This window comes from Chiloscyllium punctatum, chromosome 8 (genome assembly GCF_047496795.1).
Source record: "Chiloscyllium punctatum isolate Juve2018m chromosome 8, sChiPun1.3, whole genome shotgun sequence".
Lineage (NCBI taxonomy): Eukaryota > Metazoa > Chordata > Chondrichthyes > Orectolobiformes > Hemiscylliidae > Chiloscyllium > Chiloscyllium punctatum.
The window spans coordinates 1,521,238-1,752,910 of NC_092746.1; the positions used below are offsets into that span (position 1 = coordinate 1,521,238).

Below are 231,673 nucleotides of genomic sequence, written 5' to 3' on the forward strand. Positions count from 1 at the left end.
TGGTCAAGATCCTGTTGTAATCTGAGGTAACCCTCTTCACTGTCCACTACATCTCCAATTTTGGTGTCATCTGCAAACTTACTAACTGTACCTCTTATGCACGCATCCAAATCATTTATGTAAATGACAAAAATTAGAGGTCCGAACACCGATCCTTGTGGCACTCCACTGGTCACAGGCCTCCAGTCTGAAAAACAACCCTCCACCACCACCCTCTGTCTTCTACTTTTGAGCCAGTTCTGTTCTCCCTGTATTCCATGAAATCTAACCTTGCTAGTCAGTCTCCCATGGGGAACCTTGTTGAACGCCTTACTGAAGTCCATATAGATCACATCTACTGCTCTGCCCTCATCAATCCTCTTTGTTAATTCTTCAAAAAACTCAATCAAGTTTGTGAGAAATGATTTCCCATGCACAAAGACATGTTGACTATCCCTAATCAGTCCTTGCCTTTCCAAATACATGTACATCCTGTCCTTCAGAATTCCCTCCAACAACTTGCCCACCACTGAGGTCAGGTTCACTGGTCTATAGTTCCCTGGCTTGTTTTTACTGCCCTTCTTAAACAGTGGCACCACGTTTGCCAACCTCCAGTCTTCCAGCACCTCACCTGTAACTATTGATGATACAAATATCTCAGCAAGAGGCCCAGCAATCACTTCTCTAGCTTCCCACAGAGTTCTCGGGTACACCTGATCAGGTCCTGGGGATTTATCCACCTTTACCCGTTTCAAGCCATCAGCACTTCCTCCATTGTAATCTGGATATTTTGCAAGATGTCATCATCTATTTCCCTACAGTCTATATTTTCCATATCCTTTTTCACAGTAAATACTGATGCAAAATGCTCATTTAGTATCTCCCCCATTTTCTGTGGCTCCACATAAAGGCTGCCTTGCTGATCCTTGAGGGGCCCTATTCTCTCCCTCGTTATCCTTTTGTCCTTCATGTATTTGTAAAAACCCTTTGGATTCTCCTTAATTATTCTTTTACAAATTGACTTCATCCTACTGCACATTCTCAAAAATGTTACTTCTCAATGGTCTCTATTTATGGTCTGACCATCTAACACAAATGCCCTCTGCCACTTTACACACCAGATCTAAGCCTAATATAAATCCCTTTTTTTCTCATCTTGATCCTTCCTCTCCTGTCTTCTCGCATTCCTCTTCCTATTATCCTCTTTGCCAACTTTCACTGTTCCCTCTCAGGTACTTTGCTTCTGTGAATTTTGACCTCAACCCATCAATACTATGTTGTGCTTAGTTTCCTGATCATCCCAGGTTTTAATCTTTCTCTCTGTGCCAACTATGACATTCCTATTCACTTATTGCTCTTAGTCTGGTGGATGTCATTGGTATGAATGATGCATATAAAAGTGGTGGAGCATTGTGACAGCAGGTCTTGTAGATGATAGTCAACTTATAGCAGTGACAGTGATGAGAGTAGATGATTAAGGTGATGAATAGGCTTCCAATCAGTGGCATCCACCTTGACCTGGATGATGTTATCTTCTTGTATATTGATGGGAGCTTCAGAAAATGACAGTATTCCAATTCACTGTTGAGCTGTGCCTTCAGATGCTGGAGAGACTTTGAGAAGTGAGATACAAAACCACTTGTTGCAGAATACCCAGCCTCCAACCTCTGCTCATCGTAAAAGATTTATATTGCTACACGAGTTAAACTTCTGGTCTATATCGATCCTCAGGATGTTGGTGGCAGTTCTGACAATGGTAAAGCCCTTAAAAGGCAAGGGTAGTTGCTTTGACATTTTTTTCCTGGAGCTTCCATCATTTGACACTTGTTGAAATACAAATATTACTTGTCACTTATCAGCCCAAGCCACAGTGCTATTCAGGGCTTGCTGTATATGAGCATGCAATGCTGAGTTATCTGAGGAATTATGAATTGAGGTGAATGTCACTGAACTCAGCTTCTAAAATGATTAAACCACCATTACTGTTTAATCCATTCTCATGAGTTTTCCACCTGATAAAGTGGTTTAAGCTTATTCCCAGTGTTTCTCAGGAGTGGTTGGTCATCTTGCACCGTGAGGGAACTTGTGGAAATTTTAGTCGTCTGGTATGTAAAGTTGATTATAGGGGGGGAAGGACTAGGACAAGTGTTGAACATAATATTGTTAATATGGAGAGCACAGATTGTTTAGCTAAAGTTTCTTTCAGTTACCTCCTACCAACCAGTAAGTATTGAATCCCTTCGATATCCTAATAATTCGTTATGCTATCTGCATTCTCTTTTTAAGGATAAGACACAAATAGGCTCCTCCCACAGAAACTTCCAAACCTGTAACCTATAGCACTTACAAGGACAAGGGCAGCAAATGTTTGGGAATACAGTACCACAACCATTAAGTTTCCCTCAAGCAACACATTCTTCTGACTTGAAAATATTTCACTGTCGCTTCACTGTCAGAATCAAAATTCTGGAAGGTCCTCCCTATTAGTATTGTGGCTGTCCATAGCTCCGAGGACTGCAGTGGTTGCAGGAGGCAGGTCATCACCGTCATCTCCAGAGCATTTTGGATTTGAAGTAAATATTGGTCTGGACTGTGATGCACATGTCCCAAAAATGAATTTAAAAATCACACCTCCTTCAGTAATATTCCACAAACAGAGCGGCCAAGATCTTATTTAATAGCAGGATACTTCAAAGAGCTGTTTGGCCTTCTCCCTCTAATGTATGCGTTCATATATGACAGAAAGTTTCTGAAATGAGCAATGAGATAAGTGGCAGTGAGTCTGTTTTGAGTAATTCTGATCAAGGGATTAACATTTACCATTGGTGTTTGTTCCTTGACTCAAGAATGACATGCATTCTGGGTTGCAAGTTTCAGCTATGAGTTTTCATGTGCCTGAGCAGGCTAATTGTCAATCCACAGATCTTTGGGCACATGACATAGGACATCCCAAGACATTTGCAGTTTTTTCCTCAAACTGTCAGTTCACCTGAGTTTTTCCGGTAATTTCTGTTTTGTTTCTGATTTGCAGCATCTGCAATTCTTTGGGGTTTTTTTGTTTTGGGGAAACAACTGTTCTTTTCAAACATGATTTATCTCCCTTTTTGAAGCCAGCTGCAACTGTTGCATTCATGAAATTAGGGAGTTTACCTTCCTTCCAAATCAGCTGTATGAGTAAATGGTGTTTTGTGTGAGCGAAAGCCCACCAGTTTTGAAGTCCTCAGCTGGAACACCATGAAAGCCACAGGTTTTGTTGTTTTTCATCCATGTGATTGCTTGTGCAGATTGCCTATTGATGGATGTCTACCAATATATTCTACCACATGCTATTGCAGAATAGCTTGAGAGTATCAGCTACCATTATGGATTGTTGAGGGAACATTGGCCATCTCTTTTTTTGAATAGAGTCATAGAATCTCTTATATCCTCAGGGGACATACAAAGCTTAGCATTCTGTCTTTGCATCAGACTTTAGCCTGGATCAGCCTTGATGTAAGTTGCATGAATTGGGAAAATTCTTGGTTTCACCTACAAGCCACAGGTGAAAGTGATTGCAAAGACAGAATTTTCATCATGGGGCAGTGCTGGATGCAGTTGGCCAGCTAATCCAGGAAAGAAATCGGGGAAGTAGTCACATGGACCTCCGTCAGTCCTGTGAGATTTCGTCCTGGTTATAACAGAAAAGGGAAGGCGTCTATTCACACCCTCTCACCTCTCACACACTTCCCATGCCACCTCATTGTCTTCTACCACAGTGCCACCATCTTCATCTCAAGTTATGGTACTTCCTTGCCCATGCATCCAATTAACACTATCAAGACAAAATGAGCCCTGTAATGATAAAAGAATATGTAAAACAACTTTCTAAAAGTAATTAATTCATAAATTTCTGTTCACTTTGGTAAACAAAATCCTTTAATTAGAAAACAATAACTGTCTCATTCATCCAGACATTTCACTGTATGATTACCATTTTGAAACACCAGAGCCCAGGAAAAACCTGACTTGGTAAGTAGATCTGGTTCTTTCATATATCCATTGTACAATGTTTATTTAAATAAGGTAAAGAATGCTTGCAAACTCTTTTACTCTGACACAAGGGGCATGAGTGGCCATGGGATGGGGGTAGTAGCTAAGAAGGACTTTTCATCTGGACGGTAGTTCACAAAATGCTGTGAATCATGACACATTGAAAGGTTGGCCTGAATCCATGAAAATAGTGGTGGAGTGGGCTGTAACTATCACCAATATGAGGCTGGTCAGGTCAGGAGTGACTTGAACCAGTCCACATTCTCAAAGAGTACTCCTGAAAGTCAAAACACTGGGAATGGAGTTGATAAACACAGAATTAAATACAGGTCATTTCTACACTTCCTTGGAATGTCCCCGTACCCTCCCTTTTCTCATCCTCAATGCTTTTCAAGGACAGCTTGTTCCCTGCTGTTTTTAGACTTCTGAATGGACCTCTCAAATTTCAAATCTAATGTTGACGTTGCTTTTTGTGCACTTTCTTTGCAGTCATAACTTTGTATTTCTTGCTCTGTTCAATCGCCCTATGATCTTTGTGTCTTTGACTGTTATGATCTGCTGTCTGTATGCAAAACAGACCTTTACATTGTACTTAGGTGCATGTGACAATAATAAATCAGTTCAAATCAAATCACTTCAGTAACCACCCCATGACACCTTCAAATACCGCAAATGAAAACAAATCTGGCATATCTGTGGAGAAACAGACCTAATATTTTGAAATTCAATATACACAATCTCTTCACACATGTGGGCAGAGCCGCTAAATTTCTCCAGACTTTCTGTCTTTAAGACGTTCTCCAGGATGTTCAGTGTTTTATTTCTGTCTTCAAATACCCAATCCTGACCACATAGCAAATGTAACTTGACTATGGCCGGTTTCTCAATCACCTTCAAATTAACCATCAGGACTCCTATACTCCTATGTTGACAGTACTGACCCTCCCCTTTAGGTCCATCATCCAGCTTACAAATGCTTCCTGGAAACACTAACTGACTCCCATTGATAATAGTATATTGGCATGGATTGAAAATTGGTTCGTAGATAGGAAACAGACCTTGCTTTTAGGTGAAAAAAATAAAGCAAGAATTGTGGAATTGCTGAAAACCTCAGCAGGTCTGGCAGCATCTGTGGAGACAATTCAGAGTTAATGTTTTGGGTCCAGTGACTCGTCTTCAGAGTTCTGAATTCTGAAGAAGAGTCACTGGACCTGGAACAACCTTGTTACAGTCACTACATTCCTCCCCTCTGAGTCCAAGGACATAGGATGGTCCTTTTCCTTTAAGAGTCTCCTGGGGAATTTTAGCACTGGGTCAGGTTCCCCTGACTCAGTGTCCAATGTGGGTGGTGTGTAATGTACAGGAGCTTACCTCTTGCAGCTGGAGGTTGCAATGATTGTAATTAGCTCATTGCCAGTGTGGTGATTGTAATGAGGTCAGCCAGTTTTGGACCTCATACAATATGAGTTCCCTGATTGAGGCTGTCAATGTGGTCCAATCAGGGATCCCTGGCTGACATAAAAAGTTGAGAGTCAGAGATACTGACATTTTAGTGTCTGAGTTGGTATGAGGCAGGACTATAGTCACAGACTGTTCATGTGAAAATAAATGGTGATTAGGATGATGGGATGTTGGCATCTGTAAAGTTATTTCAGCCAGGATGACTAACTAACTGCTTCATCGATCCTCAATCAAAGCAATTGCGCTTCAATTTCTTTTTTAAAAAAGGAAGTGCAGAGCACTGCAACACCAAAGGCACCTGCAGCCTTCTGATTTCTGCCAAGGCTACAAGTATACATTTCCTGTGTGCTGATTGCAACATTCTGAGGAGACTGTAAAATCAATCTCAGTTGGCTTATCACTGATCTTAATTAACCTTTAATAGCTCATTTAGACTTTGGGAATAACATACTGACTCAATATGCTGTCCACATTTGTGAAATTGTATTCTGACTCTATCTCCCATGGAATGGGGGCTTTTAGCCCCCAGTCCATTCCCAGGAGACCAAGAACATAGAGTCATAGAGTCATAGAGATGTACAGCATGGAAACAGACCCTTCCATCCAACCTGTCAATGCTGACCAGATAACTCAACCGAATCTAGTCCCACCTGCCAGCACCCGGCCCATATCCCTCCAAACCCTTCCTATTCATATACCCATTCAAATGCCTCTTAAATGTTGCAATTGTACCAGCCTCCACCACTTCCTCTGGCAGCTCATTCCATACACGTACCACCCTCTGCGTGAAAAAGCTGCCCCTCAGGTCTCTTTTATATCTTTCCCCTCTCACCCTAAACCTATGCCCTCTAGTTCTGGACTCTCCATTGTTCAAAGGTGAAGCTCCAACCTAACAGTTTACTTCCCATTAATCTTTGGAGCTGTATTAACTGTGAGGCAGAAAAAAAATAGCAATGGCTTGTATTTATTTCTCATGTAAAATAAATTCATACAGGCAACCTCTGTGTCATGATAATACAAACCTATGAATAACTCCCCAACAAAATGCCAATATTCATATCTTTGAAACTGCTCTCCAGAGAATGGAAATGACGTATCATTCAATTAAAAGTCTTGGTCAATGCACAAAATTATTGAGGCTGAAGGCACTGGTATCTAATTCGTTAATTGATGCAGTAATTTTTCACTCTAAAACCAAAAGCAAAGGTAAAATTAGATTTTCATAGGGCTTAAATATGGTAATTGAGCCAAGTATTATTTTAGATTTTCATTTTTCTTGACATAATAAAAATCGTCTGTATAGCATGGTCAATTTTAGGAGCTTAATCACATTTAATAATAAGGAGCCAATCACAAACAGAAAGGCTGATTCATGGGCTTCATGCTCACGAATAAACAAAAACAAACTGCAATGACAAAGCCACAAGATGGGACAGTGCCATTGGTAAAAATCAACGATTTATGATGTGTATATTAACATAGGTTGTCAAAATGAAATCAAAATGGTGTATGAAAATACGGTAAATAAATCTAAATATCGAATGTGCAGATGAGAGAAAAGGGAATAGAAGGATATGATGAGAGGCTTACGCTTTGTAGCTGGCTAAGAGTTTTCTGAGTACAGTGCAATCTCAATTATCCGAACGCTAATTATCGGAATTTCGGATTATCTGAACAAGATCTCAAGGTCCCGATGCTTGGGTAAACTGTGTTATCAGAATATTCGATTATCCGAACATTTGATTATCCAAACATTTGATTATCTAAAATAAACCTCCCCAACCGTGTCGTTTGGATAAACGAGGTTGCCCTCTATAACCACCTGCAGAGACTATTTGAGCTGAGTGGATGTTTCCTGTGTTTAACATTTTATGTAACTCCATGCCATCTGGAATGAATTTACTTGACTGCACCCCCATCTTGGAGAGAATATAATAGAACCAAAATCCTTAACATGAAATTAATTATAGATTCAGATGAAGGCTAAAAATCCATTTGATTTCATTCTTCCAGAGTTTTGATCCTGTTACCTTCCCAACATAGTTTTAGTATCCATCTAAGAAAGGAAAACAAATTGAATTTCACTTTAATGACTCATTCAAAGGAATACAGCATTGACAAGATGTTGCAACCTCCACCAGAAACCCATTTCCTGAGTCAGTGGTTGTTTTATTTTAAGACCTGGAGGGATTGCTGTACTTTCGAAATCTAACCAGTCAAAAACAATTAGAATCAGTTTCAACACCACAGGTTTTTCACCACAGAAAGACTTACAGTTAATGTTTCAATGGCAATTTTTTTTGGTGGGACTCAGTGTGTTCAGCAAAATTACTTTAGATTACTAATGGGATCTATCAGTCCAATGCATGGATAGTTAGCGAAGAAGCAAGAATAATTGTACTTTACCAGAGCCAAACAAAATGTAGAAGGAGATGAAGATGTCAGAAGCTAAATTAATCTGGACAATTCTCCTTTAGATCAATGATTATTGTTAGAGACCAGTAAACAACTGGATATCCTGCAGTGACTGCGGGAAATTCTTCAGACTTAATGTATTTTCGTTCAAAATATCTTAAACAATTCTATGACATCAAGAATTATACTGGGCACTGAAAAAAAATGACTAGAAATGCAGGCTATGTGACCTAACTGTAATATCTGGTGGTTTGTGAACTGAGAACTTCACTGAATTGACATGTAGAGTCAAAGAGTCATAGAGATGTATAGCACGGAAACAGACCCTTTGGTCCAACTCATGAAAATCTGCTGCAAACACTTCAGTTCAGAGCCTTTGAATTGTTTTTTGAGAAGGAAGAGGCAGACACATAAGGGAGGGAAATTTCTGGATAACTATCTCAAGAGTACAGCCATAGCTCAGAAGAAAATACAAGAGGAGACATTGACTGTCAGAAACAAGTAGGTGGCACTGAGGGGACACAGAAGAGAAAACAGACAGTCGACCTGTGCAGTAGGTATAATGGTTAGCACTGCTGCCTCACAGTGCCAGAGACCGGGTTCAATTCCTGCCTCAGGCTGCTGTCTGTATGGAGTTTGTACATTCTCCCCATGTCTGCGCGGGTTTCCTTCAGGTGCTCCGGTTTCCTCCCACAGTCCAAAAATGTGCAGGTTAGGTGAATTGGCTAAGTTGCCCGTAGTGTTAGGTGAAGGGGTAAATGTAGGGGAATGGGTCTGGGTGGGTTGCTCTTCGGAGGGTCGGTGTGGACTTGTTGGGCCGGAGGGCCTGTTTCCACACTGTAAGTAATCTAATCTACCTGCAAGATTAAGGTAAAAGACAGTCAGGAGGATGGCAAAAAAGATTGAGCCTAAAGCAATGATGGGGACAGTGAGAAGAGGTGCAGAATCAAAATGTATAGGTATGGGGGATTCAATATTCAGGAGGATAAATAGCATTTTGTGCAGCCACAAACCCAGGGTCTTGAAGCATATATCACTTTTCTATGAAGAAAATAACATTAGGTTAGAAGGACAGAAAGTTTTTTCATATTGTAATATAAATATAACATAATTTTGTAAGTTTGGTTTTCAGTTTTTCAGTTTTCTGTATGTCTGCAGTTAATAATTAAGTCATAAGTATTTCTATAGACATCATGTTTTCTAACAGTAATAGCTGACAGGTCTGACACACCTTTGTACATACACCCCATGCTCTCACCATTGCAGTCTAACCACCAGGACACAGACTTTACCTGTCCATAGCTACATCCCATCTGAACAGCTCTAAATCAGTACTTCCCTGTCTCCAATACCCACTGTAGACCCACAATTTGTCATTGTTCAGTAGAGGACCATCACATACAAGCAAGAAATCTGACAAATACAAATGTTAGCTTTTATTTACAAGAAATAAAAGGGAACATGAAGAAAACCAATCGAATCTGACATTTGCCCCCAAAGAGCAAACCAGATTTTATCATCATGATCAAAGAACATTTTGCAGTCCATGATTTTCTATTACATCCAACTCTCATCTATTCGAAACATGTGTCAATGAGTTTTTGTCTGACTTGTAGAGCCCGTGCAGCTGAACTTTGTCTTGGAGAATGACAGTTTCCTTCCTCCTTCCAGTGTCCTTATTCTTCTCCTTGGGAAATAGTTCCCACTCCCCCAGTTCCTCAGCATCCAGGGCATCACCTTATTGCCTCCTCCAGTTGTGCAAAGCACAACATATCAGAATGATGTGGGACACTCTGTCCAGGCTATCCTGGAGGGACCTCCAGACCAGTCAAAGCAGTGGAACCGCATCTTCAGTCGCCCCATTGTCAGCTCCAAACTAATAGAGCTACATTTTTGGCCCCTAATGTAAGGAAAAATAAAATCATATTGGAGGCAGTCCAGAGAATGGAATCAAGGGTTATGCTGAAATGGCAGGAAAGTGGAAGTTGAGGATTATCAGGTCAGATGTGGGCTCATTGAATGGTGAAGCAGACCCAATGATGAATGACCTAATTCTGTTCCTGCATCATATGGCCTCATGGATGTCATTTAATCTTTTCTCTGCGTTGATAAGGGGGTTGCATAAAGGTATAATGAGCCATGGTACAGTGAGTAGCCCATCTTCCCCAGGATTCAGACTTGCAAGGCACCGGCCCTTCTAAAGCACAGATGCATAAGAGTGTTCCTGAATGTATGAATTGTGACAGCTGCCAGGGTAGTAGGCACATACCTTGATAAAGTGGTAATGGTGATCACTGTGAGATATTATACTATGATTCTCTTTACTAATGCACTCACAATCACTCTATGTTTACTATACTGCATTTCCATTCATTCATTTTTTCATTCAAAAAACCATGTTTTTGTAGTACATTTTACACTTACAAGATAAACTAAATTAAGCATCTCTTCCTAGGCTGCCAACCCATCACTTTTTCTTTACAGCTTTCAATTTTTGTCGGCCCATGCTGCGGGTAGTGTTTAGACCTGTTGCTGTATCAAATGCTACCTCTGAACTAATATTAATACTGTAACATACTCAGAACAATGTCAACCCCATCATCATGTCTCCATAACTCACTCAAAACTATGGAAAGATTATAGTATTAATCTGCCTTGAGTAACCTTCTCTCAGGACCTGAATAAGCTGCGGGACATCAAACAGTTTGCTCCACCAGAATGTCTCTACAGTCTGTTGCTTTTTATCTCTTTGAAATTTCCTTATGCACTACCTATTTCTATAACATTGTATTACCTATTTCTAACTTTTATTTAGGACTACTTTCTTATACTAAACTACAGATTTATACCTTTTAAATACATATTAGATAGGGCCACTTTAAGAAACTTAGTATCATGACAGCATGTCCATGAAGCTGCATAATGTGTAAGAACTGTCAAAACCTGGCAATAGTGGATGAAATCTCATGACCCAGCTGTGAGACAACAGCTCAATATCCTCGATACGTTTGCTTAGTACACATATAATTTCTTAATTATTTAGATCATATAGGTCTACTAGCATTATTAATTTTAAATACGACAGGACTAACAGCTCTTAATTTTGCAAACTCAGACCAGACAGCTATTTTGACCCCATCAGGATTAACAGCCAGCATTTAGCAAGTGCTTAAACTATCTCCTGCTTCCCCAGGACAGATGTCATGCAAACTGTGTACAATAGATACAACTATGTGATACCATAGTGCTAAAATTTTGATGTATGTAAAAACTGTGTATAAAAGAGGCTACTTAAAACTGTACTGAGTATTCCATCTCCATTTTGAACTGTGTTACTGCGGATGCTAAATAAAGAGGCTATTTTTGTCACTCACCAATCTCGGTCACTATTGAACATAAACCGACATCACAGCTGACTTGAACATTAAGGTTGTTGAATTCCATTGGGTTATGGCCATCTCAGAGATGTGTGTACAGTTGATGGTATCCTGCACTTTGTGGGGAGCCAGCAATATTTCTGAATCCCACTGCCTGGGCTGCAGCACTGACCTCGTAGCCAGGGATCAAAATGAACCAGTCTGAGTCAAAGATGTAATCAATCTTTGTCCTCATGAATTTGTGGGTGCACTGAGAGATCCTACACAGGACGGAGCCAGTAGCAGTGAGGTTGAGAGTAACTGTCACTTTTACAGCCTCTTGAGGACAGGCCCCATTCCTGCATCTAGCACAGTATCCTGGAACATACAGAGCCTGCATCAACACTGCACCTTTCTCATGCCTAGGAAATGGAGTCAGGCCAGAAGAATTCAGGAGCTCCTGCTATACATCATAACGTGTCTTGCAGCTGCAAACTCTCCCCAAATTCATTGCTCTTCATTCTCAACACTGGTTGTTTGTAGCTTCTGGGCTTTCTGTCAACCCTGCTTCTCTTTATCCATCTTCACCTTTTTCAGGAAGGCAGCCACAACAACCAACAAAGCACCAAAGACAAGTCTGCGAATTAGGAAGAGAAATGGAGCGAAAGACTTTCTTAGATTTCAGAACAGACAACACACTTCACCACACAGTGGGATGTGCTTGCTGCACTTTAATAACAAGGGACATGTCGCTATCATCTATCCACATTCAGCTTCAGAATGTGCAGTAACTTGGTGAAGGTGCCTTTCCACTAAGTGACCACCCAATGTCATTGAGAAGGGAGTGCCCACAGTGCCCTAACAACAATTGAAATCCAGACCCACATCAAACACTCAATCTCTCACTGGATTTAATACAGACCAGCACTATACTTACATTGTAGAGGAGATACAATGTATGGCTCATGCAGGACCATTGGAAGTTGCACAAGTATTAGTTCCTCTTCGGCCAGCACTGATCTTTTGCAACATCGTATGGTGGCTCAGTGATTAGCACAGCTGCCTCACAGCGCTAAGGACCTGGGTTTGATTCCTGCCTCGGGTGACTGTCTATGTGGAATTTGAACATTCTCCCTGTGTCTGTGTGTGTTTCCTCTGAGTGCTCTGGTTTCCTCCCACAGTCCAATGGTGTGCAGGCCAGGTGGATTGACCACGCTAAATTGCCCATAGTGTTCAGGGATTTGTAGGTTAGGTGCGTTAGTCAGGGTAAATGTAGGGGAATGGGTTTGGGTGGGTTACCCTTTGTTGGGTTGGTGTGGACTTGTTGGGCCAAATGGCCTGTTTTCACACTGTGGGGATTCTATGAAAGAAAAATCATTGCAGCCAACCTCTGCAATGTTGTGATGTCCAAGTTCAATTTGCAACTTTGGACATTGTAAATTGTTTTTGACCCGCATCTGACTAATAATTATTGAATTCAAATCCATCATCTGCCTGGGCTTCCTAAATATTACCTGAGTCTCTGGATTATTAGTCTAGCAATGATACCACTACATCATTATCTCCCCTAGGGGTCCAGGTGTTAAAATGTGAGAATGGGATCCAGAAATTAGACTTGTGTTCCTTATTTTATGAAAGGTTAAGGGGTGACTTGATTAATTGTTTTGGGGGGAGAGGCTTGAAATAAATTGAAAGTGAAGATGAAAATAAATTTTTTCTACATGTGGAGTGGTCTAAATCAAGAATGCAAAGCATTAAGTTAAGGACATCTATTCAAGATGGATGGTATCCTGCACTTTGTGGGGAGCCAGCTATGTTTCTGAATCCCTCTGCCTGGGCTGCATCACTGACCAAGTAACCAGGGATCAAAATGAACCAGTCTGCATCAAAGATGTCATCAATCTTTGGTGGTGTTGCAATGTTTGGTGGCTCAGTGGTTAGCACTGCTATCTCTTAGTGCCAGGGATGCAGGATTGATACCACCTTTGGTTGACTGTCTGTGTGGAGTTTGTACATTCTCCCCATGTCTTTATGGGTTTCCTTCCACAGTCCAAAGATGTGCAGGTCAATGGATTAGCCACGGGAAAATGTGTAGGGTCGGGGTGGGAGGGTTTGGTGGGCTAAATGGCCTACTTCAAGATTTCCTGAAGAAGGGCTTATGTCCGAAACATCGATTCTCCTGCTCCTTGGATGCTGCCTGACCTGCTGCGCTTTTCCAGCAACACATTTTCAGCTCTGATCTCCAGCATCTGCAGTCCTCACTTTCTCCTACTTCTAGGCTGTCAGGATTCTGTGAATAGAAAAGAGCTTTTCCCTAATTAAGTAGAAATGTGACAATTCTCCAACGAAAAAGCTGAATTTATCATTTTAAATCAGAAAGACAGATTATTGTTGTCTGAACATTATAAGGGGGAGGGAGGGCATAGACAGAAATGGGTTAATTGTGGATGTAGGTTTGCTCACTGAGCTGGAAGGTTCATTTTCAGACATTTCATCACTATACTAGGTAACATCTTCAATAAGCCTCTGGAGGAAGCACTGCTGGTGTTTCCTGCTTTCTATTTATATGTTTGGGTTTCCTTGGGTTGGTGATGTCATTTCCTGTGGTGATGTAATTTCTTGTTCTTTTTCACAGGAGATGGTAAATGGGATCCAAGCCAATGTGTTTGTTGATAGAGTTCAGGTTGGAATGCCTTGCTTCTAGGAATTCTTGTGTGTGTCTCTGTTTGGCTTGTCCTGGAAGGATGTATTGTCCCAGTCGAAGTGGTGTCCTTCCTTATCTGTATGTAAGGATATTAGTGAGAGAGGGTCATGTCGTTTTGTAGCCAGTGGATGTTCATGTATTCTGGTGGTTAGTTTTCTGCCTGTTTGTCCAATATAGTGTTTGTTACAGTTCTTTTGTAAATGACATTAATTTTGCTTTTTTCTGTATGGGTGTTTCAAGTTCATTAGCTGCTGTTTTAGTGTGTTGGTGAGTTTGTGAGTAGTCTGGCAGTCATTTCTGAGATGTCTTTGATGTAGGAGAGAGTGGCTAGGGTTTGTGGACACACTTTGTCTGCTTGTTTGGGTTTGCTGCTGATAAATCGGTGGACTGCATTCATTGGGTACCCATTCTTTTTGAATACACTGGATAGGTATTTTCCTCTGCTCTGCGTAGTTCCTCTGTGCTGCAGTGTGTGGTGACTCATTGAAATAATGCTTTAATGCAGCTTCATTTGTGGATGTTAGGATGATTGTTTCTGTAACTCAATATGTGGTCCGTACGTGTAGCTTTCCTGTAGATCCCAACATCCACAATCAAAGCTGCATCACAACAGGCAGAAGGGATAAGATAATTTGGCATCATGTTCAGCACAACATGGTGGGCGGAAGGGTCTGTTTCTGTGCTGTACTGTTCTACGTTCTACATTTAATATATCTGCAATGGCTTCAGTTAATTTTTGCTGGAAATAAATTTTTTTGAATGATTTTATTAGGATCACTCATAAAAATATCACACTCATGAATTTTTTTTGATCAATTTACTAATGTATTTGTAGTGCAAGATAAATGCTAGCAGTAGATAGCATCACTGATATTAATGGTAGAAACATTTTCACATCCTCTATTATGCTAGCATTGATTTAGACCAGAGGTTTTTTTGTCACTTATTTTTTCACAGGATCTGAGCATCACTGTGTAGGCCAGCACTTGTGGCTCATCTCTAATAGCCCTTAAGTCGGTGGTGGTGAGCTGTCTTCTTGAACTGCCATAGTCCATGTGGTGTTAAGAAGCCACAATGCTGTTAAAATGCGAGTTCCAGGATTTTGACTCAGTGACATTGGAAGGAACAGTGATATAGTTCCATGTCAGATGGTGTGTGGCTTGAAGGTGAACTTGTAAGTGGTGGTGTCGCCTTGCATCTACCTCTTTTGGTTTTCTAGGTTGTAGACATTTTGGAATGTGCTTTTAAAGGAACCTTCCTGCAGTATATCTTGTATATGGCACACATTTCTGTCACTATGCACTTGGGGTGCAGGAATTGACTGATGAAGATGGTAGATGGGATGCCAGTACAGTAGTTACTTTATCTTGAATGGTATCAAACGTTTTGAGTGTCATTGGAGCTGCATTCATCCAATTAAGTGGTCAGTATGCCATCATACTCTTGACTTGTGCCTTGTAAGTGGTGGACAGACTTTGGGAAGTCAGGAGTGAGTCACTTGTTCTCCTATCTCTGATCTTCTGTTGTAGTTACAATAATTATGTTGTTAGTCCACTTCAGTTTCTGGTCATTGACAATCCCAGGGATGTTAATAATGCAGGACTCAGTGATGGTAATATCAGTGAATCTCAAGAGATGGCCAGTAGAGTATTTCATGCTGGGGATAATCATTACCTGGTACGAATGTTACTTATCAACTCAAGACTAAATCTTATTTAAAGCCAAAATCACACGACACCATTTATTTGAAGCTGTAAGCTTTCAGAGCCGTGTTCCTTCCTCTGGTAGCTAGCTTGCGATTTCATGTAAATCTGTTGGACTATAACCTGGTGTCATGTGAATTTTTACTTTGTCCACACCAGTCCAACACCAACACCTCCACATCATCTCAAATATTATTCAGGCCTTTCTGAGGACGGAGATAAAATTCTTTAGTATCTCAAGAGCTGCAAATTCTACTTAACATTTTAGCAAACCTCCCCATTTCTGACCTCATGACACAGGGACAATTATTGACAAGGAAACTGAAATGGTTAGGCTCAGGCACTACCCTGAGGAACTCTTGCAGAAATGTCCTGTGTCCCAGGTGACTTACCTCCAATGACCACAACTATTTTCTTTTCTACCATGTATCATGCCAATGAGTGGAAAGGTTTCTCTCTGATTCCCATCGACATGAATTTTGCTGAGGCTCCTTGATATTACACTCAATCAAATGCTGTGTTAATATCAGGGTCGGTTGTTTTGGCCTCATTTCTGGAGATCTACTCTTCTGTCCATTTTTGCACCAAGGTTATAATAGATCAGGAACTAAATGGTCCTTGTGAAACCCAAACTGAATGTTAGTGTACAGGTTATTTCTGTGTGAGTGTTGTGTGATAGCAGAAAACATCTGTTACTTTGCTAATGATCTAAAATAGACCGCTAGATGAGTAATTGATTCAGTTGAATTGATCCTGCTTATAGTGGACAGGACATAGAGTCATTGAGTCTTACAGGACGGATACAAACCCTTGAGTCCAACTCATCCATGCCAACAGAGTTTCCTAAACTAAAGTAGTCCTATTTGCCCGTATTTGGCCCATATTCCTCTAAATCTTTTCTATTCATGTACCTATCTAAATGTCTTTTAAATGTTGTAACTGTACCTGCATCTACCACTTCCTCTGGCAGTTCACTCCACATGTGAACCACCCTCTCTGTGAAAACATTGCTCCTCAGGTCCCTTTTGAATCTTTCTCCTCTCATCTTAAACCTATGCCCTCTAGTTTTGAACTCCCCTACCCTAGGGAAAAGACCTTGGCTATTCACCTGATCTATGCCCCTTATGATTTTATAAACAAGGTCACCCCTCAACCTCCTATGGTCCAGTGATGTAAGGTCCCAGCCTATCCAACCTCTCATTATAACTCAGACCCGCCAACCTTTTCTGCATCCTCTCCCATTTAATTAGAATTAGAATTAAATTATTGTCATATGTATTTCTACAATAAAAATACACTGAAAAATGTTCTAAGTCACCCTACCATGGCGCCTATAATGACAAAAGTCATGATAAAATCACAAGCCACAAAGTCAAGCAAATACAAGATAGAGTTCTACAAAGTCCATTTGAAAGCTCTTGATCTCGAAGAAAGCAGAGCCATGATGAGCATAACATGACAGGACAAAAACCGAAATGTTAAGATGCCATTTAACCAGGTCAAAAGCCTCTGAAGAAACACCCCCACCAAGAACACCAGTCAAAAAAATGCCGGGCCATCGGATCGCTAGGCCACTACCCATGGACAAAACAAAATGGTGAAAAATCAGAAAACCAAGCCAGAAGCACTCAGCAAAGATTTAGGTTGAAGCTGGACGGCCATCAAGATCACAAGCTGGGACAACCGTTCCAACAGAGACCGCAGTCCAGGCCGAGACCAACGCACCGAGAAGGACCGTCAGAAGCAGCAGCCACTCAGGAGAAGCTCATGGCAGAAGCCCTTAAGATGAAGGTAAGATGAATTTGAACTTATCTATTGTATATATATTAACTGAAAACCTTAAAACAAAAAAAAGGAAAAGAAAATAGTAAAGGCAAACCGAGTAGATAAGCAACAGGCTCCTGAGCTCTTATACTCAATGGTCTGAGCAATGAAGGCAAGCGTGCATTCTTTACCACCCTGTCTACCTGTGACGCAACTTTCAAAGAACTATTACCTGAATCCCGGTCTCTCTGCTTGACACATTCCCAGGGCCTTACAATTAACTGTACAAGTCTTGCCTTTGTTTGTCTTACCAAAATATAATATCTCACATTTATCCAAAATAAATTCAACCTGCCACTCCTCAGCACATTGGCCCAACTGATCACGATTCCTTTGAAATCTTAGATAACATTCTTCACTGTCTATTATTCCAACAATTTTGGTGTCATCTGTAAAATTACTAACCATGTTTCCTAAATTCTCATACAATAAATGAAAAACAATAGTGGATCCAGCACCGATCGGTACAGAGCACTGCTGGTAAAGGGTTTCCATTCGAAAAACCACCCTCAGTTACTACCTCCTGTCTTCGACAGTCAAGCCAATTTTGTATCCAGTTGGAAGCTCACCCTGAATCCCGTATGATTTAACTTTACTAATCAGTCTACCATGTGGAACATTGTTCAAGGCTTTACTAAAATCTGTGTAGACTATGTCCACCCCTCTGCTCTCATCTATCTTTTTGGTCATGTCCTCAAAAACTCAATCAAGTTTGTGAGACACGAGTTCCCAGGCACAAGGCCATGCTGACTATACTTAATTAGTCCTTGCCTCTTCAAATGCATGTAAAACTTATCTCTCAGAATCCACTCCAACAACCTACCCACCACTGATGTCAGATTCACCGGTCTATAGTTTCCAGACTTCTCCTTACAGCCTTTCTTAAATAAAGGCACAAGATTTGCTACTGTCCAGTCCTCTGGTACCTTACCCCTGGCTGTAGATGCCACAAATGTATCTGTCGGCGGCCCTGCCATTTCTCTCCTAGCTTCCAAGATCCTAGCACTGATCAAAAATTTGAGGGAATGCGCTGGAGGACATTCGACATTTAAAATGCCATATTCCTCCCCATGTATCAAGGCTTTAAGTATCACAAACCGTCCCTGCTCATCTTTCATCTGCTTTAATAGTATGAATGGACGATTTTTCTGGATAAGTACCGCCACTCCCCTACTTTTAGCAGTAAAGGATGAAAAGAATACCCGGTCATAACCCAGCTGTTGTAATTTCAGGTGTTTCCCATCATCAACATGGGTTTCCTGCAACAAAGTGATATCAACCCTTTTTCTCTTAAGGCTAGAAAGCACTTTTTTCCTTTTAACAGGCGAATTACTTCCCTTAATGTTCCAGGTGCACCATTTAATAAGACACTTAGCCATAATCCCCTTTCAGAGACCCTTGAACCCCTCGGAGGGAGAACCCTGTTTACAAAGCGCCAAGCATAAGTAAATAAAGACTCAGAATCGAAAAACTATATTTACAAAAACTACTCTATCATAACCATAAACAACTATTACTACCAAAAAACCACAAAGGAAATACTCAATTTTATCTGATCTTATAAATAGAACGAGCTGCTTTAGAACCAGCTGTGCCTCTTTCCAAGTTGTTCCAGTATAACTTGGACTTGTATCTATCCGGCAATGTGGAAAATTGACCAGGTATGTCGGATAAATCTCTGACAACCGAGCTGCAAATACGGGTTCCCCAGCAGAGATATTTTCTGTTTTTTTCAAGTCCGGGATTTCATCCAGAAGAAGACTACACTTCTCAGTAAGCCCTATAAGCCCGATACAGAGAGATTGTTGTTACATTCATCAAGCACCCTTTCTGTTAGTGCCCTATATCGCCTGCTGGGTGGCAGGGCCTGGCAGGATATTAACCGGTTATGTGAGGTCTGGCAGCAAGAGCTAGGAGAGGAGATCTCTTCTGAAACATGGGAGAACATATGGGGGAATTCTCAAAAGAACACAATCTGTAACAGGACATGCGCTACACAGTTAAAAGTTCTGTTCATCTGGCACCAGACCATCTGGCGAAGTTTAAAAAAGGGGCATCTTCAGTGTGCCCCAAGTGTAAAATAAGTGTAGGTACTCTTACCCATTGCTTCTGGACATGCCACAGGCTCCATGTTTATTGGAGCGCTGTGGCAGGAGAGATAGGGAGGGTATTGAGGACTGAAGTCAAAGTAGACCCGATATCTCTCCTCTTAGGTCTACTGAATTTACCATCTTTACCATCTTTTAGCAGAAGAAGAAACTATTTAATATTCTTGCACACTGGGCACGGAAGAATATTCTGATGAACTGGGTGTCTGAGAACCTGCCAGGCTTGCTGAGATGGCAGAAATTAATTATGAAGCACATTCCCGTGGACTTTTTGACAAACATGGTGCACCACACAACAGACCATTTTTATAAGACATGGCAGCCCTACTTGAGTTATTTGGATATGGATTTGTCAGTTATCTTAACGAGGATGTTTGTTTAACCAGGATGGTTAGATTTGTCAAGCCCTAGGCCCTGGAGGAGGTCTCCTGAGTTAATACAATGCTCCCATTCCTTTGTTTGGGAGCTTTGCGCCGAGCATAGCTGGTCTGTATTTTGTGGGTTTTTTTTGGTTTTTTTGCTTTTCTTTCTTTTTTTTGGTGCTGCTTTGCGCAGTGTTTGGATTTGTTTTGTAATATAGGGTAGGTTAATAGTTAGTAGCCAGTAGTTGTATTGTAATTTTTTTTTTCTTTTTATTATACTGATATTTGTTATTGTTTGTAAAGTTAAAAAAAACTTGCTAATAAATATATTTACAAAGAAAATTGAGTATTTCACACAAAACTACTACCTATCGCTAAAACATTATAAAAGATGTAACTGGGGTACTTAAAAATAATGTTCTGATTGGACAGAAGAAGGAATCATGTTTGACAAAGTTGTTAGAGTTTTTAAAAGGTGTCACTAGCAGAGTAGTTAAGGCAGACCAATGGATGATGTTTTGAAGTTTCAGAATGCTTTTGATAAGGTTTCAAACAGGAGGTTAGTAAATAGAATTAGAGATTACTGGATAAGTGCCAATATACTGGCAAAGATTACAGATTGTTTGACAGAAAGAATGGGAATAAATGGTTCACTCTCACATTTGTAGTCTGTAACTAGTGGGGAACTGTACAGATAACTGCTAAAGCCTCAGGTTTTCACAATCATACCAATGATTTAAATGTGAGGACCAAAGGTAATGTTTGAAAACAACTATACTGATAATTAAATACCCATTTTTGTGTATTACTAAAAGCTAGGTGGGAATGTAAATTCTGTGGATGGTACAAAGAATGCCAGACAATAACCATCTCCAATAAAACAGAATCTAACCATTCTCTCTTAATATTCAGTGGCATTACCATTAGTGAATCCCTTACTCTCAACACCCTGGTGGTAACTATTGATTAGAAGCTGTACTGGACTAGCAATGAACAAAACTGTAGCTACAAGAGCAGGTCAGAGTTTCAGAATCCTGCAGCTAGTAACTCACCTCCTGACTCGCCAAAGTGTGTCCATCAGAAGACACAAGTCAGGAGTGTGATGGATTACTTCCCACTTACCTGGATGAGTACAGCTTCAACAACATTCAAAAAGCATGACACTACTCAGAACAAAGCAACCCACTAGTCCCTTCACCACAAACACTCTGTAGCAGTAATGTGTACCATCTACAACATACACAGCTTCTTAGAGGCTCCTTAGGGAGCATCCTTCAAATGCATGACCACAGCCATCTGGAAGGACAATGAAAAATACATATATGCAAATATCATCATCTGCCAATTGCACACCAATTCACTCACCATTCTGACTTGGAAATATCTCACCGTTCCTGGAACTCTCCCCCACTAATGGCATTGTAAGTCTGCCCAGACCAAATGGACTTGAGTGGTTCAAGAGGACAGTACACTGCCATCTTCTCAAGGGTAATTAGGAATGGACAATAAATGCTAGCCCAGCCAGGGATGCCCAAATCCCCTGAATGAATAAAACAAACATTACATAGGCTGCATGAAAGAGCAAGAACGTGGCAGATATAATACAATGTGGAGACGTGTGAAGTTATTCACTTTGATGGGTAGAGGTGCAGAGATATTCTTAAATGGTGAGAGAATGAGAACTTTTGATGTCCTAAAGCACCTATCTGTTCTTAGTTGTTTAAGTAGATGGATAAAAATGGGCCTTCTTCAATAGTAGGGAATATTGGTGAAACTGAAAAATTATGTGAAATTTTGGTTCTGACACCTAACAAAGCATATACTTGCAATTGAAGGGGTGCAGTGGAGGTTCAGTGGACTAATTCTTGCGTTTGTGGTCAGTCATTTGTAGAGAGATTGAGGAGTAGACCTCAGTTCCCTTAAATTTCGAAGAACTAGAGGTGATTTAATTGATACTTTAAAAATTCTTAAAGGGCCATTTATGAAGATATAGAAAGTACATTTCACTTGGGTTGGAATTCTAGAACAATGAGTTACATTCTCAGAGAAAAAGGAACTAGCTATTTTGCACCAAGGTGAGAAGGGACGTCTCTGAGAAGATATTGGAATATTCTACCCAAAATTATGGAAAAATCAGTGCTTGAGGGTATGTTCAATTCAGAAATCAATATATTTTCTAGATACTAATGACATCAAAGGCTATGGAGATAGTGTGGTAAAATGTTGTTAAGCAACATAATCAGCTATGATCTAGGATGGCAGAGCCCATAGTGGAGCTGAATAGCCTCCTCCTGCTCCTGAGTTCCGACCAATGACGCATTAAGCACTTCCAAAGGAAGAGAATTGCTCTTTGCATAATTATTAACATATTTCCAAAGATAGTATTGAGAATTTCAGTTAAAAGAGTGAACAAAAGAAGTATTCTGTTCACAGTATGTAAGATATTATAACCCTGAGGATTGCCTGAATAATTGTTTAGTTTTGGGTAAATAGTCTTAATATTTTCATAGACAGCAACTTCACTCATGAGAATCTTATTGAAATGATTCAAAGAACATCCTATGAATTACAAAACCACGACTAATCATTCATGGCAGATTGTGGTTTAATATATACATGAAAGAAATTGCATCTATATTAATTTCACCAAGCGATTACAATATAGTTTGAATTATTTGTCCCTGGATGACTTTTATATATCTGAGTCTGAAAATTATCTGATTTCTTCATATCCCTTTAGCCTATCTGAAATGTTCTGTGGAATTTATTAATCTTGTCAGGTCTGAGCAAAAATCTGACAAAATATGTCCTTCGACAGAAACTCCATTGAAATTAAGTTGGCAATCGAAACAGACCCTGCTTCAGTTGCAAAGTACAGAGGGAATTCCAGAGATTAAGGCCTAGGAAACTGATTGGTGAGTGAAATGGTTAAAATTGGGGTGCTCAATGACTGGTAATCAGAAAGCATAAATATCTTGGGAGGTTGTAAAGCTGAAGGGTATTACAGAGGTAATGAGGCCATTGAGGGAATATAAAACAATGATGAACGGTTTTAAATTGAAGCTTGGTTTAACTGGGTACCAGTGTAGGTCATCATGCCTATACACAAGGGTAACTGGTATTTGATGTGAGTTCAAAACATGCACAACATGTCCTTTTCAGCCTGCCGTAGAGTTATAGAGGCATACAGCACGGAAACAGATCCTTCAGTCCAACTCGTCTGCACCAACTAGATATTTTAAACTAATCTAGTCCCATTTTCTAGCCTTTGGTCCATATCCCTCTAAACCCTTCCCATTCCTTTACCCTTCCAGATGCCTTTTAAATGTTGTAAATGTACCAGCCTCCATCACCTCTCCTGGCAGCTCATTCCATATGCGCACCACCCTCTAAGTGAAAACATTGCCCCTCAGGTCCCTTTTAAATCTTTCCCCTCTCATCTTTAACCCACGCCTTCTAGTTTTGAACTCCACTACCTTGAGAAAAAGACCTGGTCCCTCATGATTTTATAAACCTCGGTAAGGTCACCTCTCAGCCTCCAGGGAAAAAAGCCCTAGCCTATTCAGCTTCTCCCTAAAGCTCAAAACCTCCAATCCTGGCAACATCCTTATAAACCTTTTCTGAACCCTTTTGCATTTAACATCTTTCCTGTAGCAGAGAGACCAGAAGTGGCTTCATGTCCTCAAGAACATATAATATTTATAGAATCAAAGAATCCCTACAATGTGGAAGCAGGCCATTCAGCCCATTGAGACCATACTGACCCTTTGAAGAGTATCCCACCCAGACCTACACTCCCCCCCAACTCTATCGCAGTACTTCTGCACTTCCCATTGCCAATCCACCTAACCTGCAAATCTTAGGACTATGGAGAAAACTGGAGCACCTGGAGAAAACCAATGTAGACATGGGGTGAACATGGAAATGCCACACAGTCACCCAAGAGTGGAATCAAGTCAAGGCCGTTGGTGCTGTGAGGAATCAATGCTAACCATTGTTAACCAAGGATGTATATTCAACATTGAAGAGTGGCCAGGCATATCAGAGTTGCAAGTGTAAAATTAAAAAGGCATGGGTGAGGCTTTCAGTAATAGAAGAGCTGAGGCAAGAATGGAGATGGGCAATGTCATTATAAAAAAAGTAAATGGTCTTCGTGATGATATAAGTATATGTTTGGCAGTTCATCTTGAGGTCACATATAATACTAAGGTTATGAAAAGTCTAGTTTAGCTTCAAACAGTTGTAGCAGAGGCATGGAAACAGTGAATAAGGTGCAGAGTTCATGTCAGGATTAAAAACAGGGGCGTCAGCATTCCTATTATTTAATTGAAGAAAATTTCATCTTGTCAAGTGACTTTTTGTAGTTCTTTTATAGATGTTGTCTAATGTTAACTTCCTATGGAAAATGCTTCTTGAATTTCAGGTTTTTGATCTACCAGCAATGCAGCAATAGCAATATAGTACAAAGTCAGAATGTGATCTGGAATGGTGTGGAAATGTTGTTCCTAGTTTTTTTTCAAATTCAAACACGGAATATGGGAATCACTTGCTAGGTCAGCATTTATTGACCATCCCCAATTATTCAGAATTAAGAGTCAATCACATTGTTGTGGAGCTGGAGAGATATGTTGGCCAGACCAGGTAAGTATGTCAGCTCTCATTCCCTAAAGGACCATCCTTAGAGCAATCAACAGTCGCCACATGGGCACTATTGGGGTATCTTTTCATTCAGTTCAAAAATCCCCATCTGCCCTGCTGGGTTTTGAACCCACATCTCCCAGAACATTAAGCTGATGTTTTGCATTACTAGTCGAACGATACCACTGCCTCCCCTTCCATTCTTGTCCTTCTAAATGGTAGAAGTTGTTGGTCTGGAAGGCACTACAGAAGGGAAGAAATGGTAACAATTGGTAGAAAAAGGTTTTAAAAAAAAGAAAGAAAACTCAAAATGTTATTCTTAATCATACACACTAAAAACTTCAATCCTTCTGGTACCCAAAAGTTATAGATGTGACCTCAAACAAACTCCTTCTCCAGGGCCTCCCGGCCAAAAAAAAACAAGGCTGAAGAGAAACAGGCAAACAGAGTAGACAACCACACAGCTATGTTCAAACGAGACCTGTGGGTCCTTCTTTTTCTCCCACCCTCCACTGCATCAAGTAACCAGGAGAGCTGGCCTGAAGTAGAATCAGAAGATGAATAGCACCCATTCAAAAAAGTTGCAACAAGTCCAGTAGCATTTCACATCAGTACAAATATCAAACACAGATTCATCCCTGCCTGAGAGTCTGCGAATTGGAGTAAAGACCTATTGATGATACTGTTCCTTGCAAAACTCTTAAACATAGATTCAATGGAGTCTTTCTTAAACAGTCATCTGTTGCAATCTCCTGCCTCTACTAGATGGCAAGATGGAATACCTTTTGAAGATATGCCAGAAAGTGAGTGCAATGAAGATTCACTAGGCTTGTTCCAGATATGGCGGGACTGTGTAATGAAGAGTGATTGGGAAAACTGGGCTTGTGTTCTCAGGAGTTTCAAATAATGAGAAGTGATCTCAGTGAAACCTACAAAATACTTAAATGGGTAGACAGGGTAGATGCAGGTAAGGCGCTGTCCTTGACTGGACAGTCAAGGACCAGGGGACATACTTTAAAAATAAACAGTATGACTCTTAGGACTAAGATAAGGAGCATCTGTTTTTAACTCAGAGGTTATGAAGATCAGGTGAATTCCTGATGAAAGGCTTATGCCCGAAACATCGATTCTCCTGCTCCTCTGATGCTGCCTGACCTGCTGTGCTTTTCCAGCACCACACTCTCGACTCTGATCTCCAGCATCTGCAGCCCTCACTTTCTCTTGTTCTGGACTCCCCAGTCATCAGCAACATCTTTCCTGTATTTACCCTATCCAGTCCTGTTAAAGCTTTCTTGGTTTCAATGAGATTCTGCCTCACTCTTCTAAACTCCGGTAAATACAGTCCTAACCCATCCAGTCTCTCTTCCCATCTGAGGCATCAGTCTGATAAATCTTTGTTGCACTCCCTCCATAGCAAGAACATCCTTCCTCAGATAAGGAGACCAGAACTGCACACAATGTTACAAGTGTGGTCTCACCAAGGCTCTGAACAGTTGCAGCAAGGTATCCCTGCTCCTGTGCTCTCACTAAGGAAGTCAACATACCATTTACCTTCTTTACTGCCTGCTACACCTTCATGTTTACTTTCAGTAGAGTGTGGTGCTAGAAAAGCACAGTCGGTCAGGCAGTATCTAAGGATCAGCAAAATTGACATTTTTGAGCATAAGGTCTTCATCAGGAATGAGGTTTGTGGCCCAAGGGGGCTGACAGCTAAATGGGAAGGGGTGGGGCTGGGGGTAAGGTAACTGGGAATGTGATAGGCAGGTGAAGGTGGGGGTGAAGGTAATTGGTCAGAAAGGAGGGTGGAGCAGATAGGTGGGAAGGAATATGGACAGGTACCTTCACCCCCAACTCTGTCTACCTATCACATTCTCAGCGACCTCACCCCCCCCCCCCAAACCCGCCAGCCCCACACTCCTCCTGTTTGATTCTCCTGCTGTTTGGATGCTGCCTGACTGGCTGTGCTTTTCCAGCACCACACTCTGATTTTGTTTACTTTCAGTGATTGGTGTACAAGGACACCCAGGTCTCACTGCCAATCATTCCTTTCTCCCAATCAATTGCTTTTCAGTTAATAATCCATCTTCCTGTTTTTACTACCAATGTGGATAAGCTCATCTGCCTCTCAACTTATCCAAGTAACACAAATTCTACATCCTCCTCACAGCTCAGCCTCGCACCCAACTTTGCAAACTTAGAGATATTATATTTAGTCCCATCATTTAAATCATGAATACACGTCATGAATAGCTGGGGTACAAACGCTGATCCCTATGGTATCCTGCTGGTCACTGTCTAACATTCAGAAAGCGACCCGTTTATTCCTACTCTGTTTCCTATCTGCCAGCCAGTTCTCTATCCATGTCAGTGCATTACCCCTGTCCCACGAATTTCAATTTTACATGCTAATCTCTTATGTGGGACCTTAGCGAACGATTTCTGAAAGTCCAAGTCAACCACATCGACAGGATCCCCCTTGTCAAATTATACCTTTGGAAAAGTCCAGTAGGTTTCAAGTATGATTTCCTTTTTGTAAATCCACGCTGACTATCCAATCCTGTCACTTTTTTCCCCTCAAGCGCTCTCCCATTACATTTTATAACGAACTCTCGCATTTTTCCCCAACTACAGATTAGTTGGTCTATCATTCCCCCTGCCACCTCCTTTATTAAACGGTGGGGATTTTATTCAATCGTGGAATGACATTTAGCAGGCAGTCCTTTATTTCCAAACGGGGAGGTTCAGCAGACGGCGCTGCAGAGCGAGGAGCGAGTTGTTGCCTGTTTGATGGGATCAGCAACGTTCCGGCGTGGGGAGCACCTCCCCTTGAACGGCGACTGGATACTTTTTGAATGAAGGGGGACAACTTGTGAATAGACAGAGCATCGTTTCTGTGGCTCTGCCCGTGTTGCATTGTCTGGTCCGCGCTCAGATGCTGCGGTTATATGACCAGGAGCTGTAGAGACCGCTAGGAGCTCAGGTAAGGGGCAGGCAGATAGATAGAGAGAGAGAGAGAGAGGGCTCATTCCGTCCCCTTTCCCGGAGCACAGCGAATGCAGCTTGCGTTGGTTAAGTGCAGGGTGGAGCTGGACAGTCTCTTCGACACCAGCCTCGGATGGTGAGGGATGGGGAATGGGGATGGAGATGGGAGACTGTCACCATGCAGGAGTCAGGTTTGTCTTTGGCCAGATAGCAAGCGGGCAGGGTTTACACCAGCAGTTTTCGCTGTCTCTTCCTGCATCCCCGAGTTTGGGTGTGTCCTGTCACAGGCTGCTGGAGAAGGGGGGGGGGGGAGAGGTGTTGTGTACCGACCGCCAGCAGCTTGTTGTGAGAGCGGTAGGTGGTGTCAGTCTGACCTTGCTCACAGCCCCGTTCCGATCACCCCACAGGTGCCCACTCGGACAACCCCGGGGCGCATCTCCTCCCCTTCTTCTCCCTACCTCCCCTTCTTCTCCCTACCTCCCCTTCTTCTCCCTACCTCCCCTTCTTCTCCCTACCTCCCCTTCTTCTCCCTACCTCCCCTTCTTCTCCCTACCTCCCCTTCTTCTCCACCACTCATCCTTGTTTCTTCCTTAAGACTTATTACTGCCAACCTCCCTCTTTTCTCTCCTAAAAGTGTTTTTTTTTCCCCTCTTCCTATCTCCACTCTTTATTTGCATTTCCATGTTTAAGTATTTCATTTTTTGCAACACTTCCCTTTTAGTGAAAACAATTCGATTATTTGTATTTAAATTTCTGTCCTCTTTGTCCTCTTCCCTTCCCCCATTAATTTTCATTTTCTTCTGTAAACTACTCTCAATCCGATAACTTGATTAGGTACAAAATTCAAAGTTTGGGAGAAGATTTGTAGCTCGGGTGCTCGTTGTTGTGGTTCGGTTCGCCGAGCTGGGGATTTGTGTTGCAGATGTTTCGTTTTGCAGACAGGGAACGAAACGTCTGCAACACAAATTCCCAGCTCGGCGAATAGGTACAAAATTGATAGCAATGAAGAGACGGTTGATCATGGAAATTTGGTGTATTATTTGAGGCAACGCTGTTACATCATACAACCACCTGACTATCATGTATGATTAACTTATCTCATAGCAACTGAATAAATGGAATTATATCAGTCCTTAATTCTCTAAAGTGTAGAGCAGAGTGAGCTCTGCGTTTCACAGCTGAAATGTTGCAATGCAAGCAGGAGGTCACTGCAGGCAGCTGTGTTCTTTTAATTAATTGGACGTAAATTGATGATTCTCAAACTTGCTGTGGCTATTAATGTATTCCTGTGGGTTTCCCTTCCTAACTTCAGAAAAAACTGAGAATTTATCAGGGAAGAAATTTTATTTTGGCAATAGAAATATTTTAAAATTTGCAGAAAAGTGTGTGAATCTGATTGTGGAGACCTACTTGAATGCTGTGAAGATGATAATTTAGAAACCAATGTTGTAAAGCATTCAAGTTAGCATTATTGTTGTTTATAGTATTTGTGGGATAACACTTTTTTTTTAAATGGTGAGTATCTTTGCAAGATATATTTTCTTCTGTAGATTCTCTTCCAAGGAATAACTTCATGTGCCAATAGTGCTGCGCTCCATCATATTCAATAAACTTTTGGGGGCCATCTTGGGAGGTTGGACTTTACAATATTCAAGTGCTTTCTTTTAAGTGTTTGCTCTTAAAGTCAGTAATGTGCTGGGCTTTGAAAGTACAGTAGAGGTTTTGGTACGAAGTTTCATTATGCTGTGCAAATGTCTTAATATAAGATTTATGAGCAGACAATTGATATACGTAGCATTTTACAAAGTCCATACAAGCTTCAGTTGCATACCTTGTATATAAGGTATAAGCCACTAGTTTGACATTATCTGACACCTCGTCCAGTCTGGGCACAATATTTCATGAAGAATGCAAAGAAATTTTGTGAAGTAGTATCATAAGAATCTCGCAGGAATGAGAGACTTTAGTTGCATGAATAGGTTGGAGAAATGAGGCTGTTGTCCTTGGAGAAGAGGTGATCAAAAATCATGAGGGTAAATGAGGAGAAACTCTTCTCATTGGAAGAAAGAAACAGAGCCAGATACTTAATAAGGTGAGTGGGATAAGAAGCAACATGTCGTAAAGACAGTTTTGTACAGTAAGTGGTTAGTTTCTTAAATGCATTGTTGGGAGTGTGATAAACACTCATTTAACTGTGGCTGTCAAAAGGGAATTGGATGGGTATGAAAAGAGACTTTCAGGACTACCAGGAGATTAGAGTCATAGAGATGTACAGCATGGAAACAGACCCTTGGGTCCAACCCGTCCATGCCGACCAGATAGCCCAACCCAATCTAGTCTCACCTGCCAGTGCCCGGCCCATATCCTTCCAAACCCTTCCTATTCATATACCCATCCAAATGCCTCTTGAATGTTGCAATTGTACCAGCCTCCACCACATCCTCTGACAGCTCATTCCATACACATACCACCCTCTGCATGAAAACGTTGCAACATGGGACAGAGTGAGTAGCTGTATCCATTTTGAACGGTTAAGATTCTTTTTCTCACAAAATTATAACTTTGGTGACAGTCTGGGGTAATTTATGGTTGTATAACTTGCAGAGCAATATAGGAGCCCTGGATATCGTGGTCATTATCGTTGCTTGGGTCATATGCAGCCCCTGCAATATAGCAGCAATTTTAATATAGTACACTCAAAAACTAGATAATATCTACATAATGTAGAAGAGACCACTTTAATGATATGAGGCCTAGGGGAATGAAACACATGAGTCAGTGAGTTTGCTAGCACATTATGTCAGTGCTGTAAAACACTTTCAAATATCTGTTGCATTTTAATTGTTTCTAGTCAGTTCTTAGAACTATTTTGTCAATTTACTCAGTTGAATTTGACAAAATAAGCTATTTTCTAAACATTTACTATAATTTATTTCAGAATATCTTATATCAAGATATAATCAAGATAGAATATCAAGGTGTCTCATGTACAAGCCAATGTGAAACTGACTTATACCAGTCCAAGTTTAATCTTGAATCATAGAATCCCGAAGTGTGGAAACAGCCCCTTCAGCCCAACATGTCCACACTGACCCTCTGAAGAGCATCCCACCCAGACCCACTTCCCTAACCTATTATAATATATTTCCCCTGACTAATGCACCTAACCTACACAACCCTGAACACTATGGGCAATTTAGCATGTCCAATTCACTTAACCTACACATTTTTGGATTGTGGCAGGAAACAGGAGAACATGGAGGCAACCCACGCAGACAAGGGGAGAATGTGCAAACTCCACACAGTCACCCAAGGTTGGAATCGCACCCAAGTCCCTGGCTCTGTGAGGCAGCAGTGCTAACCTTGAGCCACCATGCTGCCCCTCTTGGCCTGTGCTGAGGCAGGTTATTGTGGCAGAAAGGCAGTAAGACACTGTAACTAGCTTCAATATACAGTATATGGTCAAAGGGAAAATGAGTATCGGTGGACTCTATTCCTTGCTTCTCCTTTAGTGATTGTATTTATACACATGCTGTGATGTACTTCTAAAAACTGCGGACATGATAACTTGCTCCAAGTACTGAAGTGAAAACATTTCAATGGGGATTGGGGAAGAGCTAGACTGCTCCACGGTGCAATAATTGAGTTAATGAGCTGTGAAATAAGTCTCTCACTTCATAGGAAATACTTCATGTAGATGCTTTCTGTGAGTATGAGTCAGCTAAAGGCTCTGCCAGTAATGGAAGGAGAAAAATGCACAGAAGGTGAAGTGTAAGGATGGATTTTTTTTGGAAGGATTCAGAACATCATGGAGGTGTGGGAGTTGAAACCATTGAGGGGTTTGTGGATAATTACTCAAGATTCTTGAAAGTCAAAAACGCTAACATTATTTTGAGCATGACTTAAGTGTGGGATGTAATTGCGTGCACAAACTGAGTCAAGTCAATTCATCAGCTTGAAGTTGACTTCTGGGTTTGTGTCCCCAAGTTGTGCAATGGCTGAGATGAACTCCTGCATGACATCTCTTTTTTTTATTTGAAGTAAAGAATCAGGATAAAAATGAACTTTGAAGAGCTGGTAGGTGTTTGGAACAGATGCATTGAGAACAGGCAATGGCAGCATCCAGATTCAATGATAAATCTGTGAAGTTGCTGTTGGCAATAGGCAGGACCTGATTTATAATGGGAAGAAAGTTACAGCTTTTGCCAAGAAAATGTCATTTGAAGAAAGCTGAGGAAGTGAGCAGCAGGAGAATTGTACCCATTCTTAGATGTAGAATGGGAAATAACTTTACTAACATGAAATAACCAGGCTAGGAAGGTGGGTATATACTTGCTGATTCATTTCCAGTGGGGTATCGCCACTTAATTTCCTTATGCCAAATGTATTCCATTACAACACTCCTCTCAGCCACTCTAATTTCAGCCATACCCAGCCTTCACTTGCTCAGTGCTTGAGGTCATTCAGGTGACTGGGAAGTATCCTACCATAGTCCGAAGTTGTGCTTCACAGACGGTGGACAGGATTTGAGGACTCAAGAGGTTTGCTGCTAATAAGGATGTCTAATCTCTGACCTGCTCTTGTAGCCACAATATTGGAATGGTCAGTACAGTTCAGTTTCTAATCAATCACAACTTTCAGGATATTGATAGTGGGGATTTGCTTATGACACTCAATGGAAGGCCAATGGAATGATGGTTGGAATGTCTATCTCTTATCAGAGATGGTCATTGCTTAAATGGCAAGTGATACTTGCATCACATCTGCCCAAATATGAATATTGTCCAAGTCTTGCTGCATTTTGCCATGGACAGCTTCACTATCTGAGGAGTTGCAAACTGTGCTGGATATTGCACAATCATTTTGTGAATATCCTCTCTCTTAACCATTTTATGAGGGACAGAAAGTCATTGAAGCAGCTGAAGATGTTTGGGTCTAGCACACTACTGTGAGGAGCTTTTGCAAAGGTGTCTTTAAGTTGAGATGACTGACCTCCAGCCACATCCATCTTCTTTTGTGCTGAGCGTGACTCCAGCCAGCAAAATTTCCCCTGACTCTCATCAATTCTAATTTAGCCAGGGCTCCTTGATGCCAATCCTGATCAAATGTGACTTTGGTATCAAGGGCAATCACTCTCTCCTTCTCAAATTTAACAGATTTTGTCCATGCTTCAGACAGAGCAGTCATGAGTTCAGAAACTGAGTGACCCTGTTGGAACCCAGATGAAGTGTCAGTGAGCAGGTTATTGCTAAGCACATGCTGCTGGGTAACACTGACGCATCCTATCACTTTAATGGTTAAAAGAATAATAAGGTGCTAATTGGCTAGCTGGATTTGTCCTGCTTTTTTTTTGTGTGTGTAAATGACATACTTGGGCAGGTTTTCCATTGTGCCACTGCTGAAGGTTACTGGAAGAGCTCGGCAGATTCTGCAGCACAAGTATTCAGTACTATTGCTGGAATGTTTTCAGAGCTCCCAACCTTTGCAATATCTAGCTCAGGACTGCAGAGTACCAATCTGATCTATGGTATGTGGAATCGCTTAGCATTGGCATTCACTTGCTGCTTCTGCTGTTTAACCTACAAGTTGTCCTGTTGGTTCCTGTTGACATTTCATTTTTAAGGATGCTGGTGATGCTCTTTGCTTGTCAAAGAGGAGTGCAGGATGACCCAGTGTTGTTTCCCTGGCTTGGTTGGTTGTGATAGAGTGGGGGATATGCTGGGTGTTGAGTTTGCAGGTTATGGTTGAATACAGCTCTGCTGCTGTAAGTGTAGCTGTTCAGACCTGAGTTGTAAGATCTGATTGAGGTCTGTCCCATTTAGCGAGGTGGATAGTGTATCACACAACATGGAGGCTATTCTGAAGGTGAAGACTGGACTTGATTTTCACAAGGACTGTGAAGTGGTCACTCATACTTTTATGGAGATATCTGCAGCAGGCAGATTGGTGAGGTTGAGATCAAATATGTTTTCCTTTTGTTGGTGTTCTCAGCACCTGCTGCATCAGAATCATGGAATCCCTTTACTGGAGAAGCAGGCAATTAGCGCATTGCATCCACACCAACTCTCCAAAAGGCAGCCCACCCAGCACTCCCCTCCTTACTCTATTTCCCATGGACAGACCCTTGTCCTGCACATTCCTTTACACTATGGGCAATTTGGCATGGTCAGTCCACCTAACTTGCAACTTTTGGACTGTGGGAGGAAACCCCCAGAGAACATGCAAACTCCACACAGTTGCCCGAGGCTGGAATTGAACTTGGGACTCGGTGCTATGAGGTAGCAGTGCTAGTCACTGAGACACCATGCCACTCCACAATCTAGCACCTATGGCCTTTCAGTCTTGACCTGCTCAGGGCTGGACAATGAAGGTCCCCACCCAGAGAACAATCTACACCTTTTCCACCCTCGCTGTTTCCACCAAATGGTGTTCAATAGGGAATAATTATTCACCAGCCAAAAGGGGACAATATGTAGTAATTAGGTTTCCTTTAAGGATGTGAGGAGACCTCATGGGGACTGGAATCCATATTGAAGGCTGCCAGTACTGTACCACTGGTGGTACAGTGCACACCCACTGGTGTTGTGCAGAATGTTTGTGTTTCTAAAGAATGATTGCGTGAAAGTAACTTTTCAGTGTCAAAGTGTGGTGCTGGAAAAGCTCAGCCAGTCAGGCAGCATCCGAGGAACAGGAGAGTTGACGTTTCGAGCGTGAGCTCTTCATCAGGAAAAACTAATCTTCGGCGATTTCTCCTGTTCCTCTGCTTCATGACTTGATGTGCTTTTCCAGCACCACAGTTTTTTTTGACTCTGATCTCCAGTTCTCACTTTCTCCCTGAGAATGACTGATTGTCAGGCTTTGATTCGTTTGAGTTGTCTCAAGTTTGGTACGAGCCCTCAGATGTTAATAAAGAAGACTAGATCAATGTCAGGTGGTCCTTTCTGGTTTCATTTTTCTTCAGACTATTTCTGGTGGTTTCTAGGGCATTTCGAAGGGTAGTCAAGAGTCCACCTCATTTGTGGGCCTGGCACCACAGGTAGGAACCAGGTAAGCATAGTTTTGCTTCACAAAAGGACATCAGTGAATCAAATTTTAACGAGCATTGACAATGCTTTCATGGTTCTCATGATCTTCAAACTTCAGACTGCTATTGAATTCAAATTCCACCATCTGCCATTAGTGGCATTCGAAACCTACGTTCACAGAATGCTACCTGGGTTTCTGAATTACAGCTCCTGTGGGAAACCAGTTAGTGAGGTGACTTAAATATTAACGCACTCCAGCGATTCTCTCTCAACCCACAGCCCTGCAAACAACTAGTTATATGCCTGTTGCAGTGAACAGCAAGAACCCCCTCTGTCTCCAATAACATCCTTGAATGATGCAGATTCTAAACATTTTAAGGGTGCAATGAATTTCAGTCACCAGAAGTACTTGGCAGTTATGGCCAGCATGTGTTAGGTCTTCTTAGATGCTCCAAATGTCTGAGACCACCTGGTGAAATGAGCTAAGACTTCAGTGGTGTATTCTTTCAAATGGTATAGGAGTGTGGATTTCTTGCTGCATACTCTGTGTGAACTGTCCACCTGTTGATACCACCATATCAACTTTTTTTTATTATTGTTGCTGTTGATGGTATTGACCTTCTTTTGACATGCTGTCAAATGCATCAAATGGACCTTCTGTTTTGAATTTGGCTGCTTGGCAGATTCCACTTTTCTCCAGCACCTGTCTAGTGACAAGAACACTTGGCTATATCTTTGCCCAAGAATGTTAAGATTGGCTGTAATTATGAAACTTTTATTCAGATAGAAGGAATCATTAAATATTCTGGAGAGCTGTGGCCCATTCTCTCCACTTCACTGCCCAGCACAGCAGGTTGGAAATGTTGAATTTTAAAGCTTTATTGTAACATTTTAATTTCAATCAATTAATATCTTTGGTGTTAATTGCTGCCAGATCTGAATGTAGGAGGTTTTCCAAGTCAGAGTTTTGGACAAGTTGGAGAAATGGAGGTTAGAAATCTGATTAGTTTAGAAATGGTTGATGTGGAAGTAGTACATCTTGGGAATGAAAAAGATAATAGCTTAAAAATGTGTTGCTGGAAAAGCGCAGCAGGTCAGGCAGCATCAAAGGAACAGGAGAATTGACATTTTGGGCATAAGCCCTTCTTCAGGAATGAGGAGGGTGTGCCAAGCAGGCTAAGATAAAAGGTAGGGAGGAGGGACTTGGGGGAGGAGCACTGGGAATACGATAGGTGGAAGGAGGTTAAGGTGAGGGTGATAGGCCGGAGAGGGGGTGGGGGCGGAGAGGTCGGGAAGAAGATTGCAGGTCAAGAAGGCGGTGCTGAGTCTGAGGGTTGGGACTGAGAAACGTGTCTTGAACGTGAGCCCTTCGGGAGCTTTCTGAAAGTTTAATTTCAGCCTGGGCAATTAGTTCTGATGGCATGCTGTTTACAAAAATGGCAAAGGAAAAGAGTTTCTTGTGGATCCTGCAAACAATAGTTGGTGTTAGCTTCTGTAATTGATTTTTTTGGAGGAAGCTCTGACTTAACTTTTTTTCTCTGTCACAGGAAATGGTGATTGATGGGAATGCATTGACTCCAGTGGAACAAATAGGAACAGGAGCATGCAGCAGTGTTTCAGTTTTAACCAAAGCAAATGTCCAGAGTGATTTTACCTCTGTCTAAAACATCAATAAAACAAAATTACTCTGTACCTTTTCTTTTAGATAAAGAACTAGTTCTTTCCAAATGACATGTCTTTAAAACAATAAAAGACTACTTAGACTTTTCATGAGCGTGGTCAACACGATGCAGATTTTGGGCAGTGGATAGTGCAAATTCTTCTAGCTTAAAAAAATTAAGATTGATTTAAGTTTCTGTCCTCATCTGTAAGTATTTTATCATCTCTGAAAGGGTTGCGTTGTATAATTGCTAATGAAGGTGTTACAGTAGGAAATGTTTTCAGTAGACTAGTTTCTTAAAATCTGTCCTGTTTATTTCGAAGGGCATTTTTGGTATAATTCTTCCCAAGATTTTCAAACCATGTTTCAGCACACAAGAGGTGTTCAAAAGGGATCTGAATGACTCAATTTGAAGAGATCTTGTGAGTGGTAGTGAGTCAGTGTCACTGGCGTGTAGTTCTGTGAATATGTAGCTATTGATAGAAAAGAGTGCCATTTTAGTTTTGGAGTGCAATATCATTTTGCAAACTGTTAATTCACACTCTGCAGGCTCAAGGTATTAAAGTTGTGACAAATGAGATATTGTAAGCCCATACCTGCAAAGTCAAAAAACTGGCAAATGTTTCAAGTGTACTGACAATTCAACTGGCCGTGATAGTTGGCCTATAATGTGAAAACGATTGGCCATGTGGGTTTTGATCCTTTTGAAATGTTATCTGAATCTGCCATTCTCTATTAAATTGAGAGGACACAAAAACCTGAAATGGGTTGAAGGTACAAATTTGAATGTATTTTGTGAGGAGTCCTGAAGCTTATTTTCCAGAATATCAGAAGTTAGACATAAGACTGAGGAACAGGAGTGGTTCAACTTTTCCATTTCAGTTAAATCCTTGCTGATGCGGTAATCCTCAACTCCAATTTACTGTCTTAATCCCTCGATTCTCTTCTCTTATGGATTCAAAATCTGTCTATCTCAACCTTGTACCTATTTAACAATCCGCCTATACCCCACTTGCAGTAAAATATTCACAGATTCATTGCATTCTCAGAAGAAATATCTTTTCATTTGTCTGAATTGGGAGATCCGTCTGAAATGATGTAAGAAAGTCCAAGATCAGAACGCAAGGGAAAATATCTCTCAGCATCTATCAAGTCTCGTTTGGAATTTTTTTTTATGCTTCAGTAAGGTTCGCACTCATTCTTCTAAACTTGCAGCGAGTGCAAACCTCACTCGGCCTCTCCTCATAAAATCTTTCTACTGCCTCCAATGGCAGGATATTTTTCCTTGGATGAGAGGACCAAACCTATTCACGGTTTTCTAGGTATGGCCTAAATAGTGTCTTGTATAGTTTTAGCAAGCCTTCCCTATGTTTAGACTCTATTCTTGTTGAAGTACACCTCCAGTGTTCCATCTGCCTTCCCAATACCAATCTTGAATGCTAGCTATTTTTGTGATTTGTGCACCAGAACCCCCCTCTTTTTTCCCCCCCCCCCCCAATCCCTCCGCTTTCTGCAGTCTTTTTTTCCCCCCCATTTTAAATCAGCTTCTCTATTCTTCCTGCCAAAGTGCACAATCTCACATTTTTCAACATTGTTAATTGTTAGGTTTTTGTCCACTCATTTAACTTGTCGGTATCTGTCACCAGTTTAGTTAAGGAAGCTCTTGTTGTCCATCTTCTTACTACTTGTGGGTTTACCCTCAGTTTATATTCTCCCTTTTTCTTATTCCTTTAATTTAAAAACTTTCCCAACCTTCTGGCTTTTCATTAATCTGTGCCATATTGTATAGTTTTTCTTTCAATCTGATGCTACCTTTAATTTCAGTTGCTCATTGTAAGCTTCTCCCCTTTCAAGAATTCTTCCTCACTCGAGTATATCTTTACTGTGAGCCATGAACACTTCGTTTAAATGTTTGCCATTGTTCCTCAACCATCTTTGCTGCTAAATTGCTTACAATCCATACCAGCCAGCTCTGCCCTCTTTCCTTTTATAGTTCCATTTGGCACAGTCACTTCCAACCCAAGTTCCTCACTCTTAAGTTGACAGCTAAATTCTACCATGTTATGGGCATTGTTTCCCAGGAGATTTTTTTTATCCTGAGAGTTTATTAGAGCTGCCGCATTACACATGACTAGATGGGAATTTGGGGTGCCTTGTTGGCTCAGTGGTTGACACTGCTGACTCACAGTGCCACGGACACTGGTTTGATTCTGCCCTTGTGCGACTGTGTGGAGTTTGCCCATTCTTCCTGTGTCCCTGGGTTTCCTCCCAGGTGCTCTGGTTTCTCCCACATTCCAAAGATGTTGCAGTTTAGGTGGATTGGCCTTGGGAAATGCAGGCTTACAGTGATGGGGGGTGGGACATGTCTGGGTGGGATGCTCTTCAGAGAGCCATTGTGGCCTTGATGGGTCGAATGGCCTATTCCTCACTGTAGGGATTCTGTGAAGCCAGTTTGATCTGGAGTTGAACGTTGTTCTAGACAACTGCCCCTGTATACAGCCCATGAATTCCATGTCATGGCTTAATCTGCAAATTTTATTCTCCCAATCTACATGAAGATTAAAGAAACCCATGTCTAATGTGTTTTGTTTTAACTTGTTGTCAACTTCTGATTTATTCTGGATTCCACAGAGTTTAAAGTTTCACATGTAAATGAAATTGTATCATTTTAACTTCTGCACTAGATTTAGTTTTACCTCTCTTCCAGATTTGAAATCGAAGTCACTGCTCTAATTTGCAGACATTGCACCCACCCTATTCTCTGCCCTTGAGTGAGCATAAGTTTTTATCAAAGCAGGACCAGAAACAGAGGCCATAGACTCTGTTGCTTCTGTTTTCAGGCCCCAAACCTTCCTTCTCTTCTTCCTTAGCAGCTTGTATAAAGTGCTTTCAGGATGCATTTCCAGCCTTACGGAATATAAAACTGTGGCACAGAAGAGGCATTTTTTTAATCAATAAAATCTGTCAATTCTATTCAGTGCAAATAACGTTATCACCAGTCCACACTTGTTCTCCTCCTCCCCTTTCCACCACCCCCACCTCTCCCAACTAGTTCCATTCCTTTCCTTTTCTTTTTTTTGTTTCTTCCCCAACAGTTATCCAATTACCTTTTGAGCACCTAATTTAAATTTGTTTCCACAACAAAGAAGTTGGAACAGGGAGGTCATACAGCAACTGTATAAGGTGTTGGTGAAGCCGCATCTGGAGTACTGTTAGCAGTTTTGGTATGCTTAAGAAAACATATAATTTCATTGGGAGTAGTTCAGAAAATGTGCACTCGGATGATCCCCCAGTATGGAGGGACTGTGCGCGCAAAGACTAAACAGGTTGAGACTCTACTGATTGAAATTTAGAAGATTGAGATGTGATCATGTTGAAACACATAGGATTCTTAAAGGACTTGATAGGGTCATTGCTGAGACGATGCTTCCTGCACCTCATGGGAGAGTCCAGGAACGAGGGCATAATCTCAAAACAAAGGGCTCAATTTGAGACTGAAATGAGGAATTTCTTCTATCTGAGACTTGTCTGTTTGCAACCCCTTGCCACAGAGAGCTGTGAAAATAGACTCCTTGGGTATATTTAAAGCTGAAAGATTCTTGTTTTACTATGGGAATCAAGAGTTATGGTCTACAGTCCCCTGGCTTGTCCTTTCCACTTTTCATAAACAGTGGCACCACGTTTGCCAACCTCAAGTCTTCTAGCACCTCACCTATGATTATCAATGGTACAAATATCTGAGCAAGAGGCCCAGCAATCACTTCCCTAGCTTCCCACAGAGTTCTAGTTTTATGGAAATGTTTCTTTTCATGGCACTTGTTTTTGCCGTTGTTAAATCTGTGCCATCTGATTTTACGTTTCTTCAGCCATCAGAAACAGTTTCTATTTATTCAATCTAACCTTCCATAATTTTATACATCTCCATCAAATGCCCTTGAGCATCCTGGCTTGACGGAGAACAAACCCTGCTTCTCTGTCATCCTTCACTTCTGGAGGTGTTCTAGTAAGCCTCTTCTGAAATCTGTAGAAATGTTTGCATCATCCCCTTGTATGCACAGTAAGAAGCCATAGTTACAGGTAAGCTATTCTGTGGGTTCTGCAAAAACTCCTTGGCTTTTGTACTGTATGCTTCTCTCTCTTTTATAAAGACCGTTAAATGTGTATCTTTTCAGTGTGATACACTTCACATGATTTGGAGATGCTGGTGTTGGACTGGGGTGTACAAAGTTTAAAAATCACACAACACCAGGTTATAGTCCAACTATAACCTATTGGACTACAACCTGGTGTTTATAGTTGGACTATAACCTGGTGTTGTGTGATTTTTAACTTTGTACACTTCACATGAGTGGCTTTGTTAAGAATTAGACACAACGTTGTTCTTTATTCAACCAGATCCACTTCTTTTAACTTGTCCCTAAGCCAAAGGTCAGTTTTGTTTGAGTTCTTGAATGTAGGGAGCTCATTTTTTTTCCTTCTTGCTCACATCTGTTTGATTTGCCATATGGGGTATTTGGACTTCATTAATATCATCAATTAATAACCCTACAATTTTAAGGTCACAACGCAAGGCGTGATTTAAAATTGGCACAAAACAGTAGGCATAAGTGAACAAACCATTTATTTTCCAAAATAATGCAGGCAGTTTGGTGTAAACAGCTGTTACCTTCAACAGCCAATTGAGGTTATAGCCAATATATTGTCGTCACAAGCATGAAGCTGGTAATGTTTTTTAACCAGGCAGTTACTACCCTATCTATTGTAACTTGGATCTTGACATCAGATGTGAATTTGACGAATGACACTGTTCACTGCAATAGCATCCACTGTAGTTTTTTTCCTTTTTTTTAAAATTAGCTTCTGAAATTTTGCACCTTTTTTTTAAAGACAGACTTCACATTTGTTTCTTGTTTTCCTGATTCCCTGTTCGTTATTTTTTCTCTCTCTCTCTCTCGACTGCTGCCAGACTTGCTGAGTTTCTCCAGCATTTTATGTTTTTATTTCAGGTCTCCCAGTGTATGTAATACTTTGCATTTATTTATAGTAGGAACTGTTTTAAGATTATGATGGATGATTTATGACATTGAGGGTATTGGACAATCATGGCTTGAAGTGAGAATATGATAGGCAGTGAGTTTTATTTTTAAATGTACACACTGGTTTGACCAGTAGAGATTCCTGTACACAGCAGGAGTTATAATACCTCAAATAGTGTTTTTGCAATGCCTCATTTGAAATTTTTCACTTTGTTTTTGTTCTTCCTCCACTTGAAGGCCATGCTGGAATTTAGCTTTGCTGTGTCTAGCCAATGATTCCAGTCACTTTTGAGGGGGAATATTCTTCCTACTCCAAACAATGTTTTTGTGGGGAAGAGCAGGTTTTTCCAAAGTTGAGAATGATTGATTTGAGGTAACTATTCAAAGGGGCATAGTGAATGGTTGGTGGAGCCATGTTTGCTGCCACCAGGTCCATCCTGATTTTATTAGAAATAACTAACTACTAATACTGAAAATAATCTGCCAGCATTGAAGGTTTTGTGGATAGGGGAAAAACAGAGCTAGCATTTTCGGGTTGATGAACTGGCAGAAGTTGGAGATGTAATAGATTTTAAGGGAAAGGGTTGGGAAATGAACAAAAGGGACAATTTGCGATCAGTGGAAGGTGGATTGAACTCCTCTGAGGGAGCACCCCCCACCCTCCCCCTCCCCCAGTTGATGATAGAGGGCTGACAGAAAATGAACTCTTAGCACTGAACGCCCTCCTCTCTCTGTTGGATTTTTAGGGATCAGTCAAAAGTGTAGTTTTTATTTTAAAAATAAAATCTCTAACTTGAAAAAAAAATGAAAGAGGTCCCCGCTGGATAGTGTGGTTATATGAGCTAACTGATCAAAAGGCATCATTGTGTCTCCCTCAAATAAGTCGCCCATGTGTGACACACCCCTAGCTGTCCAATGTTTGAATCCTGAATCCATCATCCCCGGTTGAAAACCCAGCGTGCCCATTAAAGGTGTTAGAGAAGATGTTTTGCTAATATTGCCCTCCATGCTTTAACAGTATTGGGTTATGGCAATATTCCTTAACTGTCCTAATTTTGTCCAAAAACAGCAGGCTAGTAAGGGGGCACCTTGCTTAAGAGGTTTTGATATCTAACTGCATTGAAAGAGGGTCCCTCACAAGCCCAATCACTCATGTAAGATAAAAGCGAGCTTAGTTTGTAATGTCCAGGAGATCCACTCCCTCCAATCTGTGTGATGCAGTTGCAGTTTAGCTAATTAATAAGGGGCTGCTTATGATGCCAACCAAAAGAGCTAAACAGGGATCCAAGGTTTGTCTTCATTTCCCTGTGAACTGATTTGTACGGTGGGGTTTGGGGTCTGTGTTTGCTGCCCCTTTCCCCTGTAAATTGCTGTTTCTTCAATACAGCTGTTAATGTGGTACTAGAAAAGCACAGCAGGTTAGGCAGTATCCAGGGAGCAGGAGAGTCAAAGTTTCAGGCTGTTAAATAAAATTATAAAAGAGCTAAATCAGCCGTTCAGTCTCCTGAACGTTTGTTTATTGAAAATCATGGGGAGCATCCGTATAGGGTACAACAAACTGGGGAGAATATTCATCTTAAGAGCTATCCAACCTAACCGTGAGATGGGAAGCACCTCCCATCTTTGAAGGTCTTGTTGGATTTTGTCAAATAATTGAACAAAATTAGCTTTAACAACTGATCAAGATCTGGAATGATGAATTTGCCCAAATCCATAAAACCTCCCTGTGACCACTTAAATGGGAATGGAGATTCACCCTCAAGACCTAACACCTTCGTAAGACCATCCACAGGCATAGACTCTAATTTTGCAAAATTTATCTTGTACCCCAAAAAGGTGCCAAACAAGCTGCTACATTGTATCAGGTGAGGCACCAAAACTGCTGGATTTGACAATAAAAATGAGGACATCGTCTGCGTACAACAAAATCTTATGTAATTTTGACCTGCTTCCATCAAAGGTTCAATCACCAAAGCAATGGGGAGAGGGACAGCCCTGATGGCTGCCCCTAAAATACTAAAATTGCTGGATCGAACTCCATTGGTGATGACCACAGCAAGAGGGTCACTGTAGCGAACCTTTACCCATCTTATAAAGGCTTCACCCAAGCCAAACTGCTCCAGAGTATCAAAACATTATGGTCATCCAACTCTATCAAATCTCTTCTCTGCATTTAGAGAAATCACCAATCCCTGTACTGACTGCTGTTGACACACTTGAATTACATTAAGCAGCTTCCTGTTATTACTGGAGGATCTGCGACCCTTTATGAAGCCCATCTGGTCCTCTTTAACATTAGAAGGGAACACAGTTTCCTGCCTTAACGCAAGTGTCTTAGAGGATTTTAAAGTCAAAGATATTAGATATTGGCTTCTCTTAGGGATGGCGGGAGACTATCATTCCTGTACGAGTCACTGAACATGTTGAGCATCAGGTCTGCCAATATTTTTAAATTCCTTAAAATTTGCTGGGAAGTCCATCAGGACTGGACACCTTTCCACTCTGAAGCTGCCTCACAGCCTTCTGTACCTCTTGCTCTGATAAGGGGGCATTGAGAAAAGACTCTTATTCGGGGGGTCATACCTGGAAGCTCCAGATCCTTGAAAAAGGACTCCATCTTGACCCATCCCTCTTCACAAACCTCAGATTGGTATAATTCAGAATAAACACTCTGATATGCCGCCTTTAATCTTTTTGGAATTACATTTTTGGTTCCCAGCCCCTTCTCTAACCAACATAATGCAAGAGTGAGCTTTAGGTCATGACATACTGAAGAATTTGAGGAACTTTCATTATCACCCCAGGCAACAACATATGTACAGTTCGATTGCAGACACTTTACCTGTCTGGGCTCAGGCTATGCCATTCTGATGTATTGCAGCATACTTTCCTCAATGTGATTTACTGCAAGAGGACAGCTCAATAGGATGGGGACTGTGAGCGTCTATCATTGATGACAACCTGATTACGTCCCTTCACAATATGCCACACCTACTGCGAGCCATATCACAACAACCTCTGCATCCAATTCTTGTTTCCCTTTGGTTTTACCTTTAATTGTCTCTCCCCTCACTTTTGGGTGGCCAATAGTGACATGAACACCTCTTCATGACATTTCTCTCCTTTTTCTTTCGCTGTCCCTTCACCTTGCACCTTCACCTTGATTTTTGACACTTAATCTCTCTTTCATTCTACCACGACTTTCCATTTCTCTCTCTTTATTTAGTTCCTGATTGCGTTCTTAAAACATTATATCTCATCAAGCTGCGACATTAGCGCTCTCTCTCTCGCTCTCTCTCTCTCTCTCTCTCTCGCTCTCTCTCTCTCGCGCTCTCTCTCTCTCTCTCGCTCTCTCTCTCTCTCTCTCTCTCACTCTCACACTAGCCTGATCAGCTGACATTTATTTCAGACATCTTCTCCCCCACCCACCCCCCCCCCCCCCCACCTTTTGTTTTGCTTTTGTAAAGATGTAGCACCTGATGGATAGAGATAAAACTGCCTCCAAATTTTTATCCTTTAATGCAGATCGTTATTCTCTCATTACCATTGAAGATATTTTCTTCGACCTGCATATTAGTTTGGTAACATACTGAAATCCAGTCTTTTCAGATTTAGTCTTGGGGATATAGATATGGAATCGATTCAAAAAATGCTGTGAATCATACATTACAGAACACTCTGTACTACCAGAGAAATGAACTTCAGGGACCAAACTTGCGGTGCACTGTGAAACTTTACAAAGATTGTTCTGCCTTTCTATTACACATTAATAGAACATAAAGCCTTATATATGGAACAGTAATTTTAAAAAAAAATCTGTAATAGATATTTGGAAATTTGTCATATTTTTGTTTGGATCATGATTGTCAAATAGATGTGTTTCCACATTCCTTTTGTTTTTTTAAAATGTGACAAGATAATAAAAGTATGAAAAGCACTGTTAAAGTTAGAATTTCTTGCTTGTATCCAATTGTCTTTTAGCTTGGTTAGTGAGTAATCATCTTGGTGAACTGTTGTAGTACATCTGGTATTATACCTGCAGTGCTGAAAGGGAGTCAGTTAGACAATTTTGACCAAAGTAGAACAGATCAAGAAGTTTCCTGAGACGAGGAGGGGAACACGCAGTGGCAGTATTATATATTTGCTGTCCTTGATCCTCTGGGTGCTGGTGTTTATCAAAGACACCTCTACAAATCGTTTCTGTTCATTGTTTGTTTACGCTGCTGCAAGTCTGGCAGCATCTGTAAAGAGAAATTAGAAGAAAGTTCTGAGGAAGGGTCACCAGACCTGAAACATTAACTCTGATTTCTCTGCACGGATGCTGCTCGACATGCTGATCTTTTTCAACAACGTCAAATAAAAACGGATTTACAGCATCTGCAGTCCTTAATTTTTTTTTAGTGGTATTGCTCTGTGTCTTGTTGAGTTTTTTGAGTGTCGTTGGAGCTGCATTCAACAAATTATGTGCCGAGGATACCATCGCACTCCTGATTTGTACCTTTGTAGATAAAGGACAGACTTTGTTTTATGCACATTTGGCTTTCATAAGATCTGTCTATCAAACTATGCATCAGTAAGCAAGTTACAGTTAGGTAAGGTAAAAACAATAACTGCAGATGCTGGAAACCACATACTGAATTAGTGGTGCTGGAGGAGCACAGCAGTTCAGGCAGCATCCAAGTAGCTTCAAAATCGACGTTTCGGGCAAAAGATGAAGGGCTTTTGTCCGAAACGTCGATTTCGAAGCTACTTGGATGCTGCCTGAACTGCTGTGCTCCTCCAGCACCACTAATTCAATATACAGTTAGGTAAGTGCCACTTGATAACTTTGTTGCTAACACCCTCCGTCACTTTGATTACAGCCTGGGGCAGTCATTAGCTGGTTTGAATAGCTGGGCAATTTTAACATTGTGTTTGGAGTTGCACTGGAACAGTTTGGCAAAGTGCACACTGCATTCTGGATCACACAACTTCAGTCCCACAGCTCGGGTGCTGTCAAATTGTCTGAAAACATAAAGCTGTTGTTCTGGCTGCCTTAGGAGGAGATCATGATGGATTATCCAGTTGGCATTGAATGGCTGAAGGTAATTGCAAAAAAAATGAGCTTTGTCTTTTGCACTGAATAGTTCGTTTCTCCTGACATTGAAGATGGGAATGTTTATGAAGTTTGCTTCCCCTATAGGTTGTTTAATTTTCAGCTAACATTTATGTCTGTCTGACTGCATGGCACAGGGCTGTATAATATTTTCTTAATTCATTGACCGTGTGATCAATGGGTTCTGTTTCGGAAGCCACTTCCATCATTTGTTTGTTTTGTATTTTTTTTTGTTGTTGTTCTATCATTTTCTTTAAGTGTGCTGAATGTTGCACTTGGCATGTTCTGCACTCCTCATTGTACCAAGTATACTGTTAGCTGATTCTGTCTTTATCTTTCACAGGTCCAGTCAGGGAGATGTGTTCTTTAGGAGGTGCTGAGCTTGATTAGTGTTGGTATTACTGGGATCGCTCTAAATAGGCATTATATTGAGTAAACACTCTGTTCAAGCTACCTTGGTGCTTCCTCCAAACAATGTGCAACATAAAGTGCTGGTCTTTTCATTTTTATCCATTTGTGGGCTGAGAAAGGTGCACCTCTGTCATTTCCAATCTATGGGTCAACGACCAGCGATAGAGCCCATTTTATTCTGGGCCATTTTCATATGAATGGCAATCATATGATTGTAGAATAGACTGAGAAGAGATGGAATTCCCTGTGGGACATGAGTGAAGCAGATAGGCCTTTTAAGGTGCAGGAGCTTTATGATCATAGTTAATCTAACTTTTTCATTATTTTAATTAATTGAAATAAAATTTCCTGATCTTGATACGAGCTGAACTTCTATCACCAGAGCATTAGTCTGGTCTGCTTCTCTAGTAATAGGAGACAGTCAGGTCTGCAGATGCTGGAGATAAGAGTAGAGAGTGTGTTGCTGGAAAAACACAGCAGGCCAGGCAGCATCCAAGGAGCAGGAAAATCGACGTTTTGGATTCCTGATGAAGGGCTCCGGCCTGAAACGTTGATTTTCCTGCTCCTTGGATGCTGCCTGAACTGCAGTGCTTCTCTAGCAATAATATGAAATGTGGTGCCTGTGATGGTAACTAATAATTGACCACTGGAGTCTGAGTACAAGTTTACAATCACTTATTCAAGTAAAACCTAAGGCAATCATCACTCCAATCTAACTGGAGCAGACTCTGAGAAATAGAGAAATTCAGGGTTTTTATTCCATTCTAATCATATGTGCATTTTCATTATCCAAATTCTAATCAACCATCATGCAAATATAAGAAGCAGTTGTTCATTCTAGATTGTAGGTTAATATTGTTTAATATCGTCTTCACTTAGTCAAGCACCAATTAATCCTATCCTGGCCTGTTACTGTTTGATCCTTTTTTTTGATACCATGCCTGTCAAATTGCTTTCACTATATACCTTTTTGGCAGAAAGGCTTCACTGGAAGGTTAAGTTAAAACTAACTTCTGATTTTAAGAGGATCATGCTGATACTAACCTCTAGGGAGCACCAATTTCATCTGGTAGGAGGGTGATCTGGAGAAAATATCACTAGTTACCCTTTACACTTTAATCCACTCTAACAATACCATTCCCTTTGACATGGTTTGATTTGTGACTTTAATTTTTTTTTGGTGTGGCAATGATGTTGACATTTCTCACTGGATCCTATAACTTATTCAGCTGAAGTCCCCTCATTATCTGTACTTCCTTTTGTGGCCTGATCATCAACTTGTAACCTACTGAATAGTTGAACTTCCTTCTCGTATTGTCACAGATGCCATATTAGCAGTCTTATTATTTGTAAGGATGTCCTGCCCTCCTCTGGATTTATTTTTGTATCTTTGCATTTTTCTTTTTGTTGCCTTTGCCTGACGTTTCTGTTGAATGCCTGAGTAAAGAGAGCTGGTTCATGAATCGCCTTTCAGATCTAATCACACTTTTATCAAGCCCTTGAGGGTTATCAGGAATATTTTATTCACTTTTGGTTAGATGATTGCAGTTTCTAACCTTTCGAGATTAATTTTAGAAGTGATTTTGTATACTTGCACTTGTGATAATTTCATACTGCACATGTACTTAAGTTAAAGACTCATAAAAGACAGTTTTTCATTGTTCTGTGAGACTATAAATGGAAATGACAGTTGGACAGTTGCAACAGAAGTACCAAGAATGTTTTGCAGTATAAAGTATGTACTGCTTAGTTTTTTTTTTGAGTTGTGCAATACAATACTGCTTTTTGAATCAGTGAGGGAGAATTTGAGACTGGAACCATGAGTGTTTGGTTTAGAAAATTCCGCTTGACGATTTGCAGTTTCAAGAATAACCGCAGGTGCCAGGACAGCAGGGAGTGCCTATTAAAACCTGCACTTCGAAACCTTTGCTGTTTCCAATCATGACAGTTTTTACAAGGAAGAACTGTAGAACAAGGAAAGACCTAGGTCCATCTGATCAAACATTAACATTGAAGAACAACCATCACCCATTGGAACTTGCATCAATGCAAAATCCAACAAACTGAGAAAATAACTGTTCGCCTCCTGATCTGGGCATTTTCCCTTCGGATGTGTTTGTCTATGATCTTTTTCTGCTCACAGTACAAGCATTAAACTGTGTGTGGGGGGTTGGTTTAGCTCAATTGGTTGGATAGTTGGTTTGCAAAGCAGTGCCATTCCAACAGCATGGATTCAATTCCCATCGCTGGCTGAGATTATCATGATGGACTCTCCTTCTCAACCTCTTCCCCTCACCTGACATATGGTAGTCCTCTGGTTAAATCACCACCAGTTCTCTCTTTAGAGAGAGAAGCCCTACTGGTCTGCTAAGACGATGGTGACATGCTTTGGGGGTTTTAAAGGGTGCAATTCAAGTTTTGTAGTACATTCAAAATCTTTTCTCTGCATGTCAGTTTACAATAAGTACTTCATTTCTATTAATGACAACCTGATGTGAATTGCTTTCTCATGAACAACGGTTAAGAGAATTTGATCATTTTGATTGTCTAATTGGGATTTTATACTTTTTTGGTATGGTATTTGGAAAGGGGAGGCCTGATTATTAGCATGCTCTTCTCAGTTAAGTTGTGGCAGACCCTTCTGGGCGGCACGGTGGCACAGTGGTTAGCACTGCTGCCTCACAGCACCAGAGACCCGGGTTCAATTCCCACCTCAGGCGACACTCTGTGTGGAGTTTGCACATTCTCCCCGTGTCTGCATGGGTTTCCTCCAGGTGCTCCGGGTTTCCTCCCACAGTCCAAAGATGTGCAGGTTAGGTGAATTGGCCATGCTAAGTTGCCCGTAGTGTTAGGTAAGGGGTAGATGTAGGGGTATGGGTGGGTTGCGCTTCGGTGGGTGCGGTGTGGACTTGTTGGGCCGAAGGGCCTGTTTCCACACTGTAAGTAATCTAATCTAATCTAATGCGTGCACAAATATGACATTTTATATTGTATACTTCCAAAGCTTCAAGCTTTTTTTATCTCTAGAAAGCAGATTTCCATGCTTAATCCAGAGAGAAGATTAAGCAAAATGGAACTATATTTTGCATGTATGACGGCTTCAGGGACTGCCATGCAAGGTAGATTAATTTAAACTGCATTTTTTAACAATGTTCAGTATTTCCAATTGGCTGCTGTGTTGTTGAATCTTAATTGAGATCTAAATAAACAAGGGTTAAATGATATGATTAAAGGAGTTGCTCCATAGAGAGTCCGTAATGAACCATAGGTTGTAATGTGATCCCTTGCACTAATTCTGTGACACTATTGAATTTTGATTTGTGATCCAGTCAATGCGCTGGTTGGAATTATTCCAACCAATCAGAAGACTTAATGATCTGATTTGAAATAGTGACAACTGTTCAGATATTTATATTTTCATCAGGACCCAGAGGAGTCTTGCAGCAAACTTGTCCATGGGAACTTCATGTTTCTAAGGGCAAAAGTACATATCCCAGATCTCTCCAACAAAGTCTCTGATGTTGCAAATATGCTGAAACTGCCTAAAATTTAGGCTAGAATGCCTTGAATTTTAGTCAGAGGCATCACACTAATATGGGAAGTAATTTATGGCAGAAGCTGTATTGTGAAGGCTTCTCTCTTTTACAAAATGTGCTCAAAAGCAAATTTACTAAATAGAATCCTTTCCCTCCCAAACTCCACACACATCTATTACAACCTCTATAGATATCTTGAACTTGTGAGCTTTGATCATAAAAGTTGTAATGAATGCAATATCCCATGGTTCTGTCTCATTGTGTTGGCACAGTGTGTATCCCACAGTGTATATCCCCCAATATTCCATGGTGGCACTGCTCTCTGTGCCAGTGACCTGGGTTCAAATCTACACTTTGGAGACTGTATGTGAAAACTCCACTCCTTGTTTCTGCAAGTTAGGTGGATTTGCCCTACTAACACGCCCCGTAGTGTCCAGGGAAGTGCAGGTTAGGTTGGTTAGCAGTGATGCAGAGAGAGGCTGGGGGTGGGTGGGTATAGGTCAGATGCTCTTTGGTGGGTTAGTATGGACTTGATGGGCCAAATAGCCTGCTTCCACACTAAGGATTCTGTATAAATATTTTGAATTTGCAACTCCTATTTTCATCAGGTGCCTAAACTTGAAGCAACAGTATAAACCAATTTTAAAAGCTGGAATGAATTCAATAATCCAGTATCCTCTGTTAAATATTTAAATGTCTTATAAGCTCAAAGTATGTAAAAGTACTGAAAAGTAAGAATATTTAGACTTTTTAAGCCATTTTAAGATACATTTGACGATATTGTCAGTTTATTTTACCATTCATTTTAAGTAAGTTTTAAATTCATTTCAAGATTATTGCATGTTTGCTTGCATATACATGCTCATAAACAATTAAAAGTAATTGAAAGATGAAAAATGTAAAAATTCTTAAACTTCATGAAACACCCTGCCATATAAGGATTGGGCAATGGCCATCTCCAACAAGAGCAAATCTACCAATCTGTCCTTTTGACATTGAATTGCCTTACCATGACGCAATTCCCCAACATTGATGTGCTGATTGGCCAGAAACTGAACTTGACAAGCCATCTGAATCCTATAGTAACACGAGCAAAGAAGAAGGAAAAAAAAATTGGAGGCTAGAAATCCTGCAGTGAGTAATTCAGCCCTGACTCAGCAAAGCCTTTTACTATCTAAAGGTACTAAATCAGGTATGTAATTGAATACTCTCCATTTGTCAGAATGAGTGCATTTGCAAGAACACTCAAAGCTCAACATTATTCAGGACAAAGATGACCCATTAATTGTTTTTCCCATCACCTTGACCATTGTCACAGTGACAGCAGTATGTAAGATGTAGAAGGCTCATTGCAGTTCCTCACTGAGAGCATCATCTATTTTCCTGGCCACCGCCACCTAGAAGGATAAGGATGACATTTGCAAGAGAGCATCACCTACAAGTTTCTTTTCAAGCTCCACATCTTCCAGGCTTAACAATCACTGTCCTGTGATTATACTATGGCTTTAAGAGATGTATTTTATCCTTTTGTTTGAAGAGCGGTTTCAAACCGCTCTATCAGGTTATCTCATCTAAGAGAGAAAGAGATTATAATAGCTTCGACAGCTAACTTCAAAACCTCAAACAGCACAATGCTAAAACCTAAAACCCTGGTGCTTCAGAAGCCCAACTCCATCAAATCATGCGGCTTCTATTCTAACTTTTTTTAAAAAAAACCTGTGCCCCTCAAGCTGTTTTCTTTATTTGTCTTTAAATAAGATAAATGTTTGAGTCTAGGCTATCTCTTTGCTATATTTGAAGGGACTAGTTCTGGTCCATTACAGTTCCTTCATTCCCTTTGGATCAAAATCCTGGGACACTCACTCTGACAGTACTGTGGGTCAAGAAGTTGGTTCAACAGCAGATTAAATGATGTCCATATCCCTGTGAGCAAAATCTTTTTGAAAATCAGCAAATATGGTCTGAGTAGCCTTTTTAACCTTTTGAAAATGTGATTTGCAGCTTGGTTAATTTGTTTATTAGACAGACAGCATTCAAAACTGTTTTGTAGAACAATATGTTCTGGACCTGTTGGGGAGCACAATGTGTAACAAGACAGGGTTAATTAGTGTCCTTTTGTCGTAATGGTTTCTCTAAGCAAGATCATTTCATATAGTAATATTTCATGTGCAGTTTGAGAGTGAGAGATATAGGTTCATAATTAGAATTTTTAAATAAAGGCAATTACAAGGGTACAAAGAGAGCAGCGTATAAAGTGGTCAGGAAATAAGTTAAGAGGGAAAAATCATTAGAGAAAGTGGCAGACGGTTTTAAGAATATATTTCATAACATTCAACAAAGATGTATTCCATTGAGAAGGAAAGGTTCTACCAGAAAGATGCACTGTCCAAAACTTACCTTTGAGTGGTTCCAGACTATCGTGACCTTGTTAAATGTCATGTGACTTCAGGCTTACAGTAGAGTGTGAGAATGTACAGAATAATCTTTCTTTAGATTTCACACTACTTCCCAATTTACCCTAATACTCTTCCTAATATGCCTGCCTCATTTAGGAGGTTTCTGTTAGTCACCTTTTTTGACTAGTTCATAGAACATAGAAAAGTACAGCACAGAACAGGCCCTTTGGTCCACGATGTTGTGCCGAGGGTTAATCCTAATGTAAAACATAGTAACTTAACCTACGCACCCCTCAACTCACTGCTATCCATGTGCATGACCAGCAGTTGCTTAAATGTCCCCAATGACTCTGCTTCCGCCACCACAGCTGGCAATGCATTCCATGCATTCACAATAAGTAAGACAGGCAAATTGGATAACTTAAGTTTGATCAAAGGGCGGTGATAGCAGAGTTACACTTTTTGCTGGACGAGCGAAACAAATAGCAGATGGTGGAATTTGAATTCAATGAGCGTCTGGAATAAAAAGTTTAATGACCACAAAACCATTGTTGATTGTCAGTGAAAACCAATCTGGTTCACCAATGTGTCTTGGGAAGGCAATCTGTGTGGTCTGGAAAACATCTGGCCTAGAAATAACTCCAAACCCACAGCAACATGCTTGACTCTTAACTACCCTCTGAAATGGCCTAGCAAACCTCCATTGTTCAGCCCTGTTGACTCTGAACTCCTTAGTAACGCACAGTGGCTTGTGCTAAGATTGGGAAAGCTGTCTCTCAGACGTGTCCAGCATCAGCCTGATATTTTTGTAAGGCACGATTTTAATGTGTGACTGTGTCCCAGATGTTACAATCACCACCAGCAGAGGCAGCAGAACCATGGTATGCAGTCAGGAGGAAATTACCCTGCAAGTTCTTAACAGTGCCATGCTACGCCCTGGTATTTAGAGACATCAGAACAAATGCAGGCAAGGAAACCTCCTGCTAATTACTATCCATCACTCCACTCCTTGATTGAGCTCTTCAAGCCCTGAGGACATGGTTTCCTCACCACAGTTTAATAACTAACAAGAGGAGCAAACTTACTTGACTTCTTCCTCCCCAGTCTGCCGGCTGCAGATGCATCTGTTCTTGCTAGAAGTGAACGCTACTATGCTCATGGAGATGGAGTCTTGACTTTACATTGTGGATGCTCTCTAGTGTGTTGTGTGATACTACTACTCTGCTAAATGGAATAGATTTAGAATAGATTTAGCAACTTGAATGAGTGTCTGTGGGCTATTAGCAGCAGAATTATACTTGAATACTGTGCAACCACATGGCCCAGCATACTCCCCTTGACAACGGAGGATACACCAGTAGCAGCAGCTAAAAGGTAGATGTCAGCTGAGTGAAGCTACAACATGTGGTTTATTTGCATGCCAAACTGCATAAGCAGCAAGAGATTAGACCTCAGTGATTCCGCCACCAATGGAGCAGATCTGAGCTCTGCAGTCTTAACACATCCAGCTGTGAACGGTGTTGGGCAGTTAAATAATTCAGTGGAGGAGGAGGGTCCATGAACATCCCTATCCTCAATGATGGGGGTGCCCAGGACATTGGTGCAAAAGACAAACTGAAACGTCTGCAACAACCTTCAGCCAGAAGGGCTGAGCGGATCATCTATTTCGACCCCCTCGCTCTTCCAAATTTTTCTAATCTCCTTTGTCCCTAGCAGTCATTGAGATATTTGCAATACTTTACTTCTATCCTTTTCAGTACATTCTTAATATTAATCATTGGACCAATGTGGCTGTGCCTTAAACTGATAAGGGCTTAAGGTCTGAAGTTCCTTCTGTAAACTGCTGTTTCCTTACCTCTTCCTTCTTTCGGGTTCACCTTAAAACCTACCAAGCAGTTGATAATTTGCCCTCCTGTATCTTTGTGTTGCTTGATATCATTGCACAGGAGCAAAACTTTTACAATGTCCAGAATATTTTACTACCTTTTGAAGGCACAGTACACATGCAAGTTTGTTTATGCAGTTGACTTCACAATCCTATGATTTCATTTTGTTAATGTGTTAATCTTTCAGTTTTTGAATGTCCTGTTTTCTTGCTGAGACGTTATCGATTGGTACTTTCAATAACTTGCCATGTGCAAAAAATTTGAAAACAGATGTACACGTATATATCATCTAATCCTTTATGACTTGTTACAGTTGAATTATGGCATAATTATATTTGATAGTGATCCCATTACCATTTCTCAATGTTTTAGAATGGCTGTACCTCCATCCAGCTCCTGTTTTGCAGTTCTGCCACCCGCTACCGAAGATGCGAATACGATATTTGGAAAAAATTCAGCAAGGCCTTGCAATGAGGTTCAAGAAGTTATTTACTTTCCCAGTGCTTCTCATGAGTCAGGTTCAAAGCTTCAGGTAAGAGTTCTGTTTTGTTTTCTTCATCTCCCAAATGGTATTTCTTTTGTTCAAATTACTTTGTGATTTAAAGTTCCCTCCTCATGGCCAAATTTTTATTTTTGTTTTCCAAACTTTGTCAAACATCTCAGGAATATTTTGGTTTTATTAGATTAGATTCCCTACAGCGTGGAAACAAGCCCTTCGGCCCAACAAGTCCACACCAACCCTCCGAAGAGCAACCCACCCCGACCCATTCCCCTACATTTACCCCTTCACCTAACACTACGGGCAATTTAGCATGGCCAATTCACCTGACCTGCACATCTTTGGACTGTGGGAGGAAACCGGAGCATCTGGAGGAAACCCACGCAGACACGGGGAGAATGTACAAACTCCACATAAACAGTTGCCTGAACCCAGGTCTCTGGCGCTGTGAGGTAGCAGTACTAACCACTGTGCCACCCAGTGGAATAATCCTAGGAATCTATTCCTAAATTTATAAAAAATATGCTAAGGAATAATCTGCCATGCCTCAATAGATAAGGTATTTTAGCTGACCCAATGTTGGTTTTTTTTAAATTATTTTAAAATTCTCAAGAGCTGGCCCATTATAAAAATGATTTCAGACATTATACTCATCCTGCTGCAAATTGTATTCATCTGATATCATTGGTATCATCTGATGCCAGCTTAGCTTTCTTGCATCAAGTTCTGTTTCTCTAGAATTATTTTGATGTCAACAATGGTATTTTACAGCTTTAAGCATTGTAATGTAAAATACAAGTAAGTTTAGGGTTAATTGATTACCTCATGAACTAGGAAGTGTTAGGTAGATGCCATATGTGAGCATTTTCCTGCATATTCTTTTAAAATTAAAAGGTTTTAATTAGGAAACTTCACCATTCCACGGAGGTGAAAGGTACTTCCAGAGAAAAGTATCAGGAACGTTAGAAAACATTAGTGATATTAATGTCAGATCTCATATTTTCAATGAGAGTCTGAATTGCAGAGTGGTTTCAGGTGACTTTTTTTTTAGTGATTTTTACCTTCATTTTCTCAGTACAATAAGGCAAACCACCAGCTTCAGAATGTCGTGACTTTTACAGTTTAAAGTTACAGTGCACAGACCTTCCCCCACCTTGACTACTATTGGTCAGCGGCACAGTTATTCCTCTGTAATTGGCTCTCTGGTACAGCATCTTACACCATTCTTGCCTCCACGTATTTCCAATTAAGCTGGTCGTTTCACTGACAAAAGGAGGAACAGGCTTTGGTCCACTCTCTGTTCTTCATGTTTTACCAGACTTTCTTTTCTTATAATCTTTTCACAATGGATACTGTATTCGAATAAAATTTGTCAGCTGCGCTGTGTTAACTGCTAATTAATTGGATACTTGCCTATTACTTCAGGACCTTTTATCAGAAGGATATTGATATTTGATCAATTCCAATAAAGTTTACGTGGTTACACCTCATGTTAGAATTCTTTTGCTAACAAGTTGTCTTAATGTGTTCATTCAATCCACATTCCAATGGCTGCTACTCTGTACCTATGATTTCATTCCACCCGAAATGATAAGGGGATTGGTTTTACTGTCTGAAACTGGTTGGAATCTTTTTCTCAAATGCTTCATTTTTTTTGTGTGTGGGGATCTATAAATACTTCAGCATCTATATCTAATGATTATCTAAAGAATCTTAAATAAAACCTACTCTTAGTACTGTAACTGATTTGATTTACGTAGTTCAAGAGACAAACTAATTAGTATGAAATGTTCTTACTAATGTAAGCAACTGCACATTCTGTCTGAGCCAGTAACCGTGATTGTACAGAGCTACTATTCTTCTACTTATGAGGACTACATTAAGCAAATATTTTTCCAAGCACTCTAACTACTGTCAGCCATGTTGTGCTGCATTGGCATGGGCAGCTGTTGGCCATTTTGTGTTGCTCAGTCATGGGCACCCCCAACAAGTAACACAGCATCAGTCATAGTTCATTGACCCTTCCAGTCTGCTCCACCATTCAATCAAATCACAGCCAATCTTCAACCAAGCATACCTGTCTATTATACCTCTTTAAGATAGAGTTATCCAAAATTTATTATCAATCTCTAATTTAAACAACAGATTTAGCATTAATTACTATTATGAATGCGAATCCAACTTCTATCCCCAGTGGGCAGATTTCCTAATTTCAGTCCTGAAAAGTCTCATGTCCTTTTTTTAAGACTGCCTTTTATCCAAGGCAGATGAAATGTCAGAAATTCTTTCTTTGTATTGTTATAAGGAATTTTTAATCACGTTTGTGGCCTTATGTGAAGGGTTTCTGGATACCTGCAATGTTTTTGGTTAGAGGTCAATTAAAGGGCAGGGTATTGATTTTTAACAAGATGTTTTCTGAAAGCCGCTTGTCTAGTGATGACTGCTTGTTCATTGCAGAACCCCTTGCTTCTGTTCATTGCAGAACCCCTTGCTTCTGTTCATTTAATGTCAGGTTGCTCCTTCTGCTTTGGAGATTTGGGGTTTGTTTGAATTTTTCAGTTGTTGCCTGGTTCACCTCTCCTGTTTCTGAAAGGCTTCTTGTTGAGGGTCCATTGTGATACCTGGAGCCCTCATCTGGTCCTAATCCTGAATGTCCTGAAGAGCAACTGGCAGAATTCCCATTGCTGACGAAACACAGTAAACTGTGTGGCAAAAACCTGAGACATCCAGTTGTATTTGCTGGCATCTGTCACAGTGTAGTAGAATGTTAGATTGACTGACAGCCACTAGAGCATCTTAAACCTTATCTATCTTTTTAATTACCTTTTCTAAGAACTAAAACTCATTAATCAAATGCTTTATTTCCCCAAAGTGAATTTCTGCTAATAGTAATCTGCGTTTCTTTTCTCCTTTTTATCGGTTTTTTTTTAATTTGGTGCAAGTTGTGGATATTTAGAAGAATAAACAATTGTTTCTATTATGTACTGGTAACAGTATTGCATCACCATTCGAATACATTTCTTTTAATAAAGAAACATGGTTTTCAGCCATTTTGAGAATTGGTTTAAATTAAACTTATTTAATATTGTGACCCATGTAATAGTGGGACTACAGAGATACAGTGCACTCCTCCTATCTCGGTCCTGATAGTACCTACCCTGTCTCAACAGAGAACATTACAGCACAGCAACAGGCCCTTTGACCCTCCAAGCCTGCGTCAATCCAGATTGTTTATCTAAATGTATTTTCTAAGAATCTGTCTCCCTTTGCTTCCTGCATTAATATATCTGTCTAGATACATCTTAAATGACATTATCATTCCTGATCCTACCATCTCCGCTGGCAACACATTCCAGGCACCCATCTTCTACGTAAAAACTTTCCAGGTATATCACCCCTAAACTTTCCCCCCTCACTTTGAATTCATGACCCCCAGTAATTGAGTCATCCACTCTGGGGAAAAAGTTTCTTGCTTTCCACTGTGTCTACACCTCTCAGACTTTTGTAGGCCTCAATCAGCTACGCTCCACACCCCCCCCCCCCCCCCCCACCTCTTTCTTTCCAATAAAAATAATCCTAATCTACTCAATCTCTCCTCATAGCTGGCAGCCTCCATACCAGGCAACATCTTGGTGAACCTCCTCTGCACCTTCTCCAAAGCATCCACGTTCTTTTGGCAATGTGGCAACCAAAGTGTACGCAGTATTCCAAATGTGGCCGAACCAAAGTCTTATACAATTATAACATGACCTGCCAGCTCTTGTATTCAATACCCTATCTGATGAAGGGAAGCATGCCGTATGCCGCCTTGACCAATCTACTGACCTGCATTGCCACCTTCAGGGAACAATGAACCAAGCACTCCAATCTCTAGACATCAATTTTCCCCAGGACTTTCCCATTTACTGTATAGTTCTGTCTGGGATAACACCTTCCAAAATGCATCACCTCACATTTGTCTGGATTGAACGCCATCTGCCATTTCTCTGCGCAACTCTCCAATCTATTTATATTCTGCTGTATTCTCTGACGGTCCCCTTCACTCTCTGCTACTCCACCAATTTTGGTGTCAGCTGCAAACTTGCTAATGAGGCGACCAAATCATTTATGTATATCACAAACAAAGGTGATCCCAGCATGGATCCCTGTGGGACACCACTGGTTACAGGTCTCCATTTTGAGGCAACTCCCTTCCACTGCTACTCTGTCTCCTGTTGCCCAACCAGTTCTCTATCCATCTAGCTAGTACACCCTGGAACCCACGTAACTTCACCTTCTTCATCAGCCTACCATGGGGAACCTTATCAAATGCCTTACTGAAGTCCATGTAAATGACATCTACATCCCTTTCCTCATCATTCAACTTTGTCACCTCTTCAAGGAATTAGTCTTGTAAGACATGACCTTCCCTGCACAAAACCAATCTGCCTATCACTGATCTGCCCATTTTCTTCCAAATGGGTATATATCCTACCCCTTAGTATCTTCTCCAGTAGCTTCCCTACCACTGACATCAGGCTCACAGGTCTGTAGTTACCTGGATTATCCCTGCTACCCTTCTTAAACAAGGGGGCAGCATTAGCAATTTTCCAGTCCTCTGGGACTTGCTCAATGTTCAAGGATGCTGCAAAGATATATTTTAAAGCCTCAGCTATTTCCTCTCTCGCTTCCCTCAGTAACCTGGGATAAATCCCATCCTGTTCTGGGGACTTGCCCACTTTAACGCCTTTTAGACTACTCCACACTTCCTCTCTCCTTATGCTGACTTGATCTGAGTAATTAAAGATCTATCCCTAACCTCAACATCCACCATGTCCCTCTTCTCGGTGAACACTGATGCAAAGTACTCATTAAGAATCTCATTATTTTCTCTGACTCCATGCATAACTTTTCTCCTTTGTCCTTGAGTGGGCCAACCCTTTCCTTCGTTACCCTCTTGCTCCTTTATATATGAATAAAACGCTTTGCTCACTAAGGATATCTCATGACCCCTTTTAGCCCTCTTAATTTCTCATTTCAGATTGGTCCTACATTCCCGATTCTTCTTCCAAAGCTTCGTCTGACTTCAGTCGCTTAGACCTAGTGTACGCATCTTTTTTCCTCTTAACTAGTCTCTCAATTTTGCCTGTTGTCCATGGTTCCCTAATCTTGCCATTTCTATCCCTCACTTTCTCAGTAACATATCTCTCCTGAACTCTAATTAACCTCTCTTTGAAAGCCTCCCACATATCAAATGTGGATTTTCCTTTAAACAGCTGCTTCCAGTCTACATTCCTCAGCTTCTGCCAAATTTTGGTATAGTTGCCCCCCCAAGTTTAGCACTCTTCCTTTAGGACCTGCGCTCTGCTTTGTCCATGAGTATCCTAAAACTTATGGAATTGTCATCACTATTCCAAAAGCAATCCCCCACTGAAACTTCAATCACCTGAAGGTCTGTTGCCGTTCATATCTTGAACTTCAGTCAAACCACCCCTTCACCTATCAGATTCCATCAAATCATACCCCATAACTTAACCTTCAAAGTCCTGAATACAATACTCTTTTGAAGGATATTATGCCCTTCCTTGGGTGGGGGGGCTCAGAACTGCTAACCAATATTCCAGTTGTGGTCTAACCAAGGCTTTGTTATTTCAGCTTTAGCAACAACTTTGATTCTAACTCTCTAGGTATGGAAGTATAAATTCCATTAGCTTTTATTGATTTTTTTTTTCCCCCTGCAGCTCTTCATGACATTTAAACAATATCCTGGACACACAATCTCTTTGCACTTCCTCTGGTTCTGGCTTTATCTTAGTTACAAAGTATCCTATTCTATCATAAGTCCAGAGTGGGTGACTTTGTACTTGCCTACAGAAAATTATTTTTGCCAAAGTTGTTTATTCTCTTAATCAACTTTTGTAATTTTATGTTTCCATCTATGTTGCATAAAATGGCTGTACCTTTTTTAAAATTGTAAATGTAGAGTGTATTCCAACACCAAAGTCATTAATGAACACAGTGAATGATTGAGGCCTGGCACAGATCCTTCTGAGACACTATTAGTTGCAATTTGCAAAGTAGAATATCTGCCCATTTTTCATTCTGTCTGCTCTGTCTCCACAGGTTCTTGCTAACCAGGTTCATAATTTTCCCCCTAAATTCAATCGGCTTCAACATTAGCAGATAGCCTAATTATAAAATGTTGTCAGTCAATAAGATCCACTGCATAAGCCAATGTTTTGAAGAGGTTAAATCATTGTCCAGGCATGAACTAAGTTTTGTTTTTAAATGCATCTGAAATCTGATCATCAAATTTCTAGTCAATGGAATTTGTCTTTTTATGGCTTTTAGCATCTGCTTTGTCCTTTTGCTGTTCATTGCTCATTGCATCTTTTCTGCTTACCACCATTACCATTGTAATTTTTCATTATGTTTTATTTTTATTCCCTGTCTCTTTTGTCTTTTTCTTTCTTTTGCAAGTTGTGCTTTTGTCCCAAATGAATGCAAACTGATTTCATATATTTGTTTCTTTTTTATTGAAGACCATTCACCTATCTCCATTTTTAGTAGACCTATCTAGTTTACTACACAAAGACTGGAGGATACCTCATCTCTTTGCATTCAGTCTTCTATAAGCCTATAATCTTAGCATTTAAAATGGAGAAATGCAAAACAGCTGAATTGAAGTCCATCACATTATGATGAATGTTCCTGCACTATTAGACTGTTAATTAAATGTGGCTTATTCTTCATTATGGCTCAGATGACCCATCCCTTTGGTTTTGAATCAGAGGCCAGTCTTCATCCAGTTGGGTTCACACTATGCGATATCAAGAGTCAGCTAAAGGCACTAGATTATAGGCCCTAACAGCAACAAGGCCATAGTACTGAAGACTTATGATCCAGAACTGTGTGCACTCTGAAATAAGCAGTTCCAGTACAGCTACAATTTGAAGATCTACTTGACTATATGAAAGTTGCCCAAGTATGTCCTGTGCACAAAAGCAGTATTATTTCCAAACTAGCTAATTACTTTTCCATTAGTCAACTCTTCCCTCATCAGCACGAAAAGTGAGGTGTCATTGACAGGGTCGTTAAACAAAGCTTAGCAATAAAATATAACCAAGAACTGTGGGTGCTGGAGATCTGAAACAAAAACAGAAATTGTGTGAGTTCTGATGAGTCAACAGACACCACTCTGCTTTCTTCCCATAGAGTGTGTCTCAGCAATTTCTGTTTTTGTTTCAAAGCTTAGCAATAACCTTGCCACCAAGGCTCAATTTGGTTTACATCTAGACACTTGACTTCAAAAGTCAATACAGCCTTGGTCCAAAAGGAGGAAAAGACAGGTGAATTAAGTGTGACCAGCCCTGACATTAAGGTATCATTTTGACCCAGTGTGATATCAAGAAACCTAATTGAACTGAAGTCAATATGCATTGATTGAGAAATTCTCCACTGGTTGCATTCATACCTTGCACAAAGATGGTTGTGGCTATTGAATGGCAATCCCCTCCACTACAAACCAAATATCAATTGCTTCATCATTTGTTATTTCCTATATCGTAAGGAAAGCAGTGAGGATGTTTGATGATTGCACGATATTGAAGAGCATCTGATAGGGAAGCAGCTCATACCTGCATTCATCAAAACCTGAACAACATTCAGGTTTAGACGGAGGTGTGGCTTGAACATTACCTGGCACTTTAATAGCGAGTAATGACCATTCCAGCAAGAAGGAATTTTAACTGTCTCCGTTTGCAGTTGCCGCTGCTAAATCTCCCAGCTTCAACATTCTGGGAGATTCCCGTTACTAGGCGTTTAACTGGAGCAGTCAGATAAGTGCCATGACCACAAGAGGTTGGCAATTTTCCACTGAGAAATTCATTGGCTGACTCCCAACATCTCTCTCCAACTCACCCCCACCATATCACATCTACAATGCATAAGTCCAGAGTGCAATGGAATACTATCCATTTGTCTGAATGAGTACAGCTCCAAACCACTCTATACTATCTAGGTCAAAGCAGCCCGCTGATAGCACCCCATCTGTCACCTTAAACGTTCTCTCCTTTCACTGCACACTGGCATCAGTATGTACCATATACAGAATACACTTGTGTAGCAAGTCTCATTGAGGATCCTTCAGCTGCACTTTTGACACTGACATCTACAACCTAGAAAATACATGGAAGCGCCATGCCCATCTGCAAGTTCAAGTTGCACACCATTCAGACTTGGAATGATATCGCAATTCCCTTTCATTGGCACTATTTCAAAATCTTTGGGACTCCACTATCTAACTGCACTGTGGGATTGTTTACAACAGATGGACTGCAACAATTCAAGAAGGTGGTTCATTGTCCCTTAAGGACAACTAGTCATGCATAATATACTTGCCACTAATTCACAGTGTGAACTATATTTTTTTTTAAAAAGTTACTGAAAGCTATTCCAGATGTGTACTTTAAATATAATTAGGAATAAATGAGTTGAGTATAGGTGTAGACCATTTGGCCCTTTTTTGAGTCTGATCTCCCATTCAATAAGTTCATGGCTGATTTTATTGTGGTGTCAATTTCTCTCTACAGCCTGTGGCTGTACTTTGGCATCTGTCTAAATCTCTTGTCTCCCTTGTCTATCAGATATCTATCTAACTCTGCCTTGAATAAATTCAGTGGTCTAGCAGGGAAGAGAATTCGAGTGAATAGCCACCCTCTGGGAAAAACCATTTTTCTTTATATTTGTATTACGTAAGACCTGTTATTTTTGTACTGTGTTCCCTAGTCCCTGTTTGAGCTACAAGAGAAACTCATCAGAATCCACTTTGCCAAGTTTCATTTAAGGTCACCTGTCATTCTTCTGAACCACAATGAGTAAAGTCTGAACCTGTACAGCCTTCCTTTACAAGATGAGCCCTCCTTCCCAAGAATGAGTTGTGAATCTACTTTGAACTGCTTCTAATGAACTTGTCTTTTCTCAAAATAGGAAACCAAAATTGTATGTAGACCACATCTGGAGTACCATATATCTGCAGCAAAGTTTTCTTACTTTGATACTCTAATCCAATCCCATTATAATTTTCTTAGTCTGATTTGGTCCAATCTATGCAAAAATCAAAGTTGTCTATTTGAACCACCCTGCCTTTTACTACATGCTCATCTAATCTCTGCATTTATGTGATCAGCTATGTCCCAGTTGAAGCTAAGTGGCTTGAACATAAATCCCATATTGGATTTGAATCTTCAAATCCAAGATGACAGAGATCTTCCTTGTCTGCTCAATATGTTGATAAATCTTAATGGTAACTGTATATGATCAGGAAGAACACTAATGCCTGGTGGACTCAGTGCTTAGGAATTGCCTATGTATTTGTTTGTCAGGGTAATTCTATCTTTCCCCTGAATGAAAGCATAATGAGACTGCATGCAGTCCAGCTGGATTTGTTTCAACATTGTATTCTATTATCCTCTCTACCTTTTTTTGATTTTAGTTAATTCCAAGGGAATACTCCTTTTCTGGTTGAATCTGCAAAAGATGACTGTGTGAAACTTATTTGTGAAAAAGGAGCTCATTCACTTAGCTGACAGGCTTCCTGGTAAATGCATGAAAGGTGAAATATTTGACAGCTCGTCCCACTTTCTGATGGAAATGCAGGGAGAAGAGAGAAAGACTTGGCCGATTAGGCACCCTTTAATCAGGATGTTGCAAACTTGAAGCAGAAATGCAGGTAGCCAATTGCTGCATTTCGTAATAACCAAGCAATTGAATCAGCAATGAATGGGAGTGATGTATTTTATTCTATGAGCAGAGAATGTGTAATTTACTTGACTGTTCCACTAGCGACAGTACTGACATAATGGTGTCATTGGACTAGTCAACTGAAGACCCAGGCTAACGCCTGGGGCAAGAGTTCAAGACCTGCCATAGTAACTGGTGGAATGTAACTTCTGTTCATAGAACAGCATAGCACCGTACAGCCTCTTTGGCCCTCTGTTGTGATGACCTTTTTATCCCACTCTAAGATCAAACTAACCCAAATACCCTTAATTTTACGATCATCCATATGCCTACTCGAAGCATAATTCTGGAATTCCAAACAAGTCTCTGTAGTGATGACCGTGAAGCTATCCAATTGGCATAGGTCCATTTGGAAATCTGCCATGTTTGCCTGGCCTGACTAATGTGTGCCTTCCAAATCGCACTGTGATTAGTCTCGAACAGTTAAGGATCATTTGAGGGTTGACTGTAAATGCTGACCTAGCCACATTCCATGAATGAATGTAAAAGTAAGTATTCGTTTGCCACAATGTAATGATTTGTATTAGCCTATTTTTGTACTTATCAGTGCGAGAAGTGCACATGTGGGGCTGACCATATTCATTTCAGGTGAAGAGATGGTTCTTTTGTTTCACTGGTGAGTTAGACATATATAAAACCCGATATTGAACATTAAAGGCACACCATTTAAATTAGGGTGCCTGATGGATAGTGAAAGGAAATCCAAACTTCTTGTCTCCACTGGTAACGTTTGTCTGAATGCAGGTTCACAATTTCATTAAACACAAGTAAATCTTTGAATTTTAAATTTAAAAATTACTGGAGAAAATCAGCAGGTACAGCTGTGGAGATAGAAAGAGTTAAAACATTTGGAGTCAAATTGCCAGAACAGCTGAGTTTTTGTATTTCGCTGAGGTTGGAAATAACAGTATTTTGGTTTTGTAAATCTCTGATACTTTTCACAATAAACAGCAGGAACTGCTGTTATACCAGGCTGGAAAGACTGATTAAGTTGAGCTGAGAACCATTAAGGGTGCGTTTATAAAATAAAGTGACATTGAACCACATGGAGATGATAAGCCAGATAATCAAAAAATGTTGTTCAGCAGTAAATTTTGAGGAACATCATAAAGAGACAGAAGAAATTCCAGAGCTTCGTGCCCTTTGTTAGAAGATTTGGTTACTAATGGTGGAGTGATTAAGATTGAGGCAACACAAAGTGCCAGAATTCAAAGATCACTGATATTGCAAAAGTTTGAGAGACTGAAGGAGATTAGTGATGGGGAAGAGATGAGGCTGTGGGGGGATTTGAAATATGGGGTGAAGATATTTTGAAAACTAGGCAATCTGTTATTGGGACTAGTCTGTGGAGAGCAGAATGTGAGAGGTCATGCAAGAATGCATTGGAATGGTTGGAATAGAGATCACAAAGGCAGATCTTCAGAATAGCATAGCTTCCAACCAGAAAATCAAAAGGACAGCTTGTTCATTCATCCCATTGTTCTTTGTGTAGGCTGCTGACATTGTGGACTGATTTTGCCTACGAAACTATCACACAACATTGTTGTTGAGACACTGTATGTGTGGAGCACTCCTGAATCCACTTAATAGCTATATCTCTATAAGAATGCATGGATGTACTTTAAATGTGTTTAAGTGCTTACAATAGTTGTTGAGCAATAAATTCTAATTAACTTATTTGCTGTCCCTTGCAAAGATTCTGGATTAGTGGTGCTGGAAGAGCACAGCAGTTCAGGCAGCATCCAAGGAGCTTCGAATTCGACGTTTCGGGCAAAAGCCCTTCATCAGGAATAAAGGCAGTGAGTCTGAAGCGTGGAGAGGTAAGCTAGAGGAGGGTGGGGGTGGGGAGAGAGTAGCATAGAGTACAATGGGTGAGTGGGGGAGAGGATGAAGGTGATAGGTCAGGGAGGAGAGGATAGCTGGTAAAGGAGATAGGCAGGTAGGACAAGTCCGGACAAGTCATGGGGGACAGTACTGAGCGGGAAGTTTAGAACTAGGGTGAGGTGGGGGAAGGGGAAAATGAAGAAACTGTTGAAGTCCACATTGATGCCCTGGGGTTGAAGTGTTCCGAGGCGGAAGATGAGGCGTTCTTCCTCCAGGCGTCTGGTGGTGAGGGAGCGGCGGTGAAGGAGGCCCAGGACCTCCATGTCCTCGGCAGAGTGGGAGGGGGAGTTGAAATGTTGGGCCATGGGGCAGTGTGGTTGATTGGTGCGGGTGTCCCGGAGATGTTCCCTGAAGCGCTCTGCTAGGAGGCGCCCAGTCTCCCCAATGTGGAGGAGACCTCAGCAAAGGACTCACCTTCATCCCCCTCCGTCCACACATCAATGAATTTAATACACGCCGTGACGTCGAATAATTCTTCTGTTGCCTCCGCCTCCAAGCTTCCTTTCACAATCAGGACTCACGCCCACCTTCCGAGGACCCCTTCGCACACCTCCAACACACTGCATCCACCTGGACACCCCGCGCTGGCCTATTACCTGCCCTCGACCTCTTCATTTCCAACTGCCGCCGGGACATTAACCGCCTCAACCTGTCTACCTCCCTCCCCCCACTCCAACCTCTCACCCTCACAACGCGCAGCCCTCCAATCCCTCTGCTCCAATCCCAACCTCACCATCAAGCCAGTGGATAAAGGAGGTGCAGTGGTAGTCTGGCGCACTGACCTCTACACCGCTGAAGCCAAACATCAACTCGAAAACACCTCTTCCTACTGCCCCCTCGACCATGACCCCACCCCCCATCATCAAACAATCATCTCCCAGACCATACAGAACCTCATCACCTCAGGAGATCTCCCACCCACAGCTTCCAACCTCATAGTCCGGGACCACGCACTGCCCGGTTCTACCTCCTTCCCAAGATCCACAAGCCTTACCACCCTGGCCGACCCATTGTCTCAGCATGCTCCTGCCCCACTGACCTCATCTCTACCTACCTCGACACTGTCCTATCCCCCCTAGTCTAGAAACTCCCCACATACGTCGAGACACCACCCACGCCCTCCACCTCCTCCAAGACTTCCGTTGCCCGGCCCCCAAGGCCTCATCTTCACCATAGATATCCAATCCCTCTACACCTCCATCCGCCATGACCAGGGCCTCCAAGCCCTCCATTTTTTCCTCTTCAGACGTCCCCAACAGTACCCTTCCACCGACACACTCATTCGATTGGCCGAACTGGTCATCACCCTTAACAATTTCTCCTTTGAATCCTCCCCCTTCCTCCAGACCAAAGGGGTAGCCATGGGCACACGTATGGGACCCAGCTATGCCTGTCTCTTTGTTGGCTACGTAAAGCAGTTGATCTTCCGTAATTATACCGGCACCACTCCCCACCTCTTCCTCCGTTACATTGATGACTGCATTGGCGCCACCTCGTGCTCCCACGAGGAGGTTGAGCAATTCATCAACTTCACCAACACATTCCACCCTGACCTTTAAATTTACCTGGACCATCTCTGACACCTCCCTCCCCTTCCTGGACCTCTCCATCTCCATTGACACTTGACACTGACATTTTTTACAAACCCACCGACTCCCACAGCTACCTAGATTACACCTCTTCCCACCCTACCTCTTGCAAAAATGCCATCCCGTATTCCCAATTCCTCTGCCTCTGCCAGATCTGCTCCCAGGAGGAATGGTTCCACCACAGAACACACCAGATGACCTCCTTCTTTAGAGACCGCAATTTCCCTTCCCACGTGGTTAAAGATGCCCTCCAATGCATCTCGTCTACATCCCGCACCTCCGCCCTCAGACCCCACCCCTCCAACCGTAACAAGGACAGAACGCCCCTGGTGCTCACCTTCCACCTTACCAACCTTCGAATAAACCAAATCATCCGCCGACATTTCCGCCACCTCCAAACAGACCCCACCACCAGGGATATATTTCCTGCCCCACGCCTTTCCCCTTTCCACAAAGACCATTCCCTCTGTGACTACCTGGTCAGGTCCATGCCCCCCTACAACCCACCCTCTCATCCTGGCACTTTCCCCTGCCACCGCAGGAACTGTAAAACCTGCGTCCACACCTCCTCCCTCACCTCTATCCAAGGCCCTAAAGGAGCCTTCCACATCCATCAAAGTTTTACTTGCACATCCACTAATATAATTTATTGTATCCGTTGCTCCCGATGCAGTCTCCTCTACATTGGGGAGACTGGACGCCTCCAGGCAGAGCACTTTAGGGAACATCTCCAGGACACCCGCACCAATCAACCACACCGCCCCGTGGCCCAACATTTCAACTCCTCCTCCCACTCTGCCGAGGACATGGAGGTCCTGGGCCTCCTTCACCGCCATTCCCTCACCACCAGACGCCTGGAGGAAGAACGCCTCATCTTCCGCCTCGGAACACTTCAACCCCAGGGCATCAATGTGGACTTCAACAGTTTCTTCATTTTCCCCTTCTCCCACCTCACCCTAGTTCTAAACTTCCCGCTCAGCACTGTCCCCATGACTTGTCCGGACTTGTCCTACCTGCCTATCTCCTTTTCCAGCTATCCACTCCACCCTCTCCTCCCTGACCTATCACCTTCATCCCCTCCCCCACTCACCCATTGTACTCTATGCTACTTTCTCCCCACCCCCACCCTCCTCTAGCTTATCTGTCCACCCTTCAGGCTCTCTGCCTTTATTCCTGATGAAGGGCTTTTGCCCGAAACGTTGATTTTACTGCTCCTCGGATGCTGCCTGAACTGCTGTGCTCTTCCAGCACCATTATTCGAGAATCTGATTTCCAGCATGTGCAGTCATTGCTTTTACCTCCTTGTAAAGATTGTACAGTTAAGAATTTATTCAGGAATATTTAATTTAGAGCAAAGCTTGCTTCTAAAGTAGAAAGCCTCTCTCTAAAATATGTACGATCCTGTTAATAAGTTTCTGTCTAGTCTCTATGGTGCTTGTCCAGATAGAAAATAGAAAATTTATGGCTTTGTTGAGTGATGTGTCATTGAAAAGTGGAGACTGGAAGTTCCCTTTGTATAATAGCAGATGAGAAGCAGGAGGTGGTTTTTGTTTTGTTAAGAAACCCGAGTCCACCAGAAATCTGACTACAGTTGCTGTTTTCAATAGGCAAATCTTTTATTTGTAATCGAGGTGGAGTTTCCCATCCAATTAAATTTAGGCAAGAATTGAGTTAAAATTCAGAACCCCCAGCAGCATTACTAGTTCTGCTGTTCACACCAAGGGAGAGAGTATGTGCCAAAAGTTTACCTCCTGATAACCAGGAAGCTGGGGTCTGGCAGTCATGAATGGCAGGAGCTAAGTCCTCATCCCAGCAATGCCATCCTATCCCAACATGTGGCATTTGTATACTCATTCATTTAGCATGCACTGTATAGAAGCAGTAACTTATATAGTCTGTGGAAGAAATGAAATGATTGTTTCATAACTCAGTTTTCATTTTTTAAAAAAAAGCTCCTTTTCTTCTGCTGAGTAATTAAAGAACTAATCATCCAGGCATTTAAAGCTTTTCATCCCTGAAACTGCAAGACAGTTGAAACCGTTTGACCTTTTATGAACAAACCAAGATAACAGGGAGTAGAGATAAGGATAGGATTTTTTAACTCTTCCCTTCTGTGCATCGCACTTCTTTGGACTCCTCTGGAACTGTGAACCAAATCCTTTTTAAACACCTGACCTGAATCCGTGTAAGTTTAAGGTGTATGTTATATAAAACATGGTTCTGAAAGGGTTAATATTGGTGGTGTATTAGGCACCATCCAATCTGCTATCACACAAGCTTTGGACAGAGAATCGAGCAGCTTAGCTGAGGTCCCACTGGAGGAAGATATATAACCTCTGGCTCCTGATGGGCATAATTACCGAAGACTGACTAATCAATGTAACATTTACCAATTGCTCTCATTTCCATAAACTACCTCTTGTTATGTAAAGCAGGTAGCTCCTCTTGTTAAGACTCACCAGTGTCCTGTCCTCTAACACTGGGTAATCAGACAAATCCTAGGCTGAAGAACCTCAGTTGTCCTGGGCCATGTATGATAGATCAAGTTAGGAATGCTGAGTGTGGACTTAAACCAACACTACTGAAAATCCAAAAGCCCTGGAATGGATTTAGTAATCCCAGAAAACAACAAATGCTGGAGATTGCAGCAGTTCAGGCAGCATCCATGGAGAGAGCAAGCTAACAGTTCAGGTCACCTCTTAAATGGCTCCTGACGCAACCTGACCTGGTGAAAATCTGTCCCATTGACTCTGTTTCTCTCCACAGCTGCAGATTTTATTTTTAAAAATTGTTCTTTAATGCATGTTTGCAGTTCAGTGTTAATTTGGATTTTTTTTTAATGTTGCCAACTTCTTGGTCGTTGTGAACTTATCGGCTATTGGAAACCAGTGTCATGGACTTTTAACATGGAAACCGAAATTAGAATTTCCTGTGTTAAATAAAAATTATTTAATTACATTGGTCTTGTGTATGCAAATGAAATGATAATCCAATCTCTTTCAGTTTCCATTGAATAAAACTCCATTGCATTTGTAAACACATTAATGCTGATTATTTTCTTTGGCAGTATAGTGTGACCAATTTTGCAGTATTTTCACAGTAAATAATCTGTAGGTAACACTGTATTACAGCTATGAAATTAAAGTCTCCTTATAAAATTGTAAAATGAAACCTGACACCTTTTGTCATCATTATGTTTTTAATCTGATTACATTTTCAATGACTCAGTGGAAGTTTCAAAGGCAGTAATTGAAGGAGAAAACATTTTTTCCCACTTTGGTCTTAGAAAGTGCAAGATAATCCAGTTTCCCACTTTCATTGATTCCATAATTACATTTTGACAGCAGTGTGATGCAATTTAACTGGCTGTAAACCTCAACGAGAGTAGGTTAATAGAATTTAAATATCATACAGTTTCAATAGTGCAGAAGATTGAAGTTCTATTACCAGCAGTTTTTTTTTCCATAATCAATTTTAAATGTGGCCTAGGAAATTTGACAGCCATCTGTAGATAATAAAAAGTAGGCTGTTACACAGCAGAAGATTCTGAATCCAATTTATATTTGGTCCTCAATTTGGCTGGATGTCTATCTCCAAACCCTGTGTTGGCTTTAACGTTCTATGCCTTTCTATAGAAAGGCAACTATTTCAGAGATCCTATTATGATAGTGTACAAATGCAATTCTCCAAACATTACCACTTTCAAGAAAAAGTCAATTGCACGCATGTCATTTCTAACTACTGGTTTACATAGTGTATCAAGAATTCTATCATTCATGAACAAAATCTGTTTTTTTTTCTAGTAAATCCCACTTCCTCCTGGCCCTGCATATGCATTACATCTTCAAAGTATTTAGGTCCTCTAATGTTTCGAATGTGAGTTGTTATTGTCTTTTTGTCTGGTATCCACTCATTCTTCTCTGGTACTGCCATGGTGAATTATATACTATGGTTTCTTGTTGATTCATTGACGGTGTGGTGGAGAATATTTGACTTCTGGGATCAATGGTTATTCCATTTCTTGACCTGTTAGTGGCATCACATCTTTCTGGTCAGCTTATGGCTAAGAAGGAGCAGGGGTGGCACAGTGGCTCAGCAGTTAGCACTGCTGCCTCACAGCACTACGGTCCCAGGTTCGATTCCAGCCTTGGGCGACCATCTGTGTGGAGTTTTCACATTCTCCCCATGTCTGTGTGGGTTTCCTCCGTGTGCTCTGGTTTCCTCCCATAGTCCAATGATGTTCAGGTCAAGTGGATTGGCCTGCTAAATTGCCCAAAGTTAGGTGCATTAGTCGGAGGGAAATGGGTCTGGGTGGGTTACTCTTCGGAGGGTCGGTGTGGACTGGTTGGGCTGAAGGGCTTGTTTCCACACTGTAGGGGAATCTAATCTAAATTTCCCAGTTGCATGTGTATGTTGACTCAACATTAATTTATGATGCCCACTATCAGATTTTCAAAGAAAAAGTAAAAAAAATTGATTTTTTTTTTCTAAATTATATGCTCATGTGAGAGTATAAGATTTAATTTAAATTTTGCCATTTTTATTCAAAACTGACCCAGTTTCTTTTTAGACTTCCACTTTCCCTTCTGATCTAAAGAGATGGTGACAGTGCTGAATGATGAAACCCTGCCTGAAGAAATTTTTGGGTGTCTTTGAGGATAGATGAAGTTTGATCTATTTGATTCTGAAGGTGTGACAAAGTTGAGCTTTTGTCAAGTACCCCAGTGAGTAGTTGATGCCTGACTAAAGTAAGGCTTTACAGAAGATAATAAAAACTTTGGGCATTTTTAAATTTTCTACATTGCTAATTTACATCCTCATATGAAATATGAGCTATTGAAATAAGTGAAAGCAGTGAGTAAGTATATTAGTAGAGAGAGTTGATGCTTGCATGTGAAAAGGAAGTGGGAGCAATATAGTGAATGTAATATAGCACTACGTAAATTGTGTACTACTGACGACCGGTGTAAGATTTTACTAAGCCAAAAGTTAGTATCAGTGGTATCACCCTTGTATAAACTGTATATCTTTATTGTAACCATGTTGTTCTGGAAAGGAGTGATCTGTGCATGGTTCTCAAGCCTTTTGACCGTATGATTCCTTTTTCTTTTTGAAAGATTTTAGTGATCCCATAAATTTTAAACTATGCATGCAGTACTTGAGTATTACATAACATTTTTTGAGTTTTGTTATCATGACCACATATCAGATGTGGACTCTGAAATAAGAATTTTTAAAGGCCCATTTTAATTATCAAGAGTTTCCAGAGAAAAGTAAAATGCAGCACTGCTTTAAACAGATGCGGTTAGTTTATTATGCAATCATTGGTGAAAGTTTCGTATTTTAAAAGGTGATAAGTTTGTGTCTGTGTGTTAGCTAATAAAGTTGTAAAGTGAATTATGCAAGTTTTACATATGAAGATAAAATCAGTCTCTAATATTATTACAGGTTTGGCTTTACTTAAGTTCTCTTTCTGAGGTGAAACATACGAAAATGTCAGTTTCAGCAACTGCAATGGCTTCTGTAGTTAAATTGTTGGAAGTTGTTCCTCAGGTGGACTGTGCAGAACACATCCTGGGAATGAGTTGAAGGCTCCTTTCTTTTACCTTACTACATCATCGCAGGTTGTGACTTGCTTCAGTACAGTAATGCTGAATATGTCCCTTTTCCCTTGTTGGGATGCTATTGCTATCAAGAAGCCCCTCTCATGGTATTAACAATATTTTCCTCAAAATAGCTGTTTGCATTTCAGTTAAGTTTGAAAAATCACTGGTCCACAAAGCAAAGTGTCAAATGATAGTGCACATTATTGTGATGTCTGTCTTCCTGTTTCCTGTTCAATGCTGCAGAATCTTTGAGATATCAGTGAGTGTCCTGGAATCCTTGAATTGTTTTAATGACCCTTTTGTGTTTGATTTCTCAAGACATCACGGTCTGAGTGTCTGTGGGCTTTTGGATGTGGTTGAATCTACAAGAGAAGTCTTGTGGCTTCTGGAAGCCGTTTGTTAATCTCTTTATGTTCATTTTAAAGACTGGCTGGATTTCTTATGCATTTGTATTTTTCACAAACTTAGTTGCAATATAGAGATGCTTTAATCCTGCTTTTAAAAAAATAGGTATTTAGAGATATCATTGAGATGGTTTGCCTGGTTCTGATTGGCTTCTGCTGTTGGCAGGAGTGCAAATAGGGCAGGAGTCTAAAGAGAACAGAATCACAGAGTAGCTCGAGCTGGGAGAGAGCAGAGAATGGTTCTGGTTGTTGCTCATTTTATTACTCTTCCCAGTGGTGCCATGTGTGGTACCTGTAAGGCATCGTCTGAAAGGTACCAGCTAATTATTATGTTTGTGACCCAAATTTGTGAACCACTGAATTGATTTAACAGCATATTATTTCTGGGATGATGTAAAAATACTCATTTTGGCTATTTTATTTAAGCAATAAAACATCAAAACCTCTCTCTTGCTTAGCTCCATTCAGCCTCCTAGCAACATATAAAGTGAACATCATTGGGTAGAAGCAGGATGCTCCTATCAGTAGAAATGGGAGTAAAGCAGTCCCATGTCCAAAAGCAACTAAATCTGGACAATATCCAAGCTCGGGCTGAAAAATGGCACGCCTCATTCATGCCACAGAAATAATCAACTCCAATAAGACTCGATCAAAAACCACTATTCCTTGACATTCAATGGTGTCACCATCATTGAATCTCCCACTAACCCCACCTTTTAGGGATTACCTTTGACCTAAAACAGAATTGGACTAGCCATCTAAAGACAGTGACTACAAGAGCAGGTTAGAGGCTAGGAATCCTGCAAAAGTACTTGCTTCATGATACTCCCATAGCGTGTTCACCATTTTCAAGACACAAGTCATGAGAGTGATGGCATACTTGCCATTTGCCTGGATGACTAAAGCTCTAACAACACTAAAAGCTTGACATTCAGTTTAAAGCAACCCACTTGATTGACATGACATTTGCAAATATTCAGTCACTCTACCAGCAAAGCAGAGTGCAGAAGATTTTACAAAGAAGTTGCTGAAACTAGAGTGTCTGCATTATAGGGAGAGGCTGAACAGGCTGGGGCTTCTTTCCCTGCAGCGTCAAAGGCTGAAGGGCTAACCTTTAGAGAAGTTTATAAAATCATGAGGGCATGGATAGGGTGAATAGCCAAGGTCTTTTTTTTTTCCCTAGGGTGAGGGTGAGGGGGAGTCAAGAGTGAGAGGGGAAAAATTTTAAAAGGATCCAAGGGGTAACTTTTTCACGCAGAGGGTGGTGGGTGAATGGAACAAGCTGCCAGAGGAAGCGGTGGAGGTGGGTGCGATTACACATTTTAAAAGGCATGTGGATGGCTGCATGAATGGGAAGGGTTAGATGGATATGGGCCAAATGCTGGCAAATGGCATTACGTCAGATTGGGATGTCTGGTCAGCATGGACAAGTTGGATTGAAGGGTCTCTTTCCATGCAGTGTGACCCTATGATTACATTGTTGGTGATTTTGATCACCATCCCTCCTCCCAAATATTAATGACCCTGTACCTGGATTTGGAATAGCAACAGAGCCTGGCCCTGGTAATGTCACGGTCCTAACATCTCGGTTATAGGGTTCACAGAACAGCCAGGGAAATTGGTGGTCTTTTGGCCATGCATTTTTAAAAAGAAAACTGCATGTTTGAACACTCTTTGTAGATTGGTCATATTTGAAATAACTAACATGTAAATGCTTTGGGAGTGAGAAATGTCATTTCTAAATGTTAATGTTGAGTGCCCAAATTGTTCATTTAAGACCGCCTGACTTCTAAACTGACATGATCACTGGGGGGGACAAAAAAAAGAAGGAAATCTGATTTATGAGGAGGTTGGATGCCTAGTTATAAGAACTTGTTCATAGTGAAAATGTTGCATGAGATATAGTATTTCTAGTAAAGTTCATAACACGACATTAAAGTTTTAGAAAACTACTATGTATTTTCAACTTATTTTGGTAGAAATTCAGAAAGTTATCATGACCTGATAGTTTAATGTATTCTGACTATAATTATATAAACACTTTTAAGACTATGTTTGAGAAGAATATCTAGGATATTAGATCATCGATTGTAAGGAGGTATAATATTTTAAAAATAGATTGAGAGAAAACACCAGTTCAGAAATCCTCTGGTGTTTGTGTAACTGATGAAGCCAATAATCAGAACTGAAATGATGAATAAGTACTTCAGATAATTTTAGTTTGGCTGCTGATCTTATTTAGTCTTGCAACACAATTTATAAGAATTGGCACATAAAAGATTTAAAAACTCTTATTGCCCTAATTGCCCCTTGAGAAGGTTGTGGTGAGTTGCCGACCTGAGCCTCTGCTGTCCATTTAGTATCTGTGCGCTCTCAATATTCTGAGGGAGTTAACCCAGCTATGATGAAGGAAGGGCAATATACTCTTGTGTCAGGATGGTGTGTCACTTGGAGGCAAACTTGCAGGTGATGAGGTTCCATGCATCTGTATAGGCAGATAAGTTAAAGGGTAAGGTAACGGGTGCCCTAACAAAGCTCTGTTCAGAAGGGAAGGGGAGACAGCAGGATTGTCGAGGCCCTGTTGCCCACAAAATTTGAAGTGGGGTGTGAGGTGGAGGTGTCTTCAGTTGAGAAAAACATACATCTCAGAAATGGTAGCATCACTGGGCCAGTTAGAGGGGAGGAACTGAGCGTCTCCATTTGGAAACCAGTTTAGACATTTTGCTGAAGAATGTCTACTTTGTGCATGAAGTGAAAGGAATAGAAGGCACTGTGATATTTTAGTATACAAAGGTGGCCTATTATTTTTGAAATAACGTTCCTCCCTCTCATAAGATTAATCTTAATGATTATCAGAAAATCTTCTTGAGTCTGAGTTTCTACCGTGGGTTCTGCTACAATGCATATTTCTTCAACGCAAATTGGCATTATGCAATTGAAGAATTTGTTTAGATTACTTAGTGTGGAAACAGGCCCTTCGGCCCAACAAGTCCACACCGCCCCGCCGAAGCGCAACCCACCCAAACCCATTCCCCTACGTTTACCCCTTCACCTACTACTACGGGCAATTTAGCATGGCCAATTCACCTAACCTGCACATTTTTGGATTGTGGGAGGAAACCCACGCAGACACTGGGAGGATGTTCCAGCTCCACACAGTCACCTGAGGCAGGAATTGAACCAGGGTCTCTAGCGCTGTGAGGCAGCAGTGCTGTTAATTTAGACTGTTATTTGTAGAACGTGAACTGTTCTTGCCTGTATTGGCTTAAATTGTGCCACTATTACACTATTTTCATATAGCACAGGAATGGAACTATCACGTTATATTAGAATTGACTGTATATTTAATCCACAAATAATAACATGCAGGCCCTGTACAAAGTACAGAAGTTCTCTAATGTGCAGCTGTCAAGAATCTGTGTGCACTGTCTGGTGCTTGAGTTGAATAGTGCTGTTCTTGGCATCAGTAATGTGAATCTGATCTGACTGGTATCAGTTGTTGATGTGCCATGTTGCAACATTACTAAACAAGTGGGTTATCTTGAGAGCTGCAGCAAATAAAGGATAGTCAGGTGTCAGCTGTGATCCTAATGTATCAGCCAATGTAGCTATGCTCTTCTACTGCCAACAAATGCTGTTATGGAGCTGAAAAGCATTTGAAATTGCTTACTCAATGGTTGTTGTGGTTCTGTTCACCGAGCTGGGAATTTGTCTTGCAAACGTTTCGTCCCCTGTCTAGGTGACATCCTCAGTGCTTGGGAGCCTCCTGTGAAGCGCTTCTGTGATGTTTCCTCCGGCATTTATAGTGGCCTGTCTCTGCCGCTTGTTTGTTGACATCAACAAACACATCGACCTGGACCCAATATACCGGCCACTACAGTGGACAGCTCGAACTGACAACCGGAAGCGGCAGAGACAGGCCACTATAAATGCCGGAGGAAACATCACAGAAGCGCTTCACAGGAGGCTCCCAAGCACTGAGGATGTCACCTAGACAGGGGACGAAATGTTTGCAAGACAAATTCCCAGCTCGGCGAACAGAACCACAAAAACGAGCACCCGAACTACAAATCTTCTACCAAACTTAATGGTAGCGTAACCTAGATGTATGAGCCTAGACATTTAAACAAATTACAGGTCATTCCACTATAACGTGCGTTTCACTAATATGAATTTACTGTAATGTGATTGACGAATTAGGATACTGTGTTTCTACAGCACGATCTTTTGAAACGTGTTGGCTGTAACACCATTGCGTTGCCAACACGAAGTGCTGTTTCTAAAGCACGATTCTTCAATGTGGGTTTGCACAATGCAACCATTACATTACAGGCAGTTCTTCTTTGAGGTGAACTCCTGCACATCACTCTACCAATATTGTTGAGGTATGTTTCAATTACATGTGACAGCAAAGTTCTAATTTTCCCATGAATACTGGGTTAGAATTAGAATAACTTTGTGCCCTGCTTGTCTCTGGAGTAAGGGAGCAAGTATCGAAAGCGATACCAACAAAATAATCAGTCAATGAACAGATTGGGGAGGAAATATGCAACTCTTTCTATGACGCCAATGTCATTTTTTTAAAAATCCAAATAACTGCCTTTTGAGTCTTAGTGTAGTCCTTAATTGTATGACAGAGCATCAGTCATTTAAATCGATAACCAATATGATTTTAATCTTGTGTTGACAAATGAGAGATGGTGAGAACTTCAATAAGCATTACGCCAAGGCAGTCTTCTGTTACACAATATTTTACAAGAGATTTCAAGACCAGAATGGCGAGTAATGAAACTTGCAAGAATCAAGCTGTTTCAACTAATTTCCAAGGCTTCAGTTCAATGAAAATGAGCAGATGTCTGAGTCTATACACTTCTGTGTGACACACCAAGATCTAATTCAGCATAGAGTGAACTTGTGGACTGAATCTTACGGTATCAAAGCTCAGTATGAGAGGATTAGGGGTATTGATTAATATTGGACAAAGGCAAGCCTGTAGTGGTTGTAGTCTAAGGGAATAGTGAGGTCTGCATTGAAAGTAGAGTGGTTCATTGCTATGTGGTCTCTGCACTCTGTCCAAGTGCATGCAGTCTGCTCCCTCCCTCCTTACATCTGTCATCCTTCAAGTCTACCTTCCACCTCTCTTCCTCCTACAGGTTTCAGTATCACATGTGATAGTGGCTGGACCCTCAATATTGAGGGGATGCACCACATCACCTCAAATGTGGAGGCTCTTACAACTGTAGAGATTTGCTCCCTGGAGTACAAGAAAACATTTGCTTCAGGCGACTGAAGGCTCTATCCATAGTTGTGATGTGACTCTACCATTCTTATTGAAAGTCCTCTGACTGTGTCATGATTTCTGGAGATCATGACCCATGCGTGAAAGGGATACCTCCAGTCATCGTTCTTGGTGATCTTGGAGGTGCAAAGGTGTTAGAAATTGTTGAATTTCAAGATAACAACATAGGTGCTGCAAAGTTGAAGGTGGTCAGCAAGCTAAATTTCTTGGCACAGTCACTCACCAAATGCACATTAATTGAATGATTCCCTTAATGGTCATGGTATTGCTCACTTTTGATGCATGAGGCCCACAAAGCAACATCTATTTAGTAAATGTAACACTGCATAATAAGATGGAGGACGAGTGGTTTCCCTGCATGTTTGATCAGTTTGTAAGTTGTGTTGCATTGGTTTGTTGAATACTTAAGGCAGCATAATCTCATTGTTTCAAACTCTGAATGGGGGATGCACTTGTAATGGCTGCTGCAGCAGCTACCTAATGAAGGAGCAACGTTCCAAAAGATTGTACTTTCAAATAAACCTGTTGGACCATAACCTGGTGGTGTGATTTTTGACTTTAGAGTCGAGAGTGTGGTGCTGGAAAAGCACAGCAGGTTAGGCTGCATCCGAGGAGCAGGAGAAGCGAAGTTTTCGGCAAGAGCCCTTCATCAGGAACAGCTTATCCTTACCTGGGGAAGTTTTAGGTCACTGCTGAATAGAGCATTGATGAGGCTGAAGAACTGACCAGATTTTCAGATCATTCTACTATTTTCTTTTATCTTCAAAAAAATAATAAACTGTCTCATAATAACCTGGTGTGTACTAAACAGCACAGAATAATTAAATAAGTCCTTCATGGCTGAAAGTATTCCATTTCTGTCACAAAGATGTTATCCAGTTTCAGTGAACTTTTGAACATTTCTGTGAAATCTGCAGTTTCTTCAGCTAGTTCCATCAGCACCTGGTTGGAAATTGCTAGAGTCATGCACCTTGTTTACCTTAAACTTCATACATCTTTGTTATTATGATGGAAAGCATATTAAAGGCATTCTATTTGCTCTTTCCCTGCATTTTGCCCTTAACATGAGCATCTTTCCTTCTCATTCCCTGGTAAAAGAGCTCAAAATGGCAATGTTTGTTTTGAGATGCTATCACGACAAAGTCTGATCCTTAATGCAACAAAGTCATGTACAGTTAAGCGTAGGAAAAAGTTAGAGTTCCAATGATAGTGAAAATTCTAGTAGCTTTGGAAACTTTGTGTCAGCATATAAGTGAGCAGTCCCAGTTTGTAAATTTGTGCTGTAGGTAATGTACAACATGTAACTTTGTTTCTTGATAAAATATTTTTTAAAAAGCTTCCCTTAACAATTTTACAGTCACTATCATTTGAGTCTAAGTGGATCTGAGCTTGCTTCAAGCTCACTTAACTGGAACAGAATCAGATATTCTATGTTGACTGCCAGTTTCTCTCACATTTTAAATCATTCAATCTGAAAGATGGTTTCTGAATTGCTGAAAAGGAGATTTGTTCCCTATGGTATAGTGTCTAGTTTTGTATGAAATCATTTAAATTCCTTTATTGAGGACATCGGATAACAGCCAAATGCAATATATCTTTATATTGCACTGTCTATAATAATGTAAATTATCAAATCAAATGGCACAAAGTATTAAATAAGTTTGAGGTGCGATTCTTTTCTTTCTTTGTTACACCTTTCTAGAAACTGGCTTCATTTTGTGAAGAGTATATTAGAGTGCAATAGATTATAAATCATTTTATGTTTATGCATTATTGATTACCGATTCTATTTTGGATTTATAAACTGATATTACAATATTAGTTTTGAAAGTACAACAGAATTGTATGGTTAGAGTTTTATAAACTTGATTCACAAGCAGGGTCTATGATACTGAGCCGCCTCAGTTTAGGTGTAGTTTGTCTATTCTTAAAAGAAAAACCGAATACTATGGATGTACTGAAAGTATTTCGCAGTTAAGGCAATTCCCAGTGGAGACAGAAACATTAATTGCATTTCTCTCCCTAATAGATGCTACCTGAGACTATCTGAGTATTTCCAGCATTTTTGTTTTTATTATAAATCAGTTTAGTAAAAATTGATTTGAAATTGCCTTCTCTAGTAAAGTGTTAAATGTACTGACCACCTATTGGAAATGACGGAGGCTTTGTATTGATTAAGCTATTTCAAAGTTATTGTAAAAATAAAAGGATTTTTCCATTTCAAATCTTGATGCATTACTGAAATACCTCTTTGTTAGTATATTATAAATCCTTTAAACACACTCCAATTTATGGTGGTATTGCTTACCCATTTTCTTTTGATAGATCAACATTGTAAGTGCCAAACTCTGTTTATCTCAATTGTTTTGGTACATGCATTTAATTGAAAATAAAATGCTGATACTACCTGTTATGATACCATAAGGTGCAAAATTCTGGTGCCTAGCACCTATCTTTTAGGCATTGCAAGTGGCTTCAGATGTCCAAAATGGCATCCAAGTACACACAAACTTTGATACTAGATTTTGTTTTCTAATTCATTTAAGGAATGTGAGAATCATTGGCTTGGCCAGCATTTATTGCCCATCCCTAATTGCCCAGACGGCAGTTAAGAGTCAACCACATTGCTGTGTGTCTGCAGTCATATGTAGACTAGAGCAAGCAAATATGGCAGCTTCCTTCCCTAAAGGAGCCAAATGGGTGTTATTTTTTCTAATTGAAAATTGGTATGGTCACTATTAGGCAAGCATTTTTAAAATCTGAATCTATTAAATTTGGATTTCTTTATTTGCCACAGTGGGATTTGAACCCATTTGACCGTTAGCCAGCAGAACCATCATTACCACCATGACACCATCTTTCCTGGCTTGCTTAGATGTGTTTTACATAGAACTTTGTCCAATGTCTTTTGAAAATCTGCATACAGATGAAAGCTCTCCATTACAACCTCAAACACCATTTTCCTTTACCAAATCTGTGGTTGGCATTCATTTGCTAGCTGACACTTCTCTCAATGTGAATTGACTTTTTATTTTCCCCCTGGATTATAATGTCAAACTTTCCCTCCAACCATCTATATAGTTTTAGCATGCTTTCTTTTAACATATAGATTTAACATGCTGCTTTTTTTGGTGGTACAACTTCTGTATGTGAGGAGGCCAGAGCCACTGTAATTTAAATCTCAGCCTCTCCCGAATTGCATCTCACTAATAACTTTGATTCTTCGTGTTAGACTGATGTGCTCTCTTGACTGATTTTTTTTCCATGTCTTTTGATTTGGTAGTGCACGTACATTGCTATTGACCAGGTAGAGAGGACACTTGCTGTAATATTAAGCAAACCAGCCTGGATGTGGGGAGCAGAAATGGGAGCCAATGACCATGGAGTTTGCATTGGTAATGGCGCTGTGGTCACCAGAGAGACAGCGACAGAGACCGAAGGGTTACTTGGAATGGACCTTGTCAGGTAAGTAGTTTTTTTTAGAAAAATAGCGGACGTGAAATCCTCATGTTTCCTTCTCTGAAGTATGGATAAAATGGCTTTTTTCTTGGAACATTGTGGTGTTGCAATTTAAGAGCATGAAAGTGGAATACCAGAAAAAAAAAACCCAGCTCAACTTTATCACCACTCTTCTCAACTCTTCCCCTGTTGCCAAACTATCATGCTGGGAGCAAAAATTTTCTTCAACTAAATATTGGGGAGACCTAGTTGGTACACAAGTCCTGTGTAATAGCTAACAATACCTCCAGAGAACAGCAAAACTAATATTGGAAATACTCGGGTGGTCAGGCAGGAACTGTGGAGAGAAGCTGTCAATACTTTGGGTCAGTGGTAACTTTTTCATTAAAACTGATTCAGTGCCTCTCCCTATCAAATATTTTGGGCATATTTGATCCCAAGATAATTGTCCAACACCACATGACTGCACTTTCAAGTAGTGATGTAGTGAGTATTGAAGGGCTTGGTCCAGACTTAAAGATTTTTGTGAAGCCACCTGTTCTCTGATGTGGGTGTGTTGAATAGGGGCCCCTTTGGAATGCTACATCTCCTGATTCCACACTTGCTGCAGCTCATCTGAAACCTTCATCCAGTGTTTTGGTAATTTAAGATTAAATAATCTATGTAACTCCAGCTGGTCTTCCTCATTCTTCTCTCCATCTAAGCTTGAAGTCATCCAAAACTCTTCTGCCTAAGTATTTACTTGCACCAAGTCCAGTTCCCTTATTAGTTCTGTACTCACTGATTTTATATTGACTCTCCATCAAGGAATACCTTGATTTTAAAATTTGTGTCCTTATTTTCATATCCCTCTGTCATCACCCCTGCCCTTTCTATAGTCTCCTTCAGCTCCATGACCCTCTGAGCTTTGACAGAAGGAGATAACTACCCAGGGTGTTGGAACAACTCCCCTTGTCTGAATCTCCTTAAGCTTCACGAAGAACATCCTCATTGAAGTCTGTCACTTGTTGCAGTCACAACTGGTGATTTGTGAAGGTGAAATAGGCAATTATCTTTTATATGTCTGGCCTCTTATGGCCTGGAGCTGGTGATATTTTAAAGTCTGTCAATTCACTACTTGTGTAATAGAGTGAGAGAGGTCATCCAGGCATTTTAATCAAATAAACATTACTGACTGATACAAGAAGACAACTATAATGTATAGCACAAATGGTGGAGCATTTGCATGTTGTCAGAGGACTCTCAGCTCTCATCCTGCAGGCAATCATTCACCTAGCTTTATTGCCACAGCCTGCCAATGCTAAGTTCAACCAAAGGAGAAAGGTTGAGCTGGTGTCTAACTACATACAGGTGAATGCCTGGTATACTGGCAGCAGTCGCAATACACTTATCTCATTCTGCTGAGCAAACCTGATGAAAAATTAAGAGGAGTTTTAATGGGAAATACCAATTGCAATGATGACATACTTCACAAATCATATTTGTAAATTTTTCCCAATGGCATATGAACTTTAATGAGTTATTCCTGAGAATTCTCTTTTGAGTCTATCTTTCCTGTGTCTTTGACCGTCTTAGTGCTTTTATATGTTGCTATCTCAATGGCTTCAGCATGGATGTTGGCTGCTAAATTTAGTTAAATTGGGCAGTCAGCAGATGGTCTTGAAGGATGATTTCCACCAAATAGAAAAGGACAGCAGATGCTCAGAAACATCACTACCTGCAGCTCCCCTCTAAGCTACACGCCATCCTGACTTGGAACCGTATTGTTGTTCCATCACTGTCATTGGGTCAAAACCCAAGGATCCCCTGCCTTGACAGCACTATGGATGCACCTACACCACATGGACTGTAGCAGTTCAAGGTAACTCACCAATCAGCTTCTCAAAAGCAATTATAGAGGAACCTCAATTATCTGAATGCCTTGGGCGTAGAGTATTTTGTTCGGATAATTGAATGGTGGATAACATGGTTTACCCAAATATTGGGACCTTGTGATCGTGTACAGATTATCAGAAATTCAGATAACCAAATGCCAGATAATCGAGGTTCCTCTGTACACATGCAGAATGAATACCTTCTGTGTGTAGAAGACACAGAATCACGCTGTATCTCTGAGTATGTTCAGATGTATTTAGGGTGGCTGGCTGACAGGCAGTGGGTAAGAAGACAATGGGTGAATTCTGTGGCATCACAGTCAAACCTTTAGCATGATGCCTCTGTAATCCAGCAATCTGTTGAAGAACAGTTTGATTGCTGATAACCATTTGCATGGTGACTGCAGTCAAAACTTGTAAATACAGCAAACTGACCACACCTGATATTTGTTTGAGCATTCATTGCAGCATCCATACTTCTGATATAAACTGTGCTGCAAAAGAAATAGAGGTATTGACCGAGATGTTTCTTTGTGGTTGGATCACAAGTGTGATGATGGAGTTGGTCCCTTATTCCAAGGTTAATTCCAAACCGTCAAAATTGGTGTTGGATTGCTCCAATGCCCATTTGCATTGAATGCAGGCTATTTGGAAGGCATCCAAACACACCAAGCATTTTGTGATATTCCCATCAGTGCCCTGGGGAAAGTTGATATACAGAGAGATCTGGATGTTCAGGTCCAATTGTACCCTGAAGGTGACAACACAGGTCAATAGAGTGGTCAAGAAGGCATATGGCATGCTTTCCTTCATCGGACAGGGTATTGAGTACAAGAGTTGGCAAGTCATGTTACAGTTGTATAGGACTTTGGTTTGGCCACACTTGGCATACTACGTACAGTTCTGCTGGCCACATTACCAAAAGAGTGAAGAGAAGGTTTACTAGGATGTTGTCTGCTATGGAGGGCACTAGCTATGAAGAGAAGTTGACTAGATTAGGATTATTTTCATTAGAAAGTGGAGGTTGATGGGGGACCTGATTTTGAGGTCTATAAAATCATGAGAGGTAGAGACGGGGTGGATAGCAAGAAACATCCTCCAGAATGGAGGGTGCAATTACTAGGGGTCACTAGTTCAAAGTAGAGGGGAAAAGCTCAGGGAGAAATACATGGAAAGTTCTTTATGCAGAGGGTGCCTGGAATGCGTTGCCAGCGGAGGTGGTAGAGGAAGAAATAGTAGCACCATGTAAGATGTCCCAAACAGATCCGTGAATAGGCAGGGAGGGGAGGAATACAGATCCTTAGAAAATAAGTGGCAGGTTTGGATAGAGGATTTGGATCAGTGCAGGTTTGGAGGGCCAAAGGGCCTTTTCTAGTGCTGTAATTTTCTTTGTTCTTTGTCCCTCCTCCTGACCTATCCAAGTATTGTCCAGAATCCTGTCAAGTAGAATGTGTCCCATCTTGTCCTCCACCAAATTGGCACGTGCACTCTCCTTTTCCTCACCTTGTCTGCAATGCACTCATGAACATATTCCCACCATCTGCAGATCCTGCCTGTATGGCGTCATGAATATTAGAGATTGTCTTGATTTGATAAAAAGGTGTATAAATAGTGATGGAAGCATGGTACGTTAAACAGTGACTGTGGATCATGTTAAGAATTGATAGGAAATTAAATTTCAAGATGTATTCACTGATCTTGTCCACTTTGGGAGTGCATTGAATTTCTTCCTGCATCTCATCCAAGTTCTGGGGCTTGACCACTGGCTTTTATTTCTGATTCCAACTGTCTTGTTTTCTGTCTGTAGATCTTCTTTCCCTTGACAGTACAAGGCATCTCTTTTCTTCTTTCTTTGCACTTTCCACACCAAGACTTCGAATGCAGCATCCGATAAGCTTAGTGCGCACACTCTTTAATGGTCAGCTATTGCTGTTTGTTTCACAAAGTGATGTCAGCATGTAAGTAGCCATTGGGCACCTCCCCAATCAGACACTCTGGGTAGCTTTAGGCAGTGCAGACTAGCTTAATGGAATACTTGAAAGGAACAATTTTTGGCACCCTACATGAAACTAATGGGATGAGAGTACTGTCTGCATGCAGTATTCACCATAATGAGTAGGGTAAGTAAGTGTGGTAAGCTGCTTCATAACACTGGTCATAGGCAAATGTCCTTTTGTGGTTTCTTTTCACCAATTTAACCCCTTACATTTCTCTGACCACTCTTGCACTCTGACCTTTTCTGATCATTCAGTGCTCTATTGCAATTGATCTGTTTATTGACTCTTCTCCACAATGCGCCTCGGACTGGAATTTCTCCATTGTACATCATTTAATGTAATCTTTTTATAATACAGGGACTTTCCAGTGATAATGATTGACAATGGCTCACAAATTTGCTGTCTTCCCCTTTCAACATTTTAGGGAAAATACCAGTCATGCTAATATTTTTAAGCACTACTATCCTGGATAGCCTGCCTTGTTTTATTTACATTAAATTTAATTAGTGCTACTTCAATAATCACTATTTCAGGTGGCATATCACTTATGTATTCCTTGGTGGGTACTTACAGGAAGTAATCATTTAGTGTATATTGACAAGGAGATGAATAATTAAACAAGCAACAGAGGATTGCAAAATGAGGGTTGAGTAATTGCACAGAACTCTATCTTTTAAAACTACTGTGGAAAAAAGAGAGCTTGTTCAATTTTGAATCTTCCTAAGCTCAAACTCTCACTCTCTCATCTATTTATCAAATCACAAATGAAGCAAAACTGTCCAGAACTGACCATTCCAACAGGCCTGCAGGCTGACAATGAAACATCTCTTACCTTAATGAATGCCTGTGAGAGATTGATAAGATCGTCATTGCTTAGGCCATGTTGTTGAATTCACTTATTTTTCCAATCTATGTGCAGAATCTGTAAAATTAATCCATCGTTTGTGTCTGAGTGCACGCTACAATAAAAAGTAACACGTTGAAAGAATAATGACCAGAAACACGTCATTTCCTGGTGAATATTTTAATAATTTGTCAATAAAAGTATTTGACATTGATCCACAAATTTATATTTTTTTGTACTATTGAATTTCAAGAGTCATTACTTATCATTTTAATTTATTAAATAACTGAGAGTGGTTTAACTTGTGCAAAATGGTTTGGCAAGCAAATTGAGTCATAGAGATGTGCAGCACAGAAACAGATCTTTTGGTCCAACTTGTCCATGCATGAGCAGCTATCCTAAATTAATCTAGTCCCATTTGCCAGCATTTGGCCCATATCCCTCTAAATCTTTCCTATCCATATACTCATCCAGATGCCTTTTAAATGCTGCAATTACACTAGCATCCACCACTTCCTCTGGCAGTTCATTCATACACGCACCATCCTCTGTGTGGAAAACGTTTCCCCTCAGGTCCATTGTTAAATCTTACCCCTCACCCTAAACCTTTGCCCTCTAGATCTGGACTCCCCCATCCTCGGAAAAGACCTTTTCAATTTACCCAATCTTGCCTCTCATGATTTTGTAAACCTCTAATAAGGTCACCCCTCAGCCTCCGATGCTCTGGAGACAACAGTCCCAGCCTATTGAGCTTCTCCCTGTAGTTCAAATCCTCCAACCCTGGCGACATCCTTGTAAATCTTTTCTGAACCCTTTCAAATTTCACAACATCCTTTCTATAAAGAGGGAGACCAGAATTGCGCACACTATTCCAAAAATGGCTTAACCATTGTCCTGTACAGCTGCAACATGACCTCCCAACTCCTATACTCAATACTCTGACCAATAAAGGAAGGCATACCAAACACTATCCTATCTACCTGCGACTTTACTTTCAAGGAGCTATGAACCTGCACTCCAAGGTCTTTGTTCAGCAACACTTCCAAGACCTCATCATTAAGTCTATAAGTCCTGCTCTGATTTGTCTTTCCAAAATACAGCACCTCACATTTATCGAAATTAAATGCCATCTGCCACTCCTTGGCCTATTGGCCCAAATGATCAAGATCCCATTGTTGTTTGAGGTAACCTTCTTCATTGTCCACTATGCTGCCAATTTTGGCATTACCTGCAAACTTACTATCTATACCTCCTATGTTCAATTCCAAATCATTTACATTAATGACAAAAAAAACAGTGGACCCAGCAACGATCCTTGTGGTACACCACTGGTGACGGGCCTCCAGATAACTAATTTGTTTTCTAAACTCAGTCATATTTTACTGAAAGTATTTGTACTTTAATTAACTTTGCAAAATGCTTTGTCGAATCTGAATAAAGATAGGTCTAGAAATTATAGATGTTCCTTATCGAGTACTTAATTTATGTAAATTACATGAAATAGAAATGCTATTCAAACTACAATGACCCATTACATTTGTTCACTTTGTCAGACAAAGCAAGTCCCAGCACTCCTTTTGGTACTTTTATCCTGGAGACAACATATCACATGCAGTATCTGTCACTTATGGTGTAGCCCAATATGAAACTTTTCAATTTTATTTCAGGATTAACTATTTTCTGCAAAATTGCACGCAACAGGTATCCTGATACTTCTTACAAAGCCAAGTAAGTAAGAGTCCTGGATACTAATGGCCCTGGGGGACCCGGGTTCAAATCCCATCATGACAGATTGGGGAATTTGAACTCAATAAAGAATTTGGAATTAAGTGTCTAATGATGACTATGAAACCATTGTTGATTGCCAAAAAAACCCGTTTGATTCACTAATGTCCTTTTAGGGAAGAAAATCTACATTCCTTACCTAGTCTGGCTAATGTGTTACTCCAGACTCGCATCAATGCAGTTGACACTCAATTGCCCTCCGGGCAATAAATGCTAACCGAGCCAAAGATCCCCACATCCTGTGAGTGAATAAAAAATTGAATGAATTGACAGCTACCCACCCAAAATGGCAGGGAATGATCTCTCAAGTTTCTAGAGCTTTGGCAAATGCTCGCTCTTCTCTCATCAAGAAGCCAGCAGCCTCTTTTTTTGACAAATTTGCACCAATCATGGAGCTGTGATCTCTGTCTTTTACTCTGAATCAAAAAATGTATAGACTTTGACATACTAAACATGGTATATTGACAGATTTCTCTTTTTGCATTTTAAAGTAGTTTTAACATCTTTAATCTTGTTTTTGAAGTCTGCCTTGGCCACTGCCCCATGGAGAACAAGTTTTATTTTAAAAATGAGGTTAAAAGCACTTCTGTACTTTACGTCTTATCAGAATAAAATCCATTTTTTGTAAGAATGTGTTATGCTAATTCTTATCAATTGTCAAGCCTGTGTGTCTCTGTCTTTGTCCTTTCCCACAGGCTTGGGTTGGAGCGAGGTACTACAGCGAAAGAGGCCTTCGATATTATAGTGTCTCTTTTAAAAGAACATGGACAAGGTGGCAATAATTTTGAAGATGGAGCCATGCTCCATGCTTTCCACAGTACATTTCTCATTGTGGACAGAACAGAAGCCTGGGTCTTGGAAACTGCCGGCAAATATTGGGCTGCTGAGAAAATCACAGGTTCGTAGTTTTCATCTGGGATAGTGGTTGACACAAAAACTAACAACCGAAGTGCGATTGATGTGGTGTGGTGCCCATTCACCATTGCACATGAAAGCAAAGCTGTATTTCAGTTGAATAGATTGTACAAAGAAATTGCACAATGCTCACAATGTCAAGCAAGTGCAACATTTGTTCTGTGATTAATTCCATTCTTTCATCAAATTATCACATTTTTAGCTCCAGCATCGTAAGCTCCTGTGTTTTTATAACCTGCTGTCTTGGATCATATGGAAGTTATTCTAGCATTTATGTAGTTAATTTAGGATTGCAGTGTATGTCCTGGATAATGTTACAGGGCTGCAGTAACACAGAATGGTTGTGCTTTGTGATAGGTCATCCCTGGGAGATGAGCTAATGCTGAAGATGACGGTGTTGTAATGTGATTGGTTAAAAGTGTGATGGAGGGAACCAGTGTGGCAGACTATGATTAGTTTAGAAAGACAAAGCAAGCCAGTATGATTGGCTATGCTAATATTATCCAATAAGCGCGGGACCAACAAATTGTATAAACTGGAGGAGAACAAAGAGCTTGGGGGAAGCCAGGGAAGACATTTGTTGGCTCTCACAGCTTTGATTTTGCAAGATTAAAGTTTAATTTCATGTAGGATTTCCTGCGTCTCCTGGTATTTGTTTATAGAACATTGAATAATTCTTCCACAACAATCAGTGTATAAGATGCACCAAAGATGGCTGTGATTTTTTTTTTAAAAAAGCAGTATTCCTGCATAGACAGCAGGCGCACATCATCCATAAGTCCATGGAAATTTTTTGTTAGGTTTCCATCTGCTAGCACTAATTTTGTGTGTGTGTTTCAAATGACATTTTTGCTCTGTGAGCACTTCAAGGTGCCAGTACGTAGTTATTTTAAAAAATTGATTTAAAATGTATCTGGTTTCCTTTGGTATTAATGGCAGCAGCATATTAAAAATGCAATAACTGGCTTAGTGATGTGACCTTTTCAGGATTGATAGTTCTGTAGTAAAATGAGCGTCTTAAAGCACACGTACACCACACTTTTATAGCATCCGGATGAAGTGATTTTCACATTGTGCAAGTGTGAAAGTAATGTATATCTTGAGTCTGTTTCCTAGAAGAGGAAACCTGATGTTATATGGGGTGCAATTACAATGCAGTATTGAAATTGGCATTAAAGTGCTCAGAAGCTCTGCCTGGCTGAAACCTGAACTCCATTTACCTGTCTCCCTCCATTATATGCAGTCAAAAAGCAGCTTGTTTTTCCAGTTTAAATTAAAATTCAGTGTTAATAACATGATCTTTGAATTGGATGTTTTTATTTCTACATTTAGCTTTTTTTTTGTCAGTTGCAACAGATTTTTGCTGTTGAATTTGAGGTGTGAACTATGTTGTTTATTTCCAGCAAGGATTGGTTAATAGCAGCCAGCAGTAAGAGTTTGGCTTCTCCTACTTTCCACATTAACTGTGTATTAGCAAAATGATTGATTGTACACCTATTTAAGATCATTGTACTGCCTCTTTTATGCCAATGAGCTAGAATAAGTATTATCGACAAAAGGGGTCAAATGGCCTCCTTCGGTGCTTCAGCGGTACATTAGAGCAAAAGACACAGCAGCAGGTATGGGCCAGACGTCTGCTTCACTATTTAATAAGATTGTGGCTGATCCTTGAACTTGACTCCATTTCCTGCTCAATCCCAGTGTGTCTTGACACCCTGAGGAATCTAAAAGCCTTCCAATATTGACCTTTAATTTACTTCAATAACTGAACATTCACAGCCCTTTGTGATGTGAAACCATAATGCCATTCCTTCAGTGTCACTAGGTCAAAACGTTGAAGCTCCCTCCCTAACACCCCTGTTTGTGGTAACTTAACCACATGTACTGCTGTAGTTCAGGAAAGCTGCTTGATATTACATTCTCAAAGGTAATTTCAGATCGTCAACAAATGCTGACTTAGTAATGACACTCTCATCCTGTGGAATAAAACTTTTTTAAAAGAAAACTCCACTGTCATATGCTATCTGCCAGCCTGGTCATTTTTTGAAACTTCTCTGTGTCCCCTTAGAGATGGCTCGCACCAAGTGTTCAGGCCCAATTGGAGCTGGGACCAGAGTCGGGCAGACATTAAAAATAGTGCCCCCAGTCTGCGTGCGAGTTCCCAGGCTCCAACTTGTCCATGGCGAATGCCCAGAAACTGGGCAGAGAAGGCAGAGCTCCCTACTTGTATGCTGCTGGCACTTAATTCTAGTTGGTCTCCTACAATGAACATTTTCTTCAGGAACGTTTGGAGAGAAGAAGGTGGAGAGCTGACTTAATTGAGACTTTTAAGAAGCAAATTAATAGAGAAAGGGTGAGATTAAGCAAGGTCTAGAAATAGAACATAATCAGAGGGTTAGATTGGGTGGACAGGGAGAATCTTTTGCCTCTGATGGTGATGGCTAGCAAGAGGGGCATAGCTTTAAATTGAGGGATGACAAATATAAGACAGATGTCTGAGGTAGTTTCTTTACTCAGACTAGTAGGAGTGTGGAACGCACTGCCTGCAACAGTAGTAGACTCGCCAACTTTAAGGGCATTTAAATGGTCATTGATGGTTATATGGATGAAAATGGAATAGTGTAGGTTATGTGGTCTTCAGATTGGTTTCACAGATCAGTGCAACATCGAGGGCTGAAGGGCCTGTACTGTACTGTAATGTTCTATGTTCTAACATTCCTGATGAGCTTATGCTTGAAACGTTGACTCTCCTGCTCCTCGGATGCTGCCTGACTGGGCTTCTCCAGCACCACATTTTCTTTGACTCTGATCTCCAGCATTGGCAGTCCTCCCTTTCTCCTACCAACTAAGATTTGTCAGCTGTCCTGCAGTTTGAGGTAGCATGGGCCAGTTTAATCTCTTGAAGGAGTGGCCTTCTAGCAGCAGAGCTCCCTCAGAGACAGCAATGGAGACTGACCCAGACGGCTGCCTTGCCTGTCCGAGTGCAGCAGGAGCTACAGGCTGCCCCGGGAAATATAAGAAACTGGAGAGGGGCTTCTTCCATTTTGAATTGCTCTCTGACTCTCTAAATCACGTGCCATGATATCCTGCTTTTGATGTGAGGCCCTGCTCAACTTTCTAGACCTTGCCTAATCTCACCCTTTCTCTATTAATTTGCTTCTTAAAAGTCACTGGTTCTCACAGAATTATGTCTTGATGACTCCTATTGAGTCTGGTGGCATTCAGGGTGCCCACAAGGAAGATCCTGCTCCCCCTATATCCTCCTCTGCTTATCCTAGTTTCCTATCTAACTTTATATCCAAATTGTTGTTAATTGCACTGAACTCAGCCTCTTCATCCAAGTCAATTAAAGTCGCTTACCAAAAGTTGAAGACCCAGCACTGAACCTTGTGACAGCCAAACTTAAAGGACCCATTTGTTCACACTCTGTTTTCTAACCAACCCTATATCCATACTGATATGTTACCACACCGCGCATTCTAATCCTCCTGGATGTGACTGACTGACATTGAACCTGAAAAGTTCCTTTTTCTCTCTGCTCAATGTATTGCACCTGTTTAATAACCTGCTCATATAAACAGTAAAAAGCAAATACGTGACCGTTTAAATCTGTGCTTTAAAGTCCACAGTATCCGCAATCCATTCTTTTTTTGCTAATAAGAGCCAGCCATTAATATAAAGCTTTTGTGTTTAATTTATCTATTTCCTGTGTAGAGGGCCTGAGAAGCATTTGTAATCGATTGTCTATCACCACCAACATTGATGCAGAGCACCCTGAGCTTAGAAGTTATGCCCAGAGTCAGGGCTGGTGGAATGGAGAGGAAGAATTCAACTTTAGTACAGTTTTCTCGGTACCAGGTGGAGATGAGGATTTGGATCACCTTTGTGCAGGCAAAGAACTTCTGCAAAAATATGCAGGTGGGTGAAAGCAATGTAATGAAGTTTATAGGATTAGGAACTGCTTAGTTAGCTAGCACAGTTACCAAACAGTGAAATTCACAACTAATCTTGGAGGAGCTGTTGGGCGAAGTTCACAGCACAGAATCAGATAAGTTAATCGTTGTTTTAAGTCTATCCAAGAGAAAGGCTGCAGTAGTGAGTACAGTGGTTTCTTTCTTGATTATATGTTTTTGGAGATAAGTTTCTTGATTAAACTTAAAATATAAGCCATAGCTATTAATTTAACCTGGGGCAGTGTTTGTTGTAGAATAATTTTCTGGGTCTGTAGATTGTGAAGGAGCAACAATGGCCTTTGCAGTGATATGTACTTCTTGTCAGATGTGGGAGTTTAAAGAGAGTTTAAGGGTTACTGTGGATTATATCTGCCACAAATGCTGTTGGATGCGAATCTTATCTGATTGAGTGGATCGGTTGGAGAGACAGATAGAAGCGATGAGGAATTTGCAACAGTATGTGATCGATGGCAGTTATAGGAAGGGGGGAAAGTCTCAAATACAGTCACATAGATGGGTTAACCCCAGGAAGGGTGAGAGAGATTGTCACCTAGGGCAGGAGTCTTTTATGGATATACCCATTTCAAACAGGTATGCTGTTTTGGAAAATGTAGGGGGGTGATGGATTCTCAGGGGAACGTAGCACGAACAGCCAAGTTTCTGGTATTGAGACTGGCTGTAATGCAACTTCCTCCAGACCAAAGGGGTAGCCATGGGCACACGTATGGGCCCCAGCTATGCCTGTCTCTTTGTTGGCTACGTAGAGCAGTTGATCTTCCGTAATTACACCAACACCACTCCCCACCTCTTCCTCCGCTACATTGATGACTGCATTGGCGCCACCTCGTGCTCCCGCGAGGAGGTTGAGCAATTCATCAACTTCACCAACACATTCCAACCCGACCTTTAAATTTACCTGGACCATCTATGACATCTCCCTCCCCTTCCTGGACCTCTCCATCTCCATTAATGACAGCCGACTTGACACTGACATTTTTTTACAAACCCACCGACTCTCTCAGCTACCTGGATTACACCTCTTCCCACCCTACCTCTTGCAAAACTGCCATCCCGTATTCCCAATTCCTCTGCCTCCGCCGGATCTGCTCCCAGGAGGACCAGTTCCACCACAGAACACACCAGATGGCCGCCTCCTTTAGAGACCGCAATTTCCCTTCCCACGTGGTTAAAGATGCCCTCTAACGCATCTCGTCTACATCCCGCACCTCTGCCCTCAGACCCCACCCCTCCAACCGTAACAAGGACAGAACGCCCCTGGTGCTCACCTTCCACCCTACCAACCTTCGCATAAACCAAATCATCCGCCGACATTTCCGCCACCTCCAAATAGAACCCACCACCAGGGATACATTTCCTGCCCCACCCCTTTCCACCTTCCGCAAAGACCATTCCCTCCGTGACTACCTGGTCAGGTCCACGCGCCCCCCATACAACCCACCCTCTCATCCCGGCACTTTCCCCTGCCACCACAGGAACTGTAAAACCTGCGCCCACACCTCCTCCCTCACCTCTATCCAAGGCACTAAAGGAGCCTTCCACATCCATCAAAGTTTTACTTGCACATCCACTAGTATAATTTATTGTATCCGTTGCTCCCGATGCAGTCTCCTCTACATTGGGGAGACTGGGCACCTCCTAGCAGAGCACTTTAGGGAACATCTCTGGGACACCCGCACCAATCAACCACACCGCCCCGTGGCCCAACATTTCAACTCCTCCTCCCACTCTGCCGAGGACATGGAGGTCCTGGGCCTCCTTCACCGCCGCTCCCTCACCACCAGACACCTGGAGGAAGAACGCCTCATCTTCCGCCTCGGAACACTTCAACCTCAGGGCATCAATGTGGACTTCAACAGTTTCCTCATTTCCCCTTCCCCCACCTCATCCTAGTTCTAAACTTCCAGCTCAGCACTGTCCCCATGACTTGTCCTACCTGCCTATCCCCTTTTCCAGCTATCCACTCCACCCTCTCCTCCCTGACCTATCACCTTCATCTCCTCCCCCACTCACCCATTGTACTCTATGCTACTTTCTCCCCACCCCCACCCTCCTCTAGCTTATCTCTCCACGCTTCAGGCTCACTGCCTTTATTCCTGATGAGGGCCTTTTGCCCAAAACATCGATTTCCAAGCTCCTTGGACGCTGCCTGAACTGCTGTGCTCTTCCAGCACCACTAATCCAGAATCTGGTTTCCAGCATCTGCAGTCATTGTTTTTACCTCAAGACGCAAAACTTGACCTACTCTTGGGAAATAAGGCAGGGCAGGTGACTGAGGTTTCAGTGGGGGAGCACTTTGGGGCCAGCGACCATAATTCTGTTCATTTTAGACCAGATCTAAAAGTTGAAATTCTAAATTAGAGAAAGGCCAATTTTGACGGTTTTTGGCAAGAACTTTCAAAAGCTGATTGGGGGCAGATGTTCGCAGGTAAAGGGACGGCTGGAAAATGGGAAGCCTTCAGAAATGAGATAACAAGAATCAGAGAAAGTACATTCCTGTTGGGGTGAAAGGGAAGGCTGGGCGGTATAGGGAATGCTGGATGACTAAAGAAAGAGAGGAGAAAGTGAGGACTGCAGATGCTGGAGATCAGAGCTGAAAATGTGTTGCTGGAAAAGTGCAGCAGGTCAGGCAGCATCCAAGGAGCAGGAGAATCGATGTTTCGGGCATGACCTGCCTGACCTGCGCTTTTCCAGCAACACATTTTCAGTAAAGAAAGAGAGGGCTTCTTTAAGAAAAAGAAGGTAGCATTTGTCAGGATAGATCGAGTGAATCCTTAGAGTATAAAAAAAGTAGGAGTATACTTATGAGGGAAATCAGGAGGGCAAAACAGGGACATGAGATAGCTTTGGCAAATAGAATTAAGGAGAATCCAAAGGGTTTTTACAAATATATTAAGGACTAAAGGGTAACTAGGGAGAGAATAGGGCCCCTCAAAGATCAGCAAGGTGGCCTTTGTGTGGAGCCACAGAAAATGGGGGAGATATTAAATGAATATTTTGCATCAATATTTACTGTGGAAAAGGATATGGGAGATATAAACTGTAGGGAAATAGATGGTGGCATCTTGCAAAATGTCCAGATTACAGAGGAGGAAGTGCTGGATGTCTTGAAACGGTTAAGTGGATAAATCCCCAGGACCTGATCAGGTGTATCCGAGAGCTCTGTAGGAAGCTAGAGAAGTGATTGCTGGGCCTCTTGCTGAGATATTTGTATCATCGATAGTCACAGGTGAGGATGCCTGAAGACTGGAGGTTGATTAACGTGGTGCCACTGTTTAAGAAGGGTGGTAAGGATAAGCCAGGGAACTATAGACCAGTGAGCCTGACCTTGGTGGTGGGCAAGTTGTTGGATGGAAGCCTGAGGGACAGGATGTACATATATGTGGAAAGGCAAGGACTGATTAGGGATAGTTAACATAGCTTTAGGCGTGGGAAATCATGTCTCACAAACTTGATTGAGTTTTTTGAACAAAGACGATTGAGGGCAGAGCAGTAGATGTGATCTATATGGACTTCAGTAAGGCGTTCGACAAGGTTCCCCATGGGACACTGATTAGCAAGGTTAGATCTCATGGAATACAGGGAGAACTAGCCATTCGGATACAGAACTGGCTCAAAGGTAGAAGACAGCGGGTGGTGGTGGAGGGTTGTTTTTCAGACTGGAGGCCTGTGACCAGTGGAGTGCCACAAGGCCCGGTGCCGGGCCTTCTACTTTTTGTCATTTACATAGATGATTTGGATGCGAGCATAAGAGGTACAGTTAGTAAGTTTGCAGATGACATCAAAAATGGAGGTGTAGCGAGCATTGGATTTTAATTAAATTACTGCTGTATATTTCGTTTGCTAACAGCTTTTTATTCTGGATAATCAGCCATTGCAGTATTTAATTCAATGACGTGACACCAAAATTGGAGATGTAGTGGACAGCGAACAAGGTTACCTCTGATTACAACAGGATCTTGACCAGATGGGCCAATGGGCTGAGAAGTGGCAGATGGAGTTTAATTCCGATAAAAGGGAGGTGCTGCATTTTGGGAAAGCAAATGTTAGCAGGACTCATACACTTAATGGTAAGGTCCTAGGGAATGTTGCTGAACAAAGAAACCTTGGAGTGCAGGTTCATAGCTCCTTGAAAGTGGAATTGCAGGTAGATAGGATAGTGAAGAAGGCGTTTAGTATGCTTTCCTTTATTGGTCAGAGTATTGAGTACAGGAGTTGGGAGGTCATGTTGCAGCTGTACAGGACATTGGTTCGGGTAGGTAAAAACAATGACTGTAGATGCTGGAAAGCAAATACTGGGTTAGTGGTGCTGGAAGAGCACAGCAGTTCAGGCAGCATCCAACGAGCATCAAAATCGTTGGTTCAGCCACTGTTGGAATATTGCGTGCAATTCTGGTCTCCTTCCTATTGGAAAAATGTTGTGAAACTTGAAAGGGTTCAGAAACAATTTACGAGGATGTTGCCAGGGTTGGAGGATCTGAGCTACAGGGAGAGGCTGAACAGGTTGAGGCTAGTTTCCCTGGAGCATTGGAGGCTGAGGGGTGACCTTATAGAGGTTTACAAAATTGAGGGGCATGGATAGGATAAATAGACAAAGTCTTTTCCCTGGGGTCGGGGAGTCCAGAACTAGAGGGCATGGGTTTAGGGTGAGAGGGGAAAGATATAAGAGAACTAAGGGGCAACCTTTTCACGCAGAGGGTGGTACATGTATGGAATGAGCTGCCAGAGGAAGTGGTGGAGGCTGGTACAATTGCAACATTTAAGAGGCATTTGGATGGGTATATGAATAGGAAGGGTTTGGAGGGATATGGGCCAGGTGCTGGCAGGTGGGACTAGATTGGGTTGGGATATCTGGTCGGCATGGACGGGTTGGACCGAAGGGTTTGTTTCCGTGCTGTACATCTCTATGACTCTAGGAGGAGGGAACCATGCAAATGAGTATCAAAAAGCATTTCTGCAAATGCTATTGCAGTGTCGATTTGGTACCTGACTTGCATCTCTGAACTTTGTCTCCTGCAGCAGAAGTCAAATAAGTTGCTGCAGACCCATTAATTCCCACTGTAGTACTTGTCCTGTTTGTATTTGGAGACATTTTCACCCGAGATACAGTGAAGCTGACTTTCAATCTTAGTATGGGGTCAGCATCACTTTTCTCCACGCAAGGTGACATTGTTGAATAGGAATATCAGAAAACTGTTACTAACAACCAATTCACTACATCTTCATTTTGCATACTGTTTCAACTTTGTCAAAAGCCTGGAATGCTTGAACAATAACACCACACGGACTGTAACCATTCAAGGAGGTGGCTCACCACGATCTTCCAGTGTACAATTAATGATGAGCAATTCCTGCTGGCTTTCCTAACAAAACCCACATGTTATTCTTTTTTTTAAATGCAGTGATACCTGTTTCTTATGCATTCCTGTCCTGAAATCGGAACAATAGAATGTGTACTTAGTGAATCAAAGGCAACTTTTATGTCAAGTATATTATAATCATACACATGGGTTAATATTCCACTAGTGGAATGTTAGAAATTCTGCCTTATAAAGCTGATGTTTTGTTTAGTAATGTTTTAATAATGAGCTTAATATTAGCAGAGACTGACTGTTTCTAACAACAAAGTATATTCAGAGATGGCATGTTTGATTTATGTGGTAATTTTTGTCTCCGCTAACTGTTGGTTCCTGAATATCCTATCACTAGGAAATATCACCATGCAAACAATGATGAATGTGCTACGTGACAGAAACAGCATGGATCTGAATTCTTACCTTGTCACAGGGAGCATGGTGTCCATCCTTCCCCAGAGCAGTAGCTTACCATGCATCCACTCCTTCACAGCCACTCCCAATCCTGCAAGGTTTGTTATTCTTCAAATTATTGGCTGGCCTTCAGTGAAGGGTAGTAGATCTAACCAAATGTAACCATTTGTTTCACGTGTCTACTTCCATGATTTCTGGCCTTTTTCTTTAAGGTGACTAAGTGTTAGGCTCCTCTGGCTTGACCTTGTTAGTATGGTTCAGTCTCCCAGCAATGGTTCCAGGTCCAGTATTTTTATTAGGATGACAGGAACTCTGGTTTCAAAATCCTTGGATTAGGAAGGTAAAAACGACCTGAAACTAAAGTGTATGGATGCCAAGTGAAGTTGGAATCAGAATTAGGGGTGTGTCTGTACACTGTCTGTGTTCACAAAGCCAACTGATGCCATAAGACTGATGTGAATTGTGGCTAATTGATAAGATAATGGTAGTTTATATAAAAGTACATGATTGATCAAAGACTGAAGAAAAAGAAAGACAAAAGTCGTTGTGAAAATGCCACAAAATGCCTACCAGGGAAGTGGAAAAGTAAAATATGTGCAAGAAGTAAATTGCTTTTTTAAAATGTCTGGCTTTCTATCCATCTCTGGATTTGCATTCATAATTTGAAATTACATATTCAGTCTGCAACTGAGGACATGATTTGCTGAATGAAGTATGTCAAAATTCAGTTTCTCAACACAATTGGATATTTAATTGTAACACATGCATAATTGGTTGGGACAGGAACTGTTGAGTCATAAATGGGAAAGATAATTTTTTTTGTGTAGGGGTAATTTAAGTGAAGGATAGAGGTTGTATCACCAGAGTTAATTCTTGTTAATTACAATGCATTCTCCCTTTTAAGTTGCCCCATTAAAAGCACATTAAATTGAAATTACATAAAATGAGGCTGGTATTTGTGTATAGCATTGTGTATTCCCATTAAAGTTGTTTCATATTCACTGACACTGACCCAATCAATACTATTTTGGAGCAAATCTGTCAGTTTTCCCACTAAAAACAACACACCTTCCCACATGTTGCCTTTGCAGCTGGCCGTTGTGTCTGTTATTTCATACTGTTACTCTATAGGCCACTTCTTTCTTGCTACTCACAGCGAGGGCTTGGGGAAGAGAACTGATGAAGATCAGGGGAGCACAACCAGCAATGATCATTGGCATTGGTCCGAATGCAAGACCTCCTGTAAATTATCATACTGTGCTAAATAGTAATCAAGTTGACTGGAACATGTTCATTGTTCCACCCTATCTCTGAATTTGAACTAATGTAAATTGAAAGTGCATTTGAGTGCTACATTCAAAGAAAGAGGCTTCAGTGGTTTAAATGAATACTGGTTACAGATGTTGAGCACCAAACACCGATTTAAATGGCTAAATTTGAGTTCTCTCAAACCAAAATCAGATATTTGCAGCATTAATAAGAGAAACAGAACTGAGGCATTGCAGCTGTGGGGCATTAACCGATTAATGTGACCCTGTGTGCCTAATGTTTTGGAACACAATGAGGTTCATAAACCACTCCTTACCCCTTCCCCTCCCACCCCCTCCTCCTCTATTACTGCAACTTGCCTTTATGTCCCCCCTTAAGGATAGTGAAACACCCTCTCCATCATGGAATGTTCCCAGATTTCCAGGTGGAGACTGCTTGGGGTGAGTGCAATTTTGAATCAATATTGCAGAACAGAAACTCCAGTGTAAAGTTGATATGGATGAAACATTTGCTTAAAGTTTCACAATCCTGGGCACTATTTCATTACGTTCCACCCAGAATCAGCTGTTGTTCAGGTAGAAATTGTGTGAAAATGCCACACGCAGTGCTGGTACACCATTGAAAATGTTATTTGGCAGATTAACAGTAATCTGTTTCAAAGTCCAATGCCCTGATTAAGGTTAAATTGGAAATAAGGAGTCTGAGATTTCCTCCAAAAAAGCCAAGTCTGTCCATTCACAACCAAGACCCCACCTCCTTGTTCTATGATATATAGTAGGGAGAAGTTCAAACTGCCCACCAACCTAACTTAACTTTTATTTATTTCATGGTTCAGAGCCTCAGACACCAAAAGGTTTTGGCAGCATTTTATTATTGAAGAGCTACACTTATGCTCTTAGCACATTCAGTGATCCTAGTAAAACTCTAATGTTATATCCTAGCACAAGTACGCATTCCAGTCTTTGTGAGAATGAGTCTAGCAGTGAGGAATTGTGGTCACAAAAATATGTTGGAGAAGACTGTTCTTGGACAAAATGCTGAGAAGATTTGGAGGCATCTGGACAGTGTAGATTTGAGAAATCATCCCCACTTGGGAAAAGATTGAAAGCTAGAGGGCACAGTTTTAAAGTAATTGACAACAGAAGAATAAGCGTGAATGAAGAAACACTTTTTTTTAATGCAAACAGTGGTTGTGGTCTGGAATGCACTGTCCTGCCAGAGTGTGGGGGAAGCCGATTCAGTTGAAACATTCAACAGGGAATTAGGTTGATATCTGAAAAGGAAGAATTTTGCTGGGTTCCAGGGAGAAGGGAGCTGAAGGCACCAAGTGCTTATTTGGGGATTTGGAACAGACCACAATAGACCAAATGGCTTTCTTCCAAGCTGTAACAATTCTATAATTCTGTGATTCAGCAATCAATAGATAAAACAGCCTCTGTAGAAAATCTAAGAACATAAAACTGCAGAACTTTCCCACTGCCATCAGGCCCCTGAAGTGAGATTGATTTATTTTAATTGTCCTTAACATTTCTACAAATCTTGAGACCTGTCAGTAATGTATTTAAGCAAGGACGCAATTATTATTTGGTGTCTACATGATGTCTTGGCTTTGTCCTGCTATTCTAGATTGTTTGATGTACTTTTTCTATCTGCTGTATAGCAAATTGTGGTTTTTCTCAGTCTATTGTGTAAGTCCAAATATTTGTTTTCTGCCTTTGCCATCACTTTCCAAAGCTAAATTGTGCCACGATGTTGGACTATAGTCTGTTGTAAAGGAGCTGCAATAAATATTACAAGAAAATATTATTAAGAGGTGGAAGATCAGTTTTTCTTCTGACCATCCATAAAACTAGACTCTTTTGTAAACTCAATTAACTTGTGTGATGATAAATCAAGCCCAGCTGAAGTGCTCAGTTCTGCAGGAAGGCAAGTATATAAAAACAACCAAATGTTAATTCTAAATTCTAATACCTTCAGAGATTCTCTAATATAAAAGCAGTAGTGAAGTTGTCCTCAGTTTTGAAATTTCTCTTCAGGCTGGTTGTCTGATGATATTCTGGAATTAAACCAATTCTGAAGAAAATATTTAACGGTTAGATGTCTGATGGCACCAATGATTCATGTGGTCAACAAAGTACATGAAAATTGGGCTCTAACTCTGTAGATATTCTAGTAATGAGACTCCCCCTGTTTTAGCTGAATCTTCTAGGTTTATAACTGCAGCCGTGACCAAATCCAAGGGGCAAGTTTTGGCACTGTGCTCAGAAATACATTTCTCCAGTGTTAATTTTAGAGTGCCATAAAACCTGTGCAAATTGCTGACCAATTTTCACTTGTATTATGTGTGCACGGTATTTCCTAGAGTTAAGTAGCAGACTGAAAGGAGACTGTGTTCCACTACTAATATAAAAGAAAACTCTGATTTGTTTGCTTTAGGTCCATCTTCAAACCTTTCATCTTTGTAGATAATGTCAAGCCAGTCCCTAAAACACAATCCCCGAGCTTTGGTAATGAGGACCCAGTAAAGCAGCAACCTCGTTTCCGGAGCACGGTCGACCGTAGACATGAGCTGTATCAGGCTCATGAATGTGCCAGAGCAGTTATGGGAACTGAGGAGGTAAGATATGTCGCCAAAAATTTCATTAGATTCAATTTGTTGACACTTTTTAATTACACTTTTCAGTGATTTTCCTGGATCGCTCAGTAACTTTCATAATAAACCTTTATACTGAATGATGTATTCATGGGAGGTCCAGACAAATCAATTATTTCTTCTAAGGTGAAATTATATTTTTGGATATAAGCTTATTTAATTTGGCATTATCTTTCAGCTACAGAAATGCTTTAAAAATAGTTTTAAGCAAAGCCTTTTAATTAAACAGCTGTATACGCAAGGAACTATATCTAACAGTCCAAAGTTTTACTCATTCCCCATATTTTACTTTGTTTTATTTTTTTAAGTTAGGCCGGATGGACAGGCTGGGCTGAAATCAACTAAGGATCATGGAGGGTTTCTCTCCATGTGCTCTAGTGAATTTTCTGTGACTACTGCCCGAAGAACACTTCATTTCCTGTGCATTGCAGCTCTTTGTCTCACCCATCCTAACTCTCTCCTTGCCAGAGGCAGAAGTACTTGCCAATGCCAGGACCTCCCAGCATTCCCAGGGATGGTGTCATTTTAAAAATCCAGTAGGTGTTGCCTTTCACTCTGTACATAGTGGGAACAGAACTAGAACTAAAACTAAATGCTTCTAAGCGTACGTAGATGGCATAGCTAACCTGTCATTACGAACTTGGGCACATTTAGGTAAGGGGTTGATGTAGATGTAGATGTAGGGGTATGGGTGGGTACGCTTCGGCGGGGCGGTGTGGACTTGTTGGGCCGAAGGGCCTGTTTCCACACTGTAAGTAATCTAATCTAATCTAATTTATGTATGTATGGCTACCTAAGCTGTACAGGTTGCATGTCCTTCATCTCGTCCCCTCAGTGAACAACCCTGTCTAAAAGAGTGCTACTCATTCCCCAGTACCCAGTTAGTATAACACATACCCATTGTTCAATGTGGGAGCATCACAAACTGGAAAGCCTTTAAACAGCTGAATACCGTTGCATTTATTCAGAAACAGCAAAAATGAAGGGAAAGAAACAAACCAACAGAAGTTGCGTTTGCTTCTGGGGACAGACAGGGTCGACTTGTTTTCTGAGCTGTAACAAATTTATATTTACTGAGTGATCGGTGCACCCACTTATCTATTGGAGCCGAGTGTCAATTAAATCCTCTCTGATGTGTTGCACCCACATTCTGACATGCTGTCGTGTTGAAGGTGATGTTCCTCCTGCTCAATGATTTCATCATCCTTCTCTGGAGATTCCCCTCCTTGTCTGTTCCAGTTGTGCAGACCATGTTCTCAGATTATGTAGCACTCTCTCTGGACCATAGTGCAACCCCAGCTCCCGACCTTGCCAAGCATCCGAATTGCCATTGTAACTGGGCTCTCATCTGCTCCATGATGGCCCTGTTTGAAAAATGGGTGGCAGTGTGTCAACATTAAGGGTGGCATGATGGTTCAGTAGTTAGCACTGCTGTCCCACAGCGCCAGGGACCCAGGTTCGATGCCAGCCTCTGGATACTGTGTCAACAGTCCATGCAGAGACATTCCATGGCCCTCCTTACTAAATCCCTTATTTAAAGGAAAGGTACCATTTCATTGGAGGCAGTTCAGAGAAGGTTCATGAGGATGATCCCTGGTGTGGAGGGATTGTTTTGTGAGCAAAGGCTACACAGGTTAGAACTCTACTCACTGGAGTTTGGAAGAATGAGAGATGATCTCAGTGTAACATATAGGATTGTTAAGGAGCTTGACAGGATAAATGCTGAGTGAATGTTTCCCCTCCTGGGAGAGTTTAGGGCCAGAGGGCATAATCTCAGAATAAAGGGGTACCAGGTTGAGACTGAGATGAAGATTAATTTCCTCTGCGTGGAGAGCTCTTTGGAACTCCTTGCCATAGAGAGCTTTTGGGCCAGAGGCCTGGTGTATCTTTCAGGCTGAAAGATCCAACCCCGCCGCCAGCCTGATGTCGAACAAGCACAGAAAGGAAGAGCTCTGTTTTAATTATACGTTAGTCATCTCTTAATATCTGCTGTAACTCAATGGCACTGGAGTGTGGCAACATATTACACTTTTCACTTAGTATTCCAATTCCATCTTCTCCTCTATCTCTGTTATTAAGGAATTCCAGCTGATGGGGTGTGTGTTGGTGATGGTGGGGAGGTTTAATATGAAGCTTTCCATCTGGATGTGATATTGCTTTAGATGAAATGGTCCTCTCTGACACTCCCACGCATAACGGTCATCTCACTGAGGTCCTGTTATGTACCGAATTGCATCCCGGCAAACCATGTGCACTTGCTGAACAAGAGAACATAAAGGATAACTTTGAGTTTTTAAAAAAAAAGTTATTCCTGTGTCTCCGCCAAAGATGATGGCCCAGATCGTCCAAAGGTAGCAGCCACCACCAGATTGCGGTTTCTGTAACTGTTTACCCTGCATCCTTCCCCGCATTTCAGGACCTAGCCTCCAGTGTCAGAGGCCTCGAATATGTGTAACTAAATCCTTACGCAGTGGTAAGATCGGGCAATCCAAGCCATGCCCCTTTTTATTTACAGCACAAATTGCCCTAATCCGGTAAATTAATTCATTTGCTAACACACTGAACAGAGATGGGATTTTTAAACAGTATGTTAGTGAGTAGGAGTTGAAAAAGTGGATGGTGTGACAGATGGATGAGTGGATAGGTGGATTGAGGCTTCATCAGATTTGGCTGATTCAGGGCTGTGGGATTAGCTAGGAGAGAATCCGGTCCAGGTCCGATGAGAAGTGGTGAGCTAGCGAATTCCATCAACTCAGCACGACCTGATTGGTGCCACAATCTGCTGAGTTTGCAACCCTCTGGAGCACAATCTAAAAGGTCAAGCAACGCATGCATGGACAGACCCATGGAACCAACCCACCCCAACTCCCCACCCCAACTCCCAAGGCCACATTCAGTTTGTGCAGCAGGGAGATGACTTTAGCATCAAAGCAGCATTCAGTACCAAAACGACAGGCGGAATACAGTTTTCAGTTACATTTGCTGGCTTTCCAGGTGTCTGGTGAGCTCCATTTGTCTTGATGGTGAACATGCTGTTCCTAATGATGTCAACCTCCACGATGCATGGGGTTGAAGCTCTGCACTGGTTGAGGTACATTTGGGACATTTTACATTAGCAAGGTATTACCTGTAGTTCAAGCCTCAAATAATTTAGGATACTTACTTCCTTAGAGAGGGAGATGAAATGGGAGCCGCCACCACCAAGCTGTAAAACAATAATTTCTATTGATATTATATTTTGATCTGCAGATAAACAATGGAAAAAACTCATCTTAATGATTAGCTATTTAGCCTTCTAACAATAGCAAAACACAAGACGATCTCTCACTGTCTTTTAGTGAATAGCATTGTCTGTGAAAAGCAGTAAAAAGTCATTCACAGTTGTATATTACTGTGTGGTCACTACACACAAATCATGCTCAAAAATACTGCTTTGAATGTCTCCAAGGGTTTGCGGTAAAATCATTTCCACAGCAAGGGGATGGAATTAGGTGTTTCTGAGCCTGCTGCACATCAGTGTTGCTGAGGAAAGCACTTTTACTCTTCTAGCACAGTAACCTAGATTATAATCTGTGCAGATAGTTAGGAATATGGTTGTATCGCCAAGGGAACAAGTGCAAACAAATGTCAGATAATGTGACTGAAATCTTAGAGACCTGGCAATCTCCTCATTATATGCATAGCATTGCACACCAGAGTGTTTGATAAATCTGCTTTGACAGGCTTTATTGTAGCTCAGTCACTGTGACCAGGCTGTAGTCTTTTCACTTTAGTGTGTGGAGAATTGTCATTGAGAGATGTTTGGCATGTTGGATACAAATTCTTAATGCAAAACAAAACTTGAAAGAGTGGATTGAGACACCAAAACCTGGCTAAAGAAGCATTTTAGGAGGCTTTGAAGCAAAGCAAGTTGTGAATAGAGTTTCAAGTGAGAGGGGTCTGGTGTGGAGGGAGGGGTGGAGCACAGACTAATCTGGTATTAAAGGACAGTAGTATGCAGTTAAGTACATAATAGGGAAGAGAATCTTGACTTGATAAGGACAGTTTGAATATAATTTTAAAGACACCGCAAAATCTGTTAGTTTGTCATTTTAAAAATTACCTGAAAATTTCCTTTAAAATATCAAATCTACCTTGTTCATTTGTGTAATCAGTTGGTGCAGTCCAAGAGAGTGGCATGGCAGCAACAGCAATGCAGCAAACTAGTGATGGCCACAAATTCTGTCCTGCCATTAACATCCTTAATCAGAGAACCAATTTAAAAGCTTTCTGAAATGGTCATTTTTCTCTGTAGGATACAGGGCAGAAGCTTTGGAAAACCATGCTGGATTTGGAAAAACAAGGTCTGGAAGCCATGCAGGACATCTTAAAGTGTGAAGGACCTGTTGACCCTTCAGAATTTGCTGACCTCTTCTATGATTGTGTGGACACTGAAATTAAATTCTACAAGTGACGTTTGTGTAAGTTTCTAGTTTTAAGCTAACCAGCAATACGTAATTTAATAGAGTAAGACAGCATGTGTTTCAAAATTGATGTAAAGAGATGAGTATAGTTAATGTTTTCAAGTACAATGCTAAAGTATTCTTTAAGCACCCAATTAGAATGGGAAGTAAGAACTGTAGAAGTGGTGAGGTTAGGTGTACCTATTTAAAATATTTCGTTTCATCCAAAGTGTTTCAAGCAAGACAATCCAGTAACACGTTCTTCAAATTCCGCAACATATCATGTATCCTTGGGGATTTTGATGTCTCGACTTCCTCCATTCAGGACACTGTAAACAAACAAATTCCTAGTCTACAAAACAATGCAGAAACAAAATGCTATGGATGCTGGAAATCAAAGTAAAAATTACTGAAAATACTCAACAGGTCAGGTAGCATATGTGGAAAGGAACATTCTTTTCAGCATTTTGCTGTTCTAATTTCAACCTTCTGGGAATTTTGTTTTATTTGTTCCTATGTTAACCAAATCACCTGTGAGCAAGTAGATTTTTATTTACAAGTTTGTTTTTTTTAAAAAAACCTTAATTAGAAAAATTTTAATTTAATTGGGTTTACTGATCATAGAGCAGCTATACGTTTTTCTTTCCAATGGTAATCAAATGATGATTGCAAATTTTGTTTTTAAAATAGAACGTCAAAAGGAGTTGGTAGCGTATCAGTAGCTGCATTGCCAGACACCATTTTGTTTCTTTGTGAAGGTACATATGGTGTCTGTATTTGATATATGAGGCAAAGAAATGAGTATCTACCTTCACTGTCAGGAACAATGATCAGGCATCATACCAGGACTCAAATATTTTGATTTTGAAGCTTCAAAGTTCTATCACTGTTAACTCTTATTCAATGTACTAAACTTTGGACATAATTTACAGATTTATTCATGTTTCGTCCTAAAAGAATTTAAGACATATATACAGAAGGTAAAAATACTGACTTCAAGTGGAGTTAAGTATGACCAGGTACTTTAAATGGCAATTAGTGGAAAGTAAATTTTCATCAATTGTGGAGAAAATCTTTGTTTACAAAAGAACCACAAGTGTTGAGATAAACATAACAAAATACTCAACCACAAATATTGTGATTGTTCAAAACAGTTGGTAGAATTATTGTATTAGAAGGAGAAGCTTTAATGAATTTTCCAATGCTAAACTTTAATTATGTTCTGAATTTTTTTTCTCTTTTTCAGCTCTTAGTAGTGCCCCATTGGTCTTTTTTAGGCCTTTCTGAAAACCAGGGTGAGGAGCTGTTCAAGACAAATTATTGTCTCTTACGTAAAGTAAAAAGAGGAGACTCACTGTCGCTTGGTTTGTCTTTTATTCCAGATAACTCAGCTACTCCCTGAAGTAAAATCCTCAAACATCCAATTGTGTGTTGTCTAATCTTTGTGTCTAGTGATAGGAAGCAGCCAGTTGGTTGTTGGTAGTGTGCATGCAGAAATAATATAAAGCAGGACCTTCTAAATGCTTTATGATTGTCACGATAGCATTTACATCCTTCAAACTGATTCATTGAGTAAAGAATGGTCAGGTGACAAGCTAACGAGCATGGCATAATCAGCAGTGAGTCATCATTGATGCCCTTCGTATGGTATTTTCCTTTTTTTTCTTTTTGGTAAATCTTGTCAAATTTGATTTGACCTGAGGTTTTCTCTCTTTCTGGTTAGCTGGTTGTGGTTTGATATGCTGCAGCATGTATTTTATGAAATTCCTTATACTTGAGAATAATTAATTGCAATTGAGTCTGATCCCTCAGCAGATGCCAGTTACCACAGTACTGGGATACAAACTTTCATTTTTAACATGAATTAGAACTCCAGAACCTTGAATTCAGTTTTTAAAAAAAATCATTTAAATAAAATTCAAAATATTGTACATTAGTGTATGCAAGAATGAACTATGCACTGCATGGAGCTCTGTTACAGCTGCATTTGTTGTAGTTCAAGCTTTGCTCTCTGATTATATTATTTAACTTTTCACGTGTTTTGCACAATTAGGCATCATTTATTTTCAGGATGTTTTCTGGTTTATTAATCCCGATTTATAAATTGCAGCATATTGGTCATTGTATCAAAAATACAGGTTCTGTTATGCAGAAAATAAGCATGACTGTTTTGTTTATTAGGAGAAAATGAGGACTGCCGTTGCTGGAAATCAGAGTTTAAAAATGTGTTGCTGGAAAAGCACAGCAGGTCAGGCAGCATCCAAGGAACAGGAGAATCGACGTTTCAGGCTTATGCCCGAAATGTCAATTCTCCTGTTGTTTTGTTTATTGTCATGACTTATTAACTAGCAAGGGTTGGTGTTTGTGTGTCTCACTGCCTGGTTGGTCTTTATCCTAGGCCTTTTGGTATTGTCCAGTTGATACTAATGAATGAACATAGTATATTTAGTTTGTTACTTTGCTTAAGTACAGAAAGACAGATCACCTTTCTCTGTTAAATATTTGGACAGAATTATCTCCTTCATCTTGCGTGATATGATGCTGTATTATCAGTTGATTAGATTAGATTAGATTACTTACAGTGTGGAAACAGGCCCTTCGGCCCAACAAGTCCACACCGCCCCGCCGAAGCGCAACCCACCCATACCTAACACTACGGGCAATTTAGCATGGCCAATTCACCTGACATGCACATCTTTGGATTGTGGGAGGAAACTGGAGCACCCGGAGGAAACCCACACAAACTCCACACAGTTAGTCGCCTGAGGCGGGAATTGAACCCGGATCTCTGGCGCTGTGAGGCAACAGTGCTAACCACTGTGCCACCGTGCCGCCCACTATGTTACGTTATGGTGCCACATAACTAAGGATCTAGCATAATTAGTTGTTTAACCAGTCATTACAAAAGTCATCTATTACTTTTGCGACTTAATTATCCCAGCTTACTTTGTTTCAGTAATGTCTGCATTCTATAACTTGACTCCTGCAATAGCTCATGGTAACTTTGTGACAATTAAGTCCATTTATGGATTTATAAATTTGTTCTGGCTTAATCAGTAACTAACGTGTATCTATTGAACAAATGGATGTGTTAACATTTAATGTTTTTACATGGTTACACCCAATAGGACAATGAAATGAAATTACTGGCCCTTGAACTTGAATTGTAATCAACTATAGTTATTTCTTGTGAAATCATATTATCATTATTGTTTGATTTATTGCATAAATCGGGAGGCTGAACTACATGTGATCTGTTGTGTACTATTTGTCAAGATGTGAATCCTGTGCTTACAATCAGCAGCTGCATCAGTGTTCATCATCACTAAAGAATTGTGTGACAAGATTAAGTGCTTTGTTTGGACATTTCAATGATAATGGTTCTATGTCTGTTTTCTTTGTCATGTTAACTCTCATTTGACAATTAATGTATTAACGATTGGAGTTTCATCATGATGATGGCAGTTTAAGGTCCTCATTAGAACTGATGTCAGAATCACTTTCTTTCTTTACAGCCATGATATAGATTGATCTGTTTTTCCTCTTGCCGAACAATGATGTGCAGAGAATAACAATGCTATAATAAACAAATGAAAATTTCAATGTCTTGCAATGTACCCATGCATGCATATATCTTCTAGTCAAGAGAGTGTAGAAGATTCCAAATGGAGGCCTATTTTGTTGTTGTTTACACAAGATTCTGTATAACTGTTCCAAACTTTCTACAAAATCCATGTACAACAATTTCAGACACCCTTGTTATTTGGAAAACATACACCAGAATTGATGAGAAAACTTTGCCAATGTTTTATTGTACAAACTGACCCCAATAATCCAAATAGGGATGAAAGTTCTCTAAATCTGCTTGCTACTCTTCATACTCATTTTGTAAGTTTTTGTTAAGAAGTGTTTGGTCTTTTCAATTAGTTCAAATCAAAATTGCTATTCTGCATTACAACATTGCTAACTTTGCTCATTAGGGACTCAACATCTTTGGAGGATTTAATCTTGGGAATATAAAACATAGTGCTATAGTCTGTGATTCAAAGAGTCGATGTACTGTGCACCATGAGGTAGTAGGCAAGTCTATATTTGAGATTTCCAATGTAATTGCACAATCCCCAACATTGCTGTTTGTAAGGAGATCTTGTACTAAACTAAATATTGCTTTTGTTTAGCTAGAGTGATAGTGTACCAAATCTAGCACTGCTGTGTAGCGATATGTGGAAATAAACAACTTCACAAGAGCAGGAAACACTTGAAAAGTAAGTCCAGACTGCTCTTGGGCAGCCTCTGGTGGTAAGTTGTAAACTAAAATATAGGCATAAGGAGGGGGAGAAAAAGTACAAAACTTTTTAATGTCCATACTAATCTTTTCAAAAAAGAACCATGGTGGTAAGAATACTTACTTGCTCCATCACTTGAGATGATTAAATTTTGAACTTGCACGTTTTATGAGATTCATTTACTTGGCATTATTTTCTAGCCTTATTTAACATGTCCCTTTTTCATTGCTTGGAAATCAGAATTAAAAGTCTAGTTGGAGTGTTGAGTGGTATAGTTATTGAATCATGATAGGAATTTCTTGTATATTCACAAGGCTTATAAATTATGTAGTTGAATCACTGATTTAGTTGGTTAGTGGATACATTTTTTGATAATGCGGGACTCACTACTTCCATAATTTAAAAAAAATGAATCTGTACTTTTCTGCTTTGTGTGACACAAATATAGTTGAGGTAAAGGTAAATTTGTAAACATAATCTTGTTCAAGTATTGCTTTGCTACCACAATTTCAGATCTATTTCCTTTTAAAGTTTTCCAGAAACATTATGATTAAATGGCAAAATACATTGTTATTCCACCCATGTCTATTTGTGAACAAAGAATGCCTAATTGCCTTTTCATTTGTATCTTGGCTAAGAAAACTTTGGCTTGTGAATGAATAATCCACTTTGCACATAACTACTCCCAGTAGCTGTACTTGTCGTGAATTGAATGATTTTCTCAGTCCAATTGAAATCTAACTCTCAATTAGGTTTGTATAATAGTCCCTTCATCTGAGTGGGGTGGTATGTAGAAGAATGAAAGAGAGGTGCCCCCAGAGTTTCCTGACCATATGTGTAAATGCTACCAAGCAACTCCTTGATGAATTGTTCTGCCAACTTCATCTGTCAATTAGTTGGATTCATCTCTTGAATTAGTCACTTGTTCCAGATGATAATTGAACCATATTTCTACAGAATGAAGCTAAGCACATATATCTTACGTGAGTGAATAATTTAAAAATGTTGATTCAGTATTAACAATAACTTTGTTCTTCAAAGGGAGATGCTAGAAATCCACAGCAAGTTAAATGTTAACTTGTCTCTTTGAAGATGATGACAGACCAGTTGGGTGCTTCAAGCATTTTCTGTCGTCATTTCTTTATTTGCAACATTTGTATTTTTATCCTTCTCCTGTTTTTACATTCATTTTCAGATATCAGGCACTCCACACATTTTGCATATAAATATTCTCAGTCTGTTTCATTTGTAACCTCCAGTACTTTCTGTCCTGTATGTGGTGTAGCTTGGAGCTAATCCTGGTATAACTCTGCAGCCCTAGCTACTGCCACCTGGTTCTCGAGGTACCCTTCAAAATATTCTTTGTCCTTGTTAAAGCGTTCGTTCAAACTTTGCTCCTTTTTAATAACTGTTCAATCTCCCAAATTATGCAGCTATTCCTTAATTTACCTCATCTAATCACACTCTTAAGACGCTAGTCTATTTATCTGGAGCATATTATGCAATGGAAAGACCAACCTGCTTATAATCTTTGGATTTAATATAAGATAAACCATATTATTGCTACTTCTAAGTAATTTTAATTAGGTTCTGGGAACTCAATGTATTGACCAAGCCATTAATTTTACATTAATAATCTGGTCTAAGAATATTTGAGTGCTAACAATTTACAGCAGTAATGTCTTCTATTCATATTGTACATTTTAATGTGACAAACGTCGCAAGATGCTGCTTAAGAACATTATTAAACAAAATATAACTGATACTTTTAATGAGAAAGTTAGTTGACCAACGCTGTTAAAGATTGTAGATTAAAAGTTAGAAGGAAATGATGTAGGATTATTGATGTAGAAAGGATTATCTCCCAGGCATTGGCTGTTTGATTGTGAATGGTGAAATTATCAAATGTGGAACCAAAATTAAAAAACAAAAATCAGATGAGTCATAGAATGCTAACAACATGGAAGGATGCCATTCATCCTATCATCTCCCTGCTACCTCTCTGAGAACCATTCCCTACTTGTTCCCCTGTGAGTTGGCAATTTTTTTCTCTACAGCATTCTAATTGAATAATTATCTGAAATTAAATCTGCCATACAAGCAGTGCAATCCAATCACTTGCTGCATTAAAACATTCTTATCTCTTATTGCCTCTGATGTATTTGCTGTAAATCAATAGCACCTGGTTCTTGACCCTGCCACCGTTACTACCTACTCTGGACCCCTCTTGAATGTGAATATCTCTATCCAAACCTGTCGACCTTCTGCAAAGAAAACAGCCTTAGCATTGCTCATTTTTCCTCGACTTGTTCCGCAGAGGAAAACTTCATTTCTGTAAATATTCCCATTCTAAATCTTTTGCATCCTTCCCAAGTATGATGCTTAGAATTGGGCTCCATATTCCTGTTGTGTCTGAACTAGTATTTCATAATTACCATGACTATGTTGTATGGTATATATTATTCATAAGGCTCAAGTTCCCATATACCTGAACAACTGCTTTCTCAAACTAGCCTGCTCCCTTTAACCAGTTTGTGCATATATTGTCCCTAGGTCATTCTTCTCCTACACCCCCTTTAGAATGTAACCTTTTACACTGCCTATACTCATTCTTGCTTATTATGGGTTGCTTTGCTTCACTGCATTAAGTTTTTTTTTATCTGACAATTTCCCCATGTCAGTCTGACTCTGGCTTTCTTGAAGTCTATCATCCACATGTTGGTAATACTTAATTTTGAATCTGCAAATTTTGACACTGTCCTGTACACTCTATTAAACAATATAGATCAAGAAAAGCATTTGTCCAAATAACAAACCTCCGGCTTACCAACTATATACCTCCTTATAATCCAAAGACCAACTGTTTGTTTTCTTTCACTCAACCAACTTGATCCATGATGCCAATGTTTTTATTCCACAGGGTTCAACACTGTTGACAAGCTTGTACTGTAGCATTTCATCAGACACCTTTTTCTGAAAGTCCTTATGCATTGCACTAACCATAATATCCGCCTTGACATTCTGTGGTTGAGTTTTATTTATGCAGTAACAAACACTTTTTTTTTCTTTTAAGTAAAGTCAGTGTCATTTTTTTTAAGGTTTTTTTCCTGACACCCCTGAAAGGTTCACGTTGTGGATACAGGAAGTTCTGCATGTGACACTTTGAAACACCCCCCCTATTTGTTTACAAAAAACGCCAAAATAACCACAAATACGAGTGCATGTGGCGGAATGACGGTATTGGCAGAGTTTCTGTGCATGTGTGCTTTGGGGTGTCAGGCATTTTCTTTCTTTAATCAATCCATATTTATCCAAGTATGTGACTTATTAACATTGTTCCAGCATAATATTTCTAAAGATTTTCTCTCTCATTTTCTTCATCATTGGTTGTCCCTCAATGCGAGGATGAAGCCCATTCAGGGCCAGACATTTTTGCTGTGGGGCTGAACAGGCCATTCGTTGACACAGATGGCTGAGCACATGGTGTCAGCTGTCTCATAAGAAAGTGGGATCTGCACTGCAGGATGTGCTGCTACTTCCCTGCCAGTGCTCTGCTTCATCATTAAGACGCTGTGACTCATCGTATTGCAGCTTGGTTGACAAATGAGTCACCATTCTGGATGAAGCTTCCCTCAATTATTAAAACTAATGCTTGCTCCACTTTTCAGACCATCTGCCTTTTGAAGCATTTTCTTTGTACCCCTGGTTCTTGGCCATTTGCGTTGTGAAGACTGCAGATGCTGGAGACCAGAGTTGAAAAGTGTGGTGCTGGAAAAACACAGCAGGCCAGGCAGCATCCGAGGAAGAAGGGCTTATGCCCATTTGCATTGTGAAAGCAATTTCAGATGGGGGATCATTTCTGGTCATCAAGGCAATGTTCAGTCCATTTGAGGTTGAATTTGTAGGGTTTTTGCCTGAATACTTTAGACCTAACTTCAGAAAGACGCTAGCATTTGTTCAACAGTCATCCTGACAAGACTGGAGAATGTAGTGGAGGTATTATTGATAGAATTTCTCTAATGCTTCTTTGTGACACTGATACACTGTCTAGATCAATGAGTGGTGTTTCACAATAAACATGATTTATATGTTTGTTGGATCTCCACATCAGTGGTGACTTCTTAAGAGAGTTGCCTACTAAAGTATGTAAAGTGCTGTATCTAATCCAGAGTCCTTCAACATTTATGGGAGATGGAATCTTCGGTTGCTGATGTGTGGATTGATGAGTTTTTTGTTTTGATAGTTACTGAGGATAGGCCAAGCTTCACATCTGCAGTGTTGGAGAGTTTTTTTTTAATATGCCCATTGGGAAAGAGTAAACCACAATAACCAAACCAACCCAAAGTGAAATAATTACTGATGAGTTTTCACTTTTTGTAAATTTAACACATAACACAATTGATTAAGTTAAATGTGAACAAACAGGTAAATATATAGGTTTTTGTTGATATTTGTTTTAAATAATCTACATCTCTCCCAGCAGATCTGTGCAGTTTTAAAGATTTCTAATTTGATTTCTGAAACATAGGATCTGTTATGTTCCCACTCCATATATTTGAGCTGAGTCACGTCCACCAGAAGCTGCATTCCATGCAAAGTTCCTGGAGTGTTATTAACAAATGAAACACTTTTTGCAGAATCTCCCGTTGCTAGGTCCATGACCACCTTGGGAGCACCGACTCCTCAGAAGCTAGAATAAAACAAAGAACTGCAGCTACTGGAAATCTGAAACAAAAACACAAATTGCTGGAGAAAAATCAGTAGGTCTGACAGTATCTGTGGAGAGCAAGCAGAGTCAATGTTTGGTGTCCAACCCCACTCCCTCAGAACTGATTGAAGCAAGATAACATGGCATATATACTTATAATTGTATTGGTGAAGGGAGTAGTGTGTTGGTGTAAAGGAGTAAGTGATTAATGGATACAGAGCTCAGAGGAAGAGACAGACACTTATTTAAAGAGATGGATAACTGTAAGCCAAAGAAGAAGAAAAAGCTGATGGGGACCATATACAGGGGAAAATGGTGGGCTGTGGTGAAATAAAAACAGCCCATATGATTGGGGGGGGGGGGTAAAAGACATGAAGGTGTTCAGACCCTAAAATTATTGACTTGATATCAATTCCTGAAGGCTGCAAGGTTCCAAGTGGAATATTAGATGCTGTTCTAAGGGAGGGGAGGAGAATGTTACTTAATGAAGTTTGATATTTTCAGGGTCTAACCACCTACTTGATGTCCTTTACCAACCCCCACACCACAGGGGTCTGGGTGTGCAGGTCCACAGGTAACTGAAGGTAGCAGTGAAGGTAGATAAGTGAAAAAGGCCTCTGGCATGCTTGCCTTCATTGGAAAGGGATAAGGATAAGCAAGTCATGCTGCAACTTTATAAAACTTTAGTTAGGCCACACTTGGAATATTGCATACAGTTCTGGTCACCATACAACCAGCAGGATGTGGATGCTTTGGAGAGGTTTACCAGGATCTTACCTGGCATGGGGGATTTTAGCTATGAAGAATGACTGGGTTCATTTTCACTGGAACGCAAGTTGAAGGGCAACTTAATAGAAGTTTAAGATTGTGAAGTATAGGGACAGAGTGGAAAAGAGGCATTTTCCCAGGGTGGAGGGGTCAATTACTAAGAGAGACAAGTTAGATGTAGGGTTGTTTAAAAGAATTGTATGAGACAAGTTTTTCATAAAGTGTGGTGAATGCCTGAAACGTGCTGCAAACAGATGGAATCACAGCATTTGAGAAGCACCTGACAAATACCTGAATAGGAAATGAATAGAGCTTGTAAGTGAAGACAGTTTTTTTTAAGTGAAGGGCAAAATGTACTAGCGCAGGTTAGCCGGGCCAAAGGGCCTGCTCATGTGCTGCATTGTTTTTGTTCTAGGCCTGTCATCAAATGGGCAGTTTGCAGCACAGCCAACCTATTATCAGTTTTGTTTCTCACTGGCTTATTAACTTCCACCGCACCTGCCTAATTGTGTCTGTCTCTCCCTCTCTCTCTGACTTCTCCACCTATCACTTATTTACACTACTCTCACCTCCCAACCCTGTCTTCAGTCCACATTCAAGCAACTTGCTTCTATCAATTATGAAGGAGGGTCATTAGGCTCTAAGTCTGCTGCAAGACCTACGGAATGTTTGGTTTCTCCAGGGGCAATCGTTAAGCATTCTCTTTTCCATTACCTATCTTAAGTGGTGTGAATGTAATTGCTACTTACCATCCTGAACCTGGATGTTTGTCCTGACCTTGCTGCATTTTAAGCATGGACTGTTTTGACAGTCAATCTTTCTTTTTCCCAGCATTGAAATGCCTAATACTAGGGAACATGCATTTTGGGATGGGGTAAGTACAAAGGAGATACAAGGGTTTTTTTAAACTAGTGTGTGGTTGGAGTCAAGAATGCACTGCCAGGGTGATGGGGGTGGGGGGCAGATATGATAGGGGTGTTTAAGGGACTTCTGGATAATCACATGGATATGCAAGGAATGAAGGGATCTGGACCAAGGGCTGGTAGAAGGGATTATCTTAATTTAGCATCCTGTTTGGTACAGCATTGTGGGCTGAAAGGCCTGTTCCTGTGATGTACAGTTCTATGCTCATGATCATTTGTGACTCACTGATACTTTTTGAAGTAGCCACTACATAATGTCCTTGACATGAATTAATATTCAAGAACTGCAATCCTCTTTTTTTTGTGCCAGTTATAATTAACTCTTGAAGCATTTTCCCATGATTCCTGTTGACACTGATAAGATTCATTATGATGTCATACTTAGTCTTATCCACACAAAGCAGAACAAATCCAATTTGAGCAATTACTGACCCATCCCCCTACTCTCAATCAGCATAGCAGATAGTGACAATAATACTATTACAAACAACATTACCTCACACATATCTAGCTTGGGTTCTGCCATAACCTCTTAACTTTGTCATGTAACTTTGGTCCAGATGTGTACAAAAATATTGAATTTTCTCAATGAAGAAAGAGGGGGATAGCCTTTGATATTGAAATACTATTTAAAAAGAGAGCCTTTCACCAACAGCACATGGTAAAATTTAATGGGAATCAGGCATGAAGGCTTTCTATTCACTTAGGTTATAGCGAATGGAAGGGAAGATGGTTAGGCTTTTACAATCACAACCAACTCAACCATTTTGCTGCATAGATTCCTTTGGCTCAGCCACCTTCATTGCTTCAATGGCCTTCGCAGGAAAGGGAGAAGGTTGCATTATAGGACTATCACTAAACAAATGATCTGAAGGCCTGGGTGACTGTTCTGGGAATGTGAGTTTGGATCCCACTATGGCAGATGTTGAAATCTATATTCCTTATGAACAAAATCAAGTTAAAGTCCAAATAATGATCATGAAACCATTGTCAGCAATTGTTTTTAAAAAAAATCTGGATCATGAAAGTGTTTTTGAGAAGGAAACCTGCCCTTCTTACCTGAACTGCCCTATAAGTAACTACACAATAACCGATAAAATGAAATGCCCCTTGATTGGCAAGGGGAGCAGATAGTCCTTCGTGGTAGCATTTGCTGGTGAGGGAATTGAACCTATGCTGTTGGTTTCACTCTAATGCAAACCAGCTGTCTAGTCAACAGAGCTGACTGACCCCTATCGAGCTAAATTTCACTCTGGGCTCTGACTTGTCCAGTTAGCTGACATTATATTTGTATTTTTATTTTTTAACAAAACAATTGATGTTGCAAAGTTATAACCAAAGCTGGAAAAGTTTTTTTTAAACAGATAGTAGCAAATTGAAATTAGAATAATTGGATAAATTAAGTAACTGAATTAAATTTTGATTACCCTTTAACAGATCAAATCCAAACACGTGGGCATCACAAAACTCTTATATTTAACCACATGTAATAATGTTACCTGCAGGGAACAATACTGAATATACCAACAACCAAACTATATTTTGGTATTCAGTTGTGTAAAAGCACCTTAAAAAAGGAGAGTAGAAATTTAGGTTAAATCTTAATTGCTTAAAAAAAACACAGAAAGCAAAACTAATGCCAAAGCTAGGAGCGAGTGCATGAAATTTATATTTAAAAAAAAACAAGCTCCCATTTAAGTGTTACTAACAATGGAACAATAAGTTGTAACTGAAGTATTTCCAATCCATAGTAACATTTAATATTTTTCACAAATAATTCTCTTCAATTGGAAGTATTCAGATTTCCTGACATCTATTTATCTAAAATAGGTTAATATACACTGATACAACAAATCTAAAATAATCCTTACTCGGTCCAGACAGCACTTATAAATTTTTTTAAGTCAAAATGTACATTTCGATCATTATGTTAATTTATAATGATTTTAACTATTTTGCTAGGATACAGATAAATGTGATCAACAATGGAACGATTTCTGTCACTATTAATTACTTGAAGAAACTTGCGTTCCTTAGTAATATGAAAACAACTTTCTTCACATACAAACTTAGGAAAAGCTATTTTAATACATTCAAGACAGAAACATTTTTCTTCTGTGATGTCACATGCTGTCTCCCAATGGATGGTCTCAACCACAAGCAATGAAATTAACAGCTCATCTTAATGGTGTTGTAGCCAGATGAGTTTTGTTGCTAACTGGAAGAAAGAACATGTAGAAAAAAGTCAGGAAGTAAAATCACAACTTTGCTATATTTTCCAAGTCCCTTTCTTTTAAATCAAGACTAATAAATGGTAAAGTTGAATTAAATATACACTACATGGATGTCAAAATTTCAACCAAACTCAGAATATCAAATTAAATTTACTTCTTACTACTAAAATCCAATAACTAAAATTACTATTTCAGTGGACCTGTGCACAAAACCAGCAATCCATGATAGTTACCAGGGAACTATGGATAAAATGGAGGAGAGAGGCCGTCTCCTACATTCTCTCTCTAGTGGTAGAGGCGATACAGACAAAGCATTTACAAGGTAATGTCCAAATGTTACACTGCTTTAGGAGGAACTTGACAATTGAAAACTCTCAATGGAAACTACAGTCATAATGAAAATGATTTACCAATCATTTGAATCAATTGTCTGCTGTACAGCAGAAACTTAAATCATGCAAAAGGTTTGCTTCTGGTCTTTCATGTCTGGAATTTGCAGTAAGGTATAGCCCTGAAGTGATGATATTCTCAATTGTTTCACCTAGTACCACTGACTCCATCAGTGGATTTCCCAATATTAGTCATTCCACTTTCTTTCCATACCCAGCAAATCTATGGAGAACTGACACACAATTTACAGTACACAAGAGATAGTTTGGGCCAAAGATACCTGCATATCCACATCCATACATTACCGATGTTTGTATTTCTCATTTTAGAATATAGAACATTACAGCATAGGAACAGGCCCACCAGCATATTATTCTAAACTAATCCTATCTGCCTGCACATTGTCCATATCCCTCATGCATCTGTCTCAATGCCTCTTAAACTTAACTATCGTATCTGCTTCTACCCCACCTTCTTGGTAGTGTGTTCCAAGTACCTGCCAACCTCTTAAAAACCTTCCCCCACCCCCACCCCCTCCCCCGTGCCTCCCTTACCTTAAATGTTTTCCCCTGGTATTTGACATTTGGGAAAGGACTGTATCTGTACCTCTCAATTTTGCATCCTTCCATCAGGCCGTCCCTCAGCCTCCAAGACTCTACCAAAAACAAGTTTTTCCAACCTCTCCTTCTAGCTAATACACTCCAATTCAGGCAACATTCTCGTAAACCAGTTTTGCGCTCTCTCCAATGCCTCCACATCCTTCCTATAATGTGGCAACCAAAAACTGCATACAATACTGCAGATGTGGCCGAACTGAAGTTTTATTCAGCTGCAAAATGACTTGCCAACTTTTATACACAATGCCTGACTGATGAAAGTACACAAGCTGTATGCCTTCTGTACCATTTTATCCACTTGTGTTGCCACTTGCACCCAAGATCCTTCTGTATATCTACACTCAAGGGTCCTGCCATTAGCTGTATACTTTCCTCTTGAGTTTGACCTCCCAAAATGCATCACCTTACACTTGTCTGGATTAATATCGGCCATCTTTCCTCCCAACTTTCCAATTGATCTGTATCCTGCTGTATCCTTTGACAACCCTCTCACTGTCTATAATTCTACCAATTGCCATATTGTCTACAAATTTAATCAGATCACCTACATTTTCATCCACATCATTGTTACATATGTGTAGGTAAAAAAGGAGGGGGGGTGGCATTGTTAATTAGAAATGGTATAACGGCTGCAGAAAGGAAGTTTGAGGGGGATCTGCCTCTGGAGGTAGTATGGGCTGAAGTCAGAAATAGGAAAGGTGCAGTCACCTTATTGGGTGTTTATTATAGGCCCCCCAATAGCAGCAGAGATGTGGAGAAACAGATTGGGAAACAGATTTTGGAAAGGTGCAGAAGCCACAGGGTCGTAGTCATGGGCGACTTCAACTTCCCAAATATTGATTGGAAGCTCTTTAGATCAAGTAGATTGGATGGGGCGGTGTTTGTGCAGTGTGTCCAGGAAGCTTTTCTAACGCAGTATGTAGATTGTCCAACCAGAGGGGAGGCCATATTGGATTTGGTACTCGGTAACGAACCGGGACAAGTGGTGGGCTTGTTGGTGGGTGAACATTTTGGTGATGGCGACCACAATTCTGTGACTTTCACCTTGGTTATGGAGAGAGATAGGTGCGCACAACAAGGTAGATTTTACAATTGGGGGAAGGGAAATTACGATGCTGTAAGACAGGATTTGAGGAGCATACGTTGGGAGCATAGGCTGTTAGGGAAGGATGTGGTGGAAATGTGGGACTTTTTCAAGGAGCAGATGCGACGTGTCCTTGATATGTATGTACCGATCAGGCAGGGAAGAAATGGTCGTGTGAGGGAGCCTTGGTTGACGAGGGAGGTTGAATGTCTAGTAAAGAGGAAGAAGGAGGCTTACATAAGGTTGAGGAAACAAGGTTCAGACAGAGCAGTGGAGGGATACAGGATAGCCAGAAGGGACCTGAAGAAAGGGATTAGGAGAGCTAAGAGAGGGCATGAAAAATCCCTGGCGGATAGGATCAAGGATAACCCCAAGGCATTCTATGCATATGTGAGAAACCTGAGAATGACGAGAACGAGGGTAGGTCCGATCAAGGACAGTGGTGGGAGACTGTGTATTGAGTCGGAAGAGATAGGAGAGGTCTTGAACAAGTACTTCTCTTCAGTATTTACGAACGAGAGGGACCGTATTGTTGAAGAGGAGAGTGTGAAACGGACTGGTAAGCTAGAAGAGATACCTGTTAGGAAGGAAGATGTGTTGGACATTTTGAACAACTTGAGGATAGACAAGTCCCCCGGGCCTGACGGGATATATCCTAGGATTATGTGGGAAGCAAGAGAGGAAATTGCAGTACCGTTGGCAATGATCTTCTCGTCTTCACTGGCAACTGGGGTGGTACCAGGGGACTGGAGAGTAGCGAATGTTGTGCCCCTGTTCAAAAAAGGGAATAGGGATAACCCCGGGAATTACAGGCCAGTTAGTCTTACTTCTGTGGCAGGCAAAGTAATGGAAAGGGTACTGAGGGATAGGATTTACGAGTATCTGGAAAGACACTGCTTGATTAGGGACAGCCAGCACGGATTTGTGAAGGGTAGGTCTTGCCTTACAAGTCTTATTGAATTCTTCGAGGAGGTGACCAAGCATGTGGATGAGGGTAGAGCAGTGGATGTAGTGTACATGGATTTTAGTAAGGCATTTGATAAGGTTCCCCATGGTAGGGTTATGCGGAAAGTCAGGAGGCATGGGATAGAGGGAAATTTGGCCAATTGGATAGAAAACTGGCTAACCGGTAGAAGTCAGAGAGTGGTGGTAGATGGTAAATATTCAGCATGGAGTCCAGTTACAAGTGGAGTTCCGCAGGGATCAGTTCTGGGTCCTCTGCTGTTTGTAATTTTTATTAATGACTTGGATGAGGGAGTCGAAGGGTGGGTCAGTAAATTTGCAGATGATACAAAGATAGGTGGAGTTGTGGACAGTGAGGAGGGCTGTTGTCGGCTGCAGAGGGACTTAGATAGGATGCAGAGCTGGGCTGAGGAGTGGCAGATGGAGTTCAACCCTGCCAAGTGTGAGGTTGTCCATTTTGGAAGAACAAATAAGAATGCGGAATACAGGGTTAATGGTAGGGTTCTTGGTCAGGTGGAGGAACAGAGGGATCTTGGGGTCTATGTACATAGATCTTTGAAGGTTGCCACTCAGGTGGATAGAGTTTGTAAGAAGGCCTATGGAGTATTATCGTTCATTAGCAGAGGGATTGAATTCAAGAGTCGTGAGGTGATGTTGCAGCTGTACAGGACTTTGGTTAGGCCACATTTGGAGTACTGTGTGCAGTTCTGGTCGCCTCACTTTAGGAAAGATGTGGAAGCTTTGGAGAGGGTGCAGAGAAGATTTACCAGGATGTTGCCTGGAATGGAGAGTAGGTCGTACGAGGATAGGTTGAGAGTTCTCGGCCTTTTCTCATTGGAACGGCGAAGGATGAGGGGTGACTTGATCGAGGTTTATAAGATGATCAGAGGAATAGATAGAGTAGACAGTCAGAAACTTTTTCCCCGGGTACAACAGAGTGTTACAAGGGGACATAAATTTAAGGTGAAGGGTGGAAGGTATAGGGGAGATGTCAGGGGTGGGTTCTTTACCCAGAGAGTGGTGGGGGCATGGAATGCGCTGCCCGAGGGAGTGGTAGAGTCAGATTCATTGGCGACCTTTAAGCGGCATTTGGATAGGTACATGGATGGGTGCTTAATCTAGGATAGAAGTTCGGCACAACATCGTGGGCCGAAGGGCCTGTTCTGTGCTGTATTGTTCTATGTTCTATGTTCTATGTTCTATATTAAAGAGGTCCCACCACTGATCCTTGTCGTGACCTTCAGTCAAAGAAAAAGAAATACCCCTACTCGGTCTTCTATAACCAAACCAATTTTTTTTATTCAACTTACCAACTCACCATGGATCCCACATGACAATCTTCTGGACCAGCCTACCATGAAGGATCTTGCCAAATAGTTTAGTAAAGTTCATGTAGATAACATCCACTGCCCTACCCTATTACGATGAGTGAACTTTCTGGGTGAACTAATACTAGAAAATGGTTTGGATATTCAGGAATGCAGCGGTATAGTATAAATCAATACAGTAATGACCTACAGTGAAACCAATCAATTGTGTTGGTCTAGCGTATCTCTCACTCAGGAACAGTTCTCCCAGAGTTTGGGCCAGCAGATAACCCTGAAAGTTGGCCTCATCCCCTCACAGTCATGCTGACTTGATAATGGAAACTTTAATGTTTCCCCCCTATTCTGAGGCACCTATCCTTTAGCTTTGACTAAGATTGATAATGGATTGATAGGTCGGTCTAGATCTTCTAAAGGCTTTCGAAAATACTGCCCACAAATTGTGTCAGTATTTGAAATCATCCATTCAGATTTTTCTTGTATACAATTTGAAATTTTCAACTCTGCTTCTCAGATTGTATGTACACAGCCTGGCTTCCATTAGACAGTCTATAACCCACCAATAGTGATGCTGGTATTAACTATACCAAAAGAATGCCAAAGCATCAATATTTATGGAAATGTAAAGTTGTCATGAGCATAAAGAACTTTTTTTTTAAAATACTTGTTAATATTCTATTAAGTCTAAATTTGAAAGACTTAACTGGAATTCCCTGAATAATACTGCCAAAGGCTGCGCAAATCTTCCTAGACACATGGAGGCAGTTTAGGGATTGGGGGGCTAGCAGGGCAGTGCAGCGTGTAACACTGATGCAAGGTGTGTTGGACGAACTCCACACAGTGTATTTCCACTTCCACAAATCATCCTGGAAGTGTGTTCCACTGGCACTAGTCAGCCAATCAACACGTTTGAAAGGGAAATTAGATGTTAACTGTGCATATCAGCAAAATCTTATGGGGTTCTGCATTAGGAGAGAAGTCCAGAACAGTATCGGAGTCAAGCTTACAATAGAAGATCAAAGGGATCTCAGAAACTACTGTCAGTTGTGCTATTGCGGAGTGACAAAACTGGAACAAACAGTTGGATGTGGTCATAAGCATTCTGAGTGTGTTCTGGGCCTTCATTCTTAATAAGATCTCAATTTTCTTTTACAGTACTTTCATTTGAGACTCTCTCATTTTCCACCTGACCTACTGAGGCTCTTGCAGTGTCCTACCCATTGTCCTTATTTGAACAGCAGATTCCTAGCCTGCTTGGTAATTGGCCACCTCTCATGAGATTGTGTGAACTTTGCACCCTGTCACAGAGTCCTAGCTCCTGAGAACCTTTTCAAGTGGACAAGATTCTGCGAGTGCAAATTCATTGGATGAGAAAATGCAGTTTGTGCATCCAAAGTATGACAGGTTTCTTCTAAAAAGACTAAGCAGATTTGTGCGCTATTTTGGCACAGTGGGGGCAGCACAGTGGCTCAGTAGTTAGCACTGCTGCATCACAGCAGCAGGGACCTGGGTTCGATTCCCACCTCAGGCAATGGTGTCGAGTTTGCATGTTCTTCCCATGTTTGTATAGGTTTCCTCCCACAATCCAAAAATGTGCAGGTCAGATGAACTGGCTATGCTAAATTGCCCATAGCATGAGGTGCATTAGTCAGGGGTAAATGTGGGGAAGTGGGTCTGGGTGGGTTACTCTTCAGATGGTCAGTGTAGACTTGTTGGGCCAAAGGGCCTGTTTCCATACTTTAGGGAATCTAATGTCCTGATGTGTGGCATTAGAGTTCCAAAATGATGTCAGTGACATGCAAGGGCTCTTCTGATGTGAATCACAGATTCCTATACAGTCAGTCAGAGATATACAGCACAGAAACACACCCTTTGGTCCAACTCATCCAAGCCGACCGGATATTCTAAATAAATCTAGTTCCATTTGCCAGCATTTGGCCCATATCCCTCTAAACCCCTCATCCTATTCATATACCGATCCAGATGCCTTTTAAATGTTGGAATTGTACCAGCTTCCCCCACTCCCTTTAGCAACTTATTCCTTACACGCACCACCCTCTGCATGAAAATGTTGCCTCTTAGGTCCCTTTTATATCTTTCTCCTCTCACCTTAAACCAATGCCCTCTAGTCTAGACTCCCCCACCTTGGTAACAAGACCCTGTCTATTTAACCCATCATGATTTTATAAACCTCTTTAAAAAAAAAGGTTACCTCTCAGTCTCCGATGCTCCAGGGAAAACAGCGGCAGCCTGTTCAGCCTCTCTCCCTATAACTCAATTCAGCCTGGCAACATCCTTGTAAATCTTTTCTGAATCCTTTCAAGTTTCACAAAATCCCTCCCGTAGGAGGGAGACCAGAATTGCATGCAGTATTCCAAAAGTGGCCTAACAAACGTCCCGTACAGCCACAACATGACCTCCCAATTCCGATACTCAATGCTCTGACCAATAAAGGCCTTCTTCACTATCCTATCTACCTGCGACTTCACTTTCAAGGAGCTATGAATGTACACTCCAAGGTCCCTTTGTTCAGCAACACTCCCCAGCACCTAGTGTATAAGTCCTGCCCTGATTTGCTTTTCCAAAATGCAGCACCTCGCATTTATCTAAATTAAACTCCATCCACCACTCCTCAATCCATTGGCCCATTTGATCAAGATCCCGTTGTAATCTGAGGTAACCTTCTTTGCTGTCCACTACACCTCCAATTTTGGTGTCATCTGCAAACTTACTAAGCATAACTCCTATGTTCACATCCAAATAATTTAGCTAAGTGACAAAATGCAGTGGACCCAGCACCAAACATTGTGGCACTCCACTGGTCACAGGCCTCCAGTCTGAATAGCAACCCACCACCACCACTACTGTCTTCTACCTTCAAGCCAGATCTGTATCCAAATGACCAGTTCTCCCTCGAATCCATGTGATCCAACCTTACTAACCAGTCTACCATGAAGAACCTTGTTGAACACCTTACAGAAAGCCATATGTCCACTGCTCTACCCTCATCAATCCTATTTGTTACTTCTTCAAAATACAATCAAGTCTGAGAGCTATGATTTTCCATGCACAAAGCCATGTTGACTATCCCTAATCACTTCTTGCCTTTCCAAATACTTGCAAGTCCTGTCCCTCAGGATTTCCTCCAACAACTTACCCACCACTCATTTCAGGCTCACCAATCTATAGTTCCTGGCTTTTCCCTATAACTTTTCTTAAATAGAGGCACCATGTTTGCCAACTTCCAGTTTTCTGGCACCTTACCTGTGATTGTAGAATTGGAGCTATAGCCAAAAAAAAAAGCAAATATTTGAGATTTTCTAAAATTCTTTGAAGTTGCTGAAGTCTAACAAGATGCTGTAACAGGTGCTAGAGGAGTTAGTTCAAGGATCGTCTACATGTTAGTGCTTCTAGACAAGGGCCCAGGCTCATACGCACATCACTTGAGATTTTCTCAATGAAATCTGTCACTTGCTGCAGGCATTACTGCAGCCAGTTAGTAGGATGAAAACATTGTTGCCCGTGGCAATGAAGCAGATGATCTTTAACGTTTCTCCTTCCCTCAACAGTGGAATGAAGATATTTACAACTTTGCACAATTTGCTGCTGCAGGAACAGATGCTTGAGGAGAAGAAAGGAAGTGGATGAGGGAGGCAGGAGGCAACAACAACAACAAAAAAATCCCTCTCTGCCAAACTCGACCTGAACAAGTCATGCATCTCTGCTATCATAACGGAAACCTTAATTCCACATCTGTTAACCTTCCCTCAGTCACTGGCCATCATCGCATTCACTTGACATTTATTTTTGTCTTATTCCAACTATCTGGTTCATAGGTCATATGTTTAAGGATATGATTTTTAGTTTCATTAATTGAAGATAGCAACTGTATATAGTTAGGGCAATTGGCTAAGACATGCGCAGGCAACTCAATTAAATGCACTTTTAACATATTTAGAGTTAAATACAGGCAAAAGGATAACATACAGTACATTTAGCTTATAAAGTCAGAGGTAGAAGTATAAAACTCGAATAGTGAATGAGCATCTTTGGGCTTGTGCTGGATCCAGAAGGTGTATACTGACTTCATTGTAAGGTTTAAATTATATAGTCCCCAGCTCAGGGAAGTATCAACTGAGCTCCTTGCTATCATACTTGGCTGATTGGGTCTTTTGTGAACCACAATCAATTTGGTTGGACATCGAGGCTTCCCAGACAAAATGCACTCTCATCAACCTGTTGTTTAGGAACAAGATGAGAACTGTCACTGATCACTGTAAAAGCCCAATTGTCCTAAATACAGTCAAAGCTTGGAGGATGATGCGACAAAGGGAGGGTAATTTTTTTAAAAAACCTTCCCCTTCACTCCTATAGTGGGAATGTTGGGACTTCAGCTAGGCTTGATAGATGCTGGTTTTAAACTTTGGGAGTCCAGAAGAATCACCTGCTTGGGAGATCTGTTTGATGGGGAGGTCATGATGTCCTTCAAATAGTTGTGTCAGAGGTTCAGGCTACCTAGCAAGAACCTCTTCCAGTATTTTCAAGTATACAAAAAAAATTCCACACTGATGGTTAATATTTATAAATCGGATATGGAGAGGAGTGCGCTCCGGTCAGTGGGCGCCTCGGTCAGTACTTTCTATCACTTGCTAGGTAATAATGTGTTGAAGGACATGGAACGACCATACAAAACCTGGACTCAAGAATTGGGGGTGGCAGGACATCTGGGAAAATGCTAGGAACATCTCTATCTGTAAAAGGACTCGAGCTATTCAATTGAAGATACTTCATAGGGCCCACATGGTGCCAGAACGGCTTGCAAAGTTTAAGATAGCAGCATCCCCAATGTGCCCTAAGTGCAAATTAGAAGTCGGTACTCTCACTCATTGTTTGTGGACATGCCACAAGATCCGCAGGTACTGGGACAACGTAGCGAATGCCTTGGCAAAGATTTTGGGAACGGAGACTTGAGTGATCCAGTGTCTCTCCTTTTGGGCTTTCCAAATCTTCCCTCTCTAGATGTACATGGGAAGAAACATTTACTATCCTCTCTTTTTGTGCGAAGAAAAACATTTTAGTGAGCTAACTGGAATAGGATAGTTATGGAAAATATTCCCCTGGACCTCCTTACGAATATGGTGCACCAGAAAACAGAATTGTTTTACAGAACATGGTGGCCCTATATTGATGTAGATGTATCGGCCATATTACCTAGGGCCTTTGTCTGACCGTGAAGATGATGTCTGTCGGTTTGGGGACCCCTGGAAGGAAGAATCTCACATAAATGAGTCTACTCACTTTTGCTCCCACTGATGGGAAGCTGCGATGAGAGTGTGTTAAGTGTTTTAATTTACATTCAATAAAGTTACACTATCTTGTTATGACTTGGTATTATTCTATTTTGAATTTTTTTTTAGTTATTTACCATACTGTAGCTTTTATTTTAATATATATCCTCTTTTGTGTGTTAGTAGTTTGTAGAGTAGATTAGTAGCCTTTTTTTAATTTATATTGCTGTTGCTATTATTTTGTAAAGTGGTTACACTATTTTATACTAGTTTTGTAAACAAACCTAAAAATTTTTCAATAAAAATATTTACCAAAAAAATGGTGAAACTTAGTTGTAAACAAAGGACTTGCTTAACAGATTCAGCAATAGTTGTAAATCTCCATTGCCAATATATTATTCATATTTAGTTACAGAATCAAAGGATTGTGTTGAAAGTAAAACAATTTGTTTGCATTTTTATTTGAACCATCCCAAAACATGTCACAGAAAAAAATGGTTTTGGATCAAGCCTTACTTAGATGGTTGTTCTGAAATTTAACTTAATTTTTATGTATGCTCGTTGGCAGAAGCAAGCAATTCGATGTGAGAAATGACAGAGGCAGTTGTAGCTTTGTTTTGGTGCAGACTACACTTTGCTAAGTTGAGAATACCAGCAGGAGATGATAGTCAATTTGTCTTTCAAACAGAAAATAAAAATTCTCCATTAGTCCCTTGGAATGAATGTCGGGCGCTGTTTCAGATTAGGATTTCATGAGGGAAAGTAGTGGAACAGTTGCTTAAGCTCGCAACCAGTTCAAGAAATTTATAGCAATCTTGAACCAGTATCGAAACATAACCCAGATGATGGCTGAAAGCGGAGACAAATTAAAATGAATTCAAGAGGTCTGTGGTATATCTTTGGGTTGGTCTCAAAAAATGAAAGCATTCAAGATTGTTGTAATGTAGAAGTAAATCCTTTGGTGGAAGTAAAAAGTAAACAGTTCATATTATGTGCACTTGTAAATTACATGATGTTAACAGTGTTAATAGTGCTTTGTTTAATTCTTTTTGATTGACAATAAAGTTAGTCTTTGCTCTGGAGACAATTACTGGGTATGTGGATTTGTTACACACTGAAGACTTAAAATCCTGGCAGGATTTGTAACAATGTGCTCCTACACAGTACTGCCCCAGTGATTATAGCATGGCTAGTGGAAGGCTCCTGAGGGGCTGACTGCAAGTGGTCTTGAAGCACCACCTCAAGCTGCACTGAGATGGGAAAAGATCTTGGCAAGGGTCTATATCATCTTGGCATAAATGGCAGCAGCTTGGGCTTGGACTGGTTGGTGGCTGGCTGGCAAGTAACAACAGCACTGGTAGTGAGAGTTCAGGAGACAAATAATTAATTACTTTCCTTGAGAAAACAGGCTTTTGCTCCATGGAACCAATGCAATCCCCCAGACAGCCAACCATCAATCACGGTAGTCTATTAGACTCTCGGTTGCTGGACTTCTGAGAGATCATGCAAACTCATTAGAGCACCAGTAGTCATTGCCATGTTGACAGCCCAGTCTTCCACTACAGCACCCCAGGGGCCTCTGCTTCCGTAGCAATGCAAGTTAAGACAACACAGTCAGAGTCATAGAGATGTACAGCATGGAAACAAACCCTTCGGTCCAACCCGTCCATGCCGACCAGATATCCCAACCCAATCTAGCCCCACCTGGCAGCACCCAGCCCATATCCCTCCAAACCCTTCCTATGTATATAACCATACAAATGCCTAAATGTTGCAATTGTACAGCCTCAACCACATCCTCTGGTAGCCCAGAAACTGGATCATGGTTAAGTGCAAAAGTGTGTTAATGGAATTGGTCACAGCTCCATACTAGAAAGCAAAGTCTCCAAGCTCTGAGAAAAGCCCCTGTGTAAATTTGGTGCTGCACTGACCCATGCTCCTTGACAATGAGCACAGTCTACCAATGCACCAAACATCTAAGTGTGAATATCCATCACCCCTTTTCTCCAGCCTGTCACATTAAAGTGCTAACCTGAATCTTCCATAGCAGAACTATGAAGACCTCATTCTCCAGAAAGCTGACATTGCTGGAGTGGTCTGCTGTCAGGGCAAGGAGAAGGACAATGCAATCAGAGTGATTTGTTACACATATCCTTTCTCTAGACATAGTGTCAGTATTTGAGCTGATGTTTGTGATGCTTATTGTTTCCTCATCATAGTTGTCGTCTTGTTCCTCCACTTGTTGCTCTTATTGCCAGGCAGCAGCACTGTTACCTTAAAAGGAAGAAGCCCTAACAACATGGTGACAAGGTGGAAGGGGAGAGAAGTAAAATTGCATGCTTAAATAATCTTCATCTTCTAAATCTGAAGTTGAGGGGATAAGCTGTAGGAGGGATATTTGGAGGAGGATTATGAGGATGACATCATCCTTTACAGCTCTCCCACTTGCATTGACTTTAGCAGTAGCTACTCCAATGATAACGATAACGTCGCATCTATGGGGCTGTGAGGACATGCAGTCACATCTTTCCCTTACCAGTGAGCACCTGCTACCTTCAGTTGCATGCCACCTTTTACTGCAAGATAGGGAATTGTGCCCGTGACCAATGCCACAGGTTATTTGTGGGGTTGGTTGGATATGTTTGAAGATTTATTCACTGAGGTTGACCACTTATGAAAAATTGAACTTCTTGCAAAGTTTGCATCCATGTCTTCAGGACCCGACTCCTGGCATTTATAGTCATGCTTATCTAGAATCATTGTTTTTCCATTTACCAGAGAGATTCCTGCCCTCTGGGTAGAGCATGCCTCCTCCTCCATACCTTCTGAAAATGAGGTGACCAATGCAGGATCAGACAGACTTTGACCCTGTGCTTTCCCATAGTGCACCATTCCTGTGCATCTTTCCCAGGTCAGAATCAGACTTCAACTGATTTCCAGAAAATGATCCAGCTGCAACATCTCTCCAATTAAAGATACAATATAGCTTTAAACAATGCAGACCAACTTTAACAGGTGATTGCCTTGGACACATTCAGAACTCAGCGGAGGTATGCAGCCGTTCATTAGCACAAGAGGTGTTGGCTGTACATTGTGTTTATGAGAATAATCAGGCAGCATGCTTAGAACCAGCCCAGTTCATCACAATACCCACACCTATCAACTTTTACAACTTGCACTTTAAAATTTCTACAGGTGAATTTGAGAAGCAGTAATCAATCCTAGAAACTTGATATTAGTGGATATTATATACATATCAATTTTAAAAATACTCAAACCCCTACAGTCACTGCACCCCTAAACTTGCAATTCGAAGATAGGGCATTTTCTCTGCTCAGCAAGTACAGCGATGATTGTTTCGTACAGACTAACTTTGTGTCTATTTTATAGGCTTGTAACTTTCTGCATTTGTGGTTAGAAATGTGTACAAAAGCACATTTTATCAACACCCAAAATGGTTCTTTACTGCTGGAGCATCTTGCATACAAGGAAATAGTATGTATGTAGGAAAACAGCAATGGCAAGGAATAAAGCAACTGAAACAACAGTGATTATGTAATTATTTTAAACCTATCTGGCTAGCCAGCCAATCATGCCAGTGGAAAGGCAGATCTGTTCAGAGATCTAGGTCTAATTACCATGCTAGTATTTGACTAAGGACATCAAATAGATACCGGACTGCAGTTCACTGGTTCAGGTAGCCTGGAGACTGATCCAACCAGCAGAAAGTATATAGTTTCAGAGTCATTCTTCAATCAGCCCATATGTAGCTGTCTCAGACTAACAGAGGATACTAACATTAATTAGCTGTCAAGTTGCCACTTGGCATTGGAAAAGTTAATCTATAGCATACTTAAAATTTTAAGAAAATATTCATCCAGCACCTGACACAAAATTGCTGCATTTCCCCATACTAATGCATCTCACTTGATGAGTCTAGACAAAACCAGCTATGTTCTCCAGAGGTAACTATAGTACTAGGTGATAAAGGATTACCTGCTTGAAGTTTACATGATGAGGGGACCTCGGTCTAAAATGGTGGTAAAAAGTTCTACAGCTCCCCTCTGTGGCCTTGTACTGGGGAAGGAAACAAGATAAGCTGATGTTCCATTCCCAATTGCTATCGACTGACACTTACAGTAAGCTTCATGTGATTGGACATCAGATGTGAGAGATGCAGGCTCAGCTATGGTGTCACCGGGGTCAAAAACCTGCTCAAACAGGCAGTAAAGCACATTTTCTTAATCAGAGAAATTGCTTAAATTAAACGTTCAATGTTGATATTTGATTTAAAAGTATTGATGTTGAGTTATAACAAAGACACTATGTTCTGCTCAGTTATTACCTAAAATGAGTTAATTCACAACTTCATATTCATTATCAATCAATAATTCCATAAGTCTAAAAAAAAACACCTCTTGCAATGATTTGACACAAACGTATCTAACCAACCTCATTGGAACAATCTGGAATATTTGCTCTCAGTAGGAACACAATCTGCTCAGTGATTAAAGCCTATTTGATGCATTAAATTTAATGCAGTATAACCATCTTGTTAAGCCTTTAAAAAAGTGTTCAGTTTTACCTTCATTAAATTCAGAAAAGAATTAACTGTGGAAATGTTCAAGGATCAGCATGTGCTTGTGTCTGGGAAAACAAAGCTTCAAGAGCAGAACAAAATCAGACAGCACAACCATAGAGGTTCACAAACATGACTCTCGGAAATGGATCTGATATTAAACTATTTGATGTAGCATAATAGGAGTGCTAAACTTTTCCTTTTACACCATCTCTCTTCACTATATATTCCTAGTTTTTTCCTTTCTCCAGCTTTCTGTTTTAACCCATCTTTGGGACTAAATTCAATTACTGTATTGAAAACAAGAAAAAACATTGCTGGACATTACTGCATAGAAAGAGAAACATGCTACAATTTTAAAAACACACTCATGGATCGGAAAACAGTAATTTTAAATTAAATCAGATTTAAATTAAATTATATTTCAGACAAATGGTCTGAAATATAAAAGAGAAAATTGGAGAAACTTAGCAGGTCTGGCACAACTATAGAACATTGAAACAGATATTCTTCAGTTTTTTTTAAAAATATTCATCTTGAACTTGAAGCATTATCGCTGTTTCTTTGCTTTTAATTTACCAAATTCATTAAATTTGGGGAAAATACTTTTAGGTTGGAAAATAACTAATGTAACTCCTTTATTCAAAAAAAGGAGACAGAAAGCAGAAAATGACAGGCCAGTTGGCTTAACATCTGTCAGTGCAAAAACGTTAGAAGCTAGAATTAAAGAAGTTATAACAGGGCACTTCGATATGTCCAAGGTAAATCTGGCAGAGCCAAAATGGTTTGGAATGGTATATGAATAGAAAGGATTTAGAGGGACATGGGCCAAATGCAGGCAAATAGGACCAAATCAGATGGTATGTCCAGTCAGCACAGACAAGTTGGACTGAAGGGTTTGTGCTGTATATCAGAAGGAAATGCCATTTAACCAAATTTTTGAAATTTTTTGAAGCAGTAACTTGCGCGATGGATGGGGAGCCAGGCGATGCATTGCACTGCAAGCTCAAAAAAGGTATTTAATAATGTGCTACACCAAAGGGTACACAGAGAAAAGAGTCATAGCATTCAATAATATGGGCCTAGTGCAGGAAAGTGGGACTAATGTAGGCAGTAGTATAGCATTAGCCCATCAAGTCTACACTGCCAAAGAGCTGCAGTGTTGGGATGAAATATTGCATGATAGAAGATTGGCTGGCTAACAGGAAGCAGATAGTAGGAATAAACAAGTTTTTGTTTTGAGGCTGACAGGATGTTGCAGGTATAGTGCCCAGAGGGTTTGATGCTGGGGATTCAACTCTTTATAATTTATCTAAATGACTTGGATGAAGGGCTCAGAAGCACGGGAACTAAATTTGCTGAGGAGAAAGATAAACAGGAAATGAGTTGTAATGTGCACATAGAGATAGATTCAGTGATTGGACAAAAACCTGGCAAATGGAATATATTGTAGAAAAGCATGAAATTGTTCATTTTGGCAGAAAGACTAAAAAAAGCATAGCACCTCCATGGTGAGACCTTTGAAACACAAAGCAATCTGGGTGTCCAGAGGTATGCATTTCAGAAGGTTAGAATGGAGGTACAGCAAATAATCAGGAAAGCTAATAGAACGTCATGTTTTATTACAAGGGGAAATTAATGCAAGAGGAGGGAGGTTTACTTCAGTTATACAGGGTATTGGTAAGACCATATTTGGAGTATGGTGTATAGTAGTGATCACCATACTTACAGAAAGATGTTAATGTAGTGGAAGCAGTTCAGAAAAGATGTATCAGATTAACACCTGGATTGAGGAAAGACTAGGCGGATAGGCTTGTATCTTCTGGAGTTTTTAGAAGAGTCGGAGGTTATTTCACTGAAACCTATAAGATCCTCATGGGACTGGAGGTGGATTGAGAAAGGATGGTTCCTCTTGTGGAAGAATCTAACCTTGGGCGTCATAGTTTGAAAATAAGGGGGCACCAATTTAAGGTACAGATGAGGATAAAACATTTTCTCAGAGTTGAGTGTCTCTGGAATTCCATTCCTCAATGGATGGGTATATAAATAGGAAGGGTTTGGAGGGATATGGGCTGGGTGCTGGCAGGTGGGACTAGATGGAGTTGGGATATCTGGTCGGCATGGACGAGTTGGACCGAAGGGTCTGTTTCCGTGCTGTACATCTCTATGACTCTATGACCTTTGGATCTTTAAATATTTTTTAAACCAGTGGTAAATAAATTTCGGGTCACCACTATGGAGATGAAAGATTTTTGGGAAATTGGGGCTGCAACATCCTGGTCAGTGTTTGTATAACAAATCTGAAGCAATCAAGTTGATCACATTTTACATCCTGCCCAATTTCCCTACCCTTTGAATTCAACAAGTGGCATCAATTCCCCACCATGTATATTTGATGAATCATTTATTAGACCTAAGGATTATACTTAGATTAATACTGAATCAACAATGGGCTCACCTCTTGGTTGCTTGCTGGGATATATCCTGGGAAATGATTTATACTCATCTGGAGGTGGAAGGTCTTCAACTGAATGGAAATTATACTTGGACTCAAAGTCATCTGTGAAAAACAAATAATTAAACAAATCAAAACCAAATAAGAAACAAGCCAATTTTTAATTCACTGGTGATTTTTTCAGACAACACTTGAATTAGAATACAGTTTCCATTAGTATGAAGTTCATATTCTACTAAAAGGTTTCAGGGTTGAATTTCCACTTAGGTTTTCCAAATCACTTACTGCTTCATCAAACAGAGGTGTGGAAAATCAAATCAATATCTGTTTACTGTTGACTAGGAAGTAGTGTTTAAGTGGGTAGCACTGTTGTCTCCAGGCCAGAGGCCCCCATTCAAGTCTTATTCAAGAACTCGCGGAGCAAAAGTGTTGCATTCCTCACACACCCAAAAAGGTTCACTAATAATGCAACAGATCGCCAAGGGCAAAATGTTAAGAACAGAAGAGATCCTTTAGCAACTGAAGCTCCTTTTGGGAGTTGGGGAAAGAGAATTCCAATATCTGCAATATTATGCTTTTGTGCACTTTACTTCCAATTTTCTGCAGTCAGCTGAATAGCATATCATAAAAGATGTAGAAAGCTGAATGAAGAATAAATTGATTTTTTTTTCCTTTAAATAGTAGAATTTAGGAGTTCTGTCATCCATACTTTAACAGATTACTAGGAGAAGTGAGCTTTTCGGGATGTTTGATTTAATTAGCAGGAGGGTTCACCGCTGTATCGTAACATATGCATGGTGCTGTTTGGAAGGGATTTCCTGGTTTTTGACCCAATGACAATGAAGGATCAGCAACATTGTTCCAAGTCAGGATGAGGTGTATCTTCAGCCATTCCTCAATATATTATAAAGCAAACTGAAATCAGTTGAAGACTGACATCTGTGATGCTTAGGACCTCAAGGAGGAGGCCATGATGGAACATCCACTTAGATAGATGTATATACTTCAGCTTGTCTTCTGTATTGATGTGCTCAACTCCTCCAATGTTGAGAATGGGGATATTTGTGGAGACTTCACTTCCTGCTAGTTGTTTAACTGTCCATGACGATTCATAACTGGATGCAGTAGACGCAAAACACATGTAACAATGGAAAGGAAATGGCCAGTTTTCTCCAAGATCAGGTTTTCCAGTTTTATTTTCAGCTGCAGCAGTGGAAGCTGTTTGGGTGCCAGAAGAGTTGGAACTTCAGTAAATGATTTCTTACGGACTTTCTCTGAATGTCTCTTGACGTTGAGTGGGATGTAAGAATCTGTGTCTAAATTTACCTTTTTGCCCAGGGGTGTGTTTATAGGGTGTTGCTGTATTGGAACAGTAAATTTATAATCGTTACTGCATCAATTATTCCGTTGTTATTCTAAATTCCTTCCTTTTGTTTGTATTTTAACTATAGTATCTAACTAAATTGTTTTGCTTAACGTCAAATGGTTTGACCAGTCACATCACGTCTGGAACACCCACTTCACATCTACCTTTGAATTAAGGGTTAGAGTGTAGGCTACTTTCTGAAAATAATTTGAAGGGTGTCTAGTCTGGTCCATAACATCTTTCACTGAACTAAAGTTAATCTCCCAGCTTGATATGAAATGGTAGAATGGTTGCTATTCCAGGTCATAATGTTACAGATTAACGGTTCCACTGTTGGTGGCCCACAACACCTCATGCCATGTCCATTTTTCAGTTGCTAGATCTGTTCAAAATTCATCCTATTTAGCACAGTCATAAAGACCGATATCCAGTGTGAAGACAGGACTTTGACTATGCAATGATAATGTAGTTATCACTTCTAATTTTTTTTTTAAATTTAACATTTTTCAAATCAACATAAATTACATAACTCTGGAGCAGGTGGGACTTGAACCCAGGCCTCCTGGTCCAGGGATTGACACTTCCATTTTGCCATAAGAGCCCTTAGTAGTCACTTCTCCCAATATTCTCATGGACAGATGCACCTGCTGCAAGTAGATGAGGGAGTAGAAGATCAATTACGTATTTCCTCCTGGTTGGTTATCTCGCCACTTGTTGCTGATCCAGTCCAGCAGCTATATCCTTTTGGACTAGACCAGCTCGATCAGTGATAGGTGTACCCAAGCCACTCTTAGTATGAATATTATAGATCACTCCCAGAGTACATTTTGTGCCATTTCCACCACCAGTTCTTCTTTTCATTGGTGTTCAACATAGAGAATAGTGATTCATCAACGGACAGGGTGATGGGTGTTTAGATGATAATCAGCAAGAGACTTCCATCCCCATTTTCAATCTGATAACAAGAGACCTAATGGGTCTAGAGTCAATGTTCAGGACTTCCAGGGCATCTCATTTTTGACTGCATACCATAGTGCCACCCATAGGCTTCCCATTTATCCTGACGGATGTACTCACTGATGGTAATTGTGGAGTCTCAGATGTTTTATAAATTCCATGAGTACAAGTGGATCAGGCTGTTCTACTAGTCCGTGGGAGGAGTCTCCTAAATTTGGCACAAGATCTTAAATATTGGTAAGGAGTACTTTGAGGGTTGCATTTGTGTATCTTTATTCATCCACAGGATGTGGGTATCACTGACGAGTTCAGCATTTATTGCCCATCCCTAATTGCAGAGAGGACAGTTAAGAGTCAGCCACATTGCTGAGAGTCTGAGGTCTAGGCCAGACTAGGTAAAGATGGCAGCTTCCTTTCCTCAGAAGGAAATTAATGAGCCAGAAGGGCTTTCCAACAATTTACAATGGATGAATGGTTATCATTAGACTCTTAATTCTAAATTTTGATCACTCAAATTCAAATTCCACCATCTGCTGTTGGAATTCGACCCAGGTCCCCAGAACATTATCTCAGTCTCAACAGTCCAGCAATAAAACCATTCAGCTATTGCCTCCCCTTGCCATTTCCAGTAGCCAAGCCGATGCCAGTGTTTTCTGTCCAGTTTCTTTCTGGTCATTAAACTTTGAAAAAGGCCAAGCAAGCCACTCTGTTGCATCAAACGATTACAGAGAACAGTTAAGAGTCAATCCCATTGCTGTAGGTATTGGGAGGGGAGGGGTCAATGCTTCAAATCTTCCACAGAGTTTTGATATCTTGTATCATGTGTGCGCAGACAATCCAGAGATCACTGGCCTTGGGTCATTGTTAACTTGGTTTGAAGGTAGGCCCATCCCTTCAGAGTCAAAAGGTGTTGGGTTAAATTTCACACCAGGGCTTGCTTAAATAATTGAACCTGATATTCAATGCAGTACCGAGGGACAGCTGCACTGCGAAAGGTCTTGTCTTTTAGATAGGTCATTAAAGCAAGACTCTTACCATGTGATTAGCTGGACATAAAATGGTCTGTAACTCTATTTGAAGAACAGCCAGCTTTTCCCAGTATTCTGGTCAACATTTTCCCCTCAACCAATACCATAAAACAGATTATGTAGTCAACCTTCTTGTAAAGATTTGTAATTATGATTTACTGAAAAACTTAGGCCAGCCACAACTTAGGTTGGAAAGAGATTGTGATTGGAGGGGTAAGCTTATACAGCAGTAAGTATGCTTCTTAAATAATCTTCCAGTTTTGAAGTGCTTTGTAATATTTTGAAGGAGACAAATGCAAGTTCTTTAGAATATATTACATCTGTACTGTGACCTGCATATATTTAATATCCATTTCAAACCAGCCTAACTTTTCTGAAGAAAAAAGCCTCCATTTAATATCTGGCACACCAGTATGGCTGGCAGGAAATGATGTGCAGAACTTCCATATTAATAATTAGATGAAACAATTGCCCTTTGGAGGTAGACATTTGAACTACTGCTGATCTCATCCACCAGCAAGCGCTCACCTTGACGTCAACCTTAGCACAGGACTATAGTGTGTATGGTTTCAAGTTCCACTCCAAGTTAAAATTTTTAGATTAAGCAAAAAAAAAATTTAGTTTGAGGTTCAATTGAATTATGGACATCTTACACTTGCTTAAAGTCAAAACATTGTCTATAATTACCATAGATTGGTGACTGTGTAATCAAAGCTCCTTGTCGAACTTTAAGTGGTAAAGGTGGTGGTGGTATTAGTGGTGCCGGTGGGGGTGGGGGAGGAACAGAGTGCAGCGATGTCCGGGTCAGGCCGGGTGTATGCTGGCTTCTGCTTGTAAGTTCCGTACTGGATGACCTAACGGGTGGCAGTGGGGGTGGTGCTGGTTTCCCACCATTACTGTGTACTGAGAAACAAACACAAACGGTCAACAAATATACACAATAAACACTTACTGCAGAATTGAAAATAACTGTTACAGTTGCACAATCATTGTGCATCAGTACAAGCACTAAAAAAAAGCCATCATCTGAATAATTTTATTCAGAGATTTCATTTTCATTCCACAGATAAGTAATGGAAAAGCTGAAAGTGACTTAAAAATGAACACAGGAAGACAAGTTGGGGTTTCATCTTGAAGAGCTCATTTTGCCATTCAATTAGACCAGTCCTGATAATGACAAACTATCAATTCAACTTGATTTTATAATGCTAAGTACACTTGCCTAACAAGGATTTAATAATCTTCGGTTTGAAATTTTGATTAAACGAAGCTCAGCACCCATATAAAACCCATTTACTAGCCTCTCAATAGCTGTACGTGAACTCTGAAATTTCTCTGCTCATTATAATTATATGCTATCATAACAGTTACTATCTTCTTGCTACTTAGAAAGTATTCATATCTATCTTTCTTAGAAAGAAAGTCAATGACCTCACACTTTCTCCACATTGATCTGGAGTTTTGCAGTTGTCACAACTCACAAAGTTTTAAAGGAACTTTTAAAGGTTATGTTTTAGTCTAAGTTCTTAGAATACCATCCAGCATCTGGAGGTTTTTTTTGTATCTAACCTAGCATTGCCAGCAAATAGATATATGGCTCTCTCTTCCTTTTCAACACATTCAGTGGCAAGCACTGCTGTCTCACAGCGTCAGGGACCCAGGTTCAATTCCAGCCTCAGGTGACTGTCTGTTTAGAGTTTGCACATTCTCCCTGTGTCTGTGTGAGTTTCCTCCAGTTTCCTCCCATAATCCAAAGATGTGCACAGGTTAGGTGAATTGGCCATGCTAAATTGCCCGTAGTATTCAGTGACGTGTAGGTTAGATGCATTAGGTTTAGGGGTAATGTATGATAGGGAAAACTGTCATGGGTGGGTTTCTTTTCAGAGGGTCAGTGTGGACTTATTGGGCTGAAGGGCCAATTTCCACATTGTAGGGATCTGATGATTCTAAATTTACTATTTGTTACAAATAGGGGTAATCCTGTTCAATGCTTAAATCTCAATCACCATCAGTTAAAAAAAAGTTTAGTCATTGCCACATTGCTATTTGAGGAAGACCCCTCTACAAAAAAGGTGTCTCAGCTCCTACATTACAAAGTGATGATGTTTCAAGAATACTTCATTTGCTGAAAAGCACTTGAAAACATCCTGTGATCAAGAAAAGCACAACATAAGATGTAATCTTTCTTTAACACATTTAGCAACCATTAGATTTTGAAAACTTGTCATTTAATAACATTTGTTTCTCTTATAAACATGACTAATTATATTGAATCCACTTAGATGTCGCCTTGAGTTATTGTTGGTGTTCCTTGCATCTCTGACATTTCATAAATTTCCAAATTATTAGCAACACCACATGCTCTTCCCCAACCAGCTGCTGGTTGTTCAATGGTCAATTATAAATAAGCATTCTGGCTGGTGAAAGAGTTTCCAAACTGCTGGAAGTATCCCAAAAATAACATTTCATAGGCTGCGCTGACATCAGATCCAGCCGTACAGCAATGCACAAATCTTATGGGATCAACAGTGACCATCTGCTGTGCGGCTTTTTCATTTTCAGTTAGATTTAACTGCAATGTATTGACTTCAGAGCAAAATACTGCTTCCCCTTACACTTTATAAACTATGGTTTTAGATGCTTAAAACAAAATTAATATTTCCCATTGTTATGACATGGGGTAAACCTTCCTGCTTAATTTAAACTAGCAACACAGAAAAGATTTATCCCATGCAGTAATCTGAAAATTCGAGGCCAAGAACTATTTAAAGTAAAAATTAAAAACTTCAATTCTTAAAGTATAACAGAGAATAATTAACTAACAACTATTTATTAACTCCTTCCTCTAACCTATCTTTTACTTTCCCTTCTATAATACTAGTCTGATAACCACCTCCTCCTCCCACCCAGAGTAAGATTTACCAAAAAAATTCAAATTTCAAAACCAGCCAGCCATTGTTCTACTTCTGTAGAGATGCTCTCCAGGTTTGTGTTAATGTTGGTCTCGGTGCAAACTCCTTCTCTAGACAGGTACCTCTCAGGGGTTCTTACTAGCTGCCTACATCTGATGGTCTTTTGGCAGTTCTCCTCCAACTGTTCAATTTTCCCAGTCTTATACCTCTAAAGCATCAGATGGTGTTATTTGCTTGTAATATTGTCAATATACTAAATTCAAAATGGGATTGAAGTTTAGTTTTTTTTGGACGGTATCATTTAAACTGATTGGCCTACCAAGTTTGGTTTTGTGTCTAGGTAACCAAATACCCTAGATGCTGGACAATACGTTACATTGTATCTTATTCAGAAGATGTGGTGCTGTCAGGTAGTTCTGCTAGCTTTTAAACTCTTAAGGTATAGTACACCCACATCTTTGTAACATTGCCCCCCTCCAAGAAAGAAAAATTGATCATAATGAAAAGATGGCTTCATTCTTTCTATTCTGTAAATACATTACCCTAACATACTGATAATTTTCATCTAAGTTCACCTTAACTTCTTCCCATATAACTGTATGAAAACAACATTAAAGACAAATCTCATCCAAATTTTATCAGTTAAATCTGCAATAACACATCTGCGATTACATTCCTACAACCTGAAACATGTAAAACTTTTAATTTAAAAGTCCCTAACATAAGACTTCAATGAAGTAGTCTCATATTCTTGTCTTTAAAACAATCTAAGAATGTAAGAGGAATGTAATCCATGTACACCACCATCTTTGACACATTTTTAATGTGTATGTTACAAACAACGTTGTAAGACCAGTACCAAACTCAATAGTTCTTTTTTGATCGTGGAGCATCCTCTGGTGGATGTTAATCTTCTTCAAAAAGTAACCAACTGGCAGTTCAATCCCATCCTCATCTTCCTGTAGCAGTGCAGCTCCAACTCCTATGTCACTAGCATCAATGGCGACTTTAAAAGGTTTTGAAAAGTTTGGTGTAGCTAAAACTGGTTTAGTGGTTAATACTGATATCAATGGTCGAATGCTTCCCGGCATGGTTCTGTCCACCGAAACTTTTTGTGTTCTTCTTCAGCAAATCCATTAACGGTGCCACTACACTGCTGACATTTGGAACAAACTTCTGATAGAATCCACTGAGTCCTAAGAATTGAAGCACCTCTTTCTTAGAGGTTGGTCATGGAAATGCCTTGATGGCTTTTGTCTTTGCATTCTGTGGGGTCAACCTTTCATGACTGATGTTATGTCCCAAGAACGTCACCTCTGCTTTAGCAAATTCAGTTTTATTTAAGTTTATCACCAGTTTTGCTTTTCAGACGTTCAAAGAGTTCTGCCAACTGTACCATGTAATCATTCCAGGACTTAAAGATCTCTATGTCGTCCAAATAGACTGCACAGTTTACTAACCCAGCCACAACCCTGTTCATGAGTCTTTGGAATGTGATGGGTGTGTTCTTCATTCCAAAGGACATCACTTTAAACTGATTATAGCCTATTTTGGGTAACAAACAGAAATTTCTTTCGAAGCCTTTGATAAAAAGTTACCTGCCAGTAACCACACATTAAGACCAACTTGGTGATGTAACTGGCTTGTCTGACTTTCTCAATACAGTCCTCCAATCTAGGAATTGGATAGGAGTCTGATTTTGTAACGGCATTGACCTTCCGATAATTCACGTAGAATCATCGAATCCCATCCAGTTTGGGAACTAAGAAGATCAGCGAACCCCACTTGCTCTGGCTTGGTTCAATGATGTCCTCATCAATCATGGCCTCCACTCCTGGACCTGTCTGGCTTTGAGATGATTAAGCCAATAGGGGTGTTGTTTTATTGGAGCAGTATTGCCTATGTCTACTTCACGTACAATAACATTAGTCCTCCCCCATCTGATTCTTACATATGTCCTTATACTGCAGTAACAAATCTTTCAACTCCATTCTGTGCTCCTGAAACAGATAGCTTACTAATCTATCCCACTCCTCAAGGACTTATTTTTTAATCACATCAAAATTTGAAGTACATCAAAATCCATATCATCTGGATTTGTTTCCTCACTCTGCAGGGCAGTAACTAACACCTGTTTCACCAGTTCTTTCCCTCTCATCTAATTAGGGTTCCAACATGGTCACATGACATACCCGATACATTTTTTTTTCCTGTCTGGCATCTTTATTAGATAGTTCACCTGACTCAACTTTTTCTCAATTTGGTAGGGACCACTAAACCTGGCTTTGAAGGGATCTCCAAGACTGGTTACAGTACCAACACGTTATCCCCTTGGGAAAACGTCAGAATCTCACAGCTTTTAGCTGCCACCTGCTTCATTCTCCGCTGTGCCCTCTTTAGGTGCTGTTTAGCTACCTCACCTACTCAATTTAATCTCTCCCTCACTTCCGATACATAATCCAAGTGTGAGATCTCAGACTTTGGTCCTGTCAATTTTTCTTTAATTTCAAAGGGTCTTTCACTTCATGCCTGAATATTAACTTGAAGGGAGTGAATTGAATAGATTTACTTGTGGCAACTCTAATAGCAAACAATAAAAGAATAGGATACCTTTATCCCAACCATTTGAGTAATGCTGACAGTAATGTTCTCAAAAAAAGGTTTTCAAGGTCTGATGCCACCTTTCTAAAGCTCCCTGGAATTCAGGATGCTACACACTGGATTTAAAGTGCTGTATATCTAAGCTATCCATATCCTCAAACAGTTAGCAGTAAAAAAACTTGACCCTTGGTCTCGATTGAATCTCTGGGTAGCACATACCATGTGAAGAAAGCTACCGACTCCTCTACTACCCTTTTTGCTTTGGTACTCCATAATGGAATTGCCTTCAGAAACCTGGTAGACACATCCATTATGGTTAACAAGTACTGGTTCCCACTTTTAGTTCTCAGGAGGGGACCGATGCAGTCAATTATAACCAGCGTGAAAGGTTCTTCAAATGCGGGAATTGGCAACAATGGTGCTGGTTTTATTACCATCTGTGGCCTACCTACCTTTTGGCATGCATGGCATGTTAACATTCTTGCGCATTCCAGGCCAATAAACATGCTTTTGTACCTTAGCCGGAGTCTTTCGTACTCCTAGGTGACCTCCTACAGATAGTTCCTGTGCTACCAGTAATGCTTCCTGTCTGTATGCTACCAGCAACACAACCTCGTGCACTTCAGCCCATTTCTCCTCTGCACTAACCTGCCGTGGTCTCCATTTTCCCCTTAGGATTTTATCTTTCAAATAGTGACCCTCCGGAATATTCTCTGCCTCTTTTGGAGTGTGCATCCACATATCACTTATCGTTTTGTCTCATTGTTGCAAGTCTCTCAGCCTCTCGGGACTAAAAACACTTCTGTCTGACCCTCTGCCTGTTCAGGTTTTTCCTGCAGCATTACATCAAACAGGGTATCTGCTAACTGAACCTTGCTCTTTACTTTTCACTTTGTGCTGTGACTTATGATCGTGGGATCTCATTACCCCACAGTCTGGGAAAATACCAGGATATTTCTGTTTTAACTCCTCAGCTTCTTGGTTTTCCTTATGCTTCTCCACAACAAGGGGTGTCACTCCCACCTTCCATCCTGCCAAATCATTCCCAAGAATGAACCGAATTCCTGGAACTGACACTCTCAATCACTCCCACTGGCACTCCAACCTGATCTTACATAGGGAAGCATTACATTTCTGTCCACCTATCTCACAAATTACCACACTCTTCAGTAACACATCAGTCAGAGTGCATATTTGCTCATCCCTTATTATCAGCGATTGGTTAGATCTTGGATCTCTCAAAATTATAACTTTTGTCCTTCTCCCCCTATTCTTTGAGTAAACTTTACCCACAGAGGTGAATTCTTTGCAGAGATCAGGTACTAACTCCATACCCAGCCCCTGCCTAGGCTGTGCACTCTGGTGCAACTCCTTGGCTCTTCTTGTGATCTCCTTTACTACCTTCACTAATGCCACTGGTTTAGGTTCTTTCACCACATCTTTTCCCATAGTGCTTTTCTTTAATGACCAACACTGCTAACTTCTTTGCTATGCGTCCCACCTTCTGGTAGTGAAAACATCTTTTCCCAGTGCCCTTCTGAAACCACCGGCACTGTAATTTTCTGTGCCCCACACCATTATAGTGAAACATCTGGGGCCTTTCACCTCCTGCCCACCCTCTTGAGCTTCTGTAATCTGTGATAAATTCTTACCAGTGCACTTGATTCTTGGTTTCATAGTGTAGGATCCCCCCTTCTCCCAACTTCTATCCCTCGCAGGATAGAAATTCTGGCCAGAAGCTAGTCTTAAGCACCACCATGTATTCATCTGCCAGTACTGCTGCCCTTCTGACTTCCTCCACGTAAATTCTTACAATCTCTGAAAGTTTTTAAATTCATCCAGCAGAATAATCTCTTAAAGTCTCATAGTCTTATCTATTTTCAAAGCACGTATCCATCTACCAAAATGACATTTAATTCTTTTGAACTCAACTCAAGTCTGACCTGGTTCCTTTTTGGTGTTTCTAAATGACTGTCTATATGCTTCTGGTACCAATTCATGAACACTTAAAATAGCATGTTTAACTTCTTCATAATCCCTTGAGCCCTCATCTGACAGTGAGACAAATACCTCACTCACTCTGCCTACCAGTTTAGCCTGAACTAGCATTACCTATAAAATCCTGAGACCACTCCATCTGCCTAGCTAATTTTTCAAATGAAATAAAGGCGGCTTCAGCATCTTTCTCATCAAAATATGGCAGACCTTTTAACATATTGGTATATATCACTACCTTCACTTTTAATCTCCACCCTGTTAACTTGACTTTGCTAAGTTGCAGCTTCTCAAGGTCAAATTCTCTTTTCACTCAGTTAAGAACCTTCTTTCTTTTCCCTTCGCTCTTTCTCTCTCCCTCTCTGTTTCTCCTCCAATTCCATTTTCCTCAATTGTAACATAAAGGTTTTCTACCTCTACTGCACTTGTCAAATACTAAACTGTTTGAGAGAAACAGACTAACTCCCTTACAATTTCAGATTTACTTGTCCTTGGTTAAATCCAAATCTAACTTCTTTGCTAATGCTAAAAGTATGGCCTTTTTCTTTCCTTCTAAACTTTCTTGGCAAATTTGAGAATCACCTTAAATCTCATAAAACTGCTTTTAAAAAAAAGGTTAAGAGTCATTTCTCTCACTTTCAATCAACCACAAGTCACCGAAATTAAACAAAATTGTCTCACCTATGCCTTTTTTAAAGATCGAGAACACTAAGCTAACCTGCAGGAGTTTAAATGAGCGGAGATGTTGCATATTCCCAAATCTACTCAATTCTGTCTAAACCAGTTCAAATCACAAATCCAAGACCCAAACTGTTCAAACTGCAGACAAAAGCTCCCGAAACAGTTCAAATCCTGGATGAGCCCCCAAACTGTTATGACACAGGGTAAACCCTCCTGCTTAATTTAAACCAGCAACACAGAAGAGATTGATCCTGTGTAATAATCTGCAAAAATTCAAGAGGCCAAGAACTATTTAAAGTAAAAATTAACAACTTCAATTCTTAAAAGTATAACAGAAAATAACTAACAACTATTTACATCTCCTTCCTCTAACCTATCTTTTACTTTCCCTTCGATAATACTCGTCTGATAACCCCAACCCCCCAAATAAAATTTGCCAAAACATTTCAAATTTTAAAACCAGCCAGCTGTTGTATCTTCCTCTCTAGATTTGCTGTCCAGGTTGGCATCAATGTATTTCCTCAGAGGTACCTGTCTAGAGAAGGAGTTTGCACAGATTTCTTACTAGCTGCCGACATCTGTAGGTCTTTTGGTAGTTGTCCTCAACTGTTCAATCTTCCCCGGTCTTATACTCCCAAAGCATTGGATTTTGTCATTGACTTTTAAAGATGGTCAATATGCTAAATTCAAACTGGATTGGAGTTTGGTATTTTTGGGGGTATAATTTAAACTGATTGGCCTATCAAATTTGGTTTTGTTCCTACATAGCCAGCTAGCCTAGCTGCTGGACCACATGTTATATTGTATTTTATTCAGAACACAATGCTATTAGGTCGCTCTGCAAGCTTTTAACTCTTAAAAGGTGCAGTACACCCACATCTTCATAACACCATAATGTTAATTGCTGTATTTAATCCATTAGGGTTTTTTTTCTCAAGTGGACTTTTTAAATTGTAGGATTACAATTCACTGCAATACCACAAATCAATCTACTAGTTCTTACCTCCAGACCTCCCTAGACCTTCCCTTCCAGCCAGCTGGGTTCCATATGACATTTGCCCAGACGATGAACTAGACCCAGGATATCTGTAGGCAGGGAATGGAGGTGGTGGTGGTGGTGGCAGTGGTGGTGGTGGTGGTGGTGGTGGAGATATTGAGGACAAACTTGGCTTGTTGGAAAAGCTGGGTAGTTTTGGTGGCAAGGCTGGAGGAACTTCAATACTATTCAAAAAAGGGGGAGGTGGTGGTAGAGCATTTTCAGTTTTATTATAGGGAGTAAAGGCAGGGCCTGGAGGTAAGGGAGGTGGAGGGGGAGGAGGCAGAGGAAAATCGGTACAGTCTTCAATATAAAGTAGAGAAGGTGGAGGCGGAGCAGGGAATATAAAACCTGAAGCTTGCTCTTGAAAATTATAGGAAGGTGGTGGAGATGGTGGCGGTGGAGGTGGAGGTGATGGTGGTTGTTGTATGTATTGAAATTTAAATGGTTTAACATTTGCAAGTATAGGTGGATGAGGGGGAGGAATTGAAGGAGCAACTGGTGGTGAAGGTGATTGTATTGTTGTTGCAGTTTTTGTATATTTATTATTGAAAGAAGATGAGGATGAAGATGTAGAAGAGGGACATGTTGACAGAGCTTTATTCTGACTTGAAGGAGGTATAAGGGCAGACATGATAAGATGGTTTTGAACTGTCTTTTGACCTTTAGATAAATCAAAGGGTTCTGGACATTCAGGTTGCTTAAATGCATTTCTCTCATTTCTGGCACTTTCGTTCTGGACCGAGTGTCTTGATGGTGGGACTTTCATACCGAAAGTTTGAACAGCTGGTTTGGAACCTCTTTCTGAAACCAATTACAAATAGAATGAATAAAAACATTGAAGTGCATTTACTAACTAAAATCTATCACATTGTACTTTGCAATCATACTTATCATGAAACTAGTTTTTCAATTCATCTATGAAAGACATGGTGAAAAATATGGAGTCAAAACGAAGGGGTGCACCAATTTGTGGGGATTTTGTTTAGTCTCTAGTAAAAGCATGTAAACAGCAAAACATGTCTTTAGAAATCTTGAACACAAAACCTTCATTAGCACAATTGCCATATTACTAAATGTAGCAATTAACGAAATGCTCACCTCCACATAAGTAATATTGGCTTGATTGTTGTACTGCTAAATATTAAAATCTTAATGGCTGTAACTATAGAAATTTTATGAAGGCATTAAACAGATTTGTCTTAGCTTCACACTGCTTATGTTGATATACCCACCAACATAATGGAAATTCAAATGTGCAAAAAGCAAAAACTAAATGAAGTAATTGGGAAAATATGAAAGGATGGTTTTATAAAATTCAGTCTAGTTAATCTAATAATTGGTCAATTATTTACTTTTAAAATACTACTTGCTTTCTCTCCCCTGAACCTCAGCAAGTGATATAGACCAGTCTGGAGAGGAATCAACATGTCAAAGAACATTTCCATTGAACCTAGGAATGGGAGGCGAAAAGCAGCTCTGGATAGTTTCCATCACATGTAACCGTGCAGCCCAAATCTAGTGGGGCCTGGATAGGTGACTTCTTTCATAACAAAGCTAGCCTTTGAAGTTGCCTGCAGCAATGTGAGAAAATGCAAACATAACCTTTCAATAGTTGAACAAACGCTTGCTGACAATAAGGGGTTCTCTGCTGGTCCAACTTCATTATTAGGTGATCGGTCTAGCATTTTGAACAATTATTTTCACACAAGGAACATTTGACGCATCAATCTTTGCCCAGTAAAGGCTGGTACATTTTCTTCTTCAGAGATACTGGGCACCGCATCAGCTTTCCAGCAGCTCATTAAGTCAATGAATTAATCTTCACCATTTCAATTAAGGTCAATGATTTGCATACCAGCAGCTTTTGTCAAATCTTGGGGCCTTATGTCACTATCAGTACATAAACTGGTTTGACCACAGTATATGAAGTGTACCAACATAAATCTCATTTTCTTCTACTTTGGGATATTGCTTTATTTGGTAGTACTGCTTAAAGTTGAAATATTCCAATTTTTACAGGACAGTTATTTGATACGATAGCATACTCAAGTTCTGATGTCTCTTTTAAAATTAAGCTTGTTCACCATCTAAGGACACAGGAATCCTGATCTCACCTAGTGCACACCCTGTAATATGTCTGCCTCTAAAGTCTTTTTGATCGGTACATCCTTGCTTAAGATGATCTGCGTGTACCGCTCATAAACAAAGCTTTTCACTGCTCATCAGTACATGTAACAATAAAGCAAATCAATCTTTTACACTCCAGGCAGAATAGTACATTAAATTGATGAGATATAGAAATTCTACATATGCAAACAAGTTATTTATATACTGACTGCACTTTCAATCACTTCACTTTTATGTTGAATTGAAAAAAGCCATTCATAATATCGTAGTACCAAAATGGGGAAACTCTTTATGAAGTGGTACCACAATTTAGTTCCTTCATGATTTGCATTTCTTCAGATTTCCATATCCCTTTGTACCACAAACAAACAATCTACAGTCTCTTTCCACTTCTATTCTTATTGCCAAAACACACAATCGCACACAATTTATATTCCATCTGTCCATTTTTGCCCACTGAACTTTTCCATATCACTTTGCAAATTTTATTTAACCTTCTCACAACCTGCTTTCCTAACATTTAGTCCAATCATCCAAGTCATTAGGATTATAAATAATTACGGCCCCAAAAATGATCCTTGGAGCTATTCAACAGGCACAGTATGCCAACCAGAAAATGACCAATTTGCCCTGACACTGTTCCCTGCCCATTATCCATTCCTCTATGAGATGCTAATATATTACTCCAACACCATAATATTAGGTAGTCATCCTTTATGTGATACCTTGTCAAATACCTTGTTAAATACCTTTAAGAATTCCAAACACTGTCAATTTACTGATTCAATTTTATCCTTCTGTGTTTGTTATCATTCACAAATGTATGGAAGTTTGTCAAATTTGATTTGCCTTTCATAAAACCATGCTGAATCTGTTTGATTATATAATAGGTTTTCTAAATCTCTTCCTCCTGCTTTCTTCACAATGCATTTCCTGCAATAAGTAGCCAAGACAGGTTGCTCTCATTACTGGGGTCACTCAGGTGGCTCCTCAATTAAAACAGGAATCTTGAGATTTAAACATGATAAAGACCCTGATCCCTGTAAACTGAGCCAGGTTAGGACTAGAACAGTGAAAGGGGAAATAGACAGTATAGGCAATACAAGGAACTGATGGGAGAGAAGTAAACAGCATCTATAATGATGATAAATATATTTTAATGCATTAAATGTCAACATGTAATGACATGATTGGATATCACATTTTAGTTTGAATATGGATTGAATAATAGTCATGAATAGGAGCTTAAATATGATTGGGTAATACCAGTCATGAGTACTAACTTGGAATGCAAGTTGTCCAATCATGATTGGACAGAAATATTAAAAAAAAAGAGTTAAAAGTGTGCAAGGCTATAATTGGAAAGCATCACTTGTTGAAATAATAAATCAGTAGCTTATCTGTAACAACAGTATAAACCTTTTTATTGGGATGACGTTTTGAGTTGTATGCTAGTTTCTTAAGGTGAACATCTCCCATGACTGCACAAATAAAACTTAGAGAAGAAACAGGAGTCTTGTTTGTTCAAAGGAGGAAATAAAAGAGTTTAAATTATTCCTATACACACACACACACACACAGATGCATTTGGAACTCCAAACCCACTAAACCAGGTATCCAAATCAAAATCCCGATTGGTCACCATTGACTTTTAAAAGATTAATTACTTCAATTTTGTGTGTAGTCATCTATTTGTTAGAAATAGTTGTGCTCGAAACAAAGACACCTGTCAGGAATGCAGAAGGAAAATTAATAACCTTAAAATTATCATTGGCAGGTGAACATACACACATTGGGAACACAATATAATAAGACTGCACTATTTCAAACGTGATTAAGTTGTCCAACCAAACTACCTGAAGCATCTCGCTGTCCAGCAGGTCTGAGAACAGGAAATCCTTCCTGAAACAAGCCACCACCCACTGCAGGCTGTGTTGATGCTCCAACCACCGCTCCTGCACCACACCCATTCTTGGGTTCTGCAGACAAATAACAGATGTCCAGGTTATAGTTTGGATATAACCAATTAGAGCAACAGTCACGAGAACATGCTTTAAGATAGATAGTTGTAATTGGAATGATAATTTACAAAAACACATTTTAAACAGAAGATTCCTACAAAAGTTTTAAAAATTAGCAACATGCTACAAATGTTCCCACATTTTCCAGATTATACCTTTCTATTTAAAAATAATGTATTGCATTTCTGAAAATACGTTCTTGATGAGTGAGTCTCCATTTTGGCAGTATGGTCCTGCAAAACTACTATTGACTTTCGACTTCAAGTGTCTAATTTATTTTACTCATTTACTACCAAGAGGTGCCACTATGAATTTATGAACTACAATAATCAAACAATTTTTGTAAAACATTACCATCTTTACAGTGGATATATTCTTACTGCCAAAATGCACAATTTATATTCCATCTGTCCATTTTTGCCCATTGAACTTTTCTATATCACTTTGCAAATTCTGTTTAACCTTCTCAACCTGCTTTCCTACCATTTAGTCCAATCATCCAAGTCATTAGGATTATAAATAATTACGGCCCCAGAAATGATCCTTGGAGCTATTCATCATGTTCAGTATGCCAACCCGAAAATGACCGATTTGCCCTGACACGGTCTCTAAGTCCGTGTAGATCCCAAGTCCCTTTAGCAGATTTAAGGCTTGAAAACACGAAAAGGTGAATTGTGTATGGTAACCCACAGAACTGGTATGGCATCACAGTGAAACACTTACTGTCAATGACTGGGGCGCTCCGGTCATTGATTTGTGTCACCTTTTTCAACCGTACTCCTTTGTGGATATCGCTTAGCAAAGCATTCCGTCCTGTTAGCTCATCTGTATTTTGTTTGGGAAGTTCGACATGTGCCTGTAGGAAGTTTGCAACCTATTAATGAATCTTCTTGCATTCACACAAAACTTTTCAGATTTAGTAAGTTACAAGATAAATAGTAGAAGCTGAAACTACAGTAAATATTGGTTTAAATAAAATCATATTAGCATGTTGTCTCATTAAGAAATTGTAAATGGTTTATCAGTCAATTTAGCTAAATTAGCTTCAGGTGTCAACAAAACTTACACTGGAGAAACTTCTAAAGCATGGAGAGCCTTATGTCTCCAAGTGTATACATTTCCTGAAGGAGATTGCTTGTTTTAGTTTTGGTCTCATAATGACTTGCAATTATTCACCGATTATGGAGCCAGGTGATCTGAACACAAGAGCTAAGTTGTACTGAGCTAGAATCCACTGTATAAATAATGGGGAGGCTATTGTTGCAGATATGTAGTTAAGTATAGAAATCTGTTTGGCTTGCACAGTTCTTCTGTAGGCTTTATGGGAATGGCAACTTACCATCTGACATGCCATTTAAATACACAAAACAGAGCAGAGCAGTGCAATGTTCCCGGACTGACATTGCAGATACAGTCTAAACCTTAAAACAGTTGAGGTTTTGTCCAAATACATTAAGTACCATTTTTTAATTGTATGATATGACTTAGTCGCCACCATACCACCTTTCCTGCACTAACTAATAACTATTACGAACATGAAGAATCATTCTTTCAGATTTTAATTGTATCTTGAGATGTAAAAAGATATAAATTACATTTTCTTTTAGTCTCTTGATCTAATTATTAATAAAGTTTTTAACCTTCCTATCTTTCATTACCTGTACTTGATATGACATTGGATTAAAGTATTCTAGTTTATACTTCAGACAAATACCTGCAATATTCATCAATACTTCTTCACTCTGAACATTAAAGGAGTACACAGTTGCTTCTGCCATTCACACAGATCTTAGGCTACACATCTGGGTGCATCACACAAATTCCATCTGTCACTTGTAGCAATTTGTTGCACATCAAGAAAAACAAAGTGTAATGAATGGCAGGGACATTTACTCATCAGCTTCAATAGAGCCTGATACTGTGCATTGCACAAAGATATTGTAGCACGCTTGTCAAATAACTTCTGATGTCTAACATACTAGAATTGGAAGACAGTCAAATTCACTTAACATTAAGTCTAGTGCTATCAAGTCTAGTGGACTTAAATTGTACTATAAAAAAAAAGAGATGGTGATTATTTACTAGAAGACAGACTGCAGAAAGCTACAGAATGGAGGGATTTGGGAGTTCTCACCTGTAATCTCAAAAAAAAATTAGCAGCCAAGTTCAGTGGGTAACACAAAGCAAATGGAATGTTGGCCTTTATTTCAAAGTGAATGAAGTGTAAAGGAAGGGAAGCATACAAGGCACTCGTGAGCCCATAGCTGGAATACTGCAAACAGTTTGGTAACTGTTCTGAAGATAGATATATTGACATTGGAGGTAGTCCAGAGAAGGATCACTGGGCTGATACCAGGTATAGTGGGATTGTTTTGAGAGGTTGAATAGATTATGCCTGTACTTGGAACAGAGAAGAGTGAAAGGCAGCTCTCCGACCCATCCAACCCAAACTTTGGGTCCACTACGTGGATGACACCTTTGTCATCACCCAACGAAACAAATTAGAGGAAACCTATAACGCCATCAATAATACCCTTACTGGCATAAAATTCACAGAAGAGAACAACAAACTGCCATCCCTAGATGCCACAGCAGAGTGAACACTCAAATGGGAAACTTCAAACTTGCGTCTACAGAAAAACACCACATATGGACCAAATACTGAACAATAGAAGCAAATCATCCCAACATCCACAACCAGAGCTGCGCTAGGACACTATTGCAATGAGCCACTACACACTGCAGCACTGAGGAACTACAAAGAGCAGAACAGAAATACCAACATAGCGTATTCAAGAAGATCGAGTACCCAATAAACAGTCCTCCGATTCCTCAGCAACAAGCCCAAGTAAGCAGACAATGCATCCAGAAACCCTGGCCGCTTTACCTGACAAAGACATCGGAAATTATTTCCACACTACTCAGATCTCTTGGCATCATTGTAGCCCACAAAACTTACCAACGCACTAAAACAGCAACTAGTGAACGTAAAATACTCTATACAAACAAGCAAAATGAATGTAATTTATAAAATACTTTGTTAGTACTGTAACAAACACTACATCAGACAAACCGACTGAAAACTAGCCTCCAGGATACATAAACATCAACTAGCCACATAAAGGTATAACCCACTCTCACTAGTCTCCTTCCATACAAAGGAGGACACCACTTTGACGGGGACAAGCCAAAGACATGTACAAGAATGACTGGCAGTAGGGCATTCCCACAAATCGATTGGGATCCCATCTACCATCCTCAGAGAAAAAGAACTGGAAATGACATCACCCACCCAAAGAAACAAATAGAAAGTGGGACAGAACACCAATGCTTCACCAGAGGCTCATTGAGGTTACCTAGTACAGTGATGAAATGTGTGAAAACAAACATTCCAGCTCAGAGAGCTAACTTACATCCACAGTTGCCTCTATCAAATTTGAAATTTCGGTCTGCTAGTTTCTCACATTAACCTAGCAGAAAATCAATTACAAACCAACTCCGTTGACTCTACAAAAGCTCTTCTGATAATGATTAGTCTGTGGGTATCACTAATAGCCTCACAGAGCCATACTCACCAAACCCTACAAACAAACAAAATCCCAGACATCACTACCACTAAATAGTTGGAAAGGAGTTGCTTTTAGAGTCCTCAAAGTCTTGCGGCACCAGGTCAAACGTGGGTAAGGAAATTTCCTACTATCACTATTCTTTCTGCATCCCAACTTATCCCCAGTCCTTCAGCTAATAAAACAAACAGTTCTTTTCCAGGCTGAATACCACTTGGGGGAAGCATTGAGGATGGTCAGGGTCACAGAATGCATTCTGTGTGAGGGAGCTCAATGTCTTTCTCCAAGAGTGACTCAGTAGCACCACTATAAATTGGGTTGCTGAGTCCGAAAGGACATACCTTTAACACTGGTCAGTAGCAGATGTTTAAAGAACCAAGTGGGTAAAATCTAATTTACCTTATCCTCACCAATCTACTGGTTGCAGTTCTCAGAAGCAACCACAGCACAGTCCTTGAGAGAAGGCTTCATCTTCGCCTTGAGGATATACTCAAGTGTGTTGTGCAGCACTGCCACAATGTTGAACAAGATAAATTTCAAACTGATCGAGCAACTCAAAATTTCAGACACCCAAGAGATGCTGTGAGCCATGTTCTCTTCATTTTTTATGTCCTCTGAATCTCTGGAGGTCCATGCTTGGCAATAGCTTCCAGTAGCAGAAGACAATGTGGCTGCACAGCTTAGAGGAAATGCTGGCTGCAGACCATCAGCAACAAGAGGAGGCAATCCCACAATCAGCTCCAGCCTCCATGACGGGACAATCCAGAAAATCAATGCAAGTGACAAAGCTGAAGTATTTGCACCCAACTCCAGCCGGAACTGCACAGTTGATAATCCAACTCAGCCACATCCTCCTAAAAGATCCCCAGCAAAGATATCAGTCAATTCTCTCTATAATAATATCAAAAAGAGCTGAAGGCACCGAATTCTGCAAAAGCTACAATTGCTAACAACATCCCGGCAATGATTCTGAAGACTTGTTTGTGAATTTTCTGCCCTTAGTAAAGCTATTTTGGTACAGCCACAACAGTGACATCTACCTGGCAACATTGAAAATTGCAGGAACTAATTTCTGCAGATGCTGCAATCTGTACTGGAAACAAATGCTGGAAAATCACAGCGGGTCAGACAGCATCCATGGTGACAGCAAGCTAGCGTTTGGAGTCTAGATGACTCTTTAGCACAGCTAATTGAGCTAGTACAGCTCTGGACAAGCTGTACAAGGACAAAGTTTTTGCAAAAAAGAATAAAATTCCTGGAAGCAGTGGCTTACAAGCCAAGTTCTATTCTTCTGGCAGGTACCACATGCGAATCCATGAGGATGAGTAACATCACCTTCATCTACACATGGACAGGGGAAGTGTGTGCACGCATGCAATAGAGAGCATGAGAACATCAGAAATTGACAACCAATTCTGTATGTGTATTACAGAATCTGGTCAATAGGTCATTGCCAATCAGGTCACATCTGTTGTGCGATTAGGGATTCACCCCAACCAAACTTGTGGTGTACCAGGCAGGAAGATCACGGAGAGTCACGTGCTCTTCAGGGATACAATCACCTATGTGTAGGATGAGGGGGAGGGAGGGGTGGTGGTGGACACCTGCCTCATCAGCCTGAACCCTTTGACAGGATATCACACCCCTACTTGGCAGATGCTCTCTCCAAAATGGGCTTGAGAGAGAAACTATTTGGATCCGTTCATTCTATGCCAACATAGTTATTGCACTCTCAATTCAACAGGTGGGAATCAAAGCTTTCTGATCAGATCCAGAGTCAGGCAGGGCTGCCCACTCTGGTTTGTGTGTGCTCTATTGAGCCATTTACCGGGTCCATCAGGAAGGATGAGCCAGAGAGGGGCGACTACTCCTTCAGTGGGGGGCCGACAGGTTAAGGACTCCCTGTACCTGGATGATGCTGCTGTTTTCTGCTCAGATCCACTGTCAGTGCACAGACTCATGTGCATCTGTGACCAGTTTGAACGGGCCTTGGGGCCAAGGTAAACCGAGGCAAAAGCAAAGCCATGCTCTTTTCAAAACTGGGCCGAGCAATCCTCTATTCCCCTTCACAGTCAGGACAGGGCACCTGAAGGTGCTGGATATTTGGTTGGAGGGGCTGGAGTGTGCACCAAAGTCTTGAGGAGCAGGTCACGAACATTGGGCAGGTGGGACCATGGTGGGTAAAAACCTCATCACCAGGTGAGAGGTACTCATTAAAATGTACATGGTGCAAGTTTGGCCTATTTCCCGAACCTGCACCACTGCAGTCACCTGGTCCATCTTTCACTTCTGTAGACATTGAAGATGGACTGCATCCAAAAGGGACACCATGTGCAAAGACCAGGACAAAAACAGGAAATAAAAAAAACATGCTACCCTTGCCCTGATGGACATCTTTGTGTGGCTGCATCAAGCTGTGAATCCTCAGTACACAAACACCAAGTGTCACTACATACGGAGGTTCTACCTATGAGAAAGTCTATAGCCTTAAAACTCATCTTTAAAACATTTAGACTAAAAAGTGTAATGCTGAATTGTAGAACACATTAACTGCACGAGGAAATAGACAGGAAGGCTCAGAAATGGTGAGGGGGGGGAAAAAAAAAACTTTGGAATGTAAAAGATAGGGACACCTGGGCTCACCAAGTGATAAAGTTGTCTTACAGCATCCAGTTACGAACATTTGCCTTAGCATCGGTGAATCTGTGTGAACAGGACACCAAGTGATAACACTCCCAGCCGTTCCCTTCTGAAATTAATGACAGCATTTGATGCTGACCCTGAAATGAAACTTTGTCATTAACAGTCAGATGGTGCCAATTATAATGGATTCTTATTACCCCTTGCAAGCAGGGCAGTCACAGAGAGAAAAGAAATCTTTGCTGTTACAAAACCCTGACTTGACAGTTCAAAAAGGAGAGAGATTTTAGTGGTGAGTCTGTTGAATCCAATAGAAAATTAACTCTTCGTGTTTATCTGCTTTGGATCGAATTTAATTGCATTGAGACTTTGACTTTGAGTAGCCATTACTGATTATGAAATGCAAACTGTAAAAGGAAATATTGATAAAGCTTTAAACTTACTTGTTGTTTTTACAGACTGCCCCACTGTCAATTCTAACTAATCAGACCTTATGTCTTATTTGACTTTGAATCACAAACTTGAAGGCATGTTTAATTCAAGACGAATTAATCATTTTAAGTACAACTTTGCAGTAACATTTCAGCCTCAGGTTCAGAATGATTCTGTGCTTAAGATAAAAAGCAGGAATCTGCTCCCAGCTTAAAATTATTCTAAGAGAAAGTAAGGACTACAGATGCTGGAGATCAGAGCTTAAAAAGGTGTTGCTGGAAAAGCGCAGCAGGTCAGGCAGCATCAAAGAAACAGGAGAATCGACGTTTCGGGCATAAGCCCTTCTTCAGGAATCATAGTTGCTGCGCTTTTTCAGCGACACATTTAAGCTAAAATTATTCTAAACCTAACACTGAAGAGATACTGACACAATCTGTCAGGAAGCCATTTTATGGTCAAAAGTCTGCACTCCTTGCTAAGCCATCTCGTAAAACAATGATATCTGACATGCGTGTTGTGCAAGGTTACCTTTTGCCATCTCCCACTTAATTTAGATTGGTACTTCTTTATAGGAACTTCTATCGCCACAGATGCCTAACCTGGCTGGATTTCTTTTTCCCACCTAATGAATAGCTCAAGGCCTGTAGGAGTGATCAGTCAAACGCACACAGACCAAATCAATTAACTTTTCTTTCTTACGAATTATTGTCTTTCACTGTTGTCTGTCTAATTAAGAACATGCAATTTTTTTTGTAAACTTTTGTATAGTGGAAGCCACTGTGTGTCAGTACATCGTAGTAGCCTGCTGGAGCACTTGAAGAGCTGGTACCCTAGTCTCCTAGGTTATTAGAACCTAGTTAGTTTAGCTTATAGGTATCGGTGTTATGTTGCAACAGTGCTGCTATTAGTGAATAAAGGGGATGACTAAAGTTAAACCAGTCTGTTTGTAAGAGGTTTTTATTCCAGAGTTCCAAATAGTACGATCTCCGAGATGAGCCAAGAGAGAGGCTTTATGGGTCGAGTCCACAAGGGATTCCTAGGCTGTCTCAAATCTGTACTTTAACACCTGCCCCCGGTGTTGCAAAGGATGGGCCTGGCCACACTGTCGTGGAATGCTCCAAGTAGTTGGACCATTCAGTATGACCTGTCCTTCATGGAGAAGCTTGTGAAGGAAACCCTTTTGACCACAAGTCCATCAGGAATTGGTCAGCACGTAATGTCCTAGAGACCCATTTGGGAAAGGGAGAGGGCAGATCCTGTTGAGCGGTTCCCTGGGCAGACGGTCAACAAGCATCAGGACATTGCTTCGTGGGTGGGGAGAATGGCCGCTCACTGAGATCCTTTATGTATGCCCAGCCTCTGCACCATCGCAAGCTGTCCTCGAAGCAGCTGTGGAGGGGGAAAGAGACGGTCACACCTCCTTCTGGAATGTGCCTATGCAAAGAGAGTTTGGAGAGGAATTCAGTGGCGTTTGTCGAGGTTCATCCCAAGCAGCTCAGTGACCCGGGATGCCATGCTGTATGGTCTGTTCCCCAGGAAGCATACCTGGAGGACCGTCAACTCAATGAAAGATGCTCTTTGGTCTGCGTGAAATTTGTTGGTCCTCCAGTTGAAGGAGTGGACCCTGACCATGTATTGCAGACTGGCACATTCAAAAAAGGCCCAGGACTATGTGCTGAGGGACATGCTGAAGCTTGGGGCAGCTGCTGCCAAGGCATGGTGGGGAATACTACTGTGTAAAGATCTTTCTGCTGAAGATTAATGGGGTCCATTCAGTAACTGGGCCCTGCTGATGCCTTAGCTAAATGCCAAGACATTGACTGCAAATAGAGAGTATGGGGAACAAAGACTTCAATTTGTTCTAAGTATAGAGTATAGGTATGAACAGCTCCATTAAATGTATATGTACCAAAATATTTCTAAGTATATTTTTATATTTAAAAATTTAGAATAGTTTTAGGAATTATAGTTTTAACTGTAAATAAATCAAGGTATTTTATTGCAAAAGAGAGAAGCTACACAAAAGTAAATATAAATCAAACAAGCCTATATGTAAAAAACCCAAGATAAACTTGGCTTAGCTTTTAAGGTCAAAATTAAAAATAGTTGAATAATGACCGATCCAAGGTTTTATTGAGCTAACTAAAGAATCCTAAAAGAACCCAAAACCTCCATTAGCAACACAAGTTTTCCCATAAGTTGCAGAACTTGTAGTACTGACTCAATAGAATCTGTGATACTTTAATCTAAGTAGGAGATTGGAGTTGCACACTGGTCAGTTACATCTAGGCTTTTTAGAAAGAAGAAAATTCTGCCAGACTACCATGCTTCTGTGTCTAATGTAGGAGGAACATGTTAGTAGGAATATTATTGTGCCAGCTTGAGAAAGACAAGGACTCAATACTGTAAGACTAACTGCCTCTTTCAATGCCTGCTGTATCAGTTGCTTCTGGTGGAGAAGGTGGGCCAGATCAGCTTCAGAAATTGCTTCCCTTCTCTACAAGAACCATTGTCGCAGGACTTCTAGCAATTTGTCAGTGAGTTTAGAGTTCCTTTGTCTATGACACTCAATCCATTGGTAATATTGATGCAGTCTTAGCTACCTAAATAGCAGATTGCTGTAATTCACACCTGATATAGTCTGAAGTATCGATTCGGTTCCATTCTTGGATAGCATGATATGTAGATGTTAAAGTGAAAATTGGCAGAGTGCAAGGTTTGGCAAAAGCTTGAATTTAACTAGAGTTCTCAGCTTCTTAGAGCACCTTCGCCTTAGTGATGGTCACCACATTCACCACTCCCCAGGACTCTCAAAGTTATGGCATTCTGATGTCTTCCATTATGTAAACTGATGCAATTTATCTATTTGGTTCCTCCACTTTTTCTTTGTTCCCATTTATTACTTCCCAGCCTCAGTTTCCCAGCATCTAATGTCCATTCTTGCCTTTCTCATCTTTTATAGATCTAAAAAAAAAGACCTGCAATCTTCTTTTGTATTACTAGCTAGCTCACCCACATATTTCATCTTTTCTATTCTCCGCAGAAATCCTCAGCTGGTTTTTAAAAGGCTTTTTGATCCTCTTGCTACCCACTAATCTTCACCAGAAGTTTTTTTTTTAAAAATGCTTCTCTTAAGATGCATTTCTGATTTGCCTCCCAAATTATCCCCAGAAACGCTTGCCAGTGCTGCCCTACTAGGCTTCCCTTCCAATCAACTCTGGCCAGCTTCTCCCTCATCTTTGTAGTTACCTTTATTCAATGGTAATACTGTTACATCTGATTCCAGGTTCTCCCTCTCAAACTGGAAAATGAATTCGAACAGATTATGATCACTGCCCTCTAGGTTCCATTGCCTTAAAATCATTAAATGAAGTCTGCCTTATTACACATCACCAAACTCAGAAGTGTCCGATAAGCTCTTCCAAAAATAAAAAAAAAACATCTGTCAACACGCCACAAATTCCTTTTCTTGAGATCTACTATCAACTGGATTTTCCCAGTCCACAAGTCCCTTGTTGAATATTATAAAATTGTGGTTTTCTTACATGCCTTTTCTATGCCCTGATTTATTTTCTTCCCCACATTCTGACTACTGTTAAGAGGCCTGTACATAAGACCCATAATTCTTCATGACTCAACTCTATCCACACCTATTCTACACCCTCTGACCCTACATAACTTCTTGCTACGAATTTAATTTCTTACTAAGGAGGTAACCCTGCCCCCTCTGCTCATTGTATCACTAGGATGCACATCCTTGGATATTTAGCCCCCAGTCCTGATCCCCTTGCAGCCAAGTCTCTGTAATATCCACAACAATTAATTCAAACCTGCACTTTAGGCTCATTTACCTGGTTTCATACATTGCACTTAAATGAGTGCAACACCCTCAGTCCTGCATTGACTGCCCACTTCTCATAGATGTCCACCTTTCTGCTGTGACTGAAGTTGGACGCTTGACTCTTTCCATACCCTGTTCTATTACCTGTTCTGGAAACTTTAACTTGTGAGTCTCCCCTCCCCTCCAAACCCCCTTAACTTTTTCCATAATTTTCCATGAACCTACCCTCCATGATTTGGTTTCATGGAATTCAATCCACAGCCCTAGTTATGCATGATTCAGGTGGATGTTAAAGATAACACAGGTTGGGTAAGTTTGACAAATCAAAAATAGATCAAAAATGAACACTTTACTTCACTCATTGTTATTCCCATCAACCTGTCTAGCAATCTATGATTCTACAAAACCACACAAAGTCATGATTACTCCTGTTATCCTCAATATTTGGGTCTTCTTACTTACATTGGGGCTAGGGCAGTTGGACAGTGAATAATCTTTTTTTCTGCACATTAGAATGGAACTACCCAGTTTGTGAGCACCACCATTTTCAAGAATGGATGTGCAGCTCTTTCACCTAACACACACTTTCCACCCACATCAAAAATGGGTGGAAGCATATTTGATGCTTCCAAATCAAATATGGAAGCACTCCTGGGAGAGTTTCCAAGCTGCTCTGATTACCGAAGAACTCCTGGCCTTAAGGTTTCAGGGGAATGTTCACCAGCAGACAGCTGGCATGAGTCCTGCGGAGGACCTTACAAAGGCTCCAAATTTTTAGTAGAGGAACATATTTTATCCCAGAGGTGATTGATTACTGAAGGCGGTCTACTGGCTCTGTTAAGGATAACTTTAAAAATTTGTTGTTGCTCAGTTCATCCAATGTCTCCTCTCTGGAGTGATACTAAAGTGTTAAAAGGTTGCTTGCTGGAACTTATACCAGATACATAGATAACTATTTGTGATGAATCTCGGTTTGCCTATTTGGAAGTTTAAGAGTTGATTTACCATTCTTCTATTCATACGAGTGAAAGATATGGACCCATTGATATTAATTTACCTACTGTTGGATTAAGTCACATGATTGACGTGCTCCTGCAGCACCATAAGTTAATGCAATATAAGCATCAGACAACAACTGCAGAATATGTACTTTCCCATCACAACCTGCATTCTTTAGATTGCAAGATTTTAGATTTCCTGAACATTGGTAGGGTGATCCATCTTGTTGCTGCACTTATTTCCTTTCCCACAGAAATACTATAAAAACTTTGCGATACCAGTTTTTATATTCTCTTAAACTGTCACAACTAGCCTAATGGAAAGCAAAGCAGGAACAAATAAAAAGCACATTACTAGAAAAATATATTAACCAATATACATCAATAAAGCAAGCATCATCATGGTACTCCAAACAGTTATGGCAACGTATTGCTCACACATACTATTTTGTTAGTCACATTTTGCAGTATAATGCATTTCCTGAAGCAATGGTTGGTGTCTGCGGAATTTTGTAAATTTAGTTCCCTGCATAAATATGCATTGGGAAGCAGAATTTAGAGGCTCTCTCATTTGATTTACATCGGAATTCACAAATAGTACTGAAATGGGAAGCTCTAAAATCAGGAATATGAACTTGTGAAATTATTTCCCAAAAAAAAAGTCACATTACTGCTGTTTAAAAAGTATGCAAAAAATATAGTGAAAAGTGGCAAATCTGTATACAAATGGCAGAGTCAAACTGTTTCTCTGCTCAGATACTGCCAGACCACCAGAGTTCCTGCTGCACTTAGTATTTTGCTTTCACCGGTGTACAGCTTTTTTTAATTTTGTGACATCTGGGAAAACAAAACATGAAGTACAAATACAAACAATACATTGCTTGTGCCAGTTATACCAGTTCACCCATCATCCCTGGTCTCATTGATACGCATTGGCTGCCATTCTGCTACTGGCATACCACCCCCCCCACCTCCATCCAGGGCCCCCAACAGTCCTTCCAGGGGAGAGAGAGTGTGCAAGATTCAGCTGCCTCTCCTCCAACCTAGTTTACTGCAGCAGGTGCTCCCAATGTGATCTTCTCTACATTGGGGAGAGCAAACATTTTAGGGAACGGTTCGCTGAGCATCTCAAACAGGCCCGCAGAGGCCAACTGGACCTCCCAGTCACCGACCATTTTAATTCTTCTGCCCATTCCCTTTCCAAAATGACCATCCTTGGCCTCCTCCATTGCCACAACGAACCATACTGCAAAGTGGAGGAACAACACCTCAGCTTCCACCTGGGCCGTCTACAGTGCGGAGGACTCAATGTTGAGTTCTCCAATTTCAAATAGCCTCCCTTCCCATCTCCTGACTCCTTTCTCAGCCCTTCCTCCTCCCTTCCATTCCTCCCAGCCACCTACCAGATTTATTTCTCCCATTGACTAACCTGGTCATACACTGTCGTCACCTAGCCCCACTTCACCACCCTGCCCCTACCTCCCACTTTATCTGCAGCCCCCCGCCCCCAGTCCTGAAGAAGGGGTCCACCTGAAACATTGACTTCACCTCCTAATGCTGCCTGGCTTGCTGTGTTCCTACAGCCTCCTGCTGGTCTACTTTGGATTCCAGCATCTACAGTTTTGTCTCTAGAAACATCCAATTCCCATGAATGAATTTTAAAAAATCTGTACTGGTTCTACAAGATAAAAACAATGGACCTTTCCAGTTCTGAACATCCTTTGTTTCCAAAGATTAGGGAATAATAAATCAGAATTGGAACAGCTATAATGTTTTCTCTCCCTAAACTGGAGCACATTCAGGCCACTGACACTAACCAGATGAAACAGGAGCAGTTTATCATAATGGCTCAGTAAGATTATCCAGTGAACAGCTGAGGAATAGAACATCTCATGCTTGGTGCTGTGATCATTGTCTTCACAGAATAACAATTAGCACTGGTTCCATCAGAAATGGTGTAGACCTGAAAAGGAACTGCTTTATCTTTCTCACTTACTCTCCATTAAGCTGGCCAAATGTATACTTGCATTACCAAATGCTTGTCAAAGTATACAGTAACCTAGATTTTATTATATTAACAAAAATATGACAACGATGCCTTTTAAAATAAATTATACTGGTATGTTTCAGAAGTTAAGTGCAAATTACAAAACATTGAGACTGTAGGACTAAAGACACAATGATTTATAAAGAGGAATAAAAGAGTCTGGTGCTGGAAAAACAAACACAGCAGATGAGGCAGCATCAGAGGAGCAGGAGAATCAACGTTTCAGGCATGAGCCCTTCACGAGGCCTCATTCCCGATCAAGGACTCTTGCCCGAAATGTCGATTCTCCTGCTCCTCCGATGCTACCTGACTGGCAGTGCTTTTCCACACCAGGCTCTTCAAATCTGAACTCCAGCATCTGCAGTCCTCACTTTCTCCTCCTTTACAGGGAGGATACCCTATAATGGTAACCATAAAGCTATGGACAAACATTAAGATTTGTTTAACAGTAAATAAAATTGGCTAACCGATAAATAACCCACTAAATGTCAAAGAACATTATCCAAGGTCACTTCTACATACCTTAAAAAATCATGCTAATCCGTTGACTATAAAAAGTGACTTTTTGGGTAATTTTGTTTTTGTTTTTAAGTGAAGCTATTGATCTAAGCAATACACCAAAATGATGCCCACCTCTCCCCTTGTGCCACCTCCCTTCCCCCTCCCCCCTCCATGTGAAGACCATGGTGGTCACTGCCACACAGCCCCTTTTTTTTTTAAAATAGCCTTCCATGTCCTCCAATGCGGTTTTGTACACCCTCACCATATACCTTGAGTTTCCAGTCATAACAATCCTTGCCTCTACTACTCAGTATCTCCCTGCCAAACCTTGACTTCTCCCATCTCTTCTGGGCATGATCCCTGCTGTACCTTCTTAATCTTTCAGGAAGGTTCAATCTCCAAGACAATATTGCCCTTTGACCTCTGGCTGATTTCAATAAACAACTCCTAGACTGTCACTCTCCAAATTGGACATGCCACCTTGAGCTCCAAGTTTACTGGTTGACACCAAACCCTCTGATCCTAGCCCCTCCACACCAAGAATTTCTGTAAGATTCCATGACACAAAGTATTAGATCTTAAAATTATCCCAACCTCAGACAAGATGTGCCCTTTCCTACTAAATTCCCTCTGCCAAGGTGTCAAATCTCTGACAGATCCACATCTGGATAGTTCACACCAAAGCCCTTTCAGTATCTAATTTCTTATCATAACTGACTGTCCCCACAAGCATCTCCTACCACACATTGGATTGGGAAGCTTTTCAAACTTCTCACCTTGATGCCTCCAACCCTACTCATTGTCCTCATGTTGAAGCCTATTCCACTCACTGATGCTCCTGACACCACCCTCATCGTTCTCCAATCCATTATTCACTGATTTCCCAGATTAGAGAGAGTGTGTTGCTGGAAAAGCACAGCAGGTCAGGCAGCATCTGGGGAGCAAGAGAATCAATGTTTTGGGCATAAGCCCTTCAGCAGGAACCCATAAAGCTATGAACAAACATTAAGATTTGGTTACCAAAGTAAACTTGACCAAATGAAAATTAACCCATTAAATGTCAAATGATAAATGGTTCATGATGAAGGGCTTATGCCTGAAACGTCAATTCTCCTGCTCCTTGGATGCTGGCTGACCGGCTGTGCTTTGCCAGCACTACACTCAACTCTGATTTCCAGCATCTGCAGTCCTCATTTTCTCTTAACTGATTTTCCCAATGCCACTCTTCGCCTTCCTTTGGATTGTTTACAAGTTGATGTGCAGGTAAGTGATGTACTGGTTTTCCTATATGAGCAAATAATTGTAATTGTACAGTCCAATCCTTGCTGCTACAGAGACCAGCACAGAAATAAATTTACTTAGCTTGATTTATAATAGGTAAATGTGCAACACCACATTATAATAAATAGCGTTAACTCACATTAGATCAGAGAAAATATCCTCTTATGTGGGAAATAAGGGTGCCATAATGTATTCCAAATCTTTTTTCTAGGATGCGACTAGGAACAACTTCTAAAAATAATAATCACATGATGTTTTGTGGAAGTTTAGAAGGCAGCACTAACGATCATGTGATAATTTATAGATCCAGAGTTATTTTCACACATGGCTAAAGGACAAAATTTTAGGCAACAATTATTGTTTATATTTCATTAACTGACTAAGTTTCTTGCTTGAAAATGAACATCCATCAGATAAAAATAAATCTGTTTCATTTTTTTCCTATATTATGTAAATTAGTAGTTGGGTTTGAATTTTAAAATATTTTCATGTAGGTTTTGATCTCTGTGCAAAAGGGAGTCAAATAATTAGCTTGTCTGTCTTTCTGCAACCATAATTTTTAAAATTGTAGGTGAGAACAATAAACACTTCCTGAAGTGTTTATTGTTTGATTGTAAGACTCTCAGAATGCAAAGACACTGAATATTAAAAAGGCATTAAGTTGCTTTCAGTTTAGAGGAATTACAACTTGATTTGTTTTTGCTTTGGGGAAAACCCCATAGAATGGAAAAGGTTCTGGTTGACAGTTCTGTGAAGAGGAGGTGCATCTTTTGCCTTGCTAGGATCTCAGTAATCAACATTGCAGCTTTTAATAACTGGGTGCTTACTGCCTCATGGGTTTGGTCCAAGAGATAGCTAAGAGGTGGCATGTACACTGAATGTTGGCATGCTTCTTGGAGCATGCACAGTGATGAGAGTTTGCTTATCAAGATACATGAAGGAAGTTTCTGTCCAGATTAGCTACAGTCTGATCTCATTACTTAAGCTGTTGAGTGACTCAAATTTTCTTGGCACTTATGATTTTGTTCCTGAAGAATTTTCAGTTCATTTCGAAGCCTCTTGATTTTATTTGCAAAACCTTGGACTTTTTGAATTCCACCATAAGTCTAGCTTTTGTTGGCCCAGCATATTTGTCCCTTCCATATCTTTAATGACTAACAAGCCTTCCCAAACAATTTTTTCCTTCATGTTTTCTAAGAACTCTGGATCTCTTTCACTAGCTGCTTCAGTGATTGCCCAATTTCCTCCATCTCCTAGTTCAGTTCTTTCACTGCAGCATCATTACTGACATTTATTTCAGAGGACTGCCTCCTGTGGCCAAGTTCACTATAAAGCTCCACAATTCATTGCCAATCTGACTTTTTCTCCAGCAATACGTTGAGCTCAATCCAACGTTTATGCCTGTGCCTGCTGAGCTTGATCTAGTTTTGTGAATTGTTCCAGATCTTCCCATAAAATGGTAATCATTTCATGGAATTGATGATACAGAGCTTGTAGCTTCCATTCTCTTTTTCAGCTCTTGAAATCAGTTTGAGCACTGAGCAGAGGTATCCTTTAAATCAGCTTTGAAATGGGATTCTTAAGTTTTGAGCTAATTGTCCAGTCTTTTCCTCTTGAGCTTCCATTTCGCACTCACCATGGAGAGTTGAGATCTTAGCATCAGTTATTCAGAAAAAAAGTGAAATGTTCCCTCTTATTGCATGATCAATTCTAAGAGTATCTCCCGAATACTCTGCAGTTTCTGAATGTTTTCTGATCACATGGATTGTGACTAGTAGGAGGTCACAGTATACTTGTATCCATGCAACTGCTGGTCCAGCAGTGTCTACAATATAGAACGGCTGATGTCCAGGCTGACTGTTCTCAACTCCCGTACTATTCATCTTCCATATAGAATCAGTGAATCATGTATTGAAAGCTTTACGTTCTTAAGTTTCAACAGGAGTAGAGTACTTTTTGTTTTAGTTGTCAGGTGAAGTAAATAGCCATGTGGGCAAGTGCCAATCTTAGTCAATAATGATTGTTTACCAATTCAGAGTTGAGATAATTAGAATTTTTGCAAACAATTCAAACACCACATTGAATTGCATGAAAAACACCACAGTATGAAACATGCTCACCACTGTTTGTCTTAACGTGTACAACCATTAGAGATCTGGTATATATGCACATACATACACACTTGTGGTCAGATACAAAAATTCTTTATCACAGCTGGAAGATACATGATGAGTGTGGTCTGTTTGATTCCATGCACGACTCTTCGGAGCTGCATCAGTCTATGCTGTGCTACACTGCTTTTGCAGATGGCCTTTTCTGCTGCATACCTTGTAAAATTGATTGAAAGCTGGGTATTTCCCTGGTGGCATGCAGAAGACCACACCTTGCCCATATCTTGCTATGTTTGTGTTCCAAGGGTGAAGATAATCAGAGTTTCTACTCAGGACCTATATGCTTCAACCACCTGTGTAGAAGAACCTTTATCCAGACAACGTAAAACCAAAAAGCTCCAAAATCCAAAGATTTTTTGTGAATTTTTTTTTCTCTTTGACAAAGATTGCTTGGTGAGCAAACAGTTAACCAAGTCGACACCCACTCGATGTGTGTCACTGAGATGTGACGGGGGGCATGGCAAAGCATCGACAGACCTGAGGTTTCTCTGAACACTCCCATATCGACACCCACTCGATGTGGGACACTCAGATGTGACCTGGAAGGACATGGCCAAACACATTCTTAGGAGAAGTCTGCTTCTCCAGTAAGATTTTTAAAAATTTCACCATTAAACTGTCACTATTCTGAAAACGGAAAAGTTCTGAATTCCGAAAAACAGCTGGTCCGGAGCACTTCGGATAAAAGGATCTTCTACATGTACTTGCATCCATCCTCCAGTAGCTCTTTGGATTATAAATCATTGCCTCACAAATATTCTGGAAAATCTCCATGAGGGTAGATACACCAAACTCAAATGATTCTGCTTCTTAGCTCCACATCTGGAAAAAAAATTTACACAATGAGCCCTTTTCTCCAAATCGGTTTGCAAAATGATCTATGGATTCTGTAGGCTTCTATTTAAATAACTCTGGTCAGCTTGTAATTATGACTAATCTGACTCAATTGTTCTTCTAATGTGGCTAATACCTTTTGGCATTTTTCAGCTCTTTTACCCTGATGTTTTAAGTGTGTGTAGAACTTTTGTTCCCACTTGCAAAGCAAATCTTAATGGCTTGATTAGAAACCAAACCTCTAAAGCCTGTTTAAACATATTAAATTCTGCTCAAGATCTGCTGCATGCAGATTTAAACTAGGGAACTAAGAGTATTTGACAATATGCCTTTGACCATTCCTTGCTTACTATCAATCCAAAACACAACCTAATCCTTTGCCAATCTCAACTGTGTTAAACTAATCTCTTGATAAGTACTTTTCTACTTACCAGTAATCTGTTTTCAATATTCTCCAATGCTGTATCAAACAAAGACAACAAGGATTGCCTTGTGTACTTAAGCACGATTCAAAACTGTCAATCATATTCTATCTGCAAGTTAGCTTGCTTGCTGGCAATTCAAGCATTATAGACATCAGTATAATGCTTTCCATTAATGTTCACCACATCATAACAATGTTAGCCTAATAAATGAATCACTCGTCAAGGATTGATTAAATCGGTGTTCATTTATTTAAGACAACAAAACACATTACAAGTTATGAAGCAGAGACTATAGCACCAATGATTTATGTGTGTGCAGTTTGCAAACCCACATCAGGCTCGCTGCTAGGAAGAGTCACAGCATTGTATCCACACAACACGGACCCCTTAAAAGATAAACTCTAAAATATAAGGGATACATTCAACATGTGAGAATGGTGTTCTAAATAGAGGAAACCTTTACACAGAAACAAATCTACAGCAACATACAAGTATGAGCTGAATAATACATAGTTTAATGAAATAAAGGTGGTCACAGTTCACAAATGATAAATGGTCACAGGCATTGGCTGATGGCACTTCTCAGTTGAGCAATGCTTTATTTGCTGCATACAGCATTCATTTATTTATTATCTGATGAAAAATGTCAAAGCTTCCAACTGCCTTTACCAATGAGAAATTTACATAGGTGCTTCTCCTGTTGCACCTGGAATTGTAAGTTTTCACTGAAAGCTAGCTTGTAAGTGTAATAAGTAAACCTGAGAAGCAGATGTCATTTAAGCCATTATCGCCAAGGGATTTGCACACAGGAGCAATGATACAGGAGAAGTAGGCTATTGAGTCCATCAAGCCTGTGCTGCCATTCAATGACCATACCTGATCTAATATTCCTCATTTTCACTTTCCTGCCTTTTCCTCAGTTTGATTCACTGAATGATTAAACGTCTGTCGACCTCAGCCTTGAATATACTTAGTGACCAAGCCTCAATGCCCACAACCCTCAGAAGAATCCTCAAATCTGTCTTAAATGTGTGACCAGTTATTGTGAGATTTTGCCCTTTGGGGCTAGACACTCAAGGGGAAACAGCCTTTCTGCTTCTTCCCTATCAAGTCCCTAACAATCTTGTACATGTCAATTAGGTCCCCTCTCATTCTTCTATATGGCAATACGTACAAGTTTCTCTCTTCCCCCTTCCCTCCCCCAAATAGAAAATCCCCTTCAATTGCATCAAACACTGATAAGGTTGCATCTGGAGCATAGAGACCAGAACTGCACACACATGGTCTAAAAGGAAGTAAATAATTGTGACAAAGGATGTGGATTGGAGGTTCACCAAACTGACTCCTGAAAAATGGTAAAATGGAGGAAACTGGGCCTATATTCTCCAGAGTTTGGAAGAATAAGAGGCAATCTCTTAGAAAGATGCAAAATTCTGATAGGCACTGACAGTAAATGCAAGAAAGGGGTTTTCCCTAGCTGAGGGGATCTCAAACCAGGGGACACAGCCTCAGAATAAAAAAAGTCAAACCATTTAAGAGTAGGAGATGAGGAATGTCTTCATTCAGAAGGGGTTGAATATTTGGCACGCTACCCCCAAGGGCTGAGGATGTTTAGTCATTAAGTCGAAAATACAGATTGGTAGATTTCTGGTTACTAATATAAATCAACAGATGTTTCCATGTTATTCCCATATGATAATGGAAGTGGAAGATGAGCAATGACCTTCAAATGGTAGATCAGGCTCAAAATGGCTGGATGGCCTACTCCTAAAGTTGCTATCTTTTCACACAGTGCTGAAACACGTTCTTGAGGAAGTTACAAGTGCAAACTTAACCTTCAAAAGTTAAGGTTAGAAACTACTAGAACCTTGAAAGCTTTTATTACTTGTGAAAAATTAAAATCAGTCTACAGTACTGTAATTGTATTAAGATGAACAGCCAATTATTCACAGTTAACTATTATTGCACAAATAAAAACTAAATTTGTTTGGTTTTCGATTTAAATTGTCACCCAATCAGGTGTTGAACATTAAAGCAGTTAGATGTCGATTTTGTGATGAATCTGTATTAGATTCAGTTAAATCATTAATAATGTGTCTAACAGATTTTGTTTTTTAAATTGTGCATCCTAAGATCTTAGCTCAGATTTAATAGTACCTAGCCAATGTTTAGCCTCACTTATGCTGATGAAAGTATGGATGGATTTTTAAAATAGCATTTATTCATATGCAACTCAAGAGGTGGACTTTGTCAGTGAAACCCAATGTAAGTCCAAACACATCTCATCCAAACATCCATCTATACACATAGATCAGTAAATTAAAAATTGTCATAAGACAGCCTTTACAATATTCTCAATCTTTTGAAGGATATTTAATTTTTTCCTCAGTCAAAATAAGTATTTTTCAACTTGTTTACAATCACTTTTAAGATACAAAATGTGAGTAGGTTTATCATAAGCTTTGATGCATCATTTGGTTGATAACATTTTACATTAATAAATCAGAATACTACCAAAACAATTCTCACAGATTTTGTTCATTGAATAATATGCTTAAATTGCACATATGATGTCACAAGGAACACTATAAAATGTATGATACCAATTCATATAGGCAAATTTATGTCAGATGGCCAACGCAAGAGGTAGATTTTAAGAAGAAACAGGAGATAGAAAAATAGGGATGGAGAGGAGTTGGGAGGAAACGTCTAAGCTGGTGGTCTAGGCGACTGGTGACACAGTCCCAAGTTAGAGAAGTACAGATGTCATAAAAAAGGACTTGGGGTATGGGAGAAATTACACAGATATTTAGTGAGAGGCAAGGCCCTGGAGGGATTTCAAAACAAGAAATTTAAAAGCAAGGATATTTATCTGTACTTTTCAGCATTGCCTCCCAATTAGAGAAACATTAACAGTGTGAGATGAGACAGAAGGAGCAAAGATTTGGACGGCCTTTGTTTCGAGTGTGAAAGTGGGAGCCAGGAGAACATAGAAAGTAATCAAGTCTAAAAGGAACAAAAGGAATGAGTGGAGATTTCAGCAGATGATGTGAGGCAGAGGAAAAAGGAGAGCTGTTTTCCAAAAGATGAAACAAGGATAGTTTACATTCCCATCTTTGGAGGAGAGATATACACAATAATGAGAGCAGTTCTTTAGACAGACCTCAAAAGGCATCAACATTTGCCTCCAACTCATTGAAAAACACATTGGGATCAACAGATGTCAGTGACAGTTTAAGAAGAAAACTCAAAAATGGTTGAATGTTTCAAGAAATAATAGATACCTATTTAGGACGACTTGCATTGTTTGGAGAACCTTATCCTTACCAAACAGTGTGTATATGATCAAATAAATAAAAACAAGCCCTACGTACAAATCAAATATCCACGGTATCCAATAATGTGCCATGGTTTTGGTGCCTCAGACATTTACTGGTGGGTGGGAATGGGATGTACAATAATTACACTGCATTTTTTTCTTGCAGTACAATGGTTACCAGAATGAATGAAGCACTGCCATCAGCAATCTCCATCTCTGTGGATAATACTAAAAAAAAATGAACATATCCAGTGATATTATTAGCTCTTCAGGTTCTCATCTACCTTGTTTCAGTTGCTCCGACTCAATGGGCACCAAACACTGGACCATATGCTCCTGCTGAAGTAAGACTACTAAAAATGTATAAAGCTTGTTTACCTACCATATCTAATAAGTGAATGATTGGCTGATGAAGGAACAACATATAAACAGGGAACCAAACACTTATTTACATTTGTTATATTTTTGACTCATCCACTTGGGCTTTCAAGTCTGTTATGTGAAATGGTTCCAGACATAGTTCACTCATTCCTTAAATAAGTGCCCTAGCCCCAACTGAAAACAGGTGAAATGGGTGTGTACTTAAACTCTTACAAGTTGGGTCAGAGTCAAAGGAACAGCTACCCTAACACAACTAGAAACAATAGGCAAACTCTTCACTGGCTGGAGTCTTAACTGCCACACAAAAAGATAGTTGTGGTCATTGGAGCTCAATCATCTCAGTTCCAAGGCATCTCTGCAGGAGTTCCTCGGGGTATTGTCCTCGGCCAAACCACCAGCAATTGCTTCATTGACCTTCCTTTCACCATACAGTCAGAAATGGAGATTTGTTCAGAAGAACTAAGGGTAGCTGTTCAGCGTGTCAATGGATCAGTGTAAATAAAGGTGATAACAACTGTTCACTTGTGGGATGTTTGACAGTACTTCCTTTTGACCCAGAGGGCTAGAAGCTGCACATATTTTACTGTTGGATAGCTGAATTTCTGGTTTATATTGTAGACTTAAAAAATCTCATGCTCAGTAGAAAAATAATTTGTAATTTAATAAGCTGAGTGGAATATGCACATAATAGAACAATCCTGATACGTTTTCATATAAAACACACTAAGCAGATTTGAATTTATGAAGCTCAGCTCCCTAAATCTTGACCGTTCTGGAATGCAAATGTCTCATTACTCTTACAAGCTAGGAAAGCACAAAAAGGCTGAAACTGTGATAGTAAGAAAGTTGGAAGATGTGTGTGAGTGAGAGCAACAGAAGCTGGTGGAAAGGTCAACTCTTGTGATCTGATTAGAGGGTACAGTTGCTGGTCATGGATTGAAATGTTTGTGCGCTGCTCCCTGGAGCTGGAGATCCAGGATTGTTATGAATTTACTTTGCATTTTGGGAATCTAAGGTAATTTTTTAAAAGCCATTTTGTAGGACAATGATACGGGCATGTTAGCTGAGCGAGGTTACCTCATGACCTTCTCCACATAATTTAGACTGGTCTCTCCTTATGACGTACTGTTAAAAGGGAGCTTATCCAGCTAAAGGCATTTGGCCAAGCTTGATCAGGATTTCCCACTTTGATGTGCATGTAGTTTTATTAGTCAAGCATACTTAGACCTGTCAATTAGTTTCTCTTCCTCTACAAACTTTTGCCATTTTATTGCTGCTTATCTGATTAAGGGCCTGTGGTGTTTTTTGTAATCTCAGTACCAATTTCTGTGTAAAGACAGTTCGTTCTCAGCAATAAGAGGAGTAGCCTGAGAGCGCTCTTAGGGGCAATCTGTGAATGGTTTTAAAACCTTAGCTCAAGCCTGGCATGTAGGTTTCTATGCTATATTGTAACATCGATACCATTGGTAATAACTTAAACTAAACTGTCTAGAAGAGTTTTATATTCCAGACTACCAGAGAGTATGATCTCTGGACCAAGAGCAGCTGACCAGAGCTGTATCCAATAGGTACTTTAACATTACCATGACCAGAAACTCAAACGTAGCCAATGTATTAAAATGATGGGCCACAAGAGCACGTCAGAGGCTAGGAATACTGCAGAGAACACCACCTCTTAGCTCCCCAAAGCCTATCCACTAAATAGAAGGCAAAAAAAAAAGTCCACTGTGTGATGGAATACTCTCCATTTGCCTGGATAAGTGCGGCTCCAACAACACTACATAAAGTTTGACACTATCCATGACAAAGTAGCCCACTTGATTGGCATCATATTCATAAGCATCCACTCCCTCCACCATCACTCAGGTGTGTACTATTTAGAAGATACATTGCAGAATATCAAAAGATCCTTTAACTCACCTCCATATTTCCATCTAGAAGGACAAGAGCAACAGAAACATAAGACTACATGTGTAAGATCCCCTGCAAGCCGATCCCCATTGTTGGATAAGGCTTAAAGATAACAGGAACTGACAAGAGGCTTAACAATGGACTGTTAAGTGAATGGAATTACATTGAGTCAGTCAGGTCTGCCAAGAGAGTTAAAACTGCAGGAAAGTTAGCTGTCTCTACCAAGACATACATTTGGACAAAATATTCAGGATTGCTCATGTGTACGGATAAATCCAAATACGAGATGCATTTGGAAAACTATACAGGATAAGTCACATGCACGCATAATTCCAATTAAAGGCACACACCTGTACAAAAAGAAATAAATTGGGGGTGTGGTGAAGATGTCAAGCAGAGTTTTAGTCTCACCAGCTGCAAAAAAAAACTTTCCTGGGTAATAACGTTTGGGTAGTGAAAAACAATAGGTAACAGGGTGGTGAAAAACAATGATTGAGTTATCTCTAATAGTTTTTTTAAAAGTGTATTATTTGTTTAAGTATTTAATACATGAATTGTGGTTTTATAGAGCTCTAAATGTCTCCACTGTATCTTCATCTATGTATTATATTGTTGTCTCAGAGACAGACAACACCATCCTGATTTGGAAATATATGGCTATTCATTTACTGTCACTGGGTAAAAATTCTGGAATTCCGTCTCTAAAAGCATCATGGGTCAACCTTCTGCACATGGACTGCAGTAGTTCAAGATGCCACCCTCTCCAGGGCAATAAATGCTAACCAGCCAGGAATGCCCACATCCCACAACTCAATAAATAAAATAAAATGGAAGGACTATTCTCCCTGGGTTACAGTAAAGTGAACAGGTAAGATCTTTAGGATCAACATAGAGTACAAAGATTACCTCCAACAATATCCTTTCGACATAAATGCAAACAGGTATTAACGCACCACTAATTGAATTGTTTTGAATTAAAGGAAATAAATACTTTAAAATAATAAAAATTGTAGATCACCAGTTACAGGAATTGTTCATTTAATATAGCGCTCTGTATTATAACTGGACATATCCCAAAAATAACCCTGAATGTTAAGGCATAGAAGTTTATAACTACAAGTAAATGGAAATATTTTGGACTTACAGAAGGTAGTGGTGGAGCCCCTGGTGGAGGCGGAGCAAGTGGAGGTGGTGGCGGAGGCGGCACTGGCATAACTACCTGAAAAACAATGGAGGTTTATATTTTCAAGTGTGAAAGTTATTGTTTTATTATTATCAAGTATTTGCCTTAAATTGGAGTTGTTTTCTCTTTTCTTAATACCCCAAAATGACTGCCCCCCACGGAGCATCCTGCACCTTGCCTTTCACCAACATAGCTCGGAGATCAACTGCTATCAGACGTGTAGCACTAACCACAAAGTGAGACTCCGTGATTTCCTTGTCCTTTATCCCCAGCAGTGCAGTGGATAGTGAGAACTTAGTTCAAGGGATCACAGACATGAATCTTTGCCTAATCATTTTGCAATACAACAGATCATGCTGCACCACATGCTAAATAATCTTACTTTTCTACATTTATTCTTTTAAACTAAAGGTCCCCTTTATTCTGAGGCAGGGTTGTACTTCAGAAATTAAATGGTTGTTAAAAAAATGTTAACAATATCCTGTTATCTCTAATGATCAGTTTTAACATGGTCTCAGTAAGGTGTTCAAATTTGAGCCAATGTAAAGCAAAATGAATTAACAATATAACATTGAGATCAGTCTCAATACAATGATACCTTAATATTATCTGTGTACATGAATCCTGTTTCTTCTCATATACAATCATGTACATGCTAATGTGACTATGAAAAAAAAATGACGAATGAGGCTCCCTGCTGGAAACTGGAGTGTAGACTTGTAATTACTCTTATTGTGCCTAAAATGATACAATAATGTACAAAGCATTAACACATTAGTCTGAAGTTTGTTATTTTACTGGAAGCATTGAACTATTCAAACTAAAATGGACTAATGGCGTGACTAAATGCAATGATAAATCAGAAATGGAAAGAAGGGAGAAACAAGAAAATCACAAAAGTTAACAGAAAAGTGGCATTGAGTGTAGGTGAAGGTGACAAGTTTGGTCCCGGAGGGGTTTAATCCTAGGATCTTAAAAGAAGTGGCAGCTGGAGAATTGTTGAGGCATTGGTTTTACTTTTCCAGAGGTCCATTAATTTGAGGACAGTCCCATTAAATCAAATAACAACGGTAACTCCTTTATTCAAAAATAAAAAGATAAAAGCAGGAAACCACAGGTCAATTAGGTTAACTTTTATCAGGGGGAAAATGTTCAAAGTTTACTAGTAAAGTTATAGCAGGACACTTGGCTAGGTTCAATTTAATCTACTGGAGTTCTTTAAGGTAATGCATGCTGTGGATGTAATATACTTAGATTTCCAGAAAGCATTTGATAAGTGCCCAAAAGGATATTGCAGAAAATAAAATCCCGTGGTATCAGGTACAGCATTTGGCCCAAATAAAAAGACTGGCTGAAAGTAAGCAGAGTGTAGAAAAGACATAATGAGCAATGTACCATAGGGGCAGGTGTCTGGGCATCAGCTGTTTCCAATTCATAGAATAAAATCAAATCAAGGCTAGAAGGTTGGTCACCAAATTTGCTGTCAGCACAAAGACAGGAGGAAAGGGAGGTTGTGGTGAAATGCACACAACAGGATTTTTAAAAAAAAGTGTTAATAGACTAAAGACGGAGTGGGCAGAGATGTGGCAAAAAGAATAAAAAGTGTGAGAATGTCCAATTTAGCAGAGAAACATAGAAAGGAAGCACAATATCTAAATGAGGAGAGATTGCAAAGCTCTGAGGTGCACAGGGATCTAGCAGTCTTCATACATGAATTACAAAAAAAGGTTAGTATAGCGGTACAAGTAATTAGGAAAACTAATGGAATGCTGCTATTTATTGCAGGGGGAAACTGAACAAAACAGTATGGAGTTTATATTTCAGTTACACGTGGCATCGCTGAGTCTATATCTAGAATACTGTGCACAGTATTGCTCACCTTGTTTAAAGGGAAGGCTATAAATACTTTTAAAAAACACACAACACCAGGTTATAGCCCATCAGGTGTATTTGGAAGCACTAGCTTTCACAGCACTGCTCCTTCATCAAGTGGTTATCCTCCAAAATCATGTAAGTACACTGTGTGCATTTCATACATGGTTTACCAGACTAATACCTCAAAATGGGCAGGTTGTCTATTAGACAGGCTAGACTTCTAGCTAAAGTTTAGGAAAGTAAAAAGCAAATTGATTCAAATGTATGAAATCTTGAGGGGCCTTGATAGTGGAGACGTGGAGAGGATGCTTCCTCTTTACAGGAGAATCTAACACTAGGGGTCCCTTTTTAAAAATAAAGGCTCTCCCATTTATTATAGAGGTCAGAAAATCCCCACCCCCCAAATGAGGGCTGAGATTTTTTTGGAACTCAGCATGAATAGATGGTGGAAGCAGAATTCTTGAAGATTTTAAGACAAAACGATATAGGTTTCTTATAATGCAAGGGGATTAAAAGGTTGTTGGAATAGGTGAGAATATTAGAGGTCACATCAGATCAGCCATGATCTTCTAGCCTGGTGCAACAGGCATGACCTACTCCTGCTACTGATTTGTGCGTTAAAATAAAATTGAACGTTCACACAGTAAAGTTTATTTGCAGCCTATGGTGCTTTTTAATATGGAGAAAAATAAAACATACCGGACATGCTTCCAACTTGCACTGGATACCATTTAATAGTTATATATAGCTCAACGTCAGGAAAAAAAAAATCTGTTCTCATTATATAGTGTATAACTCCTCCAAAGATGGGAACATACATTATCCTGGTTTCTCCTTTTCCCCTGCCTCACCTTTCAGCCAAAAATTAACATGTGCCCCAAATTTGCTGAACAGGAAGATAGAGGTGGTTCATATAATGTCAAATGTAATAAAAACCTCTAACATCCAACATAACCTGCTTTTAATGCTTGCTGGCTAACAAATTGGCTATTCGAGACTGTTGTTGCTCATTATCACATAAAACATCGATACACTGGAGTCCCAAACCCTCCCAGAATGCCTCCTCCAGCAGCCCAGGCAATGAGCAAACTAAATTTCCCACCTCAGAACATGACTCCCTTCCCCCATTCCATTATTTGTGACTTCACTAGTTGTTGCTGTGGGAGTATCTGATGAGATAAAGTCACTTGACCAGCACCACAGACAGCTGCAACTGTGTGGAATGCAACCAAGAGAGTGGCTGGAGTGTCAGCAATTGTGAGGACTCAGCATTCAGATTTAACAAAGTTGGTTCTGGAATTTCTTATCCAACTTCAGTTCAGGGTGCCTCAAATTCTTGGAGCTTGTCACACAAAGTTTCTCAAAACCACAAGTAGAAATACTTTACCATGGCAAGCCTACCTTTATAATGCAACAGCATTCAGAAGTCACGTGATCAAATGTCACATAGTCAGTGGAGATGTGTCATAATACAGGCTAGTCAATTCTCCAGGAATGCTTCCAACCAGCATTTGTTTATTACCTTGAAGTGGTCAGCATTCCATTCCATTTTAAATATATTTACCACACTGAAGCAGCAATAAATGTGGGTGTGAGAATCTACCAAAAAAAAACCATCAAGTTGCAAATATATTTTGAAGCAGCAAAATTCAACATGCCTGACAAACTGGTATTGTGAAATGCAGCTGTTGGTTGGATTCTAGTTTTACACATACACTAGTTGTGGGGTCACACAGCGCAGCAACAGCTGCTTTCTCACAGTAATGTTTTGTTTTATCACCAATAATTCTGCCTCTAGGCAATTTACGTCATCTGTTACACCATTGCTAAATTACTCCTATGTTTTCTCATTACATGAATAAAATAGTTAAAGAGGGTTTTTTTCTTTGCTTGCTAATAATAACAACACAATTGCCATGCCCAAGATCTTTACACTAAATTGCTGCCACCTACATTTTGGTCAAGTATGTTTGAGTAGATTGACCATTTTAATATAAATAAAGCAACAGAAATAGTTTTCTTGCAGTTTGCATGGTTCTAATAGATGTAATTTTTGCTCAACATTGTAGGATTTACAGACATACCAAACATAAACAAATTCAAAATGTTGCAGCTGCGAACAGATCAGGCTTTAAAATTAAACATTACCAGAAAAAAAAAGTCTTTGTTATAAATTATTAAAAAATTCACAAAATCTGAGTCCAATAAATACCTTACATTAAAAAAAAAGTAGAGTAATGCTCTGACTACATGCTATGGTTGCAAATCCTTACTCAGAATCCAGCACTTGTACTGGGACAGAGAGGAAAGATATGAAAGAGAGAAGGCATAATTTAAATCAAGAGCAATGCTGATACTGAACTTTGGAATTTTTGATGCAGTTTCAGTTTCCAGAGCTAAGCAGAATGCCAATCACTACTCAAAATTCAAGAGGAAAAAAAACGTTACCAACTACAACATCCTTGAGATGAGAAATTGGTTTGCAGTTTGAAGAGGTGATGTACTGAGAAGCAAAAAAAAGGGGACTAAAAATGTAGATGTGGTATAATGGTGATTCATGCAAGATGTGCTGATCACATGACTCTGACATTGTTAAGATAGAGACACCAGTCCAGAATGAGCATGCCATGCAAGAGGTCAAAAGGCTACTCTAAACAGCGACATTTGACACCCGAAGTATAGTACATCAGGAATTGAACAGCATGGTTTAGAGATACGCAAGCAAGCGACCTCAGGGAACGTATGAAAATACACTTATATCCTCCTGATGGTATCTGAACATTTAGGTAGCAATACTGACATCATGCATGGTGGCATCCAAGGAAGGAAGCTCTAGAACCAGTATCTGAATTTAAAAACCACAATCCAAAAGTAGCGGGGGGGAGGGGACAAGCTGGATGTTTAAAAAGGAAATTGAAGGGGTAGTTGGAACAAGAGAAGTCAAGAAAGACAACTGTATCAAGGAGGCAGAAAACTGGAAAAGGCATCATGCTGTAAAGTTGAGTGAAATAAGGGTTGAGGGGAAGGGTGAGAGCAGTAACAAATTAAAAATTCTATATATGAATGCACGAAGCATTAGACACAAGGTGGATGAGCTTGAGGCTCTTTTGGAAATTGGCAGATACGATATTGTGGGGATAACTGAGACGTGGCTTCATGGGGACAGGGCCTGGGAAATGAATATTCAAGGCTACACGTGTTATCGTAAGGATAGACTGACGGGCAGAGGGGGTGGGGTGGCCTTGTTGGTAAGGGAGGATATTCAGTCCCTTGCGCGGGCGGACCTAGAGTCAGGGGATGTAGAGTCAGTGTGGATAGAGCTTCGAAACACTAAGGGTAAAAAGACCCTCATGGGAGTCATCTACAGGCCCCCAAACAGTAGTCTGGATGTTGGAGGTAAGTTGAATCAGGAGCTGAAATTGGCTTGTCGCAAAGATGTTACTACAGTTGTTATGGGGGATTTTAACATGCAGGTAGACTGGGTGAATCAGGATGGTATCGGGCCTCAAGAAAGAGACTTTGTGGAGTGCCTCAGAGATGGATTTTTAGAGCAGCTGGTGCTGGAGCCGACCAGGGATAAGGCGATTCTGGATCTGGTATTGTGTAACGAACCAGAATTGGTCAGTGACCTCGAAGTGAAGGAGCCATTGGGAAGTAGTGACCATAATACAATAAGCTTCAATCTGCAATTTGAGAGGGAGTGGGTACAATCTGAAGTGACAATATTTCAGTTGAATAAAGGGAAATATGGAGCTATGAGGGAGCAACTGGCCAAAGTTCAATGGTTTAATACCTTAACAGGGAAGACCGTGGAGGAACAATGGCGGATATTTCTGTGTATAATGCAGAAGATGCAGGATCAGTTCATTCCTAAAAGGAAGAAAGATCCCAGGAGGAGACATGGGCGGCCGTGGCTGACAAGGGAAGTAAAGAAACATATAAGGTTAAAAGAGAAAAAGTATAACTTAGCGAAGATAAGCGGGAAAACTGAGGACTGGGAAGCTTTTAAAGAACAACAGAGGATTAGTAAGAAGGAAATACGCAGAGAAAAAAATGAGGTACGAAGGTAAACTGGCCAAGAATATAAAGGAGGATAGTAAAAGCTTTTTTAGGTATGTCCAAGGCAAAAAAATGGTTAGGACAAAAATTGGGCCCTTGAAGACAGAAGCAGGGGAATATATTACTGGGAACGAAGAAATGGCAGAGGAATTAAATGGGTACTTCAGATCTGTGTTCACTGGGGAAGACACAAGCAATCTCCCTGAGGTAACAGTGGCTGAAGGACCTGAACTTAAGGGAATTTCTATTTGCCAGGATTTGGTGTTGGAGAGACTGTTAGGTCTGAAGGTTGATAAGTCTCCGGGACCTGATGGCCTGCATCCCAGGGTACTGAAGGAGGTGGCTCGGGAAATCGTGGATGCGCTGGTGATTATTTTCCAGAGTTCAATAGAATCGGGGTTGGTTCCTGAGGATTGGAGGGCGGCTAATGTTGTGCCACTTTTTAAGAAGGGTGGGCGGGAGAAAGCAGGAAATTATAGACCAGTTAGTCTGACCTCAGTGGTGGGAAAGATGCTGGAGTCTATTATAAAGGATGAAATTACGGCACATCTGGATAATAGTAACAGGATAGGACAGAGTCAGCATGGATTTATGAAGGGGAAATCATGCTTGACTAATCTTCTTGAATTTTTTGAGGATGTAACTCGGAAGATGGACGAGGGAGATCCAGTGGATGTACTGTACCTGGACTTTCAGAAAGCTTTTGATAAAGTCCCACACAAGAGGTTAGTGAGTAAAATTAGGGCGCACGGGATTGGGGGCAAAGTACTAGATTGGATAGAGAATTGGTTGGCTAATAGGAAACAAAGGGTAGTGATTAACGGCTCCATTTCGAAATGGCAGGCAGTGACCAGTGGGGTACCGCAGGGATCCGTGCTGGGACCGCAGCTTTTTACAATATATGTAAATGATATAGAAGATGGTATCAGCAATAACATTAGCAAATTTGCTGATGACACAAAGCTAGGTGGTAGGGTGAAATGTGATGAGGATGTTAGGGGATTACAGGGTGACCTGGACAAGTTAGGTGAGTGGGCAGATGCATGGCAGATGCAGTTTAATGTGGATAAATGTCTGGTTATCCACTTTGGTGGCAAGAACAGGAAGGCAGATTACTATCTCAATGGTATCAAATTAGGTAAAGGGGCTGTTCAGAGAGATCTGGGTGTTCTTGTCCACCAGTCAATGAAGGCAAGCATGCAGGTACAGCAGGTCGTGAAGAAGGCTAATAGCATGCTGGCCTTCATAACAAGAGGGATTGAGTATAGAAGCAAAGAGGTGCTTCTGCAGCTGTACAGGGCCCTGGTGAGACCACACCTGGAGTACTGTGTACAGTTCTGGTCTCCAAATTTGAGGAAAGACATTCTGGCTATTGAGGGAGTGCAGCGTAGGTTCACGAGGTCAATTCCTGGAATGGCAGGATTGCCTTACACGGAAAGACTGAAGCGACTGGGCTTGTATACCCTTGAGTTTAGAAGACTGAGAGGGGATCTGATTGAAACGTATAGGCTTATGAAAGGACTGGACACTCTGGCAGGAGGGAACATATTTCCGTTGATGGGGGAGTGCCGAACCAGAGGACACAACTTAAAAATACGGGGTAGACCATTTAGGACAGAGATGAGGAGAAACTACTTCACCCAGAGAGTGGTGGCTGTGTGGAATGCTCTGCCCCAGAGGGCAGTGGAGGCCCAGTCTCTGGATTCTTTTAAGAAAGAATTGGATAGAGCTCTTAAAGATAGTGGAGTCAAGGGGTATGGAGATAAGGCTGGAACAGGATACTGATTAGGAATGATCAGCCATGATCATATTGAATGGCGGTGCAGGCTCGAAGGGCAGAATGGCCTTCTCCTGCATCTATTGTCTATTGTCTATTGTCTAGGACACTGCTGAAAACAACTCTAAAATTATGGGAAATAATTGTAATATTTTTGAGTTAAGTAATTTGTGATTTGAAAACTTCCTTCCTTTCATTTACAACTGGCCTTTGACAAGGAATTCCAGATGGATCGAGTCAACAGCCTTGATCAGACCAGTGAAGGCCATAGGAGAGTAGTTATGTTGTGCCTAGAATGTGTGTTGGAGTTGCTGGGCAGTGATGATAATCTCTATAGTTCTTGCTTGGTCAGAAGCCATATTAATCTTTCAGAAAGGATTTCCTCAGACTAGGAGAAGGATTTGGGTGAGGATCTTCCCAGCAATGGAGAATAGCAAGATTCTTTGGTAACTCCCATGTCCTACTTGGTCTCCTATCTTGAGGGCTTCTTCAGAAGAAACCACTTGGAAGCTCCTATATTAGGTGTTCACAAAGAATTGTGCCCCATATCAGTAAGGAGAAGTACAGAAACGGAACTGGAGAAAGAAATCCTAAAGATCAAGGCCAATGACCTAAAGGGGAGGGGATAGATGGATGCACCAGGTTTAGAACTCAACCTTAGGTTAAAAGACTTCAAGACAATGAGGTAAAACAAGTAGAAAAGTTTGAGAAGATTTGTAGCTTGGGTTGTGGATGAAGTCGTGGATTTGTTCACCAAGCCGGTGTGTTTTACTCCAAATGTTTTGTCGCTAGGTGACAGCGTCTTTGATAAGGTGCTGGTGGTCTGTCCCACCTGGTATTTAATGTTTGTTGTTTGGTACTTCAAGCTCTGTATCAGAGTAGTTGGTACACAGGGTCTAGTACAACAGGTCTATTGATAGAGTTCTGGTTGGTGTGCCAGGCTTCAAGGAATTCTCTGGCATGTCTCAGTTTTGCTTGTGCTAGGATTGTTACATTGTCCCAGCTGAAATTTGTGTCCAAATTCAAAGCAACTACACAGCGCAGGAAACATCAGCAAAACGGACCTGCAAAAGATGAAACCAGATGGATCCAACATACCCCAGATTCTATGGGCTACCCAAGGTGAACAAAGCAGGAGCAGCCCCCAGAGCCATTATATTACTCCCAGGGATACCTAGCTACAAGTTACCAAAGGAGCTGCAAACAAGACTGAGACACCTAATAGAATAGTCCAACTACTGCATTCACTCCTCCCAAGAGTTCAAGATTATTTCAGCCTCTTCTATTGTGGGGTTTTTAATGATTTCATTTGACGTAACATCACTCTTCACATCTATAGGCATCAACCTAGCCAAGAATACCATTACCACATTATTGGACAAAGCAGCTACTATGTCATCAGCAACATCAACATGAACAGCATAATAAAACTATACCTATGCCTCACAACTCACTTTACATTCAAAAGACAAGTACACAGACATCAAAAGGCACACCAATATCAGATCAGAAGGGTCCCCAACATCAGAACTTACAGCAGAAGCAGTAATGCAATGCTTAGAACAGGCAGCCCTCCCTACCATCCAACGCAAACTCTGGATCCAATATGTAGAAGACACCTTAGTGTACACAACTAAGAAACCCACCATTAAATACTCACCCTTTAACACCAACGGTCATTTGAGTGGGAGCAGCGGCTGAGTAAAAGCGAACCCGGGAGACTTTTCACCGCAGAGAGCGGCGCGAGCTGGGCAGAAGTGAGGTTGGAGCGCAGAGCTGGTCGGGAAGATAAGTGATTAGTATTTGAGTGGGTGTGTTCTAGGGCCTCCCTCCCACCCTCCTCCTCCTCTAACCTAACTTTAAAGTCCACAGGTAAGCGACTCAGTGTTATTGACTCAGTGTTCTTGTTTTGGAGACAAAGTGTACTGTCATGGCAGTGCAGGTGGTGGAATGTTCCTCCTGCAGGATGTTTGAGGTAGGGGTGACCACCGATACTCCTGCCAACTTCGTCTGCAGGAAATGCAGTCAGATCCTGCTCCTCACCGAACGAGTTAGGGAACTGGAACTGGAGTTGGATGAACTGAGGATTATTCGAGAGGCTGAGAGGGTGATTGATAGAAGCTACAGGGACATAGTTACGCTGGAGAACAGAGGTAGCTGGGTAACAGTTAGAGGTGGGAAGGGGAAGAAGCAGGCAGTGCAGGGTTCCCCTGTGGTCGTTCCCCTAAAAAATAAGTATACAGCTTTGGAAACTGTTGGGGGGGGGGGGGGGAACAGCCTTGCAGGTGTAAGCTGCAGTGAAGGGGTCTGTGGCGTGAGGTCTGGCTCTGAGACTCAGAAGGGAAAGGGGGAGAGGAGGAGAGCGCTAGTTATAGGGGACTCTCTAGTTAGAGGGACGGACAGGCGGTTCTGTGGACATGGGCGAGACTCTCGGATGGTTTGTTGCCTCCTGGGTGCCAGGGTCCGAGACATCTTGGACCGTGTCTTCAGAATCCTTAAGGGGGAGGGCGTGCAGCCAGAAGTCGTGGTACACATTGGCACCAACGACATAGGTAGGAAGAGGGGTGGGGAGGTCATTCAAGAGCTCAGGGAGTTAGGCTGGAAACTAAAAGCTAAGACAAACAGTCATCATCTCTGGGTTGTTGCCGGTGCCATGTGACAGTGAGGCAAGGAATAGGGAGAGAGTGCAGTTGAACATGTGGCTGCAAGGATGGTGTAGGAGGGAGGTCTTCAGATATTTGGACAATTGGACTGCATTCTGGGGAAGGTGGGACCTGTACAAACAGGACGGGTTGCACCTGAACCAGAAGGGCACCAATATCCTGGGGGGTAGGTTTGCTAGCATTCTTCGGGGGGGGGGGGGGGGGGGGGGGGGGGTTAAACTAATTTGGCAGGGGGATGGGATCCGGACTTGTAGTCCAGCAAGTAAGCTAGCTGTGTGTCAGGATGTCCAAGACTGTAGGGAGGCTGTGGAGAAGGTAGCACCGACAGGGAATACTTGCGGACACAGAGATGGGCTCAAGTGCGTATACTTCAACGCAAGGAGTATCAGAAATAAGGTGGGTGAACTTAAGGCATGGATCGGTACCTGGGACTACGATGTTATGGCCATCATGGAAACGTGGAGAGAGGAGGGACAGGAATGGCTGTTGGAGGTTCCTGGTTACAGATGTTTCAGTAAGATTAGGGAGGGTGGTAAAAAAGGAGGGGGGGGTGGCATTGCTAATTAGAAATGGTGTAACGGCTGCAGAAAGGAAGTTTGAGGGGGATCTGCCTTTGGAGGTAGTATGGGCCGAAGTCAGAAATAGGAAAGGTGCAGTCACCTTGTTGGGCGTTTACTATAGGCCCCCCAATAGCAGCAGAGATGTGGAGAAACAGATTGGGAAACAGATTTTGGAAAGGTGCAGAAGCCACAGGGTCGTAGTCATGGGCGACTTCAACTTTCCAAATATTGATTGGAAGCTCTTTAGATCAAGTAGATTGGACGGGGCGGTGTTTGTGCAGTGTATCCAGGAAGCCTTTCTAACTCAGTATGTAGATTGTCCAACCAGAGGGGAGGCCATATTGGATTTGGTACTCGGTAATGAACCGGGACAAGTGATGGGCTTGTTAGTGGGTGAACATTTTGGTGATGGTGACCACAATTCTGTGACTTTCACCTTGGTTATGGAGAGAGATAGGTGCGTGCAACAGGGTAGGTTTTACAATTGGGGGAAGGGTAAATACGATGCTGCAAGACAGGATCTGAGGAGCATAAGTTGGGAGCATAGGCTGTCAGGGAAGGATGTGGTGGAAATGTGGAACTTTTTCAAGGAGCAGATATGACGTGCCCTTGATATGTACGTACCTGTCAGGCAGGAAAGAAATGGTTGTGTGAGGGAGCCTTGGTTGACAAGGGAGGTTGAATGTCTCGTAAAGAGGAAGACGGAGGCTTACATAAGGTTGAGGAAACAGGGTTCAGACAGAGCAGTGGAGGGATACAGGATAGCCAGAAGTGTCCTGAAGAAAGGGATTAGGAGAGCTAAGAGAGGGCATGAAAAATCCTTGGCGGATAGGATCAAGGATAACCCCAAGGCATTTTATGCGTATGTGAGAAACCTGAGAATGACGAGAACAAGGGTAGGTCCGATCAAGGACAGTAGTGGGAGACTGTGTATTGAGTCGGAAGAGATAGGAGAGGTCTTGAACAAGTACTTCTCTTCAGTATTTACGAACGAGAGGGACCATATTGTTGAAGAGGAGGAGTGTGAGAAACAGACTGGTAAGCTAGAAGAGATACTTGTTAGGAAGGAAGATGTGTTGGACATTTTGAACAACTTGAGGATAGACAAGTCCCCCGGGCCTGACGGGATATATCCTAGGATTATGTGGGAAGCAAGAGGGGAAATTGCAGTACCATTGGCAATGATCTTCTCGTCTTCACTGTCAACGGGGGTGGTACCAGGGGATTGGAGAGTAAAGAATGTTGTGCCCCTGTTCAAAAAAGGGAATAGGGATAACCCCGGGAATTACAGGCCAGTTAGTCTTCCTTCGGTGGTAGGCAAAGTAATGGAAAGGGTACTGAGGGATAGGATTTATGAGTATCTGGAAAAACACTGCTTGATTAGGGACAGCCAGCATGGATTTGAGAGGGGTAGGTCTTGCCTTACAAGTCTTATTGAATTCTTCGAGGAGGTGACCAAGCATTTGGATGAGGGTAGAGCAGTGGATGTAGTGTACATGGATTTTAGTAAGGCATTTGATAAGGGTCCCCATGGTAGGCTTATGCGGAAAGTCAGGAGGCATGGGATAGAGGGAAATTTGGCCAATTGGATAGAAAACTGGCTACCCGGTCGAAGTCAGAGTGTGGTGATAGATGGTAAATATTCAGCCTGGAGCCCAGTTACAAGTGGAGTTCCGCAGGGATCAGTTCTGGGTCCTCTGCTGTTTGTAATTGTTATTAATGACTTGGATGAGGGAGTCGAAGGGTGGGTCAGTAAATTTGCAGATGATACGAAGATAGGTGGAGTTGTGGACAGTGAGGAGGGCATTTATCATTTGCGAAAGGGACTTAGATATGATGCAGAGCTGGGCTGAGGAGTGGCAGATGGAGTTCAACCCTGCCAAGTGTGAGGTTGTCCATTTTGGAAGAACAAATAAGAATGCGGAATACAGGGTTAATGGTAGGGTTCTTAGTCAGGTGGAGGAACAGAGGGATCTTGGGGTCTATGTACATAGATCTTTGAAAGTTGCCACTCAGGTGGATAGAGTTTGTAAGGCCTATGGTGTATTATCATTCATTAGCAGAGGGATTGAATTCAAGAGTCGTGAGGTGATGTTGCAGCTGTACAGGACTTTGGTTAGGCCACATTTGGAGTACTGTGTGCAGTTCTGGTCGCCTCATTTTAGGAAAGATGTGGAAGCTTTGGAGAGGGTGCAGAGGAGATTTACCAGGATGTTGCCTGGAATGGAGAATAGGTCCGTACGAGGATAGGTTGAGAGTTCTCAGCCTTTTCTCATTGGAACGGCGAAGGATGAGGGGTGACTTGATAGAGGTTTATAAGATGATCAGAGGAATAGATAGAGTAGACAGTCAGAAACTTTTTCCCCGGGTACAACAGAGTGTTACAAGGGGACATAAATTTAAGGTGAAGGGTGGAAGGTATAGGGGAGATGTCAGGGGTGGGTTCTTTACCCAGAGAGTGGTGGGGGCATGGAATGCGCTGCCCGTGGGAGTGGTAGAGTCAGAATCATTGGCGACCTTTAAGCGGCATTTGGATAGGTACATGGATGGGTGCTTAATCTAGGATAGAAGTTCGGCACAACATCGTGGGCCGAAGGGCCTGTTCAGTGCTGTATTGTTCTACGTTCTATGTACATCACATCAATAATATTCTCATCAGAATAAAAGTTCACTAAAAGAGGTAAACAGCAGACTCCCCTTCCTCCAATTAGCATAACTCCAGGCCAGTGTGTACAGGAAGAACACGCATATCGGACCAGATACTAAAACGTAAAAGCAACCATCCCAGCACCCACAAATGAAGCTACATTAGGACATAGATAGGTCTGTCCCTGGGGAGGTCTCAAACTGCCAACTTTTTGGTTAACAGCCAAACGTGCTGACCAACTGCACCACAGACACTGCTGACTGAATGTGCCACAGAGACACCCAATCATTCCTGATGAAGGGCTTTTGCTAGAAATGTCAATGCTCCTGCTCCTCGGATGCTGCCTGACCTGCTGTGCAGTTCCAGCACCACACTCTCGACTCTGATCTCCAGCATCTGCAGTCCTCACTTTCTCCCATTAATTAAACAGACAAGGAAACACTGCAACAACTCAGAACTCCAGAAGGCAGAACAGAAACACCTAAGGATTTAAACAAAACAGCTACCCGAAGAGCACTACCCTCCAGTACTTATGGGATACACCCAAAAGAAGAAAACACTACACGACCAGACTCAATAGCAACCATGTCATATAAAGACATATCAACCAGAGATAACTACTCCGACTACTGGAAATCATGGTGGCCATAAACCAGTAAACCCCTTTCACCAGCTCCTCACAAAAAAGGTTAAAGACAACACCCACATCCAACAGGACAAAAAATGTTATCTACAAGATACCCTGAAAATACTGAAAAACACTACCTGGAACAGGAAGAAAACTGACCATGGGAGTGCACGATCATCAGCTCGCCACTGTCGGACATGACCAGCACTCATTTCCAACTGCAGACAATGAAGGACAAATTCAACTGGGACAATGTAACCATCGTAGCACAAGTAAAACAGACATGCCAGAGAATTCCTCGAAGCCTGGCAGTCCAACCGGAACTCAAATCAATAGACACATTGTATTGGACCCTATATATACACAAACCACACAGATACACAGCCAGAAGTAGCAAACAAACAAAAAAGAAAAATACCAGGTGGGACAGACCAACACTTTATCAAAGATGCACTGATGATGTCACCTAGTGAGGCGATGAAAGGTTTGCAGAAAAACACCAGCTCTGAACGAATGCACCACTTTAATTAGAGAAAAGCCATAATAAAGAACTGGGGAGGCAACAACTCTGGATATAAAGCAATAACTCAACCTTAAAGCTAGGTGACAAAATCTGGTTAAGGGATAGCATTTCAGAAGCCTTGGCAATCAGGAAAAAAAACAAACAAGGCGAGACAGTCTAATCATCCCAGATGATGAGATAGCTATACTTGAACTGCTTCAGACAGGAGACAGTAGTGCAACTATTCCAGATATGGTCCAATACCATCACCCTAATGTTATGCTCGAGTGAACCAGATCAGGGGGTCCAGTCAAAGTTCCAATTCATTTCAACATTGAAGGAAGGGTGGGATGAGATAATAATATTATTGTTAAGTAATAGTGGTAACAATAATAGTGGACTTGTTGGGCCGAAGGGCCTGTTTCCACACTGTAAGTAATCTAATCTAATCTAAAAATGGTATTAATAATGACTTAGAGTCATAGAGAAGTACAGCAGGGAAACAGACCCTTCGGTCCAACCCAACCAGATATCCCAACCCAATCTAGTCCCACCTGCCAGCACCCGGGCCATATCCCTCCAAACCCTTCCTGTTCATATACTGATCCAGATGCCTTTTAAATGTTGCAATTGTACCAGCCTTCACTTCCTCTGGCAGCTCATTCCATACATGTACCACCGCTGCGTAGGTCTCTTTTATATATCTTTCCCCTCTCATCCTAACCCTATGCCCTCTAGTTCTGGACTCCCCCCATCGCAGGGAAGAGACTTTGTCTATTTATCCTATCCATGCCTCTCATGATTTTATAAATCTCTGTAAGGTCACCCCTCAGCCTCCGATGCTCCAGGGAAAACAGCCCCAGCCTATTCAACCTCCCCCTATAGCTCAAATCCTCCAACCCTGGCAACATCCTTGTAAGTCTTTTCTGAACCCTTTCAAGTTTCACAATACCCTTCCGATAGGAAGGAGACCAGAATTGCATGCAGTGTTCCAACAGTGGCCTAACCAATGTCCTGTACAGCCGCAACATGACCTCCCAACTCCTGTACTCAATACTCTGACGTGATTGGCAAGTAAGCAAAAGTGAACTATTAAAACCAAGAGAGAAATCAAAGGACACAGGGAAGACAGATGATTTATTTGAGATTAATTTAAATCCTGACCATAAACTAATTAGATAGAAGATATCAGTCAAAAATAAGCAAAAAAGGGAGGTGAGGGGCACCACATGGGAGTGCTGCATTTGATATCCTACTATGTACAGGTATAAGCAGAAGAGCCTTTACAGCACATAAATTGAAGAGTCTTACTTAGAGGTAAGGGTTAAGCAGCCTCAGGGCAGTATATTTACAAAACACCCTCAGCCCGAGGTATGCCAATTTGGAAACTCACTGTTCAGCTCATAGTATTAACCTGAAAGCAGAAGAAAAAGTAGTGGGGGTAAACAAGATTATTCTTACTTAAAAAAAATCTATGCTGATAGCATTCAGATAAATGAGTCATTTATAAATATATAAATAAAGAGGGTAAAGAGATAACATTTTCTCTGGACAAAAGAAAAAAAGTTGGTGAAAGTGCAAGTATATCCAGATACATCAAATGTTCCAGGAAAAGCAACAAGTAGACATTGTATACTAATCTATCAAAAGATAAGGACTGGAAAATATTCAACTTAGTTAAATCATATTTCCCCTAACGTTTATACAAAATTAACAATTAGTATTCAGATTTAACTTGCATCCCATTTCACACACATTCATTAGCAACAGAATTACAGTCCATTCTGAGGGAATCAAAATAAAAATTGTTTGCTTCAAAGCAGTAGAAGGTAAAGATAGGTTAAAGCAAAAAAAACACTTGACAGAAATTTATTGTGGGAGCAAACAAAAATCTCAAGAAGCTAAGAAAAAAGTTTGGATCTTAATGTATATGTCAATTAACTTTTATTGCTGGTAACAAGTCAAATGAATTCTTTTATATTGGGGTGGATTTTCTAAAGAGTGCAATCATAATCAGATTGACATTCCACCCTTATATTTGTTTACAATAAGAGCACATCTCTGGTAGGAGATTCTGAACACAGGTTCTGCAGAAGTGCAGAACATACCTTATCCTAAGTATGGAACACCTTGTAGCACACCACTGGTCACAGGCCTCCAGTCCTCCAGTCTGAAAAGCAACCCTCCACCATCACCCGCTGTCTACCTTAGACAAAATTTTGAATCCAAATGGCTAGTTCTCCATGTGATATAACCTTGCTAACCAGTTTACCACAAGAAACCTTGTTGACTGCCTTACTGAAGTCCATATAGAATACATCCCCTGCTCTGCCTTCAATTCTTTGTTACTTCTTCAAAAAACTCAAATTCATGAGACACAGCGTCCCACAACAAAGCCACATGGAGTATCCCTAAATCAGTCCTTGCCCTTCCAAATATATGTACATCCTGTCCCTCAGGATTCCTCCAACAACCTGCCCACTTTTAATGTCAGGCTCACTGGTCTCTAGTTCCCTGTTTTTTTCTTACCACCCTTCTTAAATAGTGGCACCACATTAGTCAACTTTCAGTACCTGGCCTTATTGATGCCACAAATCTCAGCAAGGAGCCCAGCAAGTACTTCTTTAGCTTCCCACAGAGTTCTCGGGTACACTTGACCAAGTCCCAAGGACTTATTCATCTTCATGAGTTTTAGGACGTCCAACACCACCTCCTCTGTAAGGAGATTTTTCCAAGATGTTGTTACTAATTTCATGTTCTCCATCTCCCATGTCCTTCTCCACAGTAAACACTGATGCAAAATACTGGTTTAGTATTTTACCACCTTCTGCAGTTCCAGACGTAGGCGATCTTGTGATTTTTAAGGGGCCCTATTCTCTCAGTTTTACTCTTTTGTCCTTCATGTATATGTAGGATCACTTTGGATTCTCCTTAACCAGATTTATCAAAGCTCTCAAGTCCCCTTTATGCTCTCCTGATTTCCCTCTTAGATATACTCCTATTGCCTTTAAACTCTTCTAGGGATTCACTGGATCTCTGCTGTCTATACTGACATATGCTTCCTGCTTTTACGTAACCAAAACCTCAATTTCTCTAGTTACCAGCATTCCCTACACCTACCAGCCTTGCCCTTCACTAAAAGGAACTTACTTTCTCTGGACTCATTTCTGAAGGCTTCCCATTTTCCAGCCGTTCCTTTACAAGAGAAGGTCTGCTCCCTGTCAGCTTTTGAAAGGTCTTGCCTAATACTGTCAAGATTAGCCTTTCTCCAATTTAGAACTTCAATTTTTAGATCTGGTCTATCCTTTTCCATCACTCTTTTAAAACTAAGAAATTATGGGCTATGGGCACTGGCCCCAAAGTGCTCTCCCACTGACATCTCAATCACTTGCCCTGCCTAATTTCCCCCAGAGGTCCAGCTTTGCACCCTCTCTAGTAGGAAAAAATCTGTATCTGGAGGTTGGTGGGATGGGAAGTGAGGACCAGTGGGGTTCTGTCCTGGTGGCGGTTGGAGGGGCTGTCATTTCCGCCACCTCCAAAATGGACCCCACCACCAGGGATATATTTCCCTCCCCTCCCACGTTCTGAAAAGACCACTCCCTCCGTGACTTCCTCGTCAGGTCCACACCCCCCACCAACCCAACCTCCACTCCCAGCACCTTCCCCTGTAACCGCAAGAAATGCAAAACTTGCGCCCACACCTCCCCCCTTACTTCCCTCCAAGGCCCCAAGGGATAATTCCATATCCGCCACAAATTCACCTGCACCTCCACACACATCATTTATTGCATCCGCTGCACCAGACGTGGCCTCCTATATTGGGGAGACAGGCCACCTACTTGCGGAACGTTTCAGAGAACTCCTCTGGGACACCCGGACCAACCAACCCAACCACCCTGTGGCTCAACGCTTCAACTCCCCCTCCCACTCCACCAAGGACATGCAGGTCCTTGGACTCCTCCATCACCAGACCATAGCAACATGACGGCTGGAGGAAGAGCGCCTCATCTTCCGCCTGGGAACCCTCCAACCACAAGGGATGAACTCAAATTTCTCCAGTTTCCTCATTTCCCCTCCCCCCACCTTGTCTCAGTCAAATCCCTCAAACTCAGCACCACCTTCCTAACCTGCATTCTTCTTCCTGACCTCTCTGCCCCCACCCCACTCCGGCTGATCACCCTCACCTTGACCTCCTTCCACCTATCGCATTTTCAACGCCCCTCCCCCAAGTCCCTCCTCCCTACCTTTTATCTTAGCCTGCTGGACACACTTTCCTCATTCCTAAATGGCTCATCCCCGAAACGTCAATTCTCCTGCTCCTTGGATGCTGCCTGACCTGCTGCGCTTTTCCAGCAATACATTTTCAACCCTCTCTAGTAGGTACATCCACATTCATTGGAAAATTTTCTTGTGTAAAACTTAATTCCTCTCCATCCAAGCCCTTAACACTATGGCAGTCCCAGTCCCTGTTTGGAAATTCAAAATCCCCTGCCATAACCACCCTATTATTCGGACAGATAACAGATCTCCTTACAAATTTGTTTCTCCACTTTCTGCTAATTATTGGCAGGGTTTATAATACAATCCCGATAAAAAAAAAGGTGATCATCCCTTTCTTATTTCTCAATTTCAACCAAATAACTTACCTGGATATATTCCCAGATACAGCCATGCTATCGAAACATAACACCACTCCCCCATCATCATCCCCCCCAACCGCACCTCCCACCTCCACAACCCCCCACCCCCCACCTCCCTAGCCTTCTGATAGCATCTATACCCATGGAACATTAAGCTGCCAGTTGTATTCATCCCAGATCCATATTTTTCATTCCTGTGAAATCCCAATTCCACATTCTCAACTCTGCCTTGAGTTCACCTGCCTTCCCCGTTAGACCTCTTGACTTGAAATAAATGCAGTTTAATTATCAGTCCTGACTTGTTCCCAGCTTTGTTCCTGCCTGCCCTGACTGTTTGACTCACTCCTTTCTCAACTGTACTAATCTCAGACTGATTTCTTTTCTCACTATCTCCCTGGGTCCCACCAACCCTCCTCTTCCCCTTCTAATTCAGGTACACAAATCAAACCTTATGCAGGACGCTGCTACCCAGAAGAGATTCCAACGATCCTTTTCTCCTGCACCAGCTCCTCAGCCATGCATTCATCTGCTCTATCCTCCGCTTCCCACCCTCATTAGTGCATTACACTGCAGTTTTCCTTTGTGCGAATCCAAGGAAAGCAATAGGACCAGACGGAGTACCAGGTTGTGCACTCAACTGGCAGAGGTCTTCTGAGAAATCTTCAACCTCTCCCTGGAGCAGGCCACTGTCGCTGGCTGTTTCAAGAGGGAGAACATTAAACTATGTGTTCAAGTAGGCTCATGCAGCATGTCTCAATGGACTACCACCCAGTGGCCATAACTAACTTTGGTAGTGAAGAAGTGGTTTCAACTCCAGGCTCCCAACTACTCTTGACTCACTCCGATTTGCCTATCGGACCAACAGATCCACGTCAGATGCCAAATCACTTGCTCTTCACTCCTCCCTAGAACATTTTGATACCAAGAACAGCTACATAAGAATCCTACTCATTAACTACAGCTCACCTTCAACACTATTATCCCCTTGAGACTGATTACTAAACTTAGTGATCTCTGACTAAGCCCCACTCTCAGTTTCCTGACCCACAGGCCACAAATCAGTGAAGATTGGGGACAATATTTCATAGTCACTAACACTCAAAACTGGAGCCCCCCCCAGGGGTGCATACTCAGCCCCCTACTGTACTCACCTTATACCCATGACTGCATTGCCAAATACCAGACTAATGCCATTTACAAGTTTGCAGATGACACCACCATAGTCGGTCAAATCTCAGATGGTGATAAAATAGACTACAAACAGGAGGAGGAAGATCTGGAAAAAAAAATGGTGGACTAAGAACAACCTAGCTCTCAATGTCAACAAAACCAAGGAACGCAGTATTGACTTTTGATGAGATGTTACTCATGACCCCCTACATATTAACAGCACAGAGGTGGAACGGAGTGGAGAGAGTGTCAAGCTCCTGGGAGTGCTCATCCATAACAAGCTTTCTTGGACTCACTGGTTACAAAGGCCCAAGATCTCTTCTTCCTCAGGCAGCTGAGGAAACTTGGCATGGTGGCAAATACTCTTACTAACTTTTATAGGTGTGCCACAGAGAACATTGTCTGGATGTATCACTACCTGGTATGGCAACTGTACCATTCAAAATCAGAGATGGTTACAGGGGGTGGTGAACTTGGCTGGACAATCACAAAGGCCAACCTCCCATCTATAGAATTCATCTACCATGCCCGCTGTCAAGGAAAGGCCGCCAGCATTGTCAAAGATCCATCCCAAACTGGCAATGCTTTTCTACAACCTCTATCATCGGGGAGAAAGTACAAAAGCCTTAATACATCCACCAGCTGGTTTCAAAACACAGTCTCTACCCTAGCTGTTGTTAGAATACTGAATGGACTCAAACTCTTAACGTTTGCCTGTACTTGTGTTGGTGTTTGCTGCTGTTTACCTATTATTTACTATCTATGCTACATAGCAATGTGATCTGCCTGTATTGCTCGTAAGACAAAGCTTTTCACTCTGCCTCAGTACACACGACAATAAATTCAATTCAGATGTTACTACCTTAGAGGACTTGCTTTTTAAATTCCTACCTAACATCCTGTATTCGCTCAGAATCTTGTCCTTTTCTCCTATGTCACTAGTTCCAATGTGTACAACAACCTCCTTGTGGTTGCTCTCCCCTTTGAGAATATTCTGCACTTTGAGGTATCCTTGATCCTGGCAAGAGAGAGGGAGAGAAAGGCAACACACCATTTGATGGCTTGATGTTGGCTGCAAATACGTCTGTCTGTATCTGATTAGAACATCCCCTATCACAAATCAAATGTTTCTGTCCAACTTGGTGGATACATCCAAAAAGGATTATAGTCACAGCATTGGGACTTTCAAGTGGCCCTGATGTATATCTTTAGGAATATGTCAGTGTCAGCATCCAAAGGCCACAGTGTGAGTTAAATGTAGGAGTGTATGAGAACTGTGATACAGTGAACAAATACCCATCATCTTGGGTCTAAAGGAATGGTTACTTTCAACTTCTGGGAACTAGAATGCAAAATAAATTCATTAATAGATTCCTGCGTAGCTCTCCCGTTCAGCTGAGTGTCATGCTATACATGATTGCTTGACAGAAACCAGTCTGTTTGGAGTCCTTCAATCTGTAGTTTCACTATTTGGGGATTTCCCACACCCAGACATGGGACAAAAGTGGGTCATATGGTAAAATACTGAACAGGTTTGGCAAGTTCCTGTTTGACAGGTTTTTTGTTCCTGATTTAACAGCATGGATCACATTTCCATTACTTAAAAAAGTACAAGCATGAGAAGAGTATGGCACTTCATCAGAACCGAAGATGTTAACCTAATGGTCTCCTTTTTAGAAGAAAAATCAACATATTTATATTTAAACAATAGCAATTTGCATAATATTGTACAATTATGGGAATACAAATATCCCAAGCTAACACTGACAAACTAACCTAATTCACAACAGCTCGACCATAAAAAAAATTAAGGCATACAATGAGCTATTTAAGTACTTGACCAAAAACTATACAGTTCAACAAAATTTAATTTAGGACAGAAAGGTAGTGGTGAAGAGTTTAGAGAGTGGAGTCCAGAGCTTCAAGTCTGGGGAAGAAGTGCAAAGATTTCAGAGGATTCTGAGGCTGGAAGAGGTTACAGAAGAGGTGAAGCACCAAGCCACGGAAAGATTTTAGAACAGAATCAGAATTGTAAAATTGTACAATTTCTAATCCAGGTTAAACTGTAAAATAGCAAGCAAAGTGACAATAAATAATCAGGTCTTGCTATGAGTTAGGTTATGAATGGGTAACAAAATTTGGGAGACATTCAAATTTAGAGGAAAGGTTGAGAAGCCTGACTTAGATGAGGTCTCAGCACCAATTGAAAACATTTCCAAGGTATCCCATTCTTTGTTGAGCAGATTATTCAGGCTGTGTATGAATGCATGTTTCCTGAACTTTATATTTTTATTTTAAGTTTCTTGCATCTGTTGTGTTTTGCCACCCAAGAATAAAAATTCATGGTACTCAAAATATAGTGCAGTGTGGCAATAAAAGATTCCAAGAGTCATCAACCCTGGATAATAAGACAGTTTGACAGTAAGATATAAAATTTCTGGTTTTTAAGGTAAAGGGGAAATAAAATCATACACAAACCCACTGCAGTTGTCGCACTGAAAATGCCAAATTAAAGATCTACACAGACAATTCTCATATTTCCTAGGACAGAATAGACCATGAAGGAAGTCACATCTGTTGGACAACTATTGACTAATTCTCATCTCCCCAGTATTGATCCACTTCTTTTAAAATCAAATTTTAGGATGATAATAACTTTGTTTGCTCTTATAACAATGAAATCATTTTCTTAATGAAACTACCTAAAAACCAATTTCCTAAATGTGAATTTCAACAATTGACAAAAATTAGAGTCCTATTTGATTTAATAAACTGGTCCCCTTATTTAAGGTTCACATACATGAAGTAATTGTTGTTGGATCTATCCAAATGCTGAATGAAAGCACAACACATTTATAGGCCACAGTACAGTGACAAAATGTGAACAATAACATTTACTCAAGTCGACTGAACCAAGCACAATATCCAAATCTGATTGGAGCATTATACATCACTGTTTATTACTCAGGTGTATATTGGTACTAATTTCAGTGTCATTATTTGTTAATGTATAAACATAAGTATTGACTACAGTAGTCTTTACTGCTATCCAGAACTACATGTTTAAATTATAAACCCAGCAAATATAAAGAGGATTTCAAGCTAATACCTCCTTCAAATTGAAGTAATTTCACAGCACTACTATTAAGTGCTGTAATCTATCCAGTTGCAGTTTTTAGTTACATCCGGTCTTGGTTATTCACATCCTTTGCGTAATCCAAATTTAAGAGTTAACCTGATATCATCTGGAGGTAACCTCTTTAAAGACATTTTTAAAGAGATACCCAGTTGTCCCTCATAGATATTCTGAATGGGAGGCTGAACAAAATATTCGCTTCAACTTCATATCAACTGCCATCCCACAAAACTCCTACAAACTGGTAAAGACCCTTTCTGTTAGATACTGAATTAAGGTGTAGTAGGATTTAACAATAAAAAGGAAAAAAAAAAGTCCACAGCCAATTCCACATCACAGAATTGCTACAAATGCAGAGGGTGACCACGTGGCCCACTACACTTACACTATTTCTCCAAACGAAGATTATGTTCAATCTTAATCATGATTTTGGAAACACTTCCCCCAGATCGATTGTAATTTAAAAACTATCAAAACGTATCCGTAAATCACCTTTCGGTTGTCAAGAATCGAAGGGGCTTGGCAGGCTTAGACTATCAACACATCGACCACAGGCCTAAAAGTGACAGATTTTGGTAGTGGATTGCATAACTCTGCTATGGACATTGCATGAATAGACTCATTATTCTTTGTATTGTCCATGGAACATTCAATTCCCGGGTTCAATGTATAGAAAAACCAACAAAAAAAAAGTCTCAGCCCCTGTAGAGTGCATTGCGATTTCTAAGTCTTCCCCGACAAATCTGTAATCTCCACGACTCCAAGAGGCCATTCAGAGCCCTGTCCAATAAGAGAAAACATTTCTCCTCAAAAAAAATGAGAGAGCATACTAAGACCAGCAATACTTTTCAGAAATCAGTGTGAAGAGTACTCTAAATTGGACATAGGCTTCACAGAAAGCTAAAGAAGGCAATTTAGAGCAAAAGGTAACCTACGTGATCCTTTATCATCTTCTACTTCAAAAGACTGACTCCTTAGGCTACCAGTCAGCTGCATTAGAAGTCACAGACAGACAACAATATGCTAAATAGAAATGGAGGTATGGGAGAAATAGAATAGAAAAGAAATAAAATGTCAAACGAAAACTAAAGTTAATCTTTGACAGCACCTACTCTCACTGGCCCTCAGCTCTCTGTACCATTGGAGAATGGAGTCAAATAAAGAAAATCTCTGCTTTGATTCCACCCCATGCAGAGTTCATGGATTTAAGTCCAGCTGATGTGGATAGCTTGACCGTTAACTAGTTCAAGAAGGAGAAAACAGGCAAGGCTCCCACTTCTGATCATTGGCTATCATGTTTGCTGCAATTGAGGATGGATTTTACTTAAACATTAAATATGGAAAACAGTCTGCTAACAATCACTGTTTACACACCAAGAATTGCTACTTGCTTGAACAGCATCAGCACTTAAAACAACAACAACACAGCAAAGAGAGAACTACCCTGGAAGAGGAAGGGATATAGAGAAAAAAAAAGTATGGAACAAAAGGAGGAAGGAACAATGTCATAATACGGGTTAGAGAAAATAAACAGCAGCTAGTCTAGGAGGCAAAGCTGGTCCAAGAATGGAGGGAGAGGAATTCCTGAAGTGAGTCACAGATGCATGTCATAACAACATGAACATTTTTCAAATGTTATTTAACTGTGTGTAGTAACTCCTACATGTACTTGATAATTAAATTGATTGGCCAATAAGTGGAAAAAATGGTTGTTACTATAATATCAAATCATGTTTTCTTGTAAAAATGTGGAGACACACACACAGTGATGCAGCAGTGCTAACCACTGTGCCGCCCACTTTATATAAATTTATTAAATACATGCAAAGCAAATGTAAGCAGGAGGAGGGAGATGTGCACTTCAATATCAATAGCCAGAGATTTGTAAAGGTTTTAGAATTTTAAAAATCAGGAAAAAAAGTTAACAGACACAAAGTTGAAGGAAATTACAGACAGATACCAGAAACTTGTGAAAAAGGATGAAGATCATGCTTAACTAATTTAATTGATGTTTTAAATTACATACCAGAGCTCGTAGATAAAGGGAACACAGTGGATGTTGCCTATTTTAAATAAAGTGCTGGACAAAAGTATTATATAGACAGGCTGGAAAGCAAATTTGAGGCTCAGAAAGAGGCGAATGATTGTTTAAAGTCTTCCAGTCTGAAAACAATGGTTTTTCCCCAAAGGTCAATACTTGGGCTAGTGCAATCGGCAGTATATGTAATTGACTTGCATTTTGGAATAAGTAGAATTTCAAAAGATGGAAGTGAACACAGATAAAAATGGAGGAGATGATACAATTTGCCAGAAGGGATGGTAATATAGATATCATAGCAAAATTCTAAGTGCGCAACAGCAGAGCTTCATAAATTATTGAATACAAAAAAAAGGGACATATGCTTAACACATCTAAACCTCTGGTTTGACTCAATTAGAATATTCTAGTGACCACACTTTAAAAAAAGATGCAATGGTCTTTAAGCAGGTGCAGAGGAGATTTACCCGAATTGTTCCAAAAATTGTGGCTTAGTTACAAGTTAGTTTGAAAAGGCAATTTTATTTCCCATTTATCAAAAGGTGATTAGAGAATACTTAGAGGTGTACAAGAACCACTTTTTCAAATGTCAGCAAAACAAATGAACTGATCGTTGACTTCAGGATGAAAGGAGGAGGACATGCCTCTATCTACATCAATGGTGCTAAGGTGGAGAGAGTTGAGAGCAAATTCCTAGGAGTGATGATAACCTGTCTTAAGTTTCTCACATAAATGTGAGAGTCAAGGCAGCACAACACCACCTCTTCCTTAGGGAGCTTTGGAAAGTCTGTGTATCCACAAGGACCCTTACCAACCATGACAGATGCACCATAGAAAGCATACTATCTGGATACATAATGGCTTGGTAACTTCTCTTTTCAGGACCACAAGAAACTACAGAAAGTTGTGCACAGCCCTGACCATCACAGAAGCCAACTTCCCATCAACTGACACCATTTTATGCTTCTCATTTCTGTGGAAAGAGGTTGCCAACATCAAATACCATGCCCCCAACCCCACTAATACAGAAGCTTGAACACTTGCAACAACAGGTTAAAGAACAGCTTCTTCCCTGCTAGTATTAGGCTGATGAATGGACTCTCATACTCCAAATAATGTTAGTCTTGTTAATGTTGATCTTGTTTTATGCACCCCCTGTGCAGTGTGACCTGTACGCCTCGCTCTGTCTAAGCACCCTATGATCTGTACATCCTTGCTTGCTATGATCTGCTTGCAAAACAAAGTTTTTCCCTCTGTACCTTGGTACATGTGACTGCAATAAAAATCAAATAAAAGTCAAATCAAAAAAAGATCAAGCCAGGCTTAGATAAGATAGACAAGGAAACAGGCTGCATGATACAGATTTAAGAGGATGGACAGGAGATGCATGAATGTGAAGAAGAGCTTTAAGAAAACAGAGCTAGTAATTGCCCGGATTGCACTACCCATTAGGGTGCTGGAGTGGAGACTGAAATAACTCCAGAGGACATCACTAAGTCACCCTTTTCATTTATATGTGGAAAGTGATTGACACTGGTCCAGTTCTCAAAGTGAATCGAACCTCAGACGTTTGTTTTTATGTCAGCCAGGGCTCCCCAATTGGACCACATTAACTAGCATCAAAAAGTGGCACTGGGTGAACAGCTTGTGCCCAAAACATTGATTCGCCTGCTCCTCAGATACGACCTGGCCTGCTGTGCTTCTCCAGCGCCACACTTTTCAACTTTGATCTCCAGTATCTGCAGTCCTCACTTTCTCCTAACCACATTAAACAGCTCCAATCAGGAATCAAATATTCTACAACGTCCACCTGGCTGTTGCCCTTAAAATAATTACAGAAACCAATGATTTCAATAGAAAATTGGATGGGAATGTAAAGAAAATGCATTTGTAGCACTTAAAGAAGCAAGCAGGTAATTAAAACTTGCTACAGAGCGAGTTTTAAGAGAGACTTTTCACAGGGATCAGAGATACCATGTACCAAATGGCCTTAGAAATAACTATTCAGGCTACAATTCCTTATATAAAAAAAATTGTACTTCCAGTGGCTTCTTTAAAAAATAAATCACAACCTGGCCATAGATCCACTTATTTCCTAACAAGAGGCAGGTGGCATTGAACTTAGGTGTTCCAATTTGCAAAACTCAGGAATGGAATATGACCTCACGATATCTGAGACACTATGAATAATCTCCAATTTCATTATTTGCAAAACATAGCCACTGTAATGCAAGAACTATGGAGGCCAAATTGCACAAAAGCATTTTGATTATGATCAGATATTATACAGACCGTGCCAAGGTCTCAGGAGTGTGACTTGAATGCATAGGACTTTACACCCAGAGTGCAAACCTTGTTTCTGCTAACAGTTTGCTTGAGCTCCTTATAATGGAGATATGTCCTTATTTAGATATAGGTATAACCTTAAATATCTTGGTGTCCTCTTATTATGCGTTAACAACCTTGTTAAAATGGTGCACACTAGAATCAACACAATTCCACTTTCATCAGGGAAATGTTGACCATTAACTGCTTCTCAAAAGATAAGGCAAATACATTTTTCAGGAGGGAAGTTCATTGCCATCTTGCTTTCACACATTTTCATGTAGCTTGTAACAGTCTGGCACAGGCAAATACTTTAGAGATTATCTGCCCTCCAAGATAATTCAGCATGTGACCCATGGTAATACTTGAAAAGGATATAAAGACAGCGAGAAATTTATACTCAACTACACGGTGCTACATTAAAAAGTTTATGAACTGCAACCAACAGAAACAGCAAACAAAGCAAGACAGCTTCAGTAAAATCCCAGCTGATACAGTTGTTGCAAAGATCTTCAGTTCTTCCATATTATACCTTCCATGCTTGTGTCAAATTTGTAGTGATTTAAAACTGAAAGACAATATACATCATAGCAGCAAATTAGAACTCCTAAAGAATTGATATATCTATTCAGAAATGTGTTTCCTCAATGGGTGATTATTCAATTAAAAAAGATTGGGCTGAATCTTATGATATTTTGAATAAGTGAAAGTCACAACGAGTTTCTTGGAGGGATTCTCAGTGAGGCTGGAGGGAATTTCTCTCCAAATCTTAGCAAATTCCACCCCTAGCATGGGTCTTATCCAATTTCCATCCTCATCTTGCCATACACTTCTCACAAAACAACTTGCCATTCACCAAACTTCCCTGAACTGACTGGTAGTTTCGGCACATGTGTTCTCTTTATAAAAAATAACTGTTGCGCACCTAGTCATGTGCAGTCAAACTAGAGCTATCCTGCACAGTTTGCTCCAGATAGATATGGCAGACTGGGGGAAACCAGCATCCTAGCTTACAGACAGGATCCTGGAGCTACTGCTGGGCAGAGTGGTGCACAGTCAGGACTTTGTCTTCTTTAGGACCACTAGTTGAGGCCACAGCACCAGACCATGTCAGCTTTGTCTGACTGACTGCTTCAAGCAGGCCCTTGACTGGTATCGGAGGCTACTTTGTCTTACTATACTTGGATCCATGAGCAGAGGCTATTGCTTTTGACTTGACGGAGGCCCGCTGCCAACCCTGACAAGCTTTGCGGATTGCATTTGCCTTAAACAGCACATCAAGACAGTGGAAATAGGAGTCTGATATTTCTGTTGCTAAGAGACAAGGCCAGGCAATGCAAACAGAGATGCTAGGAGAATCTAAGTAGGGTCTGAGTAAGTGAGCACCAAGACAGTACGTGGAGCCCGGAGATACAGCCTGGCCAGTCCATGAGCTGGGTGCACGTATCAGAATGTTCGGTGTCTTTGCTGCAGCATTACAAAGCTAATTGTTCATGCAGCCAAGTGCAGGATGAAGTGCAGAAGGACCCTCCTGCAAGTAGATCTGAAATGTCCCTCAGGATTCTTTGAAGATGACAGGTCAGATGCAATGTCTGTTGGCCTGGGTCCCTGTGGGCAGTACTCAAGTCTGCCTTAGATATTAGTGTCCAACCTGGAGTTATCTGAAGCAAGCATTCACTCTGGTTTCGATGTTGGGGTTTCCTGATGTCCAGTTTGTTGAGCTACTTTATAAACATCACAACTGGAATATTGAGGTGGTGAGTTGGCCCATCAACAAGAACCTCAAAAAAAAAGCATTAATCGCCATTAACTGGCAACTTGCCACTGCCCAGCAAGAATCTCACCACACTGCTTATGAAAAGCATAAGAGAAGGGGCAAGATGATCCTGACAGTGATGTGCCTCTTCAGGCTTCTCTCCCAATTTTGCCAAACCTCTTCCAGTGGTTTCTTCAGAGAGAAATACGCAAACAGGATGCCTCGGTTGACTTTTCCATTCTCTCCAGTTCTAACGTTTAAGCATAAAAGGGTCATATCTTTGCAATTCTTTTTGATGTCTACAGAACAGGTCATTTAGCCCATTATGCCCACAACAAATATTTGTCCACACATACTATTTTCCTGTTCGCAGCCCATAGCAACTCAAGTGAAGACTATAAGACACAGGAGCAGAAATTAGGCCATTCAGCCCATCAAGTCTGCTCCACCATTCAACCATGATAGATAATTTTCTCATCCCCATTCTCCCCGTAAGCTTTGATACTCAAGAACACCAAACTTAAAGAACCTCAATGAGCTGGCCTCAACAGACTTCTGTGGCAGTGAATTCCATACATTCACCATTCTGACTGAAGTAGTTGCTTCTTATCTCTGTTCTAAGAGATCTTCCCTTTATGCTAAGGCTATGCCCTCAGGCCCCAGTCTCTCCTACCAATGGAAACATCTTCCCAATATTTATTCTGTCCAGGCCATTCAGTATTCTGAAAAGTTTTTTAGATACCACCCCCCCCCCTCACCCTTCTAAGCTCCCTCGAGTGTAGGCCCAGCGTCTCAAACATTCCTCATATGCGTTAAGCTTTTTATCCCTGGGACCATTTTCATGGACCTCCTCTGAGCATGCTCCAGGGCCAATACATCCTTCCTGAGATCTGGGGCCCAAAACCGAGCACAATACTTCAAATGTGGTCTGACCAGAGCCTTGTAAAGCTTCAGTTGTATGTCCCTGCTTATATATTCAAGCCCTCTCAAAATAAATGCCATCATTGCATTTGCCTTCCAACTACTGACTCAACCTGCAAGTTTATCTTGAGAGAATCCTGGACTAGAACTCCCAAGTCTCTCTGGACTTCACACTGAGTTTTTTCCCCATTGAGAAAATAGTCCATGCCTCTATTCTTCTTAGAAAAGTGCATGACCTCACACTTTCCCACACTGTACTCCATCCACCACTTCTTTGCCCACTATCCTAACCTGTTCAAATCCTTCTGCAGCCTCCCCACAATGTTTATCTTATTTAAATGTTAAACTTTCTGACTAAACCATCCTTTCAGGTAGTGAATTCCAGCCTCCCACCGCCCTTTAAGTGAAAAAAAGTGGTGAACTCTCCCCTTAGCCTTCTACCTCAAATCTATACCCCCGGCTATTAACCCATTGACTAAAGAAAAACGGCATGCCTTTCCACTTGCGCTCCACACAAGTCATCAACAACTCTAACAGATCATGTCTCAACCAGAAAATAAACTAATGAATTATGGATGCTGGAAGTCTGAAACAAAAAAAAAATGGTTCTAATCCAGGGATCCTTCTCAGAGTTGAAGGCAGCTGGAAAATGGCATTGGTGCTGATGATACATGCGGATTCTGGTTGGTTTGGGTAGTGCTGGTGATGATGAGGGGAAGTGGCTAGTGAGATGGATAGATGGAGACACTGTCAGAGAGAAAAAGGAAAAAAAGAAGCAGATTAACTGATTGTTCATATTAATTCAGGGAAGATAATGAACAGGGACTGGTTCTAGTTAAAAACATGCTGGCTTTGCTGAGGGCAACTGACAGGACAGGACAGGACCGGACCTGGGAGTTTCGGGTTGGGTGAAGAACAGGGAAGGAGGTTCATGTTCTGAAATTGTTAAACAATGTTGAGCCCTGAAAGCTGCAAGGTACTTAAATAAAAAAGGTGCTGTTCTTCCAGCTACAGTTGAGCTTTGCAGCACCACAAAAGGCTTGAGACAGATGTTTGCCAGGGAAGTATTGGTGTGTTGAAGTGGCAGGCAACTGGAAGCTCAGGGTCTTTTTTCTTCAGACAGGAGGTATACCATAATGGAGGTCAGCCAATCTGTGATTGCCTCCCCAGCATACAGGAGGCCACATTGTGAGCAGAGAATACAGTAGACTAGATGGAGTGAAGAGCAGGTTAATCACTGCTTCACCTGGAAGGAGTGTCTGGGGCCTTGGATAGTGAGGAGGAAGGAGGTAAATGGGAAACTGTTGCAACTTCTGTGATTGCATGAGAAGGTACCATGGCTGTAAGCGCAAGTGGTTAGATTAGAATCTCTACAGTGTGGAAACAGGCCCTTCGGCCCAACAAGTCCACACCAACCCTCCGAAGAGTAACCCGTCCAGACCCATTTCCCTCTGGTTAGTGCACCTATCACTGGGCAATTTAGTATGGCCAATGCACCTGACCTGCATACCTTTGGACTGTGGGAGGAAACCAGAGCACCCAGAGGAAACCCGTGCAGACACAAGGAGAATGTGCAAACTCCACATAGACACAGTTGCCAGAGGCTGGAATCAAACCTGGGTCCCTGGCACGGTGAGGCAGCAGTGTGAACCACTGAGCCACCATGCCATCCCAAGTGATGTTGAGAGTAGAGGAGGAGTGTACCAGGATGTCCTGGAGGGAACAGTCCCTACACAATGACAGCAAGGGAAGGAAGGGGAATACAGGTCTGGTGGTGGCAGCCCACGAGATGTCAGAAATGGCAGCTTCTAATCCTTTGTATGAAGAGGTTAGTGGGGTTGAAAGTGAGGACAAGGGGCCATATTGTAGCTTTGGGAAGGAAAGGAATGGGAGAGATGCAGGAAACAAGTTGGACAAAGCACAGGGACCTGTGTGGAAGGTGATGTCAGCAGCACAAATGCAATGAAGACACTGGGAGAATGGAATGGAGTCCTTATAACCAAACACTTTGCCTCCTATATAGTCAAGGTAATGATGGGAATCTTGCACACTTAATAGCAAAATGATAACATTATCTTAAAAAGGGAATATGTTCTACCCAGAAGTAATTTTGTGAATGAACTATTTACTTGCATTTATATTGCACTCAAGCATATCCGACTACAAAACACCACAGTTTATTACCAATTCTCTTATTCATTAAATGAAATCTAGTTTTCTGCTCTCTCCATCTCTTCCCCTTCTGACAAGGAGGAAAAGCCATTGTTTTATGATATATTTAGTATGATGACAGTTTACAAAAGTGATTTTAAATAAAACTTGAATTGTCTTTATTTCTCACAAGGAAACTAGTTAAACATTAGCTGAAATGCCTGCCATTAGTTAAACTTGCCCTTGCATAGCTTTTTTTAAAAAAAAAGGTCTTCATGAGTAAAACTTGCTGATAACAACAGAGAAAAACATAGCACTCAGTAGTTGAGTGAACAGGGCAAGCAGTTCTGGTGAGTGAGTATCTCCAACTATCAGACAGAAATGATTGAGAAGTCAGCAGTGAACAAAATGAAGACAAATGTAAAGCTGAACAGGCGAATTCAATGTCAAATCATGTATTGAAGGAGCAGCGTAATGGGAAGTAAAAGACTGGATTGCAAAAGAGAAATAAACAGGCACCATATTTGCCAGTGGTAGCAATTAATAAATTATCACATTTAAAAAAGGTTCTCAGAATTTAAATCAGGCTTAAAAGAAGCAAGCATTCTGTGGTGAGTTTAGTTCATACCTACAACACAAATGTTGCAACTTCACAGCATTGTGCATCACAACAGTGTTTGCGAGCAGGGCCAATAACAGAATGGGTTTTGGCATTGTAAGTCCATTCAACCAAATATCTCAAAACCTTAGCATCGTCTATGGATCATCTTGGACCTGTGTAAATAGGACAACTGATTGTAGGTGTACTTAATCAGATAAATTAATAAGTCTGAACAGGGATGTTTTAGATTTTTTTGTGGAATGTAAGTATCATGCCAAAGTTAGTCTTTGTTGTTCATCCTTAATTATACTTGATAAGGTGGTGGATAGCCACTTCCTTGAACTGCTGCAGTTGATCTGGTGAGTGGTTAGCAAACTATGTTCCTGAATTTTTAACCTAGCAGTAGCAAGGGAGCAGTAAAATAGATCTAAGTCAGGATGGTATGAGATGGAGTGGAATTTGCAAGTGGCACTATCCCAAGGGTGTCAGATGCCCTTCTCCATCTAAGTGTTGGAGGGTGCAAGTTTGGAATGTGCATTAATGGATTCTCAGCAAGTTCCTGCAATGCATCCTGTGCATGGCATAGAGTGCTATCACGATATGTTGGTGTGGGAGAAATCCATGCTTTTGGTGATAGATGGGATCCAATTAAATGGGCTGCTTTGTCCTTGATGTCCTGGAACTCTAGCATTGTTGGAGATGCACCCAACCAGTCAAAGGGATAATATCCCATCACACTCCTGACTTATGCCTACCCGATGGTGACCAGACTTTGGGGAGCCAGGAGGTAAGACAGACAGTCAGAATTCCCAGTCTCTGACCAATTTTTGTCACTGCAGAATTTACATGGTTAGTCCAGTCAAGTTTCTGATCAATGGTAACACCCAGAATATTAATTGTGAAGGATTTAGCCACGGTAACACCATGGAAGACAAGATGGCTGAATGCTCTTTTGTCAGGGAATGACTGTTGTCTGGCAGTTACATGGTATAAATGTTTCTTGCCGCTTATTATCACAAGCCTGAATGCAGTTCAGGCCTTCCTGCACATAGGCATAGCTTTAGTATCTACAGGATCACAAATGGTACTGAATACTACAGTTATCAGCAAAATGTTCTGGACTTATTTGTTTATTCTGGAGGGAAGATCATTGATGAAGCAGCTGAAGATGTTCAGGCCGACAACACTACCCTGAGAAACATGAGCAATTAAGCTGTGGAGCAGAGTTGATTGCCTTCCAAGAACCACAACCATTTTACTTCTTGCTAAGTTTGACAGCAAATAATTAAGCCACACCCTTGTGTCAGTTTCTGTAGCTAATACTTCACTCACCTGAGGCCAAGTTCTTTGAGTAGCAGACGTTTTTGATATGTATCACACTAGTGAGTGGCACAGTGGTTAGCACTGCTGCCTCATTGTGCCAGAGACCCGGCTTCAATTCCCACCTCAGGCAACTGTGTGGGGAGTTTGCACATTCTCCCAGTGTCTGCGTGGGTTTCCTCCAGGTGCTCCGGTTTCCTCCCACAGTCCAAAAATGTGCAGGTTAGGTGGATTGGCCATGCTAAATTGCCCGTAATGTTAGGTGAAGGGGTAAACGTAGGGGAATGGGTCTGGGTGGGTTACTCTTTGGAGGGTCGGTGTGGACTTGTTGAGCCGAAGGGCCTGTTTCCACACTGTAGATAATCTAATCGTGTCCAGGAACTCCCACATTCTGCAACATTAAAATCAAAATTGCACAAGTGATTATTATTAATTCAATAATACATTCATTACTGAATTTAGGGTTCTTCTCACAATTAGTTACTATTCCAATTTAAACCTTAGTAATAGACTTTACTACAGAAGAAGAAAGCACTACTCTTTGGCATGCAAGTAGTTGTGTTTTGTTTCACTTGGTGACCGACACTGCAGTCTCCCATGCAGTGCACACATTCTATGCCCTTGCTAACTTCAGTTCTTCTTAAAAGTGTTATTGATTTGGAGAGTTGGTGCAGACATAATGCATAGCCCAGCCTCCTCTTACACTAACAATTCCAGTAATTCAATATGAATTATCAGCCATGGGAGAGCAGTGTAAAACTCAGCAGAAATTTCCTTGCCCATGTTTGACAAACAGTTATGACTACATTGGCTTTAGAGTCAATGTTGACTATTTCCTCCAGACTATGCACCACTATGCCAACATGTCAGCTAGGTCTGTACTATCAGCACAACTGAACACATCCATGAATAGTAGTGATGGCATCTGCAACACTTTCTGTAGTGTATGATTCTGTATGTATGACTTAGTCGGGTAGTTTCTCAAAAGTACATTTCGCCAAAATATTAAGAAACACCTTTCAGGGTTGATTTGGGATTATGATGTCATTTCCAGTGCGGAGATAAATGGGTAGTCCATTTTATTCCTTTTTGACCTTTCTGTACCAGCTGTACAGCTGCCTTGACCATTTCACAGGACTATGAAAAGTTGACCATGTTGTCGGAGTGGTCAATATGGAATCATATGAAAGCTAGGCATGATAATGAGGTCAGATTTATTTCTGCAAGGGATAGGTGAGTTAGAAGATGGAATATTTTGGTTAGGCATCACAACCAAAATAGAGAGAGGTAAAGAAAGTCTAGATTAGAAGAGAGAATTAATAGCTGAAAAAGGTTAAAACAAAATTGCTTAAACCTCAAATAATTAAGATCTGAAAGAAAGAAATAGCATCCTTCTAAAAATTAATTTTCAGCAGACAGATCATTTGACAGCAATCTTTCTGCTCATTTCAGTTGAATCACACAGATTAATATCCATCTACAGTAAGCATGTCATTAAAGGGAGTAGTTATACTAGCAAGTGCATTATCAATGAATTTAGCTTGCATACATTAAGTACATGGCTTCACACAATTCAATGTATTTAAAAAAAGGGGAAATTCTAAGATGGATCCTGTCATTACACATCTTTTAAAGAGCAGAGCATTACAGTAGCAACTCTTGGTTTCCATATTTAACTGTGCAATCTCACACAGCCATTGATGCTACTGTGTAGTTTCCATGTAAATAATGGGGTGCACTGTTATTAATGAATCACCTTCATTATTTCTCCTACAAACTTCTGCCTAATATTTCACTTCACTGTGCTTCCATTCATTCCTAAGCTGTATTTCTTATTTGTAGGCTTGTTTTATAAACTTGAAAATTACATGTCATTGTTGTTTTGACAATAATGATGATACAATCAATGACAGAGGACTTCTGAAAAATATTCAACAAGCTAATCCAAAGTTATGAACTTTGGAGAAATACAGATTTAGTTTCCTAAATACCAGAATCACTGAGCTGTTGGACAGATATGAAATTTTAAATTGCAAAAGCTACTAAAATGTGTGCCTTTACTTCATTAGGAATGATTTATAAAAGGACCTTTTGTTAAAACTTGATAAAAAGTTTAGTTAGGCACATTGAGGGTACTGTATTCAGGAAAGATTTATGGTTCCCAGAGGGAATGCAGCATAGATTCACGATCTGTTTTGGTGCAAGAAACAAGTTATAATCCAAAGGTTATCCATTTGAAATATTGACCCGGTTTCTTTCTCTGCACTTCCACACACATCATTTACTGCCTCCTCTATATTGGGGAGACAGGCCGCCTACTTGTGGAACATTTCAGAGAACACCTCTGAGACACCCGGACCAACCAACCCAACCATCCTGTGGCTCAACACTTCAACTCCCCCTCCCACTCCACCAAGGACATGCAGGTCCTTGGACTCCTCCATCGCCAGACCACAGCAACACGATGGTTGGAGGAAGAGTGCTTCATCTTCCGGCTAGGAACCCTCCAACCACGAGGGATGAACTCAGATTTCTCCAGCTTCCTCATTTCCCCTCCTCCCACCATATATCAGTCCCAACCCTCGAACTCAGCACCGCCTTCCTAACCTGCAATCTTCTTCCTGACCTCCCTGCCCCACCCATCACCCTCACCTTAACCTCCTTCCACCTATCGCATTTCCAACGCCCCTCCCCCAAGTCCCTCCTCCCTACCTTTTATCTTAGCCTGCTGGACACACTTTTCTCATTCCTGAAAAAGGGCTCATGCCCGAAACATAGATTCTCCTGCTCCTTGGATGCTGTCTGACCTGCTGTGCTTTTCCAGCAACACATTTTCAGCTCGGATCTCCAGCATCTGCAGTCCTCACTTTCTCCTGTTTCTTTCTCCACATGCACTGCCAAACTTTTGTATTTTTCCAGCATTTTCAATTGTTATCTGAGACTTCCTGTATCTTCAGTACTTTATTGCCACAAAATTATACAAGACTAAAAAAAAATGTTAAATTATGAAAATCTACATAGCTAATCTTGTATTAGATTAAATACAAAAAAAAAACTTAAGGTGCGACCTACTTAAGATGTTTATAATGATTAAAGGATTTGGTGGGATAGAGAGGCATTATTTCCTTTGTTCGGAGCACCTAGAACAAGAGGACAGAATTTCACAATTGGAGCTAACCTATTTACAGGTCAAGAAAAACAAACTTCTTTACAAAAAAAAAAGTTAATAAAACCTAGAACTCAGTTCCATAAACGCAGTGATGCTTGGTCATCTGAAGACCAACATTGATAGATTTCTGGTAGGCAAGGATGAAAGGGTTTTTGCAATTATTTTGCAAGGCACAGACAGCATTTACTGCCCAGCCCTAGTTGCTCTTGAGAAGGTAGTGGTTTTTTTGAGCTACCTCTTTGAACCACTGTAGTCGGAGTGACGCAAGTACACTATAGTGTACTTGAACGCATATTCCCATATTGAAAACAAGCATGTAGCTTGTTATACAAATTGGGACGGGGTTGAATATGTTTTCATGTACACTGGTATTTAAGATGGTAAGAGGGATCTCATTGAAACATAAAATTGTCAGGGCGGGCCAGAGCAGATGCAGGGATGATGGTTCCCCCGACTGGGGGAGGGAAGGTGTTTACAACAAGTGGTCATCTCCTTAGGAAATGGGTAGACCATTTTCTTATGAGTTGAAAAGAAATTTCTTCAGAGGGTCATGATTCTGTAATTCACTACCAGATAAAGGTAGTGATGTCCAAGTCATTAAGTGGGCAACACAGTAGCTCAGTGGTTAGCACTTCTGCCTCACAGCATCAGGGACCTGGGTTCAATTCCAGCCTCAGGTGACTGTGTGGGGTTTACACATTCTCCCTGTGTCTGCATGGGTTTCCTCTGGGTGTTCTGGTTTCCTCCCACAGTCCAAACATGTGCAATGTAGGTGAATTAGTCATGCTAAATTGCCCATAGTGTTCAGGGACGTGTAAGCTAGGTACATTAGTCAGGGGTAAATATAGGGGAATGGGTCTGGGTGGGTTATTCTTCAGAGGGTCAGTGTGGACTTGTTGGGCTGAAGGGTCTATTTCTAAACGATTTAAAAAAGGAAGAAATAAGTGTATTCCTAGAAACTAAAGGCAAGGGATATGGATAGAGAGCAGAAGTGTGCCATTGAGATGGAGATTGAGATTGAGAAATCAGCTGTGATCATACTGAATGGCAGAGTAGATTCAGTGAGCTGAGTGGCCTATTTTCTAAAGTTTTGTACTCAAAGCGACTGTGAAGAAATGGGGAAAAAAAGTTACGATCATGCAAGGTCCCCTTCAAGCTACACAAGTGGTGGTGTTCCTTTAAACCCCAAAAGTAAGTGAATGGTGAAACAGACTCAAAATGGCTGAATGGTTGACTCTAAGATAGAGTTCATTATAACTATGTAAAGTGGATGATGTCTGATCGTATATACTGAATTAAATGCAAAATATAAAAGCAAAACTACTGAAAGTTGGAAATTAAAACAGAAAAAAAAGTGTTAGAAATATTCAGAATATCTGGCATCTGGAGTGAGAAGTAAAGTTAAAGTTTCAGGTCATGACATTTCATCAGGCAAAATGTGTACCTCACAATTGATCCTAAATTGTTTCCACTGACTTGTTCAAACTATATTAACAACATATTAACAATATTAACAATTATATTCACAGTTATATTAACAATAGGACTACGAAATTGTTATTAATACATATTAGACTATTATAGAAAAATATTAAAGTTATTCATAACCTGTTTTAATGAACCTAGCAGAATTTAAATCTAATAGACTGAGATATTTAAAACTAAGATGCTTCATGTTAATAACCTGTGATGGTTTCTACTTTCATTTCATTCTGATGCAGACCTCAAATCATTAATGTGCAAATCTGAACCGTGTGTTAGTCAGGTAAATTTCAGAGTTGTGAAAAACATTACACTCATGAAATTAATGTGTAGTCAGCAGGATTCATTTTAGCTACAGGATAAAGCTCAAGTCTTAATCTCTAAAACAGTTATGACAACCAGGAAAGAGAATTATAGAAAATAAATAATGTACTGTTTCTTTATTTCTAATCTAGAAGAGAAAACATGTTAATAAGGGATAAATAAACAAACATTTGCTAAAGGTAGGATATATGAAAGGTAAACTTTTGTTGCTTGATAGTTTTATAGTAACATTTAAGTGCAGTTAAATTCAAAAGAACTGAAGGAATTTGGCTACTAGAAAAATAAAATTTACATGATATCTAGTCAGTTTTTGAATAACAAAAGAAACACCTGACACATACATTATTTCATCTTCCGCATGTCCCTATCTGACTCAATGATGCAAAACTTCAGTGTAATAATTTGGGAAAATACTGTAAGAACTGCTCCAAGGCAGCAAGACTTTCACTTGGTTTTAGAATGTGTTTTATTTAACTACAAAAAAAAGAGAAATAGTTGGCCAAATAAATACCATGTTTCTAGGAAATCTGCTTAAATGAACAATTATTGTTCATGTATTCAGTATATGCATTCAGAAATTCCTGCATAACTTAGGATACATTATATATAAAAATTGCTCCCCTAGTGCTGTTTAAAATTCAGTTTATCACATCTAACATGTACTGAACAACTTTTATATGTGAAGCAATTCTTTTCAGAAAGAAATTCTTTCTATGCAAGACTCCAAACACAGCTTTCAAATTAAGCAGTAATTCACTTTCAATTAAAATTAGTTTACTATATTCATTGCTCACTATGTGGGCTCCTGTACTCTAGGGGAAATGGAACACAATCTAGGCAATCCCTTTGAAGAACATCTCCAATTTGCAAAACAAAAAATGACCTTGATCTTCCAGTTGGCTGTGACTTCAATACAACATAGTGTTCCTTGAATAACATGTCTGTCTCAGACCTGCTGCAGTGCTCCAGCGAGGCTCAGCACAAACTAGAAGAATAGCATCTCATTCTCCATTTGGGAACCTTGTAGCAGTCAGGACTGAATGTGGAGTTCAATCATTTTAGGACATGAACACCCATGTCAAACAAAAATAAAATTTCCTGGAAAAGCTCTGACAGCATCCATGGAGTGAAATCAGAGCTCGAGGGGAAGGGTCACTTGACCCAAAACATTTCTCTCCACAGATCAGATTTCTCTCCACAGATGCTGTCAGACCTGCTAAGCTTTTCCAACAGTTTTTGTTTCTAAATTTAGAGTATTGGCAGTTCTTGCAGTTTTTAAAACCTTCTTCCATATCCTATACCCACCTCCATACCCCATTCTTTGTCATAAAATGGGCTGCTTTCAGCACCGTCAATCCATTTTCCCCTATTTATGGTCCTCGATTCCTTTGTCTGCTTAACAGTCTGACACTCTCCGTCTGGGCTCTGTCTCCATCTCTTATTCACTCTTAACCCCTTCCCCAATCCACATCTATACCAACCTTTCCTTGCTTCAGCACAGATAGTAGCTATGTCACAGGATCTGAAACAATAACTCTGCTTTCTCCCTGCAAATGCTACCTGACCTGCTGAGTTTCTGTTTCTTTTTCAGATTTCCTGCATCCACAGAATCAGAGATTCTTGAACCAAAGCGGAAAAGTTCAAGCCGTGGCTGTAACCAGATCTTTTCATTTTTGATGCTGTTTAATTACTAAGTGCAGCCTAATGGCCAACAAGTTTCAAGATACTGAACCAACAACACAAACTGACAGGCAGCATTTCTCTAACAGGTAACCTGTGAATGATAGCCTGCAGAATAAGTAGTTTAAAGAGGAAAATTCTTTCACCGATCCACACTGGGAACTTTGTCCATTACAGACGATGTCATCATGGGAGCTAGTGTTGTTTTCTTTTCAGCTGCCGCAATTAACACAGACTCAAGGCTATTCAGAAAGACACTTACCTCTCAGATAAATTAACTACATTTTGCAACGCAATTATACCAACTTTATTGCAGGTCACAAGTTTTATACCATTTATTATGTTGCAAACCTTATTCAGTCGTCAGTATTTCATGGGGGGGGGGGGGGGGAGTTTAACGTTGTTTCATTTACGCTGGAGAATTAGTAGCTTTGTTGGCGATTGTATTAGTTTTTAAGTTGCTGGTTGGCGCTTTCCATCACTACTTGCTATCCGCTGACTGAAAGCTACTTTGTTTTATTTTGATTTGTTGCTCTTTACAAAAAAAAACATTTGAGCCAATCGAGAGCCGAGATGACCGAAGTGAGACGATACACAATGTAACAGATAATAAATGCGTATGACATTTTTGTTATTGGTATCTACTAGATAGATTACACGTAAAAGAAAAGTTATACCTTATGAATATGCAAGGTACAGATTCAACTACAGTACAGTGGCATGTTACTACAATATAAAAGCGTCTCTTGTCTGTGCTCTAGATTCTTGTAATAGTTGAAGGTCAAAGGTTCAGTTTCTTCACAATGATATGGTGAGGCTTCCACCACGTACACAGTAGCTTTGAAGCAAAACTCGCAGAAACCCGAGAATCAATAGATATTCTTGACTTTTCCCTGCAGTTACTGTGTACACAGATCAGCGGTAGAAGTTCCCATTTATCTTGCAGGTTCAAGCGTAAATACGGCACTCAACAATCTCAATACAAATAAGCTGAATGAACTTGCCTTTTCACAACTAGCAGCCGACTACTATCCTGGGCTTGACGTGACACAAAATTACTTCCCTAAATATTATATTTGTTCACTTTAAAAATTATCAATAAAATAATGCCCATTTAGTTTACAACCATCCAAAATGTCCTGTTTCTAACTCCACTTTATAAAGACCCACACTCACAGAAAGAAAACCCATCTAAAATTATGGAGATAAGTCCAGTCACTAATGACAGTAAGTGAGGATTACAAAAAAAAACGATACTGCTGTTGCTCAGCCACAATAAATGTTTCAGTTGTAATACAAGCTGCAATAAGAAATTAGGTGCCAATTCAAACATTAACATACTAACTGTACATGCAATAGACCCGCCTGCGAGTAAAACAGAACATACTCACCGACCAGAGAAAGGTTTTCACTCCGCCTGTATGTACCTTCTCCCTGTTTATGGCAGGTGTCAATGAGTCAGGCCACCCTATACCGTACTGTAATACCAACTTACTTCAGCTGTTCCCAGAAACTGAACCAGTTCCTTCCAGCTCCACGTCCCGAGCAGCCCCAGCTGTCAATCACCCACAGGAAGGCGGACCTTCACAGCACCTGCCCGCCCACCGTCAGCTCTCAATTTAAAGTGACAGCCCCCACCTTGGCCTGTCTCACTGCAGACCCATAGCTAGAAGCAACTGTAAACAGTCCCGTGTTTTGTTTAATTACTTGATATTGCAACTGTACAGAACCGAACTTCTTTTGTGACAATATGTATTTAAAAAGTTTTTTTAAATGAATAAAGTATATTTTTGAAATACAGAAAGATGTCAAACAGTCCCATTAATACTGAAGCTTCAGGGAATAAATCCTAAACATCAACTAATGCAATTAGCACATCTGAGAGGAGTGGAAAGTCTTAGAGGGAGCTTAGGATAATGAAGAAGGCGTTTGGTACGCTGGTCAGATCATTGAGTATAGGAGTTGGGAGGTCATGTTGTGGCTGTACAGGACGTTAGTGGAATATTATGCGCAATTCTCGTCTCCTATCGGAATGATATTGTGAGACTTGAAAGGGTTCAGAAAAGATGTGCAAGGATGTTGCCAGAGTTGGATGATTTGAGCTATAGGGAGAGGCTGAACAGGCTGGGGCTGTTTTCCCTGGAGCACGGAGGCTGAGGGGTGACCTTATAAAGGTTTATAAAATCATGAGGGACATGGATAGGGTAAATAGACAAAGTCTTTTCCCTGGGATCAGGGAGTCCAGAACTAGAGGGCATAGGTTTAGGGTGAGAGGGGAATGAGATAAAAGGGACCTAAGGGGCAATGTCTTCACATAGAGGGTGGTGTGTGTATGGAATGAGCTGCCAGAGGAAGTGGAGGAGGCAGGTAAAATTGCAACATTTAAAAGACACCTGGATGGGTATATGAATAGGAAGGGTTTGGAGGGATATGGACCTGGTGCTGGCAAATGGGATTAGATTAGGTTAGGTTACCTGGTCAGCATGGACAAATTGGACCAAGAGTTCTGTTTGCATGCTGTACTTCTCTATGACTCCATGACAGAAGCTGGGAGTCTTCCAAACACACAGTCCTTTCTGATGAATTATCATTGACTTGAATGGTTCACTCTCCACAGCTGCTGCCCAACCTGTTGAATATCTTCAGTTTGTTTTTCAAGTTTCTAGCCTCTGTGATGTTTTGTTTTTGGAGGTGTATTTGGACTGTTTCTCTTCAGACAGCCAGTTAAAAAGAATCTGGGAGAACTGTACACTGCTGTTGCAGATCGAGACCAAGAGGGCACTTAAACATGGAGGAATACTTCAAGAAGGGAGCCAGGAGAGCAGATTTTCTGATCAGAGGAGAGCCCACTTTGGATGGCTCAGTAGGGTCTTGGGAAGATTTCCCTGACCATGGTCATCCCTTTACACACTGAAATTACTGGCTCCATGCCAGACCCATGCTGTTCCGAGGCAACCTTCATAAAGTTGGTTGTCGACCCTTAACGAGTTCAACTTGCTGTCCAAAAACCTTCCCAGCAGTGAGACTGCATTGGAGAGCCCTCCCAAAGAAATTGAAGCTTGCCCTCCTGTTTCTTTTCAGAGAGTAATTACAGCACAGGAAGAGGCCATTTGAACTATCTATGCCAGCTGTTTTCAAGAACAATCCAGCTAGTCCAATTCACTCACATTTTCTCAGTCATCCTGCCATTGTTTTTTTTTCTCTTCAGGTACTTATTTTTTATACTGCATGTGATTGGAAGGTAATTAACCTTTTGAAAGTTACAATTGAAGCATCTTCTAACAGATTCTTAGGAATGCACTCCAGATCCCAATCACATGCAGTATCAAAAAATGTCTCTCCATTGTCAGTGGTTCATATTGTGTTCACTTTATATTGATGTTCAGTAGTTCTTGATGTTTATATCAACCAAACAGGCTCTCTCCACCTAACCCCTCATGATTTTCAACTCTTCTATCAAATTTGCTCTCAAACTCTCTCCTCCAATGAGTATAATCCCAGTCATTCCAAATTATTTCCATAACTGAAGTCTGGCTTCCATGCAACCACTTTAATAATTGGTTCTGGAGGTTACCATTGACCAGAAACTAAGCTGGGCCAGCCATACTGTGGCTCCACAAGGAAGTCAGAGACTTGGAATTCCATGACAAGTAACTCATCACCTGTCAAATGCTTGACCATAAGGCACAAATCAAGGTGGAATGCTTTCCACTTGTCTAAATTGGTGCAGCTCCAAAAGCACTCAAAACATTTGACACCATCCAAGACAAAACAGTCCAGTTAACTGGCATCTTAGCCATCACCTTTAATACTCTTCAACACACAGGGCTGAATTTGATCAAATATTGGCTAAGTTTCAATTGGTGAGTTGGGGGGAGTGGGATGTGGTGGGGAGTGGAAGGAGGCATATTTGTGCAGGGTTTCTGAGCACCAATACCATATCTTAATGTCAGCTGTGCACCAGGTCAAACTCTGGTAGCCAGGCAGTGTCCTTCACAGTGTATGTAATTGGAGTGAAAGGAAAAGTAAAAGCTTTGGAGGGTACATCAGGTTTTTTTTGCAAAATCAAGCACACATTCATAAATGCATTGCTATTTTACATCATTTCCTGTCTGATGTACTGACATTGTAACTATAATAGTCAACAAACATAGGCTACTAATATTTAGCACCATGTCATATTAGAATCCTGTCTAAGGGAGTATTACTCTTTCTCTAATGCCCAGCATTGCATAACATTTTCTCATTGTCCAGCGTGAGATCACCGCATGTTGGAAGGCCTTCAAATAGTTGAAAACATTCACCTTATTGAACAACAGCAAAAAAAAGAAAACAGTTCTATTTACTTCCGGGAACAGTCAGAAACCACTTGTCTTTTGAGCAGGGTGTGCACAGTCAATGAAGTTTCTTAGCAACACACCCACAGTGATGATGGCATCTGCTGTGACTGGATTCATTGATCATGTTTCAAAGAACCTGCATGGATGTTATTAGAAACATAACAGGTCCTTCATAGTGTGAGCAGTCAGCATTTGCATCACACAAAAATGACAATGAAAATGGCATGGAGGACAAAAAGTGAAACACCTCTTCTTGCGTTATTCTGATTAGTGCAGCACAAGGCATGCCATGCAAATACAGTAAGAGAATGTGGGTGCAGTAAGATTACTCACACTTTGTCCCCATCCTAAGCCCTCACATCTCCCACAGAAGACAGCATTACATATAAGAGGTTGCTGACAAATACTTCCAGTTGAGTGTGCGATAAAATCAGTTCCATGCTCCTTTGTGTAGCCTATCAGATCTTGTATTGTCTTTGTGAACTATGGCCTGCAAGTGACCATTTTAAGGTTGCTTCTGATTACTTCTGCTTCACAGAGATGACAATGATCAATCTGTAACAACTAATAACATGGTCAAGATTGTCTGTGACCAAGATGTGCATCCCACACAGTTGGACACTGATGGAGTCGAGGGTGTGGTGCTGGAAAAGCACAGCAGGTCAGACAGCATCCGAGAAACAGGAGAATCGATGTTTTGGGCATAAGCCCTTCATCAGGAATGAGCCAAATCAGGAATGTATACTAAAGGCAGGGTACTGTGATTACAGATGTCTTCAGCCTGTACTGTGAAAATTCTGGATTAACATAATTTCCCCATGAAGTGCCTGAAATCACTTAAAAGTAGAATTCATGTGCTCAGACACAAAAGAAACACACATACTCTGCCCACTCCAGGTATGGCCCCCAGCCATTTTCCATTTCTCTTATGCATTCTCAATTTGCATGAAGACAACGCATAGTTTAGACTATTTTAGCTTAGAACAGTTTAGCCATGTCAACCATCGTGCTGCAATGTACCCCCAGTGTAGTTGTGAACATTGAAGATGCTTCCCCCCTCCCACAGCTGGAAATGTCCTCCAAAGCTTATATGTTAAGTTGTCTTCCTTCACAATTATTGTCCCATTAGATTAGATTAGATTATTTACAGTGTGGAAACAGGCCCTTCGGCCCAACAAGTCCACACCGCCCCGCCGAAGCGCAACTCACCCATACCCCTACATTTACCCCTTACCTAACACTACGGGCAATTTAGCATGGCCAATTCACCTGACCTGCACATCTTTGGACTGTGGGAGGAAACCAGAGCACCCGGAGGAAACCCACGCAGACACGGAGAGAACGTGCAAACTCCACACAGTCAGTCGCCTGAGGCGGGAATTGAACCCGGGTCTCTGGCGCTGTGAGGCAGCAGTGCTAACCACTGTGCCACCGTGCCGCCCAATTATTGTCCCATTAGATTAGATTAGGTTAGATTAGGTTACTTACAGTGTGGAAACAGGCCCTTCGGCCCAACAAGTCCACACCGACCCTCCAAAGAGCAACCCATCCAGACCCAGCATTCCAACAAGTGCCTCCAATCCCCACAATTGACTTTCCCATCTTCCCAGCACGGTGGTAGGCCCTGAAAGCCACCTTTGAACTTTATTGAGTTGACTCAGGATTGACTACAATCTACCACTTCCCTGTCTCCCCCAAATTATTTTGAAGGACTGCCCTGTTTGTTGAATGATAAAACCCCAGCCTGATTTCTATGCAGATCTCCGACTAACTTACTGCAAATCCCAGGACTGGATGCACTGGAGCCGCAGGGCACCATGGCCAGTCCCCAAAGTGCAGTGATATGCAGCCCCCGATCTTGACTGTCCCAAATGGCTGACTGCTTGTGTCCAAGCTCCTGGACTGAGCTAATGCACTCCTCTTCACGGATTGTGGCAGGACTTCCTGACTGACAACAGTCCACCTTGACTTGACTTAAGACTACTCCCCTTAGTCTTGGAAACATGGCTATTTGGTTGGCTCACATGCATTTGTTTGCCATGTAAGCCAATGGCACATGCTGCAAGTCTGATATTGCTGTTGCACAGTGTCATACAGCAACATGTCCACTCCCTTGACTGATCACTACTGACAACAACAATGAGCTGCCTGGCTTTGGGTCTGCATTACACAGCAAGGAAACATAGATGTACTGTGAGCTTTTAAAGTGTGGATGAGGAAGTAAAGTGCAATAAGGCAAGGCAAGGCAGAATTGCTGTAGGTATCAAAATAGATGCAAAGTGGTTGATTGCTAATAGAGCAAGCAAAGAACCATGAGACGCATCCCAGTCCAAACCATGAGATGAGTGTTTGTTCCTATGCACAAAGTTTCAGGTAGCAATATTACAATGAAAACTGCATATCTGCTCCAAAGGGGTATGCCATTAAGATGTAGTGAGGGTGGTACATGTCCAATGCTAAATTTCATGGATGGGAGCTGCAGTTTCTGCTCATGGAATAAATGCTGAAATGTTGAGGACTGATGTCTGAAATAGAGACCTAGCAGACAAAGAACTGACCACCAGTTTATCTCACATTAGTTCTCTCTCCACAGACACTGCCAAACTTGGCGAATTTTTCAACGCATCCTGTTTTTATTTCAGATTCCCAACATTTACTGTATTTTGTTTTAATTCATCTTTGCTTTTGAACTCTCTATCTCTCTTTATTAAGTCCACAATCTCTCCCTAACAGCATTGTGGGTATACCTACACCAAATGGATGGTAGTGGTTCAAAAATGCAGCTCATCACTACCTTCTGAACTGCAGATAGGCAATAAATGTTGGCCCTGTAAACAATAGGTTCATCCTGTGAGTGAATGATTGTTTTATTAAAAAAAGCCTTCTTAACCACTTTCTCAACCTACTCTGCCACTTAAGACCTGTGTATATATCCCAGGTTCCTCTCCTTCTGTACACCATGTAGAAGAGTAGATATTTTCTAACCACATGTTCAGACATATTATGACACATCTCTGGAAGACTTGAATCCAGACTATCTGGCTCAGAGATAGGAACATTACCACTGTACCACAAGAGTATCCATCCCCTCCATCCCAACACTACCCTTTGTTTTATATTACGTATTCTCATTCTGTTTACCAAAGTGTATCAATTCACTTCTCTCTGTATCTTTATCTTCCAGGTACCCAACCATTCCACAAGCTCATTTATGAAGTCTATTACATCCTCTTCACAGTCACAATGCTTTCAGGTTTCATGTCATTAATTGAAATTTGGAAGCTGTGCCCTGTTTACCCACATTTGCATTATCAATATATACCAAGAAAAGCAATCCTAGCACAATACTGAGCTGTGGGGAAACCAGGATACGTAATCAAAATCCTTTTGAAAGTCAATGTTCCTCACAAAAGCCATAATCAACACATCACTATCACTGTTACTTCAACAAAAGCCATAATCAAGCTAATTGAACATGATTTATCTGGAATAATTACTTGCTAGCTTTCCCATAGTTAATCTACACTTGCCTTAGCAACTATTCATGTTGAAAATTGCTTCAAAAACTTCATCTTCACTGATATTAGCTAACTGAACAATAACTGCTGGCTTTATTTTCCCACCATTTTTTGAACGAAGGTTTGACACTTTCATCTCTCTCATATTCTGGCAACATCCCTGTGACTGAGGAAGATTGTCGTTAGTGCCTCTTCAATTCCCTCATTTATTTCCCTCAGCATCTTTGGATGCATCTGACCTAGTTCTCATGACTTACAAACTTTAATTAAAGCCAGTCTTTTAAACTAGTCCTTTTTATCAATTCTTAGTTGCAAAGTGTGGCACTGGAAAAGCACAGCAGGTCATGCAGCTTTCAAAGAGCAGGTGAATTGAAGTTTCGACATAAGCCCTTCCTGATGAAGGGCTTATGTCCAAACCGATGATTCTCCCGCTCCTCAGTTGCTGCCTGACCTGCTGTACTTTTCGACTCTAATCTCCAGCATCTGTGGTCCTTACTTTCTCCTTTGTCAATTTTTAGCCAATTTGGTGTTGTAACCATCACATCTTTCATTTTGACTTTGGCAACATCTTCTTCCTTGGTAAAAGACAAGTGCAATTTATTCACTCTTGAACCTGCTCACTGCCTTCTTGCAGTCTTTTGTACCTACTCAACCATACTCTTAGCTTTTACTATTTATACGCTTATAAAAGACTTTTGACATCTTTTTTACATCATCAAGGGTGCTCTGACTTTGCTTGCTGTACATCTTCCCTACATAGGAATGTAGTTCATTTGTACCCAAACCATAAGCTATACAAATGTAGCCCATTGTTCTGTTACAACTTATTTTGCTGATCTTTGATTTACTCAGATCAGATCTGTTCACACCCCACCAAAATAAGCTCTTCTTCAACAAAGCATTTTTACTGTAAATAGCTCTTTATGATTTTCCATATCTATTTAAACAGGATAGTATGATCATTGTTCCTAAATATTTCCTCACAAATACTTGGTTCACACAGTCCCAGAATCAGATCCAGCTATGCCTCCTTTCTCATTGAGCTAATACTATACTGATCAAAAAACTTTTCTGGTGGAAAAATCAGTCTTTGACTTCAGTTAAAGCTTTTACCTTCTTATCTTATTCAAAGGGCACGTGATGCGGGACTGGGTAGAAGTGAGGGGATGATGAAGTGACACTCCTGACTTATAATAGGTTGCCTTAGAAAGGCTCTAGGCAAGTGGGGAAAGTTGCTTGTATTTTAATGTGAATCCACAACTAAGAAAACTATAGCACAAGAATTTTCACAAATTTCTCATGAATTCCTACTCTAGTTGCTTGGGAGAAATAGTATGAAGCAACATTTTACCTGTTTGTGCTATTCACTGGAAATTCCATTGATACTCTGTCAAAGGAATTTCCAGGTGGCAAGATTTAATCATGAACTTGTTCTGCCTGATAACTTGGACTTTACACGTTTCTAAAGATAAACCATAAAGGATCTAACCAGAACTGCCACAGAAGATGTAGATGACAGCCTCTGATTTAGATAAATGAACTTTACAGAAATGTACAAAATAACGTTTAAAATTTTAAAATTTTGCTGTTACATTTTGCTATTTTCTGTTACATTGTGTGACATCTCTGCAGCACATTTTTTTTTCTGCATTGAGTGGCGTAACTAATGTGTGTAACTGTACCAAGGACAGTTGCATTATGATTTTGACTCTTGCTGAAAATACAGAAGCAATTGGAATGAGCATTCAAGGGCATGCTATAAATTCCCCTTGTCCTAACCCATGACCCTCGCACAGTCTTGTCAAAATCAATATTGCAATTTATTAATTTGAGGATTGCTGAATATGAGCAGATCTAAGCAAAACATTTT

The 231,673-nt window shown here is 40.7% G+C and overlaps 2 protein-coding genes across 9 annotated transcripts; one reads left to right on the plus strand and one right to left on the minus strand.

Annotated features, from left to right (window-relative positions):
* The first annotated feature begins 27,334 nt into the window (after positions 1-27,334).
* On the plus strand, positions 27,335-113,407 carry LOC140480312 (secernin-1-like). 2 transcript variants are annotated; one of them, XM_072575032.1, is made up of 9 exons: positions 27,335-27,559; positions 54,979-55,138; positions 82,951-83,132; positions 90,322-90,524; positions 94,256-94,459; positions 100,222-100,378; positions 103,986-104,166; positions 108,497-108,662; positions 109,891-113,407. In XM_072575032.1, the coding sequence occupies exons 2-8, from the start codon at positions 54,980-54,982 to the stop codon at positions 108,653-108,655; spliced, it is 1,245 nt and encodes a 414-aa protein (XP_072431133.1). In that variant the 5' UTR covers positions 27,335-27,559; position 54,979; the 3' UTR covers positions 108,656-108,662; positions 109,891-113,407. The 2 variants fall into 2 exon arrangements, with proteins under 2 accessions (XP_072431133.1, XP_072431132.1); XM_072575031.1 differs by lacking the exon at positions 27,335-27,559 and adding an exon at positions 27,661-27,752.
* A 7,573-nt stretch (positions 113,408-120,980) lies between these two features.
* LOC140480311 (WAS/WASL-interacting protein family member 3-like) lies at positions 120,981-223,482 on the minus strand. Of its 7 annotated transcripts, none has more exons than XR_011961255.1 (9): positions 181,120-181,155; positions 180,483-180,557; positions 155,715-155,847; positions 154,827-154,949; positions 150,808-151,644; positions 142,303-142,518; positions 138,268-138,369; positions 135,227-135,307; positions 120,981-121,547 (listed from the first exon to the last, which is right to left on the minus strand). XR_011961255.1 is itself a non-coding variant. In XM_072575028.1 (9 exons), the coding sequence occupies exons 3-9, from the start codon at positions 180,549-180,551 to the stop codon at positions 121,507-121,509; spliced, it is 1,521 nt and encodes a 506-aa protein (XP_072431129.1). In that variant the 5' UTR covers positions 180,552-180,557; positions 183,798-183,995; positions 223,337-223,467; the 3' UTR covers positions 120,981-121,506. The 7 variants fall into 7 exon arrangements, 6 of the variants coding, with proteins under 6 accessions (XP_072431129.1, XP_072431130.1, XP_072431127.1 ...); XM_072575028.1 differs by lacking the exons at positions 135,227-135,307; positions 181,120-181,155 and adding exons at positions 183,798-183,995; positions 223,337-223,467; XM_072575029.1 differs by lacking the exons at positions 135,227-135,307; positions 181,120-181,155 and adding exons at positions 215,303-215,681; positions 223,337-223,467.
* Positions 223,483-231,673: the final 8,191 nt, after the last annotated feature.

Excerpts from the sequence above, each read along its gene's own strand:
- LOC140480312 (XM_072575031.1), top strand. The coding sequence starts at position 27,712 with ATGGGGATGGAGATGGGAGACTGTCACCATGCAGGAGTCAG. Across the intron at positions 83,133-90,321 it reads CTTGGAATGGACCTTGTCAG|GCTTGGGTTGGAGCGAGGTA; the intron begins GTAAGTAGTTTT and ends CCTTTCCCACAG. Across the intron at positions 90,525-94,255 it reads GGCTGCTGAGAAAATCACAG|AGGGCCTGAGAAGCATTTGT; the intron begins GTTCGTAGTTTT and ends TTTCCTGTGTAG.
- LOC140480311 (XM_072575025.1), bottom strand. The coding sequence starts at position 181,140 with ATGTACACAGATAATATTAAG. Across the intron at positions 180,558-181,119 it reads TGTACACAGATAATATTAAG|GTAGTTATGCCAGTGCCGCC; the intron begins GTATCATTGTAT and ends ATTGTTTTTCAG. Across the intron at positions 138,370-142,302 it reads TACACAGTCACCAATCTATG|ATGACTTTGAGTCCAAGTAT; the intron begins GTAATTATAGAC and ends TGTTTTTCACAG.